We start from the raw sequence: 244266 nt of genomic DNA, 5'->3' as shown, positions 1-244266 counted from the left end.
TCTCAACGTTTATGGGGACCTTAACTGTCAATCAGTCAAGTCTGAGAGGGTCCAGCAAGGAAAAAAAGAATATCGCGAGTTTTTATTGTTATGCCAGTTACCCTTTAATTCTTACTAAATCTGCCGCAAATACACCATTTCCATCAACATTCTGATTTCAGTTGTTTTAAAGTTTTTTGAAGCCATAAATAAATTAATTTCTACTAAAATCACAAACGTCTAGTCATTTATTTAAAGATCCAAATATAAAAAGCACAGATAAATAAAAAAGCAGAATGAAGACGAAAAGAACACAAAAAATCACAACATTTTCCACTATTTTTACATTTTTCCACAAATCTGAAAACCTCTAAAACCATGAATTAAACAAAAATTGGACAACTTCCGCTGACTTTCAAATGACCTCAACAGCTTTTAGATGGTGAAGTTTTGTATAAGTGTTTTTTGTGTTTTTTACACTTAATAATCATTAATTAAGCGTTACCATATGCCCTCCTTAATAATTTATTCTAAGGTCCATATGAAGAATTTGATTTCTCTTTAGAAATTATAGAGAATATTTTATTATACAGTTCCTGCCTCAGTTTAATTTTTTTACCACAGGTGCTCAAACAGTCTATGGCCTATTTCCACAGACACCAATTAACCTACTGGTGGGAGGAAGCTGGGGCACTAATGGCGGCCATACTTACTGAGATCTGTAAGTCTGGGGTCATTATTCTCCAGCGTGTTAGAGCCCATCATTTGGCTGGAGCACAAGTACCCCTTAGTAGGGTGAAAATCCCAGTAGCACCTTTATCAACCAGTACTTTGACTGTCAACTGCAAATACAAAGAGAAATATAAAAGATGCAAGTTTCCATGTTTTTCATACTTTGCACCATGCCCTGTGGATGAGTTCCTATAGGCACGGGTTTTTGTGTTTTAAAATGGAGTGCAAGTACCTTATGGATACCATTCTGGCTGCTTTCAGCAGTGTGGTATTCATGGGGGAGGGGGGGGCAGACTGGGGAAGGCACTTAGGGTCAAGATACACTGAGCTACTAGTAGCAGCAACTTTTTCACAGCTTCTAAACTCCATAAAATACTGAGAATTGCCTCCGGTAAAACACACGTAGAGACAATTATCAGTAAATGATCAGCATTGTCTGTTTTAGTAGCCACGACAAGTAGCTGCTACTAGTAGCTCTGTGTGTCTTCACCCTTAGGTGCCCCCACTACTGCCCCCACCCACCAATGAGTACAGGTATGAGACCTGTTATTCAGAATGCTTGGGACCTAGGGTTTTCCGGATAAGGGGTCTTTCTGTACCTTGGATCACCATGCCTTAAGTCTATTACAAAATCGTTTAAATATTAAATAAACTCAAAAGGAATTTTTTGCCTCCAATAAGGATTAATTATATCTTAGCATCAAGTACAGGTACTGTTTTATTATTACAGAGAAAAGGGAATCATTTAACCATTAAATAAACCCAATAGGGCTGTTCTGCCCCCAATAAGGGGTAATTATATCTTAGTTGGGATCAAGTACAGGTACTGTTTTATTATTACAGAGAAAAGGGAATCATTTAACCATGAAATAAACCCAATAGGGCTGTTCTGCCCCCAATAAGGGGTAATTATATCTTAGTTGGGATCAAGTACAGGTACTGTTTTATTATTACAGAGAAAAGGGAATCATTTAACCATGAAATAAACCCAATAGGGCTGTTCTGCCCCCAATAAGGGGTAATTATATCTTAGTTGGGATCAAGTACAGGTACTGTTTTATTATTACAGAGAAAAGGGAATCATTTTAAAAAAAATAGAATTATTTCATTAAAATGGAGTCTATAGCCTTTCCGTAATTCGGAGCTCTCTGGATAAAGGGTCACATACCTGTACTAATGCATGCAATTTTAGCTACTTGTTTCTCTGCCACTTGCACCCAGGGTCTTTATAAATTACTCTAAAATATTGAAACAATACATGCAGCCCTGGTCTGCCAGATCTGTGACATGGGGCAAATTTACAAATATATAGGCTTATGACATAAGGCAAGTCTTACAAATTTTTTGGCTCCTATTGCTGTCTTAAAGGAATAGTAACACCAAAAATATAATGTACTGTTGCCCTACACTCGTAAAAGTTGTATGATTGCTTCAGAAACACTACTATAGTTTTTATAAATAAACTGTTGTGTAGCCTTGGGGGGCAGCAATTTAAGCTGGAAAAACAGAGAAAAGGCACAGGTTACATAGGAGATAGCAGATAAGCTCTGTAGAATACAATGGTGTTTTACAGAGGTTATCTTTTTTTTGCTATGTAACCTGTAACAATTAAACCCTATTTCAGTCGGAATGGCTGACCCCATGGCTGCACAGCTGCTCTGTTTATATGAACTACAGTAGCTAGTATTGGCACCAGCTCTAATGAGCACTTACAGGGGACAACATTCTAACTGAACGCAATGGGAGGAGGCAGTGGTCGGTTAAACACATTGTGGATTTTGACCCAGAAAAGTGTGAGGCTGGCATTCTGGGGTGGGGCAGGCAAAATGCTCACAGTCAATCTCAATAAGTAATTTAACTTATTTTTATTGGACCCTCTCTGCCAGTCGCATAGTTACTCTGTGCGGGGCTCCCCTGCAAAAAAACTTCAAAGGGGCCTGGTGCAGAGTATCAAACTTACCCGGCCCCCAGCCCTCCCGTCGCCTTGACATGTCCCCCCACCGCCCATATAAATACCTCTGGACGTCCGCTCTCCTACCTCAGAGCTGGCATGGAGCAGAGATTTACATGTAAAATTGTGGAAGCAGACCCCGCGGTCCAGACCCCCTAAAACTGGGTCTGCTTCCTCTATTGTTATGCTCTCTGCCATTACACGTGCCGGACCAGTGGTGTAACATAAATACCCCCTAAACACCCCCCCACCCCACTAATTTAATAACAGGCCATATCTGACATGTAAAAACTCCCTTGTCGCGGGCGATTAATCTCCCTGAAATGCCATCCCACTGGCGAAAATGTAAATCGCCGGTGGGATGGCATACGCAGCGCTGCGATTTCCTCGAAATCGCGTAAGTTTCCTCTCAAGGCAACTTCTGCGATTTCTGGGAAATCACGGCACCACGTATGCCATCCCACCGGTGATTTACATACTCGCCGGTGGGATGGTATTTCGGGCAGACTAGTTGCCCGCGATAAGGGAGATTTGTCGCGGGCGACTAGTCTCCCCGTCTGCCACAGTCCAAACAGCTGAAGCAGACCTGCGTTACACCACTGTGCAAAACCATTCACCAATAAAACCCTACTTACCAGCACTATCAATGTTTAACCTCTTAGGAGGTAGGATAGGTCGGTTCCATAAGCTGTTAGGCAACATATTTTTTTTCTTGCTATTAATATAAGGTGGCATTATAAGGGGGATGTCTCCCAGCCCTGTGATTCCACTTACCTATCTATTTTAATTAAAAAAAGAGTCTTGTATTATTGTAATGTGTATCAGATTTACAGTCTTTAGCCATTTTTATGATGCAGTCTATGCACAGGGTATTTATAAAAAAAAAAAGCTCTGATTATTAGCTATTTTCAAACCTGAAACCGTCACAGACTGGAACCCTTATGCCAATTATGCTGGCGTACAAGGCTCTTTGCTTCTGTCTCTGGCTCTCACTATAATTGGAATAGAGACGTGCATAAGTGAAGGACACTTGTCTTATCTTGCAGGAGTTTATCAGGGGAATATTTCATGGGCTCTATATGGGGGCTTTATTCTCCCACACAGGAGGAGAAATCTTCAAGTCATAAAACTAAAACCTCATCCAGCTTTAGCCAACCCTAATTAGCTGAACATCATGTCAACTGGAATTCAGCAACTACTCTGGTCCCAATTACAGCCATCACTCTTTCTGAAAGCTTCTAGGAATGACAAGGGGGGGATTGCAGCTCTTTATCCAGCCCCCCCTATCTGTGGGCCGCCCCTGTGGGTCCCAGCTAGTTACACCACTGATCTACAGGACTTTGGCAATACTGAATTATTAAGCCACTTTAATAATACACTTTAATAATAGATGGTTCCCTTTAAAGAAAATATTCTTTTTGGAGACTTGACAACAATATCTTTTCCATTTCATGATAATGATTGCCTGACATTTTTTTATTCCTACCCTTCCCTTCCTGTTCACGTCCCCATTCCCTTACTTCTACCCATGTCTGCTCCTTCCCACTTTCTTAGTACTTTATTCATACTCTTCCCGTACTTTTTCTCTTCTATTTCCCTGTCCCTACACTACCCCTCCCCTACATTTTCCCATAACCTTTGCCTTCCCAATACACCTAGCTCCCTTTCCATACACTGTGCTGCCTTCCCTATACAGCAAGCCTTCCCTTCCCCATATCATTCCCCTCTCCTACCTGTCCCTTTTCTTCCCCACTCCTTCCCTATACTTCTCCTACATTTCCCCATACCCCTTTGCCTTCCATTTCCTTACTCTTCTCCATACCCCTACCCTTCCCCACTCCTAAGCCTATGCACCCCTACACTCCCCTATACTCTTTCCCTTCCCCTATCCTTTACCATAACCCTACCATAACCTTCACTTTTCCTTCCCACCCATACCCTTTATTTAAAAGGCACATTTGCTGATGGAAAATAGTTAAATCATATTCCATATGGGGGAAAAAAAAGTTACTGCTGAATGCGCTGTCAAGGTGGATGGTGAAAGCTTTTTCAAACTGTTAGATAGGCCCCATTATGTCCCTTTCTAGGCACAGCGTACCTTTAGGTTTTAGGAAGGTATGGAGACTTTTACATATAAATGCTTAATTAAGTGGGACACCGTCCTGCTGCATTAGCATTAATGGCTCTTTAAAGGCCTTTAAATGACACAGTCGGAGACAGAATTCTGAATGAACAATGTGATAAAGAGGCTGTTCATGTTACTGTAATAAAGTGTCTGCCGAATACTTTATTGGCCTCTGTTTCCTCTCCCTTTGACTCCTTTCATTTCCCTGAAATAGGGTACATTGTTTTCCCTTTTATTTGTGTACTTTGTGATAACTACTGAGGTGTTTATATCTGTGTTTAGCCTTTTTGTATCCCTGCGTCAACGCCCCTTAAGCTATGGGAGAAACCTGGCAACATAAACGGCAAACTGTTTAGTGCCCAAAAACAAACCTCAATAATAAGGTCTTTATTGCTTTCTGTTAGGGCTGAGCGTGCTATCTGCCCTTGTCTAGACTTTCTGATGGTGCAGTTCAGCCAAACTCACAGGAAAGAGCAGCTAGATACTTTAGCTTTTAGGCTACTGTCTCTGTCAGTATAATGTCACACTGGCCTTAGTAGTCGTTATTTCTCTCCAACGAGTAGTAGCAACCAAATGTATAACTTCTTCTCCCTTTCTATTGCCAACTCACGGTGGTCGTCTCCTGAAGGTGCTGCAACAGTTGGACATATTTGTTATGATTACAATGATCCACAAAGGGGAGTGATAGGAGACAATTCCATTCATTAATCCTTATTATCTTTCTAGACAATGTGTTTTTTAACTTTCTTCACTGATATCTGACTATGATGACCCATCTTCCTATCCACTGGGGACCAACTCTTGACTTCATTTTAGGACTAATAACCTTTCATAATTCTTTTCCATCATTCTCCTCTATATTTATATCTATGCCCTGTTACTTTCTCACTGGCTATACCCCACTCAATGTCAGGAAGAGCCCAGTACCAGAGACCATGCTATTGTGCAAAATATGAAAGTAGGTACCAACAAAACTGGAAAATATATTCATAAAAAATTACTATAACTTAACTTTGTTAAGTTATTAAAGTGGATGGTGGGGCGAATCAGCCAGAAACCATAGGCTACAGTGCAAATTTGCCCAGTCTGCTGATTGGCCAAGTTTTTCTGCACCCCTGCAATCAGCAGACAGCTATGTACATACAGAAGCTAAGCCTGTCGTTTCTGGACAGTTATTCAGTATTTTAGATAATTAAAGAGGGCTCATTTATGAATACAAGAGCAAAGCACTAGGTTGGACACAAAACTGAGTGCACATTGATGCTATTCACAACTGGCCAGTGCCAGAGGGGCTGCTGTAAGATGCCATAGACAGTCACTATTTATTGGGCTGGTTGGGGGCTGTTTGGGCCTCTCTGTACTTGTAATGCCAGGGCCTATTTTGAGTCCAGACCTGCTTGCAGGTACTGTCGGAAAGCAGCAATGCACTTGTCCAGCCTGCTTGAATAAATAGTGTGCATGGCATGCATGGACTGCTAGTAAACCATGGAACTAGCACCAGTCTGTATGTATGTATATCTTTATTTATAAAGCGCTACTTATGTACGCAGCACTGTACAGAATGTATAGAATACATTAATACAAACAGGGGGTTATTAAGATAATAATAGATAAATACAAAGTACAACAATAAATACAGATAGATACAAGATAAATACAGTTGCAATAAGTTAAGAGTCAAAGACACAAGAGGATGGAGGTCCCTGCCCCGTAGAGCTTACAATCTATATGGGAGGGTAACTTACAGACACAAATAGGCAAATGCAGTATAAGTGCTATCAGTAAGTCTGACAGTAATTCCAGGTTTTCCCAAGCAGGTTGCTTCACTATACGACTGACTTGCATCAAGTGGATTGAAAACTAATACCGTTATTAATACTGGACTGGAATTGACACTGCTCCAAGATAAGTAGGAGGGTAGTTGCATCTATTGCAACTTGTGAGCAACTGGCAAAATGGACCAAAATATAATTGTTGCAAATTAGTTTCCATCCATAATCCACCCTACCAACCAAATTCTTTCTTTCATTGTTCTACCTGAAGGTGGCGGAACAAAGCTAATCACTGATTGGTTAGTGTAGGTTTCTGTCAAGGTGCATTAATGCCCAGTGTTGGTAAATAAGCCAGACATCTGTGTAAGCCTTCCTCAAAGAGTATTTGCCTATTGGTTGAGCCCTGCTTACACCCCAACAATCAGTGTGAAGTTGTCTCCATAATGGCTGTCTCATTCACTCAGTAGTCTGAGTAGTAATCAAAAAGTGCAATTGCCCTTTAAAATGCCTTGTACAGTAACTTGGCAATGAGTGATTCCAACAGTGGAATCTTTCAGCCTGCCCGGTGGCCTTGGAGTTTCAAAACTTGGACACAAAATGAAAATATATCTTCCTTCCAAATGCAAATTAATTTCACAAGTTTGTAACTGATAACAATTAGCTACCCCCGAATAGAGAGATATTGTGTTCAGCGAGATAGGAATAAATCCAGTGCTTCTTAAAGGACAACTAAAGCCTAAATAAAGAAGTAGGGCAGAAATATTGCACATAATGTTTTGGGAAACCACAGCCATTTAGCAGTGAGGCTCTTTGACTCTAATAATTCCCCCAGTAGCCCCCCATCTTCTCTTCTGCTGATTCACTGCTCTGTGCAGCTGTCACTTACCTGAGCTTAGGGACCGACTCACAATATACTGTATATATAGAATATATATGTCATGGTACATGGTTGATTAGCACTTAATACAGATGATTAATACATGGCAGCTCTGAAACCAGCGTAATTAGCACCATAATGTAATAATCAGCCCTCTGGGGTGCTGCTGCAATGAGGCAGCAGTGCCCCACAAGTTACCTGGGGTGTCAAAAAGCCCCCCTTGCTCCTCTCCCCTCCCCCCTCCCGACACCACTAACAAACTAAACCCCATCCCCACCTACCTATTCATTTGCCTCTCTTTGCTGATGTGCAGGGCTAGTATTACAGAAGAGGTACATGCCTAAAATTCTAGCACCCCTGCCCCACTCTTGCACCCTGGGAACATACATTTTCTGCCTTCACCTAGGACCCAGCCATACATTCAGAGCCATATATGTATGTATGTATAACTTTATTTATAAAGCGCCACAAGGGTACGCAGCGCTGTACAGTCTTACAGAATACAAAATTACACACAGGGAGGACAAGTGATATAATAAATAAATACAATAAATATATATATATATATAAGTGCCATGCGGTATGAGACACAGTAGGAAGGCGGTCCCTGCCCCGTAGAGCTTACAATCTAAGTGGTTAGCTAACATACAGGCACAAACTGGAAGGTGAGAGTGCACCAGGTATGGGCATTTGCCCTTAAGCGCAGGACTGGGCAAAATAATGTCTTAGTGCTCCAGAAGGTAACAGCTGAGCTTTTTCTTAAAGAGAGTGGGTGAGTTTTCCCTACGGAGGGATTCAGGGATAGAGTTCCAGAGGTAAGGAGCAGCGAGATAGAAAGGTTTAAGACGAGAGAGCGCAGTGGGTGTGGATGGTGTAAAGAGACGGAGGCTCTGAGAGGAGCAGAGGAGACGACCAGGAACATGTAGGGAGACCAGTGAAGAAATGTAGTGAGGAGCAGAGAAGTGAAGGGCTTTGAATGTCAGCAGAAGGATTTTGTAAGCTAAACAGGCAGCCATGCTAGTGAGCTTAATTGAGGCTGAGCTGGATCCCTCTTAGGAGAGAGCAGGAGGATCCTGGCAGCAGAGTTTAAAATTGATTGCAGGGGAAAGAGGTGGGAGTCTGGGAGGCCGGTTAACAGGAGATTGCAGTAATCTAAGCGGGAAAGGATAAGGGCATGGATTAGTGTTTTAGCTGTCACTTGTGAAAGAAAGGGGCGTATCTTGGCAATATTGCGGAGGAAAAAGCGGCAGGTTTTGGCAGTAATATTAATATGGTTAGAGAAGGAGAGGGACTGGTCCAAGATAACCCCAAGGCAGCGTGCAGAATTTACAGGGTTGATGGTCATGCCATCAATAGTAATGGTGAAAGGAGGAGGAGGGCCAGGTTTGGGCGGGAAGACCATGAGCTCTGTTTTAGCTAGGTTAAGTTTGAGCTGGCGTCGGTTCATCCAGGAGGAGATAGCCAGGAGGCAGTTACCAATCTGGGTAACTGAAAATCGCACCGCCGCGTATGCCATCCCACCGGCGATTTACATTTTTGCCGGTGCGATGGCATTTCGGGGAGATTAGTCGCCCAAGACACAGGAGATTTGTCGCGACTAATCCCCCACGTGTGCCACAGCCCTTAGAGTTGCAAGAAGCAGCTTTAATTTCAATTTGCTTTTATTTTTTTTTGGAATTTTTATCACAACTGTGGTTGTAGTAGTAAATGAGTGTAGGTATAGTGGAATTATACCAAAAGAATCAGACGAGATGCTATTTTGACACCAAGCACCATGAATGACAGCATCCAGACAGCACAGTCGAGCCACATAAATTGCACTGGACACAAATTCTCCTTCATGGCCACAATCACACAGGAAAGCTGGGAACAGCACCGCATTGTGGTTGGCACAGGTGCCCCCCCATACACAGGTGCCCCCCATACAGAGTAGCCCCCCATACAGAGTAGCCCCCCCCCACACAGTGTCCCCCATACACATTAGCCCCCCCCATACACAGTAGCCCCCATACACATAAGCCCCCCATACACAGGTGCCCCTCATACAGAGTAGCCCCCCCCACACAGTGCCTCCATACATGCTGATGCTGCAGCTTCTTCTTCAGCGTCTCCTCTCTATATGCGGCTCCTTGTTCGGCGGAGCCAGGCCCTTTTATAAGGTTGCGCCCGTGCATGTGACGTCAATACGCACGGCCGCAACCTTATAAAAGGGCCTGGCTCCGCCGAACAAGGAGCCGCATATAGAGAGAAGCCACTGGGGAACGTCTGACAGGCGCATGTCAGGGATAGTTCCATGAATGTCCCGCATTACGGATCATGGAACTATCCGGGACTGCGGGATGCGCTACCAAAACCGGGACTGTCCCGCGGAAAGCAAGAGAGTTGGGCGGTATGCACTAGGCACAAACACAAAAATGTGAAAACCACAGTTTTAGAATAAGATACTGGTTAGTACTGTATGTACCCACAACAGCAAAAAGGAGAACTAAAGCTTGGGTTGGCGGGTGCTTTTTTGTGTCACTTCAGGGCCCCTCCTCTGGGACTTCCTATTTAGACCATGGATAGTTGATAGCCGAAGGACCTAAGGACCGTGACACACGGGAAGATTAGTCACGCTGCGACAAATCTCCGTTGTCGCGGGCGACTAAACTCCCCGCAATGCCATCCATCTCTGCAATGCCATCCCACCAGCTAGAATGTAAATCGCTGGTGGGATGGCATACGCGGTGCCATGATTTGCCGAAGTCGCCGGAAACTTCTGTGACTTTGGCAAATCGCAGCGCCGCGTATGCCATCCGACCGGCGATTTACATTGTAGCCGGTGGGATGGCATTGCAGGCATTGCAGACATTGCGACAACGGAGATTTGTCATGGCACGACTAATCTCCCTGTGTGTCACAGCCCTAAAGTGTAATGAGATGTTGCCCCCCAACCTCTCTCTCTCTTTTTACTGCTCTGCATTTTTTAGCCGGTGCAGATTAGGGGGTCTGGGTTTAAGGCTTCTGTTATCTTGTTTTAATCATTTATTAATAACAATGGCATTGAGTTTCTCTTTTCAGGCAAGACACCAGCCATACTGCAACTTTATACACGGCCAATATATACGGGAAATGACCTTTATTTTTATGGAATGTCTTTTTGAAAACAGTGTTGCCAAAAGCTACTCTGGCTGCATTGTGTATTTTACAATGTAACTGGGCTTCAGGGTAAGGTTGAGATGTTTTCCAACATTCACTGTTTTCTTTGTGAACGTCACAGCAGCCAAGGCCGTTACTGGTGCGGCTATTATTGAGTTCACTCTCACAGTGTGTCTCTTGTGGCATGAGAAGAAGATAATTTATTGTGGGGCAGAGAGAGTGCTGGGAGACTGCTTTGAATGTTAAAGCGTTTTATATATTTCATATACATGTACATATCCCTATAAGACAGCTACTATAGACCACCCTGAGCAACTGTATATATAGTCACCACGAAAAAAGACTATTTTTTGTGAATTTTTGCCGATATTATTGTATGAAACCTCGTTTCGTACGATATTTCGTGCATGTATGGCGGCTCGAAGTGGTAACCGATATCGCAAAGGCTGCAGATATCGGTCGTCTCAGCGATCGCCCAGGTTAAAAGCTTTTGAAATATCTACATATAGGGCTGAATCGGCAGGTGGAGGTAGAGTTTCTATTGTTTCTACCTCCATATCTGATGATTCAGCTCTGAACATCAGTGGAGGGTGGGAACGATTATTATTTCTAAGTGTATGGCCACCTTAACACAGAATGATAGAAGGTTAAAGTGGCCATACATTGTAAGATTCATTTGTTTGCCAGGGTCCCCAACGTACATGTCCCCTGCCTGATATTGGGCACCCACAAGCTTGGTAGAACCAAGCTGACCTGATTGCTGGCCCAGGGCCAATGACTGGCTCATTCAATGGGCCTACACAGACCTGTTAGACAATGGCTGCGTCAATGCCTGATGGGGTCCTCAGCCAATGGGATTTGCATTTCCTGTGTGAGCCCATTCTTTTCCTATGTATAAGTATCGTAGCTAGACCTTTCCCTCTGCAATATTAATGTGACACGCCTGCCCTGTATATCCAGCCTCCCCCATGCAGGAAGTGCTTTCTTTGATCTCCAGGATGTAAATGAGGTGCCATTGTAGGGGTGGTTCCCCCAAAGGCTTCCTTTAAGAAAGTGATTATTTACTTGCAGATCCAAATCAAAAGTCTGCCCATCTGCTTCAGTGGAGACGTCAATCTGCTAAAAGCTTATAAAGTACTAATAGGTTATTGTACCTGTAACAGGCAGTTACAATAATAACTTACTTATGTTGTACATAGAGGGGCTACCACACATTTGCTGTGGCTCCTTCTGGAGCAGGATCGGCCTGGCCTGTTGGGGCACTGGGAAAAAACACGATCTGGAACGCTAGGGGGCCAAATTATGCTGGCGATAACTTGTTATTAATGGAAATTTATCAGCGCTAGGAGCCATAATCATTGGGGGCAAACATTGTGCAGGAGTGGTGAGCCCTAAGGTGGGGGGGAAGGGTGTGACAAGAGTGGGGGGGCCCTTTTCTTGGGTTTTCCGGCCTTCCCCAATCCAACATTATTCTGGAGCTGGATGTTGCCATTTGAAACATGAACATTCAGATTATTGTTATTATTATTAAAGGAGAACTCCATCTAAACACAACTTAAACTTAAGTAAACATAACTTTGCAATATCCATCAATTAAAAATATGCAGCCTTTTCATGATTTTTAATGTAATAATATGCTTTGTTACAATAATCGGTATGTGTATGGGAGGAGACAAGGAGACTGAATTCTTTTCTTTCTACATGTATATCTGATGATTCAGGTCTGAACATTAGTGGGAGCATCTGGACAATCCTTCCTACATTCGCTGGTCACAGGAAAGATCATAATTATAATGTGTATGGCCACCATTACCCTGGGGTATTCTTGCAGGCTTTTCCCATCAACCCTCAATGCCACCATCAGGAGGGGAGAGGGGGTCCAATTGTGCCAGGCCCCATGAAATCTTCTTTCCTAAGGGGCCCGGTCACATCGCAAACGTTACACATAAAGCTATGCCGAAACTTACGCAATTTACATAACCAACAAAAACTGCTTAAAAAGCTACGTAACTTGCCTAGAACTTAAGTAACTTGCGTATCAAGCAAAAGCCAATACAGAGAAGCTTTACAGGGACAAACACCACTGACCCCCAGTGAAATAAAAAAACTCAAGGTAAATTCCACTGCCCCCAATGAACTGACTGAACATTAATTATTTACTGTATATTAACTATTTATATAAACTGCTTATTATAGAGTAACATCAGCTATTCATATTGAGATCTATTTACTGAATTATATCAGTATCTTCTATATGAACTTTCCAGCAGGAGAATGACTAGTTATTGGGCCCCGCAGCAACATTAATGGGCCCCTATACTTACGTAATTTATGTAACTTACGCAAAAACTTACATTACTTCCAAAGAAACTAACAACTCCACCGACCCCAATTAAAATGCTGACATAACACATTAATTATTTGTACTATTTTTATAGTAACTACTACTGTCTAGTTATTTGGCCCCACAGCAAGATCACTGGGCCCCTAACTTAGGCATATCATGCAATGACAGCACAGAGCAGGGGCAGGTAGATGGGAAGGGGTTTAACTTAGGGCAAACTTCACTGACCCCGAATGAACTGACTGAATTATTAGCACAGTAATCAATGGAGCTCTTTATATGAACTGCTTATTATAGAGTAACATCAGCTATTGCACACACAAGGGGCATGGCTAAAATGTTGGTACTGCACACTTGTTTTCATGGGAGCCCCTTATAAATAACTTGTGCGGGCCCCAAAGTTTCTGATTGCGGTCCTGTCAACCCTGATAATCACCATTATAATTCTAACTCACCCACCTCCCAGACCCCTAGCAGCTACCTACAAAAAGAAGCTCAACAACTGTTGCAACTATGCAACCCCCACCCCACTACTCAACAAATCATTTGAAGGGGTGGGAGGGTAATAGCTGTTCCAAAACCAAATTGTGCCCCACGTCCTATAACAACCAGGCACTTAATTCTACCTGCAACTCCCCAACCAATGTCTAGCTCCAGCTTTTTTGGCCCTTATCCAAAGTGTCTGGCTGATTTCTAGCCACTTCACTGCCTTCCTCCGCTGCACAGCAGCCTTGCTTACCCCCTGGGGCTCTATTAAAAGCTTGTTCATCATGCACATCAGTCCCTGGAGCTTACAATCTAAGGTCCCTATCACGTTCACAAACACTATGGTTATTTGATCAGGAGCCTGTACTTTTTTGGAGTATAGGAGGAAACCAGAGTACCTGTAAAAAAACTCACACGGGGGGAACATATAGTGCCCGGAATTAAACATCCTACTAATTATGTCCGGCCCTGTCTAAGTTCTAGGCAGAGAAATGAATATGTGGATCCATTATGTGCTCACAAACACTGTACAGTTCCAGGTAGGGAGGCACTGCCCCTGTGGCCTTGTGGAATCACTTTCCACACACACAATAATATTTCCACGCACAATAAAATAGATTTGCAGCTGCATGAATGATCTCTCTGCTCGGTTGGTACCAGGTGTTGCGCACCTAGCGCACAAGGGCAGAACTCAGATTCAGTGGCATACCTACAAGGCACCGGGCCCCTCGGCACAAGAATCCTTTGAGGGCCCAGTGCGCACATCTGCCCCTTCCTGGCCCTGCCCCCCCACTACCCACTCGTCTGCTGCTGCTTGCATCTCCCTCCCCCTGGCTGCTGTCAGGTAAGAGGGCGCTGGGGAGGGGGAATTTCCATAACTGTAGAGGAAGCAGACCCTGCAGATCCAGATTTTATTGGCCCTTCTATGGTCGGTGTAAAACAGGTTGGATAAACCTATTTTCACTGCTTTAAATTTAAGGTCATGTTGTCTCTGCCAGCATTGGTGATAGAACACTCAGTGCCACATACTGCCAGTAGGGCTGCCACCTGGCTGGTGAAAATTCTGTCCAATGTATAGGAAGATCAGAAGGGGTGGCATCACTAACTGCCAGTGTCATTGACATTAAAGGGGACCATGTATGTATGTATGTATGTATATCTTTATTTATAAAGCGCTACTTATGTACGCAGCGCTGTACAGTAGAATACATTAATACAAACAGGGTGTTATTAAAATAATAATAGATAAATACAAAGTACAGTTGCAATAAGTCAAAGACACAAGAGGATGGAGGTCCCTGCCCCGTAGAGCTTACAATCTATATGGGAGGGTAACTTACAGACACAAATAGGCAAATATAAGTGCTGTAGGTCACAGTGGGTGACATTACAATATAAGTGCTGATTCCCAGATCAGGTGCTGGGTGAGTGCTCCAAAAGGGAGTCTTTAAGTTTAGTTTTAAAAAAGACTGAGGGAGGATTTTCTCTGGAGGAAATCAGGGAGGGCATTCCCAATGTAAGGGGCAGCAAGGCAGAAAGGGTTAAGGCGGGAAACAGCAGTAGTAGTGGGGGGCGCAACCAAACGATCGCTCTGCGAGGAATGAAGGAGTCGTCCAGGAACATACGGAGACACCAGGGAAGAGATGTAGTGAGGAGCAGAGGAATGGAGGGCTTTGAAGGTTAAGAGAAGGAGTTTGTAAAATATTCTTTGTTTAATAGGAAGCCACGATAAGGACTTTAGCAGGGGAAGGGCCTTTACCTTCGGGCAAAATTTTTCCCTTATGTCACACACACAGTATTAATGTATCCCAAACTTCCTGTGCAGGCTTCCAGTGGGTCTAATGGCTTGTCACTGTGCCCAGTGATGGGCCCCACGTGCCTATATTAACCCCATTAGCACCCCCTGCCCCATTTATTTAATAAAGTGAAAATAAGTATAAGTAATAAGTGATGTCACTTCCGCGACATGTTGGGGGGGCGGTGTAAGTGCATGGGGTAGCAAATGGGATGCAAGTGACAGCTAACGGGGCCAGAGGGGACTTCACCAGTGGCGTTAGTGTGTGATTTCTGTGCAGCCATGCAGCATGCATCTATATTCATTGCTAAAGCTAATGCCACACGTAGCGTAGCAAGACAAAAAACAGTTGCCCAAAATCCACCCCAACTCTTGAAAAAAACTTCTACTTGTGCCTGCACCGGGAATCATTAAATACACTCAGGCACATGTAGCCGATATCCGCTGAATATGCAAAGTGTTGCACCTATAGTGCATAGTGCAACGACACAAAAGTCAAAGGAGCATGTTTTTTCATACTCTCTTTGCACTATTACTATATTTACATTATCGTTCTTCATTGTTGATTTTACTATCTATGTTTTCATGGTCCCGATTTACTTACAAAAGATGATTTGTTTTGCTGAGATTTTTACTTATAACCTTATTCATTATTATTGTCAGCTTTCACTGTTTCCCTTAAAATATCAACACTACTATATATTAAGCAGATCTTTAATGACATACTCGTTGTTTCAACTGTTTTTTTTTTCTTGTCTTCTGTTGATTACTGTGAATGGTATGTAACACACTTGTGCCCCCTAGTGTCTGGTTGCAGAACTGTTCTTATAATGTTCCTTTCCCTATGCTTGTCAGTGTATTTGGGGCTGCAAAGTGTACATTAAAGTAGTGCTGTAAGGGCCCTTGCACACTGGATTTCATGCATGTATCGCTGTAAGGTGGGACACATCGTTTTTAACATAATATTCATATGGAGTTATGTAATAAAAGGCACTAACTTTGCCCTGGAGCAGTAACCCATAGCAACCATTCAGCAGGTAGCATTTACTGGTCACCTGTTTGAAAGCAACCATCTTATTGGTTGCTAGGGGTTACTGCCCCTGGGCAAACTTAGTGCCTTTTATTACATATGGAGGATAACATACTGAACATCCTGCGACAGGGTTTTATCTTTAAATTTTAGATGTCAAACAACATTTTTCTAAATCATTATACTTATTTAAATATTGTTGGTTTTTCTGTCATTAAACATGAAAATATAAATTTATGGATTTTAATAGTCCTTTAAAACAAAACAAAAAAATATGCTTGTAACACTCCCCTTTATCCTCTAGATGGCAGCATTATTCAAGGAAATATGGATTGTTCTTTCCCCACCACATGGCCGTATGGCCTTAGAATTGTCTTTGCAATTTTGACAAGCTTCAGAATTAACCTGTGTTCTCATATGTAGAAAATCTGTCTCTCTGACATCACTTAGGTTTTTTCAGCTCTGCCTTTTGGATAACTAGAGTTGGCCAGCCATGTTCTGATTTAGTCAGGTCTTTTGCTGGATTTTGCCTGATTATCTGGCAAAGGGGGGGGGGGGGGGGGGCTGTTTGAACAGATAATCCTGTGTCCTGGTTGGTAAATTTCTGTTGGTAGAAGCCCTAGTATCTAGTGTGCCATTAGCACATGTGCCTTATTGGTTGACAGGCAGACCACTCCCTTGGCACTCCGATATAGTGTTTAGCAAGGGGTGGGGCTTCCTCTTTGGCTGCATCTGGTGACTCAGGTGGAAGTTCCACTGAGCCTGGGATCAACAGGGCCTAGTAAAGCCTTGTACCCTAGAGTCTGCATCTAACTTTAGTGAAGTCGGGGAACAAGAACCCCGTGAATGAGTAGTGAGTATCAGGAGCACTTTCTAGGAAAGTGAGATTAGTTAGAAAGAGCAGGAGAGATTAGCTGGAAGTACTCTTCCCTACGGTCACTGTTGCCTTAGAGCAGGACACAATTAAGAGGCAGGTATCAGGTCAGTTTCTATCCCTGATCCATAGTTGGCTGTGAGGGATCCTTGGCTGCTAAGGGACACCCTGAGGATACAGATACTTGGCCAGGCTACTCTCTGTAGGGAGACCATGCTGTTTGATGGCCCTTACCTTCCCCACCCTCGGCTTCTGGTGCCCATTCTTTTGTTTGCTTGCACACAGCCTAAGTGAGTTGTAGTTGCACTACACCCCAAGGATATTTCCACTTAGCGAAAGCCCATCTGATGTGTAGAGTCTTAAGGTGGCCATACATGGGCAGATCCGCTCGCTTGACGATGTCACCAAGCGAGCGGATCTTCCCCCGATATCCCCACCTATGGGTGGCGATATCGGGGAGGCATGTCGGTGAATTCGATCGTTTGGCCCTGGGGCCAAAGGATCAAATTCTGCAAGCGGCAATGGGGCAGTCGGTTCGGGGACCGCATCAACGAGCCGATGCGGTCCCCGATCCGACGGAATTTTCTAACCTGGCCGACCGATATCTGGCCAATTTCAGGCCAGATATCGGTCGGCCAGTCCGATCGTTTCTGCCCCTACATGGGCCAATAAGCTGTTGAGTCGGTCCAAGGGACCGATATCGGCAGCTTCTATCGGCCCGTGTATGGGGACCTTTAGGTACCCCATTCTCTAAAGCCATTCTAGCTGGGGTTGCCTGTTTTTACAGCCAAATAGGGGTTACACTCACATACGTGGGAAGAGGTTCCCATTGCTCCGTATGGGAACAAAATGTCCAAATTTTGGTGCAGCATGCCGTCCCTAAATATGTTCCGCCCTAGGCCCGGGCCATGTGGCCTCACTACAAATCGGGGCCTAGAAGCACGGGTGCATGTTCTTTCTCCTACACAGCTTTCTGTATGTTAATTAGTGATGAGTGAATCTGTCCCATTTCGCTTCGAAAAATTTGTGAAACTGCTGAATAATGCGTGAAACGGTGAAAAATTTGTGAAATGTGGCTACCGCACAACTCTTTTTATATGACCGCAACTTATTTGACACAACAACAAATTTCACATCAAATGCCTGGCCAAACAATTGCTCATTACTAATGCTAATTTGTCACAGAAGTTTAAGTCCCGGTAAAGCCGCGTGGGAATTAGATAGTCTGGGGGGAAGTAAGTGCCCCCCCCAAAAAAACTAAAAACACACTGGGTGTGGGGCAACTGGTGGCTTTCTAATAGTGTCCCTTAGTTACATCTCTGTATGGCACTCCTGCCCACCATGATATCATCTGGCAGTGCCACCAGTAGGGGGAGCTATATGATCTGCCAGGGGCTGGATCTGCCTCAGCGATGTTTATAAAACTTCTACAGTACAGAATAGTTTCTTATGAATAGGTACATTTATAAATGACAGTGAAGTGTTAAAAATTTCAAAGTTTCCTTCCTAATTATTCTTAACCCAGTCATTTCAACGTGTGGCCCCATGTGGGGGCCTGTGAGCTGCTTTGCTGTAAGTTAATGAGCTCCCACACGTTGGCTGTTTGCTGTCCTCCTCTGATACATGTTTCCTTCTAATGAGCTGGATACTTGTGCCCATTTGCTCATCCCTGGCTGAGAGAATATATTCATCCCTGTGTTCTGGTACCTGTCACATTAAGCTATCTATCTCTCATCACAATCTTCTACAAGGATAGTTGAAGGAGAGGAGTCACCTATGGTGGTGAAAACCCTTCACTTTCTAAGTCCGTGTATTATACTGTATATATATCTCAGCGGCAGTAAAATTAAAGTGATACCGGCCCAAGTCCGTAAATTCTGTCTCTGGAATAGTCACCATTCGCTCCAGTTTTGTTCCTTTGTGAGCATCGAGCTACTGGTGTTGAGGTGGGGGGGACACAAGCAGCAGTGGGGGTAACTGTAAATAAGGCAGTGAAGTGAAGAACCCCAAAACTGCTTGTTAGAAGCAATGTGGGCACATATTACAGGTCTGGGATCCCTTATCCGGAAACGCATTATCCAGAAAGCTACGAATTACGGAAAGCCCGTCTCCCATAGACTCCATTTTAATCAAATAATTCAGATTTTTAAACTTGATTACTTTTTTCTCCGTAATAATAAAACAGTGCTTTGTACTTGATCCCAACTAAGATATAATTACCCCTTATTGGGGGCAGAACAGCCCTATTGGGTTTATTTAATGGTTAAATGATTCCCTTTTCTCTGTAATAATAAAACAGTACCTGTACTTGATCCCAACTAAGATATAATTACCCCTTATTGGGGGCAGAACAGCCCTATTGGGTTTATTTAATGGTTAAATGATTCCATTTTCTCTGTAATAATAAAACAGTACCTGTACTTGATCCCAACTAAGATATAATTACCCCTTATTGGGGGCAGAACAGCCCTATTGGGTTTATTTAATGGTTAAATGATTCCCTTTTCTCTGTAATAATAAAACAGTACCTGTACTTGATCCCAACTAAGATATAATTACCCCTTATTGGGGGCAGAACAGCCCTATTGGGTTTATTTAATGGTTAAACGATTCCCTTTTCTCTATAATAATAAAACAGTACCTGTACTTGATCCCAAATAAGATATAATTACCCCTTATTGGGGGCAGAACAGCCCTGTTGGGTTTGATTAATGGTTTATTGATTTTTTAGTAGACATAAGGTATGGAGAGCCAAATTACAGAAAGACTCCTTATCCGGAATACCCTTGGTCCCGAGCATTCTGGATTATGGGTCCTATACCCGTACTAGGGTCTAGGACAAGACCTATTTGCTTCCTTATGGGGGCACCATATCTAGTTTCTAGGTGAAGGAAAACTTCAGATTTGGGAAGGCAAGAAAACCGTTGTGTCCAATAAAGGTATAAACCAGCATCTTAAAGGAAATGGATGTGGGGCTCACTTTTCTCCGGCACACCCCAGGATAACCCCCCCTCACACCCCTCTTAATATGCCTACTGGCAATGCTGTTTCCAATGCTTATGTTTGTTTGCAGGTTCTTCCATGTCTGGGAGCTGCACAAGCAGGGCAAAGAGCCAGACTGGAAGATTATATGGGAGTAATCTAAGAGTACTAGGTTGGGCGACACCACATATTGCCACTGCCTTGGGTTGCTGCTCCTTTATGGGAAAGGGGTAAATGACAATAGCTGTGTGTTCTTTAAAATTATACACACCTTTCTCTTGCATCACGGCCCAGGTGTATCATGTGGGCTGCTGCCTGTATCTTTATTGTATACCACTAGAGGGAGCTGCATGCCTAAATGTCAGCTCAGCTAAAATGTATTTTCCCTCTTGGTGAATGTGAATAAGAACAGAGAATCTCCTGGAGTTGCACTCTTAATGGAGTACAGTTTAAAACTATGTGAGGCCCTGTCATTGCCAGGCCCTGTATTTGGTATTATTCAGTGTGTCAGAAAGGGCCTCAAATATCCTCTCCCCCTTGTTTAGATCCAAAGAGAAAAAGTTTATTTCTGGTAACGTCCCTGAAGCCGGCAGAGCCAAGGCTTGAATGTCTGCACTGGGGACTGTGAAGTAGATCCCCTACAAGTTTTGAGCAGTACAGCACTGCAATGGATAAATGTGGGACATAAAAATTCCCAACTAAAGACAAGGCCATCTAAAGGTTGAACATGTATAGTGTATTTTTGAAAGAAACTGAGTGGGCTTGGAATATGGAGGAAATTGTACAATAAGGCTAATGTAGCACAGGGGCATTTAGAGCTGCTGTCTGTAGCTGCCTGAGAAACCATTTCCATCTATGAAACTGAACTCTATTCATTGCCATCTACATGCAGCAATTACTAACCCTCTTGTGGGACAAAGACACTGTAGCAAGCAAAAGTAGAGGCTGCTAAATTGTATATAAAGATTGCATGTAGATTTACTCTCTATGTAGGAATTGGAAACCTGTGGATTGGGATTGTGCCCCTCTTACCCCAACATGTAAAACCTTGGACTGTACCACATCACTTGGATCATTGAGGAGTTTGTTTCTATAGCAGAAAGCTTTGGAGAATTCCGACTTTAAGCCGCGTACTCTTTACTCACAGCCACGTCAGTACCCTTAGTTCTCGCATTTAACCTGCGTGAATCTGAACATTAATCTGCGTATTATTGGAGTCATTCACATGCTCAGTGCACCATATCAGTGCCGCTGGGTTCATTTATCTTCAGCTTTCATTTCGGCATCTCTTCACTCATCATTATAATTATTCATTATTCCGATGGCTGGCCGGTTTTGCACTTTACATTCATGATAGATTCTTTTTTTCAAAAAAGTTATTGGATTTTTGACATCATGCGTGTCGGCGGCTGTTTAAAAAAGGGTGACTTTGGCACTGAACATTTTTGTTGAGAAAGGTCTGACTTGTTTAGCCCGGTTCTGTTCTGCCCTTTACCAGGGTCCATAATTGAATACAAATAGGTATTATTGTATCATTTCTTTAAAATGCAATCATTAACCCTCTCAGTACCAGCTGATTACAGGCATTTCCTAAGGGCAGATTTAGGTATATCTAGGCTCGTTTACAATTGCCACGCACCTAGGTTCATATATCATCACAGAATTGCTCCAATCAAATTGCCATGTAACAACACTATTTGCTCAACCAAACCATTTTCAGATATTGTCTGACTACAAATCACAGAATACACCAGCATTTTGTCAATGGATTAAGCATTCTGTGAGCTGTAGTCTAGCAACATCAGGGTTGTATGCCTAAAGTAATATTGCTCAATAGACAATTTAGGGCCAGGGGCCAAAGCAATAGGCAAAGATATTCTCCAATGAGAATTCCAGCTGATCTGTGTAAGCTCCTGATTCGAGTCCATTAGATCAATTCGGCAAATTATCTGACCCCTGATGAAAATTGACCGGGTGTCGGTCAAGCTGGTTTGATTTTTTAGTAGGATCGGGGACCTCAGTCCTTGCTCCGACCGCTCCTATCTCTGATGTTGCAATTCGATCATTTGTCCCTAGTGCCAATTTAGGTGGGCATATGGGGAAAAGATCTGCTTGTTAAATGAGTGAATCTTATAATGTATGGTCACCTTAACTGAGACTCCTTGTTCTTTTTTCCTGCAAATGGAACTGGAAGCATTAAACAGTTTTCCAAAAACTACACAATATTCTCTATATGTAAGATAACAGCAAGATGAATGCCAGTGCTGGTAATCAGAATTCTTATGAGAAATACTGTACTCACTGCACTGTACTCAGTGTGTATCACTGCTACCTTGTAGCACTGGGGTCCTGAGTTCAGTTCCAGCCAGGGTGCTATCTGTAAAGAGTTTGGATGTTCTCCATGTGTATGTGTGGGTTTCCTCTGGGTACTTTGGTTCCCTCCTACACTCAGGCAGGTTCATTGGCTCCTGATAAAATTGGTCCTACTCTGTGGAAGTGATAGGGACTTGGATTTTAATCTTAGCTGGGGCCGGAGTGATGGATCATCTCTGTTAAGTGCTGTGTAAATGTATTGGTACTGTATAAAATACAGGAAAAGATAAATATGAATAAATTAAGCTTTGGCATATGGGAGCCCTGTACTTCACACCTGCAAAAAGGAGGTTGTATTCCCAGGGTCCCTTTTGTGTTTTGTGCAATCGGCATACAATGAATCACAAGCAAACTGTCATATTGACACAGCATGCCCTGGCACAACCACACTGATTGGCACACAGATTTTTTCATGGCAATTAAAGCTTTCTAAATATAAATTCATTCTGTAACAAATCCTGACATTAAACACATAAAAATGAAAATAAGCAAGGCCAAAACACATGGTAAGATTCAAAATGCTCCTCCACAACCTATATTTCATAAAGGTAAACATCTGACTGAATTCAGAATGTGACCTACAAACCTTTTTCTCCAGGCTGCTTACTGCCATATGTTGCTTTTTTTTTTTTTAAACAAAATTCAAAATATCAACACAAAAGTCATATGTACAGCACTGTATCTCCCTTATGCTCTTGGGTAAACAGACTGTATTGTCTCTAGGAGCCACAACATATAAAAAATGTATTCCAGTTTTATGGCTGGCTCTAAAGCTACTTGTGCTTCCATGTACTTGAGTTGAGCCCCCAAGTGCCCACCCAGCCTGCTCGGATAATTAGTTCTAAGTGCACCTATTGGAGTAGGTGGTAATTCTACCGTGTGTGTGGGATGAATTTTAAATTAGGTGAACCTGTTCTCTAAAGCACCTAATAGATGTCGAATGCATTGTAACACAAAACATTGAGACTCAAAATTCTATTTTAATGTTGAATCATTAAGAAAAGATCAGTCTGTTTTTTTTTTTTTACAACTTCCTGCACCATATGACCAGTAAGCAATCACTTCCTGCTTGGAGACACAAAGAAGTACTCTCCATGTGGCTATATATGTGAGTGATCAGTCTTAATCTCCTACTCCTGGGAAGACGGACTGCAGTTTAAAGTGATACTGACACCACAGAGTACAGGGCTCATTGACGTCTGCAAGTGCAGTTGCAATTTCCCTGCAGTCAGTTGGGTGTAACACCACTTTAATTAAACGTACTTGCATCAAAATCCGATCTGCAATGAAGCTCAAGTACAGTTGGGTTAATTTTGGCGAATTTGCACAATTGCACTGCGCATGGCGCAACGGTACCAAGCACATTGCCCTCTTGCAACTGCTTTGCTGCGGGAATTCTGGGGGAAAACGCTGCATTATGGGAAGAATACATGGTGATTGCAGTCAAAAGTGCACTTTGCTCACTGCACTTGCAGTCCATATGCCCTAACATGTTCTAACTAGTGCAGAAGTTCTATCCCTGATGCTCTGGCTCCAAAAAAGATAGCGATTCAAAGTGCCATCCCATGATATTGGGTCCTGGTGATGGCAGCTGCACCCCTGGCCTTCAGACTAGTGTTTCTCCATCTATCCTTATTATAATCTGCCATATTATGATAGAGATGGGTGAATAAATGGAAAGTAATGGATTTAAAGATAGATTATTGAGAAAGTAAAACCTATGTGCATTTGGTCAGGGTATAACAATGAGCTATGGTAAAATGTGCCCATTCTGCTCTGAAAGAGCCTGGAACATATTCTGCTGTATATACCGATGCCCTGTAGCTGGGAGATCATAAATATTTTACCTGGTTGTGCTACTGAGCTATTGCTGACATATTCATTCCATTTCAGCCATTTGAGCATTCTCATGCGTTCGTATCTTTTTGCTGAGCTTGAATGAAAAACACTGAATACAAAGTGCGAGGATAATGGTGTTCCTGATTCATTGTCATTCATTATATTAATTTAAAGAAAGACCACAAGCCGTAAATTCAGAGAGACCGAAAGCAAACCATGCATGCTTAATGCCCGAATCCCTGATAATGATTTAATGTGCTTATTTCATTAAACGCTAACATTCTCAGACCGGGAGAATACATACATATTGTTATCACATGAAGCTACTCGGAGGACATATGGAAATAAAATGTGACATTAAAATTGATTAAATTATGGAAGGTGCTGAGAAAACCATTCATTTTCAATTCAATCATTTGTTCAATTCATTTTTAAAGGGCCATTCTACCACAGACATTTACTGCATTGTGTGTTGTACAAGGGAATACACAAGTCGCATCATTTTATCTCTCTGTACAGGCTCCTGAAGGATTTCATTGCTGCCCACCCATGACCCCAGGAAATGTATACAGTAAATAGGCCCTGGCATTGCAAGAACACAGAGGCCCAAACAGCCTCCGCCAGCCCAATAAATAGTCACTGTCTATAGCACCTTACAGCAGCCCCTCTGGCATTTGCCAGTACCCACAGATTGCCAGTCCGGGCCTGGACATAGTAGGGAAGGTGTGGTCAACCTCATTGGCCATGGGGAAGACTAAAACACCATGCTTTGTCAAGCAGACCTTGGAAGCAAGAGAAAGCAATAGAGATAATTATACCTCCACCTATTAATATTTCACTATGCAAATACAGAGGAAACATTTAAAAAATAATGTTAAAGTATTGCGATTGCCTTCTAAGAAACATTAAGTATTTACTTGCTAGGCATATGTATGGTAAATGCTCATTTTTTTCTCTGGCCATTTGGAAATATAACCATGGCACTGTTCCACTACTAGTTAGTATATGTGCCCCAGTTGACCAGAAATGTGTTAATATTGGAAAATTCTTCTCATAAATTGCAACTTTGTACCCACCAAACTTACCAAGGTAATAATCAAACTGCCAATATATCGGTTCTGCTGCTGCTCCATGGCTTCTCCCAGTGATATCCTAAGTATAATAAGACACACATAATGGGGAGTAATACATGTCTAAATATCTATTAATATCTCTAGGGTCACATATATTGTATGGTTGATTTATTACTATGTCCTCCCTTAGCTCTTCCATTTTTATTGTGCCACTTCATTGGGCTCTTGACTTGCCAGGCCTTTATAACCAGTTGCCTCTAAGGGTTATCCTGTTATCTGCTATTAATAATACATTTGGTATCTGTCTTTTTTCCTGGTCCCATCACTGACTCACAGTCGCCCTGGCACTTATTGATGCTCTCCTCTCTCAGGCACTTTGTTTGATGCGTTTCCTTCAGAAGGAACCAAGAGCCAAATCTACAGGGGTCTATATTCCCCCCATGGGCATGTCACATTGGGCTGGGAATGTCAGAGAACACAGGTCAAAAACAGGCAAAAAACAGTTGTTGTGACGGGTCACATAAAAACTGGATGTCTATAAAATATAACCAGGCAAATGCAGTATTTGTCTTGACCTTGAAGAATGAAAGCAAACCATTTTATTGTTCATTTTGTGTATAGGAATAAGATCTGTTATTCGGAATGCTTGGGACCTGGGGTTATTCAGAAAAAAGATGTGATTAACTAGAATAGTTGCTAAATTGCACTAGCAAGTTAACCATTTAATTTACTGACTAGTGAAAGTAACTGCTATGGGTAAATGGTTGCTACAGGAACTGCACTTGGACAATAGCGTGCCTCTATCAGCCCCAATGAGTACACTATCTCACCCCATTAGTCCAGGAGATGACTCTTTCAATGTCCTCCACAGCCTGTGGCCCACTCTGCTCCACTATATTCTCCCCCCCATCTCCGCTCAATTCATACTCACTCCCTGATGACAGTTTGTTCACTCTTGCTCTCTAGAGACATGCAAAGGGCAAGTAAATGATTAAATGGGAGCGGGGGTTAAATTAAATGATTGCGTTTGATGGATAGGAAGCAGCATATTAAGGAATTTAGACATTCACAAGATGAAAACTATGCCTTCAAGTGCTTCTTCAAAGGTACATGACCCCAAAGCAATGAACATATATCCTTGAGTGTTGGAAATAATAAGGCTCATTTAGCAAGGCTGCCAGACAAGTGGATCTTTCCCTGATATGCCTTCCCTAAAGTGGGGATACTGGGTTGATCCAAACCCTTGGCCCAAATAATTGGATCATAATTGCTGCTCTGCAGGCCCACATCAACACGCAGACCCAGTCCTCGATCTGACAGGATACGCAAATCTGCCTGACATTTGATCAATTTTTTCCCAGCTATCGACTGAGTAGGCCTGATGAAGGGCTCCATACACAGGCCAATAGTTGCCAACTTGCTCCCTCTGCAGCTTTTATCATTAGTATTAACTCCAATTATTAACGTTTTTACCCACCATTGCTTGTTATCTTATACTGCAGATCAGCTGAAATGTAATTGCCCCTGGTGCCACCCTTAATACCCTTATCTCTCCTTCTATCTTTCAATATCTTCTGTATCTTTTTACCTATCTGCCTGCTTTCCTCTCTAATCCATCTACCCATATATATGTATACCAACTTTTCTTATAAAACCAAAGCAGAGCTATTGTCAGAAATGTTTTTGTACTTTCCCTTTGAAACAAACTTCATGGCAGTAGTTTCAATTTCTCTGAGGGTCAACCCCATCCACTGTGCTTCATTAGAGCATTCCTGGGATATGGCTTTATTATCGCCCTTTTAAAGATATTACAGCATTTTGGTTTTCCAGCCAGGTTAGTGTAAAGCCCAAGGCCATAAGAGGCAAGCGTTCCAATCCTAATGAGTCACATTCTGACATATCTTTTAACGAATACATGCACGACTCCGGAACAGAACAGAAGCCCAGTCTATTATTACTGGGAAGCTTCTCCCCTCAAGAGCCCTTAGAGCAAGAAAACGAAATTCCACTTAATGATTCTTTAAAGCAGGGAATATTGAGCCAATCGTTAATCATGATCTGTTGGTCTAGCTTCAAGTCAGGCCTAAAAAAAGAGTAAAATAAAAGAAAAGGTGATGTTTTTTCTCAGTAATTAGGGATGCACAAGATGTTTTGTATCAATCGGAAAGGGCAGAAAGGAATCCTGTTCTGCGGCAGAGAAACCCTTGTGTTGAGCTCTAATGCTCACAATGACTTAACACAAACTTTATATTTTCTAAACTCAATAAAAGCATTTAATTAACCCCTGGTGGTTCTCTAAGACTTGAAACCATCCGTGCTGATTTATAACTGCGCCTCTGCATTGTAAGCCCTTTCTGGCTGTATGGTAACCTACTAACTGTTTAGCGGATATATTTAGGATAATGGGGCAATGTATCACCAACGGGAAAGTGATGAGAGAAACTGCAATAGATAAACAAAATACCATTCTAAATGAGTGTATTAAGAAGACAGCATTTTGAAAAAGCTCCTACATGGCTCCATGGTCAGACTCGGGTGTCTGGGGCCCACTGTGGCGAGATGCGCCTGCAGTTAGTGGAGGGAGCAGGCTTAAGTCCAACCCTGCTTGAGTTTTTTACCAGTTCCTGTCTACTCTGTGTGCTAAGGGTGACTGCAATGGTGCAATTTAGAACCTGGTTTAGTAAATCACCCCTGTGGTCTTTACAGCACCCCTCTGTCAGAAGGCGAAAGTTTTCTTTGCTCTTTAGAAAAAGCAAAGAAAAATGTATCCATAACATGAGCCTATGATTAAGGGTTCTTCCCAAAATGCGTCAGGCTTTCTGCTTCACAGTAGCCACACATGTTTTTATACTTAATGGAATAATGGAAGGAGTGCAGCTTTTCCTTGCTTTTCTTGCTCTTTACCTGCAACATGGGGATTGTGCATTTGCTGGTACCTTTCAGTAATGAAATCCATCCTGGAAAGTGAGAGACTTATGTGACACAGATAAATGATTGAAGTGTGTGCCTAGGACAGTAACCAATGCCACTAGGAGACCATACTCAAACATATGTCTATTTGCTATAGGATGCTATAATACAGACAACAGGGGTCATTTATTAGTCCCCTGGGCAAAGTTGCAAGATCACTAAGGGGTGCAAGAGGGGTGCACTTGCACCCAGGATATGCTGTTCTTTGCACCAATGTGTTACCCCTTACCTTGCCTGTCAGCTATGGGGTGCCTCCTCCTTCCCAGAGAGTGCCTAATTTAAGGGTCATTCCTCAGGTCTCTGTGCAAAGGTGTGCGGCACGTTTGTCAATGCCCCTTGCAGTAGGCAAATTAAAAATTGACAGGGGCCTTTTTTGCAGTTTTGTGTGGGGTATAGTAAATTAGTCCTCACATGTGTCAGTACCAGGGACCTAAATGTAATGTAAATGGCTACTGGGGGGCCACAATGGGCTCTCAGAAGTTGCTAGTCTTGTTATATCAGTGTAGGGACCAAGGAAGAGGCTGGTTGGGGAACACATAGGCAGGATTTAACAATGAAAATATCTTTTATTCTGCAGAACAAACAAACAAGACAGGCACCAGAAGGGTTAACTAAAGGTAGGCACTGGCACATCAACGCAAGGCAGGGAGAAATTTCAGAGCACAGCACTGCAATGGTTAATGTGCTCAAAGTGCAAGGAACAACAGTACCTATCAGAACGAGTGACCAGCAGGATTAGGACAGGAAGGAACTGGCAGTAACCGTTGGCCTTAGTTTAAAGTGGGCAGCGCTGCATTAGGGGAATGTAGAGACCTTCAGCAATGGTTCTTATTCAGGGCAGGGCACAGTGGATTCTGCCTTTTTTTTGCACTTCACGCCCTGCCTTGGATGTAGGAGAGTTCTAAAATCTTTATATCTTAAAACAGGGGGTACATTATTATAATACAACAAATACTGACGCTTCTACAGTTTTCACTTTCTGACTCTCAGAATTCTACAGGATCGATTATATCAGCTTCTTCCTTTGTTGCCATGCATTGCTGTTGCTGACTCCAATTATACATATATACTGTATATACACATTGAATGTTCACTAAAATGAATTAAATTGTTTTCAGCAGCACAAAACAAGGGAATAAAGAGTAGAAACTGCTATGAGTGAGTATAGATGACCAATTCCCAGCTTCATAGGAAGTGCTTGTGCAGTGGTTTCCACCAATCAGCAGTTTGTCCCACTGGAGCTAAATAAGCGAATATTCTAAACAACTTCTCAAGGTGCTGGGACTGAGCGAGGCTTAATGCATGTTGTTAGAAGTTACTATGAGAGAACTCTATATTTAAAAAGACCCATAAAAATTATTTTTTATACCTTTATTTTCCCCGGGGTTAACAAAAATAGCTGCTGGTCATGAAAGTATCTGAAAGGAGGAGATTTAAAGGCAATTTCCAGAAGAGACGATGCTTATATTTTGTAGCGAAATGGTTGTTTTCCCATCAGGACATTGCTCGCAGGGAGTCGAGGTCAAATACATTACACTTGTAGACAAACACAATGAATGTTATTCAGATGTTTCAGCAAAAATATGTGTTATGTCTCCTGATCAATGGAACACAACAAAGGTCAAGTAAAACAGAACAGTTCGGAAATAAAGAAATATTTCCAGAAGTCACAAGAACATCATTAACTGTTTCCTAGCTGGTGGAACTGTACATGTAAAGGACCTGTTATACAGAATGCTCGGGACCTGGGGTTTTCCAGATAATCGTTTAAACATGAAATAAACCCAATAGGATTGTTTTCCCTCCAATAAGGATTATTTATATCTTAGTTGGGATCAAGTACAGGTACTGTTTTATTATTACAGAGAAAAGGGAATCATTTAACCATTAAATAAACCCAATAGGGCTGTTCTGCCCCCAATAAGGATTATTTATATCTTAGTTGGGATCAAGTACAGGTACTGTTTTATTATTACAGAGAAAAGGGAATCATTTAACCATTAAATAAACCCAATAGGGCTGTTCTGCCCCCAATAAGGGGTAATTATATCTTAGTTGGGATCAAGTACAGGTACTGTTTTATTATTACAGAGAAAGGGGAATCATTTAACCATTAAATAAACCCAATAGGGCTGTTCTGCCCCCAATAAGGGGTAATTATATCTTAGTTGGGATCAAGTACAGGTACTGTTTTATTATTACAGAGAAAGGGGAATCATTTAACCATTAAATAAACCCAATAGGGCTGTTCTGCCCCAAATAAGGGGTAATTATATCTTAGTTGGGATCAAGTACAGGTACTGTTTTATTATTACAGAGAAAGGGGAATCATTTAACCATTAAATAAACCCAATAGGGCTGTTCTGCCCCCAATAAGGGGTAATTATATCTTAGTTGGGATCAAGTACAAGGTGCTGTTTTATTATTACAGAGAAAAAGGGAATCATTTTTAAAAATTAGAATTATTTGCTTATAATGGAGTGTATGGGAGATGGCCTTTCTGGATAACTGGTTTCCAGATAAAGTATTATACCGATGGTGTGGGTTTTAGCCATTAACATTGCATCTTTCATATTAGAATAGAATTTTGCAGGTTATGAAGTCACATTTTAGTACAATCCTCTCTGATTTCCTAATGTACAGTTACTAGTAAAACTGTGATTAAATGTAGGCATGCTATGGGCACTGTAGTGTTTAATTAACATTAGCCACTAGATAAAGCATATCATATTATTTCAGTAATAAAAAGAAGGCATTTCTGCTTTATTTCTATGCCGAGTCTCATTAAGAAGTACTTTTATTGGCCTGCCATTGGGAAAGCAGTGAGGCAGGAACGACTTCACTTATTTTTTAATTGTTCGTTAATGCACCAGGATTTCTTTCCAGATACAGCGGGGCAAATATTGTTAGGATCATTTTTTTAAACTGTTAATTCAACTTTCATCTAAACTTTTTATGCAATTGTGCTGCGATAACTCAGCGCCTATACATACACACACACATATATATATTTATTGATATAAAAAAGTGATTGTGGTAGGAACATGGACATTCTGAGAAGGGGATTCTGTATCTAAGCTGCATTAGGACATCTCTTTTTTTTATGATTTTTATCTTGGCAGAGGAAGGAATATTGCTCTCTTCCATATTAATGGGACACTGTTATCCTTGCAAAATACTACTCTGTCTCATGGATTGGGTTTTTTGTCCCCCAGTAAGAAGGTGCCAGGGTGAATGGGGTGATATTGACTGGGAAAAAAATTATATACAAGTATGGGATCCCTTATCCAGAAACCTGTTATCTAGAAAGTTCCGAATTACGGAAAGGCCATCTGCAATAGACTCCATTATAAGCAAATAATTCAAATTTTTAAAAATGATTTCCTTTTTCTCTGTAATAATAAAACAGTACCTGTACTTGATCCCAACTAAGATATAATTAATCCTTATTGGAGGCAAAACAAGCCCATTAGGTTAATTTAATATTTAAATGATTTTTAGCAGACTTAAATTATGGAGATCCAAATTGGGCACATTTACACCTGGGCAGGATCCCATGACAACCAATCAGATAAACAAAAAGTCCCAAAACCACTACCTTAAACCATATATTGACCTACAAATTATTATCAAACAAATCTTACTGATTGTTTTCTTCATGACAAACCCTTTGTCTTCTGTTTTGGTGGTACAGGTATGGGACGTGTTATCCAGAATGCTCGGGACCTGGGATTTTCTGGATAAGGGATCTTTCCGTAATTTGGATCTCCATAACTTAAGTCTGTTAAAAACCATTTAAATATTGAATAAACCCAATAGGATTGTTTTGCCTCCAATAAGGATTAATTATATCTTAGTTGGGATCAAGTACAAGGCACTGTTTTATTATTACAGAGAAAAGGGAATCATTTAACCATTAAATAAACCCAATAGGGCTGTTCTGCCCCCAATAAGGGGTAATTATATCTTAGTTGGGATCAAGTACAGGTACTGTTTTATTATTACAGAGAAAAGGGAATCATTTAACCTTTAAATAAACCCAATAGGGCTGTTCTGCCCCCAATAAGGGGTAATTATATCTTAGTTGGGATCAAGTACAGGTACTGTTTTATTATTACAGAGAAAAGGGAATTATTTAACCATTAAATAAACCCAATAGGGCTGTTCTGCCCCCAATAAGGGGTAATTATATCTTAGTTGGGATCAAGTACAAGGTACTGTTTTATTATTACAGAGAAAAGGGAATTATTTAACCATTAAATAAACCCAATAGGGCTGTTCTGCCCCCAATAAGGGGTAATTATATCTGGGATCAAGTGCAAGGTACTGTTTTATTATTAGAGAGAAAAAGGAAATCATTTTTCAAAATTAGAATTACTTGCTTATAATGGTGTCTATGGGAGATGGCCTTTCTGAATAACGGGTTTCTGGACAAGGGATCCCATACCTGTATCTGGAAAGGGAAATATACAGAGATATTTTAACCTTTACAAACTCAGCACATTAAATATAAAGGATGGGGGGTTATGTGATGAGCCAAAAGAACTTTTCTAAGGCTTTTTCTTATTTTTTTTACAGTGATTTATACCTGTTTCTACTTCCTGCTCTTCTTTTGCAAGCACATCCACAGGAGATTCCTGGCTCCAAATTGGGGCTACGTCTGAAAAGGAAAAATGGAAGAAAAAGTTAGTTCATCCTAAGTCTAACAAATATAGCTCTGTATCCAGCATTTCTTAGCTATCCAGAAACCTGACAAAGGGGAAAGGCCATCTCCCATAGAGCCCAATTTAAGAAAATAATTCTTAACATTTTTTTCTTTAATAATAAAACAGTATCTTGTACTTGATGCTAAGTAAACTGCACTAAAATATATTGGTGGCAAAATAATCCCATTAGGTATATTTAATGCAGTGCTGTCCAGCTGATAATATGGAGTGGGACAATTATTTGTCATTTAACATATTTAAGGGCTGGATGTAATTAAAATGATGATATCATACAGTGAAATCTATGAAGCCTTTGCTGTGCAACATCTGGCCCACGAGCCTCCGGTTGGACAGCCCTGATTTAATATTTAAATGATTTTTAGTTAAAGAAAAGTAAAATTATGGAAAACCCCATTTAGGTCCCAAGCATTGTGGATATACCTTGTATATATAATTATAGATATAATTACACTTGATTTTTTATCTTTCTCCTCTGAATGTAGGAGACACATCTCTGATCTCCATTCTTTTACTGAATGAAAAATAGAAGAAAGGGTTAGTTCTCCTTAGGTCTAATAACACATCAAAACTTGAAACTGAAGCTATACACCTTTATACAGGGCACAGCTTAATAAAGAGTATTATGTTTCTACCTGATGGATTTCCTTCTGCCTCCTGCTTTACATATAGAAGGTCCATCAGAGATCCCCAAGATTTTAATACTGGGGCTTCATCTGTCAAGGAAAAGCAAAAGATAGGGTAAGCAGCTACATAACAGGGTAACTAATAAAAAAAACCTCTCAGCTGTGTAGAGTAGAAAGTATGCTGATCCAAATGATGGAAAACTCCAAAGCATTCTGTAAAAGAGATCCCATGCCTGTACATATAAATAAAGATATCATTATACCTGATTTTTCATCTTCTTCCTCTGAATCTAAGAGACACTTTGGTGATCTCCATTCTTTTACTGCATGAAAAATAGAAGAAAGGGTTAGCTCTCCTTAGGTCTAATAGCATATCAGGCCTTGAATCAGAAGCTGTACACCTCTATACAGCACACATTTCAGTAAAGTATTGTTTGTACCTGATGTTTCTCCCTCTGCCTTCTTTACATCCAGAAGGTCCATAGATCCCCAAGATTTTAATAGTGGGGCTTGATCTGTCAAGGAAAAGTAGAAGATAGGATTAGCAAACTTGTAAATCCTAGTCTATATTACAGGGTTACTTCACCTTTGCACCTTGTCCTGAATGTCATAAATTACACCTCAGAATTCTAAAGATTGCGACAAATCCTGCAATAATAGGGGTAGCCTAAACTGAATCCCAGGGTAAACTTTTTTAAAATTATGCCTTTGTCTTATTACAGAAATACTGTCACGCACGGTGTCCCAAACTCAGAGCAAAAGCCAAGGTCCCGGTCTGAGCTCACTCTTCTGCCTATAACAGCCACCTTTGGCTTCGGGAGGAGCCCTCCGCTACTCGGGTGCTGCCAGGACTTAATGTGAGAGGACCAGGGCAAATGTTCTGAGCAGGCAAGGGAACCTAGCGTATTGCAGAATTTGGGATTAAGAGACGTAGTGATCAGGCCGAGGTCAAACCAAACGGGCAGCGAGGTACAAGTCAGATTCCGGAATCGTAGTCAAAAACAGGCAAAGGGTCAATACAGGCAGCTATCAGCAAAGTCAGGATCAGGCAAGGGTCAAAACACAAACAGAGACAAGAAGCAGTGAAAACAATAACTAGGAGGCGAAACCGAAGTTGGGCGATCAAAATACCTTAGAGGGACCTTTAAATATTTGAATTTGGCGCCAGCGCGATGACATCATGCGCGCCGGCCTTTATAAGGATGCGCGCGCACCTTCGCGCGCCAGAGCAGCAGAGGACGCGCATCGGCGCGGCCGTCCTCGTCTGGAGAGCGCCGGGCGTCCCCGCCGCTCAGGTATGACAAATACCTTTAGTAACTTGAAAAGGGTATCCTCCACGCCAGGGTTCTGCTCAAGATTTTTCTCCATTCTTTTTTCAACATAGAAAAATGAAAACGTTTATTGTTGGCAAAGTCAAAGTTTTTAATTTGTATTTGATAGTAATTAAATGCATCATGAATGAATGAAATGAAATGAATCATTATATTTACCTTTTAAGCTGAATATCCTGTTATGCCTTTGGGCCAATTTCCGAATCAAACAGCCATTGCAAGGGAATGCAAGGGGGCAAGGGGCACAGTGAGATGATAAAGTTGTGGGGGATTAAAAAAGGAAAAAGCTAAAAAAGTTATTAAGTCATTAATTATATATTATATTATATATATTATATTATTATCACACATGGGTATGTTATTCAGAATGCGAGGGACCTGGGGGGTTTTCGGATTAGGGATCTTTCTGTAAATTGGATCTCCATGCCGTAAGTCTACTAAAAAATAATTTAAACATTACATAAACCCAATAGGATTGTTTTGTCTGAAATAAGGATTAATTTGAAACCTTCTGGATGGGATCTGGAAGATCTTTGTACAATTCATTCTGAATTGAGAAAGCCAGATGGATGACTGGTGAAACATCTTCAAGAAAAACACAGCAAGTCCAGTTAATTTGATTTATTAATACAAATATACCATGACCTGGGTAAATGATAATCTTCACAAACATATCCAGATAGCTCCAAATTACAGGGAGGCCATCTCCCATAAACTCCATTTTAATCAAATAATATCATTTTTACAAATCCGGATTATGAAAACATCCCTTATTCGGAAAACCCCAGTTCCCAAGCATTCTGGATAACAGGTCCCATACCAAGAGGTATATACAGCTGTACATATGCCCACCCCATAAATCTCACTGGTTGAGTTTCCTCCTGATATAAATGTACTGATTTCTTTACAGTTTTGTATTTATAGGTTCATTTGGTTGGATCTTGGTTTTATTTTAGCACTTTTTAGCCTTCTATATGAGATACAGTAAGAGTGTCAGATACAAAAAAATGATCTCATACTCCTAAAGGTTTAGCAGTTGCACGTATATGCCCACACGTAGGGATTCCACTTTACCAAGTCACTTAAACGACATTTCAATACAAACAATTTTTTGACTGAAAGTAGTCTGTTCTAGGTATGGACGTTTCATTCTATGACAAAGGAAGCGACACGCGGCAAATTATTTAGCCCATCCTTACTACAGACTACTTTTAGTAACTGCTAAATAGAACATTGATTTGCCATCTGCTGGCTGAAGGTGAAATTACTGCATACAACCTTAGGCACGCAGTTAATTTGGGCTGTAAACAGACAATAGTCTACTAAGTTAAACCTCTCCAAATGAACGAGTGTATATATATATATATATATATATATATACGAAGTGCTGGGAAGCTGCACACCATAAGGAACAATAATACCTGGATGCCTGTGGCAAAACAAAATCTAGACAGGCATGGGGTGGCTTTAGCCTTTCTCTTTGCTTGTTTGGGTTGCCTAGCAACAACATTGCCGCCCTTTTTGGGCTTAACTTGTTGGTCTCTCACTGTGGTGTGGTATCCCTGACAAAAGTTCCTGTGAGGAACTGAAACGTTGGTCACAATAAACCTCTGAATATTATTTCACATCTTCGTGACTCCTTGTGAAAATCTGGTGTGTGCCGTCACCCCATGCCTATATATATATATATATATATAAGCATAACAGAGTGACAGCACTCACGGGTTTTCACAAAGATAATCAAAAAGATAACAAAATTGCTAGATGCAAGTAGTGAGGTTTTTATTAAAAACCTCACTACTTGCATCTAGCAATTTTGTTATCTTTTTGATTATCTTTGTGAAAACCCGTGAGTGCTGTCACTCTGTTATGCTTATTGTATTCCTTGCTCTGGCACCCGGGCATCGCTACAGATTGAAGGAGTGCTTCCTGTACTGCACCTTTATATATATATATATATATATATATATATATATATATATATATATGTATCTATATACACAAGTGCCTCTTAAAGACAAGAGAATCTGCCATTACAGCATCACCTGGCAGGGCAGTCCACAACCTCACTGCCTTCACCGTGAAGAACCACGTCCCCCATCTGCCTATAATCCCCTCTAATGTACTTGTAAAGAGTAATCATGTCCCCTCTTAATTACACCTTGGGTCATATTTTTGTCCCTAAAGGCAGGTTAAAAGGAGGCTGCCATGTGAATCCACTGTTGCATTTCTTTCCATTAATGATCGCGTGAAGCTTCCCATAATCCCTCTTCCTTTCATTATTTTCTTTAACCTTAAGCAAGTACAGAAGTAAAACTTTGTTTAGCAGAAGGATTTGTCTCCACTTATGTCATTAATATTTGATTTCGATATTTAGAAAAGTATAGCGTGCTGCAAGCGCTTAAGAACAAAGCCTCTAATCTTTATCCACAGCTTTCCCTGTCAGCTCAAATCTTGCAGTTCTTCGGCACATCAATAGGCCCAAGTACGTGTTTCTTTCCCAGGTTGTTAAACAGATCAGCAGCGCTATATCGGGTCAGAACATTACAGAACCAGCACACCCTGGCATATATCCCTGTCTGAAGAGCCCTGTATTAAAGTGGGCGTTCATTGGAAATTTGCTTTTATTATTTTGTAGATAGACTTGGGCTTCAACTGGACCTTTTTATTGTTATTTGTATTTCAGTTCTTCCTTTTCCAGCCTAACATGCACTTCTGTATGTGCCATTGCATCTGCCTGCCCTCTTCTGCGGAACCATGCAGAATCTATAGATGCTGGGGAACATAAATAAGTCAATGTTGTGACCTGATACAATTTTGCAACAAATTTTGCTTTTTCAACCTGCAGCAGAAATGTTTGTGAATCTGTGCTAGAATTTTTAAAGGGATTTTTTTTACCAGAAAAAAAGCTTAGTTTTTTGTGCAGGGAAAAATGCAAATGGGAGTGTTTTGCCAGAACAAAACACCAACAGCATTAATAGAATTCCTCTATTCATATTTTTTCCTAAAAAAATACCTGCTTTTTTGCCTTAAAAAAAACTGACCAGCTGGCTCAGATCTGTTATAGATCCTATACGATAACCGGCGGTGTTATAGATCCTATTCAACAGTGATTCCCAACCAGTGGCTCAGGGGCAACATGTTGCTCACCAGCACCTTGGATGTTGCTCTCAGTGCCCCCAAACCAGGTTGTAATTTTTGAATTCCTGACTTGGTGGCAAGTTTTGGTTAAATAAAAACAAGATTTACTACCAAATAAAGCCTCCTGTAAGCTGATAGTGTGCATAGAGGCTGCCTAATAGCCAATCTTAGCCCTTATGATGCTTGTGTTGCTCTCCAAGTCTTTTTACATTTGACTGTGGCTCACGAGTAAGAAAGGTTGGGGATCCCTGCTATACAATAACTGGTTGTGTTATAGATCCTATACAATATTGCTGTGCACAGACTCCATAGTGTAACTGTATGTTGTGATTAACTGAAACAAAACTCTAACTCTCAACCAATGTTGGGAGAACCTTAATTCTAAAAATAATGGGTTCTCAGATTCTCCTGCTCATGGAGAAATGTTTGGGCAAGAATTTAGGCTGGGGAAGATTTGCAAAACAAAGCGCAATTGGACCAGAACAACCATTGATGTGAGTCACATCTGGCACAAGAGTAACATGCCAAAGACGTCTCCATACATGAACTAAACGCTATGTACCCTCATTGTACCCACTAGATCGGCCCTCACTACACCCATAGGATGGGCCCTCACTGCACCCACAGGATGAAGCCTCACTCCTTGGATGCAGTGACTGTATATGGCAGGTATGGGATCCCTTATCCAGAAACCTGTTATCCAGAAAATAACAAAAAACATTTTTAGGGACAGAGTGTTATAACTGTATTATATCTGCCAGTGTATGGTATACTGGCAGCTTAAGAAGTGAAGAGAAGGAAGTTGGCCATATATACCAAGTATGGCCCAATGTACAATATCTGTTTGTCTGGCCTGTGAGATGATCAGTCAATAGCATACACTATCATCTAGCAGTTAATAATTCATATGTGCAGATAACCCTTTCTACAAATAATGACCACTTGTTTCCACTTATAAACCCAGAAGTACTCATACAAAGAGCAAATAAATAGATAGTACATTGAAATGCAGATGGATGCAAGGTTTTGCCTATAAATTAGAAGGGTTAATTTAGGTCAAGCTTTGACGGAAAGGCTCTAGGACTGCTAACAGCCTGAGCACGCAATCAACATTACTTATGTCAAGATAATATATTACAATTTTATGCATAAAAAGGGATTATCATGCAAGTGATGCAAATATATTTTAGCCTCTGTCCAAAAATCAAGTGAGACACAAACGCAGGCTCCGTATCCCTTCTGGCAGCAGAGCTTTACCCTTCACATTCAAGGCCACAATTAAAGCAGATTGGCATCGTTTTTCATTAAATAAATAGCTATCTAGCAATGATTCCGTCAGAGGCACAAGAACACTATATTTCATTATTAAAATTTCAGGTCATAATAAAAATGACCTTATCTGTGTTATTTAGTATGAAAATGTGCCATTTTTTTAGTCTGCCTAAATATGTCTTGACTGTCTGCAACCTTCAACTGTAGCCCAGCAACATTATAGAAGCATTCTTATAGGAGAAGGAAAGGTTCAATCACTGATTAAAATCACTTACCTGATACCCCACAGTGCTTCTATCAGCAGAAACCTGGGTACTTCTGAGCAGCTATACTCTTCCTGCACATGCATTTGCCCAGGATTTTTAAGAAAGAACGAAGGGAAGTACCGTGAGCCAGTGAAGTTTCCTGATAACAGGAGCACTGGCCCATGGTATCAGGTAAGTGATGGTGGGGGCATAATATTTGGCACCCCCGTGTTTGAACCTTTCCTTCTCTTTTAAAGACAGCATTACTGTATAGGGGAAGCAGCCCATGGTGCTCATTCAAAGTAGCACTTCTATGGGGGGGTCAGGCTGCCCGCAGGCAGAACACGGGCAATGGGATATTCACAGGGCTAACACAGGTCTTTTCTCAACTCTTTGGAGTGGAGGTTTGTGGTAATTCTCTTATATGCAGGGCAAGATGCAAAATGCAAGTAACATGGTGGTTTGGCTTGGTTTGTGCCCTGCACATAGTAAGTGGTCCCTTATGACAGTTTCTAAAGTTTCCCAGGGCCAGAGGCCCATTTAGTGCAAGGGGGATACTCCAGCTAACACCCTGCCTGCTTCTTGGACATCTGTTGCCCCTTATTCTATTATGCCCTTGGCACATGGAGTGGGCACTTGGAGTGTATTCTTCACTTGTCATTGCCATGTTCGGGCACGTCTCTGCCAGCTGAAAAAATTCAGCAGAGGATGTGCCAAGGGTCTTTAGCAGCTGTTTGCCTTATTGCGCCAGTGCTGGTAATGTTTCCCCACCCAGAGAGCAGGCTGCAACTAGTGTAGCCACCTTTCTAACATTCTCTTACTGGCCTTCTGGGGGGGCAGCTTGTGCAGTAAGGTGGAAAGTTATTATAGCAGAAGGGGCGGGGCTATGATTTGTTAGACGGGTTGAAACTGATTAAGGAGATCAGGAAAGAGCAAATGTTGGGACAGTTCAGGGGCTTAAAGGGATGGGTTTCACCTTAAAGTTAACTTTTAGTATGCTGTAGAATGGCCAGTTCTAAGCAACTTTTCAATTTGTCTTTATTTTTTACAGTTTTTTAAATATTTGCCGCCTTCTTCTATTTCCAGCTTTCAAATGGGGGTCCCAGATCCCGGCAGCTAAAAAACGACTGCGCTGCCAGGCTACAATTTTATTGTTATTTTTTATTTCTTATCTTTCTAATCATCCCCTCTCCTAGTCATATATCAGTCTCTCATTTAAACTGTTCCCTGGTTGTTAAGGTAATTTGGACTCTAGCAACCAGATAGTTGCTGAAATTCCAAACTGGAGATCTGCTGAACACAATATGAAGTCATTAAAAAGCACCAATATTAAAAAATGAAGACCAATTGCAAATTGTCTCTCTACATCAGGGGTCCCCAACCTTTCTTACTCGTGAGCCACAGTCATATGTAAAAAGACTTGGAGAGCAACACAAGTATCCTAAAAGTTCATGGAGGAGCCAAATAAGGGCTAAGATTGGCTATTAGGCAGCCTCTATGCACACTATCAGCTTACAGGGGGCTTTATTTGGTAGGAAATCTTGTTTTTATTCAACCAAAACTTGCCACCAAGTCAGGAATTCAAAAATAACTACCTGGTTTGGGGGCACTGAGAGAACATCCAAGAGGTTGGGGAGCCACTGGTTGGGGATCACTGCTCTACATCATACTTAAAGTTAACTCAAAGGCAAACAATCTCTTTAAGTGGGTGGTCCAGGGGCCCTAGATGGATGATACTGAGATAATATGTGCCATGTTAGAAGTTAGTATGTTTTATGACATATAAATGTCCCTCACTGTTAAAGGGAAATCAACATACAAGCCTAACCCATGCAACTTTCAAAATATTATACAGTACTATTTGCTCATTTGACATCAAGTCAAATATCACTGAGGCCTCGGGGTTTGTATATATTCTTTTATGAACACAGATAGATATCAGTTATAAGCCATTAATTCAGCCACCTGTGCTTCTTCATAAATGAAACATTCATTCGCATCACTTGAGGGTTTGAGCTTTCCAACCTGCTCACACATTCAGTGAACCCTGCAGGGTGTTGCCCTTTAATATCAAAACTAAACGTAGGAAATATCAAATTGGCATAATGTGTAGTCAAGCTAATTCCTGGAATTTATGTCAAACCCTTTTAATTCTAGCACTGTGTTTATATTAGCATCCAATTTCCCCACTTCCGAGAAACCCACCATCTATTCAGGCATTTTTTATTTAAATGGCGTATATGGCGCTGATGTTTTCATTGTTGTTTAAGGCTAAATCATTTTAAAATACTACAAAAAAGAGTTCTTTTGAAAGTAAAATAGGATAATCCAGTATGCATGGTATATTGGAATATTGGAATAATATTAGTTTATTCAAATAGTAAGGAAAAAAAAAGACAGCCAAGAACCCTTTCAATTCTTTAAGACAGTTGTTTAAAAACAAAACTGACATTTGCGAGATCATAAAAATATTAAACAAAGAGAAAAAAAAAGATAAATATGGATTTTTTTCTACCTGTCACTTCCCAAACAAGAGAATAATGGAAATGTAGCCCCTCTGCATTTAGAGCAGCCAGCAATATATCAATGTAAGGCCTGTCTCTTTCAATCAGATTTACTCCTTGCTTACTTGTTATGTGATGGTGACCTCAGACCTTTTGAATGCCAAAAAGCAAAAACATCACTAAAATACTGTTCAGAACTCCCCTTGATTGACTAAATGCCAGCCATCTTTAGTGGAGGAGCCCCTTAATGTGCATTCAACATTCAAGAAGCATGAGTCAGGGGTATTGCTGCTCTCTATATATAAAAGTTTGGTGCATGATGTAAAGTTCTGCATTGGCAGCCCTGTCCTTTACCACTGTAAGTAGGGTCTCACCTTTTCTTCTTGGTCTTACTAGCAGATGACATGAGACAGGGTCAACAAGGGGCATGGTCGTGACATTTCAGGGGCAGGATCATAATGCTTTCGGGGTGGGGCCCTGTCCGTAGTGGGCAAAAAGGGTCCATATTTGGTGAGCAGGCAGGGTTTAGGGAGCAGAGAGTGGGGAGGGGCAGATTAGAGGCAGGCTGAGGCCAATGTCAGCCAATGGGCATGTCATAAGTACAGGGCCTATATGCATCCTTTACCCATCAGAACTCCATAACATGTGTAGGGAAGTGGTAAATTATGCCTTTCCCCACTCTGTGGTCCCCTAGTTCTCTAGACAGCTATAAGGGTCCTTAATGTAATGGGAAGTAAGTCCCTTGTTCCTGGGTCATAGCATGACCCCTTGTGCATTTCCACAGTTTGGCCATAAGGTGGCACTGTGTATATAAAAGGCTGAGCAGCCATGAGGCAAGAGGCCATTTTGTGGAGCTCTCTCCATGAGAGGAGAGCTCTACTCTGAATAGGTAGCTTTAGAAAGAATAGGCAGTTCCTGTTATAGATCACACTAGGTGTGATAGACAGGCAGGGCTATTTAGTGAGCCGCATTTGCTCCAACCAGGATTGTAGAGGCATTATAAGCCGGGTAAAATACTACCCAGAGTAGGGTTAACAGTGTACAGACCTAGGGTTAGATATTGATCACCCAGGTTCCACTGGAAGCATATACCTGAAAGCTGGGAGTTAACCCATTGTGCCCTGCAGCTAAAGGATTATTGTGACTATTCCTTGTAAGTACTGCCTATTCTGTGAGTTGCTACTACCTACCTATTCTGTGCTGTAATTACTACTAAGTGGCTGTGTAAATAAACAGTTCATGGTTTCAATGTTAAGAACCACTGGCGCCCATTTATTAAGAAATACAACACATATCTACCTGGCCTCCATACAAAGCGAGGGCTCACCCCTGAAGGATACAGTCTCATCCTGGGTAAAATTCGGTGTAGCTTGTGGTAATAGAAGGGCTAATTTACTATAAGCTTACACATGTGTATCTAATTGGGGAACAAGTTAGGGAACAGGTGGCGGGCAGCAGGGCGGAATCCAGCTAACTCTCACCCAACTGCTCCTCATGAACACACTGCTTCCTAATGCCGTAGGCACGTTATTCATGGGGGGCAGAGTAAGTGTTAATGTAAGGACCAGCAGCCACATGTGCTGAGGTGCAAATTATGAAAATAATGCAGGTTTGCACTTTTTTTTTTGTACTTTGCACCCTGCCCCACTATCAGTAAATGAGACCTAAGCTTGATGCCACACAAAATGTTTTGAATAGTCAAATCCAGGAAGAGGAATGCCATGTTAAGGGCAAAACTATGCAGTACTGCTGTAACAAAACAAGCCACTGACTGGGACTGCAGATTCCAGTCAAGCATTGGCGCTACAGGTAGGGTTGCCACCTGTCTGGTTTTGACAGCCTGGTTTTCAGAAGGGCTGCCCGGGTCAGTAACATTGACATGGTGATCGATGCATCATAGCCCCGCCCACGTGACATCACAGTCCACCTCCTGCCGGCTAAGAAAGCCAGCAGGCAACCCTAGTTACAGGAGTCCTGTGTCTCTGCTATATGGGAGAGCAGGTGCACTATTTCTACTGTACAGCGCTGCGTACATAAGAGCGCTTTATAAATAAAGATATACATACATACATACTATAATTTGGCATGCCTCCACCCAGGGTCTGGGCAGATTGGGCCTTAATACCCCTCCCTTGGAACTTGACATAATATTACAGATTGTTTGGTCTCTGAGCTGCTGGCACTTTCTTCAGAGCCCTGACAAGGTCTCCCTCTCATTCCACACCCTAAACAGAGAGCGATTTTGTGCCACTGGGGTTCCCACTGACTTTCCACACACAGTAATGTGGAATCTTACAGACACTTTCCTCTCACACTGCTGCGACAGGGGTGGGGACTCATTTTACTCTTCCCTTTCCCTGCACAGAAACAGCACCGAGGGTGGGACAGGGATTCACAGACTCCTCACACATAAAAATAAAATACTGCGTGACAGAAGCCAGTGTATACACAGTGCCGGTTATACTGAGAGCAGCGTGAGGCAGGGGCTTCTGGGGCTCCGGATAGAGCCTAGTCTCAGTGCACACATACAAATATACCTCTATTTACCCACAGTCTGCAGTGCAGTCAGGGCAGTGCAGAGAGGGCACCCACTTAACAAAGATCCCCTTAGCGCAAACCTGCTTCCCAGCATAACAAGTTAATGCCAGTCCCCCCAGCAAGACAATATTTCCAATAAGCCCGGTGCACAGTCACTGTGTAACCAGCCCACCCACTGCCCATCTCCCACCCACCTGTTTCCCTGCACTCCCCACCTATCACTGTCCAGGCAAAAGACCCCATGGTCTGGGCCCCCCTGTCCCCCAGGCAGGGCCACCATCAGGGGGGGAGAGGGGGTACTGGTGTGGCAGGCTGGTAAATTCTTTTTGTAAAGGGGGCCTGGGTGCGCTGTGAAAGTTACACAATCTGCGTAACTTGCATATAAAGTTACGGCAAAACTTACACAATTAAGCAAACGTAACCTGCCTAGAGCCTTAAAAAACTTACATATCAAGTAAAATACAATGCAGAGAAGCTTGAGTGAGCAGGCAGGGGGCAAACTCCACTGACCACCAATTAATTAAAAAACTTAAGGTAAATTCCTTATTAGCCCATTAATAAACTATTTTATTAACTATTTATATAGACTGTTATTATAAAGTAGCATCAGCTATTTACAGTATATTACGATCTATTTAACTTTTCAGCAGGGTAATGGCTGATTTTGGGGCCCCACAGCAGTCCCTATGCTTAGGCAATTTATGTAACTTACATTACATTCAAATAAACCTATACAACTTACTTATAAACTTCACTGCCCCTCCCCAATTTAAACACTGACCTATTAGCACATTTCTTTTTACTATTTTTGTAAACTAATACTGTCAAGTTATTGGGCCCATAAATTGACGTAGTTTATATAACCTTGCACAAAAATTCACATTACTTCTATGCAGAGTAGGGGCAAGAAGGAGTGTAGGGTTTAAACTTAGGGCAAACTCCACTGACCCACAATAAATTGCCTATTAATTAGAACATTAATAGAACTCTTTACATAAGGTGCTTATTATAGAGTAACATCAGCTGTTAATATTGCCCACACAAGGGGAGTGGGCAAAATTTTTGTTCTGTGTGCTTGTGTTTATAGGGGGGCCCATATAAATAACTTGTACGGAGCCCAACATTTTCTGCCCCCAGGGCCCCCTGCAACTGCGGGGGTCTGCTTCATTTATACAGTTACGCCACTGCTGCTTCTCCTATAATCATCACATAGCTCCCTGCTTTGGGCAAGTAAAGCTGTCTGATTTGGCCACCCACATACTTAGCCAAATCAGCATCATAGACAGGGCACCCATTAGACAAATACTGTATTGGGGCAAACATGCCAGATAGATAGCTGGCCCTAACAAGGACTCCTAGAAAGAGTCAATAGCTTTTATTGTCCAATGCATGGCCAACTCAACACCAGTAAATTACAGCTCTGAACTGGCAGAATATGGAATGGGGTATGGAAATTGCCGGTGGGCCCCAGTTGGCCTGCCATGCACTAAGCTAACATCAATTACTGAGGAGCTTTAGCTCCCCTTTGGGTCCAAATTCAATAGCGGCGCAAAGGACATATTTGCATACTAGCTCCCACAATTCCTGTGGTGTACTTTAAAGGGAAACACACTCAATTGTTGCTCTAGGCAACTTTCCAATTTGTATTCTTCAAAAATGGTTTTTAAGTTCTATGTAAATATAATTGCCAATGTGAGCAGGATATGTTCCTTTCTAAAAAGCGCTAGTTCTGACCCTTGAAACTTAAAAGAAAGGTGATTAAAAGTCAGAAAGCAGCGGTACAGAAGGAAAAAAATGAAAAGTGCTATTACAGGTATGTGACCTGTTATCTTTCCATAATTTGGATCTCCATAACTGAAGTCTACTAATAAATCATTTAAATATGTAACAAACCCAATAGGCTTGTTTTACCCCCAATAAGGGGTAATTATATCTTAGTTGGGATCAAGTACAAGGTTCTATTTTTTTTATTACAGGGAAAAAGGAAATCATTTTTAAAAATTAAAATGATTTGCTTATAATGGAGTCTATGGGAGATGGCCTTTCCGTAATTTGGAACTTTCTGGATAACGGGTTTCCGGATACGGGATCCCATACCTGTAATAGTAATTACTTTTATAAGTAAATAAGACAAAGAAGCACAATACAATGCAACAAACACAGGAAGCTGACACCTTATTTCAAACAATGTTTATTTTATTTTATGCATACATATGTCAAAAAGAATATATTTTGTATTTAGCAGGGTTTAGGTTCATTTTAGGATAAGGTACAAGCATTTTTATTATGCCTTTAACATCTGTGCAACATCATTATTATACTAAAAATAAGAGAAAAGAAAGTTGTGCAACACAGACAGTGGCATAAAGTCTTGCACATATATGTAACGTGAGACAGCAATAGCACAAAACATGCCACGGGCAAAGAACTAGAACAGTTGTGTAGAACAGTCCACTCTACAGCTCTTGTTGGTCTGCTGCTTACTAACAAGAGGTTACCACTGTATTGCCCATATACTGTAGTGTCTAATAAAGTCTAATTGTGAAAAGGCGCTATTCAGCATTCACTACAGTGGTAACAGTGAGTAATGGCTACTCTTTAATAGGGCAGTTGACTTTGAGTAAGTTATAGAATGGTCAGTTATTAGGAACATTTCAACTGGTCTTTATTTTTTTTAAATAGTTTTTGAATTACTTCCTTTACTTTTCTGACTCTTCTCAGCTTTCAAAGGGGGGTCACTGCCGCTGGAAGCAGAAAAAAGAACTTATTTACTTATTTTTTATTACATTTTTCAGTTTCTGATTCAAAGCACTGCCTAGTTGCTACGGTAAAATGGACCACAGCAACCACATAACTGCTAAAATTCCAAACTGGAGAGCTGCTGAACAAAAAACAAAAAGATACATAATTCAAAACCACAAATAATAAAAAAATATAGACCATTTGCAAACTATCTCAGAATAGCACTCTCTACAGCATATTAAAACATAATTTCGAGGTGAATAACCCCTATAAAGAGCTGGTGGGACACTCCCCAGGGTAAAGATCTGCTGGAGGATCCCCATTCCCAAAGGGCATGGCAGCCACTTCTGCAGGATACTGACATGCTGCCGTAAAACCTAAAAATAAAACAGTATTCCTTTAAGTGAATGAGAGAGTGAGACTTAAAAAGCAGCAGTTCCATATGGGTTTATTTGAAGCACTGGGTTGGCTGGATGTATTGTAGCCCCAGTAACTGGGTATCTTGCTTTGAGCTGCAATCAATGCCAGCACAGTCTTATCAACAGAATTGTTCCTTCAAGGCTGTGAACATCTTACAATGAGAATTAATTTTCCGATGCCAGGAAATTAATTGAAACAAATAAGACTTTAAAGATTTTCCCTTGTGTATGGGGATAAATGGTACAATGACCTTGGGCAAATATCTCTCCGTCTGTGGCCCAGAAAGCACAAGAATAACTGGAAGGCTAATGACACGTGTGGCAAGGTGTTACGCTTTCAATTAGAGATTATGTTTGCGCACTATAAGCATCAGGGGTGCCATAAACTTCTCTTGGGGGCTATTCATAGCAGTTTGTCTCAAGGAGAATGTATGTGGCTTTATTTCAGTTTTGAGGTTCTGGGAGTTATAGTTCTAAGCCATCTCAAGGGCCACATGGTCAAGAGAAATATATAGAGAAACTCAATGTAATAGCTGAACTCTCTCACACCCATACACTCATATTGTAATAAAGAAAGACCCCGCACTATATCCACATCACAGGGTGCGCATTGTGTAAAACCCATATACTCATGACTATGACTCAATGGAGCATTTAAATAAGTCATTGCAAGTGCAGGAATATTGAGAAACTGTGCTCCATAGTGAACTATGGTTCACTACCTAGTGCATAACTCTGTAAAGTTTGAAGGCCCTGGTGTTATTACTGTGAGAATGGCAGCAGGTTGAAATCCCGCCAAGTCAATAGGTAAAATCTGATTGGCTGTTCACAGCTCTGCCCACTTTTGGGCTGACCCCATGTCTATGTGATTCAAGTTTGGGGAGTGTAGCCTCAAAGATGTAAAATTGGCAGCAGTTTCAATTTCCCCATTAAAGCAGTCAATGGGTGAAATTTGATTTGCTGTTGTTGGCCCTTCCCACTTTGGGTCGCTGTTTCATTCGGGGTGACCCCATGATTATATTATTCAAATTTGGGGGCTGTAGCTTCAAAGCTATAACAGTGGCAGCAGTTTGAAAATCTTCCCTGTCAAAGTCAATGGAAAAATTTGGGAGTTCAGAGCGGCGCCACAAAATGACAGGGGGCGGGATTGCAAAGAAAAGCCCAAGTAACCTTCTCCACTATAGGGCGAAGAGAGGGCACGAAGGGCGTGTGGAGAGTTTGGGTGTTGTACCCCTAAAACTGTAGGAGGAGTAACGTTTAGAAAATGGGGGGAGCTAAGAAGAAGAAGAACTAGAAAGGGAAGTTGAGAACAAACTTCATGTTGGGTTGAAAAACGTGAAGTCTCTAAATGAAATCTGATCTGTTGTTGGCTCCGCCCCAGTTTAGGGACCCTAGGATTAATTACTATTATTATTATTAACATTTATTTATAAAGCGCCAACATATTCCACAGCGCTGTACAAATAGTTGGGTTTCATACATTGGACATACAGAGTAACATATAAGGCAATCAATAACCGATACAAGAGATGAAGAGAGCCCTGCCCAAAAGAGCTTACAATCTACAAGGAGAAAGGGTTGAGACACAAGGTGTGGGAGTAGTTAAAGAACAGCAGCAGTTTAAATTTAAACAAATAAAAGTCAATAGGTAAATTGTGATTGGTGGTTGGTGGGTCTGCCCACTTTTTCTAACCTTGAGTTGAAGTCACCCAGTGACAAACAGTGGGCACCCTGGCATAAATAGTGTGAGAATGGCAGCATTTTACACTTCACCATTGAAAGTAAATAGGTGAAATGTGATTGGCTGTTGGTAGCTCCATCCTTTTTCTAAATTTGACCCGCAAATACCCAGTGACTGACTTTGGAAAGTTTAACAACCCTGGAATTAATACTTAAATAATGCCATCAGTTTAAATATAAACCAATGAAATTTAATGGGTGGAAACAGATTGGCTGTTGGTGGCTCCGCCCACTTTTTCTAACATTGAATATGTAGTCAGCCAGTGACTGACTGTGCAAAGTTTGGGAACCCTGATTAAATAGTGTGAGAAAGGCAGCATTTTAAATTTAAACTAAAAAAAAAAATCAATAGGTGAAGTCTGATTGGCTGTTGGTGGCTCCACCCACTCTTTAAAACCTAAAAATGCAGTCCCCTAGTGACCCTGATGTTAATATTGTGAGAATGGCAGCAGGCTGAATTTTCCCCATTGAAAATCAATAGTTAAAATCTGATTGGCTGTTGGTGGCTCCACCCAATTTTTCTAACTCTGAACCACAGTTATCCGGTGACTAGCTCAGCAAAGTTTGGGGACCTTAGTAGTAATATTTAAAGAATGGCAGCAGTTTAAATTTAAGCATACAAAGTCTATAGGTGAAATCTGATTGGCTGTTGTTGGCCCCACTCACTTTTCTAAACTTGTAACGTAGTCACCCAACTGTGCAAAGTTTGGGGATCCTGACATTAAACATGTGAGAATGGTAGCAGTTAAAATTTCCCCACTGAAAATAATGAAAGAAATGTGATTGGCTTTTGCAGGCCCCGCCCACTTTTCTAACTTTGAGTATGTAGTCACCCAGTGGCTGAATGTGCAAAGTTTATGAACCCTGGCATCAAATCAATAGAATTCAAAAGGTGAAATCTGATTGGCTGTTGCAGCCCCCTAGTGACCAACTATGAAAAGTTTGGGGACCCTGGTGTTAATACTGTGAGAATGGCAGCAGGTTGGATTTCCCCATTGAAAGTCAACAGGTGAAATCTGATTGGCTGTTGGTGGCTCCGCACTTTTTCTAACCTCGAACCGCAGTTACCTGGTGCCTTACTCTGCAAAGTTTGGGGACCCTGGTGTTATTACTGTGAGAATGGCAGCAGGTTGAATTTCTGCAAAGTCAATAGGTAAAATCTGATTGGCTGTTCACAGCTCCACCCACTTTGGGCATCAAACAATCATCATATTTTTATTCAGGCTGACCCCATGACTGTGTGGGGAGTGTGGTCTCAAAGCTGTAAGATTGGCCGCAGTTCCAGTTTTCCCATTAAAGTCAATGGGTGAAATTTCATTGCCTGTTCTTGGCCCCTCCCACCTTGGGTCATCCAACAAATGTCGCTGTTTCATTCGGGGTGACCCCATGATTATTTTATTCAAGTTTCAGTTCAAAGCTGTAAGTGTGGCAGCAGTTTGAAAATCTTCCCTGTCAAAGTCAATGGGAAAATTGGGGGGTTCGGAGCGGCGCCACAAAAAGACGGGGGGCGGGATTGCTTAGAAAAGCACAAGCAACCGGCTCTGCAATAGGGTGAAGAAGTGTGGGGAGTTTGGGTGTTGTACCCCTAAAACTGTAGGAGAAGTAGCGTTTAGAAAATGGGGGGCACTAAGAATAATAATAAGAAAAAGCGGAAGAAGAAGCGAAAGTGGAAGAACAGTCTGTGGGTTTTTCAAACCAACATAATAAAGGGAATGAGGAACCTATCTGGATTGGGTGTCTTGGGAATAACATTATGAATGGGCTTTGGGTAGCTCAGTAAAGGCTAGAGTGTCTTGTGCCCCACAAAATCAGGAAAAAACCTTCTCTTGAACAATAAACAATGTCTATGTAGGAACTTTTATTGTTTTTGTTTTTTGCATGCATTCAATGTTTACATGTTTTTTTGTGGAAAGCTCACAATACTACGTCAATCTGTAAGCTCTGTTTAATAAGAGAGTGAGTGGTGTCAGCACTGCTTTTCCTTCTCACCAGTGAACAGAGTGACAGTTTAACTGCCTTCCCCTACTGACCGCTGCCTGGTTAAACCAGTCAAATGCCCCAAAGTTTACATTTTCATTTTATCCTCGGCCCTACACAATTAGCGAATATAACAAATGCATCAATTCTATTGCTATTACACATGCATTTGTGTTCAATTATTCATTTATTTTCTCAGCTGTCTATTCAGGGATAATCTGTGACACCACCATGGCAGGCTAGCAGTGACATCACAATGGTATAATGTCAGTCAGTGACATCACAATGGCATGATGCCTGTTGGTGACATCACTATAGCAAGAGTTAGATTGTGACTAGATCTTAATCACATCACTTTGTGAGGAGCGTAAGTGGTGTCAGCACTGCTTGTACTTCTCACCAGTAATCTTATTATTTTTATCTTTGATTATTTTTATCTTTGATTGAGAAAAAATATGAACACATTTTCATCAAAAAGTTTATTCTTTTTCCTGCCAATATTTAACACTATATGGATTGCTTTTAGTCTTACCACTTCCTATATTATAGCTGCAAAATTTGGACACATTACAACTTCTGTGCCATACTTAAGGTAAGTATATAGAATTTAGCTGAATAGAAACGTCTTCTAGAGCACAGAGCAATCTTTACCATTTTACCAAATTTAATTAGATGTAGGACAGACTTGTGTTTGTGATCTGGCCCTCCATTACATATATATATATATATATTGCATTAAAAGAATACCTTATTCCAAGATCCTAGCAGCAAAAATTAAACTAATACTATTTCCTTTCTATTTGCTGTTTAGTGGAATAGTGAAATATCTTCCTGAGGAAATGTTTGCAAAAATTGCATTCACTATTGCTGCCGGTCTAGGTAAGTTTCCCTACTAGTTTTACTATCTATCTGTCTATCTATCATCTATCTGTCTATCTATCTGTCTGTCTGTCTGTCTGTCTGTCTATCTATCTATCTATCTATCTATATCTATCTATCCTAATCTGTAGCTTTGTATACACACATATTTTGGTTCAAATTTAAAATCTTTTAGAAGAAAGGATAAAATCGTATGTGTGGTGGGTTTTCATAAAACCAAATCATTTTTCTTCTAGATGTTCTGACATATTATTCAATGTATAAATACCAGAAGATTTCCCATCCCAAATCAAGTCAGGTTTGCAACATAATTGTATTAATCCTGGGATTGCTGTCCAGCCTGGGATTGCTTCTAGGGACACACGTATCAGTAAGTGACTTTACATTGCTTCCAATTCTTCTGTCTAATGATTTAGATAGGAAAGCACAGACAGATCAGGGGACTAACATATGTGTTTATTTTTTAGTCAAATATATCGACCACCGTTCACTTAGTGGCAGCCTTCTTGGCCTTTGGATTAGAAGCGGTGTACAATATCTGTCACTGTATCCGGTACTACAGGTCTGTAATGTGGAAGGATCATCGCTACATGATCACGGCACGGCTTGTTTTGTGTCTGATCACTACTGTGCCGACAATAATGTGTATCCTTTTTGGTTTTATGTTCTACTCTGTTGTATATCCTGTACTTATTTAACCAGTCTAGTAATGAAAAGAGATCACTTTGTGCGTTAGCAATGTCTTTTTCCTTAACTTGTGAAACTTCCAGTCGTCGTATTTAAGCAGATTAGTTGCCCATTTTTGAAGATATGCGACTACAATTTTATTGTAAGATCTTATTTTATATATATATATATATATATATATTATGGCTATAATATTTATATTTGTTATTATAACAAATAGACACCAGCATCCCCTGATAGCTAAAGATTAGGGGCAGTAATTCAGCAATAACTTGGAGTACATAGGTTGTACCCCCTGGCCTAGTGGAGGCCTTTGTGTCAGTACAGTGTTATCCATATGCTTGAACACTATGGCACTGGCAGTTGTGGTACCTGCAGCTTTCCCTTGTAATGGCATAATGGTACCAGAAGCCTTTGTGGCTGTTATATAGATTATTGCCCAGGGAAAGAAGCAGCTCTAGAAATGCCCCACACATAATAGCCTATATACAGGCCAACCTATAATGAGTGCAGACTGACAGCATTTATACAGGTTATGGAACTCCAAGGCAACTTCATATGTTACACCAGGGGAACATTATTGTTAATAATATACAAGTTTAAATAAGTCATGTGATACAAGTGCCATCTAAAGCACCGATGATAAATGATGACATTGTTATGACATTACTTGTGGCTTTTGTATGTTACAAAGCAGTCTTTTTATGTATTTTAGCACAGTTTTCTTGCTGTCCATGAATGGCTGATAACGGCTGCAATGTACAGCTACAAAATGACATTTGCCCAAGAACTTCAGGTCAGTGTGAGCATATTATACCATTTCATACATGTAATGTCAGGTTTTTTCATATCAAATGCATGTTCTGTAACAGTAATAAGATAAAATCATTTTACTCATATGATTTTAATCCCCTTAATAATGGTTTTAAGGCCTATTTACTTTGAATGCTCTCTTTGTTAAAACCCTGATATAGTGCCAGGAAATTCATTTACTAAAATGTTCCATTTTCAGTATCATGAGAAAAATGACCAACTCAATAATGTCCACTAGATCAGAAAATACATTTTTATTAGAAAGTTTATTCTCAGGATTCTCATCTCTTTAACCATTCGGAGCCTTCTGGAGGCTCCTATATTGAGAATAATAGTAATACTATTAGAATAATTATAGTAGAAAAATAGTAATAGAATAATAATAGAAGTAGATGAAATATTTGTACCACTTCTCTATTCATATTTGTGCATGGTTAGCATTACATTATATTTTTGTCCTCTTATTTATATATTTATTTGTAATATACAGCACCTACGCCTAACATTGCCTAAAAAACTCAAGGATGACTGGATATGCGAGAATAAAACATCTGATAATGATGGAGAATTTACAGTCTAAAAATCACCAGTGAACTGAGAGAGTAAGAGCTGAGAGCTTTGCAGTAAAGGGTAAGACGTTTACAGGGTAACCGTTTTGTGGCTAACTAAGATAACCATAGCAAGCTTTCAGAACATTTTAGTTCCTTTTTCAAGCTGATTACAATGAAGCTGTGGTGCTCTCTGATATATATACAACATTCAGCTCATAGATCAAATAACCAGAGAAAAGGAATATCTGTGTGGAAGGTGTTAGAAAAGTCATATAAGGGGGCCTGCAAGGGACAAACAGATAAGGTACAAGATAATGTGGCTGGATATAAATTAAGGCTCTGGCACACGGGGAGATTAGTCGCCCGCGGCAAAACTCCCTGTTCGCGGGCAACTAATCTCCCCGAGTTGCCTTCCCCTGCCATCCCATCGGCGACAATGTAAGTCGCTGGTGGGATGGCAGACGCGGCAGGGCGATTTCGGGAAATCGGCAAAAAAGACTTGCGAGTCTTTTTCGGTGATTTGCGCGAAATCGCACCGCCGCGTGTGAAGTGTGAAGTAAAAGGAATTCCATGTGATTAACCAGCCCAGTGTCTCTACAGATGTTTGTATTTCTGGCTGGGTGCAGGCAGTTCTGAATCTATATATAATTTGCCATAAATCCAAGGCCCAGGTTCAGTCCCTTCTCCAGAGAGTTTAAAGTTTTCATTAATTTGTACGACCATACCTTCCTTTCATTCTCTGTTTTAATGTTTCCCTTAAGGACCAAGATTCTTAAAGCTTACCCTACAATTCAGCAGATACACAGAACGTTTATTAATATGAGGCTGCCCCCTGGGTGGGTTGGAAATCAGTGAAAAGGGAGGGGGGGCAGCCTGAAGGCCAATCATGTCAATATATGAACGAACTGCACTGCATCTGATCAGTTTCTACCAAGAAAGAAGAGTCAAGAGTCAAGGAGAAGACATTGCAATTATTTGCTTTATAACGAAATTGTGTAAATTTGAAAAAACTATTAAAACAGAATTGATTTCTTACATTTGATTAATTGTATGCATTTAAGTTTTAAAAGAAATAATCTTTTTTATTTTTTTCATATTTGTTAGTTATATGGGAAGAAATATTTTTTAATAAAGCTGTAGGGATCCCCAGAATTGGGTGGTGCCCAGTCTGACCCTACCCTTAAATGAAAGGCACTGAGGAAACCCTGGAAGTACTCCTTGGCCCAGAGTTGGTGGTAGCCTCCCTACGTCAATAGGTGCAGCAGCACTCAAATCAGAACAAGAGGCAGGTAAAGGCAGCGGCTGCACAACTGACTGAGGCCCTTTGGGGCAAACAAAAAGGGTTGTTTAGGGTTGTGTGAGCTAGAGCATTGGTGGAGTGATGGGTACAACTCAATCCAGTGCCTAGCACTTTCTAAGAGCGTGAACTATTATTATGGACAAAGCCAACACTCAGCAACCCCATCTTTTCTTACTTTTCTACAGGGACTGCCGATTGCCAGTTTATAATTCTGTTTACGTTACTGTTGTGTATTTTGCTGCAACTTATGGAAACACACCAGGTAGCCTTGCACCGACACATCATTTTCAGCATTCAAACACTTCAAAGGGCAATTTGTTAACTTTAATAAACCCGATTATTTTCACGGGGGGGGGGGAACGTCACCTCTTTATTTCTCTCCAAGTGTTTGTTTTAGAAGGGACATCTGCTTCCTCTTGCCTCGGTTTTTAGATTTTGAAACGCATCATTTTTTAAAGTTGGAATCATTGCATTTGGCACCGAGCTTCAAGGGCTTACGCACTAGGTTTCATAAAGCTGCATGATCAAAGGGAGAATGTGATGTGCTGCGAGGAGAGTGGGCAAAAAGGAAAACACGGAATAATATTATAAAGGATAAAAGTTTAGAGGCAGTTATTGTAGCTGGATATTCGGTTCAGAGATGAAGGCGACAGATAATTATTCTTGAGGTAAAAAGCGCTGAGTTCTGAAACACAAAGACCACATACCAAGACTTAATGCAATCCCAGAGTAAATTAGACAATATATTCCCGACATGAAAATACCGAGTTCCAAACATCAATAACTGTTGTACAGATGAAATGAGCACACATACGGTAAATCAAACAATCAGATACTGAAAGGAAGAGAGGCAATCTATTCCTCTATTATCCATTCACCCCTCTATTATTCATCCACTGGCATTGCACAGCGAGTTAAACATCATTGTTAGACTTGAACTTTATACATCTGCGGGCATTCTTGGACCTCAACAGAGACATAAAAGAAACAGACATAAACTATATGATAGAAGGCTAATACTAAAATATATGTAGTATTAAAAGATGTTCCAGAGTATTGTAAGAATATTTTGGATAGAAATCACTTTTACTGACAACCCAACCCACCTTCCTTTACGCCAGTCACTCTCATCTTTCTGCTGCTTATGCCAGGGAGGTAACTTTGGGGGCCCCCCACAAAAATAAAATTCCGGACCCCTCTGCAATTTTTTGCAAGGGGGGGGGGGGTCACAGGTGACCTTGGTAGTTATGTGCAGTGCCGGAACTAGGGGTAGGCAGAAGAGGAAACTGCCTAGGGTGCAACAATTGGAGGGCGTCAGGCAGGAATCTCTCCTGCCTACCCCTAGCCCGTGCCGGTTGTTATTACATGGTTGCCTTGGGCGCCCGGTAAAAGACATACATGCCTCTGTTCTGATTGCTGCAAGCAGCAGTTATTAACAGAACCATAACTATAAACTAGATCTAGTTGAAAAAAAAAGCCCAGTGCACCATTTTTTTTTTGCAAATTGCCTTCATCCATAGAATGTCTCCAATTAAAGTGCATAGATACCTGCTACTCTTCAATAAATACACGGACAGGTATGGGGTGGCAAGTAGACATCACACTTGCCACCTTTTCAGGAAAAAATACTGGCATTCCCATATTTTTATCTTTCTTTGCCATTTATAACACTGGCATCAAGAATCATTTTTACTGAGCAGACCGATAAGATAAGGACACTGCCCTCTGCACCTCCCTCCTAATTTTTATCCAGCACAAAGAGCAGAGTGCAGCCAGATCCAGGGAAGAGGTGCTTCCTGAATGCGGCCCCTAGAGCTCTTGCACTTCTTCCCTGGGTCTAGTAAATGACCCCATAGAGTCACTTTGAAGGGCGCTGCTACAATGAGGTGAGTTGAGAAACTCACCTCAGGTGGCAGCGCCCCCAGAGTTACCAGTGGTGGCAAAAACCCTCTCCTGGTAACTTTAAGAACCAAATTTCAATTTTTTAAAACAGAAATTCGTCTCTACACTAGTAATGCAGCCCCCACGGACCTCCTCCTGTGCTGTAAAGGGGCCGAAAACACCCCTACTTTGAAGCAATAACAATTCAATAAACAAATTAATCAAATACAGGTGCCTCTGTAGAATTCTGCATAAGCATTTTAGCAGCACATTGCACAACCTGACTTCATGTTGCAGGTATTTAAGTTTTCATTTTGTAACAACACACAGCCCCACCAGTGCAACATCAGAACATTTCTCTTTTTTTCTTCTAAATTTCTTTGCTGGCACATATAGCCAATATCCACCAAAATGCGAAGTCTTGCATTTTTTTGGTGGATATCGGCTATATGTGCCTGCACCCGAGTGTATTCAATGCTTCCAGGTGCAGGCAAAATTAGACATTTTTTCAAGCAGTTTTCGGCTTGCAGAGAATGCGCTATGTGTGGCATTAGCCTAAGCATCTGTGGTAATTCGAGTTTAGAGGAAGATGGACAGTGCCTGTTTTTTTGCACAGACATGCTAGTCATAAATTACCCCTATTAAGTATCATGACTCAGGATAAAGTAAACCCTTTGATTATCTTAATAATATGTCTCTAAATCAAGGCAAGTTTACATCATTCTTTAGCAGCACAAAGGCAGTGGTTGGTATAGTGGTTAATATTGTTGCCTTAGAGCGCTCAGATTGGCTCTGGTCTGGCTGGTACCTGCAAGGTGTTTATTTGCTTCTTCCCACTCTCCATAAACATACAGGCAGGTTAACTGGTTTTGGTCAGATAAACTCTAGAGTTTGTGAATATGATAAGGATCACAGACTGTAAGCTCCACTGGGACAGTGATGTTTATAAACAATGTACAATCTCTGGAAAGTGCTGCATAAAGGTGTAACAGGTACATGGGTTGGAGGTACCTCAAAATATGTTTTGATGTACCGTAGGCCCAGTAAGATTGGGCCCAACTTCTGGCAACTCCCGGTAGGGCTATTGGAGGAAGGGTTAACCAGATTGTATCTCCACCAAAACACAGCTCTTCAAATAAACTGTGGTTCTTTAAAAAGAGGGTGAACTCTTAATTCAATAGATTTATTTGACATGTTCGTGGGTTCAGAACAAAGCCAAGAGTCAGAACTACAGAACAAAGACACACAGGGTTTATATAGACTTTGTGACATAGTAGTATACATCATAAGAAACGTATGAGCCTAGGCATTACCAGTTTATGAGTGTTAGTGCATAGAAATATCTGTTCACAGCACAGAAAACAAGTAGCTGCTCTTTGCCAAATAGGTGGTTCTGTCTTCAAGGCCATGGTAGACGTAACCAAGGCTAGCTTGAGAACAGAATCCATCCAGGTCAGGGAGCCTGTGGTTAAATCTGCACACACAGAATTTATTCTTTATCACTTAGAATGGCGGGTGCTGATTCAATCACTTGCTCAATCAGTTGTTAATCACACAATTTCTGATGCAGTTTTCACAGCACCCAAGGGTAGTACAGGTATCAGACCCCTTATCGGGAAACCCATTATCCAGAAAGTTCCGAATTACGGACAGGCCATCTCCCATAGACTCCATTTTAACCAAATAATTCACATTTTTAAAAATGGTTTCCTTTTTCTCTGTAATAAAACAGTACCTGTACTTGATCACACTAAGATATAATTACCCCTTATTGGAGGCAAAACAATCCTATTGGGTTTAATTACTGTTTAAATAATATTTTTAGCAGACTTAAGGTATGGAGATCCAAATTACTGAAAGACCCCTTATCCGGAAAACCCCAGGTCCCGAGCATTCTGGATAACGGGTCCCATACCTGTACTGACTAATTTGATGAATCAATCCCCAGTGCTAGACAAAGCTCACAGTGGTTCCACACTTTTGGGATTATGCCCAAACCCCGAATCCTTTGGGCAAAATTCGGGAGTATCGAACCAAATCTGAATCTTAATCTGCACATGCAAATTAAGAAAAGCAATGGCTAAAGAGAAACGTGTGTGCAGTGCAAGGAAAAATCTTTAATATATAGCTATTCATGCTAGTACTTCATTAGTCACATTACATTTAAAGACATTTAATTAATGTATTCATATCTGTTTCAAAGCTGTCTTAAATGTACTGAAGAAATTGGTAAATTTGAGATTTCATTCACTATTATTAAACTGGTGGCAGATTCTTCAACTTGGTCACCAGATGCTGCCAGATCCCCTATAAAAAAACAAAGCAACACTACATGTCTGAGGCATGGTGCATTACCTCAGAGAACATGGGACTCCTCACACTCAGATGTAACCTTTTTTTTTTTAGGGTTTAGTTGAAATTCACCTACATAGTTCTGGAGTAGAGCATTGCATGGAGAAATAGGGCAGAAACAACTGAAATGTTTGAGCAAGAGCTTTAGCAGTATGCAGCAAAGCTGGCCATACATAGGACAAAATTATTTGGCAACTTGCCCCCTCAGACTGTATATATAGGGCATTTTCCAATCAGGTTTAAAAATCCTTCCAGGCATGTCAGGCCATTGTTCAATTTAGTCTCCATAGGTGCCTATTTATGGTCTGATGATTGGCCCTGAGTCTCAAGGATTAGATCAACCAAATGCCACCCACCAAATGGGCCAAACAAACCAACGATACACCCTTTTAGGGAATTTGCAAGGACTACTCTGCTGTACACTTATTTTTGCTTAGTTGTGCTTAGAACAGGGGAAAATAGCTATAGTTGTATATTCTGCCCATGAGCAAATGTATTCAATGTTGATAAATGACTCTCCATCCCTTTCTGACTTCACATAAGTGGATTATAACACTACAGGAGACTTGTGGGAGGTTAGAAAGGAATAGGTGATCTGATGGCCTGACACTAAAGCAAGAGTAAAACCTGCAAGGTGAGCTGCCACCTTTACAGAACCTAGGGAAAACAAAGGGAGATGCAAATAATCATACATTTTGCCTTACTTGCTACATCTGACAAAGTAAAAAGAAAGAATATATGTGTATATATATATAGATAATGAATTAATAATGCAGTACTAGTAATATGAGAATGCCGAGAAGAATTATGTAGTATGGTTCCTACCAACAATATTTTGGTCCATCATTTTCTTTGTAATGATTTAGCCTTAGGTAATTAAAGAACCAGTATGTTATTAATGTTTGTTATAATCAGTTAAACAACACATGCCTATTACACGTTCTCTCACTATTGTGTTTAAGGTAACCTAATAAAATATTACATTATTTAAGCGTGCCAGCAGCATCATTCTATTATTATTATGTTGAAACAGACAGCAGGAAATAGAGGTCCCAAGCATTGCCAGAATACATCTGTGTGCATCCAGCAATCTCTGTGATATGTTGACAGAATGGGGCCAGGGGATGCAAATAAAGAGAACTGTTGTCTCTGGCAGTAAATATATTCATTTAGAACAGAAGTTAGAGAACAGTGTTTACTATTTGTCACTCTATTTCATGTCTTTTATTTCTCTGGAACAATTACATAAAATAGAAGTTGGCCAAAACCTATAATCATGAACCTCATTAATGTTTCAATCAAACCATATGAGAAATATAAATAGCTCCGGCTTAATGGATTATTGTTTAAGTCTGTTTAGTTTTGTTATCGTTAAAACACGAATATGTTTCAATATATTATTTTCTGTTTAAAAGAACCATTAGGAAGTTTTGCTGCTGAACTGTGCTTCAGACAAGGAATATGTATGCTGGTGTAGGGTTGTCCTACCACCCTGTATATATTTTGAGTGGATTTCAGGGGCAACCTTTGTTCGTGTCCATAGTCATTTGCTTACAGGGTAGGGCATTGCTTGGTAGTTTAATTAACAGAATGTCTTAATGTCCTATATATATTGATAATGGGTGAGTGCAGAGGATATCTAGTTGCTGGCTATATGTATTTTGTGGTCACAACCTCATTGCACCCCCACCTAATGGTTTAAAATGTAGTGGTTGAGCACAACTTTCCCTTTTTTGCCATAGTCAACAGGCCACAATATAGCAAGAAGTTGATAGGCAGCAGGACTGATACTCAATACAGGCCCTGGCACACAGAGGCCCAAACAGCCCCCCCAGCCCAATAAATAGTGACAAGCTATGACATCTTACAGCAGCCCCTCTGGCATTTGCCAGAACCTACAGATTGCCAGTCCGGGTCTGATGGGAGGTAATACAAGGCTATGGCCAGTAAGCAGAAGCTGAGCATACTTGCCAAGATACATGTATTAAGTGAGGTCTCCAAACTAGAAGATGATTACCTAGTTTGGCCATGTCCAACAGGATTGCCGTCCTTGTCCAACAGGATATTTCTAGCCAGCCTGATATATGCCCATTTTCTAGGAAGATATAATAGAAAAAGCACTGGCACTCAGAGCTACAAACCGGACTAGCCCTTTAAAAGTCTATATTGCAGAAGTGCAACGTTTCGGGGCAAAGTGACCCCTTTATCACTTCGGGTCACTTTGCCCCGAAACGTTGCACTTTTAAAAGGCTAGTCCCGTTTGTAGCTCTGAGTGCCAGTGCTTTTTCTATTATATCGATGTTTTGGAGGGTGTCGATCCCCCCAGCGGTGTGCACCGAGCGTGGAAATTTTGTGGAGTTAAGGGTGTGCGAGTAAGGTCTTCTTTGTTCGTTTGCATTTTCTAGGAAGAGTCAGTCAATGATCTGCTGACTTGGTCTGGAGGAGCTGTGCTGGAAGCTTTTATCACTCCTGTATGGACATACTTAGGCAAAGAAAAAACATTAAGTTGAGTCAGTACCATCTTCAAAAAAGCTAGGGTAATAAAACAAACAATTCTAAAGTCATTTCTTAAAATTTCCATTAGGCAAATAAAAATTAAAAATAATGATTCAGTCACTCTTTGACAAAATATTTCTGTCTGTGAGAATTCAGAATGGACTGTATTCCAATCAACGGAATGATTACATCACTCTAAAGAGAGAAATGTTCAAGGGCTGATGAATTGTTTCCATTAAAAATATGTCTTTTCACTAGATATTTCCTTTAGCTGCAAGAGTAAGAGAATCCATGCTTCACACTCTATATCTTGATGTGGCAGGAGATATAACTAATGGATGAGGCTCTCTGAATGTAGGTAGCTCTGTGACAAGCACATCAGTGTTGAATTGAAATTGTAAATCAAATATGCTGTCACTGGATTAGAATCCTAGTTGTAGCTGTATTATGTATTGTACTGTAGCTCTCTGAGGAGGAAAGGGCACGACTATAGGGATACAAGAGAAACAGATCAAAGATGGCAAATACTGTCATTAGTGGTTAATTGTAGCATAGAGCTTAGTTAGTATGTAGGGATATATTCTCACTGGAAAAAACATACTGTACATATCAAGACTGAATCTTCCTATTCCTCTACATGGATAAAGTTTCATTCATCTTGCACGAAAGGTGGTCCTCACATAAAAACAAAACAAAAGAAAGTCTAAATGGTCTAAGTTAGAGGTTCCCAAACTATATGTCTTCCCCTCAATATGGTTGCATGGGGTTTGTTTGTCTTCTAGATCTCAGCCTGGGGCACATGCATTTACTGCTTTCAGTACAACAGGGTGACTGATATGGTTATAATTTTATAAATTTTCAGAACAAACCTATCCCCACTTACCAACTTGTAACTTGCACAAACTGTAGTAGAGTGCTATTATCTTACAGCAGCCCCTCTGGCATTTGCCAGAATCCACAGATTGCCAGTCCAGGCCTGGTAGAGGCAGGCACACAGATATTATCAGTGTACTTGTCTCTATTCCATAAAACAGTCCCGCAGTGTCCCCCAAGCTTCTCTAAGGTGGTTCAAACTAAATTACTGATTCAAGAATATTCACCAATTAAAATCCAGCTTACTACCACTGCAGTCATCTTGAAATTGTATATCCTACAGAGATTATTGTACAAATGTTGGCAAACGTATGGCAAAGGTTGTATAGCAGTATCTTAAAGTAATAAAATTGTGATAATACAAATACTTTGCATCTTCATTAATAAACCAACCAGCCCAATACAAACCTTAATTTAGATCAACATTTTGACCCCCATTGGAGTGTTTCTCAATATAGGCCTGTTAGTCTGACATCAGTAGTAGGAAAACTTTTGGAAGGGGTAATAAGGGATAGGGTACTTGAATACATTGCAGTTCACAATACTATTAGTTTGTGCCAGCATGGTTTTATGCGTAACAGATCTTGCCAGACTAATTTAGTTGCCTTTTATGAGGAGGTGAGTAGGAACCTTGATGCTGGAATGGCAGTTGATGTCATCTACTTGGACTTTGCTAAAGCGTTTGATACAGTACCTCACAGAAGGTTAATGATCAAATTAAGGAATATTGGCCTAGAACATAATATTTGTAATTGGATAGAGAACTGGCTGAAGGATAGAGTACAAAGAGTGGTTGTAAATGGAACATTTTCTAATTGGACCAGTGTGGTTAGTGGAGTACCGCAGGGGTCAGTCCTTGGGCCTTTGCTGTTTAACTTGTTTATTAATGACCTGGAGGTGGGCATAGACAGTATTGTTTCTATTTTTGCTGATGACACTAAATTGTGCAAAACTATAAGTTCCATGCAGGATGCTGCCGCTTTGCAGAGCGATTTGACAAAATTAGATAACTGGGCAGCAAACTGGAAAATGAGGTTCAATGTTGATAAGTGCAAAGTTATGCACTTTGGTAGAAATAATATAAACGCAAACTATCTACTGAATGGTAGTGTGTTGGGGGTATCCTTAATGGAGAAGGATCTAGGGGTTTTTGTTGATAACAAGTTGTCTAATTCCAGGCAGTGTCATTCTGTGGCTACTAAAGCAAATAAAGTGCTGTCTTGTATAAAAAAGGGCATTGACTCAAGGGATGAGAACATAATTTTGCCCCTTTATAGGTCCCTGGTAAGGCCTCACCTTGAGTATGCAGTGCAGTTTTGGGCTCCAGTCCTTAAGAAGGATATTAATGAGCTGGAGAGAGTGCAGAGACGTGCAACTAAACTGGTTAAGGGGATGGAAGATTTAAACTATGAGGTTAGACTGTCGAGGTTGGGGTTGTTTTCTCTGGAAAAGAGGCGCTTGCGAGGGGACATGATTACTCTGTACAAGTACATTAGAGGGGATTATAGGCAGTTGGGGGATGTTCTTTTTTCCCATAAAAACAATCAACGCACCAGAGGTCACCCCTTTAGATTAGAGGAACGGAGCTTCCATTTGAAGCAGCGTAGGTGGTTTTTCACGGTGAGGGCAGTGAGGTTATGGAATGCCCTTCCTAGTGATGTGGTAATGGCAGATTCTGTTAATGCCTTTAAGAGGGGCCTGGATGAGTTCTTGATCAATCAGAATATCCAAGGCTATTGTGATACTAATATCTACAGTTAGTACTAGTGGTTGTATTTATAGTTTATGTATGTGAGTATAGATTGGTAGGTGTGGGTTAGGTGTGCTGGGTTTACTTGGATGGGTTGAACTTGATGGACACAGGTCTTTTTTCAACCCTATGTAACTATGTAACTATATATATTCTGTAGCATTTTATTTCTTGCATAAAGTTTGCTCCATCTGTTGTATTGCTTCTCCTGTACAGGGAACATAAGTGGCACCACCTTGAAATCTGCTCTTGACTTGAATTTTGGTTGGCTTTAGCTGTCTATGTGGAGAACTGTTTATTGTGCTTAATATTTTTGTCTCCACTAACCACTACAAATGTATGGATAAAATGATTTACAGTGATATCATATAAACTGCCCTAGCTGAATCTCCAGTGTACATCTAGAAAACATATCATGCATTACATCCTAATATGTGACCAAATGAGGCATTTTGGATAACTGACAATCTACTTTTGCCTTTTGGCAAAGGCCTTGAAATGATCCATACTACATCATCTCATGTATCGTCTATAGAAATCAAGAGATCATATACTTGATGTATCCATCTCTATCATCAAATGAGGCATTCTGGTTGGATGACAAGATGATTGATTTGTTTTTACTATTAGAGATGACCTTGAGAGCATCAGTAGAATATCCCCTCATGTGTATGCCACACTGGCTCCTTCATCTCACATTTAATTTAACCTCATATCATTGTGGCCATGATTTGTGGGCGAACACTATCTCATATATTAAACATATATGTTTAAGGCAACCATACAACAAAGATAAACAAATGAACAAAAAGCTCTTCTGGTCTGCTTAAATGAAAATACACAGTCAGGTTCAGCATAAATGTAATAAATTGCATGTTCTGAACATAAAGTTTGTTGGGAAGAATTTAGTGAGTACCCTCTCTTAGTCTTTCTCCTGTACAACCTTTGCCAAATCTGTTCTGCAATGGTATTTATTCATGTCATGAGCAGAACAGAAGACATGTTGGAGCTCATTACAGATAAATGTACTTATAAATCAGGCCCAATTTACTGTCTTGTAAAAAAAACTTGTTTAGTAGCCAATAAACATCTTCACAAACAGAGGGATGTACAACTATCTGTGTATTAAGTTCCTTTTGTTCCATATCCTTGCAGTTTCAGCTTCTGTTTTTGATATTTGATTAACACTAGGTGGCACTAGACTAAATTCTTTCTAGTACAGTGTTCAAGTGCAATGATGAGTTATGGCTTGAACTTAATAAAGAACAATGGCCAATGTTAGGGTATTGCAGCAGTGCAGCCCATAGTGCTGTTTTTATTAGTTGTCCAGTATTGGGAGAGGCAAGATCTGGGTTTATATAATCCTATTTAGTAGCCAATAAACATCTTCACAAACAGAGGGATTTACGACTATCTGTGTATTTCTTAAGTTCCTTTTGTTCCATATACTTGCAGTCTCATCTTCTGTTTTTGATGATATTTGATTAACACTAAGGGGCTGATTTACTAACCCACGAATCCGACCCGAATTGGAAAAGTTCCGACTTGAAAACGAACATTTTGCGATTACTTTGCGATTTTTTCGTATGTTTTGCGATTTTTTCGGATTCTGTACGAATTTTTCGTTACCAATACGATTTTTGCGTAAAAACGCGAGTTTTTCGTATCCATTACGAAAGTTGCGTAAAAAGTTGCGCATTTTTCGTAGCGTTAAAACTTACGCGAAAAGTTGCGCATTTTTCGTAGCGTTAAAACTTAACGCTACGAAAAATGCGCAACTTTTCGCGTAAGTTTTAACGCTACGCAAAATGCGCAACTTTTTACGCAACTTTCGTAATGGATAGGAAAACTCGCGTTTTTACGCAAAAATCGTATTGGATCCGAAAAATTCGTAAAGAATCCGCAAAACATACGAAAAAAATCGCAAAGTACCGATCATTACGAAAAAAACGCAATCGGACTCCAATCGACCCGTTCGTGGGTAAGTAAATCAGCCCCTAGGTCAAGGACAGAATTAAACAGCATAAGTCTAATATATGCTGCAATTTACTGCATCTTCCTATACCAGCACATTTTCATGAGATGAAGCACTCTATTTCACAACTTAGATACCAGGTTAATGATACTGTTGGTCCTCTCAGGAGGGGAGGTAATAGACAGTGGATGCTGAAGAAGTTAGAAATGCGCTGGATAAATACATTGGGTACTTTGTCACCAGGTGGCCTTAACAGGGAATATACCCCTATGTTGTTTATATGAGTAAGTGATTACGAGTGCTTGTTTTTAACAAATACTTATGTTCTGTTTTGCTTTTTAGTTTTTATCTAATTTTTATTTTGTTACCGTTTTTTGTTATAGGACAGTAAGATTCAGAGATGTGGAAGTTCCAGATTCCTAACAATTCAGGGGTGATTTGTCCCCTGAGTATGGCATCGGAGCCAGAAAGAAAAATAAAAATAAATTATTTTTAATGAAATACATTAACGTAAGATATTTATTATTGTTCCTATACATTAGCAGTATATCTGCCACATTTAAATTTTGATGCACTTGATACACTAGAGTATATTATGAAAGTGTTGTTTTGTATTAATAATGTTCTATGCAATTTAAAAACTTGATGTTAGTAATTTGAAAATGTGTATACTGAACACTATGGGTTAAATGGAGGGCTGGAGAGATGGTTCCTCCCTTTCCTGTGGGTATATAACACTTGATTGTATTTGTATGATTAGGCTTGATAAAGGGCTGGGTTGAAGCCTGAAACGTTGCCTTGTGCACTTGAGTAAAAGTCACTTTTTTCTTCAACATTACCGGAGTACTGCTGTTTTTCATTTTATCTTGATTAACACTAGGTGGCACTAGACTAAATTCTTTCTAGTACAGGGTTCAAGTACAATGTTGGAGTTATGGCTTGATATGATAAAGAACAATGGCCAGTGTTAGGATATTGCAGCAGTGCAGCTCATAGTGCTGTTTTTGTTAGTCGTCCAGTATTGATAGAGGCCTGGGCTTAGAGGTGAAGAGCTTTAATGGGGTCCTGCCCTTAATTAAAAAAATACAACTTGTTTCCAAATTTTTTTAGCATTTGCTATAAATTGTTATTGTAATTATTATTATGTCTGACAAGTGTGATGTGGGTTATTATATCATTTCTCATTATTATATAAATATGGGAGGTAGGGTTCAGAAACCTAAAGCAGCAAAGGCAGAGTACTATTATCTTTTGTTTATGTAAATTCAGTCGAAGGAAGGACTGAGGCTGCTTGTTTCAAACCTGCTTCATCTGTACGTAGTTGAAAACTAGAAAGATGCATGTTTTACCTGGGATTGTGTTTATCTCCTGTGATACCTGCCAGCAAAGTGTCCTAGTTCCGACCGCTGCAGGGAGCAGCAACTCCATGGCATTCCAAGAAAATCTCTTGATAACAGAAAACTTTAAAAAGTGCTCTGGGCTCTGTTTTTTAGAAGATTCCTATTTAAAACTAAAAAAATGTACATAAAAGAGATATTGAACGGCTAAATTATCATTTTAAAATGAAATTATAATAAAGTATGTAGGAACAAATGAGCATTGTATTTTGATTGATTTGCATAGTTACAGAATAGAGCACTGTTGAATTATACCCAGAAAGCTGCATTGTTTCCTTGAATATTACAACTCAAGGTGAGGTGTCATTATTCCTTTCACAAAACAGCAACATAGAATATTATATTTAATTTTCATTTTGATTTTCTCTTATTTTCTCTCACTCCTACACTGACCTGATTTAGAGATCTACAGCAGAATATGAAATTATTTAATATTAGAATTATGTATGTAGAGTGTTTGTCTTTATATATATATATATTATATCTTTCCTATTCATTACACAGAAAGAGATGAAGTTTGGAAGTTTTATGACTTTCAGTGGTTTACGTAAATAATTCACTTCTCAATGTCGGAACTAATCTCTTGGTCTTGAATATTAAAATACTCTGCGTTCTGCCTAATGTCATCACTCAAAGGGGCCCATTTATCAATGTACGATTGGGCAAGATTACAAAAAAATCGTATTCTTTCTAACTTTTAGAACTGTGCATATTTTCTGCGAATTTTTCGTTAATTTCTGCAACTCTTTCGTACTTTTCGACAATTTGTGCGACAAAATCGTATTTGTCACAACGAGTGTGAAAGTTTCGGAATTCATTCAAGCTTCGGTATCGTGACTTTCCTTGGGCCAGGTTGGAGCTGCAGAGTGCCATTGAGACCTATGGGAGACTTTCCTTGGGCCAGGTTGGAGCTGCAGAGTGCCATTGATCCCTATGGGAGACTTTCCTTGGGCCGGGTTGGAGTGGCAGAGTGCCATTGAGCCCTATGGGAGACTCTCCTTGGGCCGGGTTTGAGCTGCAGAGTGCCATTGAGCCCTATGGGAGGCTTTCCTTGGGCCAGGTTGGAGCTGCAGAGTGCCATTGAACCCTATGGGAGACTTTCCTTGGGCCAGGTTGGAGCTGCAGAGTGCCATTGAGCCCTATGGGAGACTTTCCTTGGGCCGGGTTGGAGCTGCAGAGTGCCATTGAGCCCTATGGGAGACTTTCCTTGGGCCAGGTTGGAGCTGCAGAGTGCCATTGAGCCCTATGGGAGACTTTCCTTGGGCCGGGTTGGAGCTGCAGAGTGCCATTAAGTCCTATGGGAGACTTTCCTTGGGCCAGGTTGGAGCTGCAGAGTGCCATTGAGCCATATGGGAGGCTTTCCTTGGGCCGGGTTGGAGCTGCAGAGTGCCATTAAGTCCTATGGGAGACTTTCCTTGGGCCAGGTTGGAGCTGCAGAGTGCCATTGAGCCCTATGGGAGACTTTCCTTGGGCCGGGTTGGAGCTGCAGAGTGCCATTGAGCCCTATGGGAGACTTTCCTTGGGCCGGGTTGGAGCTGCAGAGTGCCATTAAGTCCTATGGGAGACTTTCCTTGGGCCAGGTTGGAGCTGCAGAGTGCCATTGAGCCCTATGGGAGACTTTCCTTGGGCCGGGTTGGAGCTGCAGAGTGCCATTGAGCCCTATGGGAGACTTTCCTTGGGCCAGGTTGGAGCTGCAGAGTGCCATTGAGCCCTATGGGAGACTTTCCTTGGGCCGGGTTGGAGCTGCAGAGTGCCATTAAGTCCTATGGGAGACTTTCCTTGGGCCAGGTTGGAGCTGCAGAGTGCCATTAAGTCCTATGGGAGGCTTCCAAAATCATGCACAGAAGGATGAAAGTCAGAAAGGTTTTTGCGCCGTTTATTTTGGAACTTTTGGATTGTACCACAATATTTTCGTACGTTTTTCGTATGAGTTTTTCTATTGTACTTTTAAATGTCCGAAATTCGGATTTTGATAAATGGGCCCCACAGTGACTGACATGAATAGGTGGTGTCTTGGTCAACTGGTTTTCAGGAGAGGATTAAAACACGGGGGACATTGAGTGATTTAGACAGAGGAGAAGTTATGGAAAGGTTTCTGTGCTCTGCTTTCCTTTCACTTAATAATAGTTTACCAGAACCAGCCTATATATATATATCTAGTTCTCCCATTGTGCTTAGACATGCAGGAAACAAATTTACACGGGGGCAACAAAGACAATGAATTTTAGGAAGGCAAAATTTAGCTCCTTAAGGGCAGCGCTTCAGGGCATAGATTGGGGCATTATGTTTTCTGATAAAAATACAGAGCAGAAATGGTTGTCATTTAAAATGATATTAAATCATTACTGTTCTCAATTCATTCCATTAATAAGAAAAAGTAGAAGTGTTAAGAATCACCCTATGTGGCTTAACTCTGAGGTAAAGAAGTTAATAGGGAAAAAAAGGAAAGCTTTTAAGAAATATAAGTCAGAGGGGACAGTAGATGCGTTTAATGATTATAAACACTATAACAAGTGTTGTAAAACAGCAATCCGGAAGGCAAAGATAGAAAATGAGGAGCGCATCGCGGCCGAGGCCAAGACTAACCCCAAAAAGTTTTTTAAGTATATTAATAGTAAAAAGATGCAGGTTGAGGGTGTGGCCCCATTGAGTTATAATAACAATATGGTTACAGCGGATACAGAAAAGGCAGATGTGCTTAACCAGTTCTTTTCTTCTGTGTATACAGTAGAGGAGCCAGTGGGCCAAGTCCCACCCATTAGCTTCACTGTTGCCTCAGCTCCAACTACACAGTGGTTGGCACAGGATATGGTGCTTAAAGGGTTACACACGATAAATGTAAACAAGGCACCGGGGCCAGATGGAATACACCCTCGGGTACTGAGAGAGCTAGGGGCAGAATTGCAGTGGCCCTTGTTTCTGATATTCTCAGACTCGCTCTCATCAGGTATGGTACCTAGGGATTGGAAGAAGGCGAATGTCACTCCCATATTTAAAAAGGGAGTAAGATCTCAGCCTGGCAATTATAGGCCTGTAAGTTTGACATCCGTGGTGGGCAAGTTATTTGAAGGCTTGTTAAGGGATCACATACAAAATTATGTAGTGGAGAATGCCATTATGAGCAGTAATCAGCATGGCTTTATGAAGGACAGGTCATGTCAGACCAATTTAATTGCTTTTTATGATGAGGTAAGTAAGAAGCTGGACAGTGGGGATGCAATAGATATAATCTATTTGGATTTTGCCAAAGCATTTGATACCGTTCCCCACAAACGACTGCTTTCTAAGCTAAGGTCTATTGGTCTTAGTGAAGTCGTTTGCACATGGATAGAAAACTGGCTACAGGATCGGGTACAGAGGGTGGTTGTTAATGGTACATTCTCTACTTGGAATAAGGTTCTCAGTGGGGTCCCTCAGGGTTCTGTAATGGGTCCACTTTTGTTTAATTTGTTCATAAATGACTTAGGGGAGGGTATTTTGAGTAATGTATCAGTGTTTGCAGATGACACAAAACTCTGCAGACCAGTCAATTCTATCCAGGATGTGACATCCCTGCAGCAGGATCTTGACCAACTGGCAATCTGGGCAGCTAAGTGGCAGATGAGATTTAATGTGGATAAATGTAAGGTCATGCACCTGGGATGTAAAAATATGCAAGCCCCGTATACCCTTAATGGGACTGCACTAGGCAAATCCATAATGGAGAAGGACCTTGGAGTCCTTGTAGATAATAAACTTGGCTGTAGCAAGCAATGCCAGGCAGCAGCTGCAAGGGCAAACAAGGTTTTGAGCTGTATTAAAAGGGGTATAGATTCACGGGAGGAGGGGGTTATTCTTCCCCTTTACAGAGCGCTGGTAAGGCCCCATCTAGAATATGCTGTTCAGTTTTGGTCTCCAGTGCTCAAACGGGACATTATTGAGTTAGAGAGGGTCCAGAGAAGGGCAACTAAGCTGGTAAAGGGTATGGAAAGCCTCAGTTATGAAGAAAGACTGGCCAAGTTGGGTCTGTTTACACTGGAGAAGAGGCGCTTAAGAGGTGACGTGATAACTATGTATAAATATATAAGGGGATCATATAATAACCTTTCTAATGTTTTATTTACCAGTAGGTCCTTCCAACGGACACGAGGGCACCCACTCCGTTTAGAAGAAGGGAGGTTCCATTTAAATATTCGGAAAGGATTTTTTACAGTGAGAGCTGTGAAGTTGTGGAATTCCCTCCCCGAATCAGTCGTACTGGCTGATACATTATATAGCTTTAAGAAGGGGCTGGATGGATTCTTAGCAAGTGAGGGAATACACGGTTATGGGAGATAGCTCTTAGTGCAAGTTGATCCAGGGACTGGTCCGATTGCCATCTTGGAGTCAGGAAGGAATTTTTTCCCCTCTGAGGCAAATTAGAGAGGTTTCAGATGGGGTTTTTTTGCCTTCCTCTGGATCAACTTGTAGTTAGGCAGGTTATATATAGGCATTATGGTTGAACTTGATGGACGTATGTCTTTTTTCAACCCAACTTACTATGTTACTATGTTACTATGTTACATCAGTCATTTCATAGGATATACCCATTGTCTAATATTGGATGTCCCTTTAAGATTGTATTCCACTTTTTAAAGTACCGTAGTAAGAATCCTAAAGGAGACAGTTCTCCCAGTGTCTATAAGAACATTCATTGAGTCTTGACCCTAGTGTCCACATCTGGGATCCTCTTTTTTACCCGGGAGCCACACTCGGATGTAAAAATTGTTTGCCAGCCACAAAATGCCAATTAAGGGACTGCTGGCCAGTAGGAGGCTCTGCTTGGAGTGAAACTGTGTCTCTGTGCTTCCAAATCTTGTCTCCAAGCCAGAAATTTAAATATGGGCACCTACTTTTAGGCCACTGGGAGCAACATCCAAGGGGTTGGTGAGCAACATGTTGCCCCGAGCCACTGGTTGGGGATCACTGGTCTACATGGCAGGGGCGTCAGGTAGGAAATTATGTGAACCACTCTCTGTAAGGTGCTTGCTAATATGCCGTGACTATATACACAAAAACATTACAATAATAAAGCCTTACTTGGGAAGGCCAGTTTATACATTTATACAAGTTTGAGAAAAACATTTGGTCACAAACGATAATACCATTGTTACATTCATTTTCAAAAAGGTTCTAAAATATCCAATGTTTTAAAGAAGCCTCTTTTAGTTGCGAGTTTTCTTTCATATAAATATAATTTTTTTTAAAATAAATGATTTCCAAAACATGAACTGGATTCTATACATGCAGCATTTTTTCTCAAATTATCGAAAAAGATAATATTGAATTTAAATAAATAAAGGGAAAGTGGCTCTTATAAAAGTTGAATTACAAACTAATTTGAGATCATACAAATCGTACAAATGATGGATAAAAATTGTTTTTTTTTTTTCTATGCAGACTTATCTGTGGAAATCTCCGAGTGGTAATATCATTACTAAAGCCTGCTACTACCAGTAACGTGAACCATTTACAAACCACGTAAAGATCTTTTTTTTATAACTTGATTTCCTATATCATTTTAAATGTAATTTCTCTTCAAAATGATTTCTGACTAGATATGTAAGCGTAGATATTGCGTGCTTTGTCTTTTGTCTATGTCAGGCCTTTCAAGAATAAATTGATATATATTGTGTTTCCATAAATACTTGCCAAGATAAGAAACACATCTATTTTTATTGTAATGCCTATAGATGATTGTGTTCTTTCTCACGCTTCTGACTCACCTTTATTTTTAGCCATATTAAGAGTCGTACTAATAATCCTAACCAGATGGTGCTTCTCCCTATAGCAGGACCTTCATAAAGGCACTGAAGGAGAATATTTTTATTTAGAAAAACTGATTTTTGATTGCATACGTACATTTAGAAAGCCAAGTCTTTTACAAAGTCAAAGTTGTTTTATAAACTGGAAGAACTTTCAAAAATAAATCCTGTACCGTTTCAGAGAAGACTGAAGCATATACAAAACCTGTTCCCACAAAGGGAAACTTGTACTCGCTATGAAATATTTTACTTATAAAGCCAAGGTCACTTGCAAGGAGTATGTGACTTAATAATACAAATTAAGGTATGGGATTTGTTGTCCGGAAACCCGTTATCCAGAAATGGGGCCATCTCCCATAGACTCCATTTTAATCAAGTAATTCTAATTTTTAAAAATGGTTTCCTTTTTCGCTGTAATAATAAAACAGTACCTTGTACTTGATCCCAACTAAGATATAATTACCCCTTATTGGGGGCAGAACAGCCCTATTGGGTTTATTTAATGGTTAAATGTTTCCCTTTTCTCTGTAATAATAAAACAGTACCTGTACTTTATCCCAACTAAGATATAATTACCCCTTATTGGGGGCAGAACAGCCCTATTGGGTTTATTTAATGGTTAAATGATTCCCTTTTCTCTGTAATAATAAAACAGTACCTGTACTTGATCCCAACTAAGATATAATTAATCCTTATTGGGGGCAGAACAGCCCTATTGGGTTTATTTAATGGTTAAATGATTCCCTTTTCTCTGTAATAATAAAACAGTACCTGTACTTGATCCCAACTAAGATATAATTACCCCTTATTGGGGGCAGAACAGCCCTATTGGGTTTATTTAATGGTTAAATGATTCCCTTTTCTCTGTAATAATAAAACAGTACCTGTACTTGATCCCAACTAAGATATAATTACCCCTTATTGGGGGCAGAACAGTCCTATTGGGTTTATTTAATGGTTAAATGATTCCCTTTTCTCTGTAATAATAAAACAGTACCTGTACTTGATCCCAACTAAGATATAATTACCCCTTATTGGGGGCAGAACAGCCCTATTGAGTTTATTTAATGGTTAAATGATTCCCTTTTCTCTGTAATAATAAAACAGTACCTGTACTTGATCCCAACTAAGACATAATTAATCCTTATTGGAGGCAAAATAATCGTATGGGGTTTATGTTTAAATTCTTTTTTAGTAGGCTCAAAGGGGTTGTCCACCTCCAAGTTAACTTTTAGCATGATGTAGAGTGTAATATTCTGAGACAATTTACAATTGATCTTCATTTTAAATTATTTGTAGTTTTTTTTAATTACTTCAGTTTTTGTTCAGCAGCTCTCCAGTGGAGTTTCAGAAGCAATCTAGTTTCTAGGGTCCAAAACACCTTAGCAACCAGGGAGTGGTTTGAATGAGAGACTGGAATATGAACAGGAGAGGGCCTGGAAAATAAGTTATAAAACAAAAAAATGTAACATTTACAAATTTATATTTTGATAAATAGGCCCCTTGGAGGCAGAGTTATTAACATTCTGATTATTGTGGTTTTAGAGGTTTTTGGTAGGTAGAAGTCAATGGCAGGAACCTTTTTACAACTGGAAGATCTTTCTTTGCTTCATGGTTTTGGAGGTTTTCAGGGTTGTTTTGATGCTTGTATTTGTGCAACAATAAGAATTTTGTTTTATCGAATTGGATCTTTTGATAAATGATGAATGTTGATAAATGGGCCTCCCTGTGTGTCCTGCTCCCATCACTGTGAGAAGTGAATCAACAGGCAGTTTACTCGCCCTTCAATCACCACACTGTATAAGTTTTGAACTTGTTTAATGATGATGATCAAAAGAAGGTAGAACTGTAGGTACAAACAGTACAATGGTATCAAAATACATTCTGCGTATGTAAAATACAGATATATACAACAGGAGCATATATAAACATCTTATATGCATTATACAGTCCTAGTGGGGCCTAACAGTTGGCTGCTAAGGGAAAAATAGTGAATCACAACTACAACCAGAATGCACATAACAGCAAAATACACAGCTTATAATAAGCAGGCATTAAACAAAATGCAAACATACCAACGATGCTTGGATAGGCTTGCTTAGAGATGAGTGTAGGTACTGATTTCACCAGCCCTGGCAAAATGACTGTTACAAATGAAACAGCTGCTTCCTCTCAGGACCAGGAAGTGATGTAATCAGGTGGCAGAGCCAATATCAAAGTAAATAATAAACAGCAGCAAGGACACAGTACTAGAGGTGGCCAGAGGAGAGAGGGAGGGGGAAGTGCAAGGATACATAAAGCCCAAAATGGATAAGAAATTGTTACATATGAAGAGATTGGCAACACTTGAGAATTGCTGTATCTAAAATGTGGACAGAACTACTGCTGTGGCAGCACACTGTGTGTAAAGCGATAGGATATATTATCCAGAATGCTTAGGACCTAGGATTTTTCCAGATCTTTATGTCATTTCAATCACCTTAAGTCCACTAAAATTACATTTGACCATTAAATAAATCCAATAGAATTCTTTTGCCACCAATATGGATTCATGCAGCTTATTTAACAAAAGCCACTATTTAATTATTACAGAGAAAAAGAAAAATGCATTAAAAAAAAAAAATCATAATTATTTGCCTAAAATGAACAGCTACAACTGCTTTTGCCAAATAAGGTAACTACCTTATTTATTATAAACCACATAGATCACCTTTAGGCTGATGCCATACACAGTGTATGGCGTATAGTTTCGGAAAGCTGTATTTCGGCATGTGTATTCCATTCATTCGGGTGCAGGCACAGGTAGGAGCGTATGGCGGTATTTTCGGCAAACAATTTTCGGCTGGCCGAAAATATACGCCATACGCTGTATGTGGCATCAGCCTTAAGCTCAGCTCCAGGAATTCTTAATTTCTGTCAGGTGATCCCTCTAATGGAGACCTGGCCAGGCCAGGGCTGACTGACACAGCCGGTCGACTTTAACATACTGCTATACATTGCTAAACATCTTTTTTTTAACTTTAATATATTGATATGGCTGTGCGCATATGACTGGGTTTTTGTATATTCAAAGCCTTTTCCTGGACTTTTGTGCATTAGCATTTTACTTTAAATCTAAACATGATTTAATGGAAACGGCTGAAGGGCAAAATCATTATATATCAAGTTCAAGCAGACACATGAAGTAGGAACTTAGTATTCAGTATTCAAAAGCTATAATCATTAAGGTCAATCCCATCAATTGTTTGGGAGGGGGGATAAAAAAAAAAAGAATGAAAAATGGCGACTTAATGTTATAAATAAATCAGGTTAACATTAAATTTTATAATATGAATTTCTCTAGCATTTCTCTCAGATCGGTTGGTTTTTAAAAATTCATAATGTTTGACCTCATACAACAATGCAGGCAACTGTTTAACCTGTTACTTCATAAAATGAATGTTTCTTGGAAATAGAGCACTATCATCAGCGAAAAGTTAGTTCCATTTAGACTTCCCAGTCGTACCATAAAGTGTGCCGAAAGGTATTTAGTGTTAGCAGTCTGATACTGGGAGAAAGACATAGAATATTATTATTATTATTATTATTAACATTTATTTATAAAGCGCCAACATATTCCGCAGTGCTGTACAATAAGTGGGGTTCATACATTGGACGTACAGAGTAACATATAAAGCAATCAATAACCGATACAAGAGGTGAAGAGGGCCCTGCCCAAAAGAGCAGGAATAGGATCCATTATCTGAAAACCCATTATCCAGAAAATTCTAATAATGGAAAGGTAATTTCCCATAAACTCCAATTTCATAAAAAAATGTACTTTTAAAAAACGTTTACTTTTTTCTAGTATATTGTACTTCATAAGAAATATGATATAACTAAAGGGGTTGTTCACCTTTAATTTAGTATAATGTAGATAGTGCTTTTTTTAAATAGCTCTTGGTCTTTATATTTTATTTGCAATTTTTATTTAGCTTTCCAGTTTAGAAATTAAGGAACTATCTAATTGCTAGGGCCCGGTTTATCTAACAACCAGGCAATACTTTGAAAGAGAGACAGGAATATGAATAGAGGAGGGCCTAAATAGAAAGCAAAGTAATAAAAAAGCATATAATAAAAAGTATCTGGAAAACTCAAGGTCCCAAGCAATCTGCATAACCGGTCCCACAACTGTATATAGAAATACTGCCTCTAACTGGTCCTTATCAAAAAGGAAATGTAGTTTCAATTAAGGTCTTTTAAATGACTGCAGCTAATGTCTATGCTAAGCCTTTACTGGTTTTACTCACATGTTGATTTCCTTTCATTTTACTATAAAGTGTCCGCTTTGAAATTGATATCTTAGAATCAAATCTTATTAAATGGTTCCCATGTTGTTTTGGTTGCAATTCTTCCTTTTTTTTTAAAAAAAAATTTTTTGTAAAATAGGGTGAATAATTAATTTTAAATCAATTCTTGGGTAACAAAACTCACTCCTACACTCTGGGAGTTAAACGTAATAAAATGTTATAGAAACTTTGTTGTACATGAATGCAGAGGTATCCCAATAAAATATACACCTGAAATATGCCGTGTTCATATTTGTGCATATGCAACATCTGTACTGTAAAGGTGGCCATACGCTGGCCTTTACTCCTCTGTATCAGACCCATTGGTCTGTGGCTGAAATGGATGGATACTGTACAAGCTGCCATACATGATATGGATTTTTTTCTATAGTTCAGTTGATTCAGGCCAGTTCATTCACACACCGGAATTCAGCTTGAAACCCTGTGTACCGGTCTCTTATCTGGGTGAAAGGATCTGGCGCTTCCACCTAAAGAGCTTAAAGAATAAGTAAACCTTTTTTTTTTTTTATTAAAATTACTCTAAACAGCTTTCCAGAATTGCCTGCCTTTGTCCCTCTGTTCTTTCTTACCTGGTTGCTGAGTTACAGTCTGCTCTATTCCACCCCTTCCTTGTTGAGAGTGAAGCTTCGCCCCCACTTCCTGTTCAGGTCTCTCACTACACCGACAACTTGTCGGAGTGGAGAGAGCCCTTTTGTGCATGCCTGGAGGCAGCAGGAGCCAGCCTGTGGAATATACAGGAACAAAAACAGCAGGCAGGCACATCTGGTATCCGAAAAAATGTGAATAAAGTCTAGAACAGCAGCCTGTGGTCTTAATAAAAGTTAATGTTTTATTTTAATCCATAAAACAACAGCAGTAGCCTTACGCGTTTCGTACCTAGAGGGTACTTAATCATAGGCCATACTGAAGGTCTGGGGCATGAGCACCTGGATCCACCATTATCAGGGATAAGACTTTACATAAATATATAACTCCAATCAAGCTGTTGTCCTGTGAACCATCATGTAGGAGCCAGCCTGTGTATGAGCAGGCTTTTTTTTTTTTCCAAAGCTCGTGCGCGAGTCACTGCTCGTTCTAGTTCATTCCAGAAGGGAGCAGCAGCACCAGGACCAGAATCAGGAACTTAATGCACAGCAGACCCAGCAGTTTCGGGGGGCCATGGCAGCAGGGGACCCAGCTGTTTGCTGCACCTTAGTCCCCAGTAGGAGAGACTGGCTTCTGCAAAGTGGATTACAATCAGCCAATTGCCTGTCTGATTCACTTACACCCCTCCAGCCACATATAAAAGTCTGTTATGTGCCCCTGAAAGTTTGTGGTACCCCCATATTTTTTGCATAAACAGCACCCTTATTCCGGGCTGTGTGAAGGCAACAGCTGAGAGTGGGAGGTGGAGGGGCTGACGGACCCACGGCTGAACCCACGTCTCCCCGTAGGCACTTGGTTGCAGAGCCCCTTGCAGCCCCTGATTTTCAAATAAAAGCGCAATCTCAGTGAGCAGGCGCACGTCTCTCCTGCAAGGTGCGCGCTGGTATTAGAGAAGTGCGCACCAGTGCAAGGAAAGGAGACGCGCGCCTGCTTCTCCGGAGGGTGGGGGCTTGTGTGCTCCTTGTTGAAAACTTTTTAAGATGGTGCATCTGAGAGAAAGAAGCCAGGGTAAGTGCTGGACATGGGGCAAATAAGGGAACGTTATATTACATATTAAGGTAGTGTAAACTGTCCTGTCAACTGTTCTAATGCTAAATATGTGCTTTTTATCTTTAACATTTACATCTCCTTTAATCCCCACAGTGATCAAATCGTGAAAAAAGTCAAACTTGAACATTGATATATCCCCCCCAATGCGTGCTTTACATAACCTGAAAGGAAAGCTAATTTCAAGGAAATACAGTATTCCCTGGGGCAGGGGTAATATTGCTTTTGCGGGATTATTATTATTATTACCACTATTTTTAACATAATGCTTATTTGAATCAGAAAATACTATAGATTTGAAATGTTTCATTACTTTCACTTTAAGTACTTTTGCATTTTGTTCATTTTTACCCATCTTCATCTCACTTCACCTGCATTCTAATTACATATAATTGATTACATTAGACAGTTAGCACTATGCATTATGTATAGCGTTGCAACAGGTGCGTGAAATGTCTCTTATTTTATGATATCTCATTTATAAATAGGCCCAATAAACCTTCTTCACTGTCTTAATTATTATAATGCCAAGAAATGTATGAAATTTTAATTTTGGGTCTGTCGAGTTGAATAAAAGATTTGGTTTTTCATGAATTGGGAACCATTTTGTGGTTACCATGGGTACAAAGAGAAGAAGACCAACATGATTATGCTACCTATAAATCTGGTCCTGTTTTATCCACACTATTCACTTACTCAATGTTGAGTAGAAAAGGGTATCATATAAATATATGCTTTGTGAGCCTCTGTTACTGAATAAATTAAAGAATATTGGTCTAAAACAGAATCGGGCTTATTTACATCAACAAGTGCAGTGAGCAAAGTGCAATTTCAAGCTCAGTCTTCATGTTTTTACCCACAATGCAGCAGTTTTTCACAAAATTCCTGCAACACTATACAGGGGTGATGCACTTACTACTACTACTTACTACTACTGCAGTTGCGTCCAGTTTGCCAAAATGAATGGAACTGCATGTGCATTTTATCACAAAGCTTATGGCTTCCTTAGGTACAAGTGTGCTGACTAAACTGGTGTACTGGGCAGCAAATTGGCAAATGAGGTCCAATGTTGATCAATGCACGGTTATGCACTTTGGTAAAATAACCTAAATGCAATGTCAAACACTTTAATTGCTAAGGACTCAATGGTTTGTCCAGCGTAAAAAAATTCTGTCTGGGTTTCAACGTTTTGAAACTGGACAAAAATCAACCTAGGCACATTCCAAATCCTGCTGAAAAAGGCCAAATCTTGGCCAAATCCCAAATCAAATGCTGCATTCAGTGCATCCCTACAGTCTAAGCATTGCATCCTCCTATGATTATATCTAAGTAGTGATGAGACGATATAGAGGCACATTTATCAAAGAGCTTGCCGCTGTTCAACAGAGAGAAATTTCATAGTTCTCTAGTCACGTGTATAAGATATTTTAGGGACTTATTTCTCAAATGGTCTCTTCATCTCGTATTAACTATGCTCCTTGCATATCCTCTACTAGTGTATATTGAACTGTGCTGAGCTCTGTTTTCAGCCTCTATAAATATACCCCATACAGTAAAGATTAATATAGATGTTCTCACATTTACTCATTCTGTTACAAGGAATAGCACAATAGCTGCTGCTGGGATGTATCTGACACCTGCTGGCAACATGTAAGAATGAACAGTATGGCAGAGTAGAGAATTCTCTTCCCCTACATTCTCTCTGCTAGGAACGTGTATTCTGTTTTATAATGTTTGGTGGAAAAGTCTGTCCAATGGGGTATTTCAGTGGTTATACTGTATGGCAGATTTATGTAAGATGGGAATGGACTATGGAGGAGGTTAGCATAGACACAGAGAGGAACATTTACTAAAATTTAAACTTTTGGGATTTTTCAATTTTCACAAAAAGTAGAATTAACCCAATTCCCAGTACATTTATGAAGAAAACTTTCAATCTGTAAAACTTCATCACCTTAAATCAAGTGAAAAAACTCAAATGCAGTAAAAATCGCATTTTACTATTTATTATGTTCCATGTTGGATTTTCATATAATATAATATTACCTCCCAGTGACTTCTGCAGAAGTTTACTAACTTTGAGCTCACTACTTTTTCAATTCAATTTGTAGAAATATTTGAGACTGGATAAATATCCTGATCGCAGAAAAAAAACCATGATCTTGATTTTTAAGAAATACGCCCCTGAATGTAAACAATTAAGTTACTCATTATAGACATAAGTTGGATGCCAGTAACATGGCTTTCAGCTCTGCATTAAGGTCTAATACTTGGGCAAGGCCCCCATAGATTATAGCAAATGATCATTTAGCCCAATATAGTGACCTATAGGAGGAGAGCAAATGGCTATTCCTATGTACCTAGCAAATGGGCAGTCTCCACGCATCTCCACAACCCTGCCATTCCTCTGTGTCCCCCAGGGTGGCCAGTTCCACAGTTTAGGAAACACTTAGGGGCAGCTTTATCAGAATACGATTTTGAGTTTTTACAGTGATTCAAGCTTTTTAGGGCAAAAATTGTGCATTCTAATTTGAGTTTTGTGAACTTGAATTTTTGAGGTTTACTAAAAGTTAACCCCATCCCCCCCTCGTTTACTGAAATGATAAAATTTGGCATCTGAAGACTGGCAAGTTCATGTAGAAGTCAATGGGAGTTAAATTTTCAAAGTTCAACTCCCAGATTTATTGAAAATAAGGTAGGTAGAATGTGATTTTACTATGTTTGAGCTTTTTTTCCAATTGGTTTCTTATTCCTATTTAAAATAGTTTGGCTTTTCATATAATATGGGAATCTGATCAGCTATTATCCTGGCTTCTGCTTTAAAACCCAGTGGGTGAGCTTCAGCCTATAGGATAAACCCATGTCAATGGGATTTTTTTTAAGGAGTTTGGAATTAATTCCCAGAATTCCTTTTGTTTACTTGTATCTGCATGAGGCGGTCTCCTCGACCTTAATGATTTGTTTGCTAAACCACACGGTGACTCTACCTAAGCTGATCAGAAAACCCTGCACTACACTGATGAGCCTCAAGAAAAGCGAAAACGATCTGTAGTCAGCTTTACGCAGTGGCAGTATCATAGCCAATGAGGTCCAACCGAGGCGTGATTATTGCTAATTGTGCTGAAGCTTGATGAAAGCGGAGGAGCTGTGTTCCCATTAGGGAAGAGCTGCTGACTTATTTTTTGTTGGGGGCTTCGCACATGCTCCTTCTGCCTAATCATGCTTCACTTCCTTTTCCCCAGCCATTAGGCGGGCGGGAGGTATTTTCCTTTTTTTTCCTTTCCAGCTGCCAGCTGGAGCCTTACTAAAGCGAATGGCATTGCACCCGTACACTTCTGCACTCTTTTAGTGTTTGATTTGTGCACCCTGGATAGTCATAGTCCTCTGGGCTTGACCATAGGCCAAGACTTGGTGGTTCTCACCCTAGCATTGGCGAAGGTGGATCTGCCTGCACATGCTGTTCATTGGCAAAGGCATCGGAGCCCATACCTTCGGGTAGGACTCACAGGGGATGACTCAACATCGAAACCGGTCTGTAGTTGGGAATCTGATCAGCTATTATCCTGGCTTCAGCTTTAAACCCAGTGGGTGAGCTTTTAGCCTATAGGATAAACCCATGTAAATAGGATTTTTTTTTAGGAGTTTGGAATTCATTCCCAGAATTCCTTTTGTTTACTTGTATCTGTATGAGGCAGTCTCGTCAACCTTAATCATTTGTTTATTCCTGAGTAGTGATGAGCAAATCTGTCCCGTTCTGCTTCACCGAATAATTTGCAAAGAAAAGATTTGTAAAACTGCAAAAAATTTGAGAAACACCGAAAATGTCACATGTCAAAAAAAAATTGTTGCACGTTATTTTTTTTACATAATTAATCCTTATTGGAGGCAAAACAACCCTTGATTCATGTTTAAATTATTTTTTTACTAGGATTAAGGTATGGAGATCCACAATACGGAAAGACCCCTTATTCTGCAATCCCCAGGTCCCAAACATTCTGCATAACAGATCCCATCCCTGTAGTGTAGCAGAACATAGCACTATAACCCTGAAACTCTACTGATGCTGACCGCACTGTGACTGGCAGGCATTTGTCTGGGTCTGCTCTCTACTGCATCATGCACTGCATTAGAGCAGCTGTTGGAGTCCAAGCATACAGTATCCCATGAGCGCTGCTAAACCAGCCACTTCATCAAGGAGAATTAGCAACAGTCAGGAATCACAGTACCAACTCACATTGGGAACCGTCTTCTCTTACATTAAAGGAAAACTATACCCCCCAAACAATGTCGGTTTCTATAAAAATATATTGCATAAACAAGCTCATATTTAAAACCCTGCTTCATATAAATAAACCATTTTCAGAAAAATATACTTTTTTAGAAGTATGTGCTATTGGGTAATCCTAAATAGAAAATTGCCATTTTAAGAATTAAGGGCCGCCCCCCCCTGGGATCATAGGATTCACAGTGCACACAAACAAGCCAAAGCACACATACATGCTAGGTCCCATCAGCCAATTAATGGGCAGCGTTCTGTCTTTTGCTCCCACACTACTTCCTGTTACAGTTAGAGCTGCATTACTTCCTGTCAGGTGATCTCTGAGGGAGCACCCAGCCCATCACTAAATGGCGGCTCAAGGGAAAGGCTGTAAAAGGGCAATATTTACTGATATATATATTCCAGTTTGGTAAGATTCTTTAATAGGCCACTTAATATAATAAAAACTCTCTGTTGGTTAAGTATTCATTCAGGGGGTATAGTTTTCCTTTAAGACTGTGCTGTTGTACTGTGAATTCGTCACTAACTGCCACACTTTGCTGCTCAGATTCAGCAGGTGGCAAACAACATTGGCATTGTATACACAAAAATTTAAGAATAATTTTAAAATAGAAATTTACGCACCAGAAGCTTGTGTCTGGCACCTTGTGTGAGGCGTGCTTCCTCGGCATGCATATTTATTAAACAGTTGCTAGGAAATATGCTTAAATGTACATAAACATTTGCAGAGTGTTTGTTTGCTGGATACAGGGATATTCATTCAGAGAATTTTTGAGTGAATAGCTTTTTTTTTGGCCACAAATGCCTTTATATTTGTGGTTAAAAACCATATACAGGTATGATTGACTTTGCCTATTACTTTATGTTATTATGGGCTACCAACATGTATTTCCAATGGGTAAGCGCAGTAATTTTGTTCATACTGGAGCCCCTTTATACCTGAAGAAGGGTTGTCTACCCCAAAAATGTTATGCGCTGATTTGTAAATAAATATGGCTCAATGCTTTGCACTTACCCTGTGGCCCCGAGTTCCTTTTTCCTCAGGTTGAACTAATACATTATGTGCTTTGTGGTGTTCACGCGCAATAAGAAGCCCCAAGACTTCACATGTTGATTATTTTGAACCTATCTATTTTTTTTCTTTCCTCACCTATTTTATGCCTACAATTTAATTTAACTTAACATTTTGCTACTTGCCCAGGATTTCTTCCAGTTGACTTGAATGGAAAGCATCATGGATAAACCAGCGCAAGTGGTTACCACCCAATAATATTATGGTGTATTGTGTAGCGCTGGCTCCTTCTGGAAGCTCAGACTCAGGCACAATGCACTGAGATGGTGCCTACACACCAATATTAAAACCAAAAAAATATATATTTGTTGGTTCAAGAATAACATTCTAAATGGTAGAGTGAATTATTTTCTATGTAAACAGTGTAATTTAGGAATTAAACTACTTCATAAAAATCACGGCAGAATCCTTTTAACTCGGCTTATATCAAAACCAGGATGATTTATGCCGTTAAACCCTTCCCACTCATTTTTAAGCTCCTATGACAACAGGGTGGGGCTCACCCATTGACACTTTTATTGGATTAGAAAACCCATAGCATAGAGAATGACCTTGGTCTACATATTTTTGTTAACCCATCCTTAATAGGTCAAAGCAATACTCTCATTACAAATCAGGGTCAAATGTACTCTCCCATGTTTTACAGTCAAGAAGATAGGTCCACAAGAAAACTCTCAGTTGAATTCCATCTCTCTCAGTGGAATTCCATCTTTGTTTTTTACAGTTACTTAAAAGCTGAGTGTTCTTGTACGGTTGTAGGGCTAGTCGAGCCTACTGCCATTTTAATATGCAAGGTTAAAGGAGAAGGAAAGGTAAGAACTAAGTACGCTTTATCAGAAAGGTCTATGTAAATACAGCCATAAGCACTCACAGAGTCCTCTATCAAAAGAAACACAGGATTTCTTGTCTCCTTTTTTGGGAACATGTTCTTCAGTATCTGACTTCCTCTCTTTTAGGGCTCCTTCAGGTTTGGGGCACAAGTCTACTCAGTTCTCTCCTCACTCTCCCTTCTCCTGCTCCCCCCTCCTATAAGAATTCATAAAACTCACTTCCCCCACCCTTGGGAATGTGTGATCTGAGCTTCCAATGGCTATAACTGCAGCAGGAAGCTACAAAGACCAAGCTAAAATGGCAGCTGCTATCAGAGCGAGCTTATAGGGCTCTTTACTCAGGTATAGTATTATTGCAGAATAAATATAGTGTTCTAGGTGGCACTAATGTGGTGAACCTATTGGCAGTAAAATGCCAAAATGACTTTCCTTCTTCTTTAAAGAGGCTTTTTACATGTTTGTATTCATTCCTCAAATGTTTTGGCGCAGTAGTAGCTGTATCCCATAATAGCCATAGTTTTGACTGGGCAACAGATTATCCTCCTTTTAGTTATTTATATCAAATTTCTATGAAAGTCATTAGGGGCAATTTTTTCCTTTCTGTTAAACACTGATTTCGATAGAGAAGCCCTGAATACTTTCTTGGCAGTAATGTGTTTCTATCTGATTCCAATTTATAATAAAACCCAGATTTTGAAAACCCACTAGCTTCTTCATTTCAATAATTGATCAATCACTTTGTATGATAATGGATTATTATATATTAATAGCATATACAGCTGTTTGTATCTGGCTTTATGTATTTATTGGTTGGCAATGCAGGACTGGGTATATGGAAATAAAAAGAAGACACATTTTACCAGCGATACTATAGAGCATTTAGCATTATTAGAGTAATGTTTCCAAATGAATAGATTTCCCTTCAAGCAGCATTTTATATTGTGTATTGCTGTAATTATCTGTGTCAGTTTTCTATTAAAGTCATTAGTCACAGGCCGATATAAGGCTCAACAAGGTAATACAAATAAAATGTAACACACAAAACACTGGAACAGCCCTACTATTAAATGAAAATGTTTGTATTCCATTATAGAGAAACGACTGCACTGCGTACAGATCCATTATTGCATCAGGACATTGTTAATAAGAATGCAACATATTACAATATTTTTTTTTTCCAACTCAAGTTTCAAAAGTTGTCAGGGCCATTTCCCATGATTTCATCTGCAGAAAAAAAAAGGTGTATAACATTTCAAGAATCTGCGGCCTTACGATGGGTTCTTCTTCTAAATTGGCAATTACTTGATGATGAATGGAACATGAAGGTGGTTAAAATCCTTCAAGAACATTTAGAGAATAATACATAAAGACAATAGGCATTCAGTAATTTTTTCTATTTTGCTAAAGAGTATTATTTATATAGACATCAATGAAATCGTAACTCAACACAGACCATCTTTATAGAGATGGAAGAGAAAAACGATTGAATAGGACTTTCAATGCTGCAATGATACAACACTGAAATCATTTTAAAGTGCGTTGATGACATTTTGATCCAAGAAAACACAAGAAAATATTATAAATAAGGTGAACAAGTGTAATATTGGAGGTGGAGTCATTTTCTAATTGCGTGACGTATTTATTTCATTCAGATGATACTGATAATAATGAATTGGATGCTGCTATATAGTCATATAAAGGAGACATATACTTTATTCATAAGGAAGGTAACATTTGTTTACCCTAATGCAGGAGTCCCCAACCTTTCTCACTTGTGAGCCACAGTCACATGTAAAAAGACTTGGAGAGCAACACAAGCACCATAAAAGTTCATGGAGGAGCCAAATAAGGGCTAAGATTGGCTATTAGGCAGCCTCTATGCACACTGTCAGCTTACAGGGGCTTTATTTGGTAGGAAATCTTGTTTTTATTCAACCAAAACTTGCCCCCAAGTCAGGAATTCAAAAATAACTCCCTGGTTTGGGGGCACTGAGAGCAACATCCAAGGGGTTGGGGAGCAACATGTTGCCCCTGAGCCACTGGTTGGCCCTAATGGAACAATATTATCTTAACATTGGGCCGTGACTGTAGACAGAATATTTATTATATTTTTTTCTTATGAGCTCTGTACAGGTGATCTTTTAGAAAGTGTGGTGAAAATTTAGATCTTATCTTATAAAGTTGCCAAACTTATTTTATTAAGATAGTAGTTGAATACTGAGGAAATACACCCACATCTGACTGATGCCTTGGTTTCAGGTGGAAAAGGATCAACTGCATGTGAGTGACTAGTGATGATTAGTTAAACTCATGACTGATTGTAGGAAGGTATTTCCATAGACTTCAAAAATTCTTTCAATATACTTTTTAAAAATTTGGTTTGACAAGGAAGTGTTCTGATCACCACAGACACAGGAACGTTGGTGAGTTATCAGTTTTTAACTGATAACTAATCACTTCAATATTGTAAGTTATACACCTCTCACAACTCTGGTCATGCCCATTCCCACACCTTGTGTCTCAACCCTTTCTCCTTGCAGATTGTAAGCTCTTTTGGGCAGGGCTCTCTTCACCTCTTGTATTGGTTATTGATTGCTTTATATGTTACTCTGTATGTCCAATGTATGTAACCCACTTATTGTACAGCGCTGCGGAATATGTTGGCGCTTTATAAATAAATGTTAATAATAATAATTCCACAAAAAGTAATTCATCAGGTTTCTTTAGCCTGTATGAGGTTCTTTCCATCACAGGCTGACTGTCGGAATGCTATGGCAGCACAATCTCCCAGGAACACCATGCTGCTGGGCCTTCAAAAGGCAGCAGAAGTGTTAAAAAGGCAGCAGAGTGTCTTTTAAAAAGGTAGTTCACCTGTACATGAACCTTTAGTAAGATGTAGACGATATTCTTCAACTAACCTTTATTTTTTAATTTTTGTGGTTTTTAAATTGTTTAGGTTTTTGTTATACGGCATTCCAAACTGGGATTTCAGCAGCTACATGATTGTGAGGGTCCAAGTTACCCTAGCATCCAGGCATTGGTTTAAATCAGACTGGAAGATGAATAGCCAACGGCTTGAAATAGAAATATCAAGGTAGCAAAACATATCAGATATTACTATTCAAGACTTGTAAAATCAGATATATTTTCTCCATTAATGTTATTGTCGCGTTAAAAGAGTAGGTGTTAAAGGAAAACTATACCCCCAAACAATGTAGGTCTCTATAAAAATATATTGCATATGTAAAACCCTGCTTCGTCTAAATAAACCATTTTCAGAAAAAGATACTTTTTTAGTAGTATGTGCCATTGGGTAATACTAAATAGAAAATTGCCATTTTAGGAATTAAGGGCCGCCCCCTGGGATCATAGGAGTCACAGTGCACACAAACAAGGCACACATACATGCTAGGCCCCATCAGCCAATGAATGGAGAAAGTTCTGTCTTTTACTCCCACACTACTTCCTGTTACAGTTAGAGCTGCATTATTTCCTGTCAGCTGATCTCTGAGGGAGCACCCAGCCCATCACTAAATGGCGGCTCAAGGGAAAGGGTGTAAAAGGGCAATATTTACTGATATATATATACAGTATATTCCAGTTTGGTGAGATTCTTTAATGGTTCACTTAACATGATATAAACTATATGTTGGTTACGTATTCATTCTGGGGGTATAGTTTTCCTTTACGCCCAGGGCCTGGGATGAGCTTTGCATTCACTGCAGTTTCTGCTTGTTCCTTGTGAATCATGAATAACAAGTTATGGGGCTAAAAGTGTGATGCTCCACACGCTGCCTACGTGCAAAGATCTGCGCCGGGAATTTGTGCTTAGTTTAACATTTTCTACAATTTGCTCAGTAGTAAATTTACTATTGCTCTCTCAGAAAGCCAACACTCTCATCATCTGTATTGCAGCCAATGCCCATATGGTTTTATACATTTTCAGATAATACAAATTCATGACTTCATGTTATTTTTTCTTCAGTTGAAGTATTTTTTTCAATACATTCCAACAACATGTTTTGGCCCAACAATTTTGATAACGTTTTGTCATTAAGTTCCAACACTTTCAGCCATTAGAGTGTATTCTGCCTCTAGATTGGGGTGTGACTCTCACAGTACCAGTAGAAACCCTAGAATCCCCTTTTTACAAAAATAAATTCCCAGTCCATTTTGGGGAACACATTATTATTATATAAATAAACTTTTACATAGTCAGGTAGTGACGAGGGAACAAATACTGCATTCTCAAAAACAGAGGGGAATGTTTGATTTTTGTCTTATAAACTCTTTCTCTTTTATGATTGTCGAAGATTGGGAGGCAGGTTTATTCATTTTCTTATCCAACCATTTTTCTAAATTTGATCTAAAAAAAGATCATGATTAAACCAGATCAAGTTTTATTTCCTCCATCTGCCATTTTCAAATCACTCTAAATTTACATACAAATAAATGTGGGTCAGATAATGATACTTTACTATCACCTTATAGAATATGTAAATATCAATACATTTTCACAGATGGAGAGAGGACAGTAGGAGCAAAATGGTTGCCGTTCTTTAGCCAGGGGCCACATCCCAGTGTAGTGAAGTGCTACTGTTCAGCTTTAATGAACTATTGGTACCACAATCATTTAGAACTGATGGACATGTGACTTGACGGGAAGCATACTTTATTTGAAATCACGTGGCGCACACCTTACTATTTTATTATCATAAGGCTGTGATAATGCTCTGTTTAAATGGTGGGACAAGGTGAGCCATTTGAGCCAAATATCTAAACTTTATTATTACATTATTTCATTGCATGTGAATGTTATACTCGGCAGATGAACAAATCTCATAAGAATTTATAGACCCAGAAACTCAATTGGTTGAGCAGTTACAGTATGTCTGAAGCTGAGCTTCCTGATGAGGAAGAAGTGATGACCCAACAGTTTCATCCAAGGTCCAAGATTTTCACTTCATTCAGTTCTGCTATGGAATCCATGTTATGAAAGGGCAAATCTTTGTATCTTGTGCTTAGTCTGGACAGAAAGGGGAAAACTCCTTTACATGTATTTCAGGTTGTCCATATTTATAAGTGTATGTGTGTATATATATATATAAAGGTAAAGAAGTGGGAATAATAAATCTGTCAATCCTCTAACACTAATACTGTAGAACTCTATATAGTCTGAGACAATGTACCCTCTTGTATCTTAAAGAGATACTGACACCAGAAATGAAACCTTTTTTACATCTGTCATAACATTGTGTTTGCATGCTATTTATAATTTTGCCATAAAAGTATTTGTCCAAGCATTTACATTCCCTATCTGATCTCCCATGTTCCTCTATGAGGGGGCTGCCATATTTGCGCAGCAGATGTCTGTTAGCATTAGAAGCTATAACTGACAGGCTGAGAAGGGACAGTCAGGTTGGCAAAACAGTCAGGTTTTGGGATTTGAAGTAACAATTACTTACAAAAGCAGCCCTATCAGCAAAAAATGATCAACACGACCTATAGGCAACTTTTTATGTAGATTCATATTTTAAAAAGTTGTTTTTCGTGTCAGTATCACTTTAAGCACCATTATTTCCTATAAGCTTTGCATATGAATTGCTAGTGACAGATCTGCTTGACAGATACCTTTTAAATCTGTTGTATGGGGGGAGGATTCACAAAAATGCCAGTAAGGGAAAATGTTGTATAAAAATGTTGCCTTTGCACTGAATATTTCATAGACCAATTTAACATAATTTTCCCACCTCAGACAGGGCCGGACTAGGGTGTGCAGCTGCCACCCCATGTGCCGCCACTGGCTTTATCCCCTGCTGCTCCCCCCTAACCGCCTGCAGGTACCCCACCCTCCCGAAGTCCTCCCCTGAGCGCATGTAAGTGAAAAGCATCAGGGGAGGACCTCAGCGGCCAAGGGAAGCAGCAACAAGGATCAGGTCTGGGCCACCGGGTTTTTTCCCCGGTGTCCCGGCGGCCCAGTCCAACCCAGTCTACAGACCATTTTTTTAAAAATGTGAGCATGGCTATTTTGCTATTTTTGTGTTATATGTACGACCTTTTTGAGAATTAGTCGTAACCGCTAACATTTTTACAGATATTTTTTTACACCAACATTTCCAAAAATGATTTATTCAGATTTACAAACTGGGCGTGACTTTTATATCACTGTGGCTGAAGTCATTTTGGTAACTGCGCGCACCTAAAAGCGTAGAGGGCGGTATTCAACAGGATTCTTACAGTCAACTTAGAAATCCCATAAACTTTTTAAAGACTTTCCACTTTTTAAAAAAAGAGACTTGGAACTGAAAGGAAAGCCTGACATAAAGACTAAGTGAAGACGAGTTAACCAACTTAATGATATCTGTCAACTGAACCCCCTGACAACACATCAGAAGCTTTCACCAGCTGGCTTTATTTACAAAAACTGTTTTACATGTTGTTACTCTATCAGAATACCTGTACTTAAAACATTTATTCCTTTTAGAGACTGTAGCTAAAACTAGTGCTTTTCCCAATACAATGACGTAATATAGATCATTAGCAATTTTACAAAATTATCTACTTTACATCGACTCACAACATATGGAATATAAGAAACCTTAATTTTCATTTTTACTATAGCAAAAGTCCATTATTACTGGTTTAAGAACGAGTTCTACTACACAATGCATATCTGGTTATTATATACATGTATAAAAATACCAATGGGAGAACCTATATACCAATAAGTATATTACACTGGACCAGGTGTATTTATGTACATTGGAATATTTTTAAAGGAAACGTATGCCTCAACATAAGCCAGTCAAAAACATAGTACTATGAAAATGATGCGGTTCTGTGGTAGAATAAGCTATTAAGGGCACACTGACCGTTTGTTTACTATTAGAAATTTTAGTTTTGCTTTAGGTGTTTTAGGTACTTTACTTAAAAGAGATAATAATGAAAAAGTAGACCATAGGTTTCTAACTTCACCATCGCAATGGGCTCTTCAGCATAGTATGAGAAAATAAAACTTGGACCTTAAAGGAGAAGGAATGGTAAATACTAAGTAAGCGTTATCGGAAAGGTGTATGTAAATACAGCCATAAGCACTCAAAAAAAAAAAAAGTCCTCTATCAAAAGAAACACAGGATTTCTTGTCTCCTTTTTTGTAAACATGTTCTTGGGTGTCTGACTTCCTCTCTCATAAAAATCCTTCATTCCCGGGGCCAGAGTCTGGGCAGCTCTCTCCTCTCTCCCTTCTCCTGCTCCCCCTCCCATAAGAATTCATAAAACTCACTCCCCCCCCCTCCCTTAGGAATGTGTAATCTGAGCTATAAAAACTAGAGCTACAGCAGGAAGCTATAAAGACCAAGATAAAATGGCAGCTGCAGAGAAAGCTTCTAGGGGTCTTTACTCTATTGGCAGTAAAATGCCAAAACGACTTTCCTTCTCCTTTAAAGAGGATTATGCTGTTCTACAAAAAGATCAACTAATTTAGAGCCAGCGAGGTTCAATATCTGTCAAAAAATGTTTCCTCAGTGAAGATAAAGACAGCAAGTATTATTCATATTGGGAACATTAATACAGCCACAGGGGTCATTTTCTGAACCCAAGATACTTTTGGGGGGCTTCAGAGGGTTGGTTGCCTTAGGATACTTTCAAGTTTTAACATTTCATATGCTCTTTTTATGATGACAATATCCAGGTTTTTTGTACTATAGAGAGTTACAATTACAGGCTAGCTTGGCTGGTCATGGACCTCTAAGCCATGCCCACTTATTGTAAGCAGAATAATGCAAAAACACAACTATAGGAAATAATAAAGGAATGTTTGCATCTAACCTACAACAATGGCAGCTAAATGGCAGACTAAAACTGTAATTAGAAACACCTTCATAGAAGATGGGGGAATTCAAGTTAGTATAAATAAGACACTGGTGGCTTACATTCCTTTTGTTGAATAATAACAAATGTCTGAATAATATTGTAAAAGGTTTCTGGGCATCAGTTCCAAACCCAGTGTTCAGCAATATTAGATGGTTCTGCTAGAATCTACACATTTCTACAATCTGCATTCTCCAATATAATATCCATTTAACTTGGAGGTTAATAAGATTTACTAATAAGACCAACACAAGTAACACTTGGTTTCATTAGATTCATCTTATTTTACTGATGTTATTAATGGGAATAACAAAATGGTCAACTGGACCCATCAGAATACCTGGTGGCATGATAGGATAAGTACTTGCTGATTGGCTAACTTATTTTGTGGCATTTTTTCCCTTTTTTTTTTTTTATTCTTTACAAATAGTTTCAAATCGAATAATTGTGCAAATAATATCAAATTCGATTTTCCATTTTATGGCCTTATAACTTAAGAAACAACTTCATAAAACTGTGTAGACTAATAAGTGCATTTCTTCAAGTATATGTAAAATAGCTGTACAAGCATCTTGTAGGTGTAGGTCACAGCTTACTTTCCTTCTGGGTACTTGAAGTCACAGTTGCATCAGTGCCAGTCAAAAGACTGATTAACCATTTTATAAAAATTTCTATTATGTTCTCTGAAGTAAGAATAAAGCTGTTCTAGAACAGTTCTGTTCACCACAGGATGTGGGCGGCCCTTGGACTCATGTAGACATCTTTCTCTACCGTCACTTCTAATGCAGTAGAACCCCTTGGTCTGATTGAAGTAGAAGTTTGAAGATACAATTTTTGGTGGAAGATTAAGAAATTTCTCCACCTTCTGTAACTCCTTAAGCGGCTGTTTTATCAAAGTGTTGCCGTCTACAATATGAATCTGATTCAGATCGAAATATTTCAGCCATCTTTCCATGTGCACATCATACAAGCTCCTTTGGATGGCTTTATATTTGGTATTAAGTGCGCCATTTTTAATAACAATGTCCTCAAAACGTTGCACAGATTTACGATTTTCCAGTCTGTTATAGTACACTTGGGTATAATCAGATATAACCCTCTCGGTGGGGTCTCTCAAAATGATAAGCAGTTTAATGGAACTATTCATATCATGAATCCGCTCGGGCGCGTGTAGAGAGGTAAAGTAACCCGGTGTCTTTTCAATAGTAATTTGATTTTCGTAGGAGAATGGCATCAGATTTCTGTACCATTCTATCCCTTTAACGTAATTCTCGTCCCAGTCAAAGAAATGTACTTCCGTCGCCGCTACCACAATATTGGGATGAATGTCCAGCATTTCCAACAGCGCTCTGGTGCCACCCTTACGGACTCCTACAATTATTGTTTGAGGTATATGATGGCTTGTACCGGGTGGCTGGACTTGTGTTGAATACTGCTCACTTGTATTGCTGAGTGCTCCTACTTCAGACTTGAGAACCTCCAGAATGGAAACATTCTTCAGCAGAAGATCCTCATCAGGGGCCACCTGACTTGGAGTCAGTAGAAGTAGAGCGGAAACCAGTAGAATGGCCATGTAGAGGAAAATGAAGATATCAGTTCAAAATAAAGCTAGACTGGGCTACCAAACATTTGTGAAGCATTAATCTTGATGTCTGTGATGGAAAGGCCAGGTGGCTGGAAACGGTTTTCAAAAGCATCTGGAAAGAAGACAAAAAATATCAAATAAGTACAAATATTTGTAGTAACTCAGTGTCCCAAACTAACCCCATATGTCATTGTGAGACAAGTCAACTCTAACTTCTCATTTGGTTAAATGTGTCACTGAATGGGGACAAGCGTTGCCCTAGTTACTATTTCGCTCCCCTACTTTAAACTTGCTGCTTCACTTTTCTTGGTTAAATATAAATACCTTGCAGTCCCTGGAAAGCTTTATCACTTGTAAAGATGAAATATATTCATGTTAAATGCAAGAACCAACAGCCATCAAAGCTTGTTAGAGCTGACACTAAAACAGATGGGAATCTATTTCAAGCATCCTCAAATAGTAAAGCTGAATACTAATTCTTATTCATTACAAATGGAACCCTTTACACAACAAAATATACAGATGTTTTACCTATGGAATGTGTGAAATTTATCCAAAGCTGAGGGGTAAAATGTTTATCAAGATATTCATGATTCTCTTACTGTGTCATTATTTCACATGTATTCCTTGGGTGAGCTACATAGCTACGGTGCTATTTGCTCTATTTTTAGAGAGGCTTTTAACTAAGGAGTCCCTTTTGTAGAACATACATGCAGGCTGTATGACAGCAGGGGTCACAAAAATGGGGCAGGGTTCAATGTATACTGCATTGTGCCCCGCCTTTTTGTAAATGAGTTAATGAGGAGGATGATAGCAGCATGTATTAGTGATGGGCAGGTTGGCCTGATACCCGTGGGACCCGCTGGTTTACCTGCGGGTTTGTTGTTGGGTGCGGGCCGACCTCGGCACATCACTTGCGGGTCACGGGCAGGTTTGGGTTCAGCTCTCCCTGCCTGCGACCTAACATCACTGGCTTTAGGCTATGGGTTTGTGGATAATGGTTTATCTGCCTGTTGAGGCAATATCTCAGTAATAGATAGGTTGTCACAAGGAAGGCACCATTGATAGTAATACCCTGTATTGTAATTTCCGTTAAAGTATCTGATGGACATGATGTTTAGGTATTTTTGGATGCCCATACCCTTCATCCATAGTGCCATAAACTGTACTTATTTGTTATATTCTGCTGCCCATAAAAAAAGCATTGGGCACATTAACAATAAATAACTACTCAGTCAGAGCACAAAGTTGGGTTGCACCTTGGGAGAATATATAAATCCCTGTGAGCAGCCACCCTTAAACAGCATCAACAAAACAGCTTGCCAAAAAGGGGTCCGACTAAATTAAATATACTAGGTAATAGGTTTAATAATATTATATTAGGTTTATTGCATTTTAAAATAATTACAGTAGATAAATAATACGACCAAAACAACCTGAATATCAAAGTCAATGTGGAGGCCCATTTATCAACAATGTACTCATAAACATTCATGGTTTTGGTATAAACTCATTTTCTCTAAAACTACGAATGCCAAGTCATTTATTAAAACAGCCTTTTATCAAACGAACAAACAAAAAAAAATTAAAAAAACACTATTTGTCCCACAAATGAAAGAATCAAAAACCCCCAAAACCTCTAAAAGCACGAAGCAAAGAAAGATTAGCCAACTGAAATATGACAGCTGCGCTGACTTTTACAAGACCCTGACAGCTTTTAGGTTGAGTATTTTTACTTTTGGATTTGTCACAGTTTTGACACATAATAAATGGCAAAAATTGTTTTTTTTCAGCAAAAAATTCCTATTTTTGTGCAAAATAATATGAATGATGAAAAAAACATGACCTTTAGTAAGTGACCCCCTAAATGTCCAGCTTTCAAAAATAAAAATGTTGATTCATTTAAACAAAGAGCATCTCCCTTAGGGTCAATTTTTTTCCAGTTACCAAAGAAATATATAACATATTCATTGAAATCATATATCCCACAGCTATATAGCTCCATAGCATTCAACAAGGTGTGGTTGTCAGATATATGGCATAAGATACAGTAAGTGGCACATATAAATCATATATAAACAAAAGAATAAAAGATTCAGAAAATTCACAAAATAAAAAACATGGAAAGTAACAACCAGTGAGCTACAAACAGGGGAGATAAGCAAGTCACCATGTCAGTAGAAAATCAAATAGGGAAATTACAAACCCACTTACCCCCAAATCTGCAGCTCTCAGCACCAATAAATAGGGGGTGACTATAAGAAGAAGTGGATCCTACTGATTAAATGACTTCAGGATGGATGGAAAAAATCTCGCTAACCTGATGCTGTTTCAGTTCAAAGCCATAGGAAGCCAATGCCAGCCTATGTGTGTGCATCATGACTTGCTCATAAAATAAGCAACTAATGGACTTCAAAATCATTATTTCACCCCTCGCCGACATACTGGAGTGCTCAGTAATCCAGAATTTGACATTTACAATGACTTTTGTACGCCGGGTTCTCAAATAGGTGATGTCTCGTGACCTCATTTTCATGGGGGCACTGTGTGCAGGCTATCTGACAGCAAGAGAGGAAAAGGCGGACAGCTATTATTTTGCTAAATTCTACCTGACAAGGCACAGACAGGCAGCTGGGTGACAAGCACATATACCCCCCCCCCAGCCTCCATCCAAACACATATACAAAAATAGCTTCCATAATGGAAAAAAAAAGTGTCTAGAAAAAAGGACTGGGTTTAAACGCACTTCTGTATAAGATCAGGGATTCATTGTAGAACTGAAATAGTCTTGGTGCATAAGTATAGGAATGTGTCATTTATTATAGGGTTTTGAAAAAAGGGAATAGTGAAAAATGATTGTGTGGTAATGTATATAATAAAACATCTTACTAAAAAGTCTTATTTTCACGCCAAAATAGGGCCACTTAAATAATGTACTATGGGCAATTCAAATTTTTGATGTAGTAAGTGTCTAATGAATCCATTTTTGTGTTCTCCGTTATAGATTTTTATTTCTGTTTATAGAGCCTTTATCACATTTCACCGCAAAGTTTTTGAAGTCTACCCTCAAGCCCCTTTACTGCGCCAGTCTGAACGGTATCCTTACTGGAGATAAAGTGGATTATTCTGCGACTGTGTGAGTCTGACAAATCCACCTGCGCTCATGTGAGGATCTCAGACCTGCTCAGCTCAGACTGAGAGGCTTAAAGTTTTTTTGAGGATAAAATCCTTGGTTTTAAAATTGAAGAAGTCTGTAATCCTTTTTCCCTCTTTATATACAGTATATATCTACATTTTTTTTAACTAATTTTGAGATAATTTTGTATTTTTTCTAACTTTTTTTAACTTATAGAACATTTCAGAATGTATGCGAAAAGTTCATTAAAATTCCACGAGTTTTTCATGGTTTTCATTAAATTTCCACAAAAAATCGTGCTTTGCCCAAAGAATACGAACATTTTGGAATTCGTTAAAGCTTTGGTAACACTTTCTTCAGGACTATCTTTTCGCCAGGTTTGATCTGTCGAGTACCATTGAGTCCTATAGAAGGCTTCTAAAGCCATAAAGGTTTTCATGTATTGTGACTTTCGGAACTCAATTGCAATATTTTCATAAGAATGATAAAAGCATTTTCGAGACATTTTAGAACTTCAGAAATCATTGTGGTTACTCATATCGTGTTTTAAGCCCAGAAAAAAATTGGATCTTAGTAAATGTACCCCATAGACTCAAACATACTACATTGACGGACACACTATGGACTACAGACCTGAAATCCTGTTTAATATTTCTTTTATTAACCTATAAACAGGTATGGGATCCATTATTGGGCAACTCATTATTCAGAAATTTACAAATTACGGAAAGGCCATCTCCTATACAATACATTATAATAATTTTTAAAAACAATTTCCTATTTCTCTGTAATAATAAAACAGTACCTGTACTTGATCCCAACTAAGATATAATTACCCCTTATTGGGGGCAGAACAGCCCTATTGGGTTTATTTCATGGTTAAATGATTCCCTTTTCTCTGTAATAATAAAACAGTACCTGTACTTGATCCCAACTAAGATATAATTACCCCTTATTGGGGGCAGAACAGCCCTATTGGGTTTATTTAATGGTTAAATGATTCCCTTTTCTCTGTAATAATAAAACAGTACCTGTACTTGATCCCAACTAAGATATAATTACCCCTTATTGGGGGCAGAACAGCCCTATTGGGTTTATTTCATGGTTAAATGATTCCCTTTTCTCTGTAATAATAAAACAGTACCTGTACTTGATCCCAACTAAGATATAATTACCCCTTATTGGGGGCAGAACAGCCCTATTGGGTTTATTTAATGGTTAAATTATTCCCTTTTCTCTGTAATAATAAAACAGTACCTGTACTTGATCCCAACTGAGATATAATAAATCTATATTGGACCCAATCCTATAGGGTTTAATTACTGTTACATGATTTTTCAGTAGACTTAAGTTTAAATGGAGATCCAAATTACAGAAATACTCCTTATACGAAAAACCCCAGATCCCATACCTGTACTTTATTGGCAACAGGTCTGCGAGTTCCATGAAGATCCCCTAAGCATTATGAGATTTGCCCACAACACACACAATTTATCTGTTAGCAACAACCAGAAAATAAAAGTTATGAATTCCAATTGACATGACCTGCCTTCGAAGCCCTGCAATTTTAAACTAAAGCTATTTGCAAAAACAATAACATGGCAGAAATTATGCAGTAGCGCCCAAACATAACCTGTAGCTGCATCTAGCGGGGGAATTATCAAAATTTGAAAATGATTCTTGATTTTCCTCTCCAAAATTTCTTTTTTGTATTAGTTTGATCAATCTTGAAAATTTGAGCTGCGAAAACCCAAATTTGAAAACAAAATTAAAATGTGTGTGTTTTTTCTGCTGCAATAGTCTTGAGCCTTGGTTAAAAACTCAAAATTAAAAAATTGAGTTCTAGGAAAAAATGTGAAGTGTGAAAAAAAACACTGACAAAACGGAAGTGACTTTTCATATTTTTTTCTGGAACACAAGATAAAACTTGAATCAAATAGTCAAGTTCCCATTTTTCCCCCGAAACAGAAGTCAAATGCTCACAAAAATCAATTTTTTACATTGATTTTCAATGAGGCTGAAATACATCTCATGCTATGTTGATTGCCCCTTCATTGGGCATGTCTGTAAGGTGCAGTTTGATTCATAATAGGAGGGCTTTTTTATTATTTCTGTTCCCTTTTTCCCAGTAAACTAGTAAAATAAATACATAAAACATTGCTAGAGAATATTCCTATACCTTGGAATTTTTTAACTTGCTTAAGTTTTTTTGTAAATTTCATGTTTTACTTCTATAAAGGGTATAAAGGGTAGAGATGCACCGAACCCGTTTTTTTGAGTTCGGCCAAACACCCCCTCCGACGGATTCTGCAGAATCCCGAATCCTAATTAAAAAAATCCAACCCCTACCACTTAACCCTTCCAAATACTAATTATCATATGCTAATTAGGATTCGGTTCGGCCGAAACCGAATCCTTCAAAAAAAGGCTGGATTTGGCCCGAATTCTGAACCGAATCCGGGATTCGGTACATCCCTAATAAAGGGGTTGTTCAGCTTTGAGTTAACTTTTAGTGTTAACTTTTAGTATGATGTAGAGAATAATATTCTGAGCCAATTTGCAACTGGTCTTCATTTTTTATTAAAATTATTTACATTTTTGTTCAGCAGCTTCGGTTTGGAATTTCGGCAGCTATCAGGTTGCTAGGGTTCCAGTTACCTTAGCAACCAGGGAGTGGTTAGAACGAGAGACAAGAATATGAATAGGAGGACCTGATTATTAATATAAGTAATAAAAAGTAAATAGTTCATAAACAAAAAATGATTATTAAAAAATAATGAAGTCCAATTGAAAAGTTGTTTAGAACCATTCTAAGGTAAACCACCCCTTTAATATTCCAGATATCAGAAAATTGTGTTTTTTCCCCCATCTGCTTTTTTGTGTTTCTCTCGAATCTTGGAAAAAGCGCCATTTTTGATAAATCTGCCCCTAAATGATATTCACACAACTACTACAGATACCTGTATCTATCTTCCTATAACAACAATATCATCTGTTAAACAAACTAAATATAAGTGATGCCGATATTATATATTCTGAAGCTCCATTTCTCTTTGCCTGATGAGCAAATTGCTCCTGAGCATGGAGACATCTTTCCTAACATTAACTGAAGGCAAAGTGAAGAACATGGCGGCTACATGTGAGGAAACCAGTTACTCTGATGTTTCATTTCTTTAGGGCAAACCTGAATGCAAAGAGCAATTCCAAAAGAAAATGTCAGCTTGCTGAATCCCTCATCTGTTATTTAGGGCAGGTTAGATTTTCAATTTCAGCAGGTCATGATAAGCTTTCAATTTAAGTGGATAGGAAGTGGGACCAAAAGAGATGAAGTTTATTTGCTCACAACAATTATTACAGTCGCTCTCCGGTCAGTACCAGAAAATCAAACTGAAAGACATTTAAGGGAGAGATGGTTGTTAAAAAATATTTAAAATAAATTGCTAAAAAAATGGAATTTTTTGCCAAGTAGTTACAGATGACTAAGTATGATATACAGTATATCTACAGTATTTGCATTTTTCCCCAAGCAGATTTTTGGAGATCCAAATTATGGAAAAAAAACTCATATTAAAGAAGAAGGAAAAGTAAAAATCACCTCTCTTCTATGTTTAGGATCCCGGGGCCGGCACTTACGCAACAGAGAGATAAGGCCGACATTTTTGTTAAAGTTCCGCATTTCACTCTACTGCATGTGCGCAATAGGCGCAAAGAAAGAAAAAGGAAGGGGATGGCTGTCTTGCATCTACCCTGGGCTGATGCTGTTTTCTCCTAACATTAAGTTTTCAAAATCCTAATTTAGATAAAAGAAATAAACTTGAATCACGCTAGAAATTTCAATTTGAATGTGAATAAATCAGGCCCTTGGGCAGCCTATTGTAAATACTGTTGATGTAGGACATGTGCCTACATAGATACAGAGGATGTAGAGCAAACCACAGACTAATGCAGGGATCCTCAACTTTTTCAACTCATGAGCCACACTCAGATATAAAAGCGTTGGGGAGTCACACAAGCATGAAAAACTGTGATTGGCTATTTGGTAGCTCCATGTGGCCTGCAGGAAGCTCTGCAACTGTGTCTCGGTGCTTCCAAAACTTGCCTTCATGCCAGAAATGTAAAAATGGGCGCAACTGGGAGCAACATCAACACCCTCAACATCAAAGGGATTGGTGAGCATCATGTTACTCACGAGCCAATGGTTGGGGATCACTGGGCTAATGCATACAATTAATACACGGTATGTTCCAATACAAGCACTGTAAAGCACTTTGTTGGTGCCAACATAGTGGTGGCCTCAAAATTTTATTTTCCAACAAAAGTAAAACAGTAAGAAAGACATTCCAGTAGTAGCAGAAAGATTGGGGCCATACTGCTGCTTAACAGCGTGACCTCACCATGACTGTTATGGAGATGTCTACAAAAATATATGAATACAATAGGCATCTGGGATAGCTTATGATTTAAACAACACAGTATATCAGGAAAGACTTCAGAAACCCAACATGATATGACACAGACATGTAATTTATCAAGCAAATAAAGATGATACAGGAGCAGAAGATGGCTATATCCAGGCACATGATAGCTAGAAGCAACCATCAGGAACAGAAACCGGGGGGGGGCGGAACTAAAAAATGTAACAGAAGGGAAAGTGTTCTTATAGTAGAAGTGGTGGGGTCTAACTAAGCAAAGCAAACAAGCACTCTAATAGTAAACTATACCCCCAGAATAAATAATTAACCAAGAGACACTTTATGTCATATTAAGTGGCCTATTAATGGACACTGACATTTAATGACATTTAATGTAAAACTTCGGCCTCTGAAAGCTTGTGAGGTTACATAGACAAGTCAATAGTAGCTTCCCTAGGTAAAATTTCAACTGTTTATACAAGTTTTGAGCTTGTCAACCCATTAAAATTAATGAATAAAATACAAATTTAAGGTATTACAGTTTTTTTGTATTTTTATTCAATCATGTTTCGTTATTCAGATTTTATAATAAATAACATTTGCATTTTTTTACATTTTCAGGTTGTTCAAAGTAGAAAAAAATACAAAAATGACACAAAACACAAGTTTTTTAAAAAAAATAATCCCCCACATGGCGATGAGATGGGGCGACTGGTTCTCTTCTGCCAAATAATGATTCTAGACCACAGTGACGGAAAATAAATTACATGACAGAAAAAGTCCTATGGTTAATATCCTCCCAGGTATTTCACATAACATGTAGGATGAGCTATTATATTAGTTGGCTAAAGAGTATATCACTGTGTGCTTGAATAAAATAACATTTCCTTCAGTGTATGAATGTCACTATAAGGCTTATTTACAGTAAGGGCAAGGTTTTCATTGCTCTAGATGCTCAGTAAAACATATTGGTAACATTTTCAATCTGTATATTTTTATTCCTATCAGTAGGGGGTTGCCATACTATTCCTGATCACTGCAACTGGCTTAATCTTTTGCCTATAGTTACATTAAAGAGCATCACACTGTGCTGTTGGAATGATTGTATAGCTTTACAGCCACTCAGACATCTAAGTGCTCAGCAAGACAGGCATCAGTATAAGGTTCCTTTAAAATGAAACCACATCAAAACAAAAGATGCCATTGTCATTTATAATGCCCTATTGGTTTCCATAAAGCCTTCCACAGTACATTGTTCCATGTTGTTTTATCTGCCATGTCCTTGTTGGTGGGGAAACAAAGGCAACTAATGTTTGTGACCCTTTTTTGCTTTCCACGTCCGTCCCAGCTCAGGTCCCTCCAACTCGCATACAACTCACTAGATAACAATTCATACGAGCCTGAATCTGTCAATGACTCCAAGAAACAAACGTTTTCATGACCACCTTGACATTAAAGGTATTGGTGAATCCAACAACCAGGGTCGTATTTATATATAGGCACCTGAGGACTTGTGGCTAAGGTGGCAGCCTTAGGGGAGTGGCCATTGGGTGCCTATTTAATCAATGAAGTTTTAAAAATAACCCCCCCAACCACCACCAGGCCTATCAGGGGAAATCTGGTGGTGAAGTTGGGGGTTAGGGGTCTGGAACATTTTCCCACATGATGGATGTCATATACACCTGTGTGCGTGACATCACTTCCTCCTTCTGGGGGTGGGGTAAACTTAGGTCTGACACCAAGGGTAGGAGAGAACAGCATTCTAATATTCTCTGGCGAACTGCCCTCTGAATTTCAGGATACAGTGGCCCCAGCATTTCAGGATACGTTGGCACCAGTATTTCAGGATCCAGTGGCCCCAGCATTTCAGGATACAGTGGCCCCAGCATTTCAGGATACAGTTGGCACCAGCATTTCAGGATACAGTGGCCCCATCATTTCAGGATACAGTGGCCCCAGCATTTCAGGATACAGTGACCCCAGCATTTCAGGATACAGTGGCCCCATCATTTCAGGATACAGTGGCCCCAGCATTTCAGGATACAGTGGCCCCATCATTTCAGAATACAGTGGCCCCAGCATTTCAGGATACAGTGGCCCCATCATTTCAGGATACAGTGGCCCCATCATTTCAGAATACAGTGGCCCTAGCATTTCAGGATACAGTGGCCCCATCATTTCAGGATACAGTGGCCCCATCATTTCAGGATACAGTGGCCCCAGCATTTCAGGATACAGTGGCCCCAGCATTTCAGGATACAGTGGCCCCAGCATTTCAGGATACAGTGGCCCCATCATTTCAGAATACAGTGGCCCTAGTATTTCAGGATACAGTGGCCCCATCATTTCAGGATACAGTGGCCCCAGCATTTCAGGATACAGTGGCCCCATCATTTCAGAATACAGTGGCCCTAGCATTTCAGGATACAGTGGCCCCATCATTTCAGGATACAGTGGCCCCAGCATTTCAGGATACAGTGGCCCCAGCATTTCAGGATACAGTGGCCCCAGCATTTCAGGATACAGTGGCCCCAGCATTTCAGGATACAGTGGCCCAAGCATTTCAGGATACAGTTGGCACCAGAATTTCAGGATACAGTGGCCCCAGCATTTCAGGATACAGTGGCCCCAGCATTTCAGGATACAGTGGCCCCAGCATTTCAGGATACAGTTGGCACCAGAATTTCAGGATACAGTGGCCCCATCATTTCAGGATACAGTGGCCCCAGCATTTCAGAATACAGTGGCCCCAGCATTTCAGGATACAGTGGCCCCAGCATTTCAGGATACAGTGGCCCCATCATTTCAGAATACAGTGGCCCTAGCATTTCAGGATACAGTGGCCCCATCATTTCAGGATACAGTGGCCCCATAATTTCAGGATTCAGTGGCCCCAGCATTTTATGACAATTTTTATTTTATGGCAATACATGACATAGTATAAAGTATACGTTTTCTTTCAAATAAAACCACATCAGAATAAAACGTGGGCTTTTATTGTGCCCCAGAATCATTCCGTTTCATACAGCAATAAAATATGTTCAGGATCAATACATGGATCATGATAATTAGGGGCCAAACATCAGCACAATTAGATCTCATAGGCCACTAGGCACGGATAAAGAAAGCTCTAAAATATATTGTGCTGGTTATTTGGGAACTCTCTATTTTTAACTTAATTTAGTACTGATCAGCCTTTGTGGCACAAGTAAAAGATAATTATAATGCAATAATGATGCCCTTAAAATAAATGGTTGTTGGCAACACCTGTCAGTGTTCCTCTCCAACATATAATGATTTCTTCTTTGGAGTAACAAATGAGTGTTTTGCACAGGGAGTCAGCAGGCACAGCGCCTTCAGGGTATTTCGTTGGGATCAAGCAAATCAAGTGTTTTTGTGTGTGTTCCTACAGGTCGGACAGTAGTTCTTAAAATATTTTCTGCATAGTGAACTTGCTTCCCTAGGATAAAATTGGAAAGCATTTACTCTTATGTCATGCGTGGTACTAAGCATTTCTCTCATCAATGAACGCACAGAACCTCGGGCAGACATCTGCTGACCTGCATCTGCAATCTGTATTTTTATCTCTGATCTGTGAGACATACGTTACAACAAAGCCGAGCCACACAGAGCATTCGGCACATACATGCAGGTCATATATGCAGTCAGTTTTTATTTTTTATGTAACAATTCATGATTTTTTAGCACAGACTTTTTTATTTCATTGATATAGCTGAGTAGCTGAATATTATTATTGTAGAAGGGTAAAGGTTTTGCCAACCTTTACTTCTTTTAGTTCCCTCAGGAGAGTTCTTGGCCAGCTAAGAATGTGAGTAGCTGGCTAGGGAGCCTGGGATGGAGGTAGGTTCCAATATAAGGTTAAGTTTTTGTAATAGTTCTTTCTAGGAGTCAGGGGTAGTTAGTAGAGCAGGCAGAGGCTCCAACAAGAAGGTCAGTAAGGGTTAGTACCTTGGCGTAACAAGGCTGCCAGTATAGGGACACAAGGGGTCAGACTCAGGGGGATCCAGGATAGGGAGATGCTTGGAGCATGGGACCACTCTGGAGATTTGCCTAACACCGGGGACTGATTCATCAAGGCAACAAGTACTACCTCTGGGGTGTTGTGAACGCTACGTCTGTAAGTGTGTAAGTAACAACTGAATAAAAAAGTATTGGAAGCATTTACTGATTTGTGATCAGTCAGTACTGACCATTTTAAAGTGTATAATCTGTTGAATAAAGAGTTCATCTGTTTTTAAAAAAACCACTGGAGCTTAAGTTTATTTGAAAAGTCTGTGTTAAGGTGGCAATACAGTGTGGTTAACCCTTTTCCAACAGTAAAATGAGGGCCCACCTAAATGAGGTTCCCAAATGAGAAGATATTTGACCAGTCTGTTCTAAATCAAGCTAATAGGTCAGGGAAATGATGCCTTTACAGAATGCATGGCGCCCAACGGTGACCATGGACCAATGATGACCTTGGCAAATAGGATTTCCACCCATATATATATATATATATATATATAAGGTGCTTGAGAGAGGGTCAGCACTCACAGGACTTATACAAACAAATTATTTTATTAAAGAGGAGACTAACGTTTCGGCTAGCACTCTAGCCTTTTTCAAAGTGGTGAATACAACAAACACAGTGGTTGTATTCACCACTTTGAAAAAGGCTAGAGTGCTAGCCGAAACGTTAGTCTCCTCTTTAATAAAATAATTTGTTTGTATAAGTCCTGTGAGTGCTGACCCTCTCTCAAGCACCTTCAACATTATTTGGACCTGCACCCAGGCAACAGCAACTTATCTATACGTGAGTGCCGGCATTTACTTGGAAACTATGCTGTAATCATGGTGCTTTTTCTCCCCCACCCTCCATTGTTTTTTGGATGACAGTTGTACCCACTTCATGTTTTGGATCCCTTTTGTCCTCTCCATCTGTTTAAGGTTATTGGGCTCAGTACATTAGCGCATCCTGCTGCATGCCTCAGGCATTTTAAGTGCATTGTACATTTCCTTTTTAAAGGGTTTATAAAATATAACAAATATTTAGATAGTCTCTCTTTCCCATTTCATTCTTGTGACTAAAATATATTATATTGTGTTCCAAATAAATGCACAAAAACCAGAATGCTATACTGTACACAATGCCCAATGTTCAAGGCGCTTAACAATGAAGTTTTTCCTTATATCTCAGTGCTGACCTCAGAGCTTCAACCAATCACATCTCATCTCCTCTCATCCCTTCATCCCATTCCCAACTTTAAGATTTCTGCCAAAACCAGACTCTTCCCTTCAAATGCTCCCTAAAAACCAACTGCTTAGAGAAGCATATTAAACGCTCCATGTCTAATTAAAAGTCAACTTTTTATAAAGAATTTGTATCCTTACATTTCCACTGTTCCCCACCTATTAAATTGTAAGCTCTTTAAGCAAAGCTCTTTAATACCGTTTTTTATTCTGTAACGCTTGTCTGTTAAATTATTGTAGATCCCTGTTTGTTATACATTAATGGAAAACAATGTGTAACCTGTAGGTACAATATAAATGAATGATATAGGTAAGGGATCTGTTATGTGAAACACCCATGGGTTTTTTGGATAACGGATCCCTTATAGAAAGTTCTGAATTACAGGAAGGCCATCTCCCATAGACTCCATTTAAATCAAATAATTCACATTTTTTTAAATTATTTTCTTTATAATAATAAAACAGTACCTTGTGCTCGATCCCAACTAAGATATAATGGATCCCTATTGGAAGCTAAACTATTGGGGGTTGGATAAACCCATTAAATAAACCCATGTCCCCAGCATTCTGGATTACAGGTCCCATACCTGTACCTGAAAAGTATCTTGCCATAAGTATTCCCCCAGTTAGTAGGTAACTGCAGAATATAATGGTTCTTTAAGTAAAAAGACCATTTTAAATGAATATCTGCGATACAGAACACTTACAGTCCTTAAATCATCAGAACAAGACTCTTCAGGTTTATTTAGCACGGCTCGTGTAGTTAATTACTATAGCAAATGTGATAGATACATTCTCTTTAGACAGCAACGCAAGGCGAGAAGCAAATAAATAGTATTGATTGCCTCTATTTTATCTAACAACTTTAATTGTGCAGGACAGTTTGCCATTGATTAAGGCTGACAGTTCTTTTTTCTGCTCCATACAGATGAGGCATTCTTGTTTAAAACTGTGTGTGCTTTATTCAATGGTAGATGGATCATAAATCATGTAGAAATATAATACAAGTAACGCTACGTTGTGCATTTGTGATTTAAAACTATGCAAGCTACACCAATGGGACTGAATAAAGCAAATGCTTGGGATTCCTCTGACTAATAACCTTGGCAGCAACAAGCAATGCCAGTCTGTAGAAGGAAAGGCCAACAAGGTAGTGCCCCTATACACCTTTCCTTCTCCTTTAAGGGGGGGGGGTATGACAAACTATATATAAATATATAAAGGGACTATACAATGAGCTCTCTGATACTTTTACCACCAACAGATCCTCCCAGCAGTCATGGGGGCACCCAATAAGATTAAAAGAAAGGAGGTTACTGTCAGGAATACTGTCAGGAAAAAAACAGAACAATGGGAAGGGAGCAAGATAGCAGATCCCAGTAGGTATAGCACTTAATAGTAAGAAATCCAAGTCCGGCTTGGGACTCCTCCAGTTACATGGCAGTAGGAGAAACAATAAGTTACCTGAAAGCAGTTCTAATGTGTAGCGCTGGCTCCTTCTGAAAGCTCAGACTCAGGCACAATGCACTGAGATGGCGCCTACACACCAATATTACAGCTAAAAATACATTTGTTGGTTCAAGAAAAAAACTTAAATTGTAGAGTGAATTATTTGCTATGTAAACAGTGTCATTTAGAAATAAAAAAAATAACTATACGGTGTGAGAATTCTCTCCCAATCCAGATACATTAGGGATGTTGCAAGTCTAATGTGGGTTAATTGAGTTCAACTTAATGGTACAGGCCTGGATATCTTTTTTTTATTTTACTGGGGATCAAAAATGGCACAGCAAAGGCTCTTTATATACTAAGCGGGGTTCAGAGATCGGAGTAGGTAAACCTTGGCGGCGACTGGCTGGAAGGCTTTTTAGTAAAGTAGTAAATATAAAATTGCAGCATTTAGCTCAACGTTAATCCAGGGACTGGTCTAATTGCACTCTTGAATTAAGGAATATTTTTACTACTTTGAGGCAAATTGGACATTACTTTCAATGTGGTTTTGTTGCCCTGCTCTGGATGACCCAGCACAGTGATCCTCATTGAGTGGCTAGTGAGCAACATGTTGCTTATCAACCTATTGGGGCTGCTCCCAGGGGTCTCAAAGCAGGTGCTTATGTTTTTTAATTTCTGGCATGAAGGCAAGCTTTAGTTGCATCAAAACCATGAATACTGCTAAACAAAGCCTCCCATAGGCTGCCAGACCATGTAGGGTCTACCAATAGCCAATCACAACCTATAATTGGCACCCCTCTGAACTTTTTGCATGCTTGCTTGTGTTCCTCTCCAAATGTTTTCCTATTTGCATGTGGCTAATGGGGTTGGGGACCCCTGATCTAGCAGTTAGGAAGGTTGAACATGATAGATGAGTGTCTTTTTTCAGTCTCATCTAGCTTGTTACTATAATGTAACCAGGGACCCATAGTGAAAAATAGCAGGCCATTATTTCTGTTGATTTCTCTTTAACACTTTTTTTTTTTACTTTGTGTCTCTCTTGGTGATTGTGTCCTTTAATCCCGTAGTAAAATGAGTTTCTCAAATTCTCCATTTCTCCATTCCTAAGAAGAGTTTCTGCAGCAGATGCTTACACGCCGAGATTGTGATCACAGTTTGTTTAATAAATTTGACAAACAGAAACATTTTCAGAACAAGTGCAAGTTCATGATCACAGATTGTCAGGCACTGAATCGCCAATTGAAAGCCATCTGGAGAGCTGAGTGCTACTAGTCATAATGGCAAAATCTGTTCCATTGACTGAGTCGGTAAATTAATAAGCCTGGAAATACTGATCCATCTCAGCCTGTTGGTTTTTTTTTTACAAAAAATATGAATCTGATAGAACAGTCTTTCTCCATCATTGTTTCTTTTAATGCATTGCTATCATTGATTTTAAAAGGCTTTACATTTGATTAAAGGGGCAGTATGCCCTATGTTCAACATGAGTGCAATTAATAGGGCTTGTGCTGAACATACTTATTGCCTATTGGTTTAATCAGGAAAAATCTATGGTTTTTGTTATACTTTGAATTAAATGGGGTAAACAGGGAGACTGATGATACTCCATGTTTGGTCTATGCAAACATCTGTACTTTTATTTGTGAGTATTCGATATACAATATATTTGCCTATTTGTCCTGTTACTGTTTTAAAACTAATTATTTTAAAAACAACTAATAAACAAACAAAGGGAAAAAGACCCCAGTGGGCCTAACACAGAAGGGTTCATTAACAACTGCTAGAGCAGTGCGCATAGTGCAATTTCAGACTCAATTCACCAAACGTTTTATCTGCAATTAAGCAGTTTTCCCATAATTCAAGTGTAATTGCTTCCACATAGGGAGATGTGTTCAAATAAAAAAAAAAATATATCGTTTGTGCATGATTCTTTAGGTGCAAGCCTGTTGTGCCTGTTGATGTGGCCTGACAAGTGGATCTGGGAATTACTGCATATTCTAAGGCAGGGGTCCCCAACCTTTCTTACTCGTGAGCCACAGTCAAATGTAAAAAGACTTGGAGAGCAACACAAGCACCATAAATGTTCATGGAGGAGCCAAATAAGGGCTAAGATTGGCTATTAGGGGCCTCTATGCACACTATCAGCTTACAGGGGGCTTTATTTGGTAGGAAATCTTGTTTTTATTCAACCAAAACTTGCCTCCAAGTCAGGAATTCAAATATAATTAGCTGGTTTGGGGGCACTGAGAGCAACATCCAAGGGGTTGGTGAGCAACATGTTACCCCCGAGCCACTGGTTGGGGATCATTGTTTTAAGGGTTCCCTAGTGTTCATAGGTGTGTAAAATGAATAGAAGATATGGAAGGCTCTTAATCTTTTTTTATTCACATGGCTAAACACTTCACAAGAATCGGATTCCCTCTGCTAGCTATGCCTCTTTCTGCTTATTTTCCCTCTCTACACACAACTGAACTTCTCCTGCTACTTCCTCTTCCTTAACCTCAACAACTTTATACTTTTACATACCCCAATATGTAATAAAAAGCACTATGTTTGCCCAGGAGTAGTGTACTGATTTCCAAAACATATGATTTTTGTATATTATATTTATTAGATTTGTCTTACAAAGACAAAGAAAAAAGCAAGTGATAAATCTGCATTCCCTGAGCCCCTCACTCTGTGATCATTTCATAGAATGGCTTCTTTCATCCTGGCTGCATACTCTTGGGAAAGTGCCCCCGACCATTCATTTGTATATTTACAGTAAAGGGATCTCCAAGACCAACACCTATTTTTAAAGATATAACTTTAGATGAGTCTAAAGTGCCCCCAACCAGTCTTTTGGCTTTAAACGTGGGATAGAACTCAAAGACATACACCTATTTTTAAAGACATAAGTCTAAAGGTGAATTAACCCTGTGGAAGATTGGCCTGCCTTCCTGCAGACTAATTACAGGTATGGGACCTGTTATTCAGAATTCACATGAGGGTTTACTGGATAAGGGATCTTTCTGTAATTTGGTCTCCATACCTTACATCTACTAAAAATTAATTTCAACATGAATAGGATTCTTGTGCCTCCAATAAAGATTAATTATATCGTAGTTGAGATTTAGTACAAGGTACTTTTTAAATTACAGGTAAAAAGGAAATCATTTAGGGCTCCCATAGACTATAAAGGAAGCATTATAATAAAAACAAATCTGGCAGCACTCATGTATTACAGGTAAAACTTTGGAGGACATGCATAGAGTGCCCTGCCTGAATAGAACTTCTCTCTGATTATGATTGCAAACCCAACAGCCCACCTCATCAAAAATTCATAGTGGGCAACGTTTCAGAAAACAGGCCTGAATGCCTTACCATGGCACAGGTCACACTGGCCATGTTTTCCCTTCTAAAACCCATCCTATTAACTGAGACTTTTTCATTTCCATATGCACTCCCCTATCTCCCTGACCTACTGTAGATTGCCGGCACATTGGCATATTCTTTTTTGGTGTGCCCTTTGTGCGCTATTATTATCAAATAATGAGTAGCCCTGGTGGGCAGTCACTGGGGGTTTCTGAACCCAAAAGAACTTTATATAAGGGGCACCCAAGCGTTGGCATATACAGACCCTATCATATAAATATGCATACTTTATATGCAGAACCTTACGAGACTGTACAACTAAAGCTTAACCAAGTGCAAAAAATACTTTCCTGCCTACAGTATATTTTTACCTTGGGCGCAACCACCATTTTTACCAGCCAGTGGCCAATGGGCCTCCACATCTTCTCTTTACAATGTTGGGTAATATTCTTTCAGATTCTTTTCCTTTCTTTGGGTAAAAACAAAATGTCAATTATTTTAACTTATTGGCCTTTTTTGACCCTGTCGAGAGACTGCTTAGGCAGAACCATTATTGTGCAGGTGTGACTTGACCTATAGGGTATGATTATACTATGACACTGACTGTGCAGCCAATCACTGTATGCCTTCTTATGCTTACACTCCAGGGGCGCACCATCTTTATCTGCAAGAAGGGATGGCCTAATCCCAAACTGCATTTTAAAGCCAATCACATATAAAAATGACAGTGTTTTTTCATATATGAAGGCAACAACTGGCAAACAATGAATAATTTGGTGTTTCTGTTTAAAAACTAATTGGATGTCTTTCAAGCATGAAATGTAATTTTGTGCTGTGATTATTAAATTTGAGTGATTTATCCAGTGAATAATCGGGTTGCCATTTGGTGCTGGAAACATATGCTTCCCCCAAGAGGTACATTTAACAGCTTTCTTGCTATGGGGCTTGTTTGTCTTCTTCTCAATGAACACAGACAGGTTTAGCAAAGGTTGAACATGATGGATTTATGCCTTTTTCCACATTCTAACTGTGTTACTATGAATCCTGTGATGGAACCATTTCTGGGTACTTACTTTGAGTTACTGTAAATGTGTTTCATTACAGAGCAATTCAAACAATGTCAGGCAGATTAGTCTATTAATTACTCTGAAGTCCAAAAAGAAATATAACCCCTTTTTGGCTCAAATAGACAAAGTCCAGCTAGTGATAGAGCATGGGGTACATTGGACTCTCTTTCCACAGGATGGGCCTTCACTAGGTGGAAGTTACTATATGCAGGGTGTTGTGAAACTACACCTCCCACTGCCCAGTGTAAGTACAAAGTTTAAATAAAAGAGGACAACATTAAATCAATAACTGATATCGACGTGCCCGAAGCACCGTTAACATTATTACTTCACGACACACCACTACCCAGCTTACAAAAACTCACTGATCCCTGTCATGCTAGACACTGCCAAGTTATTGTTCCCAATAAAGTGGCGCCAAACCGAAACTCCTAAGATAAAAGAAAGTAAACTGTCGGAAATCTGTAGATTCGAGGAAATGAAACCAACATCAACCAAATAAGTCAAGAAAATTCACACAGAAGTGGTTCTACTGGAACCAATTCAAGCACTCTGAACAATACCTGAGACTGACCGCAGCCCAAGACTCCACATTTTAGCTGCCTCCCTTGGCACGGACCCCACCGACTTCCTAACCCAAACTAAAATGAATCACGTTTTCTGCTTTGCTGGCCTTTGCCCCCCCCTGGCCTCCGACTGCCGCACCCCGGACGCGAATAAGCCTAACTGCACCACCTCTCCAGCTGGCTCTTCCCGGCCTGACGCTCGCACATAGACTGAACAAGAGAGGAAGATCCCATCCTGACGGCCATTGGATACATCCATACAAGACCATGTACTTACAATGGACTAACCCACAAGGCGAATGAGCAGAATGTTCCTTTAATCTTTTTTATTCTCTCTATCCTTCTTCTCCTTAGTTATTGTTTTAATATATATACCTTACTGTTTTCCCCTCTCTCACCCTTTTCCACTGATTATATATATCACTACCTTTGTTTAACTTGGTTAAACCAGACAGCACACCACCGCTATTCACCAGCAAACCACCCAGCAAAGCGGTTCCCAAAAAAACTCAATCTAGCGAGGGGCACTAAGTCACCCTTCAAAGACGGGAAACCCCTATTCCAAAATACTGGTTACTGTTACTATGCACTGTTACCTTATTAGTATGACTGAAACTTGCATAGACTGTGCACTCCTTGACTTAAATAAGAATGTAATACAAATGTGCTGTCGTGGACTGTTATGCTGTAAACCACAATAAAAATTACAATTTAAAAAAAAAATAAAAGAAATAGGTGGATGCCAGAAGCTCTTGCAAACAATATAATAACTGATTTATTAGTCCAAGACAAATGATGGTGCAGGGTTTACAATAATCACCATCTGATCAAGGTATAGCAATTATTCAGCAGGTATAAAGGCTAATACTGTAGATAAAGCAGAAAGATATAGCATCCACTGTTTTATGCCACCTCAGCAGAGCGTGGGCAGGGTAAAGACAAACAGAACGGCACCACCATGGGGATGAAAGGGTAGTTCTATGAATCCTCAGGGTTTCCGGATCCCTCACAGCAGACGTGGATCAGACATAGAATATAACCTGATACCCTTGTCACTACTACTGTCCCTTCACTAAGGCAGCAGAGTCTGTAGGAGACTACTCCTTTAACTCTCCTCTCCAGGTTGGAGCTGAAAATCTGCTCTTTCCAGCTAAGTACTGACTAACTCCCTATCCTAGAAAGTGCTATGAAAGAGTTAACCTGCTCTAGATAACCTCATTCCCGGGGCCCCTGCTCCCCAACTTCTCTATGTGTATAGATTCCCTTAGGGCCGAACATTTCTGGGCCATATGGAGCCCAGGCTTCCTGTAACACATCCACACACATCAACTGCTGCAGGCCAAGAAGGAAGAACCTCCCCTAACCAAACACTATATGAAAGTGTGGCAGGGTGTGGTCTAGCCTATGGGCCAATAATAGAGGTTCATGTGACTACCATAATAAATACATGGGTCTTCGCCCAGTAACAAGGAATAAGGAAATAGTAGGATTAAAGCCATAGGGGCACATTAACCCTATGGGTGCCTACAGATAGAAGGTGCTTACTATGTTACTGTTGATGCAGCAAATTAGCCTTATGCCATAAAAGACTGTTGCAGTTGTCACAGTTACTAAACACCAAAAAATCCCCTGCCATAAACAATACTGAGAATTGCCTCTGCTAAAACACACATAGAGACAATTATCAGTAAATGATCAGCATTGTCTATTTTAGTAGCCAGAACAAGTAGCTGCTACTAGTAGCTCAGTGTGTCTTCACCCTAAAGCTGCAGGCGTGCAAGAGCTACACAAAACCATAGGGCTCCTTTACAAATGCAAGTGGAACCTGCACCCCTGTATTGCGCCCAGACACAGTCCCTCTCTATAGTGGCACTAAGCACCAGTGTGTCTGCTCCCTCCCCTTCTGTTGGTTCCAGTGCAAGTGCACTTATTAACACTGTAATGACCAGGGCACAGCAGACTTGTGCCCAAAAAATCACCTACTGGTGTTGTTTTAACTGCTAGACCTAGAAATGACGCCATCTACTCTTGAAGACTCATTGCCAGAAATCCTCAGGTTTGACCTAACTTGTAAAGTCGACAGTATAGACAGGTATAAGACCTGTTTTCCAGAATACTTGGGACCTGGGGGTTTCCAGATAAGGGATCTTTCTGTAATTCACCAAAATATAAAAAATAAATAAACCCAACAGGAGTGTTTGCCCACCAATAAGGAAAAATTATATCTTAGTTAGAAACAAGTACAAGGTACTGTTTTATTATTACAGAATAAAAGGAAATAATTTGTAAAAAAAAAATCATTTTTTATTAAAATGGTGTCTATGGCAGATGGGCTTTTTGTAATTCAAAGGTTTCTGGACAACAGGTTTTTTGTTTCTCATACCCGTACAATTTACCTCTACAAATCTGCACTTGAAAGATTAATATAAAGCAAATAATCCCAATATTAAACCCAATTTTAACTCATACCAACTAATTGGATGTTTCTTTTGTGAACATTAAATGCTGCTACCTGTTGAGATGGGTTAATAGACAAGGTGCAACTGGTACTTTTTTTTTTTAACCTGCAGTTGCCCTATGGATGGGCCCATGGATCTCTATTCCCTTTGCATTTTGGCATGTACCCCTTAGCATTGCACACTGGTGTCATAAACATCCGGGGAGCCACTAAACCTGTTCCAAAGGGGCTTTATTTAGCAGTATAGATCTGCTGCCTACCTATGAATACAGTTCATCATATAGATACTTTATAGAGATCTGCCATTAATAAATCTTTCTGATTAGGCCTTAATTCACTCTTCTTATAATTCTTTAGATCTTACTTTATTTATTTATATGAGTTCCTCGCCCTAATAACCCTAATAATGATGCACAAGTGAATAATATGGAAAAGCCCAACTGTCAAAGAGCATGGCTGAGTTATCTGCAGAAGCAAAATCAGCAGTTTGAGGCAGTGTACCTATATATATCTCCAACCTACACACAAACACATTAAACTAATAGTTAACTTCTGCTATGACATATGTCTCCCACCAGCAACACGAGTGGTTGCTATGCACGGGGTGCCTAGCAACGGCATGCAGCTTGGACTCTTTACAGATGCTGGGTGCACATGCACATCCACCAATACAGGACTAACCACAGGGGATATTTGGTGTCCAGTTATCGGCACTCACCACACGATATAGTCAAAGGCCGGGTGCAAACCATTTATCATATAGAGTACCTTCTATGGAGAGAATATATAATATAAAAAAAAAATATATATATATATATATATACACATACACACACACACACACACAAAGCAGTGAAGTATGCCAGCAGGTCTTTTTTACTCACATACCCATTCTGTATCTCACACACACACTGACTAAAATGCTATACGACAGTAATAAAAAAAATATTGCAAACTAAACCCTTTATTCTCAAACACACAATAAAGGCTGCATAATAAATGTTACTGCTTATTAATCTGTCAATAAACAAAAGATTCATATTGTCATATAGTCGAGAGCGGTACAATGATTTTGTGCTTCAAGGGAAGCCAACGTCAGGTTTCCCCATGGCTGATACACGTGCATACATTTAGGGGCACATTTACTAATCCACGAATCCGAATCACGAATGGGAAAAAGTCGTGCGCTGTACGAAAAAGTCGTGCGCCGTACGAAAAAGTCGTGCGGACGCCCGAAAAAATCGGCAAAAATACGTTCGGAGCGTTCGCATGAACGCTTGAGCGTTCGTGCTTTTGTAAATGTGCCCCTTAGATTTAGTGAATATGCTCCTAAATTAAAGTGCCACTAATATGACTTATGGTTGGACCCTTATTATTATTAAGCACGATGGCTCTGTGAATAGCATCGCTGACTTGGAGCACGGGGGCCTGAGTTTAATTCTAGTCAGGGCACTTTCTGAAAGGAGTTTGTATGTTCTTCCCATGTCTGTGAGTTTCCTCTCCAAAAACATACTGGCAGGCTAATAACTCCTGATAAAATTACCCACAATGCAATGATTCCAGTGTAATAGCAGTTGGTCTTACATTTTGAAGTGAATCAGACACTATTGAGTTAAAAATTATCCAACACAAACATTTCTGGGGTTCAGCATGTGAGTGACATGTGCCTCTATTCTTGGGGATAGCGCTTGGAATTGCACTTAGCCCACTGCACTTGTGCTTGTGAATGACCCCCCCGTGGTGTTTTGTAGATTGCTGTAGATACACTGTATAATCCAGCTTTCATTAGAAAAATATTTGATGTTACATGAACTTGTATATTCTACTTTTATTATATATCTGTGCAAACAAATCATTAAATGGGGTAGTAATATAAGAGAAACCATGACATTTCCAAACAGTGACTCTGAAAATAGGGGAGATGGGGCTTAAACCCCATGGGTAGATATGTTTGTACTGGGAAGTACATAGCTATGAGTTTCTTTTAAACGATAAAAGTAAAACAAAGTAAAGTATGGGCATTTTTTCAAGCAAATATAAACATTTAATACTTTGATGACACCGGCCTTTCAACATTTAGACCAAAGTGCTTTTCAAAGGGATTAGCTTGTGACTGTGTTCTATAATTCACAAAGGCATTAAACACAGGTAAAGTCTGATCCCTCTTTTTTTTTAAAAAAAAAAAAAACATATAGAGAATAGTAAGTAAGTTCTGCTAAATAAAACTTTAAAAGCCTGAGAAATTGGTTTCTAACAGGGCACCCCAATGATCTATTATAGACCTTTATCATCTTTTATAAATAACCGGCATAATAAAAGTTTGCCGATTATAGTAATTTTGGAGGAACAGCAAATAATAGGGAATGTCAAATCCAGCTGAATTCAGATCACTCAGGTTTTCAGGCTAACACAAGGCAAACGCGGTTAATGCAGATAAATGGAGGCTATTATACCCCATTGCAAAACACCAAATGCATGTGTAATTGGAAGGTGGAGCAGCCGCTGACAGAAAAATGCGGCGCGCAGACAGAAAAATATTTAGCAAATGAAATGCGAACTGAGCGTGAGAGAATCGAAACAGAATGGAAGTATACATTCTATACCTTGTATGGACAAAATTTGAAAATTAAAAGTTTAAGAGCTTCTCTTCAACTGTAATAATATCCACACCATAATTATGATTGGTCAGAGTTCCTAGAATAATGAAATTACGTTTCTCTTTTTTAGCCCCCACCCATTTTTTTTTTGTAGTATAGTCTTCTTTAGTATAAACATATAACACAATTGTCCTGCTCTTAAGTATCATATTCAGTGCAATTTCCGAGCATTCTGGATAAAAGGTCCCATACCTGGACTTAAATGACCCTTTATATTTCTATTCACTTGTATGTATGTGTTCTTATCTGGTGAACTGATCATTCAAACTTTCATAAATGCTGGTTAAGACTATTATTACTGGTTAAGATTATTATATGGTATAAATAGTATTTCCCCTCACTTCCTAAAGAGGATATTGTGAATATAATGCAATTGGGGGCCCAATTTCTGGTGACAAGTTTATCCTTAATGTAATTGCTATTTATTTCCTATTATATTTCTGTTTAGTAGAATCCACATGGACTCTGCATCCCTTTTTCCCCCCATTAGGACTCTCAGGCGCTCAATACCAGTTTATGTTCTAGTAGAGGCATTCGTGACGGGAAGAGGAAAATAAAACATGTAGATATAAATGATGCAGATGGTATGAAGTGCTCATAACTCTTCGAGTGGAAAAAAGCCAGAACAGACTATATTACGAGACGCTGAACTCTATGATGCCATTTTTTTAACTTGCCATTACATTTACTGCTACTCAGATGCTCTTAAAACCATCTAAAGTAACTGTAATGTACGTTTCAATATTTTATTAGGGCCTTCACTGGCAAAAGATCACTCTGAAATCTATCTGCTCCAAAATTCATAGTCTGAGTTTATGAAAATATATCCATTGCTTTTACGAAGGCTGTTTTATAATAGATAAAAATTTGGTAACCTTTCATGCTTTTATTTCACATTGTTGCACAACGCTCACGTCCATTATCAGGAACTTGGTGCCTAATAAACGAATGGATTACTTTATGTTTGGGCTCTTTGGAACATGATTTGGAATGCCAAGAAGAGTTGCTTGGTTTTTTTTTTCAGAATCCTAATATGGTCCCCAGCAGACTCTGATATCTGGTTGGTAGGTTCTTTCTTGTTTCTTGCCCTAGGAATCAATCCACCTACTGTCCCTGCCTGTAGTAGAGAGCCACACTTCAATTGGATCATTCTGTTAGCAGCTTCTCCAATCAAAAAGTTTCTCTCAGGCAGGGAAATGTACCAACACAGCACAGCACATATAGGATGGAGTGAGGAGGAGAGGGTGGGCCGAGGAAGTGCAAGTCAAAAGCTTATTATGCATTTTCTACACTGACATACTGGCATATATAAGACTAATGTAGTACTTTTGTGCAATGATCTTAATGGCATGTCTGGGGTTACGGCATTGCTCATTATGAATTTTCTACCTTAATCTTATGGGCATGTTTGTGGTTAATTAATGTAATGCTCAATGTGGCTAAAGGTCTAAAATAGGCATTGGTAAAGAGCTAATGGCCTAAAACATTTTCAATGCACAACACACTTTTTTGGGGGAGGGGTGATCCCAAAGTTTACATTAACCTCAGCCCCCTATTCATTTGAGATGGCCCCAACTCATATGGTTTTACAATACTGTGGCCTTTCCAGGCCTTGAATTTGAAATGCTGCCATAAGAATGCCATGCGAAGGAGCAGAAGACCATCCACATTATTTGAAAAAGTTAAATATTAAAAGTAAAGGGAGTAAAGGGAGATATTCAGAAGTGGGATGATATGAAATGACAAATCCTGTCCTATTTTATGTAACTAGGGGTACCCTTAAATCTTGACCAAACAGGTGCCTTGAACAATAACCACTGTATGCATATTGTGGTGGTAAAATATGGCCACATCACACTACTCCTTCATTTTCAAGTGAACTGTTCCTTTAAGGAATTCTCTCAATGCCCCAATCTAATACATTTAATAACATTAAACAGCAGCTTCTTGCTGAATAGCTCCTTTTGGGGAGGTTGCCTTCTTTTGGCTGAATCACTGACTCATTCAGTATGGTTTGCTCAGCTCCCCTAATAAATCATATACTGTGGATGGTGACGGGACATAACCTGCTGCTGTGCCTGAATAGCTTAAGATGCAGGAGAAATGATACTGGCTGGCAAGGTTAACATCCGGAACTTTCTCACAAGCTGAAGATATTTGTCATGTGTGGTTTTTTTTCCCCCTACATGACCTTAATTCCTCCTTTACCTTAAAGCAAACCGAATTGCTCAAAATTAAAAAGTATAAATAAGGTTTGATGTCTTATTAATATACATCTATTGGCTCAGTGTGTACGTCTCAAACACAAGCACGTAATATGTTTAGCATGTCATCCATTGTAAAAAGAATGACTATTCCTATGGTTTTCAGGCATTTCTAGCTCTTGTTCCCCTTTATTTTTAGCTTTGGTTTGAATATATGAAACTGCTGTATCCTGCTACATTTATAAGAATAAGCGATTACTTCATTATTAACCCATTTGGCTTTTAATTTGGGCTTCTAGGAATATCTAGAGTTGCAAATAAGCATTCACATTTATCAGCGCACAAGTCACATGCCTATGGGCACTTGGGAAAGTAAGAATACGGCCCCACGTCAAATTTCAGAATGAAATATAAAGAAATCTATTTTTTCTTTAAAAAAATAGATTTCAATGCATGATTCTGAACACTGAGCACTATGAACTGGTGCATTTTGTAAAAAAAAAAAACCATGCTTTCCTGTGGCAGATTCACTTTAATATAAGGATAAAAAAACAATATTGCTGATAAAATCTCTCAAATAATGGTTAAAAGTCCTGCCGTAGCTTCCAGTGTTCTCAGTAGGTACTCAACAACAGGTAACAGACCCCGTGCTGGCTATACACATTTCCAAATTCAAGTACAAGTAACCCGGATAGTACACATGTTCTCAGTGAAACAGTGTAATTTTATTGAGATATCTCAGCACTACATGTTTCGGCTAACAGCCTTCCTCAGGTGCATGCACCTGCACCTGAGGAAGGCTGTTAGCCGCAACATGTAGGACAAAATCTCTCAACAATCTATAGAATTTTATGTATTCAACAACAGCTTTCCATGTTATCTAATTTCACATTTCTGAGGAAGCCTCCAATGGCAAAAACAATGTCAAGTAAGAGTGCTGAGTAGGGCTAAATAGCAATAGGTGATGTACTTTAGTATGTATGTTAATATATGTCATCTCACAATAGAAAAACTTATAAATGAGGTTTTATGTGGGGACTATGCCCATTTTGTGCTAGAAGGCACAGCTCCGTACCTGGAGTCCACAGGAACATTGCCTGGACTGGATGAGAAAGTCACATAGGATAGCAAGGGTTGCCAGGAGGTTTTCAGGCACATCAAATTGTACCTTCTGGAGGATAGACACAGGGAGCAGCATTACTTCCATCCTCCAGTAGAAACACTTACGAGGTGGGTTAGGTGGTAAAATGATTCCCAAGAGCTATCACCACAAGATATAGGGATATACAGTTAATTACCTGTGCCTTCACTCTCCACTATTCCAACTGCACACATTTACGTCCCCACATTCCTACTCCTGTATAGACTCACATGACCTACGTGCTCTTCTAATGCAGCTGTGTGTGTGCAGGGTCTCTGGCATGGTAGGTAGCCCATAATGGTATTTAAGTTTGCCAAGCATTCCTGGAGTGTGGTGCATCTAAGTTGTCAGTTTTCATCCTACTTCTGGGTAGTGATTGTATTTTTGGGAGGCGATAGAGGTGAGTGGGAAAAGTACAGTATAGGGGAACCAGACAGCTTGACTCTGCACCATTCATGTTATAGCAACAACTTTTTGTTATGTAGCACACAGATGTCATGTTGCATTGTGAAGCTTTTTCATATAATCCCCAATACCATTAGTATGTTGCTCCCCAGTTATTTAAGGGTGGAACTAAACAAACAAATGCCCAGCACTGTGAATCGAATTCTACAGTTCAGTTCTGAGTACCACCAGCAGTGAGCTCTATGGTGCTTGTTTCTCTTGGCTAGAGGGAACAAACATAATGCGAACGAGCAGCAAATCCTATGGAGAGGCGCTATAATTAAACATAAAGATGTCTCACACATACAGTAGATCTGGAGCCATGTACATATGCTCCTGTTTCCTTTAATAATAAAAAACAGTTTTTGCAGTAAAAACTACCCTGGGTAGGTGCATTTAAAAAAACAGAAAAAAGTGCTGGCCCAACATAGGAAGTATGAAACTAGGAGTAACTAGGAGTGTCAAGCTGTTATGCACCCTCTTAGTTATTCTACCCTTCCTTACCCTTTATCATAGGCAGAACAGGATCATTTTTCATACTAATCTTTAATCAACTGCTAATCTGCTTGCCCCTGTACAACAGCATTAACTCCATCCCAGTCCCACTGCTCTTTACCTCACCATTCTTGATGCTCTCTAAGGATTTTCAGTTACTACATATTATAGGAATGTGTACGTATGGAGCCATGGGCATACACAGCACATCACTCATCTCGCTGGTAGGCAAGGGTGTGGGTTTAGTTGCGTTATGGGGTAACATAGAAGACCCTTCTCTAACAAGCACAAGGCACAGGGCTCATTAACATAAACTGGCCTTAAACTGGAAGCAATTGATTTCTACACAAGTGGATCTTCGTCAGTTCTGGCCACCCAAGTGATAGCCTTTTTAATTGGCTGCCTGTAAATGATTTTCATGATTACATTACTGTTCCTGCTAATTGCCTACCATGAGGAGAGGAGGTGCCAAGGATTTAAAAGGCAATAGCAACCGCAAACCTTTATTTTCTGATAGTTCATTTCCATTTTTTTTTTTTTTTTTGTAATTGAAATGTGTGTGTATATTGTCTCCGAAAGTCCAAAGGTTGCCTAGTTCTTTATAACTGCTTTCTAGCATCCCCTGCCTCTGGATTCAATTCATCCTAATTAGCGCCATGGGAATATCGGAGATTGCATTTCTTGGTAAGATCTTTGTTATCCACCATGAGAAAATGTTCACCTGGGGATGAATAACAGTAAAAAAGTAATTAAAGTTCAGTTACAGTTAGTTATGTGGAATGCTTCCCCTTAATTGCAATCCTGTGTTTTTCATTATGCTACAATCTCAATTCTGAGTTGAATTAGCGGAGCATTGCTGACCATTATTGTACCATAAAAGTTAAGTAGCTAAATGTTTACTTTCTGGAATGAAAAAGAGCTTGATGGGTTTTTTTTGTTTTTTTTTATAATAACATCTTTTTATTTCACCTTCCTAGTCCAAAGGAGACATAATAATCTTACATAGTTGTGCTACTCCACCAAAATATTCCTGGACGACACATCCCACCATTCTCAAACATATTATGAGGGTTCAATCATTATGGGAACTGCATTCCAGCAACCATAGAGATTATTAGAATGTAATACTGGCGAGCACAGACATGCCAACACTAATTTCTAGTAAGTCAACCTAATGTGCCCCCTCTCACCCGCATTAACAGCTCAGCCCCCATCTGTTAGAATTTTTACTCTAGTCCTCCCTACTTGCTCTATTGATAAGCATTGAAACACCCTAAATCCTCCAAAACAGGCAGAGCAAGAAGTGAGGGTGGGGGGCATAGGGTGGGCAGGATTGGGGAGTGTCTGGAACAGGCATAGCCTGGGTGAAAAGGGGGTATGGTTAAGATTGGTTTTTAATAAAATATTAATATTAAGGATGATTCTCATGGGAGAATTCTCCTGCAGCTGTTTTAAAGGAGAAGGTAAAAACTAAGTAAGCTTCATCAGAAAGGTCTATGTAAATACAGCCATAAGCATCACAGAAATGCTGCCCTGAGTCCTCTATCAAAAGAAACACAGGATTTCTTGTCTCCTTTTTTGGGAACATGTTCTTCGGTATCTGACTTCATCTCTTTTAGGGCTCCTTCAGCTTTGGGGCTTGAGTCTGCTCAGTTTTCTGCTCTCTCCCCCTTCCTTTTCCTGCTGCCCCCTCCCATAAGAATGCTTATGAACTCACTCCCCCCACCCTTAGGTATGTATGATCTGAGTTTCCAACAGGCTATAACTTCAGCAGGAAGCTACCAAGACCAATGGCAGCTGCTATCAGAGGGAGCTTCAAGGGCTCTTTACTCAGGTATAGTAAAGCTTTCTGCAGAATATAGTGTTCTAGGTGGCACTAATGTGGCAAATATATTGGCAGTTAAATACCAAAATGACTTTCCTTCTCCTCTGTCATGCATGCTTCAGAGAGAGTTTAAATTAAATGACAAAAATTAAGGAGTACAATAGCAGCTCACTTTTTGGTTAAGCTTTTTGTTTGGGGGGAGGGTCACTGACCCTGGCAGCCAAATATAAACAACAGTTTTGAGAAGCTATAATTTTATTGCTACTTTTTATTACTTACGTCTCTTTAGGCCCCTCCTATTTGTCTACCAGTCTGTTATTATAACCATTGCCTGGTATATAGGTAACATTGGGTCCTAGAACCAGGCACAGTAGCTACTAAAATATTAAACTGGAGGATTCCTAAATAAAAAGCTAAATAATTTCAAAATGGCAGTTGCAGGGCAGTTTTCTCAGAATATCACTAAGGGGTCACTAAGATCCCCGGGGTGAAAGTTCTAGAGCACTAAAGGGGAAAGCTGCACTCTGCCCCAATTTCACATTTTTTTTTAAATTTATTTGAATAGAATGGGGCAAATTTTCTAAATAGATTTTGCCTAACAACTTCGCAATCCCCCGCTGATTCTACCTTTTTTTCTCCTTTATAATTAAAAAAACAAAACAAAAAAAAGTTGGGGTGATTATGTCCAGTAAAAAGAAAAGGTGTCTACTGTCAAGAGTTTAATTGTACTGAGAAACAATGGGCAATAACCATAAACCAGATACAGAATGAACAGGGCCCTATAAACTTCTCTTCTGGTCAACAAATGTTTTAGTGCTTATTTTTTTTATTATTTTTTTTTCAGTGATCTTTCCAACAACAAAATGACAGGAGCAGCACAGCCTAGATCTACTCATGTATTTGTACCCGCTGGCACGGTGGGCTCGGTGAGGGGGTGGCACAGCCAATTGTTCAGTGTGCGCACAGATTGTTTCATGGCTGTTTGGGAAATGCACGTAATGAGGACCAAAGATTTTTTTTTTTTTTAAAAAAGGTTAATTTTCATGTATCTGAAAAAAAGAAACCATTAATTGGGGAATGGAATCAGGAAATACAAGGGATGTCTATGTACATAGAACTATAGGTTACTGATGATTTTGTCTAAGGAGCAGAATACACTTATATAGAATAAAGGAACCTAAGGCCAAGGCACAAATTGTCACAATAAAACATCTTGTTTTAAAAACAAACCCCACTAAGTCATTTCTTAGATGTAAAGCCCACGCACATATACTGTATTCTGTAATAAATCCGCATTGGCGCCAAGCAATGCCAGTGTTCCATACGCAGGGTATCCTCGGCTGCAGAGCAGGGAAATAAAGGCCCATTCACCACACAAGCTGTTCTAATTAGATCTTTTCTACTGAGGCTGCTTAGCTAGCAGGTAATATTCCAAGTCATCAGATCTCGCTCTGCATAGCCACAAAAGCGGCTTTAAACATACACAATCAGTTTTACTTTTTATATAAAAGGACAGTGAAGCTGTGACTTAGATTAAGAAATCTAAGGAGGCGATGTTTTCCCATGGTATTTTTTTTTTTAATCCACTACTAAACTCATTTCCACTGTATCAAAAGATCCACATTGAAAAAGCATGAATATAAAAAACGTGTAAGCGCCAACTTTTTCAAAACGAAAACTTTTTCATTGTACAAAAACCAGTGTCAAAAAACCCAAAAAACTATGAAATCATGAAGCAAATAAAGATCTTCCAACCGTAAAAAGGGACAGCCACAAACATGAATCAATTTTATTGGAATTCCACGTGAAAGACCAATACAAAGTGGTGTACACGTGAGAAGTGGAACGAAAATCATACATGATTCCAAACATTTTTTACAAATAAACAACTGCAAAGTGGGGTGTGCATAATTATTCAGCCCCCTTTGGTCTGAGTGCAGTCAGTTGCCCATAGATATTGCCTGATGAGTGCTAATGACTAAATAGAGTGCACCTGTGTGTAATCTAATGTCAGTACAAATACAGCTGCTCTGTGACGGCCTCAGAGGTTGTCTAAGAGAATATTGGGAGCAACAACACCATGAAGTCCAAAGAACACACCAGACAGGTCAGGGATAAAGTTATTGAGAAATTTAAAGCAGGTTTAGGCTACAAAAAGATTTAAGCACCAAGCAAAGAAGAAGGTTGAAAAGGGCTCCTAGAGGAGTCTGTAAATGGAGACCAACATATTATCCAAAGATTATTCTGTGATGTACCAAAAACCTTCATGTCTTGTAGCTTGAATTCCAGAATTCTGCCTTGAACCTGTCTGCCCACAGTCCCATAACAAATAATGTATAGATCTATTGATGATCTAGGGTTAGGGGCACACAAAACAGTTCATCCGGTTTCCTTTGCCTGCGTACCAGGTGGGGAAAAGTGGATTCGCTGTCATTCTAAAGTTGCATTCCCCGGCACAGGGGTCAGCCTGTGGGGAGCCGAGTGCATATTGGTGATAGCATGCATACTTTCACGTTTCTGCGCTGTTATCTGGTCCATAGGGCTGCAGGGATCCCCCTGGAGCCCAAGAAAAGAGATCCACAAAAGAGATCCACTTTCTTTCGCCTGGGTAAAAAACAAAGATAAAGGAAAGTGGACGATCTGCCCCAAATACCACAGGCCTTAGATTTATTCAGCTCTTTATAGTCTCTATCTTTTCATGCCTTGATAACATATTATGTAGCTTGGGGCAACAGAACACTAATACACAGCACAAACTAAGGGACACTACTGTTATCCAAATGGTTTCTTTGCCTGCAAATTTCATTTTGTCCAGTTGAGAAATAACATGTTGCTATTGTATTGTAAAGTATATTTCCTTAGTAATCCCTTGGAACGCAGGAAAAAATTAATGTCTATGGTCCCTTTGTTCCCCCTGATCACATTTATAGACCAGTCAAAAACATTGCAATCGCTCACAATCAGAAGCCAGAATGTAATAGCTCTGCATCGGATGAACTATTTCTAACCACAATACAATAAATTATATTATTAACAAACGTATAATTGATTATTCATTTAAGGAGTAATTAGCTATACTTTGGGCAATTATCATCCGGTAATGGACACTGTCTGAAGACACTTACACTGCATTTTATCATCCAAAATCATTACTCCCCCAGTGCTGTGTACATTACCGTATATCCCTTTTTAACTGTTTGCAACATTTTGCCAGCTCTGCCAGACTCAATGTACAAGAACCATAACACAAAATATCCCACTACCTGTGTGGAAATGCTGGTATCAAATGGGACGGAACAAGAACGAAATTAAACCAGTACCTGGGTCACTCAAGGCTCACCAAACAGCTAAAATCAAGGCTGGAAATTATGAAGACTGGGTGAGACCCCCTTACACATGCTGCCAAAATAGTTTTGAAAACAAATCCTATATTAATGGGGGAAATGTCACCTTTCACATAACTTTTAGCCTTTTATAGATGGACTTATTCCAAGCAAATTTATTAATAATTATATTCAATTATCCTTTTTATATTTGAATTGCTCACATACAATGTGAGACAATGTGCAATAGGTTTTCATTCTTTTTATGGTTTTTCAGTTATTTAGATCTTTGGTCCCAGTTTGGAATTTCAGCAGCTTTCTGGTTGTTAGGGTCTTGTTTACCTTAGCAACCAGACAGTTCGAATGAGTGACTAGAATATGAATAGGGGAAGGACTGTATAGAAAGATAGCAAGTAATAATAATATTAATAAGATAAGGTCACAGAGCAATGGCCCCCATTTGAAAGGCAGAAAAGAAAGTAAGACAAATAATTCCAAAACCATAAAAGATAAATAATGGAGACTTATTGCAAAGAGGTTGTTATCTAACACATTGGCATAGGAGGCAAGTTTTGCCAATATTACACTGTAATCAAACTTTAGAATGATGGATATTGTACAGGTATAGGACACGTTATCCAGAATGCTCAGGACCAAGGGTATTCCGGATAAGGGGTCTTTCTGTAATTTGGATCTCCATATCTTAAGTCTACTAAAAAATCAATAAAACGTTAATTAAATGCAATAGGATTGTTTTGCATCCAATAAGGATTAATTATATCTTAGTTGGGATCAAATACAAGGTACTGTTTTATTATTACAGAGAAAAAAGGAATCGATTTTAAATATCTGAATTATTTGATTAAAATGGAGTCTATGGGAGAAAGGATCCTATACCTGTACTTTAAGGACTAGAAAAGGGATTTAAACGCCTTTGGCAACAACTGAATGAGGTGGAGCATCCCCTTCACGGCTGGTTGAAGGTGCCAGCGGGCCCTGGGCAAAATTTTACAGGTGCCCCCACTGCCACAAGAAATTTGTGATAGAATAACCTCCAAACTTTAATATAAAGTTCCATAAAGTAAGGTAGACAGTGAAGAAATGGTTCTGCGCTTACTGAAGTAGGCATGATGCCCAGGTGTGCCGCCCTGGACCAACAGCCCTGGGAGCAGAAATTTTACAAATAATGCCACAAGAAAAAAAAAAGGCAGATAACCAAACTGTAAAGCACTTTCAGTTGATTAAAATGAGGGGTCTGCCATCTCTGCAGGGTGTTTCTGCCAAAAGTTATTCCAGATTACCGGTGTGGGCCCCTTATCCTGCTGGGCCCTGGGCAAATATGCTTTTGCCTATTTATTAAAATAGCCCTGATCCCCTTGCCCTGTTGGTGCAATCTCTAGCTTGCTTGACTACAGCTAACTATATGCTGGGCACTTACTGTCCTAAGCAAAGCATGGGGAACTGTGTAATATGATAAAAATACAATAAATAAAAAATAAGTATAAACAGAATATGGCATATATGAGAGAGTTTCACAAAAATATAATCTAACATTTGTGAATAAAATCCTCATGAATTGCCTCAGAAGCTCCAAATGTAGCAGTGTCAAAGGAGTCCATATTGGAGACTAATACTAAGAGGCTTTGACTTTCACATTCTCTAATCATAAGCATAATATGATCAATAAGCAAAGTGCATGGAGGCACAAATCCAAGCTCTATGGCTCTTCATTTGCATTTCATTATCTGAAAGCTGCGTCTGCAGTGAAACTGTCATATGCTAAAGCCACTTTAGGGTCAATCAAAAAACTTTGCCTTTAGTGTTCCCGTAAGCCAACAGCAAATATCCCGTCCCCTGGCTCTTTATCTCCTGACTCCCAAGCTACTTCTCTATAGCCCTTTAACTTTCTCCAACCAATTCCAGTCTCTGTACTGACTAACGCCCCCATGTACCAAAATGCTGCTGGATCCCTCTTGTTAGACTTACTGCTCGCTCATATTTTCTGATTTAATCAGTTGTCTACTGCAGATCATAAAAATATACAGTACTGGTTGTCAAAAACCCAGACCTGCAGCGTTGTAGTTTCTATAGGGGTAATTCACTTTGACCCCAGACAAAATGACTTCCTTTACTGTTCATTTAAAATGCAATTAGGTATTGGCTCTGGCTACTCTCAGCGCCCTGCGCCAGGCTGAAGCAAGGTGCACCATGCAGCATACCCACCAGATCTCTTTAACCTGAGTGTCTGAAGGATGCACCTTTTACCAAAAAATGGATGACCCAGACAGGGGGCGGGTTGAATGACATCAGGGGCTGAGTTGATGATGTCAGGGGGGAGTCAATGACATATAGGGGCAGGCCAATTACAGATGAGAGAGGAGTTTTGCTGCATTTTCAGCCAATCAGGCAGCGGTTTGTCCAGTTTCAGACCTCTGAATTCCCCAACAGGCAGTTCTGAACTGGACAGTACCTATAAAAAAAACATTGTCTGGTTCAAAACTGAAGTCATGGGGGTAATGAGTGGAGAGACCTGTAGAGTGTGTGACCTGGAGAGCCCTGTTTCAAAGTGCAGGGCTGGGAGCACAGAAACCAGCATCTTGCACCCACGTATTGCACTCTGCCCAGTGTCCGTGACACTTAGCTTTGTCTGGTATCAAATGGCAAGTTATAGTCAAAGAATCCAACACAAAAGGGGTTAATTTAGGGCCAAAAAATATGTCAAATCTTCCTAACTTCAGACAAGACTAACTTCAGACAAGACTGTCACTTCCCCTGAAAGAATAAAATCATCTGAACCTTCCCTACCAAGACTTTATTTCCATTACTGCTCTTGCTTTGATCCTTACACACCACAACGCCCTGATTACCACAGTGATGCCGTCTTCCTCCAGAGCGGCCAATAAATCAATTACATTCGCTGTGCAGCTTCCCAGATGTTGTTGAGTTATACCGCCACCGGCATCCTTGTCCGTGGGTGCATGCTGGGAGCTGTCATTTAACAACAGCTGCACAGCAGCACCCTGAAGATTCCTATGTTCATTCTCGCACAAAGGGCCTGCAGACTCAGTAGCACTTTGTATCTAATTAATACCAAAGCATTGCTCTTGTATATACACTTTTTTTGTAGCTAAAGAGAAAAAAAAGGGGGGGGGGAAGTTAGTAGACAAAGAATCCCCCCTGCACATAATGAGAAAGATATTTCAAGCTCCTGAGAATACTTTTTGGGTTCTAAAGGCAGAAGAATAAAGGCACAAACCGTGGCGTGCCATCCATCTTTTCCTTCATTTGGAAACTCTGATGCCTGCAGCAGCAGTAAATAAAAGATTCCTATTGCTCACCTTCACATATTTCTCCGGCCTCGGAGAACAGATAAATAGTAAGGGCTTCCAGAATTTCATCACATGGACAGAAAAATATAAGAGTAATGTACTGTATCCATTATAGCATACAGGTCTCTTATCCAGAAACCCAATATCCAGAAAGCTCTGGGAAAGCTACCCCATAGAGTCCACTTTAAGAAAATAATTGTATATATTTTTTAATGATTTCCTTTTTTCTCTGTTGTATTAAAACAGTACCTTCTACTTGGTAACCAGGTTGCTATTTTGTTTTAGCAGGCTTATGGTATGCCGATCCAAATAACAGGACCACCTTCTGGTAAATCCCCAGGCCCCAAGAATTTCAGTATGGAGAAGAGACTTATATGCAGAAATGGGGGGAAGCAGATCTCATGGTCCTAGAATTAGCACCAGATTTAAGGCAGTAGGCTCTGAATGCAACTATAGGAAGTGTCTATGGACATGAGTACCATGTGTCCACAAGTGCCATGATGAATGGCATCAGTGCACCAAAAGGTTGTGTCTATCTTTAAATGACCGAATTTGTGACCATGGTCATTTATGAGTTTCTTAAGTCTTACAAAATAGTGTATCACATATATTAAATGTTCAATGGTGTTTGACACACATACAAATGGTGTCAGTATGCACATAAATAAGCCCAACAGGCTGCTCCCACTCCTGTGTTTCCCAGCTTACATTCACCAACCCAATCCATCATCACAAGAGTCATTGCTCCTTAATGTCAAGAGATGGAATGTGTGTGAAAAATAGGATAACTAAACACTAAAAATGAATAAGAGAGAGCATTTTAAAAAGGAAAGTATTACAGTCTGCAAAGCAAGAACAGATACTACTAATACAGAAATCATAAGCAAATCAGCCAAACCCAATGGCATGCCCAGGTACCTGTTACCACACCTCCCAACATTTGAAATCAGCAATAGGGACAAAGATATGTACCGCTTTGTACCCATACCCCCAAATACTCACTCTACAAAAACACACCCTCATCTCAGGCTGTCATACATCCCAACTGTCTTGGAAATGAGACCCCAAGCCTGTGACATCTGCCTCTTATGCAGGAATCAGCGGGTCAGTTAGATCCTCATACTGACTAGCCTCTACCAGTGGCTCATAAGCAACATGTTGCTCCCCAACCCCTTCGATGTTGCCCCCAGTGGCCTTAAAGCAGGTTCTTATTTTTAAATTCCTGGATTGAAGGCAAGTTTCAGTAGTAGTTTTAGTATAGAAACAAGATGTACTGCCAAACAGAGCCTCATTTAGGCTGCCAGTCCATATAGGGGCTACCAAATAGCCCTTATTTGGCACCCACATGAACATTTTTCATGTTTGTGTGGCTCCCCAACTCTTTTTACATTTGAGTGTGGCTCACAGGTAAAATAGGTTGGGGATCCCTGCTCTAGCCTGTGAGTACCTGCTCCTCATACTGACCTGACACCAACGCCCCTTGCCACACCATACCATAGTGCCAGTTAAAGGCAGGGATGTGCCCAGCAGTACTCACGACACCCTATACACAGCTCTATGCCAGGTGAATACCAGTAGTTTTTAGTTTTCTGTCCCCAGCTTTGCCAGTAGCCCCAAGCCCTCAATGCTGCAGGTGTGTTTCTTGGCCAAGACCACCATGAACAAAGCTTGTGGAGTCCCTGGACCGATCTCGGTCTCAGCATACCTTCCCACTGTTCACTTTGGCTTTCCCCCCAGCTCTGTCCCAAAGACTTCATATCTTTCCGGCACAGGTCTGACAATGAAAGAAGGCAATCTGGGGAGAAGCTGCTTTAAGCGGGACATTTATCTAACAATCCGGGAGAGTGGGATGAAACATGAAGTTGGGAGGTACGTGTGACTAATGGAGGGAAAGCAAAAGGGAGGCACAATTATACAGCACGTACTTGTAGACTAAAGAGGCAATATTCCCCCTTGTTCAACAAATGTTTAATGGGGTTTGTGCTGAACAGTGAGTTTGGTTTCTCCTTGCACTAATCAGGGCAAAAGGGTGAACCTAAGTATTTTTATTTTCCAGCTTCTTGTTTTCACCCAGAGTGATTGTGGGAGAAGGAGGAAGCAAATCTACGGTTTTCAGTAAAACCCCCACAAATCACATTAATTTTATATTGAAGAAATTTGACTATAGGTGTATATTTCTCCTTTAAATTTGTTGTCATCTGTATTTAATATTGTATAAATATTGCATCCATGCACGTGTGTGTGTATATATATATGAAGAAATGGACCTGTTTCTATACGCCTTGGAATATCACTTTTACATTCATAAAACAAACTTGGTTTTACGCTTTATTCTTCCCTCGGAGGTGTTTTGTTGGCTGCTTGGGAAATGCTATTACTAAGAGGGATAATAATTATTCCAGTACTAAAACTCATTTGGAAATAAAGGTTTTTCATTGTTCATTAGGCTTTTATACTTTTTTGCTGCTGTGTAAAGCATTAAAGCTGGGGTTTTGGCAGTGGATCACCGCCACGGTAGCCCATAAACTTTGCTGCAAACACTATTCTGTCTCCGGCGTGTGACTGCGCAATGACAAAAGTCTAGCAAAGTGCGCCCTCTTAAATTCAATTAATTTTTATTACCAAGTAACCTTCAAATGCATGTCTAACTGTTCCATGTTATTAATAATACTTTATATGCGAATAGACCCTCAATACCGCTTTTTTTAAATACAGTCAATGGGTTTGTGCTAAAATTATTATGAAAAGTGGCATTTTTTTTGCATAAGGCTGAACACCCTAATATAAACCCAAGATATTATTTGTGCCATAGGCAGAAAAAGATCATTCATTTTAGGAGCTCACTTAACTCTTGTTATTTAGATAAAGTCCCTTTGCTAAGTTACAATGGTGTTGATGATTGTCCTATTTTTGTACAGGGCCAAAACAAAGTGGAAAATACTGCACAGGCTAATAGGCAAACAATTTCTGTTTTGTGCCAGGCAACGGCACATGGTGCACTGAAATTATAAATGTGTATAAAGCCAATGCCCTGCCTGCTTAGATTAAAATGATGTATGTTAACAGGTGAATATTTAGGTGCAAGCCAATGACAGACATGGAGTAATGATGTTGCTGAGTCAGTGATGTTTGGGCTAGAGTTGTGATGCCAGGGGTAGGGCTATGACATCATGGGGTGTCAAGGAAGATCACAGGTGTGTGACTGGCAGGTAAGCCTATTTACTTGGTAACCCAGTGTACACAGGTTAGGTGCCTGGGCAGTAAAGTAACTGCACAATACATGATTTAACGAGAGAATAAAATCAAGACGAAGAGATGTGTAAACAGAAGACTGAAATGCAAGCCCATATAACTGATCAGTGGTCAGGGCAGGCAGCAAGCCGAGACACAGATTTGCAATTAAGCTAGGTCAGGGCAGGCAGCAAGCTGAGACACAGATCTGCAGTCAAGCTAGGTCAGGGCAGGCAGCAAGCTGAGACAATTTGCAGTCGGGCTGAAGGTCAGGGAAGGCAGCAAGTGGAGACACTGATCCTTAGCTGGGGTGAAGGTCAATAAAATAGGCCAGAGTGTTCAGGGAATGCGGCAAACAAAATAAAGTCTGTATAGCAGGCCAGAGGACAAAAACAAGAGGTTTCTAGAAAAAGAGATCCCATATCTGCACTGGAAGCACCACTTCTGCTTTGTTATGTGCTCTCTTCCTTTTCCTGCTATCCGATCCCATGATCTAATAACAATAAGAGGGCAATTAGCACTATAGATTTGTGTTCCTTCCCCTACAGGGACCCCTGAAACAGTGCCGAATTCTTACTTTATCCCTTGATTTTCCTTACCATTTTGCTCCCCTTTATGCTCTATAGAATTATTTTACTTTTTTATCCTTCATGGAACTTCTGTATTCAGTTTTTTACACGGATACTCACTTTTCAGTAATTAGAACATTATAATTTCCACTTACAAGCTGATTTCTTTCATCTACCCTAGCTGTATTCAGAGAAAACAATACCGTATAATCTGTACTTTAATTACACAGAGGTGCCACAGAGGATGACGGAAGGCTGCAAGCTACAGCCACTAACTAGAACACCAACGCTCTCTGTTCCAGGGAATCCATGACTGCAGAGTCTATATAAAGGGGATATGAACATTCTCTAAATCTTACACTTTTGGCTACCCTAGTTCTCTAATGTGGACACCACAACCCTAATAACAGATGTAAGAGGATTCATAAATGACAGAGCTTATTACAAACACCACATCAGCCATCTTGCTGTTATCTGGATTACTGAGCAAATTTGGCTTCCTTGTATTATACTGTAAAAAATATCAATAAGTGGGGGGGGGGGGGGGGGGGGGAGGGGGCGTGAAACAAAGCGCTGTTCAGATGATTAAAGCTAGAAAATATTATTTAATGCTTCCAGCTCCAGTTGCAGGAACAAAAAGCCAAAGACTGGAATCTCTTGCCTCCATTTAAATCAAATAATTCAGAATTTTAAAACTGATTTCCTTTTTCTCTGTAATAATAAAACAGTACCTTGTAATTGACTCCAACTAAGATATAAATAATCCTTATTGGATGCAAAACAATCCTATTGGGGTTAATGTTTTATTGATTTATTAGCAAACTTAAGGTATGGAGATCCAAATTACGGAAAGACTCCTTATCCGGAACACCCTTGGTCCCGAGCATTCTGGATAAGGGGTCCTATACCTGCACCAGTATCAGGCAGAGCTGGTTGCACGGTTGGGCTGTAACACAGTATAATACAAACTTAAGGTATGGAGATCCAAATTACGGAAAGACCCCTTATCCAGAATACCCTTGGTCCCGAGCATTCTGAATAACGGGTCCTATACCGGTATTATTTTATATAGGACCAACATATTCTTTATAATCAAATCCCTATCACATGAACTAGGATCAGACGGGCCCTCCCAAGGGGCCCATACATGGGTTGATAATAGGGTTCCCATATCCGTTACAACCGGGCAAATGGGGCGGGGCGATGATGTTTTGGGGAAGAGTTGTGACGCCAGGGACAAAGTTATTGTGTCTCCCAGACGCAATCAGGTGGATTTTTGCCTGGTTTTCATAATGTAAAAAATGGGTAGAAAGTTTAAAACAAGACAGCCTAGCTGATAAACTGCTTATTCCGTCTTCATCCTTTATTCGGTGCTACTAAATAAGCACATTTTATGCTAAGTTTAATTATAAAGGTGATAGCCTGAGATAATGTACAGGACTGAGCCAATTTATTGCACCTTTGCGCTTAGTACAGTTAGTAAATGAGGACAGATATGTCTGATCATCTCTGCGAGCTCTTTGTTATCATCATCCATCCCTGTATATATGTAACAGCCTGATGGGCGGCAGTCTATCAATACGTTGTACTTTACATCATTTTGGAAAATATATTTATTTGTAGGAGCCTGCCAAACCTTTTCGAATCATTCTCTTGTGACCTTGTTCTTACAAAGCTCCTGATGACTTCGGTACTTTAATGATATCGAAATGATCTTTCTGAGAGGATTAATGATCATAGGACGACAGGAAAAAAAACCTGGCATGTACACCTCCGCAGCTGTGAGCAACGCTCTGCTGTTACTAAGCCCAAAATACTTCTAATTAGGGATTTATCACAAGAATCTGTTTTTTGGTTATGCTCACACTATCTACATGCATTAAGGTTGCATTAGCGGAAATATTTTGCATTTTGACTTGTTTTTGTAAACTTACTGGAGTACATCATTTATGTTTAAAGGGGAAGTTATTTCTAATCGTATTGCAAGCTAACTGAATGCAAACCTCCTGGGAGACCTGGGAACCGCATAAACCTTAATATTGATTACCGATAGTGTAAACAAGAGAAATTCATAACTAGTAGAATTCTGTACATACAGCACCAACTAGATCTAGCTCTTCGGGTGTTGCTCATTAGATTCCAGTTCTTCTATTCCATCATTACTAGCAATATTGGAAATCCCTAAAACTACAGAAGACAGTGTATGACCACGTTTTCATATCTAAACAGTAACAAAATGATGGACACAATGGGGAGCCTGGGCCCAAAAATCTCTAAAGACCTTTGCTCTAGAGCAGGGATCCCCAACCTTTCTTACTCGGGAGCCACAGTCAAATGTAAAAAGACTTGGGGAGCAACACAAGCACCATAAACGTTCATGGAGGTGCCAAATAAGGGCTAAGATTGGCTATTAGCAGCCTCTATGCACACTATCAGCTTACAGGGGGCTTTATTTGGTAGTAAGTCTTGTTTTTATTCACCCAAAACTTGCCCCCAAGTCAGGAATTCAAAAATAACTCCCTGGTTTGGGGGCACTGAGAGCAACATCCAAGGGGTTGGGGAGCAACATGCTGCTCTAGATGATACTGGGAGCCCTAATTCAGTCTGCTGATCCCCTACTATTAGTGAGAAATATTTTGCCGATTTTGGTACCTAAAAACTGCTCTCCATGCTAAAATGTTCTTGATAATATCCTCTGTGCTCTGTTGGTTCATTTTCATATCTGTTCTGATATTCTCTCTAATTAAGCCAGGAACAAGCCGCTCAGGCTAAATATTTCAATAAACCTTTCACAAAAAAAAGGAGAAATGAATATCAATTGTGCCACTACGGGTCCTCCAATTAATATGAGACAGCTCGGCGCTTTGCCTTTTTCGTTTCAATGAAAGACATATGAAGCTAAGCTACATCCTCTGTGCTATATTAAGGGAACAATGAAAAGCCAACATTTGTAAAACATTATAGTACAACCATACCGTACAGTTACTCAATAAGAACTTATGAATATCAGTATTTTGGACATAAGGTTGTCCGATGTAAAATACATCATAATAATGCATGCTTTATGTAGCATTTGGAGCATTTTTAATGTTAAGTAGGACTATAACACTTTAAAACAGACAATATCACCTTAGGCTTTAACACAAACAGTTGTGTCTATGTTTGTGTTTGAGGTATCCGATTCTAAACTGGACAAAAGATCTAGGCAGTTTAATCATATGCACATTCTATTTCCATCAAGAATGGATGGGGAACATGCAACAGATCTACTGTACAGTGCTGCGTACATAAGTAGCGCTTTATAAATAAAGATATACAGTGGAGGAAATAATTATTTGACCCCTCACTGATTTTGTAAGTTTGTCCAATGACAAAGAAATGAAAAGTCTCAGAACAGTATCATTTCAATGGTAGGTTTATTTTAACAGTGGCAGATAGCACATCAAAAGGAAAATCGAAAAAATAACTTTAAATAAAAGATAGCAACTGATTTGCATTTCATTGAGTGAAATAAGTTTTTGAACCCTCTAACAAAAAAAGACTTAATACTTAGTGGAAAAACCCTTGTTTGCAAGCACAGAGGTCAAACGTTTCTTGTAATTGATGACCAAGTTTGCGCACATTTTAGGAGGAATGTTGGTCCCACTCCTCTTTGCAGATCATCTCTAAATCCCTAAGGTTTCTGTCTCTGTGCAACTCTGAGCTTGAGCTCCCTCCATAGGTTTTCTATTGGATTAAGGTCCGGAGACTGACTAGGCCACTCCATGACCTTAATGTGCTTCTTCTTGAGCCACTCCTTTGTTGCCTTTGCTGTATGTTTTGGGTCATTGTCGTGCTGGAACACCCATCCACAACCCATTTTCAGTTTCCTGGCAGAGGGAAGGAGGTTGTCGTTCAGGATTTCACGATACATGGCTCCGTCCATTTTCCCCTTAATGCGAATAAGTTGTCCTCTGCCCTTAGCAGAAAAACACCCCCAAAGCAAAATGTTTCCACCCCCATGCTTGACGGTGGGGACGGTGTTTTGGGGTCATAGGCAGCATTTTTCTTCCTCCAAACACAGCGAGTTGAGTTAATGCCAAAGAGCTCTATTTTGGTCTCATCAGACCACAGCACCTTCTCCCAGTCACTCACAGAATCATTCAGGTGTTCATTGGCAAACTTCAGACGGGGCCTGCACATGTGCCTTCTTGAGCAGGGGGACCTTGCGAGCCCTGCAGGATTTTAATCCATTGCGGTGTAATGTGTTTCCAATGGTTTTCTTGGTGACTGTGGTCCCTGCTAATTTGAGGTCATTAACTAACTCCTCCCGTGTAGTTCTAGGATGCTTTTTCACCTTTCTCAGAATCATTGACACCCCACGAGGTGAGATCTTGCGTGGAGCCCCAGAGCGAGGTCGATTGATGGTCATTTTGTGCTCCTTCCATTTTCGAACAATCGCACCAACAGTTGTCACCTTCTCTCCCAGCTTCTTGCTAATGGTTTTGTAGCCCATTCCAGCCTTGTGCAGGTCTACAATTTTGTCTCTGACATCCTTGGACAGCTCTTTGGTCTTTCCCATGTTGGAGAGTTTGGAGTCTGCTTGATTGATTGATTCTGTGGACAGGTGTCTTTTATACAGGTGACTAGTTAAGACAGGTGTCCTTAATGAGGTTGACTAATTGAGTAGAAGTGTCTAACCACTCTGTGGGAGCCAGAACTCTTAATGGTTGGTAGGGGTTCAAAAACTTATTTCACTCAATGAAATGCAAATCAGTTGCTATCTTTTATTTAAAGTTATTTTTTTGATTTTCCTTTTGATGTGCTATCTGCCACTGTTAAAATAAACCTACCATTGAAATGATACTGTTCTGAGACTTTTCATTTCTTTGTCATTGGACAAACTTACAAAATCAGTGAGGGGTCAAATAATTATTTCCTCCACTGTACATACATGCAGATCTTTTAGACCTTTAATACCGGCTCTAACCCTCAGATTTTTTAGCAGACTTAAGGTATGGGGATCCAAATTACAGAAAGACCCCTTATCCGGAATACCCTTGGTCCCGAGCATTCTGGATAAGGGGTCCTATACCTGTACCAGTATCAGGCAGAGCTGGTTGCACGGTTGGGCTGTAACACAGTATAATTATAAGGACACACTTGGGTTGTGGCCAAAAACCTTCCAGAAATCACGTGTTGGATGAGACAGGCTGATACCGCTGCTGACCTGGCTGCCTCTCAAGGAATATAAGCACAATAATTATTCAAATATTCACCACAGATCTTCCCAAAACAGAGATCTTTCTCAATTCACAATGTGGAATTTCCTCTTATGCATAACCAGGATTCATAGACGACAGTCTGTTCAGTGACCTTTACGCTCCATTTCAAAGATTTTGCTAGAATTCTTGATGCTCATTCTACAATTCTAATTTTACAAAAACACCAACTGTCTGGCTGTCTCCATCGCATGCAGCTCAAGCCTCCTTTATCCTTTCATTAGGTGGCAGATTTGGCACAGGAAAGAATGTAAAAGTATTTTCCTTTTAAATAAATAAAGCTGCTGCATTATGTGTATCCAGGCATTTAGAAATGTTTTGTTTGAGTTCTGAAGAACGGGGGGTGGGAGGCCCAGAGCCAATCATTCAGGTGCACAATTAGGGAAATAAATCTGTTCTCCATATCACACTTTCAAATGTATGTTAATATTTACAAGGGAGACTTCAATAGCACCGATTCATTAAAAATGCAAATATTTGTTGTAAGATTTATATCTGCATGTAAAATTCTGAGCAAAACAAGGAGACAACTTCAATTAATAAGAGAAATATCAAAACAATAATAAATTACCCAAGGTTAGTAATGGATAAAGAACAGCCTGTCAGAGGTTTTCAATTATAGGAGTCTCAAACAGCCAGTCCATTTAAAGGGCACCTGTCACCCTGAAATAGAGTCCCGCAAATAGCCGCATCAGTAGCTGTCCTTCTCCTTTAAGGGTGGGATCTGGTCATGTGGGGGGTTGATAAACTGTCTGAGGATTCTATAACAAAATGCAGGAATGTATATTTTTCTCAATTTCCTTAAACCTCCCTGCACTGTTGCACAAATAAATATAGCTTTTCTCCCTTACACCATAAAATATACCTAACCCATTGAGAGAGTTAGAGTTCTGTTGGGTCTCTGGGGGTCTTATGGTAGAATTTATTTTCCAGCCCCAAAATTCTCAGACTCCTGAAGTGGAAAAAAGGCTATGTTGACCCCTAATGCTCTGCTTGGGCTAGCTAGAGTGGAGTTTAGTATGGCAGTACCTTGATTACCCAATGTAGGTGTAGCATAATTTAACATGGGTTATAGGAATTCTTTGAAACAGACTGTTTGAAGCATTTATTTAATGTGTAACACAAAGATATAAAATATAGAATGGACATACACATGTCAGTGGCAACATCTGACATGGAATTAGTTGGATGAGAGAAAAAAATTCCAAAGTCTGGCCCATTTTCTCTTATGATAGTTTCCCCCAAAAATGATACAGAATGCTGAATTGCTGTTTTACATTATTACAATGAGGGGTTATAAACCTGATCATTTCTTTCAATGATAATGTTACAAGGGTAAAATTAAAAATGCCAGAGCACTGGCCAGAAATGTTCCTCAGTTACACCCATTTAAAGCAAGGTAGCTTACAGTGTGTAGAAGCCAACGCTGCACCATATGACATATGGAATTTTGCAAAACTATATAACTAATTTCTATGAATATACTACTTTTACCAACCCAACATAGATTCTAAAAGAGCAATTCAATGTTGGTAATGAGTTCTGAAGGTGCCACATTGCAAATATAAATTACGTTATTCTTTCCCTGCTTTGGGTGTTAGATTAGATGTTAGAAGGATAGCTCCAGGTGAACATCCACATTTATGGCAATCAGTACGTACTGTTAGACACTCTAGTTTCACCAAAATGCTGATAAGAATGATATATATAAAAAGATGGTATACTGCCTAACACCTTGCATCAAAGGGAGACCCTTTACTTGCCTGGTAACCCTTACACCAGTAAGCTTATTCCGATGCGTGATGGGAAGCCAGTTAGCTTAGATGGGACACTTTGTATGAATAATTTAGGAATGCACCCGTAAGTGTTGCTTTCTAGACCTGCCAATAGCTCCAAGGTTCCCACAGTGGGTCTAGTCAGTAGGCACACCAGACCTGTGCCCATTGTTTTGAATGCAGGCCTTGCACACAATACACCCTCTACTCTGTAAGTTCTAGGTCAACTTGCACCTGATTTACAACACAGAGTGCACTCACAATTACGGGTAAACATGGTAATTTGAATCCATAATTGCACTTGTGTTTGTCAGATAATTATAATGCTGTTTTTGGAATAAAGCTGTGATGTGGCTTTCTGTGAATCACTGATATTAAAACAAAGTTTTGAACTATACTCCAAAATAATGCAATGAAGTATTTGAAATGTGATGTGCAAAAATTGTGCCTCACTGCACAATTTTTGCACATCACATTTCAAATACTTCATTGCATTTTTTTATTGTAAATACTTGTACCTTTATTGCACACTTTTATTATATTTAATATTTGTATTTATATGTATATTTGTGTTTATATGTAAAGTCGGGGGGAATACGGGTCAAAAGATTTCATTACCGTAATGATGCTTCATTGTTATTTGTATATGACAATAAAACTTGAAAAATAGTGATAAGTACAATATTTGTCCAGGTATGGATTTGCGGTAAATAGTTTCACCATGAAAATACGCCCTGACCCTAATGTATTCTGCACAGAGGAAGGCATTTTGTAAAAAACTGCTGCAAGAAAGTCCCCACAAAAAAATGCTGATTAACTTCAATGCCTTTTTCACTGTTTTGTGATTTTTTCAGCAAAGTGAAATGGACAGATTCCCTCAGATTACATCTATTCTAAGTACCCCCAGCAAAACTGTATCCCTATGTGGTATATAAATATAAGGGGGAATACAAAAATCATGTTGACCTATACAGTTTGTACAGTAATTGATCAGTAATAAAGTTAACCACAGGGCTAGCAGACATTAACCCAACTAACGACTGGCCACACATTAGTATGAGTTGTTAACATTGTACAGTTATGATTAAGCTGATTATACCATAGAATTAGATACACTGGTAAAATAGATACATTAATTGCTGGTATTTCTCTGATGCCCCTGTTAGGGAAATTCAACAGTCTTAATCACCTAACAAGATTAGGATCCCATTAGAGCTCCCATGTTAAAGAAGAAGAAAAGTCATTTTGGCATTTTACTGCCAATAGATTCGCCACATTAGTGCTACCTAGAACACTATATTTATTCTGCAGAAACCATTACCATACCTGAGAAAAAAGCCCTAGAAGCTCCATTTTAGCTTGGTCTCAGTAGCTTCCTGCTTGCAGCTCTAGTCATTGGTAGCTCAGATTACACATGCCTAAGGGTGAGGGGAGTGAGTTTTATGAATTCTTATGGGAGGGGAGAGCAGGAGAAGGTAAAGAGGACAGAACTAAGCAGACTCTGGGAATTAAGGATTTTTTCTGCGAGAGGAAGTCTGATACTGAAGAACATGTTTACAAAAAAGGAGACAAGAAATCCTGTGTTTCTTTTGATAGAGGACTCAGTGTAGCTTTTCTGTGAGTGCTTATGGCTGTATTTACATGACCTTTCTGATAAAGCTTATTTAGTTTTCACCTTTACTTCTCCTTTAAGTATTTCAGGGGACCAGAAAAAAATGTAAAATCAGGGAAAGGTATTATGCATTATATACTAGTGGGACCACAAAAATGGTGTAAAATAAAGGAAAACTTAAAGTCTGCACATGTAAAATTGTGGTTTCACTGTATGTATCACATGTGCACTGTATTTCAGTCCAGCCTTATCTCCCCATGGCATACCCACATACTCTCAAAACTATTACATTGTAATCCACTTTGATCAACTCTACAGGCACACCCAAATATCAAGATAACATGAACACACAAGCAGCCTCCCGCTGAGAAAATACAGTTGAAGAACATATGTTAAAAAGAAACAAAGTACTGTCAAGATATTATCAAGAGGAGGCCTCATCCTGCCATTTTACCAGAACCTTTTCAATGTAGGATCTGTGGCGAAGAAGGAAAAAATTTAGTTGCAAACAGAATCGGACAAATGGCAGGTAGTTATATACTTCAGGGACCTTTATAAAGCCTAGTAACACAGCAAATGAAAAGTAACTTGCACCAGCCTTATCTCCCCATAGCACAAACACATGCCTTTGTTCTTGCAGTGAGTATAAAGGTAGAAAATACAGATAAAGAAAAACATAGAGCAAGAAGGAATGAACATCAGGGGGTGCCTAATTTTATTATTTCAATCTAGCATCTGGGGCAAAAAAACTAAGAAAAGTAGAAAGCAGGATGTTTGCCTGCAATATCCACCAACTGTTAAAAGAGTTATTTACCTTTTAGTATTAGGTAGAGATAAATTGCAATTGGTCTTCTTTTTATTATTTGTAGTTTTATATTTTACTCATTGTTCAGCAACTCTCCAGTTTGGAATTTCAGTAGTTATCTCGTTGCTAGGGTTCAATTTACTTAAGCAAGGAGGGAGTGGTTTGAATGAGAAACTGGTATATGAATAGAAGAAGCCTGACTAGAAGAACAAGTTATAAAAAGTAAGAACAGCAATAAAATTGTAGCCTCGCAGAGCAATAGTTTTTGGCTGCTAGGGTCTGTGTTAAAAGTTGACCAACATCTAGCTTGAAATCGCTCAGACCTCGATCGGGCAGGGTTGATTTTTCATCGGATCAGGGGCTACATCAGCGCGTTGATGCGATCCCTGAACCGACGGGAGCCCATACCCACCGTTCTAATACAATCGTTTGGCCCGATATCGTCCACCCGTAGGTGGAGATATCGGGAGAAGATCCGCTCGCTTGGCGACATCGCCAACCGGATCTTAACGTGTATGGCCAGCTTAACTTATAATAATGACTTCTAAACGAACAGTAAATTACATTTTTCCCTGAACACTTATACCAAATATATAATTTAATGGGTCAAATCCTAACAGAAGGTCAGTGACATATCTTAATGAGCGTATTCCAGAAGGAGAGAAATAAAAATTTATTTTAAAAGCCTATTTTTCAACATTAACAAAACAGAAAAAGGCAGCAGTTAATGTTATTGGTTCTGATATTACAAAAAAAAATAAAAAAAATAATGTTTTGTAAAAGTAAACCATCTTTAATATATTCCCACCTTACTGACAAAACAGATGTAGATTATAACAAATCCAGGCCAGCAAGTGCCTTTCAACTGCCACCGTAGCTTTTGCACCTCTTTAAAGCAGGACCCACATCCTGAATAGCTAAATAGCAATTATTTTGATTGAAATCTTCACACTGGCACAGAAATAAGTGCAATCTGCTGCATGCATCTAAATTAATTGCTAATTATCCATGCAGGATGTGGTATGAAATGGGTGGCTGCAACTTAATAAAGAAACGGATTACTATCCCAGCTGAAGCCTAAAGGTGCTTTAATGTCACACCATCAGCTATAAGTGTCAAAATACCTATCAAGGAAATATAGCTCCGTTAATAAATTATCCACATTTAACACGATCACTCATTATAAACCTGAAATTAGAGTGCTGAAAATGGAACGTCAATGTGCCAAGGACAAACACACACTGAGAGGCTTATTTAATAAAGGTAGTTGCTAAATTGTATCGTCATAGTTAACCACAGCAACCAATCAGATCTTTGCTTCATTTTTTCTAGAGTGATTAAAATCTAACTGTTTATTAGTTGTATAAGGGCTGCATATATGCAGGCAGGTATAGGGCCCGTTATCCAGAATGCTCGGGACCAAGGGTATTCCGGATAAGGGGTCTTTCCGTAATTTAGATCTCCATACCTTAAGTCTTCTAAAAAAATTAATAAACCATTAATTAAACTCAATAGGATTGTTTTGCCTCCAATAAGGAGTAATTATATCTTAGTTGGGATCAAGTACAGGTACTGTTTTATTATTACAGAGAAAAGGGAATCATTTAACCATTAAATAAACCTAATAGGGCTGTTCTGCCCCCAATAAGGGGTAATTATATCTTAGTTGGGATCAAGTACAGGTACTGTTTTATTATTACAGAGAAAAGGGAATCATTTAACCATTAAATAAACCCAATAGGGCTGTTCTGCCCCCAATAAGGGGTAATTATATCTTAGTTGGGATCAAGTACAGGTACTGTTTTATTATTATAGAGAAAAAGGAAATCAGTTTTAAAATTCTGAATTATTTGATTAAAATGGAGTCTATGGGAGATGGCCTTTCCGTAATTCTGAGCTTTCTGGATAATGGGTTTCTGGATAATTTTAATATTTACATATATCCAATCTAAACTGTATCCAGCGAAGGGGTTACTTCTCCTTTAATATCTATTTTAGCTGACACATATTTGACTGAAGTTGCAGAGCAAGGCACCATATATAAGTTATACATATAAAAAATTATCAGTTAATGATGCTGATAAGGATAAACATTCATTGCTCAGCATGGCAATAAAAGTGTGGAACCCACAGGAATTTTTCACTGCTGAGAGGTTTATTATTACATGTCATAACATCTCGGTCCCTTATGGAAGTGTTATTAAGAACCATTATCATGATAAATGGACTTTAATTCTAGCACGTTGTTAAATGTTATGAGCCGCACTTTGATTCCGGTTGTGTGGGGCCGGGGAACTATGCGTTAGGACTTGCACTCTTAAAATTTGCAATTTCGTTATAGGCTAATAACATAATAATAAATGTAAAAAAAAACCTGTGAAAAATCTTTGCTATAATTTATGTTAAATTGATCGGTTTGGGATCATTTGTACCTGTGGGTGTAGGGAAATAATATAAAAGAGCATGCTGTAACACTTTGGGGCTTATTAGTAGAAGGTTAGAATGCAATTTGCACTGCTGTAATATTTAGAAATCTCTGCATTGCTGTAAAACGCATGTAAAAACACAGTGTTTTCTAATCAATGCCTTTTATGTATGCCTCCTTCCTCCTCCTGAATCACATTTAATGCTCCCCCATCAGCCTCCCCCTTGCCCCATATCTGGGCTGAGAATACAGAGTGACACAGCAGGGTTGGCGGCTGCTAGCTTTGGCCACATCACATCATGTATGTAGGATCCTAAGTGTTGCTTCTTGACCAGAAGCCAACACACAATTGCCTACTAGTGAGTTGGCTTCTGGTCAAGGGCATCCAGTGTGTATGGGTCTGATTGGCAATCAAAGCCATAAGCCTGGACACTGGATGCAAAGGGGCTAGATATGGCAACCGCAACCCCCCACTGTCCTAACTTGGGTTCTTAGGCCAGATATAAGGTAAGGGGACAGCTCCTGGGGAAGGATTAGATGTGGTTTAGGAGGAGCAAGGGGACCCTTGTGGAGGGTGGCAGGTTCTAAAAAATTGCAAAGAAGGTTTCATCCTCCTTCATACATTGGTTTTAATTGATTTCCATTAACTTTGTTCGAAGTGTTAAAAAAAAAATATATGATATATTATATATATATGGAAATTGGGATGAACTCCCTTATTACTATGGCATACTCACTTTTATAATGAATGAGAGGTTTCATATATATGCAGAATGTATACTAAAGGGAAGAACGGTGTTCATTTTTTTACAGATTGTATAAAGAATGTTATTTTTCAGGGCTGTCTGTATATTAAGGTCTTGACAGTAGTGTATCCCTTTAAGAACACCTGGCAGTTTAGCCCTTCTGAGGCACAGGGCCCCCCCCTATGCTAGATAAATAGGAAACAAAAGATCAAAAGGCAAGGGCCAATATTGTTGGTTATAACCTACACTGTTGGCGCACACCATTTTTTTCTTGTGTTCATTTTTTTTGCCTTTTTTCATCCCAGCTTTATAAATAGCTCCTTAAATGACTGAAATCAAAAATTCATTCAAGCTAGGTGATAATCTCCCAATGTTAAACTTGTGTTAGGGTTTGATGTGTTAGGGTTCATCAAACAGAGTAGAGACACCCTCAAACCCTCCAGACTTTTTAAATCAGCAATGTATTTCACTCTGGAGAACCTTATCAATCATCCAGTCATCACCTTATTGCGTATTGCACAAATAATCCTTCAATGGTCCAAGTAAGCACCCGATAAAGTATAATTTGGAACCAAAACACGTTGTGAAATACACAATAAACAGATGACTGGATGATTGACTTGGTTCTCCAGAGTGCAATTTGTTGCCGATATTTTAATCAAGCCCTTAAAATCCTATATATAAAAAGTAATCTTGTTGTGTGACCACTCAGTTGTGCAAGTACATATACCTCAGCCCTAGGGGGGAAATTTGAAGACGTGCCAACTAGACCCTTGAGAAAATTAGGAATACAGAGTATTAAAAGCAGCTGTTTTATGCACGTTAAATTCATGAGTTAATGATGCAATAAATATCCCATTGTGCTTAAAGGGGCACTAAAAGGCAAAAACATTTTTATATTATGGCTAAACTCCACAGGAGATTTTGTACGAAGGTTTAGGATTGACAGAAAGCATCCAACTAATTGGATGTAGTCACATGGGTTAAAATATAATGGGACTGATCGAAAAATCTGATGAGTAAATTTAGCAACGCTGCATGCTGCGGCTTCATCGGACGAGATCAAATCGGATGGCGTCGGACAGACTTTCTTCTGATTGGAATACACTGACTGTCGGACGTAAATGCAGGAACAAAAACACTCCATCTGACTTTATCTGATCCAACTTTACATCACAGCCTGTGGAGATCAGATTTTGTAGGATCCTACAGAATCCTGTGCTGTTGCAATGGGTTGCATGACAGGATTAGATAAAATCTGATCCATAATCAGATCAAAATCTCCTGTGGCGTTTGGCCCTTACTCCAAATCTTAGGCGATATTGCACATTTTATTTAAATCATTTTCTATTTTAGTTTTTAAACAATGATGATTCAAATTCTTTATACCTCTGCCTTCTCATGCTTAGTTGCCCAGTAACTATTAAATGGGTGGTTACCCATCTTACAGCAGCCCCTCTGGCATTTGCCAGAATCTATAGATTGCCAGTCCGGGCCTTGGTTTCAGGGCACAAATCTTCTTACTGGGGACTCCTGCTGCCAGCAGCATCTACCCTAGGGAACAGGTGGTTGCCACCAGTGACTTCACTTCTGGTTTGTGCGGGTCCCCAGGTGGGGTTAAAGTAGTAGTGCAGGTAGGGTCGGGTAGCAGGGACAGGGCCCTTAAAAGCAGGTCAGTGGGTCCGGTTCGTGTTGTGAGCTAGTGGATCCAACTTGGGCGCTGGTCTGTCTAACTGCCCCACGCGGGATGCTACACCATGCTGAAAGGCTTCAGCAAATTGCTCTCCAAGTCCGTAAATAATGTTTATCTTTAGGAGAAATACCAGCAGCTGATCTAAGCATGCTCGTGTCCTGAACACCAGAATGTGGGTGGGACCACACCTAAATCTGACAATGTATTTGGTCAATTCAAACGTGTGGAACAAAATTCCATTTGATCTGTTGCAGACATGACTCCAATTGATGGAGACTCTTACAAAAACTAGGCTACTTGCTTGATTTTCAAATTTTTATTGTAAAAAGGGTAATAGCTTTAGCTCTCTTTTAATGCTAAAGGCAACTGGCAGTAGCCCTGCTGGACACCAATTTGGAAGATGTTACCTTTGCTAATTTGTTCCTACACAATCCTACTAGTCTCCAGTATGGTATGGGACCTATCATCCAGAATGCTCAGGACATTGGTGTTTTTTTTTTTTTTTTTTTTTTTTTCAGAAAAGGGGTCTTTCTGTAATTTGGATCTCCATTTAAACATTAAATTAAACCTGATAGGAATGTTTTGCCTCCAATAGGGATTCATTATATCTTAGTTGGGATCAAGTACAGGTACTGTTTTATTATTACAGAGAAAGGGGAATCATTTAACCATTAAATAAACCCAATAGGGCTGTTCTGCCCCCAATAAGGGGTAATTATATCTTAGTTGGGATCAAGTACAGGTACTGTTTTATTATTACAGAGAAAAGGGAATCATTTAACCATTAAATAAACCCAATAGGGCTGTTCTGCCCCAATAAGGGGTAATTATATCTTAGTTGGGATCAAGTACAGGTAGTGTTTTATTATTACAGAGAAAAGGGAATCATTTAACCATTAAATAAACCCAATAGGGCTGTTCTGCCCCCAATAAGGGGTAATTATATCTTAGTTGAGATCAAGTAAAAGGTACTGTTTTATTATTACAGAGAAAAAGGATTTAATATTTAACTATTACAATTATTTGCTTATAATGGGGTTTACAGGAGATGGCCATTCTGTAATTCAGGATTTTCTGGATAACTGGTTTCTGGATAATGGATCCCATACCTGTACTAAGACGTTTTTTCATGGAGGGGGGGGGGTTATTCCTGATTTCCCATCCAACTTTTTTGGTCTGGTTTCTTCCATGAACAATCCAATGGCTTAGGCAAGCGCTTATTAGTGTGTATATCGCAACTGTTACAGTTCTTCTGAGAGACTTTAAGTACAGGCATGTTCTTTTGTTACTGAACGGATTACATACAACATATTTGTTGTGTTCTTTAGCTTTTGCTCAGAACTGTGCAAATCCAACTCTTCCTTAATGGGTATTTTATACAAGAAAACAGCCTTTGGAATGCAAAATATTTGGAAGGAATTACTTTTTTTTCTTTTTCTATCGCCATGTGTAAAAGGAAACATTAAAACAAAGACACATTTCTCACATTTGCTAATCGGATATTAAAAGTACGGAGATAAATAATGCATTGATGGGTACTGAGCAATAGTTTTAGTTGAATTTCTTGGTATTTATATATTATTCATATAATAGATCTGAGAGAAGGAGAAATGGCACTTACTGCTCAGCAAGGTGATTAATGCCATCTTGTGGCATGATCTGGGCCATAAAATCAAAGGATATTGCTATGTAAGCCCACGATAAAAGCAAAAATGTACAGTCACTGTCTTATACTTAATTCAATAGGAAATGAACGGTTTTATAGAGATAGACAGACACAGACACACACTACTATAAGTAGTATGGTAACTTGGTGGGGGTGCACTCCCACCAAGTGCATGTGAGGTAGAATCCTGCTTGAATCCTTCTTCTGACACCTGGACCCGACCCAGAGCTAGAACCTGCATTTTTACCAGCTTGGATCCACTACCTGATCTGACCCACATGTCAGTAGCTTCATCAGAAGGAAGAAAAAAAATAATAGAATATTAGGAGTAAATTAGATTATTTTGAGACCTGCAGGCTGCCAACCTGCATACATATCCTCACTTGCAATCAACAAAATAACCACTTTATTTGTGTAACCTGTAGGAGCACTGCAACCCAATGCAGTGCTCCTACTGGCTCCCTAGCTTGTGTGTCCGTCCCCAGCATGCCTCCTTATGAATACAGCACTACTAATGCAGGATGCAATTTATTTAAGGGAAAAGCACAAGTCTTAATGCTCTATTCAGCAGCACAAAGACATGTATCAACATAAATAAGCAGCAGTACAGGGTGTATTTTGCACCTGTAAGCTTATGGTAAATTAGGTACTTGTACAACCATAAGATACATCTACTTTACCCAGAATGAGACTTTTCTCTCAGGTGTGAGCCATCGTATAAGTTGGAGGCCAGGGTGTGGTGCAACTGTAACGGCAGAGGTAATTGAACTTAAACAGGAACTCCACATAGAAGTATTAACAGATAACAATGGAGGTCTCTTGAATATCACAGGTCAGGCTTATACTTGCAGTACTTTGTCACATTGACTCTATCCCCACAGGGCAACAATGAGTTACTCCCAGCTTTCAGGTTATACCTCTCCCCAGTGGAACCCAGAAATTTCACTACCTAGCCCTGAGTCTGTACACTGGAAACCCTACTCTTGGCAACAGTACACCTGGGATAATAATGCCTCTACAATCCTTGTCAGAGCCAGAGCTGCTCACTAGCTTTTCTGTCACACCTAGTGCGACCTATAACAGAACTTGCCTGACCTGTCTGCAACCAGGTGCCTCTGTCTCTCTACACCTGCCTGCTCAGGTGGAGATCTCTAACAAAATGGACCCCTTCTACATGGCTGCTAAGCCTTTGATATTGCAACAAACTGCAACCTTGTGGCCAAACTGTAGAACTGCAACGGTCTTGCTATAACCCAGGAAAAAGAGGCTTACTTCCTGTATATATTGAGGACCTCCTATAGGCGTCTAAATAACTAGGGGACTGCCAGTGAGAAAGGGGCATAATTTACCAGTCCCCTACACGCCCTGTTTTTGCACCTTGCCCTATCATAAATAAATAATCCCAACATCATTTTAGTATAGAATGTTCCTTCTCCATGAATTTTTGCTGAAACAGTTGCAAATTGATTTTTTAACCCAAAAGTAAACAAAGAGAATGAGCCTGTTCTTATGGCATGCTTTTGTGCTTAATAGATCACTTTTTACACTTAATGGGATAGATACTTACAAAAGTTAGGGGGTCGCAAAAAAAAAGGTTTTAGGAAAGGTTTACATAAGCTTTGTCATTAATTAGGGCAGCGGTTCTCAACCTGTGGGTCGGGACCCCTTTGGGGTCGTTCCGATGGTCTTAGGAACTTAGGAACTGAAACACGGCTCCTATATGGTTGGGGGTCACCACAACATAAGGAACTGTATTAAAGGGTCACGGCATGAGTAAGGTTGAGAACCACTGAATTAGGGTATGTTATAGAACTTCTGCATATATTAAAAGGGGAAAACTGGCTTCCAAACTAAAATTTGTTAAAGAGCCCCAAACAACACAGAAACCCCTAATATACTTATCACTGTAATCTGTTCCTTTCAAAAAGTACAAACCGGATTCCAAAAAAGTTGTGACACTAAACAAATTGTGAATAAAAACTGAACACAATGATGTGGAGGTGCCAACTTCTAATATTTTATTCAGAATAGAACATAAATCACGGAACAAAAGTTTAAACTGAGAAAATATACCATTTTAAGGGAAAAATATGTTGATTCAGAATTTCATGGTGTCAACAAATCCCAAAAAAGTTGGGACAAGTAGCAATAAGAGGCTGGAAAAAGTAAATTTGAGCATAACGAAGAGCTGGAAGACCAAATAACACTAATTAGGTCAATTGGCAACATGATTGGGTATAAAAAGAGCTTCTCAGAGTGGCAGTGTCTCTCAGAAGCCAAGGTGGGGAGAGGATCACCAATTCCCACAATGTTGCGCAGAAAGATAGTGGAGCAATATCAGAAAGGTGTTACCCAGCGAAAAATTGCAAAGATTTTGCATCTATCATCATCAACTGTGCATAACATCATCCGAAGATTCAGAGAATCTGGAACAATCTCTGTGCGTAAGGGTCAAGGTTGTAAAACCATACTGGATGCCCGTGATCTCCGGGCCCTTAAACGACACTGCACCACAAACAGGAATGCTACTGTAAAGGAAATCACAGAATGGGCTCAGGAATACTTCCAGAAACCATTGTCAGTGAACACAATCCACTGTGCCATCCGCCGTTGCCAGCTGAAACTCTACAGTGCAAAGAAGAAGCCATTTCTAAGCAAGATCCACAAGCTCAGGCGTTTTCACTGGGCCAGGGATCATTTAAAATGGAGTGTGGCAAAATGGAAGACTGTTCTGTGGTCAGACGAGTCACGATTCAAAGTTCTTTTTGGAAATCTGGGACGCCATGTCATCCGGACCAAAGAGGACAAGGACAACCCAAGTTGTTATCAATGCTCAGTTCAGAAGCCTGCATCTCTGATGGTATGGGGTTGCATGAGTGCATGTGGCATGGGCAGCTTGCATGTCTGGAAAGGCAGCATCAATGCAGAAAAATATATTCAGGTTCTAGAACAACATATGCTTCCATCCAGATGTCATCTCTTTCAGGGAAGACCCTGCATTTTTCAACAAGATAATGCCAGACCACATTCTGCATCAATCACAACATCAGGGCTGCGTAGGAGAAGGATCCGGGTACTGAAATGGCCAGTCTGCAGTCCAGATCTTTCACCTATAGAGAACATTTGGCGCATCATAAAGAGGAAGGTGCGACAAGGAAGGCCCAAGACGATTGAACAGTTAGAGGCCTGTATTAGGCAAGAATGGGAGAGCATTCCTATTCCTAAACTTGAGAAACTGGTCTCCTCGGTCCCCAGACATCTGTTGAGTGTTGTAAGAAGAAGGGGAGATGCCACACAGTGGTGAAAATGGCCTTGTCCCAACTTTTTTGGGATTTGTTGACACCATGAAATTCTGAATCAACTTATTTTTCCCTTAAAATAGTCCATTTTCTCAGTTTAAACTTTTGTTCCGTGATTTATGTTCTATTCTGAATCAAATATTAGAAGTTGGCACCTCCACATCATTGCGTTCAGTTTTTATTCACAATTTGTTTAGTGTCCCAACTTTTTTGGAATCCGGGTTGTATGAATAAATACCATTTTTATATGTTGAAACCCGACTGCCAAACAGTTCTTCTCTTTCTGCATCATTTGAATTTCTGGCAGGGGAGGAGGGACCAAAACATTGATGTTTCACCACAGCTTAAAGACAGCATGCAGGAACTACATAACCCACAATGCATTGCACTAAGATGTTCCTTTTCTTTACTGACATCACGTGTGCAGGGAATTGTGGGATATGGAGGATGCAGGCTGAGGACAGTTGACTACTGCTACATTTTATTTGAGTCTCAAAGTAGCCAATCAGATCAGCAGCTATAACCAGGAGAAACCCATAGCAAAAGAGTTACAGACTTGTTTACTCGGAACCACCAGGTGTTTCTTATCAGGTTAAACTCATTTTATTTCTCCTTGCTCTTTTACAGGCATGGAATAAAGCCACATAAATAAAGCCATGCTTGGCACTGGCCAAAACACCTTTAGATATGGATGTAACATTTACTTAGTGTTCCATAGATTACCAGAAAGCAGAGATAAAGGATTGCAAATGAAAACATGATATAAAAGCAGAGAATGGCAAAGCCATGGCCTTCTGGCACTCACAAGCAGCAACTCCCTGACTGCGGGGTGGCGACAGCAGAGAGTGAAACTGCAATTCATCACACAGATATTATTTCTCTCTCTCTCTATTCAATTGTATAGGATTTTTAAGAGGATGGTTATCAAAACAAATTAAGTGTAGAAACTGTAATTGTTATGGCAGAAAGTAAGGATCAACCCCAGGTAAGTCTGACGCCAGGTGCAAGTGCTTTTTGAATGAGCACTAAGGGGCACAATTTTGCACTCCTTTGTTCTATAGTACTTGCCCCCACGGTCACTGTAAATTACCCCCATTATTATGTAGCTTTATAGAACATAGCCCCCTAACCCAGCCGGAAGCAGCACCATGGGCATCACAACGTAAGAAGAGAAGGAGGGTTGGACTGGGGTGTCTAGGGGTCCACCAGGGCTACCACCTCAGCGGCCTTCCCAACCCCCTGGGTAGCTCCCCGCCCCAGTCGCAATCTCCTCTGCAGGCTGTACCTGGATTTGCAGCCCTCACCCCCACCCCCTGCCTCACACCACCCCCTCACTTTATTTTGTGGACATAATTGGGGGGTGGTCAGGGGAAGCACCCATCATTTTTGGAAGGAGCAGGTCTGGGTCAGCAGGGTTCAAGAGGGCTGGGGCCCATCAAGGTTTTTCCCAGTGTCCCGCTGACCCAGTCTGACCTTGGAGAGAAGGGAGGTCATATAGTGTCCAATGAGAATCACAGCATTCTTGTGGTCCTTCTAATCAAATAATAGTCCATTCATCAGAGATTGCATTCATTTCTTTAATTCTGGGTTCGATGAAACTGCGGTATACACATCTTTTGTGCTTATAAGCAAATTATTCAATACGGAAAATGGACAAGTAGGTGCAAAATTGTAGACCAAATTGAGTGCACAACGGTATAATATTTCTCTGCAGGTAGTGGAGGTAGCAGAATACAGGTGGGCAACTGATTTATTCATGTAGCGAGCCACAGTCTCTGCCAAATCATACACGTCGGGCACTTCCATATGGCTCTCAGTATTTCATTCGCTGAAGGTCAAGGTATATTACTTTAAACAGGGGAAGATTAAGTTACATTGCTTTTTCTTGCTCTACCAGAAATTTACATCAAGCTCTTAAATCAAATTACCTCCACAATAGATACAGAAAATGCAGAGAGCAGTATGTAAATATCATAAACCATACGCCGCATATTTGCTATTTAAAAGCATCTAAAAAGGGAATTTTCAAGTAGATATACATACATTATTAACCTTATGCAAAGACCTTTAATTAAAAGTGATACAGAATATTTAGCTGTAAGATTCTTTTAATATATTTTCAAAGCCCCTAAAATATATATGTAATGTACAGAAGCATCATGGCAATGTAAGGGGGGGGATCATGACCATAGGAAGCATACAAATGTTATTCTATAAGCATTGTGGCTTTAAAAAAACTGAAATCGACACCGTACGCCTAGAAAGGAATTATATGAACAACATTATGAACTTTCCTTATCTGAAGAAAAGAAAAAAAAAAAATAAATCAGAACAGAAGGGGGTGCTGATACACAAGTGGGTCAGCATATGTTTTACCAGCAGGCTGGTGGTTAATATCAATTAGAATGAAAAAAAATATCTGTCACAAACAAGGTGACATCATCTCTTTAGGCGACGCTCCTGCAGGGTCTGACTGCAAAAGAAATGACATGTTGGCAACCAGAGTCGGATTGGGTACCCGGGGCCCACGGATACCTGACTCAAGGGCCCACTGGTGTTCCCCACTCTGCCCCAGCCACTGCCACTCCTGCTGCTTCACTGCTTAAAGGGGACCTGTCACCCGAAGAAATAATTCAAAATTCTTTTCTATTGTGTTTGTTAACCAAAATAAACTTCACTTACACTATATAAGTAATATAAATCTTGTTTCCTTCAGTGTTGGAATTACACAATCACAGCAAATAGGCAGGTGCCATTTTGTGGACACTGTTATTAAGGAAAGTATGTATCACCCAAAAATCGTGTGTATGTGCCAGAATGGGGACCCGATGCCCAGGTGCCCGATGCCCGATGCCCAGGCCCATACACAGGATACACAATTAGATGGTTAGGAGGGAGGGGGAAAGTGAGAGCTGAATTGAAAGTTAAAGTACTTGTCTGCCCCGGATCTATGCCTAAGGCATAGAGGTGGGGCAAGCAATATGTGATTGACAGCTGGGATTTTTAAATGCCTTTATAATGGGTTTGTATGTGTTAATATAAAAATGAATTTAGGTTACTTGTTTAATTTGAAAAGGACTTTTATTATACAGCTTTTTATGTTTGCGTGACAGGTCCACTTAAAGTACTGTGAAAACAATAAAGATGGCTGTGTTCCACTTTTAATAAACATCAGAAAATAGAGCTTCTCCAGCAGAATCCTGCACTGAAATCCATTTTTCAACAATGCAAACAGATTTTTTTTATATTTAATTTCGAAATTTCACATGGGGCTAGCCATATTCTTCATTTCCCAGGGTGCCACAGCCATGTGACCTGTGCTCTGATAAACTTCAGTCACACTTTACTGCTGAGCTGCAAGTTGGAGTGATATCACCCCCCCCCCAAGCAGCCTATCAACAGAACAATGGGAAGGGAGCAAGATAGCAGCTCCCAGTAGGTATCACAATAGCACTCAATAGTAAGAAATCCAAGTCCGGCTTGGGACTCCTCCAGTTACATGGGAGTAGGAGAAACAATAGGTTACCTGAAAGCAGTTCTAATGGGTAGCGCCGGCTCCTTCTGAAAGCTCAGACTCAGGCACAATGCACTGAGATGGCGCCTACACACCAATATTACAGCTAAAAAAATACATTTGTTGGTTCAAGAATAACATTTTAAATGGCAGAGTGAATTATGTTATTGAAACAGTGTAATTTAGAAATAAAGTACCCCATAAAAATCATGACAGTATCCCTTCTTAAATGACATTCATTAAACCATAGACACATAGGTAACCATGTTTGTATCAAACTATATATAATGCAAATATAATATCATGCAAAGTTCTAAATATTTGCTATTTAAAGGCATGTAGAAATGGAATCTTCAAGCAGATATGTTCATGGATTCTTCAAGGGCAAAATTTTTATTGTTATTTATGAGGCAAACATAAGATGTGGCCCCAGCAGGGTCTGACAGGATCGGTGCAGCTCATCCTATGTAAGGAGGAGAAGGGAAGTATTGCTGTAAACTTACCAGACTTAGGCTTAAAAAATGTATACAGATATGACCTACACTCAAAAAATGAATTTTATTCTTCCGTTGTGCAAATGTGTAAGGTCCTAAACGTATTTGGCCATTAAATGGTGCAGAGCAAAGGCCCATTTGAGTTGTTTTCATAACCAGGCCCATATCATATCCCAGGGACTGGCTGTGAAAGCCTTACTGTAAACTGTCTGAAGAACAAACGTTTAACTTCTGTGAAAACAAACTGCTTCAGTGCACTGACTATGACACGCAACTTAACAGGAAAAAGCAGGTCTGAGCAAAGGGTAGCATTAAATATAATGAATGTTGCCGAAACCCATCCCTAATTATGGACCTCAACGTGCCATCCATTTAATGCCCATGTAGGTAGAGGACTGAACAGACCTGGAAAATAACAGCTCTCCCCTTATTTATTCTCAGTTGAAAACAATAACACAAACCAAGTGGAGTCACCCAACATGCCCAGATCAAGGTTATACAAGTACATAGTTAGCAAGGCCACAGGGAGAATTATGTTCAACCTACTTTTTATGTTCAAGCAAAATAATATCCTATCACTACTTAGCTCAAAGCAAGAAGATATGCATAGCCGAACAGGAGTCTTTTAATATCCAAGTTCTATATTGTAGCCCCCCCCTTCCTAAAGTCAGACAGCATCAATCACCATGCAGCTTAGAAATTCAGTATTTAAAATTTTTTCATATATATATATATATACATATACACAGTTAGTATGAAATAATGTGATATGTATTACATGACATACTAAAACGCCTGTCAGCGTTACACAAAAGGCACTTATGACTTGTAAAATCAGGTTCATGAATGTAATCCTCCCCCCCATAAAGCTGAGGGCTTATACCAGAAATCAGTACTGAATGATAAGTCCCCAGCGAGAAGCCGCAGGATTTATATATTATGACAGCAGTTTCATGTTCTTCACACTGTAGCAGCTCTGCCTCTTATTTGGGGGGGAAATGGAGAAGAGCAGTTAGGTTGCATACACATTTATTTTTGTCATGGATCATTAGGAAATAATGATTTAAGGATCTCCCATATGCTGTCATTGTTTGGTGACTGACAGACTATGAAAGCAAAATGGACTAGTTTAGCAGAGACATTCGGAATTTAATTTGTCAGATGCACAAGTGCTGTTTTTCAGCGGTTTCTTAAGTAACCGAGGAAGAAAATGCTCAAGTAGCTGCAAATGGAACCTATATCGACTTTCAAGGCAAGTGCAGTTTAACAGTTATTGATAAAATTACAACACTCAATGAGGAGAAATGGTGCCATAACGGTACTAGGACAGCTCTAATCCGTAGGATAGTTGCCAACTAGATGCTCAGGAGATGGATTTTATGGTCTCCAGGATTTACAGGAGTCCTATAGCCATCATTGCATGACATTATCATTTTAACATAATCCGGCTCGTGAACATATGGCAGATCAATCAACCGCTCCATGGTTACCAACACTGTAATAATCACAGTAACTGTCAAAAGCAACCAACAGGCCAACATTCCTTAATCCATCAACATTCTTTAATAAGAATTTATATATTGTAAAACAATGTATGCATTACAATCAAGTACATTCTTTTAACATATGGACACATTTTGCACTTCTCACAAGAAATTATTAATTTTTACTTACCAAAAATTCCTTTTCCTTTTTCCCAAAGGCAGCACTTACATATGAGATGTCCCCCATTCCCATAAGTAGGAAAAAAACACCACCCGCAAACTTTAACCACCCCCTATAAAGCCCTCCTCCACCAGGAAGCCAGCAGTGATTAATCAAGCAATAACCAGTTAATAATACAGGCAGAGAAAATTGTGCTGCCTTTGGGACTAAGGCAAAAGGAATTTTTCAGTAGGTAAAAATTCATTGTTTCCCCTATGTCCCATCAGGCAGCACTTACATATGAGAATTAAGCAGCAATATATTAGAAGAGCTGCATTGCTGTTCTGCTTACCCACCTTAAGTTTACCAAAAACTATCCATAACAGAAACAATGGCGCAACAGTAATATAGCTATGCTATAACCACAGTAACACCAGCTATAATTAAACGGCCACAAAAACTACAGACATACTGCTACAATAAATGCCCTGTAGCAATATCTCACTTGATAAGTATTATTGGCATGGGAGCCGGCAGCACTCAGCACACTGCACTGTGGAACAAGAAACCAATTATCAGATGAACCTTGTGTGATGTGATTGGCTGTCCCACTCTTACTTTTCTTCTGGCAGGGACCACATATAGGGACCAGGGTGGATCTATTGCAGGGGTCCCCAACCTTTCTTACTCGTGAGCCACAGTCAAATGTAAAAAGACTTGGAGAGTAGCACAAGCACCATAAAAGTTCATGGAGGTGCCAAATAAGGGCTAAGATTGGCTATTAGGCAGCCTCTATGCACACTATCAGCTTACAGGGGGCTTTATTTGGTAGTAAATCTTGTTTTTATTCAACCAAAACTTGCCACAAAGTCAGGAATTCAAAAATAACTACCTGGTTTGGGGGCACTGAGAGCAACATCCAAGGGGTTGGTGAGCAACTTGTTGCCCCCAAGCCACTGGTTGGGGGATCACTGATCTATAGGGAGTCCAAAAAATAGGAAAAAAGCTTCAGCAGGTTTGCTGCAAAACATTTGTTGTAGGCAGTGCTAACACGACATGTTTCGGGTCAATACCCTTTATCAAGTGTCTGCGCAGAAGGCAGTAATGGGCTAGCAGTGGGGAAAGGAGGGCATGGAGAAGAAAGAGGTACATGCCTATCGCATCCCCCCTCACCATTGATCCCTAAGCACATGCCTCTTCTGCTTACTACTATTCTGGCCTTGCACCTTAAACAGTTGCTGATAGTATACTATAGGATACTAGACTTGGTTTAGTCTTTATCACTTTTATTACATTACTTAATAACCAAAATTTGCTAACTAATAAGCAGGTAACATTTACTGGTCTGCAACCTATATAACTAATTAAATCCCCCTACCCATACATTAAAGAGTTGGTCTCCTGTTCCAGTTTCTTCTAAAGCCTGAACTTTATTGCAGAGAAAGGAATAATGTAAACTTGTTGAGAGATGATGAAAAGAAGACATTATCTGTTCTTCTTTATGACATTATTCCCAGATGCAATATAGTGGCTTGTTTGCTCTTCCCACACTAGGACTTTATCCCTTAAGCGCGTCCTCCACAAATTGATATAGTTTCCATTTTTATGAAGTGCCTACCTCTCCCATTACTGGTAAAAGTGACAATACGCAAGCAGAACATGACAATAGTCCCTCGCGTACAAACAAATAATAGACTATTTACAGGAAAAAAAAGGATAAAGTATAAACCTGGGCAAGAATATGAAACTAAGACATCTATATTGTCATTCTGTGCTGCTGATTTATGCTCTGCCTTGTACAAATAAAGACGTGTATTTCTAAGCGCGTGGGAGATTACTTGCTGGGAACAACATGTATTGTTTCTGGGGGATTTCTCTAAAAGACCACCTCAGCAAGTTACATTGCCAGGATAAGTTGGAGTCAGCCATTTCTGAAGTCTTCAGGGAGTCGGATTATAGATGATGTACATTTTCACAGGATAAAGTTGATGGGGAGAAAATCACGTACAATGACTTTAGGCGTTTACTCTTAAAAATGAAGGTTGTTAAGATTGTGTCGTAGGATCATAGCCTATAGTGGAACAGCACATTCCCCCCCCCCCCGAATTAAGTTCTACGGACTTCCTGCTTTGACCTCCACCTACATGGTGGGCCAAATATGGCTGATCTGATTGACCCTAAACCTGTATGTATAAATTTTAGGCCAGATCCTAAAATAGAGGATTCAGTGCATCCCTTATATATATATTATATATTAGTATTTAAGTCCTGTTGACCCATATAGTCCCATAAAGTCTTTATTACGCATAGAAGTGACACTAAGTCCATACAAGTAAAAAGAGAATTTTGTTTTCCAAAGGAGTGACTTTGCATTCTTACAAATAATCCTACAGACGGATGGAAAGTAACTGTATACTTGTGTTAGTAGAGGTGCTAAATGAAGAACGCTGTCACGATAATAAGGAGGGGGCAGAGAAAGCCCTAATTACCAAAACAACAGATTCGTTTTAGAAAATTACATTAAGCGCTCAGCTATAAAAAAAAAAAATTTGAATCAATCTGAAATAATAATTATAATACTACAGGTACAGAACCTGTTATCCAGAATGCTCGAGACCCGGGTTTTCCAGATCTCCATACCTTAAATCTAAAATCATTTAAAAATGAATTATACCCAAGAGGATTGCTTGGCCTCCAATAAGGGATCTCAACTGGGATCAAGAAAAAGGTACTGTTCTATTAATGGGTTTCCGGGTAATGGTTCCTATACCTGTATTACATTTAAGCGCCAAGCTTACATCTTAAAGAATTAAATATATGAAGAAAACAAGGTTGGGACAGTGCTACCTGCTAGAATGAGATGGATGAGATGATAAATGCAATAAACACAGGAGGCTCAGTAAGAAAAACATTTTAGCAGCACAGAGGATTAAAACAGAAGGGAGAGAAAACATTGGAAATGTATGTAGATTGGCAGATATTTAGCATAATGGTGTCAATGGAAATTGTCAGATTTAATTGGCTTTCTAAGTAATTTCTATATACAGTCTGTGTTAGTGCTGTCCTGTTGCCCATTTGTAAGAGGACCCCAATCTACTGTGTATCAGGCAGAACACGTAACATTGTGACAATTGGCTTAAGACATTCTACACACGTTTGTGGAAGACATTTATAATTGTCAGTGCACAGATATCTGGAATATTTGCAAGGTCATATAGCCTTGAGCCACCAATTCATAATTCTGTCACTCGTAGATGATTCATTGCCATATAGAATTTAGCACAGAGGCCAATTAAGTACTGCAATTATTATCTGTAACTCCAGTTGGGCTCCTTGTTGTAGGGTGTTAAACAACAATCAGCAAAGCTTGTAAAAAGTTGATTCACCTTTATGTTAACTTTTACTATGTTCTAGAACTCCTACTCCTGGCGACCTTGCAATGGGTTTTCATTATTTATTTTTTATAGTTTTGAGTTATTTGCCTTCCTCTTCTACATCTCATTTTTTCTACATCTTCTCATGGGTCCAGACTGACCGTGGGTTTGTCTTGAGCCCTTCCATCTGCTCATCCCCACACGTGACTATAGGGTGCCGGCTTCTGGCTTTATAGGTGCACGCCTGCCCTGCCCCTTTCATGAAGTAATCGACAGGGGATGCGGGTCTATAAATAGAGGGGACTAGCTGGGTCCACTTCATGCAACATTTCTAGCCTATTTCTTTAGTTCTCTTTTAAATGCATTCAAAGCCTGCATTCAGCCAAGACATGGCAAGCTCAGGCACAGTTGCAGAGTACTATATTAGGATCATAGCCAGCTATTTTCAGGCACACACTGAGTAGCACAATTCTTTCACTTTCAGTATAGGATAGTGATGTGCGGGCCGGCCTGATACCCAGAGGTTTATTAGGGGGTTTCTGTGTTGTGTTTGGTTTGGAAGTCGGAGTTCCCCTTTAATCTGCTGTGAGATATGCCCGGGATGCAAGTGAGTGTTGAAGAAGCACTATGGGGCACCTTTAAATCAGGAGCAGATTTGCTTATTTCTGGCATATAACAAGATAAAGCATCCCATTTTAGCTCAAACAAAGCCTGAAATGTGTGTAGGGATCTCCAAAATTGGGCCCCTAGGATGCATTCTCCTTTGACAGGCACTAGAGGGTGGCCTTAGGGAATTGGACACCTAAAGGTGGTCCTAGTTGTTTTTGTGTTAAGAAAGGGAGTATCCCTGCAGTTCAGGGTTATGGCCACAGGGTGGTACAATTAGTATATAAGTCTGTACAGCCATGTGCTGCCAGGTCTTCCTGCCTGGGACCCCTCTTGGTATAGAGGTTAATAACAGGTCAGGGTCTAGTGAGAGAGTTAACTGTCATAGACCACTCTAGGTGTGGTAGATAGGTTATTTAGCTGGGCAGCTTGGCCCCTACAGGAGATTATATGAGATTAAGATCTCCCAGTACTCATTGCTGGAGTCAGGGAACTAAGTGGAAGGAAAATAGGAGGCTAGCCTAATCCAAAGGGTAGCCGGTGGATATTACCGGGGTGAGGTCTCAAGGGGGTGTCCGCTTGGCGGAAGTACCGGGAAGTGCCCTAGAGAGGGGCTTCTGAGTGTTCTGTGACTCCTGCAACGCCTGTCTGTCAAGCTACAATAAAAAGACATCACTTGGTTCATCATAACATCTGAGTGCAGTGTCTTACTATCTGGAGGATCCACTCGGCCTGGTAAGAATCTACCCCAGGGAGGGGGCAAGGTGCCAGGAGGGCTGGGAGTCCCCAAGCAGAAGTATAATATCAAGTTCTCAGGAAGGGAGTTACAGTTCAGTCTGTCCCTATACTGGGTGGAGGCACGCCAAATAACACAGCAACATCTGTCCCCCAAAGTAAGCGGGGCTCAGGATCCTGTTAGCGCCACTAGATCTCAGCAGGTAGCAGCACATTCTCTAAAGTGGGCTACATGTGTAATATCTCTTGGAGTGTAGTTTCCCACCTTGGGCTGTCTGCCATAAAGCCAGTGACCTGCCATGGATTTAGGTCTAAAAAAAAAATGACAGTTGCCATTCACTTCGGTGCCAGGCAGTCAGCGTGGCGACAGGTTTTTCGGGATGAGTGGTGTGCTTGTGGCCAATTTAATAAATGGGCAAAAAAGCCCAGGAATTTACATCTGCTATATCTTTCGACTGAAACGTCCTCCCCCAGGAATACCACTATATATCCCTTTCATTTTTTTTTAATTATCTTTAACGTTTTATTGGAACAATTTTTTAAAGAAATCTAATGAAAAGCCTGATGCTTCCAGAACAACGTCACTTACCGATAACACATGACTCTTCTGCCCGCAAAACACAACAATGCACCTCCTCCCTTAGTGAGTGTCTGGCAGGGACTGAGGAGATTTTTTATTTTTCTTACAAAAAATATTATATATTTTATAGGCACCCTTGTACTTGATCCCAACTAAGATATCATTAATTATTTAATGTTTAATTTATTATTTAGCAGACTTTAGAAGTATTTCCATAAATTAGGATTGCCATACTTTATCTTGATAACAGGTCCAATACCTTTACCTGAATGTATATACATATATTATAGTATATTTCATGTCAATGAACTATTTACATGAATATTCTTTCTATGCTAAATATTTGAAGCCTGGTTGAAAATAGAAACAGAACATTTTTTTTTTACATCCCATTTTATACAACTTAATAATAGTGATTTGTGCAGTGCAACGATTAGAAGCAGTTCTCAAGCTGGGCACTGACACGGTGAGTTTTAAGCAGTGCTATTACTGCAAGGTACATTTGCATCTGAATTCTATGTAATCATTTTTATTTGTTCTGATTCCGAGATGCCTAAGCTATTAGTTTATTGTCACCGGAAATAGAAAATGGAAAAAGCTAAAAATTTATAACCTCATTTTATCATTTTATTGCAGCAATGATATTATACAGATTTGGTTTTCGCAATCCAGATCACCGGGGATGGTCTGTTATTCTTGCTAGGCTGTTTAAAAAGAGACAGAATAAAGTTCAATATATATGTGTATATCTATTTCCCCAAAAACAAAAGCAAAGCGGTTATTGGATATTTATGATTATAAGTGCAGCGAATATACATATTCAGGAAATTTAAATCACATTTATATTGTACAGAAAATGGAGTCCTCCCTTGGAAAGCTGTATCATTTAAAGCTGGATTGCTCCATTTATTGAAGGGGGGGTCACAGAGTATTGTGACATTTAATGCTGGAGTTCCCTCAGCTATATAATGCTGGGAATTACTAAAACACTGAATGCTGTGGGACCCTTAATATTTTATGGCGCAGACTAGACTTAATCTGTACAAAACATGTTTAGAAACAGCTGTCATTCCCCTTCCCCCTGGGTTTTCCAGGAGTTTTGGACTCCATCCCTATCAGTTTCTCAGAAAAAATGAGTTTTGGGCAGTTATCAATCAGTGACACAGAAGGGCCTAGTGCACATGTGCAGCGAGCAGTCAGTGGCGTCAGAAGGGCTTTGGCACATTCATTGACATCACTATGGGTGCCACTTGCCCAGTGCCTGATCGGCCTAGCTGGTAAATCAACAACTAGGGCCAGCACCACTATTGTAAATTTACCAGTAATGTACTTGCTGGTAAATTTGCAATGCCCTATAAATCTCTACCTTCTCTGACCCTCTTCTTTACTGGAGATCACCCCTTATAATCACAGGCCCACCTCTGCTCCACCTATTTCCCCACCCAGTCCACCTAGTTCTCTCCTATTTTCCAGCCCCATCTACCTTTTTCCCTACCTATTTTTCTGCCTCATATGTCATAGCCCTGCCATTGTGGTTCACCCCCGACCCGAAGGCTGGTATTAGGAAAAAAAAAAAAGGTGGCAATCCTAGACATAAGTAGACTGAAAATTGAAAGCAGTAAAATTTGGCTCAACACTAAAGCGGTCAAATGCGGCAATGATTTGGTAGTGCTGTATTCATGAGGGGCCGGCTGTACACGTAGGCGTCCCAAATCATGGCCCTTAACTTGAATGTCACTCACAGACATGCAAGAGAAGAAATGCCAGTGGGTGCAGAGTCTCTCTATTTGCCATCTGCACCATGGAAGGCAGTAAAGAAAGGTTACCTCGCACCAAGAGGTGCTACACTCGACACCTTCTTAATCTGGCAGTGCAGAGCAAAGTGCGGCTCAGGATGCAAGTTCTTGCACTAAGAACAGCCCCCATAGCACTTCTGTCTGGGGACTGTGCAAATACTGCTTGTGCTGCCTGATATTAACTTTCTGTATAGGCGGAGTTCAGGACAAAAATGTGCATTAAAAACTAGGCATTTTTGGGTAAACTTTCTTACACAAGTAGCGCCAGGCAGTTGCTTTTAAAGTCAATAACGGGCGGCGGAACTACCGTAATAGTGCCATTAGCCCTAGAGAAAGAATATCTGTTTAGGCTTTGGCATTTAGTTTATGAAACACCTTTCAAGATGCCCTAGATTTCAATGTACACACATGCCACCACTCTGAAAAGAAATTAACATTAGCAGCTTATAGATAACTATGTGAGACAGCTCTTGATCTCACAATGGAATAATTCAGGCAACAAACGGGATCTAAATATAACAAACATTGTTAAAAATCAATGTTCATTTATTTGCAGAAGTCATATTGAATTTAAGTGTGCCTCAGCACTACTGTAACCATAATGCTGCTGTAGTTCCAGGAATAACATAAAGCATTCTGCCCAAACCTCACTCTAGGCTGGACCCACATCTAATGCTTTAGACCTCCCTTGGGTTTCCAGCTGGACAATTTGGGCAGCTCTGATCTATTGCCTATTCATATGTAAGTTTTTAAACCCCATTGCACCCCAAATTGTATGAAAATAAAATATTCCATTCAGGGCCAAGAAAGGGTCATATTAACACAAAATATTGGATCAGTGAATTTATCTAACTGAAATATATAGGCTAAAATAAAAAAAAAATTACTCGGAGCTAGACAAATCCACATTATAAATAATGGAAGTAAAATGAACTTTTGTTTGTGTAAAACATGCACTACCAATGCCTTTGGGAAGGAATTATGTTGACAACAAGTTAATAAAAGACTTCTGGCTGCTACAAGGAAAGTGACATATTTGTGCTACACACAGATGGTGATTTGTACATGTAATATTTACCATGTAGCTGCTATTAATACTGTATGTAAATGGTATATGCAAATGGAATACCATACTGGAAGCAAAAAAAGGATACTTTATTTTAAGTGCATGATTAATGAATCAAATGGTATTTTAAAAAATCGTAGCCAGGAGCAGCTTTTTAATTAAGCAGAAAATTCATAAATCTTTGAATTAAGGCCAAACCCTAGAAGCACATGATGCCAAAAGGTGCTGATTTTGTTATACTGCGGTGGTACAAGTGGTTTATTTTAATCCTGGTATCTTTAAAGCAGCAAAGTGCTGTACTCTAACGTTGCTAGACCCTTTCTGTTCCAAGGAACATTGCAGTGAGTTGCAGAAATGACTATTAAAATGAGGGGAAGGAATTGCAAGACTTCAAAACATGGAAAATATGTTTCACAGTGAAGAAAGACTTAACCTGTTCAACAGGTATACCAACTGGCTCCAGTACGGGTATTGGACCCCTTATCCGGAAACACAAGTTCCGAATTACAGAAAGGCCATCTCCCATAGACTCCATTTTAATCAAATAATTTACTTTTTCTTTTTTTTTTTTTTTTTTCTTTTTTAAATGATTTCCTTTTTCTTTCTAATAAAACAGTAGCTTGTACTTGATCCCAACTAAGATATAATAAATCCTTATTGGAGCCAAAACAATCCTATAGGGTTTTATTACTGTTTAAATAATTTTAGTAGACTTAAGGTAGGAGATACTTATTACGGAAAGACCCCTTATCCGGAAAACCCCAGGTCCAGAGCATTCTGGATAACGGGTCCCAAACCTGTATTACAAATTTCCCCACCCATTTTCTGGCCCCATTCACCTTTCTCCTGCTCTGCCCAAAATTTTCCCATTGGCAACCCCAATATCAACATATACAAGCTTAATGGCAACTGTTTAAAAAGTCTGTTCTATTTCTACAGGCAACTTTGAAAACCAAAGTAACGCAAAGGCCTTTCCACCAGCGACTCCTTCTGTTGCCAGTAGAAAGCCATTTTGGGACGGTTAGTTGCTCCATGGTGCATTAGCCTAAAGGGGACAATGATTTACTGATTGTACATTCTCATAATGGCAGTATCACTTTGGAAGAAGGTCATATTAACATAAATTAGTTCCACTATTTGAATTATAAATTATCACTTTGAGATATGTGGGATAACACAGCAATGTACAATTAGCTGTTGTATCTGGACAAAGATATGGTTAAATTACAGTGAAACTGGGTCAGGCTAAATAAAGAGTCTGCCTTTATCACTTAATTTGCTGTTAAAATTAACGATAATTAATGTGACAGTGACACGTTCCAGCATGAGAAGGGCCTTGTGGGGTATGGTACAGAGGGCCGAGGGCATGGTCATGTTATGTAATGGGACAGTATCCTACAATTTTCAACATTACTGAAATGAATAGATTTGTGCTAGACATACTTTGTGCTTATTATTTAATTTCTGAAATATCTATGGTGTTAGTTATATATTTTATGTTTGTTGTTATGGGCACAGTCAGAACAAAACAAAATCAGCAGACCACTGAGAAACCCCTGTATAATGAGTTGCTCTTTATCTAAATGCCTAAGAAATGTTGTACTTGGGGGTAAGGAGGGGTTTGTTTATACAGAGGGCGTCTACATGGATTGCCGATTTGTTTCTGTCACATGACTTACTAAAAGCACTTGTTAAAATACCCTAAAATACTGTCTCCCCCAACCAGTATTTCACCAGGCTATCAACTAAATCACTTTTGTTATTCTTTATTTCAAAAGGGTTACCCTGTAAACAGGCTGTTAAGGCCATACCAAAAAGGCAGCAACCCTATCTGCAAGTAACTTTCTGGATCTGGACTTTTATGGGTGTTATATATACAGGTATATATAATTATACTACATGTGTTTTGTCTTTTTTTAAATGACACCATAAAGATGCACTAAGACACTTTATGGTGTGATTTAATAAAGATGTGTAGACTAAAGAATTGAACTGCTAGTTCTTTCATTAAGCTTGTTCCAGCATGTTTTTGGCATTGAAGTGGTGAGTGCTGGTGATTTGAGGATTTTATATATATTATATATACATATAAACTAATTACAATAAAATTACTGTAATTAGAATAATTAGAATATTAAACAAAGACAAATATGCCTTAATAAAATAAATATATGGCTATGCTGAGTTTCTTTTATTCATAAACAACCTGAAGTTATTTCGAGTTCCATTGTAAAATACAATACAAGCTAACATATGCCATGCTTATCTCCTGTCAGGAGTGGCTGCAATATTTAACTGAGCAGTAAAGAGCAATCGTGATCCCTCACAAACATCACTAACACCACATATTAATTAAATTAAACAGAAGACTGATGGATTATGTGCTCCAATGGCAAGGATAATATTGCAGATGACTAAATGGTGGCAATGTTCCTTGCTTATATTCAGTAGTGATTTGCAAAATGGGATGATAAAGTCTATAAGCTGAAGTTCCTTAATGCTCACGTGCACAATGGGATGTGTTCATACAATGCACCATAGCCCGTAATTGGTATTGATGCCCCATAATGATTGAAGCATTGCAAAATATAAAATAATATACTGTACACGGAGAAACGTACACTATTTGCAACTTGGGGACCTTCCATAGCAGAGTGCTAAAGAGGCACTAAAAAAACACTATGATGAGTTATATTTCTTATACCTGTTCTTTCTGCAATGACTATTCACTATTAAGTATGCATACAAGCTAACCAATCCCAATCCATTCTCTCTGCCTCCTACATAACTACTGCTATGAGACTTTAACCCTCTGCTCATGACTCCTTTGTACAGGCCCACAAGTTGCCTTTCCTCCATACAGTATCTTGTAATAAACAAAGTGTTATATTTGTTGGTACAGGTATGGGACCGGTTATCCAGAATGTTCGGGACCTGGGGTTTTCAGGATAAGGGATCTTTCCGTAATTTTGATCTCCATTTAAGTCTGCTAAAATTCATTTAAATATTGAATAAACCCAATAGGATTGTTTTGCCCCCAATAAGGATTAATTATATCTTAGTTGGGATCAAGTACAAGGTACTGTTTTATAATTACATAGAAAAAGGGAATCATTTTTAAAAATTAGAATTATTTTCTTATAATGGAGTCTATGGGAGATGGCCTTTCCGTAATTCGGAACTTTTTGGATAACGGGTTTCCGGATAAGGGATCCCATACCTGTACTTTCTTCTCCCCATGTGGTTCTGAATCCAATTGCAAAATACAAAAATTTAAGGGTTGTTCACCATTAGGTTAACTTTCAGTAAATTATAGTAGAATGTCTTGTTTTTAGCAATTTTCCCAATTAATTTTCATTTATAGTGTTTGGGTTTTTATCATACCAAAATCTAATTTCACAGATAGACCACCCATACAGCAAGAGAAGCTTTTTAGAAAAGTTAGGGAGAAACAAAATGTTGCTTGGATGATGTATATAAAGTAATGACTAGGACTAGATACATTAGATAGCTTCAAGAAGTAGTTGGATGGCTTTATTGAATTACTCAAATTAACTTTTATTAACTTTTACTAGGAGTTGATCCAGGGACTGGTCCAGGATCAGAATCAGAAAGGAATAATCAAAAATTGCCCTTTTACATTATAATTTCTCTTGAGACACCATTTTGTGATTGGCTGTGCGCTCCCTCAGAGGTGGCCTAACATGTATGTGTGCCTTGGCTTGTTTGTGTGCACTGTGAATCCTATCATTCCAAGGGGCAGCCATTATGACAATTTTCTCTTTAGGATTACCCAATGGCACATAATACTAAAAAAATATATTTCTAAAATGGTTTATTTAGATGAAGCACGGTTTTACCTATGAGCCATTTTATGCAATATATTTTTATAGAGACCTCCATTGTCTGGGGGTATAGTGAGGTGCTTTCTGTCCAATGTCCCAACCATAACATGGAATGGGAATACAGCATTTATGCACCACGTTGCATTGTTCACTTTCATTAAAGAAATCTTCTTTATTATAGCCAAGCATCACATATATTCCGTAGTGTATTGCATTAGATTCAGTCTACAATAAAAGGGAAAAATGTGCAGAGCATGTTGCATTGTTTCTCTATATTCAACAACCTAAAGTACAAAAAAAAAAAAACCACACACAGAAGAATTAGACTTGTGATACCATATGTGACACGAGCAACACAACATGTATGCCCTTAGGCTATGATTTGGAAGCTCTTACACACACACACACACACACACAGAAAATAATTCAGTCTGTGCATCGTGCTGAAATGTTATTCCAGACATTATATAAAACCTACACTGGCCCTTTCGCTGTGTGTGTTACTACTGGGTTTCACCGTAGATCCCAAATGTGAGCGATAGCGTGAGAGCGCAGCAGAGGATGAAAATAATAAGGCTTTTTTCCTGCTTCATTCTCGAGTGAACATGTCAAATCCTGAACTTGTAAGTGCCCCAGAAGCGCACAGGAGACCAGGCATGGCACGCAGGCTTTGCTAATGTGGTGTCTCAGGAAGTAAAATGTCTTCTAAAAAACACACAACCCATACAAAGGCTCACACCAGGTTATTTATACAGATACGCTTTTTTTTTTTATAACTGGGTTTAAGAGCTGTTCCAAAGGTGCTATGGCCTACGAGACAATGCAGTACTGACAACAGCGCCAGGCCAGTAGTTCTTTATAAAAAAAAAGTAATCTTAGCAGAAATGCATCTGGGATGGAAAAGGGCACTAAAGGCAGAGCTATATTTTATAGAATTTGAGGCTAAATGGAACATTATTCTAATCTGTTAGTGCTTGTTTGAGCTTTTCTGCCATGATGATGCAAACTTTCTTATACCTCTGCCACCCAAGGCTGTTTGAACCTATTGGGCAAAATAGAGGTATGCCCCACACAGTAGTAGCAATCACTGAAAGTTTGTGCAGAGCTTTGGGCAGGGGGGCTGTCGCTGTGTCTGTCGTTACCTGCTTGGGAGTCACAGTGTGCCTTTACATGCTTGGGGACCACACAGGGTTGCCACCTTTTGTAGCCTTCGGGTCTGGGGTGGGGTGGACAGTGATAGCAGTTGGGGGCTGGGCAATAATGTTGTGGGGCGGGGAAATGGCCAGGTGTGGCAATGGGAGGAGTCTGGACTGGCCTATCCTTAAAAGGGGTAATCAGGCAGTGGAGAGTTTTAGGGAAAGGAGGGATTTATAAGGTATTACAGAAGGGAGGTGCGGAGACAGACCTGTCCTTATAAGGGGTAATTGGGCAGCAGAGAGGGTCAGGGAGTGAAGGGGTTTATGGGGTATTGGAAATTTACCAGCAAGTACAATGCTGATAAATTTGTCATTCAAATGGTGATTTATTGGTGGGCCAGTTAAATTCGGGCAGAGTAGCAACCACAGGACCACAGTGTGCCATAAAATGCTTGAGGACCACAGAGTTATGAGAAGCATGGTGGCTGTAGTGTGTCTTAAAAAAAAAGAACAAGGGAGAGAGGTGAAGAGACAGCCAGCACTCTGTGGCAGGCACCATTTGCCCAACAACAGAATACCTGTGGCTTGCCAGCCAGCAAAACCCAACCTAGGGAACCTATGGTCCAAATAGGGCCTCACCGTTGATAATACCATCTATGTCTAGTCACTGCCTATTTACTAATAAGCATGCATACTAATCACAGCCAATCACAATCCAGGAAAGCCCTGGAGATATAAGCGCAGGGGCTGCATGACAAGGGATCCGAATAACCAGCAGCCAGATTACACTGGTTTATGTTTAGAGATTGGAAGAACCAGGTGCAACTGTGATTAGGTGAGAAGGAAAGAGTTAAGGCAGGAGAAGGCTGGCCTGGGGAGGGGCGGAGAAAGAGAGGGATGTGATGTCAGAAAAGCACTCACTTCCTTATCTTCTGAGCAGGTAGAAACATCCCACCCACCCTCCCTCTTTTTGCATATTTTGAGAAATGTCAGGAGTTTCTCTTCTTTTGGTTTTCATATTATCTATTAATAACTGAATGTGCAATTTTACCTGAATGCATTTTTATATTGTGCTTTCTGTATCTTTATATGGTATAAACTTGAGAGTCAGCTTTGTGTTTAATTCATGTTAACGATTTCTTGATCCAGGGAATGTTTCCGATCGCCCAGGGGGTCAGGAAGGAATTTTTTCCCTCTTGAGGCATAATTGGCACTAGCTTCAGGTTGGGTTTTTTGCCTTCCTCTGGATCAAAATAGTGGATATATGATAATATATTTTAAGTTTTATTTGTCACAGCAGCGGTAGGACCTTGCCAGAGTACTGCACAGGTCATTTTAGCAGAGGGAGAAAGGAGGTTCTCTCCTGTGACTGCACGGTGGATTGATAGATACAGACGCTACTACTGCTTGTGCTAGGTGACAGCCTGCTTGGATTTCCTATCATCGAGACACTGCAGATCCAGGACCGGCAGCAGGGCTGCTGAACTTCTCTCATGGTTGGTAATGCAGCTCCTGCTGGTAGCAGAGTTTGGGGCCATCCTCTCTGTAGGTAGAGGCAGTCTAATACTCCTTCAAGTCTTCAGCGAGGAACGGCAGAGCATAGTAGCGACCTCTTATGGAATTATGGCTTTAGAATATTGCCTTGGGTTAGGCTGGCAAGGTCCTATTTATTTGATAAAATGTGAATAAATGCTGTGGCCATTTTCTCCACCTCTGTCTCCTGGTGTTTCATTGAGATATGTAACAAGGGGGTTCAGTGGGGTACCTCAAGGCGAAGGGTCAATTGAGGAGTCCCCTTGTCATGTCGTTTTCCTATAAGCTTACAGCCTTGGGATTACACCTTCATCCTCTGCTCTCGACTCACAGCTGTAATAGGGCCATTAGCCAACTGCGTGACTTTGTAATGAGCACAAGTAATGAGCTTTGTTTGTGCAGAAGTCACAGCAGTATCAGAGTCTTCCTTTATCAAACACGTCAATCCAAGTACTTTTGATACCTGTTTTGTGCGATTGCAATTCGCTTATCAGCTGATAAAAAATGCTGCCACAAGGCTGCTGTGAACTAATCAGAGAAGCATATTACATATCACACATGTTCTCCACTCTGTTAACATAGATAAGTGGATCCCATTAATATCATTATTTCTAATCAAAGGCCTTCTGTGTGTGTGTGGGTCCAAACATTACAGTTAATATCTGAGTGCAAGCCTGTGTGCCTGCCCAGCTGAAGCCCTATCCTCCCATGAATCTAACACAGAAGCCAATAAAATCGTAACAGCAGCAGTAATGTAAATAATACCTTTGTAAAACACAAGGGTAGGTGGGTCTAGCGTATCTTAACAAGGCCTAGTATGCAAATCAATTTTCAATACTTAATACTAAGCAAATTCTACATTTTGTCCTGTGTCCAATCTGCCACTTTTTTTTTATTGCTGCCCTGATGCCTACAACTGCCATTCTAGATTTATAGGCCCATGCTCTGCTTTCAATATCTAAACCCATCTTGCATATACACACACAGCGGGTATGTCAATTTATAAACACAACACTCATAAGAATAAATAGCCACAGGCATAGAGACAGGTCAAATTAACTAATTTGTACAAAATTAATTGGATACAATCATCTAGAGCAAATAGTTTTACACCATGGGAGCGCGCCCCTTCTATTATGCTTACACTACCATCAGATGTAAACATATCAGCACCGTTCTACAATATCAGCCTTCTTTGTAATGAGCTGCTCCTTATCTCAAAATATGTAGCTTACAGAGTAGGAGGAGGGTTTGTTTATTCAGAGCACCTTATCTCCCTTTGAACAAATTACCCTGTTTAAAAGGGGGACAGGAGGAATAAGTTAATTTGTGCCCCCAATAAGTTGGGGGAGCTGAATTTAAATCTAGCACCATCTCTTACTACTATTTTACAGTTCCTTTCTAGCAAGAATCTTCAGTCTTCTCCATCTAATTACCAGTTACACGAACAAAGGGGCCAGTTTCCTTTCTGTAACAAATTTCAGTTGTTGCTGTTTTTCCCCCAGTGGCTTTAAACAAGCACATTTAGTTTAACATATTTTGATGAATAATAAATTGCTTAAAAAAATAAAAAAAAACTAAATTCTATAAAACGGTGATGCTGATCCTCCTGGCAATCCTATACTGACACCAACTGTTGACATTCAATATAAGAAGCACCATTCTGTAACATACAAAGAATCAGTCTGGATTATTACCAAAAACAGCTATTTTACAATCGTTATCATAGATAAAGAACGTGTCAATGCGTTTGTATAGGCTTGAAGAAAAAGCTATTGATTATGGGGCAGATCTATTCATCTCACCTAACAGATTTTCAGAAGAAAGGATTTATTGAAATGAAACGTTTATCAAAGCAGATCAATAGTTTAATTTGTCAGAAGATATTTTACTGCTTTGAGTGTTTGTGCACCTTCTGTAGGGTGTTAGAGCTCAGCTGAACACCTAATGAAATTGTATATTAAAGCATTGCTTTTAAGTTAATGCAATGTAAGTCCATAGAGTAATACAGCAATTTCTATACCTCCTGTAATTACCAGCACCAGTAAGGCATACATCACACAAGACTGCACTGCACGACATCCTTTTAAAAGGAATTATATGGGCACATATGAGAAAATGAAGAAACACTGCAACACAAAAAAAGGAAAAAAAAACTTCAAACTGAAACAGCAGCATCTGTGAAACGCTCAGCACTGAATTAAAATCATAACTTAGCCGGTTTTAATGCCATTATATTGTATACATCATATAAAATACATGATGGCAATTTAATCAACCAGTTGGAACATCCCGTGTTCTCATTTTGACCTCTGTCAAATGTTCTCTGCCAGCGATTTAACACAATAAAAAAAGAGCAGCAGCCAAGTTCTTTTAACTCATCCGTCTCAGCTAATTGTGCTGTTCTGTAATATTCATGTCAAGATTGGTTTACATGACAGTTGACTCTCATGCTTAATAAAGATGGTCATGCACGGATATATATCTGCTTGTTTGGCAACTTCACTTAATGAGTGGATCTTCGCTCAGCTAGGCTACTCTGGCTGGTCTGATCATTAGGCCCTTGGCACAAGGGGTCCATGTAGATCCACCAGGAGATAACCACATCAGTGCTCAAATTTCACTGATTTTTCGGCCAAACACCGGTCAGGAAGGTGTATAGGAAGGCACAATATACCGATGCCTAAACTTGGTCTAGCGGGGCCAAGTGGGCAGAATTTATTGGCCTTTGTGGTGCCAGGTTTTGGCAAGACAGCCCTGTCCTGTTTGTATGTAAATACTTTGTTACTGTTGTGCTGCCCATAAAGCTGGAGATTTGCCCAAGGCTTATCCAAATGGTCGACCCTTGGAATACAAATCAGGTCACTTTTGGGTCAATGCAGAGCTGTCATATGAGGTCCCCATCTATGACCAGATATGGTCTTGCAGCTGATGAAATTTGCCCTCCAGCTTGATCATTAACTGAATGAGCTCCATTAAGATATTGATCAGATATTGATCAGCAAGGATACACTTTTGTACAAATTCACTTGCTTTTCGGAAATATTGTTTTGAGGAATCTAAAAACTTCATATCATTGGTCAGTTCCAAATCCACAGGACACAATATTTGCCCTACTATGAGCAGTTTGCTTCAGAGCATGCTTTTTAGGAACAGTTTCAGTGTGAAGTTCCCATGACCTGATTGGGAAGCTTACTCCATGGTTATACTAAGGCTGTCAAACTTAAACAAAACATCATACCAGGGCTAGGCTACAGCTACATCAAGGATTACCTAAGTCAGTGCTGTCCAACTGGCGGCCCGCGGGCCGCATGCGGCCCGCGACCCCCCTCTGTGTGGCCCCCCACCTGTCTGGCTGCTTTGATGGCTTACTCTTGTGTAAGATTTAAATTGTATCAGTACTGTGATTAACTGCCCCCCCTGCATGGTTCTCACCTCAGATTCAGGCTGTAATCCCCCTGTATTGTTTAAATATGTAATCCCCTGTGTTGTTCACACCTTTTAATCTCTGCATTGTTCACCCCCTGCAGTGTTCACACCTCAGGCTCAGGCTGTAATCACCCCCATTGTTCCCCTGTTCACACCTCAGGAGCAGTAGAAACCCACAAATAATCCCTGCATACTACAAAAAGAAAATATACTGAGGTGGTACTGCAATTAAAAAGTTTTTTAATATATAGTTATTGTGCAGACTGTAGGAGCAGTGCCAGCATTGTGTCACTGTATGCTGCCATACACACAGGCATCATAGGGTAAGCAGAGTATGGCACACACAGGCAGGGTAGGGAAGGCAGAGTATGGCACACACAGGCAGAGTATGGCACAAACCAACCAAGAATGGCAAACACAGTGAAAGTATAGCCCATGCAGGCAAGGTAGGGAAGACAGAGTATGGCACACACAGGCAGGGTAGGGAAGGCAGAGTATGGCACACACAGGCAGGGTAGGGAAGGCAGAGTATGGCACACACAGGCCAAGTATGGCACAAACCAGCCAAGTATGGCACACAGGCAGGGTAGGGAAGGCAGAGTATGGCACACACAGGCAGGGTAGGGAAGGCAGAGTATGGCACACACAGGCCAAGTATGGCACAAACCAGCCAAGTATGGCACACAGGCAGGGTAGGGAAGGCAGAGTATGGCACACACAGGCAGGGTAGGGAAGGCAGAGTATGGCACACACAGGCAGGGTAGGGCAGGCAGAGTATGGCACACACAGGCAGGGTAGGGCAGGCAGAGTATGGCACACACAGGCCAAGTATGGCACAAACCAGCCAAGTATGGCACACAGGCAGGGTAGGGAAGGCAGAGTATGGCACACACAGGCAGGGTAGGGAAGGCAGAGTATGGCACACACAGGCCAAGTATGGCACAAACCAGCCAAGTATGGCACACAGGCAGGGTAGGGAAGGCAGAGTATGGCACACACAGGCAGGGTAGGGAAGGCAGAGTATGGCACACACAGGCAGGGTAGGGAAGGCAGAGTATGGCAGGTTTTTGCTGTACTACAACCATTAATATGGGTATGGTCATGTGATAACATGGGTGTGGTTTCAAGTGGGTGCGGTTTCAAAAAGGGGAGTGGTCAAAACTGGCTTCCATTATCGGCCCTCCACCACGTAGGTCGGAAAAATTCCGGCCCTCGGTACAACAGAAGTTGGACAGCACTGACCTAAGTAATGCCCAAAGAGGGAGCACTGGCTCATTTGGCCAGGTATTCTCTGGCCAAAGGCAAAGTCTGATTCTCTACAGACACTATGAGGACATCATCTTGTTTTAAGGTTACTGTGCACTTGCTATTTATATCTATGATGTCTTTGCTGAGCTATGCAAGACAGCAGGACCCATCTACAGGTGTAGAGGAAATCTTACATTTTTATGCAGTGGAGGAAATAATTATTTGACCCCTCACTGATTTTGTAAGTTTATCCAATGAAAAAGAAATGAAAAGTCTCAGAACAGTATCATTTCAATGGTAGGTTTATTTTAACAGTGGCAGATAGCACATCAAAAGGAAAATCGAAAAAATTACTTTAAATAAAAGATAGCAACTGATTTGCATTTCATTGAGTGAAATAAGTTTTTGAACCCCTACCAACCATTAAGAGTTCTGGCTCCCACAGAGTGGTTAGACACTTCTACTCAATTAGTCAACCTCATTAAGGACACCTGTCTTAACTAGTCACCTGTATAAAAGACACCTGTCCACAGAATCAATCAATCAAGCAGACTCCAAACTCTCCAACATGGGAAAGACCAAAGTGCTGTCCAAGGATGTCAGAGACAAAATTGTAGACCTGCACAAGGCTGGAATGGGCTACAAAACCATTAGCAAGAAGCTGGGAGAGAAGGCGACAACTGTTGGTGCGATTGTTCGAAAATGGAAGGAGCACAAAATGACCATCAATCGACCTCGCTCTGGGGCTCCACGCAAGATCTCACCTCGTGGGGTGTCAATGATTCTGAGAAAGGTGAAAAAGCATCCTAAAACTACACGGGAGGAGTTAGTTAATGACCTCAAATTAGCAGGGACCACAGTCACCAAGAAAACCATTGGAAACACATTACACCGCAATGGATTAAAATCCTGCAGGGCTCGCAAGGTCCCCCTGCTCAAGAAGGCACATGTGCAGGCCCGTCTGAAGTTTGCCAATGAACACCTGAATGATTCTGTGAGTGACTGGGAGAAGGTGCTGTGGTCTGATGAGACCAAAATAGAGATCTTTGGCATTAATTCAACTCGCTGTGTTTGGAGGAAGAAAAATGCTGCCTATGACCCCCAAAACACCGTCCCCACCGTCAAGCATGGGGGTGGAAACATTTTGCTTTGGGGGTGTTTTTCTGCTAAGGGCACAGGACAACTTATTCGCATTAACGGGAAAATGGACGGAGCCATGTATCGTAAAATCCTGAACGACAACCTCCTTCCCTCTGCCAGGAAACTGAAAATGGGTCGTGGATGGGTGTTCCAGCACGACAATGACCCAAAACATACAGCAAAGGCAACAAAGGAGTGGCTCAAGAAGAAGCACATTAAGGTCATGGAGTGGCCTAGTCAGTCCCCGGACCTTAATCCAATAGAAAACCTATGGAGGGAGCTCAAGCTCAGAGTTGCACAGAGACAGAAACCTTAGGGATTTAGAGATGATCTGCAAAGAGGAGTGGGACCAACATTCCTCCTAAAATGTGCGCAAACTTGGTCATCAATTACAAGAAACGTTTGACCTCTGTGCTTGCAAACAAGGGTTTTTCCACTAAGTATTAAGTCTTTTTTTGTTAGAGGGTTCAAAAACTTATTTCACTCAATGAAATGCAAATCAGTTGCTATCTTTTATTTAAAGTTATTTTTTCGATTTTCCTTTTGATGTGCTATCTGCCACTGTTAAAATAAACCTACCATTGAAATGATACTGTTCTGAGACTTTTCATTTCTTTGTCATTGGACAAACTTACAAAATCAGTGAGGGGTCAAATAATTATTTCCTCCACTGTACATACAGGTATGGGATTTATTATCCAGAGTTCTTGAGGCCTGAGGGTTTTCTAAATAAGAGACCATGCCTAGAAAGTTCTAGAGCACGCTGCAACTATTTTGCCATGAACATGTATTGGTGCTGGGTATGGGACCTGTTATCCAGAATGCTTAGGACCGGGGTTTTCTGGAAAAGGGGTCTTTCCATAATTTGGATCTCCATACTTTAAGTGTACTTAATAAATCATTAAACATGAATGAAATCCAATAGGATTGTTTGGGTTCTATTAAGGATTATTTATATCTTAGTTGGGATCAAGTACAAAGTGCTGTTTTATTATTACAGAGAAAAAGAAAACAATTTTTTATAATAAGAATTGTTGCTTATAATGGATTCTACAGGAGATGGCCTTCCTGTAATTCAGAGCTTTCTGGATAACGGGGTTTCAGATAATGGATCCCATGTCTGTATTACTATAATAATGATTTATTAAAAGAGTATGTTGGATAAAGGGTTTCCGAATGATAGATTCTTTTCCTCACATATGTGTGTGTCCGTATAAATGTGAAATGTACGCTCTTGTAGCTAAAATGTAAATGTATTTGCCAGGGAGCCAGGGGAAGGGAGAGCTGGCAAGCGAGAAGTGAAGGCAGAGTCTCCAGCATCAGTGCTAATCACAGTGACATACAGCACAAGCTCAACAGTGTTGTAGACAAAATGAAAATAACAACAGTTTAGCGAGATGTTTCTCAGTCACTGGGCACTGGACCTGGGCCAGCTTCTAACAACTTCACCGCTGCCTCGAAGCTCAAATAAACTGTTTGCACTTAAATAATGTCCGCACACAGCTTAGAAAATAACCAGCTCGTCCCAGGGTCAAGATTGCTGAAAGACCAATCTACAAGTTATTCTCCATCTGGGATATGTGGGGCTGGGTAGCACAATAGGAGGTGTAGGGGACAGATACAACCCTCCAAAGCGTGCTTCTCCAAATGGTGCTTCTTAGGCTGCCCAAGAGCCCCATAAGTGAACTGTATCTGACTGTGTGAGTGAAAGAAATTAGACAGTACTCTCTTTTTTAATAGCAGAGAAGACTTAGGGGCAGATTTATAAAAATGTGAGTTTAGAGATTAATTCATAGAAAATACATAAAAACATTTATCCATGGGTGAAAGGTAGAGTTAATCTTCTGATGAATATGCTTCTAAAAACCATAGGAATTAACAGAACATGAGTTTTTGTGTGTTAAGCTCTAAACTCACATTTTGATAAATCTGCGCCTTAGAGACTAATAGCATCATAAAGAAACAAATATGAAGATGATACAATGAATATGGAAACATGGAAGCCCTCTAGATCATGTTCTGATTATTTACACAATATAGTGCAAAGAGCTGCTGAACAAATGAGCACATACAGCCGTCGTACACAGTGACAGTGAGCCTCACTCTTCAGTAACTATGCTGAATCTGTCCAGTCCCGGTATCAGTGGCTCATGTATGGACAGATAGTCACCAGGTAGCCAAAGTTCCCAGTGCATACACACTAGAGATGAAGTGCATTTTTTATGGTGTCACAAGTTCTGCATGGGTCCAATTTCTGAGACCCGGACATAAGAAACACACTCAGACCAGCAACCTGTGTGTTCACCCATGTAGACCTGCTTCCCATTCTAACCCATCATGGCCATCATAAATAAGAAGTTGCAGGGAAGGGGCATAAAATAATTTTTTTTTAAAAAAGTCTAAAAAAATAGGAAAAAAAGGAGTAAAATTAGCTTTTATTGAGCTCTGCAACCCACACCAACACACACATCTGCAAGTCCTACCCACACAAAATACTTGCTTTTCTGCAGGTAAACCACGTGTATACTGCACAGATACTGAGTTGGAAAAACAATTAATGCTTTGGATCATGTCTAATGGCACATATTTAGATATGTTCAGATTAAAGGAGAACTAAACCTAACCCCCTTTTGTTTTTAGCTTCCCCTCCACTACCCCTCCTCCAAGCTCCCTCCCTGAAAGAGCTATAAGTCTCCTTGTATGCTAACCTGCTATAAATCTTTAGAGTTGGATGCTGAGTTTAACAGATCCTCTTCTGTCGATATGGATTCAACTGCACATGTTCCTCCAAGATCTGTGTTGGCGCTCTAACAGAAGATGATCATTAGACAGGGAAAAATGGCCCCTTTGAACTCCGCTGTGAAACTCTGCAAATTTATGGCGGGGCAGGACACAGGGGGACTGCTGAAATGATTCTGAAGGAGGGAGCATGGAGGGGGGGCAGTAGAGGGGGCTAGGGTACAGTTATCCTTTAAGCTTACATCTCCACAATTATTTTAATATTGTACTACAGAACAGGAATGAATCAATCCCTTACACTTTACTTCCCTCTGTTTATGCCAGAGAGCACAGGCAGCACAGATGACAAAGACAAGCTAAGTGTACAGAGATCATTATTTCTACTTAAAGAGATACTATCATAACATTGTCTTTGCATGACCTTAATCATTTTGACATAAAAGTATTTCCTGATGCTTTTACATTGTCGGTCTGAACCCCCAAGTTTCTCTATGAGGGGGCGGCCATATTTGTCCGTTAGCATTAGAAGCTATAACTGACAGGTTGAGAAGGGACAGTCAGGTTGGTAAAACAGTCAGGTTTAGGGACTTCAAGTAACAATTACTTACAAAAGCAGCCCTATCAGTGAAAAACCATCAGCATGACCTATAGGTAACTTTTTATGTACATTAAAAGAGTTGTTTTTTTTAGTGTCAGTATCACTTTAAAAACAGATCAAGTTTCATTTGCACTGATTACAAATGATAAGCAATAGCTTGCTAATAACTCGGGCGGAACACATCCCTGGCATGAGTCTATATAATCCCTTTAAACAAACACCTATAACAAACATAATGTTCCCATTGCAATATCTTCCCAAACAAAATAAATCAAAAAAAAAAAAAAAAGCAGGCGCCTCAGCAAAGTGATAGGAGCATTAATAACGTCTCCATCTTGTGAGTCTCACATTAATACAACCAAGGGATCTTCTGTTAGTTACAAATGTTCCGAATCAAAGTTATTTTTTAATATCCCGGCCATAGTACATTTGTTGCCTACAGATATTTCATCAAATATAAATCAATGCCAATTCTTCAGTGATAATAGTTAGAATATATTCGGCTCGTGCTTTGCTAACAAAGTTACTCACTGTCACAGAGACGCTCTACTTCTCTACACACACACACATTAAACATGGAAATATAGAATCACATTATCACAACCTTTTATTATTAAAGGGACACTATTTTAATTCTTAAATATCCCTACAGCATTGTACTTAGTATGGAGAATGCCTGTGCTGGCATGCTTTTAAGGATCTCTCTGTCCCTGCCATAGAAAGTTCCATTATGGCCCTGTTTTCTGGCTACCACGCCCCCAGGACTACTAGGCCACACCTTTTTATAGAATTGTAACACAAACTGGCAAACCGGGCAAACTGGCACCCAGGCAGTAACCCATAGCAACCGATCTGTGATTAGCTCTCCAGTTTTGAATTTCAGCAGCAATCTAGACTTAAATAACCCTACCAACCAAACAATGGCTTGAATGAAAGACTGGAATTTGAAGAGGGGAGGGGCCTGAATAAAAAGAAAAATAATTGCAATTAACAATAACATTGTGGCATCACAAAGCAATAGTTCTTTGGTTTCTGGGGTCAGTGACCCCCCATTTAAATGCTGGAAAGAGTCAGAATAAGAGGGAAAATAATTAAAAAAAACTTCAGAAAATAAAAAATGAAGATCAACTGAAAAGTTGCAAAGAACTGGCCATTCCATAACATACTAAACCCCTTTAATCAATTGCTGGGCTACAAATTCCAGAATACTTTAACATATTATCAAAGTTTAGGCATGCTGGGAGATGAAGTTAGGGCAGACACCTGGCAGTGGCAAGTTACCCTGTGTGCCCCAACCCAAAAGGACATAACCCCACAAGCTGGAACAGCAGTATTCCAGCATCGGAGAATAAGGGCAACTAGGCAGTGCGAGACTGGAATAAGTATAGGAGACAGACTGAATAGAAAGAGAAGTAATAAAAAGTAACAATAACAATAAAACTGTAGCCTCACAGAGCAATAGTTTTTTGGCTGCTGGGGTCAGTGACCCCCATTTGAAAGCTGGAAAGAGGCAGAAAAAGGCGGCAAATAATTCAAAAACTACAAAGAATAAATAATGAAGACTAATTGCAAAGGTGTTGTAATTAGGACATTCTATAACATACTAAAAGTTAACTTAAAGGTGAACCACCCCACCCCTTTACGTTTAACCACAGAAAAAACAGGAAAACAGGGATTCAGACAAGATTTGGTCTTTATCGTCAGGATTCGGATTCAGCTGAATCCATGGTCCTGGCCAAACCGAATCCAAATACTTAAAGTCATGTGACTTTTCAGCACAAACACGGAAATTGATAATTTTTTGCCACGCACAGTTCTTTTTGCCTTTCTGTGCCTTAGTTAATTAGGATTTGGATCCGGCATTCGGCCGAATCTTTCACAAAGTATTCGGGGTTCGGCCAAATCGCTCAGTCACAAAGTTGGTCTAGATGCAAGAGACTGGTGGGGGTCGCAATTCACATAAAGCAACATGGAGGTGGACATATATTTATATATATAGTAAACTTATTTACAAACCTTTTGCGCTAAAAGTCACTTAATCATAGGCTGGATTTCTTGAGAGCCCAGATCCTTGTTGCTTTTTCCGCAGTTGCAAAATAAAGCAAGTAATTGCTACCTGCAGTCCTCCAGCTGTCACTGAACTACAACTCCCAGAATCCCCAAAGCCGGCACCGTCACTAGTAAACATTTCAAGTGAATGGGACCCATCCCCACCCCTCCCCACTGTGTGCCATAGCCCTAAGTGAACGTTTTTAGTTACAAGTAAACAAATTCAGGCAGCGCCACTGTGCTGCAAATGTGTTTAAATCGTGAGTTCCATTATAAAAATTGTGCTGTGTTCGTTTTCTGTGCAGAATGTGCCCCGTTCCACTGACCTGCCTTTCTGCACCGCAATGTAGCAAACAGAGTCCCGCTGGGCAGGAAATGTGTCGCTTTCATTTCATGATACATAATGAAGCAGAGCGGGAGGCTGGAGATGGATGCTTTTATCACTTCATTACACAAAATGGGTCAAACTGGGTACTGGCGCTTGCAAGAGAGTTATCTCCATCCAAACTGCCTTAATCTCATAAGTAGGGAGCTGTCCTGCTGGTGCTGAACTACAGCTCCCGCTATTCCCTGACAGCCTTTGCGAAAGAGGAGGTGAAGTTTTTGTTCGGCAGCAGCTACGGAGACTTGTGTTGACATCTCTTTGATATGTAAACAAATAGGCTGACTTATTATTTTCCAGCCTTCTTGTCGCTCTCTCTTTCTTAGCTGTCAGGGAATTCGGAGAGTTGTAGTTTCACATCAAAAGGAAAGCTGCAGGCAGAGCTGTGCTTAGTGGGGTCCCATTATATATAATACAGCCTGGTCTACAAACACATAGATCTACAGATGTTGCTGAACTACAATGCTCAGTAATCACCACTTCACAGAAGGCTATCAGCAAACAGTGGAGGTTGTAGTTCAATAAGGACAGACTACATACTGCCTTCCATAAAACTGATGCACTGCCAGGGACAGACAGTAGGTCAGAGAAAGTATCAACCCCTAAACCTAAAGGGGTTGCAAACCCAAAAACCAACATTTTATCTAATGAAAGAAACTATAGTTACAATATACATTCATTACAATTTTCCAGTTGTTTTAAGGTTATCAGTAAATGCAACTGCTACTGAAAAAAAGAATCTTTCCCTTTTTTATTCCCTGCTCTGCTGGTTGTGACTGTAGAGACAATGTAGCAACACCCAGCCGATTAACAGACCAGTGAAGGTTTCCAGAGACAGAACAAGCAGTGCAGAAAGGAACAGTCACTGCTTTGACTAACATTTACATATAACTTCAAAACCATTTAATTCCTTTAATTAATGTATACTGGAAAGTTACTTTTTTTTTCCTGCTATTTTAAGGATTACATCCCCTTTAAAGCCAGCTCCGGCTGCAGGTAGTTTTATGGAACCAAGTAGAAATGACTGCCCAAACTTGTGAATCTTGGTGAAGCGACTGCCTACATTGAGTAGCTATAACATCCACTTCATTCCTGCACTAGAACATGAATTGTAAATACAAAGAAAATTACAAAGAAGAGTATTTCTCACTGCTGCACAATTATATATAATAACACTTACCCTCCTTAGTGCCAGACAAGCCATTCCCCGTCACTGCTGTCCTTACCCCAACTCCCACCCGGAGTGTGAGTGTGAGCAAGCATGCCGCCTCTCATACACTCATTACTCAGTATGAGTACCAGGGATAGGATTCTCTGCCACTAACTAATTAGTAACCTTTGTGTGAAAGCATAATGATACCAAACTGCTGAATCTTCACTAGCAAATGGAAAAAGTAACGCAACACTGTCTAACAAACCTGACCTATAAAATATATAGATTTGGGTTGTGTAGTTCAGCTACATGCTAACATTTACCTGTTCACAAACTCATGCTTAATTGGCATGCCGTACAGTCCTATACTTACTGGAAGCCAAGCTGAGAACGGGAGCCAGGTAGGAGGTGTGCAGCCCAATTATACATCTATTTATAGCAGTCCTGGGATTGTATTAAACGATCAGGGGTGAAAAAAAACAACAGAGCAGAGCCGAGAAGTGAGAGTAGTGCAAGAAACAGGTCAGGGGAGATGGAGAGCAGCACACAGACGTCTGCCCATGCCCAAACCTCTCTCATGCTAGAGTACCCTGAGCAGCTAAGCCCCCCGGAGGGACTCTCATCCTGCTCTCATACACCATCAGGAACAGCTATGAACTTCACCAATCTTTTACTGCTCATTCATACATCAAAGAACTACTTCTATACCAATATATATATATTATATATATATATATATATATATATATATATATATATATATATATATAGCACATCCTTCACAAAACCAAATGCCCTGGGTGCAGGTAAAACATAAAATATAAAGAAAGGGTACTGCACACACAGGGACTTAATGCAAAGAAAAAAAATGTTTATTGAAAAATACCCAACGTTTCGAGCACTGTCTGTGCTCTTCCTCAGGACAGACCACGCTCAAAACATTAAATTTTTTTCAATAAACACTTTTTTCTTTGCATTAAGTCCCTGTACAGTACCCTTTCTTTATAGTTAGATATATATATATACACACACATGACCTGGGTATCCTGGCATTACATATTATCTATAATTATTATCCTAAATGTAAATCTAACATACTCTACAAGTACATCATTTCCTGCACCACTGGAGCTTACAGTCTAATTTTTAATAGTTCATATCCAGGGGCATCTGGTGTATATACCCAATCATAAGTATATGCTACAAACAATGTACATACAATATATATAACTAGATAGGTCCTACCTGCATTTCTTTTAGCTGCTGGTAAACTACAATTGACAGCAGCCCCCAGAAGCCTCTGCCAGGTGAGGGTGCTACTGCAATAACAAGGGCTAAGTGTCAGCACCTTAAGGTGCCACAGTGAAAGCCAAATTCATACTATACCTCCGGCTGAGCCATGGAGAGGGGGTTCTGCTCTAACAAGGTGCCCCCGGCTTGCAAGAGACAGGATTACAGAGAGAAGAATTGGGACAGCGGATGGGTAGCGGCTCCAGAAAGCTGCTGTTCGGTCCCTGCCGCCGCTGCGCTAGTGTCGGAGCCGGTAGCACTCCGCGTCACAGCAGTCCGTTCATTATTCCTGGTTAATCAGGGAGAGGTTACAATCACAGAGGAGGGGGGGTGAGAGTGTTGGAGAAGAGAAGCCGGTTCCCCCCCTACAGTGAGTTGAGTGCGCTGCCCGTCTCCCTCGCTTCCCGCTGTACCGGAGTCAGTGAGAGTCAGTCAGTCAGTGAGAGTCAGTGAGAGTCAGTGAGAGGCGCCTCACAGCTGCGCCGAGCTTCCCTTCTGTACGGGATTCGCCTTTCAAACCGGGGCATTAACCACTTCTTGCGCGGCTCTCAGGCGTTCCGGCGTGTGATTGGTCAAGCAAGGCGCTTCCCATTGGTCAGCACGCATTGTTCTCTCATTGACACTATTTTATTCTGCCTCCTATGTGAGTTGTTTAATTGTGCCCTAATGTTACAGGTACATTGTGCCTTCAGCCCAGTCTGTGAGTGCCGGCAGGGAGCCCACCCAGGGCTAAAGCAAAGGGCTTACAGCTTTCATACAAACATAGATTGTGAGAGAAAGTGCAATAGCTGTGTGTCTGTGGCAGGATTGCTTGCTACATAGCAGCACCTGAATATTCCTATTGTATTGGCTTTATTATTCCTATAGAAACAAGTGCAGGCATTGCCTTACAGCCTATACACACACATGACTTTGTATTTTGACAGCTGTGCTGTAAGTCTGACTTAGCAATGCTGCCTTGGTACCTTTGTACCTTTTGTACAGCTCAATGCCACCCAGCCCAGCCTGGCGAGAGCCAACTCCCAGCACCTTCCCGCCGAGCAGGTGTGACACCCAACTCAATTCAGCCCTGGCTCGGTGGTGGCAGATGGGTGTTGTAGTTCAGCTATAACTCTCAGGTAGAACAAATTCAGTGGGTGCTATTGGTTCTTAACCATGAGCAGGTCATTGATTGGACACTCAACTCAGAACAATGATGCCATGTAGCTGATCAGGTAATATTTTAGGAGAAAAATTACAGCAATGCAAAAGCAGCATACTCAATTAGGGTGGACAGGCCCGAACTGGGATTCAAAATAGGCCCTGGCATTTCAAATACACAGAGGCCCAAACAGCCCCCCACCAGCCCAATAAATAGTGACTGTCTATGGCAGGGGCCCCCAACCTTTCTTACTTGTGAACCACAGTCAAATGTAAAAAGACAACACAAGCATCATAAAAGTTGATGGAGGAGCCAAATAAGGGCTAAGATTGGCTATTAGGCAGCCTCTATGCACACTATCAGCTTACAGGTAGGAAATCTTGTTTTTATTCAACCAAAACTTGCCCCCAAGTCAGGAATTCAAAAATAACTCCCTGGTTTGGGGGGCACTGAGAGCAACATCCAAGGGGTTGGGGAGCAGCATGTTGCTCACGAGCCACTGGTTGGGGATCACTGGTTTATGGCGTCTTATAGCAGCCCCTCTGGCATTTGCCAGAATCCACAGATTACCAGTCTTGGCCTGGATGTTGCACATCATAAGGGAATAGAATCTCACACACAGGTTGGACCATTCCAGATACAGGAGTACTCACAGAAAATGTCATCTAGGGAAAAAAGAATGAACCTGGGTCCCTTTGAGGCCTGTGGTACCTACATATACTAGAAACTTTTTTTCTTGAGTGTGGTAACCCCACTACTTCTATTAATTTTGGGTCTGTAACTGTGTTTACTATTCAGAAGGCCACAAAGTCATGGATCTAGAGGTGGGATTTTTGGGGCAGAATGCCACCCAGCCACGTCGGCACCGGCCTTACCAATCTGGGCCAAGCTATAGGCCACTATTTAAATTCATGTAACAGAAACTGAAAAAAACTGTTTTGCATCCCTAAATTTAAATGCATAAGTGCTAGGAATTTCAGTCTACTGTTGCAATGAGGTCCCTGTCGTGGATGGAATATTTCAAAACAACAAGAATTCAAAACAATGAATCATTATTTGTATCATTGTAATATCAGCCAGAGGCAGAGTTTGATCCATTTCAATTTCTTCCAAACCTTTACCAGAAACATTGCCTGATTTACAAGAATTATTATAAATGTATTACGTATACAAAGTGAGAGTCATCTACACAGTGGAATTTAGCCCCCTAGTGTAGGGAAACAATTCAGCTCGTTTGAGCCTTGCTATGTAAGTGCTCTGGCGCCAAATATAATGTTATGAATCTCTAACCCCACATGAAGGTCAGGGTGTAGAATGAAATCCATTGATTCATTCACTTAAGTTTTTTCACCTTGAGGTAAATCTAATACACACACATATATATATATTTCCTTGCAAGTCACCCTGCCAGCCAATTATATCTCTTTATAGTAAAGTGTTTCAAAATGTTCCTATGAGTTGTGCTTTTCTATTTTCTGTGCTGCAAGGCTGATATTCTACTCGATCATTTCTTCCCAGTGCAGCTAGGTAGAAGCTGCAATAGTTCCCCTTTGATTCCCCTTTGACAAGGCAGACCTTGTCTTTGCAGCAGGGGATAACAGTGACATGTATACTGATCTCCCTATCCCTACCACTATGTGTAATGATACATTTCAAAATACTGGCAAAGGAACCACTTAGCCCCTCACACCCGCTCAAAGAACTTAGTACTCCCACCAGGGTCGGACTGGGGGGTGAAGGGACCACCGGGGCCCGTGCCCATAGCCCGCCCATATGGCCCGTGCCCATAGCCTCCCCCCCGAGGGGCCCTCCTAACCCCCCTCGCAGGGCCCCCCACCCGACGTCCTTCCCCGAGCGCGTACATTTAACGCTTCGGGGCAGGAGCGATCGGGCAGGGGGAGTGCCGCAAGGGTCGGGTCTGGGCCGCTGGGGCCCACCGGGATTTTTCCCGGTGTCCCGGCGGCCCAGTCCGACCCTGACTCCCACCCAGTGCAGGGAAGTAAATTTCACTCATGCAGGAGGTCCATCAGCCTCACCTTTCCATGTCCCCATGCCCAGAAGGGGATGGGCTTAAAGGATAAATAAGCCTTTTATTTTAAAATCCCCTAAAATTACTCTAAGCAGCCCCAAGAATAGCATACCTTTTCCCTGCATGCAGATTTATTTTGTTTCTCCATTACAAGCAGCTGAACTGCAGCTCTTTTACTGACTTCCTTGTCTAACGTGAAGCTCCTACTTTCTTAGCACACTCTCTGACTATGAAGACCTCAAAAAAGGTGCCTACTGGGCCTGCTCACTGCCTCTGCTCCAATTATTCTTTAAAAAGATAACCTAGAGACTAATCATGGGCTCTGACCTTAGTAAATAGGACAGGGATAAGTAGCCTGCTTTAAAGATACATTGATAACCCTGACACCCATGGGCATCAGCCCTTTTATTTTCAGTTGGTCACAAAGAAACCATAGTACAGGTATAGAAACCATTATCCAGAAACCTGTTATCCAGAGAGCTCCAAATTACTGGATGTCCATCTCCCATAGACATTTAAATTAAATAACTCAATTTTAATAAAATTGATTTTCTTTTTCTCTATAATAACAAAACTGTACCTTGTGCAGATAAGATATAATTTTTCCTTATTGGATGCAAAACAATCCTATTTGGTTTAATTATGTTTAAATAATTTTTTAGTAGACTTAAAATATAGAGATCCAAATTAGAGAAAGACCCCTTATCTGAAAGACCCCAGGTCCAGAGCATTCTGGGTATTAGGTCCCATATCTGTATATAGTATTCTTAAACCCTGCTCTGCTCATAGGTTGGGAATATGTGGTGCCCACAGGGCCCTATATAGATTGATAAAGGTTCCAGAATCCAGACCTAACATTAACAAAATGAAGACTAGGCTGGGGCAGTCCATTTTTAGACTACAACAGAATGAAGTTTTCTCCTTTCAGTAACAGGCCCGGATTTGTGGCGAGGCCACAAAGGCCCGGGCCTAGGGCGGCATAAACATAGGGGCGGCATGCCGCCCCGCCGCACGCAAATTTTTAAAATTTTGCTCCCATACGGAGCAATGGGGACCTCTCCCCACTGCTCCGTATGGGAGTTTTAACTTTGGCGCATGCGCGTCAGCACGGCGGCAGGGGAGGAGGAGGTGGTTTGCGCATGCGCGCTCGTACTGCGGGTGGGGGCGGTAGGGGGCGCCGAATGGGGGCGGCCTCGGGGCGCGTCATTTAGAAATCCGGCGCTGTTCAGTAATGTATTTTTTTGTCTTTATTTAGCGATTTTGTTTGCATTCAGCAATTTGCCAAACCTTTGACATCTTGGTTTTCTTGGCCTGTGTTGGGCAGTTACTTGTTCTGGACATGGTATGGGGGGGTCAAATATATAATATAACTTTCCAAAAGAGCAGGATGTAGAATGATTGTCAAAATTAATTGAACCAAGCTCCCAAGCAGGCTGATTGACAACGTGGAGGGTTCTAGTCCAATAGAATATGGGACAGTCATGTAATACATGTACAGGACCTATTATCTAAAATGATTTGATTAATATGGGGTTCTGAGAGATGGCCTTCCCCTAATTAAGAGCTTTCTGGATAATGGGTTTCCGGGTAATGGATCCAGTAACAGAGCCAATATATGGCACCGGTAGTTGTGTCTCTATATTTATAAAAGTTAAAATAATAATAAGCAAATTATTTACTGGAATATTAGAATGAAACTCTTACTAAAATTCCTGCTAATTGCTTAATTTCATGTATTAATAGACAATTAATTATCTATCACTCTCTTTTACCTTTGCGTAGGGTTTCCAATCTATTTGCCTCACACTATACAGCATATATATATATCTTTGAAATGAAATAATTAGGAAGTTTGCCGAATATTCCATTCCCTGCTGTTGACAGATAATAGACCAATTATATTGTCATTGTCAAAACTCGGCAATCTAAATAGATGAGACTCTTCCCAAACATCTTTCAATGAAACGTGATAATTATTACTTTAAGGACTTAACGGGCTTTTGCTGTATTTATAGCCAACTTTTAAATGGTCATGACAGACAGTGATTAAAACTCCAAATTAGAACGCCGGCTCCATTATGTGTGGTATTTTTGCTGTCTGTTTCATAATTATAATATGTATAAGATGAGAAGATACCAGCCTGGCCTCTTGTCAGACATCGCCTTCGCTTGCTTCAGTTCAGTGAATCCCATGAACGGTTTTTGGGTGTTTTTATCTTTTAACGCTGGCGAATTCCGCCACTTGTATCATTAAGGGCACCGGCTGTCAGCGAAGAAATATGAATGTTTCAGACAAAATCGGGCAGATTGCAGCATAGTGAATTTGAAATTGTAAGTTTAAGCTCAGGTAACTAACTGCAGCTCAGAGGATGTGCTGGAAATCAACAAAAAAATGTAGTGCGTCAAAAAAAAATTGTTGTGCATGCATTTTTTTGGACGAGCACAACAATTTTTTTTGCCACATGCTGAATTTTTATGTGCCAAATTTTTCTGCGCTTGACACCAATGACAAAACAGTGAAATTTGTCGCAAATCCATCACTATTGACGAATTCATGTAGATGTTAATGGATAACACGTTCTAACAGAGGATGTGCTGGGAATCAACAAAAAAAGAAGATAGATACCAGAATATTCTTAGTAGGCACAGATCTTTACTGCTAAAGAACTAGGGTGCCTTGGGCTGGTAAAGAACCCCCTACTGTGTAGCATTTCTACCCTTCTTCCTTGTTAAGATTAAAGGAGAAAGAAAGGTAAAAACGAAGTAAGCTTTATCAGAAATGTCTATGTAAATACAGCCATAAGCACTTACAGAAACGCTGCACTGACTTCTCTGTCATAAGATTTCTTGTGTCTGTAATTCATGTGCCAGAGACATGCAGCTCTCAGCTTTCTCCTCTCACCTGCTCCCCGCTCCCTCAAGAATGCTAAGAGCTCACCCCCCCTTAGAAATGTGGATCTGAGCCAATCAGCAGGAAGCTGACTCATAGGGGCCGATTCATTAAAACACGTTTCGAATCCTGAATGGGAAAAATTTGGATTGGATACAATAATTTCTGAAGATCGCAAATATCACGAAAATCGTATTAGTCACAATAATATCGTATTGGCGATCTGAAAGTCACAAAATGTTTGTACCGAAACATTGTAAACAGCGGCAGAACCTTTCCAAATTTTTCGCACAAGCGTACAAAAAAGTCGCGCAAGTGTACAAAAAAGTTGCGCATGCATACGAAAAAGTAGCGCAAGCTAGAAAAAATCGGCAAAAATATGCTTGGAGCGTGCGTGTCTTAATAAATCTCCCCCATAGTCTTACAAACTGAGCATGTACACTTGGGGGCCCATTTACTTACTCACGAACGGGCCGAATGCGTCCGATTGCGTTTTTTTCGTAATGATCGGTATTTTGCGATTTTTTCGTAGCGTTAAAACTTGCGCAAAAAGTTGCGATTTTTTCGTAGTGTTAAAACTTGCGCAAAACATCGCGCCTTTTAAGTTTTAACGCTACGAAAAAAGCGCAACTTTTCGCGCAAGTTTTAACGCTACGAAAAAATCGCAACTTTCGGAATGGCTACGAAAAACTCGCGTTTTTTTGCGCAAATCGTATTGGTAACGAAAAAGTCGCAATAATTTCCGAAAAGTCGTAAAGGCGCCGAAAAAATCGCAAAAAATACGAAAAAGTCGCAAAATGTTCGTTTTCCAATCGGAATTTTTCCAATTCGGTCGGAATTCGTGTCTTAGTAAATCAGCCCCTTGGTCTCGGTCTTGGTGCAGGAGTGAGGCATTATGGGAACATTCTTTACACAGCTCAGCGTTTTTTCTTCCTGTTTGGCTTCTTATCATCTGAACAGGTGAAATATGGGGAGACTATTGAGACAACTGAAGGTATGCCTGCAGCTTGAGATTAACTCTTTATTAGCCTTTCCTTCTCCTTTAAGGGGCTCATTTACTTACCATCGATTCTTCATTTTAAAGTCGATTCAATTTTTTAAAAAAAAGTTGCAGAGAAAAAACTGCAACTTTTCCAAGATTTACTATGCGTCTAAACGGCTAAAAAGCAGATTAAACTTGCTGAGTAGCTATGAGCGAATCTGTTGTTGTTGTTGACGAGCACAACAATGTTTTTTGGCACCCACCGAATTTTTATGAGCCAAATTTTTCTGCTCGCGACAAAATCTGCCAATGGCGAAACACAGAAATTCACCACTAATCCATGCCTGCCGAATTATTTCGCCCATAACTATTGACAAATTCATGTAGAAGTTAAAGGAGAAGGAAAGTCATTCTGGCATTTTACTTCCAATAGATTTGCCACATTAGTGCCACCTAGAACACTATATTTATTCTGCAGAAACCATTACCATACCTGAGTAAACAGCTTTAGAAGCTTTCTCCTTTTGCTTAAGATAGCAGCTGACATTTTAAGTAGCTTCCTTCCTGCAGCTCTAGCTGTTTTAGCTTAGTTCTTAGCATTCTGGTGGGAGGGGGGAGCAGGAGAGAACTGCGCAGACTCTGGCCCTGGGAATTAAGGATGTTTCTGTGAGAGGAAGTCAGACACTGGAACATCATGTTTAATAAAAAAAGAGACTAGAAATCCTGTGTTTCTTTTGATAGAGGATTCAGTGCAGCATTACTGTCAGTGCTTATGGCTGTATTTACATAGACCTTTCTGATAAAGCTTACTTAGTTTTTACCTTTCCTTCTCCTTTAATAACTAAGGTCCCTTTCCTTGAAGTTTTTTCACTGGGTTTTGCCTGAAAATTATAACTATTTCAGATTGTTGCAACGACAATTTGAAGTTTTTCTCGCAGCAACTTTTTTGTGCGGTTTTTTTTAGTAAATATTAGACATTCGAGAAAGTTTTTTAGTAAATCTGGCCCTAAGTAAATCTGCTGGAAAGCAACAAAAAAAATGTTGTGCGTCAAAAAAAAATTGTTGTGCATGCAATTTTTTTTCACGCAAGCTGAATTTTTAGGTGCCAAATTTTTCTGCGCTTGACACCAATGACAAAACAGTGAAATTTGTCGCAAATCCTTGGCGAATTATTTTGCCTATCACTATTGACGAATTCATGTACAGTAGATGTTAATGGAAAACACGTTCTAACAGAGGATGTGCTGGGAATCATCAAAAAAAGAAGATAGTTAAATACCAGAAGATTCTTCGTAGGCACAGATCTTTACTGCTAAAGAACTAGGGTGCCTTGGGCTGGTAAAGAACCCCCTACTGTGTAGCATTTCTACCCTTCTTCGTTGTAGACTCTGGCCCTGGGAATTAAGGATGTTTCTGTGAGAGGAAGTCAGACACTGGAACATCATGTTTAAAAAAAAAAGAGACTAGAAATCCTGTGTTTCTTTTGATAGAGGATTCAGTGCAGCATTACTGTAAGTGCTTATGGCTGTATTTACATAGACCTTTCTGATAAAGCTTTCTTCGTTTTTACCTTTCCTTCTCCTTTAATAACTAAGGTCCCTTTCCTTGAAGTTTTTTTCCTTGAGGGTTTTGCCCGAAAATTCTGACTATTTCAAATCGTTGCAACGACAATTTAAAAAAATCGGGATTTTCCCAGCAACAATTTGAAAAGTTTTTTTACGACTTTTCTCGCAGCAACTTTTTTGTGCAGTTTTTTTTAGTAAATATTAGACATTCGAGAAAACAAGTTTAGTCAAATAAAAAAAAATGTAACATATGGAGTTTTAGGGGCTGATTTACTAACCCACGAATCCGACCCGAATTGGAAAAGTTCCGACCTGAAAACGAACATTTTGCGATTTTTTCGCATGTTTTGCGATTTTTTCGTATGTTTTGCGATTTTTTCGGATTCTTTACGAATTTTTCGGATTCTTTACGATTTTTGTGTAAAAACGCGAGTTTTTCGTATCCATTACGAAAGTTGCGTAAAAAGTTGCGCTTTTTTCGTAGCGTTAAAACTTACGCGAAAAGTTGCGCTTTTTTCGTAGCGTTAAAACTTACGCGAAAAGTTGCGCATTTTTCGTAGCGTTAAAACTTAAAAGGTGCAAAATACCGATCATTACGAAAAAAACGCAATCAGACTCATTTCGACCCGTTCGTGGGTAAGTAAATCAGCCCCTTAGTATTTTAGTTTAAGTGCTCCTTTAAACAGATTCAGTTGGTTGCACTTAAAATTGGGCAGTTGGTTAGACCAAACACCTGTATATTATTTCCTTGAATGCAGATGACACGTTGAGCTAGTGTTTCTTTCTTTTTACTGTTCATTGAGACAGTTCAGTACTGACGCATGAGGATGTTTCCCAGTATTTATTATTGTTGCCAGTCCATCTGTGCGCTCAGTCTTTGAACGCGGATACAGCGACGCATAGCACTTGCCATTTGCTCTTTACTCACCGAGAAGAATTAATTATACATACCTCTTTTTCAAGTATTTACAATTAATTTCATCTGTTTTTGCCACTATTGCACTATGCCTGCTTATTTATTTATTTGAGAATTAAAGTTTTATAATTATTAAAGATCAAAAGGCACGGCAAGAATATATTTACATAGAAATAGCTTTTTTAACCTGCGCGTGACCCTAGCAACCGGGGAGTCATTGGAACACCAGGCATGGGGAAAAAGGAAAGGACGGTTTAATGAAGAAAAACTGAAGTAAAGGCTAGTTGTATAAAGGCTAGAGGTTGAGATTTACCTTGTAAATTAGAATATATAAATATACTCACATCGATTTATATAATATTAGTATGCACATTGTGGCCCATGGATCCCCACCAATATCACTAAAGGTATCGATCAGTTCCAGAATCAGGTTTGACTATATCATCTACTGATGCACCATGTCAGTCAGTGCAGGGAAATGAGGAGGGGCCACACGGAGGGGCCATGCCTCTTCCTGATGTTTTGGCAAAAATGATCGGAACAATACAGGGGCTCCCCCTCAATACGCTCTTCATCTTTTGGCCCATTGGTGGAAGGGGTATACCTTTAGGTGAGAATCTTTTCCATTCGCTTAAACGAAATTGGTAAACAGGGCTTGTGCTGAACATACTTTTTGGCTACTTTTTAAATTGAGAAATATCTATTTTTTTGATACATTATTTCTCAACTTCCTGTTCTGCTGAGTCACTGTTTTAAGTAAAACAAATTACCAGTTCACTGTATAATGAAGTGCTCCTTATCTCAAAGCATAGCATAGGCTGCAGTTTAGGTTGTTGTAGGGGTTGTTTATACAGAGCTCATTATCTGCATTTGAACAAATCACCCTGTTTATAGGGAGGTATGGTTTGGTACAATGTTTAATAAGTTGTTTATATTAGCAGAAAAGATGGAAAGTATTGATTTTTTAATTGATAGTATAGGCACTATATTGTAAGGAGTGCGCCAGTTAGGTTGCCGCTTTGTTTAGAAAATGGCGGTGCCCATGGCTGCAACGCTATGTTAGTGTAACTACGTGATGTCATTTCAGTGAGAGAATTCTAAATAAAAAGACGCTGAAGACCCTGGTTTAATGCCCAAATATAGGTATTTTTTTTAGAAGGTTCCTGGTTGTGTCTAAATTGTTATCTTGTCTTGATCTGCCAGTTTCTGACTCTATGCTTCATTCCTGACTTCACTGATTGTTGCCTGCCACAATTTTGCCTGAATTGGGCTAAGAGAATTGTATAATCCCTCAGATACCGCATACTGAACTTTCTGAACTCAGCTTCCTCCTTGGTCCTGACCTCAACCCTGATAAGGGCTGTGGGGCCCTGCCAATCTTGGGCTCATGGTGAGCACAACCTTGAAATAACAACTGCAGTGGGTCAGCAGATGCCTGTATCAAGAAGCAGCAATAAAGTAGAATTGTGCGCCTTTGCATCTAATGACTGTAATTCAGCTTTGCACAGTTACATATTGCATGTTTAATTCTATTTGTAAATAAAACCACCAAAAAGTACTTCTTCTGTAGCTGAAATAGAATAACGGGTGGCCTAATTTTATTGCAGATCTGGAAAGTGGTAGATAGCAGAGTATGGTTCACATGTGATCCACAAACCCTTCGTTTGATATGTTTGTACTGTACTAAACTAGTTGCCGTTTAGCCGCATAGCATAAGGATTTTATCTTGTGCCGGAGATAAAGAAACCCTATTTACAGCTTTAAAGATTTCTGTTGAGATATGGGCAGCCTTTTCCCTGCTCAAGCTGGCAAGATGCCATTGAGTAAAAAAAATCCCTGATCATAAATCTGCCATTTGTATTCCTTAAAATAATCGCCAAGTATTTTACTAATGAAAACTACTTAACCATTTATTGCAAGAAATTAAACCAATGTCTTTTCGAAACCTCACTAATCAACAGCTCATCCCTCCATGGGGTATAGTTTTATGGGCATAACCCCTGAATGGGACTACAAACTGAATGCTCCATAGAGGGATATTAATACTGTGTCAGCATAAGTATTGTCCTTTTTGTGCTTATTTTATTTTTTTGCAAATTTGCAGCTTAAGTGTGTGAGGGCCCTTTACACAGTAAACTGCTTTGGAAGAAGGTCAAGTTTGGCTAATTCTTTATATCCAGCATGTGAAGCTAATAATACCAAATAATATTGGAATCAAATAAATAAAAATGCTGATTTGATGTTGCAGGGGTTAGGTCTATATACCTGTCATAGGAAAGATCACATCATATCCTGTTTTCTTTAAAGGGGACCTGTCACCCTAAGAAATAATTCCAAATCCTTTTTTTTATCTTGTTAGTTGAGCAAAATACACTTTATTTACACTATATAAATTATTTCAATTTTGTTCCCTTTAGTCATGGAATTCAAAATCACAGAAAGCAGGCAGAAGCCATTTTGTGGACACTATTATCAAGATAAGCTTTGAATCATCCAAAAATCCTGTCTATACACCAGAATAGGGGACCTGATGCCGATGCCTATGCACAGGATACACAATTATATGAGGACGGCAGGAGAGTTTGAGGAGAGCAGTTACATCTATTAAGCACTGAACCATACCTTCCAACATTTGAAAAATGTAAAGAGGGACAAAAAGAAATGCAGTGCATTTTCTTGACCATGCCCATTTTTGTGACCACACCCCTAAATACCACTCCCATTTTACAAAATTTGGCAGGTTAAGTTTGAACACATTTCTGAGGGTTTTGGGATCTTGTCATATGTGTTATTACAGTTTTGTGAAACTTTGAGCTGCAAGTCCCAGTTCCCCCAAGAGACCTGTTTAGCTTCTTAGTTACAATTGTATCTAAGTGCAGGTGTTGCCTGTTAAGTTTTCTGGGCTCTCTGCCAAAAGCTACGTACTTAATTAAGTGTGAGAAACACTGTATCTTTTTTAGCATTCAGTGCAGGAGTTCAAAGAGAAATGAGAGACTTTTCAGTAAGAATACGGGACTGTGGGCTGAGCTGTTAAAATCGGGACTGTCCCACGAAAGTCAGGACAGTTTGGAGGTATGCTGAATGGAAGGTGAAAGTAACTTACTCCCCCACCTCTATGCCTGAACAGAAAATTTAGATTGGGGTTTGTGCATCCTAACAGATTTGCCAGATTGTGTGAATAAGATGGAAGCGTGAACTCTGGATTGGCAGTTCTAGATGTGGCTGATCTCTCTAACAGCTGGGAGACCAGTTTCTCTAGTAGTGGTGGGGAGGAGAGAAGCACTGGGCCTAAACAGATTCTGGTTATAGGGGATTCAATTATTAGGAAAGTGGATAGGGTAATCTGTCGGCCAGATTGCTACAACCAAACAGCTGCTGTCTTCCTGGTGCCAGGGTTTGGCATGTGGTTGATTGAATAGACAAATTATTGGGTGGGGCTGGGCACAACCCAACTGTCTTGGTCCATATTGGTACTAGTGACAGAATTAATGGTTGGTGGATGACCTTAAAGAGTGAGTTCAGGAATCTAGGTTCTAAGATTAAGAAAAGGTCCTACAGTGTCGTTTTTTAGGAAGTTTTGCCGGTGCCACAAGTTTAGGGAGACAGCAGGAGCTTAGGGAGCTAAATGCATGGCTAAAGTCTTGGTGTAGGAAGGAAGGGTTTGGGTTCCTAGACCACTGAGCTGACTTTTGATATGATGGATCGCATCTCAATGGAAGGGAGTCCATCAAGTTCAACCCTTTCAAGTAAACCCAGCACACACAAATCTATCCTGACCTATCTATACACTCACAAACATAAACATATATGCCAATGTCAATATTAACGGTAGATTTTAATATCACAATAGGGTTGGATACTATGCTTGTTCAACAAATCATTAAAAGTACAGTTTTGGGTTCCATTCCTTAAGAAGGATATTAATGAGCTGGAAAGGGGAAGATTTAAACTATGAGGTTAGACTGTCAAGGTTGGGGGTTGTTTTCTTTGGAAAAGAGGCGCTTGCGAGGGGATATGATTACTCCCAACCCAACTTAACTATGTAACTATGTGTATGGGTGTTTTAAGTTAAAAAAGAATTTGGGTTTCGTATTTAATTTTTATTATACAGCTTTTATGTGTAAGTGACTGGTCCCCTTTAAATGTCACTACATATCTAGAAGTTTCCCGGCCAGGATGCACGCTGCTGAACTTTCTACAAATATTGCATCACGGCTCCACACCATAAAGGCAGATTTCGCTGGAGACTGCATTAAATTACAATATGTCATCTAAAGGCAAGATGACTTTTTGACCTGCTTCTATTGCCTGATTCACTGGCCCTTTGCTATACATGCTTCAACTACTAAAACCCATCGATGGGATGTTCATTCTGTGGCAAGATCAGCATAATAGAATCTATAGAATAGGGTTGTGCTAAAAAAAACATAATTTGCCATGCCATGAATAAGTTTCTTGTGTGCTGGCAAATTTTCACATCAATCTATATATGTAGTGTTTAATAAAAAATCAATTTTTCCAATTAAGCATCTACATGGTTGTGTTTGGAGGTTATTATATTTATGGGTCCCTCCATTCTAGGTATAGTATTTTTCAGTATGGGCATACTGTACTTCTTGAACTGAGACACACAGAATTACAACTGCCTGGATGCACTTCAACAGTTCCAAAGACAGTCCCAGAGACATTGCCAACTATCAGCAGAGCATGGACATACTGGCTGTAACACTTTTGAGGATACTTACAACCGGCAACATGGTAATTGGGCTTGTCAGCCTTTTTGCTATGATCAAGTGAAGTATCTGTTATTATCAGTTGTTGGAGTACATCCTCACTATGGTATGTACCCCACTCTGAGAGGCAGAGATCCACTTGTTCCTCTAGCCAAGGGCTATGTAGCTGATTGAGCCTGAGTAAGTGCCCCAGGATTTGCCCCTCCTGGGGTGCCTGGTGATCATGGTGGTATCAGACACTGATGAACACTGGCACTTTGCGCATGTGGCACTTTCTTCTGCACTTTGCTCTTACACCCCAGCTTGTTGGCCATTGTGAAGACATTTTTATATTCTGCTGGCTGCGCACTGCTACTTCTTTTATGATTTTATGCTATTTTAATTCCTTATAAGTGACCGTGGCACTTTATTTTCAACACTTTTTATGGATATGGTGCAATAGATCTCCAGGTCAAAAGCACTGATTTATGGGGAGATGTGTGGCCTCTGAGCTCCTTGTCCCCCTGAAACCTGGCCCTGTCAAGGACATATATGTTGCTTGGACCTCTTTGGAGGTTAATTTATGTTTCCAACCCCTTATATGCCCTCAGGCTGAAGGGAGAGCATAAAGGGACCCCCTAGCCTTGTATCAAAGAGGGTCTGAAGACCCTTGCCTCCTGTGGGCCTTTTGGCCAGGGAGGTCAGGAACAAAGGGGCCTGCCCTTGTCTTAAAATGAAGGCCTGTAGATCTGGAACTTTTATGAACTTTTATGAACCCTTGCTGCACTTTTGTGTTTTCCTTTGCACTTTTTAGCACTTGGGTGAAGAAGCACACTCAATTAAAAAAAATGGGCTTATTAAACATTTTTATATATGACCCCAGAGCGAATTTTATTAATGTTAGAGATATGGGTTTTGCAACAAAATGAGATCAAAAATTTTCCTTTCAGACACTATTTTTTTACTTTTAGAGATTTTTTAAATCACAGCCTCAAAAATGATGAAAAATAAAAGTTTGCCCCCCACCTTACAACCTATCAAGATGCCATAGATCATGTTTTTGTTTCATGTTTTTTTTTACTCAAACAATTCTAGAAGTAGTTATCTGTATCTGTATAAGCACATAGTGAAAGTCTGATAAAATTATTATTTGCATATTTGTGCCAAAATAGTTTGATGCAATATGTATTTTGTAGGAATGATTTGACTTTGTACATTCACAGCACGGTTGGTTTCTATCTGTTTTCATTCGGTGTTGGAGATATACAGTGGTGTGAAAAACTATTTGCCCCCTTCCTGATTTCTTATTCTTTTGCATGTTTGTCACACTTAAATGTTTCTGCTCATCAAAAACCGTTAACTATTAGTCAAAGATAACATAATTGAACACAAAATGCAGTTTTTAAATGAAGGTTTACGTTATTAAGGGAGAAAAAAAACTCCAAATCTACATGGCCCTGTGTGAAAAAGTGATTGCCCCCCTGGTTAAAAAATAACTTAACTGTGGTTTATCAATTTCAATTTTCAATTTCAATATCAATTTCTGTAGTCACCCCCAGGCCTGATTACTGCCACACCTGTTTCAATCAAGAAATCACTTAAATAGGAGCTACCTGACACAGAGAAGTAGACCAAAAGCACCTCAAAAGCTAGACATCATGCCAAGATCCAAAGAAATTCAGGAACAAATGAGAACAAAAGTAATTGAGATCTATCAGTCTGGTAAAGGTTATAAAGCCATTTCTAAAGCTTTGGGACTCCAGCGAACCACAGTGAGAGCCATTATCCACAAATGGCAAAAATATGGAACAGTGGTGAACCTTCCCAGGAGTGGCCGGCCGACCAAAATTACCCCAAGAGCGCAGAGACAACTCATCCGAGAGGCCACAAAAGACCCCAGGACAACATCTAAAGAACTGCAGGCCTCACTTGCCTCAATTAAGGTCAGTGTTCACGACTCCACCATAAGAAACAGACTGGGCAAAAACAGCCTGCATGGCAGATTTCCAAGGCGCAAACCACTTTTAAGCAAAAAGACATTATGGCTCGTCTCAATTTTGCTAAAAAACATCTCAATGATTGCCAAGACTTTTGGGAAAATATCTTGTGGACCGACGAGACAAAAGTTGAACTTTTTGGAAGGTGCGTGTCCCGTTACATCTGGCGTAAAAGTAACACAGCATTTCAGAAAAAGAACATCATATCAACAGTAAAATATGGTGGCGGTAGTGTGATGGTCTGGGGTTGTTTTGCTGCTTCAGGACCTGGAAGGCTTGCTGTGATAGATGGAACCATGAATTCTACTGTCTACCAAAAAATCCTGAAGGAGAATGTCCGGCCATCTGTTTGTCAACTCAAGCTGAAGCGATCTTGGGTGCTGCAGCAGGACAATGACCCAAAACACACCAGCAAATCCACCTCTGAATGGCTGAAGAAAAACAAAATAAAGACTTTGGAGTGGCCTAGTCAAAGTCCTGACCTAAATCCTATTGAGATGTTGTGGCATGACCTTAAAAAGGCGGTTCATGCTAGAAAACCCTCAAATAAAGCTGAATTACAACAATTCTGCAAAGATGAGTGGGCCAAAATTCCTCCAGAGCGCTGTAAAAGACTCGTTGCAAGTTATCGCAAACGCTTGATTGCAGTTATTGCTGCTAAGGGTGGCCCAACCAGTTATTAGGTTCAGGGGGCAATTACTTTTTCACACAGGGCCATGTAGGTTTGGATTTTTTTTCTCCCTAAATAATAAAAACCCTCATTTAAAAACTGCATTTTGTGTTTACTTGTGTTATCTTTGACTAATAGTTAAATGTGTTTGATGATCAGAAACATTTTGTGTGACAAACATGCAAAAGAATAAGAAATCAGGAAGGGGGCAAATAGTTTTTCACACCACTGTACATGTTAATAGACCTATTTGGCAACACACTACTGTGGCTCTGTATTCATTTACATCTGCTAGTCCGCTGGTACCCCAGGGTGGCCATTCATCAATAGTACTTCAATTTCTGTGCATTTTTATTTATTTCCATATCTACACCTTGGGTTAGATAAATGGAATAGAATCCCAATGATAATACATAGCATATTTTTAGCTTTCTTAAAGAAAAAGACAAGAAAGTGTGGGTTCTGTTACTTAGTAATCCGTTTTAAAGAATGTTTGAAATAGGGCAATGCCATTTCTAAAAGAGTCATAAAAATTGTTTTTTTTACTGATTTGCTTTTTTCTGACTCTAATAATGAAACCAGAACTTTGTACTTAAATGAAGCTTACATAAATCATATTGATGGCAATGTAATCCTGTTTGTTTGGGGTTTTTTTTGTGTTTGTTTAGATTTATTTTTTAAATAGCCTTAAGACATGTGTAAACCCTAAATATTCCTACCGGGGCACATCTCCCCCACCCAAACCATTCAATTTGTACTGCATATATCTCCACTGTTTGCCAGCACCATCACATGTTCCTAAAACAAATAGGGGCTTTAACCCAGTGGCCATTTACCTCTGACATCATCAGCGACATTTACATCTGCTAACAGCACACACACGCTGTAAAGTTCATGCAATCAAGAATACAGGCTTACACAGGCAGAACTTACTTTAAAATAAAAAAAAGTCCTGCTTGGATTGGATGGTTAGGCTGAACATAGGAGAGGTGGTTAGGAAAAAAATACATGTGTCCTCAGCAGAGTACAAAGCTAACAGAGGTTCTATGGAAACCAGCAAGTCCATCTCTTCACTGGCTGCTAAACTGGATGGTGTGTTTGGTAACCTGAGCTGAGAAAAACTGAGCAAGCTCTGCAGCCAAGAGCCAAAGTAAATTCCTAAGGGAGGGGGCCTAGTAGGTTGGAGGAGGGGACGGAATCCTAGGGGATGCTGCAGCCTTATAATTAATCAGAGTTTAAGGTATTTAAAGATTTCAAAGAGGCTATTTACTGATTATTTTGTGTGTGTGTGTGTGTGGGCTGGGGTTACATGTCCTTTAAATTGGCCCTGCTTCAAGCTGTGCCTCCAGCTGCCCGGCTCTACTTGCCTTTGTGCTTGAAAGTTTCTGCAACCTTTTAGCTTAATGCTATAAAATCTGGCAGTCCTGTACATCATCCATTGCCCCTCTTGTTCCTACTGCCCTCACCACTGCCTCCTCAGTTACCTTTCTGTCTTTCTGCCTCCTAATGTCCCTACCTTCCTCCTTCCCCCACCCCTGAGTTATGTCTCATTATATTTTTGTTATATAGTGTAACAGCTCTCTGCCCAAGAACTGTCACATCTTTCTGCCCCCCAACCCACCACATAACCATATATTCCTCCCTACTGTCCACTCTGTCACCACACTGTGATTTCTGTAGCTTAGCTTTATTCTTGCACTCCACTGTCTCACAGCTAAGGCCAAATAAGCCATTTTCTCCTATTGGCAACTGTTTTACCCTTCTTCACTATTTTCTCCGCTCACCCACATCTATGTCTCACGTCTCAGTTTTGTTGCTCTTTGCCATTTTCCACCCAACATTCTTCTGGCAATACAACAGACGGCTTGATACAAATAACTCTTTTCCTTTACATGTCTGAAACATAATGCAAAGCATACTCACTATAGTTACTTATGCATGAAGGATCAGCGGAAGTTGTGAAAGCATTATTTTCACTTTTATGCTTTTTAAAAAATATCAAGCCTTTTTGTGACAAAACTATATACTAAATTCTGATCCAGTGTATAGGCTTTCTATACAGAATGAATACACTTTTCTTTCAAATCTAAAGCTTTCAGATAATATGGAGTGAAGTTTAATTAAATGCAGATGAAATATCTCTAGATAGGTATCAGTATAACATCAGCGCCAGGCTCGCTCTGAGATTGTAATCATGTATGACAGTGGAACAAACCCCTTCCAATAACACTACAGAGGTGAACAGTGCAGCTATAAATATTTAACATTTAAATAACTTTTGAACTTGTGAACTTACAAGCTAAATATTTTATCAATGAATACTACTATGCAGAGGGTTGTAAAACAGAGGCATTTAGTCTTTGGAGGACCATAGAGGTTGCTCACCAGATGGCAACACATTGAGGAGAGGAGCATTACAATGATATTTACTATTTGGAAAGGATAACGGTTTCTTCCATACAATTTTACTTTTTGCTTAAGCAGTTTTCTTAGTGAGTTATGCCAATGACTGAGGTTTCAATAATTACATAGTTAATGCAGGTTAAAAAAAAAATAAGTGTCATTCAAGTTCTGCCTTACATTGTAGCTTAAAGCGTTGCTGATCTACGTTTAACAAAAGACTAATAAACACTAGAATTTCACCTTGCATTTTGTTTTGCTGAAAAAAATGTGGGTTTTTGCACTAGGAAAAATACAGAGAACATTAATATTCGCCTATTGTCATCCACATCAACCAATTAGACCAGTGCCCTCCCCAGGCCCTCACTCACCCTGCCTGTCTAAGCTGTCTCACCTCATCTGCAATGTAATTTCTCCTTCCTGTGGACTCCAATGCATTTGACAACATTTTGGTAAAATTTCAGTTTCACAAATTGTTCCGCAGTCTCATGAATTTTTTTGGCCAAATGGACCAGTTGTGCTCATCATTAATCTAGAGTTCTTCTAATCAATGCTTAAACCATCAATGATCTTCACCTCTGAGCCAAGGCATGAATGTATTCCTTCAGTAGCATAGTACAGGTATGGGACCTGTTATCCAAAATAAACCCAATAGGCTTGTTTTGCATCTAATAAGGATTAATTATATCTTAGTTGGGATCAAGTACAAGGTACTGGAAAAAGGAAAAGGATATTTAGGGGCAGATGTACGTAATTTATATGATTTATGTCATTCACCACAAAAAATTGTGGTATCAGTTTATTCAAAATACATATCTGATTAGTAATGATGCAGATTCAGAGTATAATTAGAAACCAACATATTATACATCAGTATTAATCATCAGAACTACTACTGTTTTAATCATTGTACACATAGGGGCGGATTTATCAAAATGTGAGTTTAGAGCTTAATACATAAAATCTACCCCATGGTCTACTCATCCCTATGGGATTTTTAGAAGCATTTTTATAAAAGGGTAAAAGTTAACATTTTGATAAATCTGCCCCATAGTCTAAATGTAGTTCTCAGTATAGCAATCTGGAGCACACTGAGCATGTGCAGTGCCACTGGCCTGAAAACTTGGCCTAACAAGATCCAAGATTTGGACAACTATGAATCTGGATCATTTTGGTTATATGAAATACAATATTTCTATCCATATTATTTTTTAAGTGAACTATACCAATGAACATTGCATATGTCACCCATGTTTATAATACTATTTCATATAAATAAATTATTTTTGTAATTGGGATCTCCATATCTTAAGTCTACTAAAAAATCATTTAATCATTAAATAAAATAATTAGGATTGCTTTGGCCTCCAATAAGGATTCATTACATCTTAGTTGGAAATCATTTTTAAAAATTTGGATTACTTGACAAAAATGGAGTCTATGGGAGATGGCCTTCCCATAAGTCAAAGCTTTCTGGATAACGGGTTTCTGGATAAAGGATGCCATACATGTATAAAAAGATGAAAGATACAGTAATTAAAAGATATAAACCACATTTTGACCTTACCTTTGCATTTAAAAAGAAATTGATGAATTCTTGGATACTTTTACTGTAAATTGCAGGGGATTATTACCCCTGAAGTGTATTCCCTACTTTATATACTTTCTTACACAGAAGCTTAATAGATCCTCCAGCTCTCATCATAGTATCTGCCAATGGCTCTTTACTACAGCCCATGGCAATTCTTATTGATTCACATTTACAGCCAATCTGACAGATTGACCCTTATCTTAAAAACATTTCTTAGTTCTCATTTAGACTGGAAACCAGTATTCCCTGGATGTAAAAGAGTTTATACCTCAATACCACACAATGAGGGCACCGAGCAAAAGTTAGTATTAAAAGCAACGTTTTTTTTTACTACATAGCAATGAAATATGAGTCAGACTTATTCATACTGTATGACTTCAGCAAAAAGGGAGCCTAAAGAAAGAAAAGCGAGTGGCTGTGGATTAAATCGTATATATGAATAAAACCAAAGGAGCTTCCTTTAAAAAGCCAAGGAATTTAACAAAGGCTCCAAAAACTGCCAGCAGGTTAACAGCAAAAGTACTTCCAGAAGGATCAAGACAAACATCCACAATGTAGTCTTGTCTATAAATAGCAAAAGAAATGCACAATGGCCTCTTGGTCCATTAAAACTTTAATTGGGAATGAGATGCTTTCACTGCTAATAAAGGCACACAGGAACATATACCTTTTTAATTAACTTCTTAAAGAAAAACTGTACCCCCAGAATATTCCTTCTGTTATTTTATATAATATTAAGTGGCCTACTAAAGAATCTTACCAAGCTGAGATTGGTTTGTTTGTGCACCGTGAATAGTATGATCCCAGGAGGTGGCCCTTAATTTTTAAAATGGCAATTACTGTTTAGGTTTGCACAATTTAGGATGGCACATACAGGTATGGGACCTGTTATCCAGAATGCTCGGGACCTGGGGTTTTCCGGATAAGGGGTCTTTCCGTAATTCGGACTCCTTAAGTCTGCTAACAAAATTATTTTAACAGTAATTAAACCCAACAGGATTGTTTAGGCTCCAGTAAGGATTAATTATATTAGTTGGGATCAAGTACAGGTACTGTTTTATTATTACAGAGAAAAGGGAATCATTTAACCATTAAATAAACCCAATAGGGCTGTTCTGCCCCAATAAGGGGTAATTATATCTTAGTTGGGATCAAGTACAGGTACTGTTTTATTATTACAGATAAAAGGGAATCATTTAACCATGAAATAAACCCAATAGGGCTGTTCTGCCCCCAATAAGGGGTAATTATATCTTAGTTGGGATCAAGTACAGGTACTGTTTTATTATTACAGAGAAAAGGGAATCATTTAACCATTAAATAAACCCAATAGGGCTGTTCTGCCCCAATAAGGGGTAATTATATCTTAGTTGGGATCAAGTACAAGGTACTGTTTTATTATTAGAGAGAAAAATTAAATAATTTTTAAAAATGTGAATTATTTGATTACAATGGAGTCTATAGGAGATGGCCTTTGCGTATTTCAGAACTTTCTGGATACTGGGTTTCCGGATAAGGGGTTCGATACCTGTACTTCTAAAAAAAGTATATTTTTATGAAAATTGTTTATTTAGATGAAGCAGGGTTTTTCATATGAGTTGCTTTATGCAATATGGCAGAAACGCACCTACAAATAGACCCTGCCAGACCCGGAAGTGGGGCTCAGTTAGTTTGTGCACGGGGAGATAGGCAGAAGGGCTCAACCCACCCGCGACCTGCTTTTGATGTTGCGCTGTCTGGCCGTCTGACCTGCGGGCCTGCTGGTTGTGGGCCGGTGCGCACATCACTACTGAATAGCCCATGTATGGCCACCTTTAATCACAGTCAGGGGCAGATTTATTATACTGTGTAAAAAACGCCAACAAAATTCGCCACACATCGCCAGACATCTCCGTGTAAAAAACAGCACCATTTTTTTATGTTTTTTCTTCCGCTGGAACTTACATACTGTAAAATAACAGCATCAAATCTGGCGTTCGGATTGCAAACTTCTTCATTTATTTTACACAGCTTTTTACACCATTATTTTGGCGAATTTCATTTTACACAGCATAATAAATAGGCCCCAAAGTATAAGGATTTATGTAGCTTAAACCTGGTAATTGTGCTGTTTGCACCAAATTCCACCAAATGGAACTTAGTTATGGTATGGTGGCCTAGCATTTATGAAAATAAAGGTATGATTAAAAAACCCTTGTTTTGAAAGTGTATCTGTTTGCAAAGAATGAATTACTAATACAACATGGGTCCAGGGCCCAATGGGCACCAGTCAGTTCTTGCTTTGTGTGTAAATAGCAATTCTGAAAGATCAATAGAACTTCCATTAGAGTACTCTGACACCATCCATCCCCTTTGCTTTGCTGTATATTTAGTAGAGCTAATCGCTTTGTGATCATGAACTTGTAACCAAAAACCCCTGGTCTTGAAAATGTATGCACTCGCAATAAGTGAATTATTAGTAAAGCATCAAGCTTTAGCAAGTTTTATAAATCAGAAGCTGACTGTTTTTTTTTATACTAGAAACCATCATTAAAAATGATTGAAGAATGATCCTTTGTAAATTATTCACTAAGTTATTGAATTAATTGAAGTAAAGTTTCAAGTAAAGTAAGAGATGCAATTCCAGTAAATTATCACAACACATATATATATTTATATAAACCTAATTCCAAACAATTTTCTGAGGACATTTTTTTTCGGTTTATGGGTTTAAATAGAAAGCGAGAGATCATCCCTGAAGGTAAGTGGAAAGAAAAAGTCACCTTCAGCAAAGAGTTTTTCAGAGAGAGATAAGGTAAACCCCTGAATTCTGTTTTTAGGAGCGGTTAGGCTGACAGCTACATTAAGTACTTCAGTGGAAAAAAGTTCTGGGAAAACAGATATTGTTATGTTGTAGAATTTTAGGGATGAAAACCGTTAAAAAGAACTTTTGGCTTCTTGAATAAAAGAAAAGTGGGAAAAACTGACACAGATCACCATGTTTTTGCCTACTGAACAACAATCTTTAACAGTTTGATATAGGGGTTTTGCCAATTTTGACAATAAAATTGTGAAACCAAAGCAAAATTGGCAACAGTTCATCAAATGCATAGGAGTCATTGGGCCCGATTCACTAAAGTCCGAAATAAGAAGTGCTATTTATAGCATGCGTTAAAAATCTTATCACTTCTTATTTTTCGCTCGATTCACTAAAAGGACACTTGTCATAATTAAGAAGCGATGTTCTTGGCGTTATTTATCTTACGATGACATATTTTAATGAGAATAAACTATGCGATAAGCGTTATAGGGGCCGATTCCCTAAAGGTCAATAACGCTTATCGCAAAGTTTTTTTCATTAAAAAGCATGCGATAATTAAGTACCAATTCATCAAAGTCATTTCGCATGTGTTAATCCGCATATCGCACGCACAAAAAAAAACGCATTGCGTTAATTAGCGAATAGAAATAGTACTAACGCATGATTCACAAACACATATGAAGCGTTAAACGTGCAAAATATCGTGTTAATCTGTGTGAATATTAACCCTACTTGGGGCAGGCGGTACTTAAAGAAAATTGCGGTTTGTGAGCTATTGGCAACACAACATGGAGTTTGCAGTCGTATTTTTTCAAGTATATGTTGGCCCTAGAGTGATGCATCCTCCAGTTTTCAGGGAAATGGTGGTTTTCAGAAAGTAATGGTTACGTGCGTAATATATTGCGCTCTGCATAAAATATCGCACGCTGCGTAATATCTTGTGCGCTGCGTAATATATTGCTTGAAAATATGTCATCGTAAGATAAATAACGCCAAGAACATCGCTTCCTAATTATGACAAGTGTCCTTTTAGTGAATCGAGTGAAAAATAAGTGATAAGATTTTTAACGCATGCTATAAATAGCACTCCTTATTTCGGACTTTAGTGAATTGGGCCCATTGTGTGTGTTTTTTTTTCTCCTGCTAATTGCATTAAAGTCAATGGGCATTTTTACTCCCTTTTTTCCTGTGTAAAAATTATGTGTTCTTTTTTTCCCAGTGAAACAAAACTAATGGTGAAATTCTAGTTCATTCTAGTTCATAAAAATGTAAACTATAGCCCTCCTCAATCCCCTCTACTCAACCCAATGCTAGAGACAACATGGTCAACAAGGGTCGCTACAACATATGTGGGGGCACTGTCCCTCAGTACTACCTTTTTGGAAGGAGGTCTTTAAGCTTATAAATAACACCCTGCTCTGTGTCCTACCCTTACAGCCTCCAATAGCACTTCTTCAACTATACTCACCGGGCCTCCACCACACAACCAAAAAACATTTGTTTAAAAATAAAAAAATTCACCCCTTGTGCAAATGTGAATTCACTACAAATGCATACCCAGGTTTGGACTGGGGGTTGCTCCTGCCAGGCGCATCCCCTAAGCCCCCGTAGAGTCCCCCACCCGGCGTCCTCCCCAAGCGCGCATACATTTAAAGCATCAGGGGAGGAACAGTCGGCAGGGGGAGCGACGTCAAGGGTCGGGTCTGGGCCACCAGGGCACACCGGGATTTCTCCTGGTTCCCTGGCAGCCCAGTCCGACCCTGTGCATACCAGGTGAAAACATCTGCTCATTCCTAGCAATTAGCCAAAAAAGTGCTACTCAAGTACCTGTACTTCCCGTGCAGATTTTCACTGAATTTCCTGGTAACACTTTTTTAAAACACATATAAGGGGCATTGCTGTATTGATACAGCCACAGGTCTCTGTGTTCAGAAACAGAGGAAAAAATGGTGGATTGTGCCAATTTTTTGCAATTTGCATCATACCTTTCCAGTCGTAAATGGGCCGTATAGATTCTCTTTAAGAGATTTTCGGATAGTAGGAAAAAAGTTTTAGTTTTCTTTGTGGTCTTCGCCAAAAACATTGGCTATAGTTATTATGGGCATGTAGAGGCCTTTGGAACCTCCAAAACCCTATTCGTAGCAGAAAAAGGCACAAACTATTATAGGCTGATCACTGGCTATGAATACTTTTATATAAAGATCTGAAAGATAAAGAATTTTATTATAGATTGTTATTCCATTTTATTGTCCCACTTTCTGTACTCAATCAACCAATAAAATGTTCATGATAAAACTGGATCATGGTACTCCGTTATGGACACTGTACGATATACAGTAATTGCGGTTTTCATGTAAAAATAAACTTTGTCACCATGATCTAAATCAGTTTTATCAGATAGCATAAAGTTTGACTGTCACTTCACTAACTGCCAGCCCTGCCATTCCGTTACTTTGTTCGCTTGGCCCCATAGCTACCGTAGTTCCAAATTTCACTAATTCACGACTGAAAATGAGCATTGCAATTCAACTACTAAAGCTGTGGGTTTTGTATATCATTTTAATTTTTATTTAATTTTCATTTGAAACACTCACACAGTTGCTTCAGCTTTGCATCTGATCCATGGCTCCAGCCATAAAAAGTATCTGCCTGGGGTAAATGCAAGCATTCTGCTTTCCTTACTCTCATACAGTAGCCTGATAAATAGGCAATTTATTTCAGTATAATGGAAAGATTCGCTAGCCTGGAAAAAGCACAAACATAGTCGGAACAATTTCAGAGTTTTCCCTCAAAAATGGCATGATAAATAGTCGAAAGGCTGCCGAGTGAATTTTGCTCTGGATTTTATTAGTCTTTGTATAGGAAACTTTTTTTTTCATGGTGATAACCCTTCACAGGTGCCATATTGAATCTGATTGCGCTGAATATATATATGTTTATAAAAATGTGCAACATATTAAAATCTTAAGTGTTGCATATAGGTTAAAAAATGTAACAGTGAAAGATGAAAAAAAGTCAGTGTGAAGGCAAACAGCGAACACTGTATAGTGATTTTCTCCCGCGCCTCTGTCCTTTAGATAACATGAGTTTATTATACAGGGGATTTATGGAAAGTATACAGTCACTTTATCTTACGGGAGGCTGGAGTAAGAATAAAATTAAACTATTTTTCATTTTCACTTTAGTGTGTTGTTTAATAAAAAGTATCTTATTGGGCTAATTTCTTCATGATCACAACCCTCACATTCTTGGCAACACTTTTGTGCTGACAAATCATATTCCCTGCCCTTATATCCTGCCCTCCTCTTTAGAGCACAACAACAACCTATAGACCTGTTGACCCTTTTTTCTATGGGTAGGTCCTCTGTCTGCTGCCTTCCATGTCCCATTCGAACCAGTAGCAACGAGTGAACCTTTCTGCGCTGTACAGGTTCATATTTTGACCAGCAGTGAATATTTTGGCAAATTCTTGCTAGAATTTCTCCACTTGTTATTAGAATTTCTTGATGTGATTTTTTTTTTCATCAGAAAAAATACCAATGTCATTAGTAGAATGTCTTTGTGTGTTTTGTTGCCTGGGGGAATTTTTTTTTTTTGTGGTGAAAAAAACATCTATTGGCTCCAATCCATCAGAAAAATGGTGTCATTTTGGGAATTTCCCTCCATTTTCACAAATCCAAAAATCTTTTACCATACTATAGGGACAGTGTTGGACTGAGACCCCAGGGGCCCACCAGAATACCTAGACCATGGGCCCACTCTCCAAACCATTTTTCATCCACTTCTTACTCAGTCTCTATATTTTTCTAGTTACGACTTGCGCGAATTGTCGCGACTTTTTCGTATTGAGTGCTAGTAAACGGCGGGCAAACCTTTCCAGTTTTTCCAGGACGGCAACGAAAAACTTGCGAAATTTGCGCGTCGTAACGGCTACGAAAAAGTTGCGACAATTTACGAAAAAGTTGCGACAAAAAAAAAAATCGCAAAATACCGATAATTACGAAAAAAAACACATTTGGACGCTTTCGATACGTTCGTGGATTAGTAAATCGGCCCCCTAGGCTCACCGGGAGTTTTCCTGGTATCCCTGTGGCCCAGTCTGACAGTGTATAGGGATGAACTGTATTTGGTTTGGGATTGGGCCAAATCTGAACCTTATTCAGCAAGATTCCGATTTGGCCAAATCCAAATGCCTGGGCAAACCTAATCTGAAGCCTTAAAATCATATGACTTTTGATCACATGACAAAGGTAGTCAAATTTTTTTCCTCTATTTAACCCTTCTTTGCCATGATTTTGCATATGAACATTAGGCCAGGATTCAGTTTGGGATTCAGCTGAATGAAATAGCTTGGAGTTATTTGGGATTCAGCTGAATGAAATAGCTTGGAGTTATTTGGGATTCAGCTGAATGAAATAGCTTGGAGTTATTTGGGATTCAGCTGAATGAAATAGCTTGGAGTTATTTGGGATTCAGCTGAATGAAATAGCTTGGAGTTATTTGGGATTCAGCTGAATGAAATAGCTTGGAGTTATTTGGGATTCAGCTGAATGAAATAGCTTGGAGTTATTTGGGATTCAGCTGAATGAAATAGCTTGGAGTTATTTGGGATTCAGCTGAATGAAATAGCTTGGAGTTATTTGGGATTCAGCTGAATGAAATAGCTTGGAGTTATTTGGGATTCAGCTGAATGAAATAGCTTGGAGTTATTTGGGATTCTGCTGAATGAAATAGCTTGGAGTTATTTGGGATTCTGCTGAATGAAATAGCTTGGAGTTATTTGGGATTCAGCTGAATGAAATAGCTTGGAGTTATTTGGGATTCTGCTGAATGAAATAGCTTGGAGTTATTTGGGATTCAGCTGAATGAAATAGCTTGGAGTTATTTGGGATTCTGCTGAATGAAATAGCTTGGAGTTATTTGGGATTCAGCTGAATGAAATAGCTTGGAGTTATTTGGGATTCAGCTGAATGAAATAGCTTGGAGTTATTTGGGATTCAGCTGAATGAAATAGCTTGGAGTTATTTGGGATTCAGCTGAATGAAATAGCTTGGAGTTATTTGGGATTCTGCTGAATGAAATAGCTTGGAGTTATTTGGGATTCAGCTGAATGAAATAGCTTGGAGTTATTTGGGATTCAGCTGAATGAAATAGCTTGGAGTTATTTGGGATTCAGCTGAATGAAATAGCTTGGAGTTATTTGGGATTCAGCTGAATGAAATAGCTTGGAGTTATTTGGGATTCAGCTGAATGAAATAGCTTGGAGTTATTTAGGATTCAGCTGAATGAAATAGCTTGGAGTTATTTGGGATTCTGCTGAATCCCAAAACAGGTAATGACAATTGTATTTCTTTTCCTAAAATTAGGGCCTGGATTCAGTTGAATAAAAAAATTCAGCTGAATCCCAAAACAGAGCATTCGGTGCATCTCTACCCTGATAAAATAAAGTGTATTACCCAATGTTTTTTTAGGCTTTTTTATTGTTTACTGCCACCTAGGCTAAACAACACTAATGGCAACGTTGTCCCATCCCGGTGAAGAAAGGGTGTTTACTTGCACTTTGTACTAACGGAGACATTCTTGCAATGTATGTACCCATATGCCATCAGCCTAATGGCAGCAGTTCCCCAAAAAGTTGCTCTTCTTTAGTTTTGCTTATTTTCTAGATGTTATTGATTTAGCAGACATAGAAAAGGCCTCTGGAGTTATCAAGTTTAATAGAAAAAAGCACCAGCAATAGATGTTCAGGTTGTAGTAATTTGCCAGTGACATTGCAATAGCAAACCATGATTCCTCGGGCCTCGTTCCAAACAACCTGTGTTAATTTAACCTCAACTATCTGCTCATTATACTTAGGAAAGCTATATTTCACATGTTAACCTTAATTAATTTATATGCTATTTGTTAATGAATTTGTACACTTCCATTCTCTCTAAGTGAAACTACATTAGTGAATTTAAGAAGCACATTTTTAATGCATTCTCTTTTTTAAAAACTGCCTACAAAGCCACTGCAGATTAATCATTATCTTCCATAACTTCAAATAGGAAACAGTTTAAGGAATAATTTTATGGCTACAACATAGTTGGTACACAAAGGCATTGTGGTTTATTTCTCACAATAATTGTGTACATGCAAGAGCAAAGTACACACTATGGGGCATATTTATTATGCTGTGTAAAACTAATTCGCCTAAAAAACGGAGTAAAATTATGTGTAAAATAAATAGAAAAGATCGCCATCTGAACGCCGGATATTACGCCGGATATTACGCTGGATATTACGCCGTTATTTTCCATAAGTTCCGGTGGAAGAAAAACGCGTAAAACAATTACTCCGATTTTACGCGGATTTTACGCCGTTTTTACGCCATTTTTACCCTTCTTTGGTGTATAAAGAGGTATATAGCTGTTAAAAACCCTAATCAGAACTTTGGGGGGGGGGTGGGGGGTGAGGTGCTTCTATCCTCACAGATAGAGGTTGTTCATCTTCTGCTTTGCCTATCCAACCAAACTGTACACTGAAGCAACACTGTAGCTATGCTAATGGGAAACACAGTGGGAAGTGGGAAACAGCTTCTGGTAGGAAATTCTATATTGAGTCTGAGGTCTTCTCTATATTTACAATGGCTCTTGGTCTTTGGTTTCTTAAAGTTGGTAGAATATTCTCTGTGCTAATTGTCTGTCATGTCTTTGCTGGTCCAGTGCTCACTCCCAGGCTCATCTTGCTCCATAATGTTGCACTAAGGCACCAAGAACCAGCACATGACCACTAGAGGCCAGGGATCTCCTAGGGAATTTGGACATTAAGGTCAGTGAAATTCAAACCTTAAAAACCCATTGACACAAAGGTTCATTGCCAATCCTGCTTGTTGCTTCTCTAATGTAGATGCTCAAGAGCTCCACTGACTTCATTATGTTATTATCTGGCCCTCCAAACATGTTCAGTAATGAATAGGTGGCCCACTACCTGGGAACAGTTGGACAGCACTGATCTAGGGCAGTGCTGTCCAACTGGCGGCCCGCGGGCCGCATGCGGCCCTTGACCCCCCTCTGTGTGGCCCCCCACCTGTCTGGCTGCTTTGATGGCTTACCTTTGTGTTAGCTTTAAATGGTATCAGTACTGTGATTAACTGCCCCCCTGCATGGTTCTCACCTCAGATTCAGGCTGTAATCCCCCTGTATTGTTTAAATATGTAATCCCCTGTGTTGTTCACACCTTTTAATCTCTGCATTGTTCACCCCCTGCAGTGTTCACACCTCATGCTCAGGCTGTAATCACTCCCATTGTTCCCCTGTTCACACCTCAGGAGCAGTAGAAACCCACAAAAATCCCTGCATACTACAAAAAGAACATATACTGAGGTGGTACTGCAATTAAAAAGTTTTTTAATATATAGTTATTGTGCAGACTGTAGGAGCAGTGCCAGCATTGTGTCACTGTAGGCTGCCTGTGTGTGCCATACACACAGGCAGCATAGGGCAAGCAGAGTATGGCACACACAGGCAGGGTATGGAAGGCAGAGTATGGCACACACAGGCAGAGTAGGGCAGGCAGAGTATGGCACACACAGGCCAAGTTTGGCACAAACCAGCCAAGAATGGCACACACAGTGAAAGTATGGCACACGCAGGCAGGGTAGGGAAGGCAGAGTATGGCACACACAGGCAGGGTAGGGAAGGCAGAGTATGGCACACACAAAGGCAGGGTAGGGAAGGCAGAGTATGGCACACACAAAGGCAGGGTAGGGAAGGCAGAGTATGGCACACACAGGCAGGGTAGGGAAGGCAGAGTATGGCACACACAGGCAGGGTAGGGAAGGCAGAGTATGGCACACACAGGCAGGGTAGGGAAGGCAGAGTATGGCACACACAGGCCAAGTATGGCACAAACCAGCCAAGAATGGCACACACAGTGAAAGTATGGCACGCAGGCAGGGAAAGGCAGGCAGAGTATGGCACACACAGGCAGGGTAGGGAAGGCAGAGTATAGCACACACACAGGCAGGGTGGGGCAGGCAGAGTATGGCAGGTTTTTGCTGTACTACAACCATTAATATGGGTATGGTCATGTGATAACATGGGTGTGGTTTCAAGTGGGTGCGGTTTCAAAAAGGGGAGTGGTCAAAACTGGATTCCATTATCGGCCCTCCACCACGTAGGTCGGAAAAATTCCGGCCCTCGGTACAACAGAAGTTGGACAGCACTGATCTAGGGGATACTTAAACCAAAAGGCAAGTGCCTATATCTGCATGAGAGATTGTGTGTGTCCTTTTGTCACCTCTCAACTGTTATCGGCAATCACTTTAGAATCACAATAGATCCTTAAATTGCTGCCAATTTAACTCCTCATCTCTGATTCTTACTAAACAAAACTCTTGCTGCTACTGCTTTTCTTACAAGGGTAAAAAGTAAATGATAAAAAAGCGCCATTGGCTGAAAGTTACATTTTAATATGATTATAAATTATGCTGTTTAACAATGAATTTTAGAAGCCAGCATAAATCAGCCTTATATCAGTATCTTAAAGTAAGATTCAGAATTGGCTCTGTAATTAAGTGGAATGTAGGTCAGCAGCTACTCAACTTAGATAATGATATTACTATGAGAGGAAAATCACACAAAATAATTATCCACCAGTTCTATTAAAAAGTAATAGTACTTTTTCAAGATTGCCAAGTGACATTTAAAATGAAAAGAGGATTGCGTTTCTTGCCAATATCGAGAATAAGACATAAAAAGTCCTTTATTTCTTTCGGATGCATTAATACCGGGTGATAAACATGCAAACATGCCGCATCCTAATTACCAGGCTTAAATTTAGCAACCAGTAATTAAATTGTGGTGGGGTTTTTTTTCCACTGCTCTAATTGGAAGTTAATTTATGCACCTGAATTCTCAGGTACTCACAAGTGCTCATTAAAAATGACCTCCAAGGAAAGTAGAGCCGCAGGGAAAAAAAAAGGAAAGCCAAATGACAACATTGCTGCTTCTACGCTGGGTCTTTTCTAAGCTGCAGGCTAATTCCTTAGCATTATCTTTTCAGCTATTCAGCATTAAAGACAAAACGCAATTAACAAGTTTCACCAAAAAAGAGATCGACGTACCTGCTGCAGCAATAGATTTTTGTAGCTTACGTTTTCCCAAGACTAGAATTCTAGCATAATCATTCTATCCAACTATGGGGCTGATTCACTAAAGGTTGATTAGATAACGATTATTGCATGCTTACTTGGGGCAGGCGGTACTTAAATACAGTTGCGGTTTGTGAGTCTGTGTTGGCCCTAGAGTGATGCATCCTCCAGTTTTCAGGGAATTGGTAATTTTCAGAACAGTAGTTTTCAGAAAGTAATGGTTACTTGCGTAATATATCGCTTGAAAATATGTCATTGCGAGATAAATAACGAAAGGAACATTGCTTTTTAATTATGACAAGTGTCCTTTTAGTGAATTGAGTGTTAAAGTCGCTATAAATTGCTATAAATAGCACTCGTTTAATCGACCTTTAGTGAATCGGCCCCTATATCTCTGCCTGATGTACTTAAAAACTGAAGACTGTACTACATATTCTACCAGTCCTTTATAAAGAGATAGAATTCCACGCTTGTAGTTTTTTTATATAAGGATTCATTTAAGTCCTTAGATGTTGCTAGAGTACAACTTCTATAACACTTCTCCCTTGAAAAGTGTTTAAAATGCTGGTGGGTACCCAATATTATAAATTGCTAGGGCAAGGATATACATCTATGCATTTTAAAACCCAAATGCAATATGTGATCTACTTCAAAACTCATCTGCCAACCACTTATATTTCCACTTGATTAATTTGCACAGATGATGACCTGCAGCATGAACGCTAGTGCTTTATAGATGGGAAGCTTTTCAAATGTTGAAGTCCCTGAATAAAAGTGGCATATGTTTGTAACTTTATGAGGACAACTATTCTGAATATGTAACCTTTCTGTCCTAATATGCATAGTTACATAGTTAAGTTAGGTAGAAAAAAGACCAAAGTCTATCAAGTTCAACCTCTCCAAGCGAATCCAAGTGCACATATACCCACACTAATACAGATCTATCAATACACTCACATATATAAACTGTATATAATAACAACTATTCTAACTACCTGTAGATCTTGAGATCACTAGAGACTTGGATTATGCTTGGTCAAGAACTCATCCAAGCCCATCTTAAAGGCATTAATAGAATCTGCCAACAAACATTACCTGGCAGGGCATTCCCCAGCCTCACTGCCCCCACCATGAAGAACCACCTACACTGCTTCAAATGAAAGTTCAATTCCTCAAGTCTAAAGGGGGGGCCTCTGGTGCGCTGATCTATTCTTTTGGATAATGCTTGTTCAAGAAGTCACCCAGGCCCCTCTTATAGACATTAATAGAATCTGCCATTACAACATTATAGACAACATTATACAACCTCACTGTGTCCACCATGAAGGACCACCTACGCTGCTTTAAAAGTTCAATTCCTCAAATCTAAAGGGGGGGCCTCTAAAGCGCTGATTCTGTGGGAAAAAGATCCCCCCTCTCTCTGTCTGTAATGTAATATACTTGATTGCACTTTGCATTTATCTTCAAAGGGGTGCCATAACTGAGTTACAGTTCCTTTTTTGCACATTCTGCATTGTTTATTCTAAGCCATTTTTTAGTTGTTCATCCATTAATACTTACATTACCTTAAATGTATTTTGACAGCATGAGAAACAAGAAAGCATCAAAAGGACATGAACTGGTCAGCATGGGATGAAGCCTCATTTCAGTGGGACATGACTAGCTTAACATAAAATAAAATAAAAACAACAACTGGAGTAAATGGATACTTTTGTTCATTGCTTGTATAGAATAATACTATAAACAGACTAACTATTAGCACTGTTTTTAGCATCAGTCAATATCTGACTAAACAACCTATATCTAAGGTTGGTTTTCTTTAAATATATAAGGGGGAATGTAATAAAATGTGTAACTGGAAAAAATTTAACACAAATAAGAATAAAGACCATTTTGCAACGTAATATATTTTACACTGTCGTGTCGCAAATTTGAATTGCACATTGTGTATAAGATGTATTTGAAGATGGGGGTAATTGTTAGTGAGAAAATAATTACTTTTTCATTAACAAGTTTTATTACATATACTGCGCACTGGCACAGTCACTATTTTACTGCCTCATGAAGGGCAAAAGGTAAATCACATTTGCGCAAAGGCAAAATTGTTTTTAATGTGAATACTGATTCACATTGTGACAGTGTGGGACTGGCCCACCAGGATACCAGGAAAACTACCGGTGGGCCCAGGTGTTAGTAGGCCCTCTTGCTTCTAACTATTTGGCAAATTGCATGGTCATTCCCTATTTCTGTATGGGAAAAAGAGATAGAAGGATGGAGAAAAGAGACTTGGATAATAAAGAGGTTGAGGGAGGAGAGGAGGGATAATAGTTTAGAAAGTGGTCCTATGGTCCAAGGTTTTCTAGTGGGTCCCTGGCATCTCAGTCCGACTCTGCATTGTGACTTTTTTTCCGTTAACAACCTATATTACATTCACCCATTAGTGCTTCTGGGATTCAGTTAAGATAAATACTCTTGTACTCCACAGATGTTATGTAAAATAATCATTTTGCAAGATGACAACCTGAACCTTGATAACCTGCAGCTCCTCTTGATCTTCTGTAGTTTTTAGGTGAAATCTGGACCACCTCTTATCAATTGTTTTTAAAGTACCTTCAGAAGTGGATGTTTTTACCTGGTATTGATTAGCAGCAAAATTTATAGTTTTACAAGTGGCAAAAATTTCTGAAATTTGCACTAGAATTTAACCAATGTGGGCTTTTTGCATGGATAAAAAGTTAGAAAAATTTCAGTTGACTCCAGTGCATTTGGTGCAAGAAAATACATGAGTAAAAAATGCTGATTGGCTATAATGCACTTGGCATGAGAAAAAAAAATAGATTTTCCACATTTTCCACCTAGAACGCTATATATTTATTCTGCAAAAAAGCATTACCATACCTGAGTAAAGAGCCCTAGAAGCTCCCTCAGTTTCTTTAAGATAGCAGCTGCCATTTTAGCTTGGTCTCTGCAGCTTCTTGCTTACAGCTTAGCCGTTATAGCTCAAATTTCCTAAGGGTGGGGAGAGTGAGTTTTATGAATTTTTATGGGAGGGGAGAGAGCAGAGAACTGTACAGACTCTGGCCCCTGGAATTAAGAATTTTTCTGAGAGAGGAAGTCAGATACCCGAAGAACATGTTTACAAAAAAGGAGACAAGAAATCCTGTGTTTCTTTTTATAGAGGAGCTTTTCTGTGAATGCTTATGGCTCTATTTACATAGACCTTTCTCATAAAGCTTACTTAGTTTTTACCTTTCCTTACATTGTCCCCTAATCCCCATTCATTTTCTTTTGTCAAAGGTATAATGCTTGTCCTATGATAACGTATAAAGTCTTTTAGAAGGCACTTGTATAGAGGTATCCAATATCACTTATGTCAGGACTAATAGTTTGCTCTTTCCTTAAACACTCTGCCTACTCAGTTGCTATTATACAATAATAATAATCACAATTTGTCAGAAATCCGTTGCATTCTTTATTCAGCCCAACTGTCGTCTGGAACAGACACAAATAATTTGTATAATTGCTACCTTTACAAAAATGTTTGCAAGGATGGTAATTAATGAGATGACAGCAGGGGAAGATTATTTATCTTTTCCCATTTCCCTACAAGCAAAAACCTCATTAAATGAGAACGCAGCTCAATTGAGCATAAAAAAAGTTTACATTCATCCGAAAAATATATTAGATTAAAGCATTTTTTATGTTATGAAACATTAGGCTGAAAAACCAAAAACCAAAGAAAAAAAAAAAAATCACCCACAATTATATTTTAATGTCTATTTTGATACCACTGAGGGAATTTTAGATGCTATTTAAATCTGAACAGGGAGAATTTGCAAATAATTGTCAATAAAAAAACATGAAAACACGATAACATTCAGTTATACACAGTGAGGAAATATGGCTCCGTTCTCCATAGGAATTGGAGTTGGGAACATACCGTATTTAATGAGTTTAATAATACCAGCAAAATAAATTAACTATCTTAGATATTCTTTTTTCCCTGTTTTTGCCATTTTGTAATTTTTTTCTTCTTCTTTTCATTGCAATGATTTATACTTATTGTAGAGAGATATAATACATGTACGTAGAGAATATGAAGAGAGAGGTATGTGTGGGTATTTTTAGCTGTTAAATGTAACAGCGTCCTGAAAAAGCTCTTACTTCAGTCAATTCACTCAAGTGCCAATTATAGTCATTTTTGTCTTTAACATGTGGTTGTGCAAAAACAGGGTTTTTTTCTACCATTCCTTTCTTTGGCTTTCATTTGAGAATATATTTTTGAAGAATATAATTATGTAAAAGAAAAAAAAAGCTGAAAGCCATGGATGTCTTTCTATTCTTTATAAACGTTTTTATAAGGATATTGATGCAAAATTGCATGTGTAAGTTCTTCTTCTGTATTTTTAGGTTTAGTATTTATCATCTTATGCTTATTTTTCCCAGAAAAAGCTGTTATATGAAATATAAGTAACTAAATTAGAGAAATAGATCCATATAGTTCCATTGACATCAGATATTGTAAGTCATTTAGGCGTTCCATGACCATATAAAAGCACAAGGCCTTCTAATATCCTCATATTTTACAACAGATGGTACATCATTTAGTATAATACACAAGTTTCAGTGAATCGTGAAAGAAATGACATCACTAAGTACAGATTACAACTTATGACATCAGTAAGCACCATTTATAAGGCTCTTTCGTAATATAAAGATATTTGAAGCCACAGATGATTTCCATGATTATATAAAGGCATAAGGGTCTATGTATGAATGCACCCACAAGTGGGAGTGCCCTTTAATAGACACATTGAAGAGCACATATTAATTAAGGTACTAATCACTAAGACCCATACATAGACATGCTCCTTTACTTCTATACTTCTATATGGGTGCATCTTGTCATTGTGCATCTTCTGACTCTGGGGAACCCTAGAGCTACTGCCACCCTGGACCTGGAGGTAGCTCTACAGTTCTCATGGCGGGTTGCATAAATAGCCGCACCAGACTTGTGCAAACAATGTTTTGATAGTACGCTCCAAAAGTGACACTGGAATGATGGGAAAAAATGCTGCGTTATGGGTAAAAACATGTGTCCCATATTTAACTTTGCACACTGTACTTGGGTTTGCAAACCACCCCTAGAAAGCAACAGGCCAAGTGCTTTTATCCTGGCCATAGAAGTCAAGAAAACCTTCCGGAAAACCCCAGGTCCTGAGCATTCTGGATAATGGGTCCCATACCTGTAATAGGTTTTTTAGATGATGGAAGTAGAGAGTAGAATATTTTTCATTATACACAACTTTCAATAAGTCATGTGTCATGTGATATCATTAAGGACCAATTATAAATGATATCATTATCAGGCTATTCAGGGCCCTCGTACAATATAATAAGCTTGCCATATCATAAGATAATCGAGAAAATCCACTTAGAAGAAATGAAGTGATTTTCATTTGCACCTCTAAGGAGTGGATCTATTTCTGTATGGACAGCTTTGCTGAACTCATTAGAAAGGGTGCTGCAAGAAACAAGTGGTGTATCCATTCAAAGGAATAAATCACAATCATTTTTGTTTTACTTATTCTTTAAATGTCACATTAGAACAAGCAACCTGCAAGCTTAGCCGTTAAACATATTAACAAAAAGTAGAGTTTGACTTTAAAACAGTTCAGGGAAATGAGGAAATAACCGTGATTGACTGACTGTCATTTACAAAATGTGGGCAATTTATAGCCTACCTGAATGCTGTCAGACCCATATATCCGCGCTTGTCATAAATTAAAACTGCCAGTTTAAGTTTTCTTTGCATAAATCTAGATCAAAAGTTGCAGCTGTTTTTTTTTCCAAAAAATATCGACAACACGCCTTTTCTATGAATAAATTACATCTTGATAAATCAGTCTTAAATTTGAAGTTATGTCTCACTGAAACATTATTGGCTTAATAACTGATATGAATTTCCTATGTCAAATGAAAATAAAATGCTCAAATAGGGGTGTAGTCCTAGGGAAAATGTTTTTTTAACCATCATGCCCCAGTCTGAAAAACTGCAAATGATCTCATTTGAAAAGGTTCCGTAGCAGTCAATGGAGAGATAAACACTGAAGCATCAATTGAATGGGCTCTCTGTTGTCTGATAAATCTCCCTGCCAGTAAATACATAATCCTCTAGCCCAGTGCTGTCCAACTTCTGTTGTACCGAGGGCCGCAATTTTTCCAACCTACGTGGTGGAGGGCCGATAATGGAAGCCAGTTTTGACCACTCCCCTTTTTGAAACCACACCCACTTGAAACCACACCCATGTTATCACATGACCATACCCATATTAATGGCTGTAGTACAGCCATACTCTGCCTGCCCTACCCTGCCTGTGTGTGCCATACTCTGCCTTCCCTACCCTGCCTGTGTGTGCCATACTCTGCCTTCCCTACCCTGCCTGTGTGCCATACTTTCACTGTGTGTGCCATTCTTGGCTGGTTTGTGCCATACTTGGCCTGTGTGTGCCATACTCTGCCTGCCATACCCTTCCTTTGTGTGCCATACTCTGCCTTCCCTACCCTGCCTGTGTGTGCCATACTTTCACTGTGTTTGCCATCCTTGGCTGGTTTGTGCCATACTTGGCCTGTGTGTGCCATACTCTGCCTGTGTGTGCCATACTCTGCCTTCCCTACCCTGCCTGTGTGTGCCATACTCTGCTTGTCCTATGATGCCTGTGTGTATGGCACACACAGGCAGCCTACAGTGACACAATGCTGGCACTGCTCCTACAGTCTGCACAATAACTATATATTAAAGGAACAGTAACACCAAAAAATGAAAGTGTATAAAAATAATTAATATATTATGTACTATTGGCCTGCACTGGTAAAACTTGTGTGTTTGCTTCATAAACACTACTACAGTTTATATAAATACCCTGCTGTGTAGCCATGGGGGCAGCCATTTAAATTGAAAAAAGGAGAAAAGGCACAGGTTACTAAGCAGATAACAGATAAGTAGCAGATTCCCATTGTATTCTACACAGTTTATCTGGTATCTTCTTATGTAACCTGTGCCTTTTCGCCTTTTTTCAATTTAAATGGCTGCCCCCATGGCTACACAGCAGCTATTTCTATTAACTACAGTAGTCTTTCTAAAGCAAACACACAACTTTTACCAGTGCAGGGCAACAGTACATTATAATTTAATTATTTTAAAACGTTTTTATTTTTTAGTGTTACTGTTCCTTTAAAAATATATTGCAGTACCACCTCAGTATATGTTCTTTTTGTAGTGTGCAGGGATTATTTGTGGGTTTCTACTGCTCCTGAGGTGTGAACAGGGGAACAATGGGGGTGATTACAGCCTGAGCCTGAGGTGTGAACACTGCAGGGGGTGAACAATGCAGAGATTAAAAGGTGTGAACAACACAGGGGATTACATATTTAAACAATACAGGGGGATTACAGCCTGAATCTGAGGTGAGAACCATGCAGGGGGGCCAGTTAATCACAGTACTGATACCATTTAAAGCTTACACAAGAGTAAGCCATCAAAGCAGCCAGACAGGTGGGGGGCCACACAGAGGGGGGTCGCGGGCCGCATGCGGCCCGCGGGCCGCCAGTTGGACAGCACTGCTCTAGCCAATCGTCTTTAAAATGATATAGCGAGTGATTTATCAGCTTCTGTGCTACCATTAGTATTGTCATCAGCTATGTGTTATTCTACATTAATACCTGATAAAGGATGATCTCAATGAATATTACAGGTATGGGACCCGTTATGCAGAAAGCTCCGAATTACGGGATGGCCACCTCCCATAGACTCCATTTTAATGAGATAATGGAAATTTTTAATTTTTTCTTTTTCTCAGTAATAATAAAACAGTACATTGTACTTGATCCCAACTAAGATATAATTACCCCTTATTGGGGGCAGAACAGCCCTATTGGGTTTATTTAATGGTTAAATGATTCCCTTTTCTCTGTAATAATAAAACAGTACCTGTACTTGATCCCAACTAAGATATAATTACCCCTTATTGGGGGCAGAACAGCCCTATTGGGTTTATTTAATGGTTAAATGATTCCCTTTTCTCTGTAATAATAAAACAGTACCTGTACTTGATCCCAACTAAGATATAATTACCCCTTATTGGGGGCAGAACAGCCCTATTGGGCTTATTTCATGGTTAAATGATTCCCCTTTCTCTGTAATAATAAAACAGTACCTGTACTTGATCCCAACTAAGATATAATTACCCCTTATTGGGGGCAGAACAGCCCTATTGGGTTTATTTAATGGTTAAATGATTCCCTTTTCTCTGTAATAATAAAACAGTACCTGTACTTGATCCCAACTAAGATATAATTACCCCTTATTGGGGGCAGGACAGCCCTATTGGGTTTATTTAATGGTTAAATGATTCCCTTTTCTCTGTAATAATAAAACAGTACCTGTACTTGATCCCAACTAAGATATAATTACCCCTTATTGGGGGCAGAACAGTCCTATTGGGCTTATTTCATGGTTAAATGATTCCCCTTTCTCTGTAATAATAAAACAGTACCTGTACTTGATCCCAACTAAGATATAATTACCCCTTATTGGGGGCAGAACAGCCCTATTGGGTTTATTTAATGGTTAAATGATTCCCTTTTCTCTGTAATAATAAAACAGTACCTGTACTTGATCCCAACTAAGATATAATTACCCCTTATTGGGGGCAGAACAGCCCTATTGGGTTTATTTAATGGTTAAATGATTCCCTTTTCTCTGTAATAATAAAACAGTACCTTGTACTTGATCCCAACTAAGATATAATTACTTCTTATTGGAGGCAAAACAAGCCTATTGGGTTTATTTAATGGTTAAATGATTCCCTTTTCTCAGTAATAATAAAACAGTACATTGTACTTGATCCCAACTAAGATATAATTACCCCTTATTGGGGGCAGAACAGCCCTATTGGGTTTATTTAATGGTTAAATGATTCCCTTTTCTCTGTAATAATAAAACAGTACCTGTACTTGATCCCAACTAAGATATAATTACCCCTTATTGGGGGCAGAACAGCCCTATTGGGTTTATTTAATGGTTAAATGATTCCCTTTTCTCTGTAATAATAAAACAGTACCTGTACTTGATCCCAACTAAGATATAATGAATCCTTATTCGAGGCAAAACAATCCTATTGGGTTTATTTCATGTTTAATTTTTTTTAGTAGCCTTAAGGTATGGAGATCCAAATTACGGAAAGACCCCTTATCCAGAAAACACCAGGTCCTGAGCATTCTGGATAACAAATTCTTTACCTGTATATGCTAATATGCCTAACCTGTTGTCAACAGCGAATACAGTTCATTGTCATAATAAAGGAAAACTATACCCCTAAAAAATGTAGGTCTCTATTAAAAATATATTGCATAAACAAGCTCATATGTAAAACCCTGCTTCATCTAAATAAACCATTTTCATAAAATTATACTTTTTTAGTAGTATGTGCCATTGGGTACTTTTAAATAGAAAACTGCCATTTTAAGAATTAAGGGCCGCCCCCTGGGATCATAGGATTCATAGTACACACAAACAAGCCAAGGCACACATACATGCTAGGCCCCATCAGCCAATTAATGGGCAGAGTTCTGCCTTTTACTCCCACACTACTTCCTGTTACAGTTAGAGCTGCATTATTTCCTGTCAGCTGATTTCTGAGGGAACACACAGCCCATCACAAAATGGCGGCTCAAGGGAAAGGATGTAAAAGGGCAATATTTACTGATATATATATATATTCCAGTTTGGTGAGATTCTTTAATAGGCCACAACATAATAGAAACTATCTGTTGTATAAGTATTCATTCTGGGGGTATAGTTTTCCTTTAAATAAAGGTTGTGAAAAGGAGCATATGTCCATAAGCAAGTATAATTATTACTCACTATTTTATTCAAATATATTATATATTCAGTATATTTCAGTAACTTTAGAGAAAAAATATGTTCAGCGCATTTTGTGACCTTTTCTCAACCATTTCAATCAGCCTTGATTTAAGTAAGGAGTCTCAAGAGCCATCCATTAATTTAATTTCTTCTTTCCAGCCAATGGCAATGTATTTGTGGTTAAATTCTAAAATAGGCACAAAAATAGGATTAGCACTCAGTTGCAATGAATAGGACAAATTTGCTAACTAACTTTAAAGCAGAGCTCGGTATGTGCTGGACATGTTTGGACAAATTGTGTACCCAGCAAAGACACATGTAGCTGTCAGCCATTTAACCTGCAGTTTTATGGCCCTTTAGGCTTTTTATACTATAATTCTTTCACTTCTCATTTCAGGTTTTTCCTTATAACCCTGTGCCTTCCTAAGATATGAGTCTGGGGCACAGAAAATCAAATACTAGTAATATATTTCTCTGGAAAATTCTCAGCCCTGGGACTTAAAATACTGTATCCTGGAACCCATTTCTCATTCTTTTTTCTAAATTCTACTTATGGTTACCACCCGGTTGGTATTTGCCCGGCACAGTTCATAAATCTCCAGCTAAGGCTGGGGCCGGAATTATAAATTTATGGGATGTAATTGGCACTATGCTTTTTTAAAATTCCAGTGGTAAAAATGGCAAAGCACAACTGGATCCACACCACATTTGTATATATATATATATACAGGTATAGGATCCGTTATCCAGAATGCTCGGGACCAAGGGTATTCCGGATAAGGGGTCTTTCCGTAATTTGGATCTCCATACCTTAAGCCTACTAAAAAATCAATAAAACATTATTTAAACCCAATAGGATTATTTTGCATCCAATAAGGATTATTTATATCTTGGTTGGGATCAATTACAAGGTACTGTTTTATTATTACAGAGAAAAAGGAAATCAGTTTTAAAATTCTCAATTATTTGATTATAATGGAGTCTATGGGAGACAGGCTTTCCGTAATTCGGAGCTTTCTGGATAATGGGTTTCCGGATAAGGGATCCCATACCTGTATATATATATGTTTGAATATATGAAATAATATTTTATGACATTATTTTATCAATCTAAATGAGCAATAGGAAATAATAATGCATCTATTTACAGTCACCAAAACCTCAATGGCAGAGGATCAACGTTATTTTTACCATACATTTTCAAAGTCTCCTCCCATTAAAAATCCCATAAATGTATTGTATAGCAGAGTTTTACTGGCCTGAGGAGCAGTGTCGTATTGGCCCACCAGGATACTAGTAGAACTCCCAGTGGGCACAGGTGTCAGTGGACCCTCTTACTTCTAACTATTTAGCCTATTTCATGGTCATTCCCTATTTCTGTATGGGAACAAGGAAGCTTGGATGGAATAATAGAGTATGGTATGTAGAGAAAAAAGACTAGGTAAATAAAGAGTTTGAAGGAGGAGAGGAGGAATGAAAGTTTTTAGAGTGGGCCCATGGTCCAGAGTTTTCTGGTGGGCCCCTGCCACCTCAGTCTGACACTGCTGAGACTACTGGGCCCTCATGTCTTTCAGTCTAGAATTATTTTCAGCAGTTCTTGCTTATGTTAATGATAGGCCTATATAACAAGCACTATCTACATATGTTTGTTGTGACCAGGTTTTCTTGTGGTCCCTAAGTCCCTGAGAGGTCCTGTCTGGCTTTGCTTAGCTGCTACAATGAACAATAACTAGCTTACTCTGTTTGTCCCTCAAAGTGGTCTAGAACCTTATCCACTTTATTTGTTGAATGTCTAAAGGACAAAGAAAGTGCAAAAAAGAGTTGATCTCCAAGGTGTCATCATTTTGTTTCAGTGTGCTCTGTTTTAAGTCATTTGCCTGTTCAGCAGCCTTATAGTAGAAAAAATTGCTATGTTCCGTGATAGAAATACCCAGAATTCAACCCTCCCGCACCAAGACCAAGACCCATTGACATAGGCAGTTGATTTAAAAGTAATCGTGAGTGCGACTTTTTATACCAAGGGACACAATGATTGAAGCAGAATATTCCAAGACTTTAATGCTTTGTTTCGTTTGTCCTTAGTTTAAACAAGAAATACATAAAAATGTTCTGCTGGCACACAAACTCAAGCATTATAAAGTAAATTGGTAATTCAGATTCAACATGAATACCTTGCTCAGCAAGTAATAATTCCTTACACAAAGGAAACCAATTACTAATGGATAGATTTTCTCTAATCAGATTTTTTTAGCACTACAAGTTGCCAAAAAAAGTCACAACTTTTTCAAGATTTAATATGCGACAAAACTGTGACAATTCTGGTTCCAAAAATAAGACCTGTTGAGATCATGTGAAAGTCAATGGCAGATGAGTTTATTCGGATTTAAGAAAAAAATGTGAATTTTAGTAAACCTGCACCAAAGAGTTTGTACATCAAAGATTTCATATACAGTTATATTGAGAAAATGAATGTAGCAGTATCCATGTTTTTTCTTCTACATAGAACAGTATACCAAAAGCTCTCAGTTTATGCTAACTAGAATTTTTGTCTAACATTTACACATGCTATTCCATTCACCGACAAAATGTGGAATATTATAGATAAGCATGATGTTGAGAGATAGCATTAAAGTTATTATGAATGCTGGATATTGCAAGATAAAAAATGAATGTGACACCTGTATAACAAGAACCTGCTGGATTAAAATAATAATAAAGAGAAGCATTTCCGATCACACTTCTATTTATTGCAAGAGCTTAGGATGTAATGGAAAGCGTGGAAGCCACTGTGATTCATGCTGAGTCGCTGATCACCTCTGGAAATTCAAATCCTGCAAGCATAGGTAGAATCCAAGGTATTCCCGCGCTGCTGAAACAAGATAACATTGAGCATCTTCTCACAGATTTCTCCACTGGGTTTAATTAAGTTGCCTCTGTGCTTAGCTGTGGAAATTCCGTGTACCGAAGTAATAGAAAATAAAGCTTGCCTTTTCAACCAGAATGTTGTTATGAGGCAAAAATGAACTTCAAGGTTTACGACCTAAAGGCGATGTTTAAAATATAAGCGTAAGCAAAGTGTCTCGTAATGCTATATGTACATCGTACTACCTGCTGCTTAAATGCCCAACCAGGTCCTTGGAGGTTTGAAAATTACAGACAAACAAAAAGAAAGAAATCAGCACATAATTATGCATGCAAGCTTCAGCTCTCCGTGTTGGTTCCATGGTAAATTTATAAAATAATAAACTTGCATGTACAGAGCACGGCTGAGAATGGAATGATGCAGCTATTATTGCAATATCAACCCCCTCTCTTCTCATGGGTTGCATGGCGCATCAAGGAGCAGTTATAGGGACAGACTGCTTGTATGACATCCATAAATAAAAACTACAAACATTCTCTTAAACATTTATTGTTAGAGGCTCAAGCATATGTTGGAAGTGGTAAGAATTTCTATAAATCTATAAATCGTATGTTACACCGGTCAGGATTTACTACATACCTCCCAACATTTAAAAAATGAAAAGAGGCAGCAAACCTTTTGACCGCGCCCATCTTTGTGGCCACGCCCCAATTAACACACCCCATTTTTTTCTAAAAAATACTCCTTTTATATAGTTGAAATGGTGGGATCAGACGCAAATGTGCTATACCCTCATACTTTACTACCTAAGGAAAACAATATAGCAACTCCTACATATAAAATAAAAATATAGAAAGAAGGCAGTCAGTTATAAGTGAGTTATAACTATGTACCAGTTTTGCCCCCCCATACACAGTGCCCCCAATGGCCCAATAGACAGTACCACCCATACACAGTGCCCCCCATACACAGTACCCTTCATACACAGTGCCCCCCATACACAGAGCCCCCCATACACAGTACCCCCAATACACAGTGTCCCCAATACACAGTACCCCCAATACATAGTGTCCCCCAATACACAGTACCCTTCATACACAGTGCCCCCAATACACAGTGCCTTTCATACACAGAGCCCCCAATACACAGAGTCCCCCAATACACAGAGCCCCCCCCCCAATACATGTTCCTACTTCTTCAGCGGTCCCTCTCCTTATGCGGCTCCATGTGCGGCGGTGCCAGGCCCTTTTATAAGGTTGCGCCCCGTGGGTACGTGTCAGTACGCACGGGGCGCAACCTTATAAAAGGGCCTGGCACCACCGGAGAAGAAGCCATATAGGGAGAGAAGCCACGCAAGGAGCGCCCAGGTTCAGCCGACGGATCCCGCTATATATAGCAGAAGGCAGGGGGTAAAGCAGATGGAGAGGAAAGTTCATAAACAGGCCAGAAGTCAGGTCAGGTGGAAGGCAGTATCAAGTCCGTATGGCTTTCTGGAGCTTGAGGTAGCTGGCAGGCAGTAACATGGCTATTAGGCAGGCAAAAGGTAAGGTCAGGTGGCAGACAATGGCAGGAAGGCAGAAAGTGGAGGGCAAGGATAGGGCAGGAACACCGACAAAAGTGAGGTCTCAGAACTCTATGGTGTGGTTAAATCATCAGTGGAACTCAATGATCCAGCAAAGGGGAAAGAAAGAGGTTAAATGAACCCTTAATTGGACAATTGCCTGCAGCTAGGCCAAATGAGTCTTTAGGTATCAGCAAAGGCGGTAGACATGCACAATAATTGCAACGCTGAGCCAACAGAACCTGCAGTGCTCAATATAAGTTCATCTAGTTTTAAACTAAACAGGTCCTCACAAGACCAGTTGGATGAAGGAGCAGAATGTATGTCAGAAGGCACTAACCCAGTACAACATAACTAAAGAGCAGTTCCGTGCCCCAATGCAACTATATCTAGATATTCATGGAAACACAGAAAAATCCAGTTGATGGACAAACACGTATGCTATTTTACAGTGTTTCCAGCCAAAGTATAAAAAGCAAGATGGTGGGCTTAAGGCTATGGAATATTTTTTATTTCTTCTGCTAATAGCACTGATGAAAATGCAATGGATGACAATGGCAAGATCAGCAAGTGGCCCTGGGTCCATCGAAAACATCCACAGAGAGACCATCTCAAGATTAGATACAAACAAATCTCATTTCAAAAAGCACCCTATACTTTTGTAACCCCCTATACAATCCCCTTACCTGCAAGTATCATGGGGAAATGAACCATGTAAGATTCCATCTAAGGTGCCATAAATGCCAGGGTTCCTGTGCCTCAGTGAGTGCACTAGCACATAATTCATCGGAGCAAGCTGAAGGGGTGCTGTGTGTGTGTATCAATACGTAGATTTTTATTTTCTTTAATTCTAATTTTTCTTTCAAGCTTACTATCCTCCTAAGTAAAGTGACATAGCAAAATGGATTTTAAAAGCTAATAGGAATTGGGAAATGTATTTCTGAAATGACTATAGATAAGTTCTCTGTTAAAAATGCATGTGTCTGGCTCACTAAATTATATATTCACTAATTGGGATGTTAGATTAGTAAGATTAAGATCGTGTGAGCCAGTTTGTGCATATCTGAGTTTTTGCTTATGACAATAATTACAACATCGGGGACGGTATAAAAAAGGAATGAAGCCATGTATTATTCAAAATTCTCTGCCTTAGTCTCCTTATTAAATGCAAAAACAATGCTTCTCATATTTAGTAGTGGATTTATTCGGAGACTTTACAATTCTTTTCTAATGGGCGTATGTTTAAGATTAGTGAATTAATAAAGAGCTGAAGTGTAAAGGCTGTAGTAATCAGGGCCTTTGCTATTCTGAATATTATCTACAATGCGTGTATGTGTAAAACCTTAATCTGAAAATAACCTGCAAAGTAGAATTTGATGCCCAGATCCTAATAAAATAATACATATCTCCAATGGGCTTTAAAATTGGCTATACTTATTGCTTATAACATTTTTTAGAACAATCCCATACGATTACATACCGTGTTATGGCCTTTATTTGATTTAACTCAGTCTTTCTCACCTGCCTCCAACCCAACTCACATCCACATAACTTTGTTAGTAGTATTTAATACAGTGTTTCACAACAGAAGTGTTTAGAGACTTTAGTCTCCTCTGCTACATGTATCTCCAACTCCCTTGATGCTCAGTCAGACTGCTTCTTGTAGACCACCTAAGGGAATATATTAATAATAAGTTATGGCGACCCTATCTATTTAACAGGGCGACTCCCACAGCAGACAGTATAAGAATTGGTCCCAGTGAGCAGCAACAGAGTATGATATGAAAACATGACAGTGTTAAACACTACAATCTTATATGAAGGTCTACTGGGAGATCTAAATTGCTGGATCTCTGTTTGCCTTTTGCTAGATCTGCTCAGGTATGTTTGTTATAACTACAGCAAGATCATATCAATTTACAGACACAGCAAATGTGAAAAGAGAAATGAAAAGGAGATATAGACGTCCTGTAGCAGGAGAGAGAGCAAAAATTACAAGAGAACAAGAAAGAGAAGGATCAGCCCCCGACGATGAAGTAGAGAATAAGCATTGTAGACGGCAAGTAAGAAACAGTTTTGATTATGTACATAGGAATACTTTTGAGAGGGGTTAGGTATGAGTGTGTTTGGTTGGTTAAATGGGTTACAATGTTGTAGGGTTAACTAGGGGAAGTGTATGAATTAGGTTAAAGTACATTATTATTGTGTAAATATTGTTATTTGATAGTAAGGGCACCAGGTGGCGCAGGAGAAGATATATAAGGGGGGGGGGCATATTTGGCCAATGAGAATGGGATAGTGCATGATGCAAGGGAGCCTAAAGTAGGTCCCCTATTTATGAGTAATTTGCAAAACCATGGAAAGATTTCCAAAATATTCGCAAAATTCATTGACGTCAAGGGGCATTTTTGCAAAAACTTTACCAATGACGAAATACTAAATTTTCCCTAAAATCCATGCCTGGCTAAAAATGTTACTTATCACTACATTTAGCTAAATAACTCATTGGAGTTCTTCTTTAGATTATATTACATTTTCCTCTATTTCCTATGTAGTTCTTGCCGATTATTATTATTAAAGGGGACATGAACCCAAAAGTACAAAGTACAAAGTAAGTATTATGAAAGAAAAATGTCATTCTATACAGCTTTACAACATGCATCGATAAAAAGAATTAAAGTATTTTTATACTTATTTTTAATTGTAATTAATATTGAAAGCGGTCCCTTTCTGGATTCCTGGTTTTGATTCCTATAACAATGTAGAAAAAGTCAGCTCTTCTTCAGCCCAGACTACACTGCCCACAAAGTCTTACAGTAAAGGTGGCCATACACGAGCAGATCCGCTCACTTGGCGATGTCGCCAAGCGAGCGGATCTTCCCCCGATATCCCCACCTACGGGTGGGCGATATCGGGGAGCATTTAGGTAAAAATTTAGGTAAAAAAAAAAATAATTCGATCGTTTGGCCCTGGGGCCAAACGATCGGATTATGTGGGCGGCAATGGGGCAGTCGGATCGGGGACCGCATCAACGAGCCGATGCGGTCCCCGATCCGCCCAGATTTTCTAACCTGCCCGATCGAGATCTGGCCAATTTCAGGCCAGATATCAATCGGCCAGGCCGCTCTGCTCTCCCCATACACGGGCCGATTAGCTGCCGAATCGGTCCAAGGGACCCATATCGGCAGCTATAGTCGGCCCGTGTATGGCCACCTTAAGACTCTGCTACATTGTTTAATTAGTCAGAACCACCAGTAGAGAGAATAGCCAGGAATACACAATAGCTTTCAGTAGCAATTACATTTACAAATACATTTGACACTACTGACCATTTTTAATGAAAGCCGCAACTTACATTCACATCCGCAACACTAAAATGTCCCCTTTCAAAAACATTACTAGAACAACATTTAAAGGCTCATTTATCAACACAGAGTGCAGCCACAATGACCCATGGGATTTTACTGTTCCGCTGGCAAATTTTAGAAAAAGTTTAAAAGAAGCAGGAACAGGATTTTAACACAAATTGTTCCATTGTTACTGGATATGCCAATTACACAAGCTCCCAAGGGATTCAATGAAGAATTAAAACTGTTTTTTTTTTATGAACTATTACATTCAATTTAGTTGTTTGTAATTTTTTTTCACCTTAACAGATAACAGATAGCCTGAGACCTTCCATGGTAAGTTAATTCCTCCTTCTATGTACTAATAGGGTTATAGCTTTTTCTTCAATTGCTAAAACATATGAGTTACTGTGTGATCGTCTATTGTTTATTTTATTTTCGGTTGAATTTCCTCCCATCAATTGTTTCTATTGAAGTATAGACTATTGTGCAATATAGTCCATACTAACGTTATGAAGGACAATTTACTTGGCAATTAATACAATGTTTAATTATGAGCGGGTGGATTTTTTAATTGATTTTATAAACACAAGAGGCTTGCCCCCTGTTTAAATGGGTTTAGAAAGAAAGTCCTTTATCATACATTGCCATACATTAAGTATGGTAATACTTTGGTAATATGGTAATACATACCTTTACCATACATTAAGTGCATGTATTAAAACACTTACACTTCTGTATGGTTGTGCTAATACCCATTGCATCCATCCTGCCTGTTCTGAGGAATTGTGCCCAAGGACACACACTCACACTTGGGAGACCTGGACTAGTGAGGACCCTAACCCACTCCCAACCCACGCCCAACCCACTCCCAACCAACCTGTCAATCCACCTCTATAGTCCCGTGCCCCGCCCTATCTCTGATGTCACAAAGGGGGCAGGCAGGCGTGCTTATAAGTAGAGGCTGCCAGTGGAGGAAGTGGGGAACAGCAAGGCTGCATGTGGGGATGGCGGAAGGAATAGCTCAGCCAAAACCTGCCAGCGACACGCAAATCTTGTGCAAATTTGCCCAACCCACAGGTTTTGGGCCAGCCTGCATATCACTAACCTAGAGCTACCACCACTCTAAGGGTGGAGGTAAGTCCAGGCTTCCCACACTGGGTTGTGTCAATAGATGCATTAGACATTGGACCAAGCCTGGATTTATGGCAAGGCCACAAAGGCCTGGGCCTAGGGTGGCAAAAATTTAGGGGCGGCACTCCACCCCGACGCAACAACATTTTTAAATTTTGCTCCCAAACTCCGTATGGAAGTTTAAATGCCCATGCATGCGCATTTGCAGCAGCTCACGTGGGGGGAGATGTGGGCAAGTTAGGGGACGGGTGGGGGAGGGAATAGGAAAGTCTAGGTGCCCCCCCCCCCACTAAAATGCAGTCACCACTGTATTCATATGGAAGCTGCAGGTCTTTGTGCTCCATTACTTCTACATTATAAATAGATCCATAGGGTTCTAAGAGACACTGCTTTAATCCTCTGGATTCTAAACCATGTTATGATTTCTGCCACACTTCTGCACACAGCTATCCAGTTCCACAAACAGCACAGAACAGAATGGAGATTTTTCTACTTCTAGATAAAGTCCATAAAGACCAGTGCTGGCTAAAAAAAATATGAATTCTTAGGCGGGAATGTAATAAAAGTCATTTATGCCTCTGTGCAAAGGCGAAAACTGTTTAGTGACCACTTCTGACAGTGGATGAAAGTTTGGGAATTTTATTGTTTGTGCCAGTGCGCAGTGTATGTAATAAAACTGCTTAATGAAAAAGTTAAGTTTGCTCCAAAAGATCACACCACCTTCAAGTGTGCCTTGAAAAGTTTGCAATGCGATAACAGTCTAATGAACAATATTACTCTGCCAAATGCGAATTTTTATTCTTATTAGTGCAAACTTTATTCCATACAACTTTTATTACATAACCCCTCTTTAACGGTTAAAGGAACAGTAACACCAAAAAATGAAAGTGTTTTAAAGTAATTAAAATATAATGTACAGTTGCCCTGCACTGGTAAGACTAGTAAGTTTGCAACAGAAACGCTACTATAGTTTATATAAATGAGCTGCTGTGTCAACACGGGGGCAGCCATTGAAGCTGGGAAAAAGGAGAAAAGGCACAGGCACATAACAGATAACAGATAAGCTTTGTAGAATATAATGGGGTTTTATCTGTTATCTACTAAGTAACCTGTGCCTTTTCTCCTGTAAATGGCTGCCCCCGTGGCAGTTTATTTATATAAACTATAGTAGTCTTTCTAAGGAAAACACACCAGTTGTACCAGTACAGGGCAGCAGCACATTATATAGTAATTACTTTTATACACTTTCATTTTTTGGTGTTACCGTCCCTTTAATAACATGTATTAAAAAGTTTTATGAAAAATCCCTGTTACCGGATTTTTGGCTTTGCAGACAGCGTTTAAATGTTCTTTATTATGAAAAGCAGGGACTTTGGCTTCTGAAAAAATGTATGACAATGATTCAGCTACAATATGGCCTTTCAGTGTTGAAACCTGATTTAGGATCCCGCATAGCTGAAATCATCACAAAGCTTGCTGTTTTAGCATATTAAAAGGTCAAATTGAAATGAGCTCTGGTGGAGCTTCAGTAATGTTCCTTGGTACGGAACAAATACAACATTTGCGTTTCATTAATATTACATTTTTAACAAACGATGTCATTGTTTTTTTATTGTATCCTAATTGGCCGGCAGTGTCGCCGGCAAGGCGCTCCCTTAGTACCCTCACCCATATTATGTACTGAACCTTTGCTCGCTAACTTTGTTTCTTTGTTCCATTATTAAATCTGCGGAATATGCTTGCAAAGATTCTGCTCCAGTGTTTGGAAGTCGGAATAATTTGAAGTGCTGCAGGAACACGTATTTATGCATTTTAAATCAGCCCCAAAGAAGTCACCTTCGCTGTAAAGCATGAAAGAGAAAAATAGTCTCCTTCTTGCACTAAATCCTGCTGAAAATGGAAATCAGAACTCCGCTCCCTATAAAGTCGGCTTACGTGGGCTTTAGAGATTTGCTAAACATCAAATAGCAATGCAGTTTAAGGTTTAGCTTCAATTTCTTCCTTCTGCATGTTTTCGTTTATGTGTATGTCTAAGGGCCAACTTTCCACTTA

The 244266-nt window shown here is 39.7% G+C and overlaps 2 protein-coding genes, 2 long non-coding RNA genes and 1 pseudogene across 5 annotated transcripts; 3 read left to right on the top strand and 2 right to left on the bottom strand.

The window, feature by feature from the left end:
* Nucleotides 1–33473: 33473 nt before the first annotated feature.
* LOC116412199 lies at nt 33474–34004 on the bottom strand. Its single transcript, XR_004223577.1, has 3 exons — nt 33954–34004; nt 33700–33780; nt 33474–33578 (listed from the first exon to the last, which is right to left on the bottom strand). It is a non-coding gene; the product is annotated as an uncharacterized LOC116412199 (long non-coding RNA).
* A 17989-nt stretch (nt 34005–51993) lies between these two features.
* On the top strand, nt 51994–53409 carry LOC116412348 (modulator of macroautophagy TMEM150B-like). The gene is made up of 6 exons (XM_031906485.1): nt 51994–52191; nt 52411–52478; nt 52715–52848; nt 52946–53123; nt 53249–53307; nt 53386–53409. Exons 1-6 carry the CDS (start codon nt 52055–52057, stop codon nt 53407–53409), a joined length of 600 nt encoding a protein of 199 aa, XP_031762345.1. The 5' UTR covers nt 51994–52054.
* A 451-nt stretch (nt 53410–53860) lies between these two features.
* Nucleotides 53861–55564, top strand: LOC116412017. The gene is made up of 3 exons (XR_004223474.1): nt 53861–53961; nt 54469–54608; nt 55291–55564. It is a non-coding gene; the product is annotated as an uncharacterized LOC116412017 (long non-coding RNA).
* Nucleotides 55565–83431: 27867 nt separating this feature from the next.
* LOC116412580 lies at nt 83432–83583 on the top strand (annotated as a pseudogene).
* Nucleotides 83584–93931: 10348 nt separating this feature from the next.
* LOC100125092 (uncharacterized loc100125092) lies at nt 93932–191135 on the bottom strand. 2 transcript variants are annotated; one of them, XM_012965921.3, is made up of 2 exons: nt 190655–191135; nt 93932–96124 (listed from the first exon to the last, which is right to left on the bottom strand). In XM_012965921.3, exon 2 carries the CDS (start codon nt 95998–96000, stop codon nt 95056–95058), a length of 945 nt encoding a protein of 314 aa, XP_012821375.1. In that variant the 5' UTR covers nt 96001–96124; nt 190655–191135; the 3' UTR covers nt 93932–95055.
* Between the last annotated feature and the right edge of the window lie 53131 nt (nt 191136–244266).

This window comes from Xenopus tropicalis, chromosome 7, assembly GCF_000004195.4.
Source record: "Xenopus tropicalis strain Nigerian chromosome 7, UCB_Xtro_10.0, whole genome shotgun sequence".
NCBI lineage: Eukaryota > Metazoa > Chordata > Amphibia > Anura > Pipidae > Xenopus > Xenopus tropicalis.
The sequence above is the reverse complement of the archived record's forward strand: the minus strand, read 5'-3'. Positions and strand labels throughout refer to the sequence as shown.

Bases quoted from the DNA above. Each gene is read 5' to 3' on its own strand.
- LOC116412348 (XM_031906485.1), top strand. From the start codon at position 52,055: ATGAACACATTTTCATCAAAAAGTTTATTCTTTTTCCTGCCAATATTT. The intron at 52,479-52,714 runs GTAAGTTTCCCT...TTTTTCTTCTAG, and splicing joins CACTATTGCTGCCGGTCTAG to ATGTTCTGACATATTATTCA. The intron at 52,849-52,945 runs GTAAGTGACTTT...TTTATTTTTTAG, and splicing joins TTCTAGGGACACACGTATCA to TCAAATATATCGACCACCGT.
- LOC100125092 (XM_012965921.3), bottom strand. From the start codon at position 96,000: ATGGCCATTCTACTGGTTTCCGCTCTACTTCTACTGACTCCAAGTCAG.